The following is a 288,358-nucleotide window of genomic DNA, read 5'->3' on the forward strand; positions in this document are numbered from 1 at the left end:
TTTCAAATTTTTTTTTTTTTCAGGAAGTTTTAAACCAAAAAAATGAAACTGGAAACTAAAAAACTGTGGAACAGGAAGAATAAAAAAGATATATATTATTGTTTTGGGCAACGGTGCTCTTCTTTGCTGTTCACAATGAGGTGAATAGACTGCTCACTGTAACAAAGGAGTTCTCTGCAAAATTTACAATGAATTATACGATTTGCAAACTGAGGCACAATAATAGGATGCGGAATGTTCGGAGGAGGTGGTGGTGCTTTTGAGGTAGAAGGAACTGCAGGTTGAGGGTTTTCCTGTAACCTTTGTGTTGTCATCCTTCCATAATTATTTGGATGCAAATTTTTGACATGGTGAACCATCGAGGCTGTCCCGAAAGAGTACTTTTTAGTGGGGTCAGCCATTGAAAAGTGTAACCTCACAGATCTTGCATGTTACTTTCGTTACATTCACGTTTTTCCGTCCCTCCGGAAATGAAGAAAACTTCCAAATGAAAGGTTCTTTTCTCTTTTTCTGAGGTGGCTTAGTAACAAAATGTTTCTTAGAGGAATGTACTGTTGAAGTCTCTAAAAGACCAGCCATTGTAGAGTTTGGTTGTAAAAGACTACAGCTCCACAGAATAGATATTTTTCCTGGGAAAGTCGAAGTAGGATAATCAAAATGAGAGGGGTCTTTCAACAGCTGGAATAGGAAGTATTATGAACTAATCAAAACTCTCCTTTTATGGGCAGATGACTTTGCGTACGCTTACAGTGCTCTTACAGTGCTCTTAAGATGCAAGTATGTATGACGTACCTTTGCGATTTGCGTAATTGCTTTTAAAAGTAATAATTGCTTATTAAAAGTTTAAAAAAAGTATTTTCATGTTTGTCCTAGATACTGTCTTCCCTTAATATGTACATTAAATACATATATATGTTTTTGTACAATTAGAAACTTTTGCGCCGTATGCTTACGGGGCGCCGTATATGACGTCACGCAGAATCGTTGATGCGATGCCCAAGGTCAAAGTGTACCTGTAACGAGTGCGTGGTTATGCGCAGAGGACCATTTGCCGTACTAAGGGGCCCATTATGATCGCGGACGGACTTGAGTCCGTCCACGATCACCGAGGAGGAGGTAACCTCCGCATGGGCATGCGGAGTTCCCTCCTGTGCAATTAGGATGTGACCGCCACCCTGGCGGTCACATTCTCTATTTGTAACATTGCGCCGGGTGCGGCTTCAAGCTGCACCCGCCGCAATGTTACAAATGCATACATTGCATTTGTATGCAGAAAGCGGCAGGCACCGCGCGGTGCCTGCCGATTTCTGCATACAAATGCAGGGGTTATGGGAGAGAACAGGAGTACGACCCATCAACCACGTTGGGATTGGGGTAAGAATATGTGTGTAAAAAACAGTATCCCAACAGGTATCATTCAATTAGACAATTACAAAGATATGTACAAACATTATCATTGTCAGACAAAAGAGACTCAATATATCCGTTTTAATGTGCCGATGGCATCAAAATAACACAAACAAATTAGAATGGACAGTACTATCAGCACTGAAAGTTAAAATTACACAACCCAAGTTGTACTTGGTGCAAACATGGTGCAAGTGATGTGCACAACAGTGACGCAAGTGACAAACGTGCTCAGCGTGAACGGCGCAAGAAATACAAGTGTACAATATTTACAGTGATACAGTGTGACTCAATCCTAAATAGGAGAATATTATTTAAGATGTTCAAGGGTTGTCAGAGTGTAGGTGGCGCCTTTTGAATGGGCTGGGGAGTCGACAACGTTTCGATCCAGTCAAGTATGGATCATCCTCAGGACAGGGTTGTAGGATGGAGCAGTGCTGTAGGGAGGGACGAGAGGGAATGAAGTTAGGGGGGGGCAGGTATAATCACAATAACAATTGTAATTTTGTGGACCGAAGTACTAGAGAGCCTGAGATAGTCAGAGGTATTAATGTAAAAGTTATTGTGGGCCCTCGAGGTATAAAGTTCAGCTTATGCCCAGGCTTGTGAAAGCATGGAATAGTTGTTGGATAACAGAGAGAACCTGCGCAAAGGGGTATATAGTGTCCATGACTTGGGCAGTCAAAACTCATGTATTTCAGAGAGGCGCATTGGTAATATATAAGTTTACTCGGCTGGCTCTATGAGGCTTGGGGGCCACAAGCTTTATAGCAGGTATACATTCGAGGGGGTCATACACCATGGGAATAACAATCTACAGACAGTGTGTGGCATAGGCAGCGCTGGCCCTATATGCTGGCTCAAAGAACGTGGCATACACGTGACAACGCTTACAATTACCTGTCTGCTGTAACGGAAGGTTCCGGGATGTCAACTCGTTGGGAACCAGGGCTGAAGTTGTAACCTACATTGAAATAGTGTAGGGATGAAGGGGGTCCATGGGGAGAAACCGAGATTCGAGTTATGAAAGGAAGCGTAGCGTCATACCTGTAGAGCGTCTGAAGTCCCGCAATTGGATTAGACAGCAAGGACCAGGAATCGGCGATCAAGGGCAATGTCGACAATCGCGGTGGCCGAGGATTGAATCTAAAATGTAGGAAAGGCACTAATAAGGGCACTAATTAGGGCACCGAGTGAACCATAGGTACCCCCCATGTGCACCCCCCACCCCCTTCACCCCTGGGGGCCCGCAACAGGCCCACAAACAAAAGTCCGTATGCCTTTCCACGGCGGAAATGCCGCAGTGGAAAGGCATAGTACTCCAGACATCCAAATGTGCCTGGCGGTGTCTGATAGACACCGCCAGACATGTTAGAGCTTTTCCGCCGCGGTTGTAAGCCGACCACGGTGGAAAAGGGGCGGACTGAAACCAAGACCCACCAGCCATCCTAATTTGGCGGTGGGTCTTTGGTGGGTCCGCAGAGGATTTTACGCATCCTCCGGGCCGGCTGTGGGTTCCGCCGGCCCAGAGGATGTGGAAAATCCTCCATCGTAATCAGCCCCAAAGTGTGGTGTGATCACTGTAAGCGTACAGTGCGATTATCCAAAAAAATATGGAAAAGGAATTATAGAAATTCTAATTGTATAAAATGGAGAAAAAAATGTGGGATTTTGTTTTGTTATTATTTTACATTAAGAATATGAAATATAATTTAAAAAATAAAAATTAATGTAAATATTTTTCATAAAAATGTAAGAAATTAGTATAAAAAGAAAGAAATGTAATAATTTATACATTTAAAAATTATAATTTACTAAACCTCTGAAATTCACTGAAAAAACCATAGGTTTCAGCCACGTTATAGTTAGGAATTAGCATTTAAAAAACCTTGCAAATTCACTGAAAAAAACATAGGTTTCACACATGTTATAGTTAGCTGGAAATTTCACTCATACAAAACCATTGAAATTCCCCCGTTATAGTTAGTTCAGCTAACTATAACTCGCGCGCCCACAATGCACTGTTGATGACATCACATATTACATCACTCATGACATGGTCAGTGACATCACTCATGACATCACTGATGACATCTCAAATGACATCACTGATGACATCATCCAGTGAATGTGTGTCTTTCTGAAAAATAAATATTTTTTATATATGTATATCTAAAGGTCGATGGAAGAATAAATGGGTAAATAAGTGTCTAAATGGATGTTTTTTTGTAAAAATGATTGCATAACTGACTTATGAATTGTATCTCAGTGAATACATGTACTAGGGAGTAATGTATAAATATGTAAATATCTGTATCAGTGTCTCACTTTGTCTATAAGTGGCTGCATGGGTTGGCGCATAGCTACATGAGTGTCTATATGGGTTAATAGTTGTTTTTTTGAGTATCAGTATGAGTGTCTGTATGGTTCGGTGGGGGGTATTACTTAGTGCATAGATGCATGAATGACTGACTCACTGTTTGTATGTGCTTTGAAGACAGCATGTGTGCAGGACTGTATGGGTGGATGAGTGTGTGTAAGGGTGTGTTAGTGAGTGAATTACTGTCTCAATAGTGTCTTTATGAGTAACTACATATGTTTTAAACTAGTATATGTGAGTATTGATGTATATAAGTGAGTATATGTGAGAGTGAGAGCTTGGAAGAGTTCCTGTATAAATATGTATGTGTTTCTATAAGTGATTGTTTGAGAGAGTCAGTATGTGTATGTTTCTGTAGAAGTAAGTGTAGTGGTGTGTGTATAGCTGTATATGCAAGTAAATGGATGTTTGATAGTTTATTTGCATGTGTGAGTATGTGTGTAAGTAACTCTATGAATGAGTATCGGTGTTTAACTAGGATGTATAGGTGTATGAGTACATATGATAAGTGAGTACATGTATGAGTGACTATATAGAACTGTTGGTGAATGAGTGGATGTGTATGTAGATATTGGAATTACTGAATAGGTTGTTGTAACTGGTATTGGTATCTCCATTTGTTTGAAAATTTGAGTTTCTGTTTTTGACTGTGTCTATCAAAGGTTATATTAGGGTGAGAGGAGGTCTGCCATTCTTTCACAAGGATGATGTCATCAGTGATGTCATCAATGATGTCATTTGAGATGTGATCAGTGATGTCATGAGTGATGTCACTGACCATGTCATGAGTGATGTAATATGTGACGTCATCAACAGTGCATTGCGGGTGTGCGAGTTATAGTTAGCTGAACTAACTATAACGGGGAATTTCAATGGTTTTGTATGAGTGAAATTTCCAGCTAACTATAACATGTGTGAAACCTATGGTTTTTTCAGTGAATTTGCAAGGTTTTTTAATACTAATTCCTAACTATAATGTGGCTGAAACCTATGTATATATATATATATATATATATATATATATATATATATATATATATATATATATATATATATATATTCACTGAAAAAACCATAGGTTTCAGGAGTTATATAGTTAGGAATTAGCTTTTAAAAAACCTTTGAAATTCACTCAAAAAACTATAAGTTACAGTGGTGTTATAGTTAGCTGGACATTTTACTCATACAAAACCATTGAAATTGCTCCTATATAGTTAGTTGTACGAAGCAAACCACATTCACTGGATGATGTCATCAGTGATGTCATCAGTGATGTCATTTGAGATGTCATCAGTGATGTCACTGACCATGTCATGAATGATCTAATATGTGACATCATCAGCAGTGGATTGCGGGTGCGCGAAATATAGTTAGTACAACTAACTATATAGGAGCAATTTCAATGGTTTTGTATGAGTAAAATGTCCAGCTAACTATAACACCACTAAAACTTATAGTTTTTTGAGTGAATTTCAAAGGTTTTTTAAAAGCTAATTCCTAACTATATAACTCCTGAAACCTATGTTTTTTTCAGTGAATTTCAAAGTTTTTTTAAATGCTAATTCCTAACTATATAAGGCCTGAAACCTATGGTTTTTTCAGTGAATTTCAAAGGTTTTTTAAATGCTAATTCTATTAGCGGATAACGTTTTTATATATTAAAACGTTTTTTAAATCTCAAATGCCTGCTTTGCTAACAGAGTTTTTAAGCACAGGCTCTTTTGTCTCTGGTGGCCATCTACCTCTCTACCTCTACACCTCTACCTCTCTACCTCTCTCTACACGCACACATATACACATATATATATGCATATATATGCATATGCATTTATATATATGTATGTGTATATATGAAACGAAGAATCCCAACCGCTTCTGGCAGCGGTTTAAGCAGGCTCAGACCTCCTCTCCAGAGAACAGATATCAGATGTTAAATCACCAGACAAGCCATCACACTAATCAAAGTGCCAGCAGTGCATATTTATTTTGCAAAAAAGTGTCAGAGCAAGTGCCCTCCCTGACGCTTTTCGCTCCGCGGACAGAGCTTGGTCACATGATATATACATACATATATAAACATATATAATCTGCATATCCATATAAATACAAAAATAAATGCATGCATACATATACATATTTGCATACATATGCATGTTATTTACATGAAAGTTTTAAAAACACTAATAAAAGCCAAGCTAAAAAGCCACCTCATTACAAACAGAATGGCTTTAACTTAAATGAGGGCGAGATCTATTGCATTTTCAATGCTTGTTTGGTTCCATCAAGAAGGCATTCAGATGTGTCACACATTTGCCATAAATTCTGAATGTTAGCACTCTAGTTGCTCATTAGATCACTGTAGTAAAGCTACTGCTCACCAGGGAAGTCTGCTGCTGGTATTCAAAGTGCATGTTTCAGTCTGCATGTCAGAATTTCTTTCATGAAATAGAAGAGGATTTGAGAAGTCACTCAAAATGTGCTCTAATTTTTCTTTCTTCAGCACTAATCATAATTTCTATGGCAAAATGAACCCCCTCATTTTGTTCCTTTGCAAATTAAATGTTTTAAGTGTTAACACTTTATTCCAATCAAGATGACTTCAGGTGTGCCATACTTTTGTCATAAGTAAGACTGTTAGCGCTCTAGTTGTTCTTTAGAACACTCTGGGACATTCTGTCATTGGGCTATAGTTGGGCTACATCTGGCTGATATTTGGGCTACATTTGTTTTTTTTGTCTCTGGTGGCCATCTTTGGGCTACATTGGGCTACATTGGGCTACATTGGGCTACATTGGGCTGCATTGGGCTACATTTGGGCTCTAACATATATATAGCCCAATGTAGCCCAATATATATTTTTTCAAAGTTAATTTTCGTAAAAACCACTGGAGCACATATCTTGAGACATAGCAAAGGCACATCGGGCTACCAGTCCCTACAATTTTGCCAAGTTTGGTGGAAAACCATTCAGCCGTTCGGGCTAAAAGTGAGTCCAACCGCCCTATGGAAATTAACATGGGGAAAACACGTTTTGGGACCCCCCTTTTATCTCGGCCCCCGCTTGACGAATCCCCCCCAAACTTTCAGGGAAGGACCGGAGCGCCGCGAGGCAAAGTTAAGGAAAATTTCAGGAAGATTCCTCAACTGGCGCCAAAGTTATTCCCAATAGAATGTTGCGATTTCCCTATGGAAAACAATCCTAACTATATATACCTACTGGCTATCGCCAGTAGGTAATATATATATATATATATATATATATATATATATATATATATATATATATATATATATATATATATATATATATATATATATATATATATATATATATATATATATATATATATATATATATTCACTGAAGAACCATAGGTTTCAGGGATGTTATAGTTAGAAATTAGCATTTAAAAACCTTTGAAATTCACTGAAAAAATCATAGGTTCCAGGGATGTTATAGTTAGCCCTCCCCCGCTCTTTCTCTGGGAATGCCCCAAAAATTTGGAACTCTCTCCTTACCCACATCTGGAATTATCCCTCCTTCACGATCTTCAAGAGGTAACTAAAAGAGCATCTCCTCAACCGTCACCTCTTTGCATCTGGCCAATGACCTCAATCTATGTGACCTCCAGTACTCTAGATACTAGTCGATGTACTCTATTGTCTATGTTACTACTCATGTTATGCTGCTCTAATGTCTATGTTTCTATTCATTTTATGCTGTTGTAAAGCACTCTGATACCCTTCGGGTCTTGTAAGCCCTATATAAAACTACTAAATAAATAAATAAATATTAGGCCAGAGTTTGCTGCTCTAGAACAAATATGTATTAAATGCAAGCCACTTATTTGTTATCGTGAGTAGTCTTTTGACGCAATTGTTTTCACTGCAAAAAGCCACCACAGTTACTTTTTTTTGCATTGATTTTTTAATTGCAAAAGGTTAGACAAAAGTTTTCTTACTTTTTTCTGTTGTTTGTTTATTTTTTTTTACAAAAACACCAAAAAATGCAAAAAAGAGTTTGAAAAACACAAAAAAATTATACAACAAAAACAGAAGCAAAGAAATTGTTTTTTTGTTATAACCACCTATTTGGTGAAAAAAACATATTTCTATGTGTTGTATGAATTGCAGCAAGTGTAATATATGGAAAAATACATGGATAGTGCTTGTGTGATTGCATGAGTGCATGTGTACTACCTGCGTATTTGGAGAAGTGCAAGGGTAGTGCTTGGGTTGCATTGGTAATGCTTGGGTGCATGGAAGAGTGCATGGGTAACGTCTTAGTGCATGTAGGACTGAATGGGTAGTTCCTATGTGACTGGAGGAGTGGATGAGTAGTACCTGGGTGATTGCATGAGTGCAGGGGTAGTGCCTGGGTGATTGGAAGACTGCATAGGTAGTGTCTGCATTATTCCATGAGTGCATAGGTTGTGCTTGGGTGATTGCAATAGTGTAGGGGTAGTGCCTCAGTGATTAGAGGAGTGCAGGGGTAATGTATGGATGATTGGAAGAGTGCATTCGTAATGTCTGAATAATTGAACAAGTGCATAGGTATTGCATGAGTGATTGGAGGAGTAGAGTGCATGGGCAAAGCTTGAGGGATTGCATGAGTGCAGGGTTAATGTTTAGGTAATTGGAGGAGTACATGGGTAATGCCTGGGTGCATGGAGGAGTGCAAGGGTAGTGCCTTGGTGCATGGAGGAGTGCATGGATAGTTCCTGGGTAATTGGAGGAGTGCATAAGTAGTACCTGGGTGATTGCATGAGTGTACAGGTAGTATCTCGATGATTGGAAGACTGCATGGGTAGTGCATGAGTAATTGCATAAGTGCAGCAGAGGTACGTGAGTGCATGTATGATTGCATGGGTAATGCCTGAGTGATTGCATGAGTGCATGGGTGTTGCCTGGGTGATTGGAGGAGTGCGTGGGTAATACTTGGGTTAGTGCATGAGTGCATAGGTAGTGCCTGGGTGATCGCATGAGTGCATAGGTAGTGCCTGGATGTTTGGAAGACTGCATGGGCACAGTCTGAGAGATTGAAGGAGTGCATGGGTGATTCCATGAATGGAAGGGTAATGTCTGGGTGAATGGAGGAGTGCATGGGTAGTGTCTGAGTGATTAGACGAGTGCATAGGTAGTGCTTCAGGGATTTTATAAATCCATGGGTAGTGGCTGGCCAATTGGAAGAGTGCATGGATAGTGCCTTGATGACTGAAGGAGTGCAAGGGTAGTGCCTGGGTGATTGCATGAGTGCATGGATAATTGGAAGAATGCATGGGCACTGCCTGAGAGATTGAATGAGTGCATGGGTAATGCTTGGGTGATTGCAATAATGGAGGGGTAATGTCCGGGTAAATGGAGTAGTGCATGGGTAGTGTCTGAGTGATAAGACGAGTGCTTAGGTAGTGCTTCAGTGATTTTATAAGTGCATGGGTAGTGGCTGGCTGATTGGAGGAATGCATCAGTAGTGCCTGTGTGATTGTATGAGTGCAGGGATAATGTCTGCGTCAGTGAAAGAGTGGATAGGTAATGCCTAACTGATTGTATGAGTGCATGGGTAATGTGTAGTTGATTGAAGGAGTGCATGAGAAATATATTAATGATTGCATGAGTGCAAAAGTAATGTATGTGTTGATTCATGACTGAACTTGTAGTGTGTGGGTGATTGCAAAAGTGTATAAGTAGTGTCTAAGTGATTTTGTAAGGGCATGAGTACTGGCTGGATGATTGGAGGAGTGCATGGGTAATGCCTGTATGATTGCATGAGTGCATAGGTAGTGCATGAATGATTTTATAAATGCACAGGTACTGCCTGAGTAATTGAAGGAGGGCATGGGTAATGCCTGGGTGATTGTATGAGTGCAGGGGTAATATCAGGGTTATTGGAATAGTGCATGGCTTATACCTAAGTGATTGCATGAGTGCAGGTGTAATGTCTGCAGGATTAGAGGAATGCATAGTTAATACCATGGTAATTGCATGAGTGTAGGAATAATTTCTTTCTGATTGCAAGAGTTTAGATATAGTGCCTGGGTGATTGTAGGAGTACCTAGGTAGTGCCTGCGTGATTTTAAAACTTGAAGGGTTCTGACTGTGTGATTGGAGGACTGTATAAATAGAGCTGGGTGTGTTTATAATTGTATGAGTACTGCCTGAATGCAGAGTGCAAGGGTAGTGTCTAGGTGATTGCATCAGTGCAGGGATAATGCTTAGGGCATTGGAGAAGTGTATAGGTACTACCTGGGTGATTGGAAGAGTGTACAGATAATATTTAGCTGATTGCATGAGTGTACAGATAGTACCTGGGTGATTTGAAAAGTACATAGTTAGTGTCTGTATTAGCTTATAACTGTATGAATACAGAGTATAGTGATTGGAGAAATGCATGGATAGTGCTTGGGTGATGGCAAGAGTGTGGGAATAGTGCTGAATGGTATACATCAGTGCAAGGATAGTGTCTGAAAAAATGAATGACTGCAATAAAAGTGACTGTAAACATTACTTCCTATTATTATGCTTATTACATTATTTCATCTTACCTTCTTTATTAAAGTAGATACCAAACTCATTGAACTATTTTACAGTAGTTTTATTGTAAACTGAATTTAAAATATTTTCAAGCTTTAGTATTACTTTCTGTAAAAAAGAAGAAAAACTGTTATCGCATATAATATTATAGTTTTAAGAACACAACATAATTTTAGAACAACATAACGTATTCAGTTTCCCTTTTTTGATGTTCTCAGATTCTACAGAATTTCACCATACACAGTGATTTCAATGTAGATCCTCATAAAACAGCAGGAAAAAAATACAATCAATGAGATTGTAAAAAACCAAAACATATCTGTGTTGAAAATATTTACAAGTTCAACTATCTGTTTACCTATCTACAGTAGTTTCTAAATTACATTCTTCAACTACAATATATCATTTATTTCTCTGAACCACATTTCTGAAATATACATTCTCATTTACATTGCGTATAATAAGATCAAATATATAAACTATTTCTTTCAAACACAATTTTGCAAATGCAATAAGAATTAGCAAAAAACAATAATCCAAACAGAATTCTTTACATCCTCCCAATAGGCCAAATAATGTTTCCAAATCAATTTGCATTGAAAAAATCTAAAATAAACTCATTAATTTGTGTTTACATCTTCCCAATAGGCCGAATGATGTTTTCAAAACTTTGGCATCAAAAATATCAGATATAAATCAGGTAATTCGAAAGACAGCATACATTTGAATTCCAAATGGGCATCATTGCAATGTGTGCATACTTCATTGTGTCTAGATGTTGTAGTATGTCCATCACGGAAAATAATAGCCACAGCTTTAAAAGTTCTTCCTCAAATTGATTGTTGACTTGCCACAAAATTTTAAATTTAGGTTTCCAATTTTCTTCCATTTGCTCTACAGCATTGTAGCATTGTAGCATTAAAATTACATATTTTCTAAATCTCCCCATGTAGACAACATTTCTGATTTACAGTGAGAGAATTTCATATCTTGATTAACTGATTTTACAAAATTTTTAAAAGGCTGATTTGCAATCTGGTATTGTCAAATATATGAATCGTTCCACTCACTTTTGGGTGTCACACAAGATGTGCCAGTATTTAGGGGCAGACCATTGCCAGCCCTTCTGTATGCTGATGACGCAGTGCTCATAGCTCGCACTCCAAGAGCACTGCAATTCTTAGTAAATGCATTTGAAACTTTTATGGCTTCCCTTGATCTCTGGATCAATTTCACTAAGTGAATGCCCCAAAGTGTAGGCCCATGGCAGCCCTGTCCGCTGGTTCCAATACTCCGACTAGCACTAGCACTTTTCCTTACTTAGGAATCTATTTTTCTGCCCAAATCTCCTGATCCACCAATATTTCTCATTGCACAAGAGCATTTTCCATGGATAATTTTTTTGTTATGCAGCATTATAATTTTACTGATGCACTTATATAAATCCCATTGCTTGTCCATTGCCATGTGTGGTGCAGAGAGATGCAATCGAGCTAGCTAAAGCCATCCTCTCTCATGATATAGACATAGCTTTCATAACAGAGACCTGGCTCAATAATCTCTCTTATCCTAGCATGGACATGCTGGTGCCCCCCGGATTCACAATGATTAACAAAGACAGACAAGTAAAAAGAGGAGGGGGCATAGCAATTATCCACAAGAACAACATCTCCATTACGGAAACCTCCTCCTGCTTGTACAGCTCCTTTGAATGTGTCTCAGTCGTCATCAAAACACACGACACTAGGTCTACACTCTGCCACCTTCTATATAATCCTCCCGGTAACTCATCAGAATTTGGGGTTCACCTTGCCGACCTGATTGCCAATTGTGCACTCGGCAACTCCAACAATATAATTCTGGGCGACCTTAATCTAAGATGGAACGAAACAAACAATCCGCTTATTCAAACCTTGCCGACCTGATTGCCCATTGTGCACTCGGCAACTCCAACAATATAATTCTGGGTGACCTTAATCTAAGATGGAACAAAACAAACAATCCGCTTATTCAAACCCTAAACAACTTACTACTAATACACAACCTGACTCAACATTGCTTAGAAGAAACACACTATCGAGGAGCAATCCTTGACGCAAATATAGCGGGAAAGTAATGCTCCATCAACCACATCCTCCCCGTCGACTGGTCCGATCACCATATAGTTCTTTTTCACATCAATCATGCGATCTTGTACAATCTAAGCCCCAAGCTTGAACCTCCCAAATGGGTCAGGAACACAGCCCAGATCCCTCGAGCTGACGTAGAAGAAAGAATCAGCTCGCTCCTTCCCAGCACCACTGCACACCTCTCAACTACTGAACTCACCTCTCTTTACAACTTCAACCTGGCACACACACTGGATCACCTTGCCCCCTTGAAACTAAAAAAAATCCAGGATCATTCCCTCCAGATCATGGTTCTCTTCTGACAGAATCTGGAGGAACAATCCCTCCGTCCTTCATCGCGATCAACTCCAAGCAGCTCGCAGGTTGTACAAAAAACACATCAAGACCACAAAGACCGCTTTCTTCTGCTCTGCTCTGCGCTTTAAACTGCAACAAACTGTCCCAAAGAGCTCTTCAACATCATCAGGAACCAAACCTCTAAACCTATACCCTCCTCAACGCAGGCATCCAAAGAACGCTGTGACAAATTTGCCATCTTTTTCAACGACAAAATCGCTAAGATCGATCTATCACTTGGCTCAAACCCCACCCCTTGTACAGAGACTGAATCAACTGAATTTCTTGTCAGCACCGCCCAAAACCCCCTAAACCTTGGTCCGCCTTCATTCCCATCGAAGAAGCAGAGATAATCAAACTAATCTCCAACACTAAACCATCATCACACGCCCTAGATCAACTTTCCCCTCACCTGTCCAAAGACTTGAAGCACGTCCTAGCCCCACTTTGGTGCAGGATCATCAACAGCTCACTGAGCTCTGGAACTGTTCCCGAATGCCTCAAAGTAGGTCAAGTCACACCACTGCTGAAAAAACCAGGGCTAGACACCGAGGAACTGAACAACTTCAGACCTGTATTGAACCTACCTCTTTTGTCTAAGATCCTAGAAAGATGTGTACTCCCTCAACTAACCCAACACCTGGATAACATCAATCTCTTAGACCCCCATCAATCAGGCTTCAGAAAAGGCTGCAGTACCGAATCTGCAATCCTCAATGTCATTGACGATCTACTCAAGTCACTTGACTCTGATCGATGCTGCCTCCTCATCCTCCTAGACTTATCAGCCGCATTCGATAAAGTTGACCACAATTTACTCATCAAGGTTTTACAAGAAAGGGCAGGTCTTTAGGAGACGGTCCTTCACTGGTTCTCCTCCTTTCTCCACAACCGTTCCCAAACCGTTCCCAAAGAATAAAAATTAAAAACTTTGAATCTGACCTCCATCCTGTCACCAGGGGTGTTCCTCAGGGGTCAGTGTTCTCTCCTCAGCTTTTCAACATTTACATCGAACCCCTCACCTCTCTACTCAGGAAATCCAACATCCCTTTTCATTTATATGCTGACAACATGCAGCTCTATCTGGAAACCACTTCAATCGACGACATCCAAAGACTTAATACCACGCTGAAGGAAGTACAACACTGGCTCACCTGAAATATAATCCAGAGAAAACAGAAATACTCATTATCTCCAACAAAGAGGAAATCCCCCAAATTGAAGAATGGCTCAAAGCCATCGACACACTCAACAGCAACCTCACCTTAGCGGAGTCAGTAAAATCTCTAGGGATCACCCCCGACCCGAAACTGGACATGAAGAAACATATCACCAGATCCACCAAAAACGTCTTTCTCAACCTGAAACTATTACACAAAATAAAACCCTTCCTCCCACCCAAGGACCTTCAACAAGCCACCCAAGCAGTGGTACTCTCCAGAATAGACTGTGGGATTGCCACCCTGACAGGGACAGCAGGACAGCAAAATCCCACCTTGCCCCCCTGAAGACAACCTTTAATGAAGCTGACAGAATGGTTACAGGAACTAAAAAATTAGATCACATTTCTCCTGCTCTGAGAGAACTTAAATGGCTCTCAGTTGCGAGCTAGCTTTAGAACAGCCTGCCTAACTCACAAAACCCTGCACACAGGCAAACCAGAACACCTGGCTGACAAACTCAAAAGTGCCGGCCAGTCCAGAAATCCCAGGAGCTCCAACTCTCTTCTACTCATTCCTCTAAAAACTCGCAAACATAAAACCGCTACCAAATCGTTTGAGGGAAACGCACCAAAAATCTGGAACTCCATCCCCCCCACATCAGAACAACCCCCTTATTTCCTAAATTCAAGGCATTACTCAAAGCCCTCTTCCTCGACCGCTCACGATCGATCCGATAGAACAAAAGAAGTTCTTAAACAACACCCCACCTGACCCTTATCGGAGAGCAACTACACCAAATCAGATTAAGACAATTCTATGTGTACGAACTAATTGAACAATGTCTACGCTTAGTTAATCGTTGGGCTGTCTTGCTCCCCAGACCCCTCTGCCATTTCACTCAGGCTTATGTCCCCTTACAGCAGTGATCCCTCATGCTCGTCCAAGTCAAGTCAAGTCAAGTCATACTTTATTCGATTAGTTAAAATCATAAAAGCAATTTCATCACATTTTTTAAAAAACAATTCATATATTAAAAACATTTTTTACTTAAAAAACAAATCATTGTCATATATTTACATAAAGTGCAGATAAAACGTCCCCGCATATAAAAAACTACATTAGAATCACGTCTTGGAAACATTTTGCAACGGTTTTTTGGACTTAATATGCATAGCAGCGACCAAGAAGCTTGCGACCCCAAAGATTACCCTGGTACTACTCAGAAGCTGTAAATAGAGGAGTGCAGGCCGGACTTGTGTAAAGCCTGCTTCTCTCAAAATAGGGACCAGGAACTGTTTCCTACTATCCTCAAAATGACCACAAAACATAATAAAGTGCATGAGTGACTGTTCCGAAAAATTATCACAGCTACAGGGAATAGATGGATCTGGATTCCCCAATACCGGGTAGTTCCCCAAGGAATACTGAATGATATTAAATCTGAATCTTACAAGAAGATTGCGATGGAACGGTCGGGTAACAATTTTCAGGTAGGGTTCTATTAAGGGAGTGGTCAGAAGCATATAGTTGGCTCTGACGCCCGGTTTTAGAACCTCCACTGCCTCCCGTTCCTGCTCTGCTTGACCCAGAAAATGTTCCTTGATCCATATAACGTCACCCTTCTGTATCAAATTGGGGAAGGAGTATAGGTCAGGCCTACCCAGTTTGCAAAAAGTATCCTTGATGTATGCTAACCAAAGGATTTTATTTACTTTGTAAATTTCAGTAATTTCAGTGTTGAGCCAGGTTTTAGCCCAGCAAATCAGTGGCACCAGTTGTAACTGATCGCTGATAAAACCAAGACCCAGCTCAGAATGCCCTGAGAGTACTGGGGTCGATTGAGGGACCGCTAACAGGGATCTGAGGAATTTATTTTCTACTACCTGGAGTTTACCTTGTGGTAAAATTCCCCACAGGGAAGCGCCATACATGGCTATTGAGAGGCATTTTGACTTATAAACTGTCAGCAGAGCTTCTATTGGGCGCGAGCCCAGGCATTTTGCGAAGCTCAGTAAAGCTGAAGTTGATCTGGTGACAGCAATGCCTTTCGCGTTTAATTGGGGGCTCCAAGTACCCCTTTCATCAAAAATGATGCCCAGGTAGGGGAAGACCGGGACCCTAGAGATCCCCTCTCCATTACACAAAACCTTTTTTATCTTAGCAGTTTTTGGTCGTTTCCCCGCCACCATCACGTGCGATTTTTTATTGTTTATCTGTAAGTCCAAGGAAGACATAAATTCCCCAAATGCGTCCAGGAGTCTCTGCAGCCCTACCCCCGTGCGGGCCAATAGCACCGCATCATCCGCGTAGAGGAGTACTGGCACTGCAGAATCCCCTTCGCGTGGGATGTCTGGTGTGGTCCCCTTCAAGGATGTTTCAAGTGAATTTATATACAATGTAAATAGGAGGGGCGCCAAGATGCACCCCTGCCTAACGCCTCATTTAGATCTAAAAAACCTGGTACTTCCACCCTCTTTGTTAGTTCTAATTGAGGCTCGTAAGTCTTGATGCAAGACCGCTAGAAAGTTCACCAGGGAGGGGTCCATCCCTATACTAGTCAGAATAGCCCACAGCTTAGCACGGTTGACCAGGTCGAAGGCCGATGACAGGTCCATAAAGGCCATATATAGCAGCCCCTCCTTGGCCAGGGTATATTTGCTAATTAACATATGGAGGTTAAGGCATTGGTCGAGGGTACCCCGTTTAGCCCTGAACCCATATTATAGCTCTGAAAGGACCCCCCTGTCCTTCAGATGTTTTCCAAGTCTCTGCAGAATGACTCTTCCCAAGATCTTAACGGCAGAGTCAATCAGCGAGATCGGCCTGTAACAGGCGGGGTCACTTCTTGAGCCTTTTTTAAACACGGGTATTATTGAAGAGGTGGCCCATGACAAAGGGAACCCAGATGTAACTGTAGAATTGAAAACATTAGTGAGAGTCTTTGACCAGAAATCCAAAGGGGTCCTATATAGGTCTGCGGGCACACCATCTGGACCCGGTGCCTTATTTTTCGTCATCTCCACAATGGCCCTACGAACCTCGACCTCAGTGAAAAACAAACAGGGGACTGAGTGAATGTATGCTGGACCCATCTCTGGTGTGTGTTCCTCCTCACTGTTATATATTTTACTGAAATGGGCAATCCATTTCTCATCAGGGATCACAGAGTCCATGACCGAGTTATCCATGCTTGAGAAATAAGGATGGTTAATCACAGCCCAGAATTTTGAACTATCTCTAAGAACATCTATTGACATAAGATTTTCCCATGCCTCGTTTTTAATGCACTTTTTACGGTTGGCCATGGCTAGTTTGTAATTTTTCCTTAATAAGGCCACAAGCTCCCAGTTTCTGGGTTTTTGTTTTAGTGCGTACATTAGTTCTTTATGGGCTTTTGAACAAGTCTCGTCAAACCACCTTGGTTGGTTTGCACCATCCCACTTCTTATTTCACTTCAAGTCATGTCTGACTTATACGCAGATGTTAACGAAGGAATTAATGATCTCTTTACCATCTGCCATACTATCTAGGCATACGGCCATGTCCGCTTGTACCTTGGTCTCAAGATCCTGCATAAAAGTATCTGGGACTACCTTGGCCCAGTTTAGTCTCCTGCCCTGGTCCTTAGGAATAAGTTTATCATTACTGACTTCCAGTCCCTCCTTTTGCTTGGCTGTATCCCCCCAATAAATAGAGACAATACCAAGGGATTATGATCGCTAAATGCTGAGACTACAACTTCAAAGGAGGAGACCACATATACTATACCGGGTGAGACAAAAATGAAGTCAATTACTGTATCATCCTCTCTACCTGTGAATGTCTGGGCCCTGCCCTCCCCCCAGGCTCCCTCAATTTCAAACAGATTAATATTAGCAAGTAGGTCTTCCAGCATTTTCCCTTGAGGGGAATGTTCAAAGTGGGTGGAAGTTGAACCGGGGGGACCTATTTGATGTTTTACCAGACAATCCCATCCACATGGGTGTATATTGAAATCTCCCATTAAAATAACTTTGAATAAAGCATTATGTGTTGACTTGTATTCATCTAAAAAAGAAGCCAAGGAACATAAATGTATGTTCCGCGTATCCTTCTCCGGGGCATTGTAAAAGTTCACTATTAAAATTGTTGGATACTTAGGACAAGACCATTCTGTACCCTGAATGTTAGCTGAGGTTATCTCCAGCTTACTAAATGATCCTGGCAGTTTAAGTGAGGTAAGGATACACAAGCCACCTTTAGGTCTCCCTCCAAGACCAGGGAAGCCTTTACAGAGAAACTGCAGTACCCGTCTAAACAATAATTATCACTTGTGTCCCATGTCTCCTGTAGAGCGATTACATCATATTGTGATACAAAATGTAACCATCTATTATCATTAGCTTTCTTTCTCAACCCCGCCACGTTCCAGATGATTATCTTGTAGGTGGAACGAGATGTGGCCTGCCTATTCTGCTCAATGTCAGCCGTGTCAATAGGTAGTTGTCAAACATTAGTGTCCAAACTGGACAGGGGAGAGAATCTATTAGTCAAAGTTACTACTGAGTGGTATCCTAGAACATTCTGGGGGGCTGTAACCATTTCTACTGCCCTCATGGAAGCCTGCTGTGTTTGATATGAGTTGTATTTTGTGTCTTAAACTTTCCCAGGGGAGCGTTGAATCTGTGGGACTTTCAGTAAGCGCGGTTTAAACTGTAAGTGGGAAGGTGGAGGGTAGAAGTAACCCAGAGGAAGTGGCCTGATGCAGAGACCATCAAGCTCTGAGCCATCCCACAATAGGGTATCCACAATATTTGGTCTTTTAAAATTAACGACCACACAGTCTCCTGGAATGGTCTTTTCTCTCTTCCCCACCCACTCAACCCATCTAGCCGTAAGGATATTCGAGGCAACATCAACACTCCCACTGCTAAACTGTGAACACCACCTTCTTGTTCTGTCCAAAAGATCACTCTCAGCTTCCGCAGCACCATTTGTTAGGCGTGGAACCCCTGTTAAAATTACCACTAGGGGTGCCGCTTGTGGAGGAAGATTTAATGTGGGTAGTTTTAAAGTAAAAGTGCCAGGGGTAGGGTGATCCTGGCCCAAGGGCCTTATTTGCACGCCCTCAGAGGGTTTGACTTGTTGTTCCCCCAGGCTTGTCGTTACCCTTTTCCCTTGGAGTGTATGTCTCACAGGCTGGGTCTGTGCAGTGATGCCGGAGGGAGAATCCATGTCTGCCTCCTGTCTACTCATCTCAATTTGACTCTTGTGTGCAGCCCTGCTATATTTACAATCACTGTGTTGCACCCTGAATTCCTTCAGAAATGTATCAATGTTTTCGCATTTCTTAATGATGTTTGTGACACATAAGTTCAAAGAGTCCACTATGTCCTTGGCGATATTCACGAGTACAGGCTCCAAATGGGATTCAATTAGGTCTTCCATCAAATCCACCACGTTAGCAGGGAGACTAAGGTTGGGTGTTGTGTCCACTCTCCCTACGGGCTGGTTGTGGGGTTTCTTCCCATTACTGCATTTACCACTTAAATTTACAGATTCATGCACCTTCAGTTGCCCCGTACTGCCTCTCTGTAGAGTATCTGAGGGTACCTGACCAGCCGGATGGGCCTGCAGAGGGTTAACTACTATAATGTCTGGTTCTAAAGGAATGGGAGGGGCTGAGTTCAGTCGCGTTACCGCATCCGAGGCAGGAACTGCATCCAGAAGCAAATCAAGTCCCAATTCCTTCTCTACATTGGCAATTTGGTCATTGAGTGCCCCCAATGCAGATGTTAAGTAGGATATAATGGTCTTCGATTTGCGGGGCACTTTGGCCTTCTTACCTTCACCATCTTTGGATATCAATTTGCGCTTCCCCATCTGGTGATTCAAAGGAGGTGGCCCAGCCTGGCCTCCTCTGGCCCCTGATGGCCACAGATGGCCCGCCCTCTGCCCGGGCTCAGCCCGGCGCTGCCCGTGCGCGTCTCGCGTGGCGAGAGGAGTACCTCGGTTTTATGGCGCCTCCGGGCGCAGTAGTGTGGTCAGAGGTGCGGTGGGGCAGCTGGGAGTTGGAGTTCCACTGCACGGGCGCGGCCGTTCCCCTCAAGGCAGAGTGAGCGCCGGTGATGATTGCAGTGCGGCCGTTGCCCTCACGGCGTCCGGTGAGTCTCTGCTCAGTCCTGTGACCCCCAATCTGCTCGTTCAATTTGTTCGTACCGTTTATCTGCTCATATCTGTATATGCTGTAAAGCGCTCTGATACCCTTGGGTCCAGCTAGCGCTATATAAAACTCCTAAAAATAAATAAATAAATAAATCAAATATGGGGAATCTAAAACTGTAACGTTATTCAACAAGAAGATATAAGATTCCTTAGGAGAGTGATTGCTCTTCCCATTTCTGCTGCTAATTATATTAGTCATAAGGTATTTTGGCTGCCCTACCTTGAAGACCTGATTTGGGTGCGGCCGGCTATGCTCTGGCTGTCGATTTGGAAGAACTCTGAGATTTTTCTGATCAAGGAGATAATACTGGATTGTCTCTCCCTGGATAAGGTGCCAGATTCTTTGGATCGAGTATGTTAAATCTTTATTTCGTCGCAGAGGGATTGAATCCTTTTTTTCTGACCCCCCTACTTACATCTCTTTAAGTAAAAGGAGTGTGGCTAAAGCTTCCTACCAGCTTGGGGAATCCCAACGTTTAAGGAGCCATTTAGAGTGATCTACTGTAACTAGGAATTTGGACATGTCGGATTCAGATTACATTACCAATTATATATGGATTGCTCATAGCAGATGGGAGCCTTCCCTGCTACTCCGCTTCAGGTCAGACACAGTTAAGTATCTGTGTATGTTTTCCTCTAGGCTACAATCAGCACCTTGAACGTCTGTGTGACGATACATCCAAACAGCAATGCTGCATTTCCCATTTGTTTTTGTAAATTTCTAAATGCGGTACACTATATTCCTTTTAATCACAATATTAAAGAAGTATTGTTATGACTATAAACAATGTAGACCTTCATTATCACAGATTCCTATCACTTTTGCACAATGATGAGGTAAGTTTTAGTCTTGTTTCTTTTTTAAAGGCTGTTACATGAGCATGTAGAATAATGCTTTGTTAATACATGTTGCTGCTATTTTTTACTGTATTTTAAGCATCTATGTTTCAGCCTATTCTATAATTTGTTTGAAATGTGTCCCATGCAATTTTGTTTTTGTGATTCACTTTTATAACTGCTATAATGCAACCAAATAAAGTGTTTTTGAATCTGAAAATAAAAATATATATATATGAATCGTTCAGTGTCTATTTCAGCGGTAGACGAAAATGAACACTCTTCACATTTATGATCCAATATGTAACTTAGTTCAAACAAATTTTCAAATTCTATTTCTTCATCTTCACAATCATAAACATAAGAAATTCTTGTGCATCTTGTATATTGAGTGTAAATTGCGAAGAACCTGTAAATATATCCAAAAGATGTCGAATGCCTGTAGCAGTATGGATTTTACATCTATCAGTTACCAACTTTTAAAAAATATAATGTGGTAAGAACAGAATCTTTTTGTTCGATTTTCCATAATTTCATGATGAGGATCTTCTAGATAAAAGACAACATTCACAATTACATTAGCATAGCAGTTGATACTGGAACTATTTTCTAACTGGTATCCTACAATATCATCAACAGTGTCCATTTTAATTTTTTTTGCAGCTTCATCATTCTCTTGAATTGTTTTCTTTTTTTGAATGTCACAAGAATGTTTGTCATATTTCCATTTTGGAAATAGTACACATTTTTCATATATGGAATATTCACCTAAGTTAGGAGCATAAAGTCTTCTTAACCTATTAAACTCTTTTACACCGCTTGCATCAGCACTAATCTTTTTCTCATCAAAATCAATCAAATACAAACCAGAAAAGGTTCGTACTCGAGACAATGCATCGTATGCCATGCCCTCTTTAAACACCGTACTTCCAATATTTACGAAAGCATTGTCTACACTTAAACCTTGAGTTTTACGAAGGGTCACTGCATATGCTAAAGAAAGATGAAACTGTTTTCTACAAACATACAAGGGTTTTACAAGCAAAAAACGAACAGCACAACATCCAATCTAATTTACCTCTTCAAACTGATCAAATTTAATCTTGATAAATTCAATTCCACCTCTGTTCTGATAATTAAAAAAATCAACAACTTTTCCCATTGCTCCCTTTACTAAACCTTTTTCTATGTCCAAATTAACCCTGGGTGTAGTTTACAAAGTAGCGATACGCGTAGCTAAGCAAAGTGCACTTCGCACTACGTGAGCTACGCGTAGCACTACGCGAACTGCGTAGTAGCCTGTTCACACTGTGCAAGATGCCATTTTCAATGATTGCACGGTGCGGACAAGCATCTGGCACTGTGCAAACATTGAAAACGGCATCTTGCACAGTGCGAGCTGTAGTTTTCTGCCACTCAAGTAGATATATACTCGAGCGGCAGCTTTCTCAACGCGGACTGGTAGTTTCTCATTGCGAGCGGTCGTGAGCATACGTGACCACTCGCAATGAGAACCTGACCTCCCACCTGACCTCCCCGCGTTGAGAATCTCGCAGGGATGATTATTTTCCGCACGCGCGATCGGAAACTTGATGTTGCTGATCGCTCACGAGGAAAAAGTCTCGCCGGTATGTCATTTTGCTTGCTCACGGTCCCCAACTTGACGTTGAGGACCGCGAGCAAGCAAAAAATGACCGCTGCACTACTCTACGCGTGTTTGCACTGTGCTAAGAACAATTCGCGTTGTGCGAAGTAGCGGAAACTTCGCAAGCTATGCCTTTGCCCAGGATTAGTCCAAATTACACGGTAAAATCACCCGACAGTTTTCACATACATGTAAAATCTTTTCTAAACCTGCAGTCTTAGACACAAACTTATCCAAAGAATACAATTTTCACTGTAATTTCTCGGAGAGAAGAATAGTAACTCCTTTGTGTTCCATTTTATCAATGGCTTCCATTTTCACTATTGGTTGTTTTTCCAGTTTCAAAAGTTCTTGATTTAATGTAGAACACTTTTGCCATGTTGGTATTAGGCAAATCCAACCCTGGGGGGCCAACCCCTCGAAAGAGTGGTGGTGTTTGACTACCTTGGCATCACCTTGACGGAGAGTATGGACTGGGGAGCGCAGATCAACAAGTGCAACTTGAAACTCACTCAGGTGTCGGGAGCCATCTACAAATTTTTCAAGGGGGCATTACATAAGCAGGTCTATGCACCCATGGAAGCCTACAGGGCACAGGCAAGAAGTGCTGCGTTATATGGTGCAGAAATTTGGGGCCACTGTGCACTCTTATCTCTTGAACGCACTGAGAATGCGTTCATTAGGCAGCTTCTTAGCCTCCCCAAAAGTACACCACTGATCCCATTGAGAATGGACCTAGGAATCAGATCCATTGCCGAGGATGCTGCACTTAGACCATTAACCTTCTGGAGACGCTTGTGGAGCACTCCCGAGCTAGCCCCGTATAGTGAGGAACTAACTGAGATATTGGGGCTGAAGGGGGTGGGCAAGATACCCTGGCTGAGACACCTTAAGGCGCTATGTGTGGAACTGGGACGTGTTGACCTTTGGGATGAGCCCCAAACCGTGTCACAATCATTAAGTAGGAACACACTGGTGACTGCCTATAGGGAATACCGGCTGTCCAAGATGATGCGTAGCTCTTCATCGGGACGTTTGACAAGTGATTTTCTTACAATCAAAAATACTTACCAGGCAGAGTCCATCCTGGATAGCATCCAACCAGTGTTGGCAAGAAAATTGTTTCTACAGTTCAGGCATGGGTGCCTCCCCCTACGATCGTATGTCAAAAAATGGGGGGGGGACAGGCTATGATTGAATGCCCTGCTTGTGGTTTAGTGGACGAAACAGAGGTGCATGTTTTCTTCCAATGTGATTCCTATAGGTCGCCAAGAAGACGCTGGCTTGTACAAATTTGTAAGAACTTGGGCACAAGACACTTTAGAGAGGCCTATAGAATATTGAAAACTGAGCTGCACCTCCCAATAGTTTGCTCAGTTTCCCGCTTTTTATTCTCAATGTGGTGCATGAGGAGGAAGTTTCTGGAGCCTTCCCCTTAGTGGCCGAATGTAGTATACGGTCTGCTCAGGCCTGCTAAGACTTTTTGACATATGGTATATAACTTTTAACTGTGTTTCTTTTAAAAAGAGCTTCTGCTCCTGTTTTATAAATTATTTTATTACCCTTAGTGGGTTTTAGTATGGTTTTTAATTTTTCCTTGTGTAAAAGCACTGACCATATGCACCTGCACTTTATTCTAATTGTTTATTCTATGGCGACTAGATGTAAAATTGTACCAATGTTTGCTGATTCCTATGGTAATTTTATATGTTTTATTCATTCTTGTGACGCTTTTATGGTCAATGTACCGAAATAAAGCTTTTCAAACGAAAAAAACGCAAACTATAGAGTTCTTATCTCCAATTTTTTGTACATTATTTTAGGTGCAATGTTTTCATTTGTAAACAATATCGTTAGTAGCTGCATTTGTAAAGCTTCTTTACCATGTTTTGTCACAACACCAATTCTTATGTCTTGAAGAATGTTTCCATAATGTTCATCACTTGCTTGTCGCATATTCTTAATAAGTTCTTTATATTCAAAATGAGACCAAATGTTTACATTTCTAATACTTCCTAAAGATTTCCAAGTGTCTTCATGGACAAGTGTTTTAAAAACTCGTTGTCCTTTCACTGGAGTAAGTGTAGTAGATCGCTGAATACAATTACATGTTTTCCTCCAAATAAATCATTATGATCTGTTCTTAAAATCTGTTGCATTCTTAAATGTACAAAGGCAAGCATTAAGTTTGAGACCATGCTCACTTCATCAATGATCAGAAGTTTCATTTTCTTCAGTACTCTTGAAACTTCATAACAAGCTTCTTCAGATAGCTTGTGATAGTCCAAACTTAGTTTCATGTTTAACTGGTAGCATGAGTAAACTATGTAATGTAATCCCTTTAACGTTGTGTGCTGTTAACCCAGTTGGTGCTACGCAAACAAATGATGAACCGAATGCTGAATGAATCATACATTCACCCCCAGTCAAAAGATCTGAGTTAAATCCATTGTTTGTCACCCCGAGTGGGACGGGTATGCCCAGACTTGTGTTCTGTGCTCTCCATGCCACTGGAATCAAGCAATTCTGGCTGAAGAGGGGTAAAACCCCTAAACCGGTCCTAGGATGCTTGTTTCCAGTCCAGGGAGGACCTGGCTTGGCAGTTCGGGCTGGACTGTTCCCATGAGGCACTGGGTTAAGACTGATTTGCATATGCTGGGTTCAAACTGGAATGGCATAGTAAGCAAAATAACGATGGATTTAGGCCCATATCTTTGTACTGGTGTGAAAGAATTACATTGTTCTGCATTCTGTCCATCAACTATTGTATTTTGCATTTGTCATCCCGAGTGGGACGGGTATGCGCAGACGTGGAACCCGTGCTCTCCATGTCACTGGAATCAAGCTATCCTGGCATAGTAAGCAAAATAACAATGGATTTAGGCCCAGATAACTGTGCTGGGGTGAATGTAGGACATTGTTCTGTATTCTGTCCATCAACTGTTGTTTTTGCTAACCCAGTTGGAGCGGTTACAACACAAGATAAATGTGATTCAGTGTATTTTTTGTAGATAACTGGTCAACACTTTAATTAAGAAACTTTTCCAGCTTGACCACTGATTTACATTCGAATAGGTTTAAATGATGTACATCGGCATTCTTTTTTTTCATGCAGTAAACCATGCTGTATCTGTTCTGTCACTTGCTGATGTATTTCTTTTTGTTCAATATTTAGTTCTTTCTCCAAGTTTCCCAAGTCAATAATATCCTGTTGTGCTTGTTGCATTTTTGTTTCTACTTCATTCATGGCTATTGCTGCTTAATTTTCAATAATTGGTTGTCCTAGTGGATCTTGACTTAGTGGAGCATAACTTTGACTATCTTGAGGACTGTCTCTAGCTATTTCAGCTGCAATAGGTGTTTCTTGTTCAGTCTCTTCATTTAACATTGGTAGATCATTTTGAAAAATTGTGCATTGAATGCTATCTTTACATGTATGAAAAGAATATTCAAGTCAAAATATCCAGGTATTTCCATTTCATTATGACAAGGCCTGAAAAGTTGCAGAAGTGCTAAATAGAAAAAAAACCTTTTATCTGGAGTTTTACAACTGAGTTTCCTGTGGTTAATATGATTGCCTTTGGCATGTTTTACCAAACATCCATCACATCCAATTACTGCATATTTTTCTTCATTCATTTTTTCTGTAACATTTCTCTTAAAGTTGTGATTTCACAGTACTGCATAGAGACATATGTTTTCCAGATGTGGACTTCTTTTAGGATAGTACGTATACAACATATTCGTTTTAACTAAAATCTGTACTTTCTGGTTCATTCAATGCTAAGTATTCAATTTCTTATAGAGATTTTAATACTCTATTTCTTGTTGCAGCAAGACCTAGACTTACCTAAATGGTTCCTCTTGACTTTGAATATAAACTTGTAGAGGTACACCGATCCGAACATTCGTAGGATCCAATCTCTCGATGGGAAAGCATCTTCAAACTAAAGCTGTAGAATTTGTTACTAAGAGTCTTCTCTTGTGAAATTTCTTCTCACATTTCTTTGAAGTCCGTCTTTTCAGATTTGGTTATATATGACATAACATAGCGAGCAACAGCAATCGAATAGTCTGCAACATACTGGATATCCACATTTGCATTCCACATTGTCAAAATCACTGGATTGTAGTCATTAATATACTTTGAATCTTCAGTTCTTTTTATGTTGTAAGTATTCTTCGGAGATTTTCGAATTATAGTATGCCTTACTGCTAACATGAAACTGTTGACTCTTCTTTTTGAAATTACTGGACGTGGGAATCCAAAACGACATTTTGTATAATATCTTCCCTTTGACTTGTGTTTCCTTTGACAATATTTTCCACATTGATGACTTTAAAGCTGTAAAATGTGCTGTCTCAAGATGTTTTCACCTCCTTCTTTAGGAATGACACAGGTAAAATATTCTTCAATGAAAGACAAAACTCTTTCATTAGTATCAGTTCAAATTTAGTTGCATTCTTGATCCATAATAACATGTGTATATGAGGAGCACCTCTGGCTTGGTACTCCTTTCTCCATAAGAAATCAATACCTTCTCCAAGAGGTGGATTATTTTTATTGCAGATAAAAGACATCATGGCTTGAAACATATGATTAAAATATCTGAACACATTTACAGGATCCAAGGAACATAGTTCTCCAGCTGTCTTCAATTCAATATTTTTTACATTTGAATTTGCTTGTAGTAGACATTCAAGTAAATCTTCCCATGCGTCTACAGCACAGCTAAGCGTAACAAACCATGTAGGGGTTCCTAAGTTCCTCAACATACATTTAAGTTTTCCGTGATGACAATACTAATCCTCATTAGTACCACGTTGACACGCCATCAAATTAATGAACTGAGATTCTCAAAGATCGTCTCTTTGTTGAACTTTGTCAGAAAACTCCTTTGCAGAAAGATGTGTAAGATAAACTCCTGTTTTTAATATGTGGTTCACTGCATATGAAAGTCCAGACAAGTCACTTTCAAACAGAAGATGAAATAAATATGGAATACACTGATGAAATCTTGAATATTCTGCTTACAATCTTGTTGTACGATATTCTGAAGCTGGAATCTTCATGGGTCATTCATTATATCGTCCACCTTTTCTAGTGGGGCAGAGCTGTGGAAAACAATGAGCTTCCAAAGTTTTTTCCCATATACTCACAGGAGTTCCCTTCTCTTTCGACATTTGGAATAATTCAATAGTGTTTCCTATCACTCTTTTGAATGTAGAGGATGTATACTATCATATTCATGAATTTCTTGACTCCTCGACTCATCCACTTTTCTATTTGTCCAGTTGAAATTTCTCTTTCATCTTCTGAAGATATTTTTTCTTCTTCCACATATACATTTTTATAATATATAGTGTTTTGTACAAGACATAATGTTGCCTTTTGAAGTTTAGGGACATCTACTAACTCTTGCCATATATTCCAACTCTTTGTTGGTACACCATTAACTAGAATAACTACAGGTTCACTTTCCTCTCTCTCTACACCAACAGTTTCAATATTTTTCCTAAAATCTAAAGGTAAATATACAATTCTTCCTTTTAAACCTGTTTGTAAATCTGTAGTAGGTAGCTTACCTGTTTTAGGCACCATACGATTATAGACTGAAACCGGTGCACAGATTGAATAAGAATGGACTTATACAGCTTAAAATCTTCCGTTTCCGGAGGAATAGCTACCAACTCTAGGTTCTGTACAGCCCTAACTGGCATTTTGTTCTCTTCTAATTTGTTGTACCAATACTCACAAATACATTGATCACTAACCAATTCAAAACGACCTTCCACCAACAAATAAGCACCAAATTGCTCCCACTTATCATTATTTTCCTTTTCACTTATTAAATACACATCAAAATTCCTAGTTTGACTTCTATAGTGAGTACGTCGACTACAAATACAAACATGGGGGCATATTATCAAGACAGGCGATAAAATTATCGCAGTTTTAGCGGCCGAAAACTGCCGCTAAAACGGCAATAATGGGCTTGATAATATGCTCAATGGAATTCCAATTGAAGCCCATGTTAAATGTGAAGGATATCTAACATGGGCTTCAATTTGAATTCCATAGAGCAGTGTTTCCCAAACTGTGGTCCGCGGACCCCCAGGGGTCCGTGACACATTCCCAGGGGGTCCGTAGGCAACAGTTTTAAAAGCACAGAAACATTTCTTGTATAATTAGCAGCTTTCCAGCAACAATAAAAGTGTCAAGAGAATGCCAGTGATTAATGTACTTGCTGGAGCTGAGGAGAGTTTTGTTCAGTTGCAGCTTTGATTGAACTAATGTAGCACAAAGGGTTAATGTGCCTACTGCAAAGAACGTGTATCATGCATCTTAAAAAGCAGTATTTTATGTGCATAGGTACGTGGTTACTGCTTTTGTCACAGAGATTATTTTGTTACTGTGTACTTCATAAGTGACAATCGTAATCTAGCAGAGGGATCTATAAACTGTCATCAAAGAGCTGCTTGCAAACTGCATGGTACCAGTTAGTAACTTATATTTTTTCCCAGGTATTCATTATTCTGATACTGCTAAAAAGATTTATTTGGGTGGAAATACATTTTTTATGTTAAAGTCAGTGCTAGCCAGTGTGTTATGTTCTGAATCCTGAGTTTGTGCTTTTCCAGACCGGGCACTCTTTAAACATTTTATATACACACTGATTTACATGTATGATTCAATGTCTCTATATGTGTGTGATGTAAAGTGCTCTGACATCCTACAACAGTATGAGAGATGCTATAAAACAAATAAAATACATGTGACAGAGGGGCTATTACTTCAATATAAAATACTAAGCGCCAGATGTACGAACTGTTTTTATATGCGCGAACGGGTGCGCGAACCCGTTTATGCATGCAAAAGCCTATTAAGCCATGTACATAGCCTATTTCGCGAGTCGCAATTTGTTTGCGACTCGCTAAATAGGTTTGCAACTTGCTATTTGGGAGGGGCATTCCCTTCCAAATAGGGAGTCTCAAAACCATGTACAAATGTTTTGCGGTCGCAAACCAGTCACAATTACCACCTACTTCAAGTAGGTGGTAATGCATTCGCAAATGGGAAGGGGTCCCCAGGGGACCCTTTCCCCTTTGCAAATGCATGCAAAATTATTTTTTAAGGGCAAGCAGTGGTCACAGGGACCTCTACCTGGCTTTTTTTTTTTAAATGCATGGTAAACAGGCTGCATTTTTTTTTAAACTGCTTTATTTAAAAGCAGTCAGAGACATGGTGGCCTGCAGAGCCCAGCAGGCCACCATCCCTGGGAGGGCTGGCATTCCCAATGGGCTTGAAAATTGCGAGAGGCTCATTATTATTAATGAACCTCGCAATTTGCGACCCCATTGGGAATCCCAAACAGTATTAAACACACTGTTGTACACTTCATTTAGCGACTCGCAATTTGCCACTCGCAATGTGTCGCCAATTGTGAGGCACTAAATTACATGGTCGTACATCTGGCCCCAAAATCCTTAGTACTTTGAATATTTGTTTTGTGTACACACGTGTGTATTTTTTAGAATTACTGTTTTAATTTTGAAATTTAACTCATACAAATTGCTTGGGGGTCCCCGGCTTCCAGTGGTGACTCAATGGGGGTCCTCAGGAGTCAAAAGTTTGGGAACCACTGCCATAGAGCATATTATCAAGCCCATTATCGCCGTTTTAGTGGCAGTTGTCTGCCGCTAAAACGGCGATAATTTTATCGCCTGTCTTGATAATATGCCCCATAGTTTGGATTTTCACAAGAAACTACCTCAAACTTTGTAATTTCTTCTACAAACTTTCCACAAGTAGTATTTTCCATCTCTTCTTCAAAACCTGCACTTATCAAACTCTCACTTTCTCTACACTCCTCTTGAGGACCAAAGAAACAAAACTCTATGTCATCAGAAACGTTTTTTACATCCCACACTGAACCATGCAAAAGAGCTGTGTTTATTTCACTTAAAGATAATGCAGGACTTTTTACATAGTACAATCTTCTTAATAACTTCCAAAATTCAGAGTGATGTACTGGTAACATTCTTAAATGACGAAAAGTACTTTGCCACACTTTTCTAGAAAGACAAGCCAGAAAATGACCCTGCAAGTTACTATATTTTCTCGCTTTACAAAGATCTAATCCTTGCAAAAACGTAATCTTCTGTTTAATACTTTTTTTACCACAATCCTGTAAGAAATTTTGTAATACAGCAATAGATTCCTGTTGAATACTACGGACACTACAACAATCCCACTTACACACTAGAGCTTGTGTACGCCTCCCTTGAACTTCTTCAGCTATTACTTCTTCCACAATTCTAGGAACTATCTTTTCTTTTTCAATTGGACAAGCGTTTTTAACTTCATAATAGCGAGCACTGATATCAACTGCATGCACTAATGTATTTGGTTGAAAATAGCTTTCTTCATTAAATTCCTTTTAACCAGTATTTTTCTAATATAAACAATTTTCTTTTCAATTCAAAAGCCTTTTCGACTACACTTTCATTCTGTTGTTTCTTCCTGTAAAATGCTGATCTTCATTTATATTGTTTGCAATCTTTTCATACATTTTGTAGTATTCTACTTTCATGCATTCTCTTACTAATGTCTTTATATTGCTTCATCCTTTTTTGAACATGGATTATTTTCCTATAACCTGATGTTCTTTTAATTTGTCCTTTTTTATTTTCTTCTGATTGCTTGTAGTACTTTTCTTTTTCATTTCCCCATTTTGAAAAATGTTTAGATTTTTTAAAAGACTTTTAACTGAATTTTTTTGTTTTCTTACCAGAAGTCTTTTTCCTCAACGTCACATGTAGTACTTCATCTAATTTCTGCTTCTCTCCCTCCTTCAAATAGTTCTGTTTTCTTTGTTGTCTTTTCTTTTCAACTTTTCTTGTCATACTGCATGTATCTTAATAATTATGGCAAATATCTAAAAAAAAAAGAAAAGTTTATAAACTTTCTAAAAATTATTTAATATTATTAAAATAATTATATACAAGTATTGTCATCTATAAACAAAGAAATACATTGAGTAGTGCCTCAGTGAATAGAAGAGTGCAACAGTAGGACCTGGGTGATTGTACGACTACAAGGGTAGTGCCTGGGTTATTACATGAGTGCATAGGTACAGCCTGCATGATTGCAAGACAGCAGGGATGGTACATAACTAGTGCCTGGGTTATTGCATGACTGCAGGGGTAATATGTGGGGGTTTACTATAGTGCATAAAAAGTGAGTGAGTGATTTTATAAGTGCATGAGTACTGGCTGAGTGATTACATAAGTACAAAACTAGTGTGTGCATGATTGTAAGAGTGCAAGGATAGTGCCTGGGTGATTAAAGCACTGATTAGCTAATGCATTGGTGATTGCATGAGTACAGGCGTAACATCTGGGGGATTAAAGGAGTATACAGGTAACACCTGGGTGATTGCATGACTACAGGGGTCATATCTGGGGATTTACATGACTACATAGGAAGTGACTGGGTGATTTTATAAGTTCATGGTTACTTCTTGGGTGATTAAAGGACTACTGAGGTAGTGCCTGAGTGAACAAATAAGTGCAAAGGAAGTGCCTGGGTGATTTCATAACAACATGACTGCTGGCTGAGTGATTATATAAGTACAAGGGTAGTGCCTACGTGATAGAAGGAGTGCAACAGTAGTGCCTGGGTGATTATATAAGTGCATGAGTAGTGACTACATGATTCAAAGAGTGCATGGGTAATACCTGGGTGATTGCATGAGTGCAGCAGCAATTCCTGAGTGATTACAGCTGTGCATATGTAGTGACTGGATCATTTGAAGACTGCATGGGTAGCCCTTGGGTGTTTTTATAACTGCATGAGTTTTGGGCCTAGCCAAATATAAAGCAGCAGACTATTACATGACTCAACCATAAGTGTCTCCATATTGTTAACAGTATCCATACATATGTCTCTATCATATCAAATCATCATGATATCTATAAGAAATATATGAACAATATTTCTGGAATATATCGAGACCTACAAACTGAGACATGTAATAGATCTGCCGGAGTGATTGCATAATTGCATGGGAATTGCTTGGGTGATTGTATGAGTGCAACAGTAGTCACTGGGTAATTAAACAAGAAGATGGATAGTGACTGGCTAATTGCATGAGTGCACACATAGAGTTTGAGTGCACAGTTAAGTGTATAAATAGCACTTGAGAACATTGAGTCATGGAGTAGTGACTAGGGGCCAGATGTAGGAGCCCAAATACCGGTCGGTAACGGCCGATTTGGGCTGTTACCGACCGGTATTTAGGAATTGGCATGTAGGGGGCCAATTTTACCGAATCGGTAAATTTACCGAATTGGTAAAATACCGAATCTGTATTTTTACCGATTCGGTAACTTCCAGATGTAGGTGGGACTCTTCTGAGTCCCAAAGGCCTTTCAGATTCGGTATTTTACCACCCAATTCAATCCAGGTGTGCATGCACATGTGTGCATGCACACCTATGCCATGTGACAGACAGACATGCCCTTAGGGCATGTCTGTGTGCCACATGGCACACATGCCTGTATTCGGGGTGCTAGAGGGTGTCAAAATGACAACCTCTGCACCCTTGCTGGATTTGGTATTTATCGAATCGGTAAATACCGATTCGGTATTGCCCATTGATTCCTATGGGCTTCAAGGCCCATAGGAATCAATGGGCAATACCGAATCGGTATTTACCGATTCGGTAAATACCGATTTTTACAGAATTGGTAATTCAATTTCCGATTTTACCTAAATCTCCCTCCTTCATATTTACCGATTCATAAATACAGAATCGGTAAAATTCGGTATTTATGAATCGGTAAATACGAATTACCTACATCTGGCCCTAGGTGAATAGATGAGTGCAACATTAGGGCCTGGGTGATTCAACAACTAATAGGCCAGTGCCTGGGTTAATAGATGAGTCCATAGGTACAGCCTGCATGTTTGCAAGACTGCAGAGATAGTGCAGAAGCAGTGCCTGAGTTATTTCATGACTGCAGGGGTAATATTTGGGGCATTACTAGAGGACATAGTATGTAAGTGGGGGATTTTATAAGTGTGTGAGGACTGCCTGGGTGATTACAGAAGTACTAAGGTAGTGCCTGGGTGATTACAAGAGTGCAAATGTTGTGCCTGAATGATTTTATAAGTGCAAGAGTACTGGTGGAGTGAGAACATAAGTACAAGAGTAGTGCGTTGTGTTTGAAAGAGTGAAAGGATAGTACCTGGGTGATTAAAGCACTGCATAGTTAATGCATTGATGATTGCATGAGTACAGGAGTAACGTCTGGGGGATTAAAGGAATACATAGGTAACACCTGGGTGATTGCATGACTACAGGGGTCATGCCGGGGGATTTACATAACTACATAGGAAGTGACGGGTGATTTTATAAGTGCATGGGTACTTCTTGGGTGATTACAGGACCACTGAGGCAGTGCCTGAGTTAATAAATAAGTGCAAAGATAGTGCTTGGGTGATTTCATAACATCATGACTACTGGCTGAGTGATTACATAAGTACAAAGGTAGTGCCTCGTAATTAAAGGAGTGCAACGGTAGTGCCTGGGTAAAACATATTAGTGCATGAGTAGTGGCTAGGTGATGGAAAGAGTGCATGGGTAACACCTGGGTCATTGCATGAAGGCAGAGGTAGAGCCTGCATGATTGCATAAGTGCAAGAGTAATGTCCGAGCAATTTCAGCAGGGCATATGTAGTGCCTGGATTATTTGAAGACTGAATGGGTAGTACTTGGGTGTTTCGATAACTGCATGAGTGTTAGGCCTAGCCAAATATAAAGCAGCAGATTATTACATGACTCAACTATAAATATTTCCATATTGTTAAACGCATGCATAAATATGTCTCTACCTTTTAAAATCATCATGATATCTAAAAGAAGTACATATACAATATTTCTGGAATATAGTGAAACCTAGAACCTGAGACATGTAATAGATCTGCCTGAGTGATTGCATAACTCCATAGTCAGTGCTTGGGTGATTGTATGAATGCAAGTGGAGTTTCTGGGTAATTAAAGAGGAAGGTGGATAGTGACTGGCTAATTATATGAGTGCACAAATAGAGTTTGAGTGCATGGATAAGTGTATAAACAGCACTTAAAGGCATAGATGAGTCATGGAGTCGTGCCTAGGTGAATAAATGAGTGCAACAGTCGGGCCTGGGTGATTGATTTTATGACTGCAAGGCTAGTGACTGGGTTAATACATCAGTGCATAAGTACAGCCTGCATGATTGCAAGGCTGCAGGGATAGTACAAAAGTACTCCCTGGGTTATTGCATGACTGCCGGGGTAATATTTGGAGGATTACTGGAGTACATAGGAAGTGAGTGGGTGATTTTATAAGTCCTTGAGTACTGCCTGGGTGGTTACAGAAGTACTAAGGTAGTGCTTGAGTGATTACAGGAGTGCAAATGTAGTGCCTGAGTGATTTTATAATAGCATGAGTACTGGCTGAGTGATTACATAAGTACAAGCGTAGTGTGTGCATGATTGAAAGAGTGCAAGTATGGGTACCTGGGTGATTAAAGCACAGTATAGCTAATGCATTGGTGATTGCATGAGTACAGGAGTAAGGCTGGGGGATTAAAGGAATACATAGGTAACACCTGGGTGATTGCATGACTACAGGGGTAATATCTGGGGATTTACATGACTACATAGGAAGTGACTGGGTGATTTTATAAGTACATGGGTACTGGCTAAATGATTGGATGAGTGCAGAGATCCTGAGAGGGTTATTGGGGGAGTGTAAGGGTAGTGCCTGGGGGATTGAACAACTGTATAGCTAATGCACTGATGATTGCATGAGTGCAGAGGTAATGTCTAAGGGATTACAGGAGAACAAAGGTAATGTCTGGGTAATTCATGAGCTAAGGGATAATATCTGGGGCATATTAAGAGTACATAGGAAATGTCTAGGTGATTTTATTAGTGCATCAATACTGCGTAGGTGATTAGAGTACTATTGTGGTAATGCCTCAATGGTTGGAAGAGTGTAAAACTAGTGCCTGGGTGATTTTATAGGTGCATGGACACTAGCTAAGTAGTTGGACAAGTGCATAGCTCCTGAAAAGGTAATTGGAGGAGTGCAAGGGTGTTGAACCAGTGTATAGCTAATGCCTTGGTGAGTGCATGAGTTCAGAGGTAATATCTGGGGACTAGGGAAGTACATAAAAAGTGACTGGGTGATTTTATGAGTGCATTGGTACTGCCTGGGTGATAGGAGTAATAGTGTGGTACTGCCTCAGTGATAGGAAGAGTGTAAAGGTAGCCTGGGTGATTTTATAAGTGCATAGGCACTGGTAAGTGAGTAGAAATTCTGGAACCGTTTCAGAACCATACATCTCAAATTGTAAATATGGACGAACTTTGCCATAGGCTGGAATGTGGATTGTAATCACATGTACAGCCTTTGATGACACAGTTAGATTCCATAGAACAGTGCCTAATACAATTAATTGAGCATAGTGCGACAGCCATGACCACCACCCTGCCTAGTGTACGGAACCCACACTTAAAAACATATGTGGCAACTTTGATTATTGGCACCAAGTCCGGGGCTGGGGAGGGATTGCAAAATCCAAACAATCAACTCACCCACAGAGAACAGTCACCTCCTAGCGGTACTGAGGTTTGAGTGGGGGTAGGCTCAACAAACACACACATAGACACCCTTAATACGTCCTCAACCTCAAATCAACCCCTTCTCACATCAGTCACCATCCTGAATTTGGTCTCTTTGGGTACATCCTTGCATTCAACTGTAAATGTACCCATGACGCCCTGAATTGAAAGAAGGGAAACGCCCAGGGTTGCGAGAAGGAGGGAGGAACAAGAGTTTTGCGCGTGGTGGAACAGAGGCTTCTGACACTGTGTCTCCCGTCTGCAGTCCTCCCATATGTGCTTATTTTGGTTAATGTCTTTGAGTTAAGGTAGTCACAGTTTGAGTCAACAGAACAACTTATGGCTAAAGCTTTGCTTTGACTTACCATGTTTGCAAGGGTGGGTTCTCATTTAAGTGGGCATATTCTTCTGGCAAGAATAACAGCGTGGGTTGGACCAGCTGTGAAAAGCATTGCTGGTGATTGCATTGTGGTTAACTTTCACAGTCCTTGATTAGTGGGGGATTTTCTACGTCAGCTCCCCATTGCGCCATCTCAATGGTCTCAGATATATGCTCTTCCTTTAGGCTTCTTTTACAAACCAGAAGATCTTTTTTGGTCAGAGGTAGAGAGAGAAGATAACCCAGTTCCCCCTGTTTTTGTTGCATCCCTTATGAGGGAAGCGCTGAGATTCTGACCAGAAATAGGTTCGCCCCATTGGAGAACTTAGAGAATTGTGAGTGACTGTTGGGTAGCGGAAAAAAGACAGCTGTGGATTTGGGTGTAGGGAATCACTAAAAATGATGAAGGATAAGAATGTGGGGGGACAGAAGTAATCAATTTAGCAACCTCAAATATAGCAGGTTTTAGACACCTGAGAGATGACATGGACTGGATAGGAGAGATAATAAAATATGACATCGTATGCCTGCAAGACTTAAAGGAAATGGGCCCCCATCTCCTTGGAAGGCTTTCCCTGCTATCAAAGCCCTGCATTACCTTCCAGGGCCGGTAGCGCAAAAGGTGGAATTCTTACATTGGTAGCTAACACTCTCAGGATTAGTATTCTTAAGTAGTTTACCAACTTACCCTATTTTAATTATTTGGTATGCGGGACATGGAGATTTTGATATGAAAATTCTAAATTATTATAATAACTTTGAGGGCAATATGTTAGAGGTGTCAGGAGAATTGGAACAGGTGATTAATGATATGAGAAATCAACATCCCAAGCCCCTGAAGCATATTTGGCTGAGAGACATAAATGTCAGAAGCTGTCAAAAAGTAGGGAAGCCAATTTGTGGGATACAGATTGCAAAGGGTGCCATATTACCCATTTAGACCATAGTAAGAATGAGAAAGCATTAAATAGGTTGTTGATTACATGGAACCTGAGGATAATAAGCGGATAAATCAATTTACAGGATCTATGTCTGGGACCTTTGAGAGTGTAGATAAAGGGTGCGGAATTGATTATATAATAGCTTCAGAAAACGTGAATGGCAGTCTATCTAATATGCAGGCAAGCTTCACAGGGTTTTGCGACCATGCCTCTCTCACTTGTTGAATTTCCAAAGCCAGATTTAGCCAGAAATAATGGCTACATATTTAAATGGGATAAAGTGGATAAGATAAACTTTTTACCAATGGTTCTTACAAATAAACAAGCTGAGCTCTGGACCTGTTTAGACACAAGTACTATTCCTGAGCAGGTAACTGGGCATTCATTGAGGTTTTGGATGAAATTAGAATACAGTTGACACAACCATTTCCAACTACAGAGTGCCCTCCAGAGCGATGGTTTGATACAAATTGCACTAAGGCCTTATCAAACTTGCACAACCATTTGCGTGTGGTTCCCATAGGCGCTCCTCTTGTACAGGGTATACTAAATACAAGTAGGTGAGATAGATTAGGATAAATAGCTTTAAGGCAGGAAGCATGGGCGGATCTGAGGCAAACAGTTTCCAAAGTACTAAATGAACCACAAGTTATAGCCAGAATCATCTCAAGTAGAAAAATAAGAATGATCTAGTCTTTGAGGTGGTAGAAATGGAGCGATCCATAGATCAGTCTACCTCCTTGACCAGACCCAATGGGGTCCCTGTAGATATTTTGTTGGACACTAAGGCCTTATGGGCCCCTCTTTTGACAAATGTTTTTAATAGTATAGCCAAGAAGGGCCCACTTCAAACATGGAAGCATTCAATAATCATTCCCATATTTAAAAAGGGGGAAGATCAAACCTAAAAAAACTATAGACCAATATCTTTGATTGATAGTAAAGCTAAGTTGATGGGACAATTACTACTAATTAGACCAGATGAATGGGTAAAATAAATCCCTGACGGAAGTACAGCATGGTATAAGAAAGGGCAAAGGGAGCACAATCAGTGTCTTAACTTGAGCATGATGATGGCCAAGTACACGGTGGCCAAATAAGGCCAAACTTTTATAGCATTTATTGACCTCTCTACCACCTTTGTTGTGTGGTCCCTAGTAAATTAGGGGCAAATATGGAGAGCATGGAGTGGACAAACTTATTATTACTACATTGATAAGACAGCTTTACTCAGGGGCAACTGAATGCGTTCAATGCAGCAGGGAGGGGGAGTGAACAAAACCTTTAAATACTTAAAGGAGCGTAAGACAGGGATGCGTCTTTGTGCCATTCCTATTTTCTCTATACACTAATAGGGTGGATCCAGTCCAGGCGGGAAGTGTTAGGGACGTCCCATATATTGAAGCATCCCCTCTCCTGATACTCCTTTATGCAGAAGACGCAGTGCTTCTAGCCAGGACTTCCCTGGCATTACAGAGTCTCATAGAGGAGTATACCAGATTTATAGATAGCTTGGACTTACATGTTAATGAGTCAAGATCATATGTTCTTATTGCGGGGATGCGCCAAAAGAAATTCCAAATATTCCACATGGCCCATAGGAGGGTGGAGGTGCAAGAAACGTTTTCGTACCTTGAGGTGTCATTTCATGGAACGGTTTGATGATATGATAAAGATATTAGGATATGGTTTTAAACAGAGGTATTCTCCTAGAAAGAAGCATTGCAGCAATATTCAACTTCTCGAAGAAATTGGGGTCTAAGCCTGTCTGTGAAATTTTAAATATCTATGCAGTCAAAGCAAAGGTCATTGCCACACATGAGGCAGCATTTTGAGGCATGGCAGAGATATAACCGCTGCAGTGCGTGGCAAATGCATTTGGCAAAAGAGTGCTTTCATTGCCCCCTACTTGTGAAGACTATATCTGTCATGGTGAGTTATGTCCACCGTATATTAGAGATTCAATTCGACTGGCTCCACTACTATTATGGCACTCGATATGAAAAAGGGAGAGTGTAAAATTGAACCAAGTGGTGCTAAGGGATTGTCTAAAATTGAATCTTGCCAATAAGATACCATGGTAGATCTATGTAGAGTCCAGACTGTCAGCCCTGGGTCTTTAAGTCCTATTTAACTCCCTATCTACTTGTGCCAGCTTTCCTAAGGATAAGATCAAAGAGATTTTTCTAACAAAGGCCTCCAGGGATAGAGGGGAGTAAAATTAAAAAAAAAGCACCTTAAAGATTGTTAGAAATGTTTTTTTCGGTTGGCACCTAAGCCAGGCAGAATCCGCCAACCTAGTCAGGATAAGGGGATTGCACGTCTAAAATAACCCCTGCTCATTCCTTTTAGAAAAATATCCAATATTTATCTGTGTAAAATAAGACCGAAAACGGAAAAAAAACATTTACTGATAAAAACATGAATAATGCAAAAGTAGACTTTATACACAGTTCCTTAAAGTCCATAGCTCTGTCCAGGGCTGTCATGGCATTGTGAGCAAAGAAATCCAACAGTTCCGGCTGGGTGCAGTGTTGAGGGCCAGGTACGGTATCGGGGAGACCCGTAAAACAGTACCTTTGGAGATGCATGGTGTCGGGCCTTGAATTGAGCTCTGGAGAAGTGGAGTCTGCAGGTGTTCACTCCCAAAGTCGGTGCAGGAGTAATCAGACCCTTGAAGTCATATGCATTGCAGGTCGAACTCCATGAGTTTGAAGTCAGGAGCGCCAGTGTCAGCGGGTGTCAGGGCTGTGGTGTGAATTGGAGCAGTGCGACGTGCAGTGCTCTCAGGTCATGGTGCAGGCAGGGGCTCAGTGACGGTCATCCAGCGTCATCAATGAACCCAGGGCTGCAGTGCGAAGCGGGCGGTGCTCGTTGCGGTGCTGATAGATCACTATGCAAGTAGCGGTGGGGTCGTTCCTGAAGCACTGTCGTCAGTAGACCCATGGCTGTGGTGTGAGGTGGGGCAATGCTGTGTACATTGCCCACAGGTCATGATGTGGCATCGGTTGTTAAACTGGAGTCGATGGCGCTGGCGTCGTGGGAGTAAGGTTGCAGTGTGAGATGGGGTAGTGCATCATGTAACTTATGAGCGGTACCTGCAAATCCACAGTGAAGGCATGGGTGAGACCAGGCCTGCGGTGTGAAGTGGGACGGTGCTCTGTGCTCTCCACAGATGGGGTCAACAGGTCAGGGTGCAGGCAGCAGTGTCGGCTACAGCATTGTGGTGTCATCAGGGATACCTTGGTGGAAGTGTGAAGTGAGGCGGTGCAGAGTGTGGTGCCCACAGGTCACGGTGCAAGCAGCAACACGGTGGCGGCATTAGATGGTGTTATTGGTGAGAACAGGGTTGCGGGGCGAAGTGCGGCATTGCTATCTGTGGTGCCTTCAGGTCACAGAGCGGGCAGTGGTATCATTGACCGCGTAGGGTTACCTTTTCTCCTCTGTGGCAGTTGAAACATCCAGTTCCAGATGCCAGTCCCCAGAAGATGTTGAAGACTTTGATTTGTGAACACAAAAGCTCAACATATTTGGAAGAACATCGGGAGGGATATGTGTCTACATAAAACATTCACTTAAACTAGAATTTGCGGAAATACCTAACCTTCTGGACACCCTCCAGGCAGGCATCCTGAAAGGCTGTCGCCCGACAAATGGATATCTCTCACTTTTATTAATCAACCTCTATCATAACCCCCATGGGCCCACATCCAACTCGGTCACGCTTACAAACCACCTAGAGTCCTTATTGCTTCAATTCCCGGGTTTAGAATGCATTATCCTTGGAGATTTCAACACCCATAGCATAGGGGTACCTACCACACGAAGTTATCTGCCCGGGGCCACTAACGCACTGAACGACCTATTAAAATCCTACAAGCTGGCGACAGCGCACTCAGTCCTCCTAAAGAATAGCCCAGGGTCCTTGTCGGTCCCACATTCAACAACCAAACAACGATCGACTATATCATCCTAAGTGATAAACTCCAACCCCTAATGTCAAACTTCTCAGTTCACCCACGTAGTGACAGCGACCACGCTGCCTTAACTATTACACTGAACCTCACAGTGGACACATGCCACAGGCTCGAATACATCGGAGCAGCCGACGGAGAAGAATTAATAAAGCTGCCCAGAAGAATCAAATGGGAACAGACCGCAATCACTACATTTAACAACTGGGCAAACCAGTGGACAGGCTGGCCACCGAGCGAACAGAAAAAGGGTGCAATAGCAACCTGGAACGCCATAACAGGAACCCTGGCGGTGATTCTTCACGGGAACTCAAACAGCACAACTCATAGGCATCCTCTATCCATATTTGGCTGCAACGCAGAAATTAAAATAAGCGCCAAACAACTGAACAAGAAACGCAAACTCTTCCGCAAAATTGGCACAAGCCTAAACAAGAAACAATTACAAGAGCCCAAAAAAAGCCACTCAAAGAAGGTTTGGGCAGCAAAACGAGACTATTGCGAAGCACAATGGCTGAACATTTTTGACTTGCTGAGCCCAGGAAAAGCGCAAGAGTTTTGGCACTATTTACGTAAGCTGGGACGAGTCTCAAACCATAGAGAAAACTCTCTTGAAGCCTCCATCTAGGTCGCCCATGTAAAAGCACTCTACACCGAAGACGGCCCTGTTAATAAGCAAAACGAAACATCTATTGCAGGAGTCATCCTAGACCCACCCACCGAGAAGATAGCCCCGCCGGGAAAATTGCTAGTGAACAAAATTCTAAAAAACATCAGACAAAACGGTGCCCCGGGTCCTAATGGCCTCCCTGGACACTTATTCAAAGCAATCATCGAATTTTGGTCGATAAACCTGACTCACCTGTACACTGAATGCTGGCTCCTGGGGGACGTACCAGACTCATGGAGAGGCTCGCTCTTACAGCCAATCCACAAAAAAGGCCCCAAAACTGAACCATCTAACTACCGCATGATCGCCCTTTTGGACATCGAGGGAAAAGCCTACGCTAGTGCCATCTTGAGGGACCTCGCAGACTGGACGAGCGCAGAAGGCCTTCTTCCACTCTGCCAAACCGGATTTAGACCTGGGTCCGCCACAGTCGACAATATCATTGCTCTCTCATTTTTGGTCCACCGCGCGTGGTCACGCAAAAGCCCTCCCTTATTCGCCTGCTTCATTGACTACTCGGCGGCGTTCGATGGGGTAGATCGTGCAATCCTGTGGAGAAAACTGGTTCAATGGAACATTAATCCATCGCTGTTCAGAGCGATCCAGTCCCTGTACCAAAAAACGTGGGTGAGAATCAAACTCTCGAGGGACCACGCATCCGCGAAGATCGACACACAGATGGAAGCCTAAAACAAGGGTGTGTGCTAGCCCCATTGTTGTTCAACCTATACACAGTGGACATGGAGAGGGCCTTGACTGGGGCAGCCTTGGCCACCCCAAAGATCGGTGGGACTAAAATACATTTCATGCAATATGCTGACGACCTGGTACTCTTGAACCACACGAGAATCGGGCTACAAAAGGCGCTGACGGCACTTGCCGCATACAACGATAAAAACAGGCTTGTAGCAAACCCATCCAAGTCAAAAGTAATTATCTTCGGACATTACCCCCAAAAAATCATTAAAATGGAGGCTAGGGCGTCTCTTGCTGGAAAGCACACAGCGGTACACCTATCTAGGCATCTGCTTCCAGGAGCCGGGGCTTTCAAGCGCCCATCTAAAGACCATCCAAGGCAAAGGCAAAACCATCACCTACGCCATCTGCAAGCTGCAAGCCTCCTTATAAAGCCCGTCTACAATGGCCATCCAAAGAGTACTCAATGCCAAGCTAATCCCGGCCCTTAATTACGCTCTACAGGCATTCCCGGGCAAACTGAGCAATGAACTAGAAAAAATTCACTGTAGAGCCTATAAGAGACTATTCCACCTACCAAGGTGCACTAGAAACACCCTCATCCGCCTGGAGTTCTCACTCAACCAGCAAAATCTGGAAGAGATGGCCGCCTTAAGTAAATATTACTTTCTAACAATGGCGGCACAGGAGAACACACTCAAGGCAGTCCTGAAATGTATCTTCAGAGAACCAGGGAACTCCTGGTCGGCCACTCTCAATGCGGCAAAGGATCATCTCAACCTTGCCATTGACTCTTGGAACCCCGAACACGTCAATTACACCGCCATCAAAAACTTGATCAAAAAACAAGTACGTGCGCGGTCACGGGAACTGGATCTGGAGTCTCTGGTAAGAAAAGACTTTCAGGAGTCCCTGTGCCTACCGCACATCCTGCAAAATCCTAAACATCATCTCACGCAGGCCGTGGGCCGCGCAGCCCTTCACAATATCTTAGCCTACAGACTACATCCGCTGCCCCTCAAAGAATTATACGCCTTCGATCAGGTTGGCTCAGGAGCCCGGGAATGTAGGCTATGTAGGTATAAACGTGAGTCATTGGCCCACCTTCTATTCTGCTGCCCGGCCCTGCGCATGGCCCGCAGTCTTCATCTCAGGCCTCTCTTAAGACAAGCAGGGTCACGTACTGCAAAGGAGGGGATCATCCATCTCTACACCCTGACCACGGTAAAGCACATGCCTCTTTTGGAAAGTTTATCCATCAAACACGGTCCTTGCTGATGGCCTCTGAGGATTCAAACATATAGAGACTTGCAGGCCCACGTCTTACTACGAACCCTATCAATCACATTCCCAGTACTCAGGGAGCAATTACTTAGACTGATCTCTCGAAACTCTACTGGTTTTATCTTTTGTAATTTTGTCATTTTGCAATTTGGTTTTAATGTAATGGTTTTGAGTAACCAAACAATAAAGCATTCATTCATTCATTCATTCACAAAATGGGCTACCACCAGAAAGGGTTTCTATAGTTTCCTACAGAGTTATAGTGAGATGCGACATCAGTGGGGGCATCTCATAAAAAGTTTCAGACTGGCCTCACACCCCACCCGGTGTCATGCTTCATCATAGGCTGTCCTCGCCCTCTGAAAACTTGGTTTGATAGAGGGCAGGCATACACCTGGAGACAGGGATGCACTTCTAAAGTTAAGTGGGGTCCATGTAAAAGTGAAAGGAGATCTAAAAACCATTACATCTGTCTCTGAACTGTGTTTATTCCAAGAGCAAATATGTGGTGCTAAAATAAGTGAACAGTGATCTGGGACGTTATTCTCCCTTCACCGAGTCAAATATGGTCAACATGTTTCTGCGTTTGTTTCCCTGTAGGGTACATCGCATTCGTCAGGACCAAAGGGTTTATTTAAAACTGTGGGCGCTGTCTTCTTGCAACTAATGTAAAAAGGAACTACCCCTATGGGGACGGGAGCTAAGAAGGTCAAGCTACCCGAGTGGTGTAGTACCGATGTTAGTTATTCTGTAGGAAAAAAAGAGAAACAAAAAGACATACAAACCAGACGTGTAAGTATATGTATCAAAATGGCAAATTTGTCACTCAAACCAGAATAAACCTATGGCGCGTGTGGTGTGGTCTTTATGAGACATGTGGCAAGTGTACGTGTCATCATACAACCCAAAACATCATGGCAATCCATTTCTTACCCAAAAGCACTATCCCCTGTGCTCCATGGGAGGGCGAGGGTGGGAGGGCCTACTTGTGACTTTCTGTAAATGTGAGGTACGGATGGTAGGACTATATTAGTGTGTACACAGTGTATTGGCACAATAAGGCTGGTAAGCACTCCAATTCAGTGAGCAAAATGTATGCCCATGCCCAGAGGGTAACCATCTGGTGTTAATCAGAAACGTAGAAACACCTGTTTGCACTCTCACATCCATGCATACCACTCATACTCTTACTGTCTAAATTAAGCTTTTCTAGCGGTTCTCTCTACAGGCGTCCTCTCGGTCTCACCGTCGGTGGAGAATGAAGATCACTTTGGGGTTTAAGGACTCCAGTGAATTGGATAATTGCTTGTCAAGAGCGCTGTAATTGAAAATGCATGGGGCGCTTCCTGTGTCCCCATCCAGGCGGGGCTGTACGCCTGGTGCGGGGCTAATCTGTTAATGCGCACTCTCATGGGGTGAGGCAGGGGGTTTTACCTTAGTCAAGTGTCTAGGGGACCTCAGGTGTGCCAGCGCTCTGAGCAGAAAGCCCCCACTGGGACCGTTGGTGCTATCCCCGTGGTATGAGAGTGTAGCTCTCTGTTACCCGCCTGCGCATGATATTTGAACGTGACCTCGCACAAATCCTCGAGACAAAGTTACATAACCCACGGAAACCATTCTGAGAACTACATGGAGACAAACATGAACACTTATTGTCAAATAAATAAAGTCTATGGAAAGTTATCCTAGATCCTGAACGCGTGGGTCATCACGTGCATTTAGGTTGCAGGGGTGGGGTCTAACCCCATGCATGCATACTTGTTAAGCCTCTCAGAGCTGCCCGCATAACCCCTAGGTAAAACCCCCGCATGTGAGGTTCAAACCAGTACTATGCAGATTAAAACTATGCGCAAATGTGGTTATAAATGTGCATCAAGTTACAGGGGTACAGTTGTCTGGCGTAGTACATGCACGTTAGTCAGTTGACAACATGGTCAAGGGGAAGGCTAATTTGTGTGGTGGTACGCTCTAGGCATTCCTAAAGCTATGCGTAAATCTATCACCTTAATGATGCAGCTAGGTTGATCCTTAGACTCCCTAGAAGGTCTCATGCCAAGCCAATATTACACAAACTGCACTGGCTCCCTACAAGGCAAAGAGCAAAATTCAAGGGCCTCTGCATCGCCCACAAAGCGGTCTAAGGTCGAGCCCCTACCTACATAAAAGAGCGTCTAGAGGCCTATATCCCGGTACGCTCACTGCAATCCTCTAAGGCTTGTCTTCTGTCCTGCCCACGTCACAAACTCACTTCAAAAGGGGGCAGAACCTTCTCCGTCCTGGAACCAGCTACCTGAGCAGCTTCGAAAAGAACCTAACCTTTCCCAGTTCAGAAAACAGCTTAAAACTATTCTATTTGGGGAAGCCCTAAACACAACCTAACACTTATCTCTCACCTGCCACGACTGTCGTCCTGCAGCCTCGCCCTCCCCACCCCAAGCGCCAAGAGACCTGACGGTGATTTGGTGCTATATAAACACCAATTAACAATAACAATAACAACAACCTCTCTTCTTTCCTTTTACCCTGGTTTAGAGGATGGTTATTCCTCCAAGGTATTTTCGAAATTTCGATCGTGAAGTCTAACACTTAGGCTATCCTTTGGTAAGTGTTGGACATAAAGTGGTGAGGTTAATTGCATTACATCTAAATTTCTAATCCTAGGTGTGAGCCCGAGTCCTAGATCTGAGTGCTATACACAGCGAGGTTCACCTTACCCACTCATGACCTGTGTCACTTCACCCCATTAGTTTTAGAAAGTGGACCGGTAGCTGCTAGGTATCCATAGCTCAACTGTAACCCAAAGGATCACATGTATTGCCCATAGGTGACCTTTGAAATGTTTGCGGAGCATCTACTGTCAGGTCAGGGGGTGTTCCATCTGCCCTACTCGGTAACATGTCTGTGCATTGAAGTTGGCCTGGTCAGTTTGCCAGCTATAGCCATGGTATGTCATCATTCAGGCCTTGTCCGCATGTATGTAACCTGTACACCCACTGTTGTTCCCGGATCTACAGTTGTCTGCTAATGTCGTTTTTCTGTTTTTTCATTACTTCAAGGATGACCCAATGTAGATCAGAGTCACTATGGGTTTTTTCGGTGAAGTGTTTTGTCAACTTTGTGTTTGTTTTCTTACACTGGATAGTGCTCCGGTGTTCGTTGATCCTCGTTTTTACCTTCCTGGTCGTCATCCCGACATACCTCTAATTGCATGGACAGGTCAGTAAAAAAAAAACTTTTTCTGTATTGCAATTGCTGAAGTTTTTGAGTCTCCAGGGATTGTCTGTGCCAATATCCACTTCCTTGGTAGTGGTAGTCAAGGGGCAGCACACACAGTTGCCGCACGGATAGTGGCCTGTCGGTTTTGGTTGGCTCCATAGAGTCATCTGATGTTCGTTGTCATGATTGGTGGTCTTCGAGTGTACTAGGTTATCCCTCAAGTTTCTACTCCGTTTGAATGCAAAATGTGGGGGTTCCCACTTCCGATTTCCACTGTTCAAGATAGCCCATTTCTTCTTGATAATGTTTTGCACTCTGTTTGACATGGGAGGGAGCGTGGTAACACATACCAAATGATTCGATTGTTCCTTAGGTATGGTCTCCAAAAGATCTTCCCGGTTATTGTTCTTTGCCCTTTTCTTTGCTCGCTTAACCATCCGGTTCAGATAGTGTCTCTCAAGCAGCTTGTTTTCTAGTTGTTACGCCTGTGTTTGAAAAGTGTCCACCTCCGAACAATTCCTCCGTACTCTGAGGAACTGTCTGACTGGCAGGTTATCACAGAGGGCTTTCGGATGATAGCTCTCATAGAGAAGAAGACTGTTCTCCTCAATGGTGTAGGTAAATCTAAGGTGGGGGTCTTTACTGTTGACCCACTCCACAAACTGCATTGCTTCATCCGTTGTGCCCTTCCACACAATCAAGACATTGTCTATATACCGCTTCCATGTTCTCATCTGAGTTGTGAACAGATTTGTAGGGCTGAAAATGTGGTCCTCTTCAAATTGATGGACGTACAGGCACGCCATGCTCGGCGCAAAAGTGCTGCCCATGGTTGTGCCCTTCACCTGATGGTATAGGGTGTCCTCAAACTCGAATAAATTCTCAGTGAGGGCTAGTTCTACGCACTCCATAATGAAATGGGTTGGTGTCATGTATGTCCAGTCTTGATCCTGGAGGATCTGTTCTACTACTTCCAATGTATGCCTCTGTGGGATGCTTGTGTACAGCGCTTTGATGTCCATAGTGATGAACATGTCCTCATTGATGTCCGTCTCCAGGTCCCTTAGGTGGCAGAGTACGTCTTTGGTGTCTCTTAGATAGGATCTAGATTGTTGTACAATTGGGTTTTTTTTAAAAATCACAAAATTGTGAGAGTGGTTCTAGTGCCGAACCTATTCCCCACACAATCGGCCTTCCCAGTGGTGACATTCTTTTTTGGGGGATTTTGGGGAGGGTGTAGAACCTTGGTGTTCTCGATTCCGTGTTGATGATGAAATCCGCCTCGTGTTTGGTATTTCAGTCGTTTGTTTCTGCTTCACTGACCTTTGTCTTGATTCCGTTCATGATCCGGGATGTGGGGTCTTCTCGGTGTACCTCATAACTCATAGTGTCTAAAAGGAGGCATAGGCATTCCTCCTTGTACATGGAGTAATTCATCAGGACTATGGCCCCTCCCTTGTCTGCTAGTTTCACAACCAACCTGTGGTTGTTTTTGAGTTTTTCGAGGGCTGTTCTTTCGCCTCTGGTCATGTTCTGGAAACCCCTTAGGTTCTTATAGTTGATCTTCGCAATCTCCGCCAGGACCGTTTGCTCGAAGGCCAGAACATTGCAGGAGATGTTTTGGGTTGGTGGGATGAAGGTGGAATTTTCCCGTAAGCCAATGTTGGTTCAGTTGTTTTCCTGACTTTGTGGTTCACCGAAGAAGTCTTTCAATTTTATCTTCTTAAAGAACTGGGATAGTTCTGTATTGAGGAAGAATGCATAATTCTCTGGGGTGGGAACAAAGCCTAATCCTTTAGCGAGAATGACCTCTCAGTCCGTAGTGAGTGTGTGGTCACTCTGATTTCCCTGGGACTTCCAACAGGAGGCAAGCTCTACATCAAGCCCTTGGAGATACTCAGTATGCCGAAAGAACAGTCCAGGCCTTTCCCTGCCCAAGACAAAAGCAGCAACTGGAGGCCAACCCAAAAAAGCACAATAACAAAGGGACAGTGCTCCTCCTGGCAGCTCTTCCAGCCCTTCTTCCTGGCAGGTTACTTAGTCCGGCAGTAATCTAAAGTTCTGGAGTGTGGGCCCCAATATTTATACCACATTTTCCTTTGAAGTTAGTACAAACAAAGTTCCTCTGGCGCACATAAACCGGATCAGCCTGGCTCAGGCCAGGTTCACCACAGGAGGTGGAGACAGCTTTGTGAGAGGCAGCCATAATCCATTCAGGTGCCAGCAATAACTCTTCCCACTGCTCTAAATACATCCAGGTCTATGAGTCACCCAGGAAAGGCAAGACACACCTCAACCCCCCCCCCCCTTGTGTCTTTCTTGTTTGAATGCATATCCACTGCTCCTGTCACTCTTAACCCAGACAGGGAATACACAAAATGCAGAGGTACACAGGATGGTTAAGCGAGAAAATGCCCATTTTCTAAAAGTGGCATTTTCAAACACATAATATAAAAATTGTCTTTACTAAAAGACGTATCTTTAAATCCTGAGTTTAGGAAGCCTAAACTCCATTTCTCTATTGTGATCCTATGGAAAGGTATGGAAAGGTGTGCTTGTAAGATGTTACAAAGCAACTTCCATGTTAGTCTATGAGACAGATAGCCTTGAATTAGTGAAAAACGAAGTGCACAGTATATCACTATCAGGACATGTAATAAACATTAGTACATGACCTACCTTTCCCCAACAATGAACCCTGCCCACAGGGATACCTTGGGCCTACTTTAGGGGTGTTTTACATGTGAGAAAGGGAATGGTTAGGGTCTGGCAAGTGGGTACACTTACCAGGTCGACACGGCAGTTAAAAACTGTGTGGCACAATCAGTGCTGCAGGCCCACTAGCAGCATTTGATTTACAGGCCTTGGGCACAAATAGTGCACAGTACTAGGGACTTAGTAGTAAATCAAATAAGCCAATCATGGAAACCCAATCATAACACAATTTACTTGGAAAGCATATGTACTTTAGCACTCAATATTAGTGGTAAAGTGCCCAGAGTCCTAACACCAACAAAAACAAGGTCAAAAACAGGAGGCCAAAAAGTCTGGGGGTAAACCAACTGAAAAGGCCAAATCTAACATAACCCCCTCCCAGCCTAAAGCCAGGGTAGACTGATCAATCCTTTGATGGTCTTCAATGTTTGGGGTGATAGAACATAGACCTGGCCCACAACAGCGGGGGCACGTTCTGGTTATCTGCCTTGCTGAGTCCAGTTGGATCCCTCTGTCCATACTCTGAGGGCCCACTAAGCTAACCCTTGGGTAACCCTCTTCTTACTGGTGGCCCCAATTTGTGCAGCACATAAACTTAGCTTGCTCACCGAGGTGCCCCAGCAGGTGGACAGTACCACCATGGCCAACACAGTGATGTGGCCCACCCCCCTCTTCCAGGGGCAACTCTCTCCGCCAGGACAGCCAGCCACAGTGGCCACTGACAGCGGTCAGTGACAAGAGCCAGGCCTCAGACCTCTCAGGGCACCCTAATCCATGCGACATCAGAAAGTGGGGGGCAGTAGCCCTAGGTGTCTGGTACCCTTTGTCCACTCCCACTCTTGCCATGTCAGGAATGGCATCCTTACACTCGCCCACTAGCCCAGGGTCTTTAAAACTGTGTAATCTCTTGCCATTCCTGTCCCCTTGCGTGATCCCCGGTCCACCGCTGAGTGTTCAGTTTGAGTGGAGGGATCGAGCACCACAGCCGGAAGTGTACCCCTACCACTTCTGGTTGCCACGGAGGTTAGCAGTCTACCTGCTCGCCTCCCCCTGCATAAAAGCCACATGGCTTCCCTTACGAGCAGCGGACACGCGCAGCGGGTGCGCCGCTGGCGCGCCGAAGGCGTGCCAAACGCAAGCCCGTCTGCGCCCGTCCGCACCTGGACCGGGCCCAGGGCCACCCCCCCTGACACTACCCCCTACCTGCCCCGCTCTCACACAGAAATCACTATCCTACACTGCATCCCAACTCAAAGCATTTAATACCGCACCCTGTACCTCTCACCTGCCTCCGCTTGCCCTCAACTCCGACCCTGTTCCAGGACCTTGCCACTGCCCCCGTGTATCATCGGACCCCCTCCTCCTGGACTATCCCTCCCCCAGGCTCCATCGACCCCCCCACTCCTTTCCTCGCCGCTCCTATCAACGCCCGGTCCCTCCCAAAACACAGTTTAGACATTTTAGAGCTAATCACCAGCCAAAAATTAGATCTTTTATTCATTACGGAAACCTGGGGTGACCTCTCTTCCAGCCCTGACTTTTGCTCAGCAACACCGCAGGGCTACTGTGCTCTCAGACAGGACAGAGCCAACAGGAGGGGAGGTGGTCTAGCCATCATTCATAGAGACCGCCACAATACCAAAATTGAAGCCCTTAACTCCCTGGGTTGTGAGGCAATCACCTACTCCATTGCCCTCTCTAACAAACAATCATTTAAAGGGAGTCTTCTTTACCGCCTTCCAGGCCCCCGAACAATTTTCCTCTCTGCCCTTGATAGTCTTATGGAACCCTCAGCTGGAGCTCCCGACTACACCATACTGGGGGATTTCAATTTTCACCTAGAATCACCCACCGATAATGATACCACCCTCCTGACTTCTGACTTATTAGCAGCTGGCATCTGCCAGCTAGTCACCACGCCCACTCATCAAGCAGGACACACAATTGACGGTCTTTTCACTAATAACCCCGACATTACCTTCCTCTCCGCTATCCCCCTTGTTTGGACAGACCATGCCGCACTACTCTTCACGATTAAACCCCGGGGGGCTACCGCCATGCAGCCCATCCACCCCACCCCTATGCTCACTCGAGACTGGAAAAATATCGATATCCCCCTCCTTACTATCACCCTCTCCAACTCCCTCAAGGAGCATAATCCAGACCCCGAAACAGCATCCAATAATTATCTCAGTCACCTACAATCTGCCTTCAGTTCCCTTGCCCCTCCCAAACTGACTCGCCGCAACCGAATCACTCCTTCAGCCCCCTGGTTCACCGAGCCCCTCAGGTTACAGAGACAACACTGTAGAAACCTAGAGAGACACTGGCGCAAGCACTATAACTCACGTGAGAAACAAACCTACAAAAATGCCTTGGCCATATACAAACATCTTATCGTCTCAGAAAAAAGCAACTTCTACTTAACCCAAATTGAATCTGCTAACAACGCACCTAAACAGCTGTTCCAAGTGGTCAATAAGCTCTCCAATCCCCCTTCTCCTCTTCCCGACTCCTCACAAGCCCTCTGTGAATCCCTTGCCAATGTTTTTGTTGATAAGGTCACTTCTAATTTTTCGGCTTTTTCCCACACCCCCTCAAACGCCACCAATTCTACCCACCACCACACCGTCGATACCCCTACCTTCTCAAACTTCCACGAGGTCCTCCCTGAACAGGTCTCTCAACTCATCTTTTCCATTAGATCAGAATCCCCTTAGGAGCCTTGCCCACCGTCCATCCTTAAACTCATCCCTGACGTCATAACCCGCCCCCTTACCAACATCTGTAACACCATGTTCCTCACAGGCTCCTATCCCTCTGTTTGGAAAAATGCAGTAATCAAACCCCTCCTTAAAAAACCCACCCTCGACCCCACCGTCTCATCTAGCTACAGACCTATTTCTTGTCTCTCATTTCCGTCCCAAATTTTTGAAAATCTAATGAACAGTCAATTATCAGAATTTATCAACATAAATCATTTGCTGGATGACTCTCAATTCGGATTCAGACAGGGTCACGGTACTTAAACTGCCCTTATAAAGGCAGCCGATGAGATAAGGATGACCCTAGATTAAGGCGGCGCAGCAGTCCTCATACTTCTCGACCCATCTGCTGCCTTTGACATGGTTGATCATGCTACCTTGATCGACCGTGTCCCAGCTATGGGCATCAATCACACAGCCAGAGACCTCCTAGCCTCTTTTCTCACCAATCGGTCCCAATCAGTAAAGCTAGGCCCCTTTTATTCTCCTGTCTTTTCACTCCCATGTGGAGTGCCTCAGGGATCCTCGCTGAGTCCCACCTTATTTAATATTTACGTTTCAGACTTGGCGAGGGTAATCAAATCACATGGCCTAAGTCTAACTTCCTACGCTGACGACACTCAGCTTGTACTATCGGTACACAAGGACGGGCAAGCAGTTGCTGCCAGATTCCAGGAGGGAATGCTAGCCATTAGTTCCTGGATGACGAGCAACTGTTTGAAACTAAACTCCGAGAAGACGGAGGTAATGACCTTCGGCAACCTCTCTCCAGGATGGTCCCCTACTTGGTGGCCTACTGGGATACCCCCCCTCTACCCGTCACCAAGGTCAGAAACCTTGGCGTCCTGTTTGACGACAAACTCCTCTTCAATCACCACGCAAATGCGGTTGTCTCCTCCTCGTTTTTTACCCTGAGAAAATCAAAAAACTACTCCCCTACCTCCCACCCTCTGCCAGCAAAACTCTTATCACCACCATAATCTTCTCCAAAACTGACTACTGCAATGCCCTCCTCCTTAATGCCCAAGAAAATGTCTTAAACAAACTCCAGTTGGTGCAGAACGCCGCAACAAGAATCCTACTTGGCATCCCGAAGTTCAAATCCATCACCCCGTTTATCCGCAAACTTCACTGGCTGCCCATCAGAAGCCGCACCAAATTCAAGGCCTTATGCATTGCCTGCAAAGCCATCAATAACTCTGGACCGCAATTTTTAAAAAAGGCCTTCTGCCTTTATGCCCCCACCAGATCCCTAGTTCCTCCTCAGCACACCTACTTCATGTGCAACGAACCAAGAAAGCCAGCTGGGGAGACAGATGCTTCGTAGTCTCCACAGCCAGACTCTGGAATTCCCTCCCGCTCATCATTAAAACCACTCCTACCATCATCACCTTCAGGAAATTACTGAAAACCTGGCTGTTCAACCAATAATTCCCGAAGCGCCTCCTTGTCTGACTATATAATCTTCAAGCGCCGAGACACCCCAGGGTATTTGCGCGCTATACAAATTGCTTTAACATAAACATAAAAACGATTCCCCTGGCAGCACCTTCAGGATACTACAGGTGAGTCCAATGCACCTGATCACTAGACTAACTTGAGTAATGCAGTTGGGGCAGTAGCAGCCCTGCAGTGGAAGCCTTCTCGCTCCACCCACACCTCCATGAGAGCTCAGTAGAAGCCATCCCACATGCCCCACCCACTACCCACCACCCCACCTGAGGCACAGTAGGACACTAAGAGGAAACGGGTCCTATCCAGGGGGTGTCAGGCACCATAGCTGATTCACCCACCGTCATTGGGGAGTGGTGGTATGGGTGCCAACAATCCATGCATTTTCATCACATTATGCAGCATGCCAACCAAGTATGTGCAGAGACAGACACATAACTACATACCTTACAACTGGCTATCACATCATGTCATACTTGTCAACAAAAGACAACACATAAAGTACATTACAGAGAGCATCCCTCATAAAGATACGCTGTGTAGTTGGATATGAGGGGTGACTAAACCAGTATGAACCAAAGCATGTTACATAAAACATCCCAAATCATACATTAGAGTTGCTGGCATGCATTCAAGAGAACTGAAATGTGCCATAAACTATCACTAATGACTGTGCCATCATGCCATCTAGATAAATTTACCATGCTCAGTCCAATGTGAAATTTAGAGTCAAAGATATATTTAAGACCAAGCAATCAGTCATCGGCCTTCAACCACATTTTCACCAGCATACTAACACCCAGAGTTCAATTCATTCAAATCCGCAAAAAATTGTCCAGCTGGACCACACGATCCTTTACTTATCGATCCAATGGTCAACTTTACATCAAGCAAGTCACACCATGCAGACATCAACATCAACAGTTTAAAACATTTGAACAAGCTGAAGTAAAATGTGTGGCTGGTAGAGTATCCCTTAAATCTTTAATTTATTCCTTGTCCGATTTGCCTCCACACTCTTTTAATTATCCATTCTATTACCACTTTTTATTCGAACCATCTCCTACCTGAGTTGTTTTCCCTCAACCATCTCCTACCTGAGTTGTTTTCCCTCAACTTTGTAGGTCTCTGGTCTTTTCAATTGAAAACCCCTATATTTTTTCCCAATAAATTTTATTAAAGCTTTTCAACATTTACTTTATCAATATAATAAGAAAACGGAGAGAGTGTATGCACATTCAGCAAGAATCGAATCATAATCAGTAAGTAATCAATTATCAAACAGCACACAAAAGATTCACTAAGCAAAAATAGAACTACAAACAGCATATGAGCGAAATTGATACTGTATTAAAAAACTGTAGGGGACATTTGAACTCATTTATCAAACCATGGACTTTTGAGACTACATACATGAATAAAATATTTAAAAAAAGACATCAGTACAATCCCATTAGACCTCTGCAAAGGATTCGAGCATCCTGGCCGTATAATATAACCAATATCAAAACTAATCTGATCATAAAGTGCTGTACTCGTACATGTGTAAGCAGAAAAATCCATACATTGCAAAAACCATGCCTGCATTTATGCTCAAAAAGCAGGTCACCCTACCCAAGGATCCGGGGCCAGCAAGAGAGCATAAACCCAATCCGACAGAGGCCACCATATTCTTTTTCCCTTCTGCCTGGCCCTTCTTCCATTGTGCTCATACAATGTGATTTCGAAATTCAGGATAGGCAAAACCAGTCCCCTGCCATTGCTGAAACGTGTGAGGCTGTGGATCGCTGATGCGATGCACATACGAAAACAGCCATGGCCACATATATTAAGGAATCACCGCCTCTAGCCATTCCTGCCTCCTGTATCCCGAGGAGCATAGTTTGAGAGGTCTGAACAATATTGGTGTTGCATAGCTGCCAAGGTTTCAGAATGCCCTGTGTGACATTTTCATAATTTAAGTGTAATTATGAGTTACATTTCAATGACTATGAGTGACACTTTCTTGAGATCAAATTTTAGCAATGAATACAAGGGAAACATACAAATATCAGAAATTACACCCATATGAGCAATGCAAAACTCTAAGGATATCTTGAATATTGCTTCAAAGCACCAGAAATGGAAGGGCATTAACTGGCGATGACTCCTTGCAATCCAGCTGCACAGACTATCGACACCAACTACACTTACTAATCTGAATGTAATCTAAACTTTATGCGCAAAACAATATTTCATAAAGTACATCATGTGTGCACCAGTTAGTCTGAACAGGGGTCAAAGACAGGAGCTCAGCAAACTGATATAGGACTTGCCTTTAATCACTCTGCTGTTGGGCAGTGAGGGCATCTTACAAGACCACTCCTTCAACTGACCCATCTTTAGGGTTGTTTGAGAGGAGGTCAGGAAGAGGTTCTCTCTCTGCTTGCTGCTCCTCATCTCTGACCATGAGCATGGTAATTTCAGCTGTGTCATTATATCGTTTCAAGTGGTTTACATGTGTGACCCTCTTGGGGATCCTAAAAGTGCCGAAGTCCACCATATAGATGACTTCCCCTTTTTGTTTGAGGAGAGGGTAAGGCCCAGTCCATTTGTCCAAGAGGGCCCTAGCAACCACAGGTTGTAAAAATCACACCTTCTGCCCTGGTTAGAACTTTTCCATGGCAGCCTTCTGTTCATACCAGAGCTTCTGGAGCTCTTGGCTCTGGCCTCAATGTTTTTATTAATTGCTTTTTTTATGTACGCAGTCATCCTAGAACAAAGGTCAAGCACATAATCAACAATATCTTGCTTAGGTTCTTTGAGAGGTATCTCCCATCCCTCTTTCAAAAGACACAGTGGCCCCCTTACAGAGTGTCCAACCAAAAGTTCAAAGAGGGAAAACCCATCTCTCTTTTGTGGCACCTCCCAGCGGGAGCAAAATTAGACATGGTAGCAAGACATCCCATCTCCCTCTGAGCTTTTCAGGGAATCCACTAATCATACCTTTATGGGTCTTTTTAAATCTTTCAACAAGCTCATTTATCTGTGGTGGTATGAGGGAGTGTACCTATAGGTCATACCACACTCATTCCACATGTGTTTCAAGCCAGCAGACATGAAGTTTGTACCTCTGTTGGATACTACCTCCTTTGGAAACCCATCTCATCTAAAACATACCAAGGAGGGCCTTTGCCAATGCAGGGGCAGTGGTAGTCCTTATGGAAATTGCCTCAGGATACCTTGTGGTATGATCCGCTACCACTAGTATAAATCAGTTTCCTGGTGCTGTTTGAGGGTTGTGGAGACCAACAATGTCAATAGCAACCCTCTAAAATATTACCCCAACAACTTGAAGTGCCATTAAGGGGGCCTTTAGGTGGCTACATGTCTTGCCACTGACTTGACAGGTGACACATTAGTTACAAAACTCCTTTATCTTCTGGGACATTCCTGGCCAGTAAGTGGTTCACCAACTTACTCCAAGTTTTGGTCTGGCCAAGATGCCCTTCTAGGGGAATATCATGGGCCAATGTTAGGAGAAACTCACTAAACTGCTGAGGCACAACTACTCAGCTGGTGGCACCAGTTTGAGGTCTCTGGCCTCAGTGTAAAGGCTCCACCAATAGGTCCTGTGGGAACCACTGACACTTCCCTTTTCCTGATCAGCAGTTTGATACTTCAGACTTTCAGGAATGGGACACGTTCTCTTCCCTTGGCACAGATCTTCCCTAGAGAATCCCCCTGGGCCCAAAAGTTTTGCTGTGCTATGCCCAAGCTCCTGGGGCTCTGTTCCCCCTGGAGTTCACAATTCTTCTCCCTGAGGTGAGGGGGCTTGATCTGGGGTCTGTATAGAAGTTGGCTTCCCACTATTCTTGCCTTTGTTTTGGAAGATTGGTCCATAATTTCATGCACCAAAACATCTTTTTCACCCTGGGTTCTACACTGTGATCTTGTTATTACACATACTTATTCAGATATTGCCAGCATTGTGAATGGGTTTTCTTTTCTACCTCAGCCCATGCTGAGTACTACAAATTGTTTTTGAAACAGACACTGTTCAGGGATTGCAGAAGACACCACTACCCTTTGGGGGCAGTATCCCCTTCCCAATCTAAGGACACCACCCCATTGGATGCATCTTAGCCTGATTGTCAGCATTGGGGGTTCTTATGTCTCTCCAAGCAAATATTGGGCTGAGGACACCAGCTGCTCAGTTACCAAGGTGATACTGGCTCCAGTGTCTCTCAGGGCATCCACTCTATCCTCATTGATATTTGGCTCTTATCTTTATCTCTCCAGATTACTGGGCCAGATAGCCAGGGTAGCTACATCCCCTTCCCCTATGAGACTAGAGTTGCCTCAGTGAGCACCTTGCTATGGTCAGGGCTCCTCTGTGATCCCATCTGGAGACTCTAGTTTTGTTTATACAGCTAGGGTCTACAGTTCGGTTACCAAGAGCATGCCATTCATGACACCAAGCATTTTTGGGATCCCAGTTTTTACCCTGGTACCCACTCCTGGGCTGTGAAGAGTTTCAGAGCCCACTCTCCTGGACCGGTTTTTGGGGGCCTTTATAAGGCTCTTTTTAGTTTTCTCTTTTTGGTCACTATCATTCCCTTGGTTTTCTTTAAGATTATTTCTTTTGGTCATCTCCACCAGTGGTAGTTTTAGTTACCCTTTTTTGACCCAGTTGTCTGCCTTCTTTCCCAGGTCTAGAGGAGAAAGTATACCTATGTCTACCGTATGCTGATGTAACTTCTCATTGTAACAATTATTCAACAAATGCTCCTTCATAATTAAATTGTAAAGCCCCCCATATTCATGCACATTGTTACCTGTTAACCAACCACCTAGTGTTTTCACTGAAAAGCCCACAAATTTAACCCAAGACTGACTCTGGGTTTTTCTAGTCTCCCTGACTCAGTGGTGAGTCCAAAGCCCTCAATCAGGGTACCCTTAATGAGGTCATAAGACTCAGCATCTTTCTCATTCAATGTCAGGAGTCTATCTCGGCCTTTACCTGAGAATAGTTCCCTCAAGATAGAAGCCCAATTGGTTTTGGTTACTTTCCTAGCGATGCAGTCTCTCTCAGAAGCAGTCATCACCATCTGAATATTTAGGGACAATCCATTTGGGAATTTGGAATCAAAGGAATATTCTCCCTCCCTAGTAACAACATTTCTGCCACCAGAGATTGGTCCTAGGCTCATCTCATTCTTTGTCTTTTCACGTCCAGGAGTGGAGCTTATATGTTCAACCTCCTGGCCAACCTTTCTAGCATGAGGTCCTCCACTGAGGGCTCAAACTCTGTTTCCAATGGTGGGTTTCTATCACATCCTCAGGCAGGTCATCAGTATTCTGATCTTAATAGGCTTTGGCCACTATATCAGGGTATATCAGGGTGATCACTCTCAAATGCCACCAAGCTTATCTATAGTAGCATGAGAGTAGGTTTTAATGCCATATCATTTACAGAGAGCCCTTAACATGGCATAGGTTAAGTCCATATAGAGGGTCAGGTCAAGCTCCTGAGTCTGGATTTCTGTATCACTCAGTTTGTAACTAAAGTTGAAATCATTCTAGAGAGGAAAAAACCTACACAAAAATACTTTGTCCTAACTACAGTAAAAAGACTTTAACATTTCTAACCACTTAGTTTCAGGGACAAGCAGTTAATTTGAGAAATGTGAAAAATGTAGACAAATTGAAAAAAAATACATCTAGGCTAAAGACAATTCGTAGATTAACTCATGTGGTCACTTATTGACAGAATGGTATCAGAAAATGCAAAGTCATAGAATCCACCACGATCCGCCTATGTAGGAAACTGGCTCTCTATATTGTGCACTTAAACGAAGTACACTGTGCAGAGAGTCCAGTAGGTCCCCTATTGGTACACAGAGGCAACAGTAGATAATACTAACTCTCAATTTGTGGTAGTGTGGACGAGTAGTTAGCCTTATCAGAGGGCAGTGCTAAGCATTTGTTGTACTCATACAGGTACTAAATGAGATACACACTGAAGAATAAATCTGAGACCAATTTGTAAAAGTAACATTGATTTTTATATACATTTTCAGACCAAGAACTTTGTTTTAAGGCTCGTACTTTTTAAGATTTACATTTTCAAAATTAGCAAAAGAAATCACTGTTGTGCTCATTTACGCACAATAGAAGTCACTGGGAGAAATAGGAAAGCATAGACAATCACACAGTGGGTTCTTGAGGTTCACCTTCTGGATTCAGGTAAGTAGCAAGACCAGGTCCAATTTCGAGGAGCAGAAGTTCTGGAGTGTCCCACATTCAGCCTGGAATAGGGCGCTGAGGTCATTGGTAGTAGGTGCGCTTTGAAGAAGGAAGCTATCTGAAAACCCACTGCACAGGAGGACTCAAAGGTAAGTCCAGGGAGTTTCACTTGAGGGAGCGGGTTGCAAGGGCCTCAGGATCATGGGAGCACAGCTGGCTTGCCGTTACCCAGGCCGGGTGGGCTGGGTGCAGAGGAGAGTGAGCAGCCAAGTCAACTAAAATATTATACATACATCAAATAAATTGGCAGTTTTTACTGGTTTGCACTGTAGAAGAATCAAGTAGAATTTCAATTTCATTTTTTGATTTTCTGTTACATTTTGATCTGACTTGAAAGAAATCATGATGTCTAATACAATGCAAAGATGGAGAGTGATCTTAATTTCAGTAGTAATTGCCTTACTTTTATTAATGTTTGGCTTGTTAGTGAGTCTTAATTCTTCTATTTTTTCTTCAAGTCTTTTCTATCAACAGAGTTGTTTTGAGTATTATTTTTCAAATTGTGACTTACTTCTACATTATATACCTATGTATAGGAACCTGAAACCGAATGCTTGAGTAAAGTCTGTAGAAAGAATAGTGCACTATTTGAGCTCTGTCACACAACTTGATGTTCCTAGACTTCACAAGGGCAGAATCATGTGTAAAGTCACTAGACCTGAGAAGATGTTTATGTGTGATTGGAGGAAAGGAGTGAAGAGATTGAGAGAAAGACTGAATGGCCCTAATTCCTTTTGTGTCACTGTCTGGGTGGAATGCACAAATCCCATTAGCACAGCAATTCCCAATCATATGAACCAGGACACTGGCAGTAGGCACAAATGGTTAGGATACAAAACTGCCAAAGATTCTCTTTAATGGTAAAGTCGGATTTTAAGTCACGATTCTGAAAATGCCACTTTTAGAAATTTGGCAGTTTTGTATCCTAACCATTTGTGCCTACTGCCAGTGTCCTGGTTCATATGATTGGGAATTGCTGTGCTAATGGGATTTGTGCATTCCACCCAGACAGTGACACAAAAGGAATTAGGTGGGGCGAGGAAGGGCCATTCAGTCTTGGTGGATGGGGACTGAGCTGTTCCCTGCCCCACATACACTTCAAAGGAACATGCCTCCAGCACACACAAAGGAACCTGACACTAGTCTTTTGTCACCCCAGACTTCTTGAAGCCTTGACAAGGGAAAGGAAGAACTTTCCAGAACCAGATATGGGGTTTATCGGTAATCCATCTACTTCAAAGGCTGGCACCAGGTATACATATTGCACCCTCGGAACACTTCTTCTGAGCAGTCTGAGCAGTCCAGATCTACGACATGACCCTCTGCCTGGCACCGCTTAAGTTAGTAGGCATCGGAGAGACGATGTACAGGTATTGTTAAATTCTCTTTACTGGTAAAGGTGGATTTATCATTACTATTTTAGAGGTGCCACTTTTAGAAAGGGAACATTGCTCTGCTCTTAAAGGTCTGTGCGTCTGCAACCTGTCTCCAATACACATCTGGGGGAGGTGAAAGGTATACTTTGTACAATCCTCTAGACAGCCATGAACACAGGAAGTTTATGTATGTCTGAGTACTCATCTGCAATTGGATGGCCCTTCCTGGGCAGGAGGGGTGGACACTTACACCTGAATAGGCAGGGCCCTGTTCCCACATAATTGACTGATTACCCCCTACAGATAGTCTTCCGCCAGGGCAGGAAAGAAAGGACATTTGTGCAATTCAAAGACCCTTCTTTTAAGTCACCCCCACTTCAAAGGCACAATTGGGTATAAGTACTGGGTCTTTGACCCTATCAAATCAGACAATTCTGGACCTCTGACTACTCTGCAAGCAAGAAAGCAAGAAGAACTGCTGTGCTGCTGAAAGGACTGCCACTCGCCACTCTGCTAGACTTCTACTTTGCTGGACTCTGCCTTGGTGTGATCTTGCTGACCTACTGCCTGCTGTTCCCTTGCCTGGGTAGTCAAGTCAAGTCAAGCCAAGGAAAGCTTTATTCGATTGTTAGTATACCAATCATAATAGCGCATACAATAAAAACAAATACAAGTTTCATTATAAGCTTAACAGATTTTGATATATTTACACATAAAAAATAAGTCCAGCACCATCAGGGGAGGAAGTGCCCATAACTTACACCTCGGATACCATGCTTTTCCTCCACTGGATCGCCTTTTTTTAAAACTTGGCCACACTCCACGCAGTCTGTTCATTTACCAGAAGGTGCAACCAAATAAAAGCTGGGCGACATTGCCTTATGCCCAGATGTTTTAAAAGTGGGAGCAAATAAACTTTCCTCAACTCTACGTAAAATTTACAGAATAGGACTAAATGGATCGTGGACTGTTCAGAGTGGTTATCACACGGACAGGGTATCAGAGTTCATGACCAGTCGTTCATAGTTGGTGTTGACAATAATCTATGGACGATTCCCAGTCTAAATCTTGTTAAAAGCATCCTATCAAATATTTCTGGGGCAAATAATAAGTAGGGCTCCATCCCCATACATGTAAGCGTTAATTGATGCTGCCTAACACTAGGTTTTAGCACTTCTTTTGCCAGTCGTATTGAACTCAATAATTGAAGACGCTCTAACTTTAGGCTCTTTGTCGATACTGACAGCATAGTAACTGGGTCAGCAAAGTATTCCGGATGCCCTAGGTCTTTCATAAAAGTACGTATAAATTTAATCCAAGGAAGCTTGGCAGCCCCATCCAAACTCATGCTATCATTTAAAATCTCTCTAGTCAACTTGGTCTGATCCTTAGTCCAAATCCTATGCCATAAAAACACTGGCTCCAATTTGATGAGGTCTGAAATAAAGGGGACACCCAGCTCCTCATGGCATATATAGGAGGGCGTGGATGGAGGAGCTGACAGAATATAACGCAAACAATATTTCTCCACCAGCTGTAGTGGATACGTTTAAACAAAACCCCACACACTTGCCCGATACATTGAAGCTGTGATGCACTTTGCTTTGTATATTTGCAAAAGCACAGCTGGCGGCTTCCTCCCTAATTTCTTGGCAGAGGAGACTAGGGCTGCCGTTGTTCTAGTAAACGCAAGTATTTTCGTGTCTAACATCTGAGACCAGGTATCCTTTTAATTTACTAGAATGCCAAGATAAATATAATTTTTGGTGGAGAAAAATGTCCCTCACCCTCTGGATCCCTTTACCACTTCTCATGAAAAAAGTCTTAGAGGCATTAATGCTTAACCCTAAGTCCTTCATAAAATCATTAAATGTATCCACGGCCTTTTGCAAGCCATTTTGCGTGCGCACCATTAGAACCACGTCGTCCGCGTAAAGAAGGGCTGGAATAGGTCGCTCACCAACTTGAGGGAAATCTTGACCCTGGTTAAGCAGTACTTTGCCAAGGCCATTTGTATACAAATTAAAAAGGAAAGGGGCCAGGACACAGCCCTGCCTGACCCCTCTTCTGATGGAGAAAAATCTAGTATGTTCCACACCCTGTCCATAGCAGACACTGGCAGAGGCTCCTCTATATAAACACTGCTGGAAGGCTAAAATATTTGGTTCCACCCCCATATCTGCTAGGATTACCCACAGTCTCCCGTGCCTTACAGAATCAAAGGCTGCAGTAAGATCCACGAACGCCAGGTACAAACAACCCTTTTTTGCTTGTATATATTTACCTTAAAAAATAGATAGGTTAAGGCTTTGCCATACTGAAAATCAGAAATTATCTGTTTTTCTTCCGCCCAGTCTTCCAGCCGTTCCAGGATCACACGTCCTACCACCTTAAACATTGAGTGAAGTAGGGAGATCTGCCTATAACACCCCGGTTCATGAAGATTGGAACGATGATATATTCCACCCGGGTCTTTGGTATTGATGTCTTAATACTAGCGTTTATAGCTTGGGTTATTATAGGACCCCAGAGTGAATTGTTGGCTTCAAATAAATCAACTGGCACTCCATCGGGTCCTGGAGCCTTAGCCCCTAGGTTACGGAGAAAGGGCTCTGTGCACTTCATCCAGGGTAACTTGTAGCTCTCCCTTATTAATCTGAGCTGGGGGAGTTAAGGAAGGTTGAGAATCTGGATTGCCTTGTCCATTATACACCTTAGAAAAGTGATTGACCCAGACGTACTCAGATATTGCGATATCAATGGATGGACCATCTTCCTCTTGTAAGAAAGGAGCCATTAGTGCTCTCCAAAATGCTACGCTATCTTTTTGTTGGGCCACTGCATGGAGTGTTTCCCATGTTTTCTGCTGCAGGATGTGTTTTCTATCCAAAACTGCCTGCTTATACTTCAACCTAGCCCGTCTGACCCCGTTGGGGGATCTAGGTTGCCTATGCAACTCATACTTCAAGTTTGAGTGTGCTTGGTAGCATTTTTTATCAAACCACCCATAGTCTTTACGCTTATTGTGATGATTAGTGGTTAATAATCTCCTAACCTCATTACCTATAGCTAGAAAGGAATGATCAATGCTATCGGAGGAAGATGTCTCACACAAACAGTTATCAAAATCCAGTTTAGAGTTCTTAATTAATTTCGTAATCATCACCTCGGGATCAACTTTAGACCACCGTATGGCGTTGTTAAATATTGGAGGGATTTTTTCGCTTGAGCTGAAAGCCATTTTGTATTTCTGGCACCCATCTTGTTTGCCATGTGCTGCCACGTGCTCGCCATGTGCTCTGTCCTCCCTCAGTGTTGACAGCTCTTGTAATCTGCCTAGAAACAAACTATATTTAGCATCTTCCACCTTCGCACATGCTCAGTTGAGCTTGCAGCTATCCTTGCAACTGTTTCTAATCTGTAAATGTCAGGATGTGTTCACCAGAATTAGCAACTGTTAGCTCCTCCCACATTGTTGAGCAAGCAGATCTTTCATGCCCATATTAGTCATTTTGCATGCTTACATGACCCAGATCTGCCCCTTGGTCTTATGCTGACTATGTAACCCTAAGCATATATAAGGCCCCAGTTTTCTGTACTCCTCAGACTGCCTCATTCAGTTGCTAAGGCTTCTGTGTGACGTAGTCTCCCTCATTTGAGGTTAATAAAGATGTAAATGTAAATGTAAATGTAAGTATGCACTTTTATAGCGCGACTGTCACTCCAAGGAGCATCTTGGCGCTTGTAGCCCGTAGCCTAGGTGGAAGGCCGGAAAAGTCAGCTCACACATCCATCTCCTCTGAACAGAACGCTGTATCTAAACCAGAGTCATACTGGCCGAGTCTGAAAGGTTGAAAATCCAAGTTTTCAGAGCCTTACGGAAATTCTTCTCAACAGAGATCAAGCGCAAGTTGGGAGGAAGTCTATTCCAAGCTTTTGCGCCCAGTGTTGCGAGGGATTTCCCTCCTCTAGTTGAGAGTTTGAATTTGGGGGTCTGCAACAAATTCATGTTGGCTGATCTTAGGGAGCGTGTTGGTGCATACTGTTTAAACCAGGGAAGGAAATATTTGGGTCCTTTTTGGTGATATGCCCTAAAGGTAATCACTAAGATTTTGAACAGAATGCGTTTGTGAATGGGTAGCCAGTGTAGGGCCTTGAGGGCGGCCGAGGCAGATGACCTCCTCGGCCATTTTAGGACCAGACGGGCAGCAGCATTTTGGACAACCTGCAACCTATGCAGGACAGATCGATTTGATCCTGCATATAAGCTGTTGCAGTAGTCCAAGCGAGATGTTACAAGTGCTACTGTCACCGTCTTCCTGGCTGTCAGAGGGAGAAAATCAAAAAACTTTCTAAGCCCTCTGATGATATTAAAACAGGACCCTGCCACTGCCCCTGCTTGCTGTTTGAAAGATAGGGCACTGTCAAACCTGATCCCTAAGTTGCGGGCCGTGGTGATGGTATCCGGAGGGGACTCCACCCCCAGTGGCCACCATAAGCTAGGGGAAAAGGGGTTTTGGGGGCCGAAGGGGATGATTTCGGTCTTCCCGGCATTACACTTTAGATGATTGTCCCGCATCCAAATGAAAATTGCGGTAAGGCAGGCTTTTAGATTTTCCTCTGCTTTTCCATTTTCCCTGTCTAGCACTAGAATGAGCTGAGTATCGTCAGCGTATGATATAGTACTGATGTTAAAAGACGAAATCAGCTCAATCAAGGGGATCATATATACGTTAAACAGTACCGGGCTTAAACTGGAGCCCTGCGGTACCCCTGTTTGTGTGACTTTTTCCTCAGAGCGGTGATCTCCTAACACCGTGACCTGTCTACGATGGTCGAGGAAATTCTTCAGCCAGTCCAACACGGTGCCTCCAATCCTAGCTGCCCTCAGTCGCCTGATTAGTATTGGGTGGGACACCGTATCGAAGGCCGCCGATAGATCAAGTAGGATAAGGACGGCCTTCTTCCCTTGATCCATGGCGGTCTTCAGTGAAATACTTTTATATTTCAGCTTCTGTGCCAATTTCTTCTTTGTTGGTTTAGAAGGACCAAGTATCAGTGAGACCCCTGAGAAGGTTTCTATATTCTGCAGTGTAACCATTCTTACTACTCAATTCAAGGTCGCCTAATACTGGATAATTTTGTTTGACCTTCCCCGTTCTACAGGGAGGCAGCGTAACCTTAAAACATTGCGGAAAGTGGTCACTCATAGCGTTGTGCCCAACACTAAAAGAAGATACCCTTGCTGCAAATGAGGAAGAGGCTAGGATGAAATAAATTGTGGATCCCAGACCACGGCCATTAAAAGTACAAGGCATGGGAATAGGGGGAATTACAAAGTCATTCACAAAACCCAGATCATTAGAAAACAGGAGCTCATTTAACAAACGCCCGACAAAGTGTGCAAAAAGCGTGTGTTACACCCCCTGGCATCATTCTCAAGTCCACATAATCTAATATCCACATGGTTACACAAGGTACAATTAAAATCCCCCAACAAAATGTTCATACAGTCTTTGATGCCCGCATTACGGATAACAGTTAATGTCCTGGTTAGATTCCCAATTACAGTTCCCAGTTCCCCAAATGGAACGTTATTATAAAAAAATTACCAGGACCATGCAATGAGCTGGACTCAAAGAAAGTTCCAGTATATGATATTAACATTCCCCCGCACAAAGGGCTATACTTTCTATCTCCAGCATGTTAGAAATGTATGTGCAGAGTCCACCCTTGGGTCTACCCCCTAAACCTTTAATTGCATTAGTATTAAACGTCTTAAAACCGTTGATATGGGTGGGGACTAAGCACTATGTTTCCTGTAAAACCACTATGTCGACATCTGCCATGATCTCACACCAGGCAGGATCTTGAATCTTGGAACGCAGCCCTGCAATATTCCATGAGGTAATCCTCCAAGTGGAGTCTACGGGAAGAGGCAAGGGGCTTTTAGGCAACACAGCTAAGGGGATGTTCTGGTCAATGCAACTTGGAGCCCGTGGGCTGATACAATGGGCCATTTGATCTATACACTGAGCCAATAAAACTCGATCGTCATTTCTCCCTACAGTCAAAATCCATCTGGGTATGAGTTGTACTTTTCGCCACGTTAATTCTTCCTGTCCATAGAGCCTGATCTACACAAACCTCTTCACTACCCGGTTCCACACTGCCACCCAAGTCTGAATGCTGGGGGATGGGAGTCAGTCAGTCAATATCTTCCAGATTGTTGAGGGGTTCGAAATAGTTGTAAGTTGGTACAGTGTAGCTGTGTTGAGATTGCCCTAGAGATTGCCCAGGACCAGAACCCTCCCCAAAGGGGGTTCTGTAGTGATCCGGGGGGGTTGATATAAAAAACCCAAAGGAACCACACTTATCCCCTTGCTTCTAACCGGCCAGTTTCCCACCCTATCTAGAATTAGACAAACTAGGGATGGAGTTCTGAAGGACAACACCATACAATAGCTGGGCAAAGATTTGTTAGACAGTCCGACCCATCCAATGCGCCAAGCCATCTTAAATTTGGTAAAAAGCTTGGTGTTCAGTCCTGTCTTCCTGCTTAAGAAATACAAGGCTTTATTTCTCAAAGTGGACCAGTGCTCAGTCTCTCCTGGAGGCAAGGGGGGAACATTTGCCAATACTACAGTGAACGAAGTAGCTTCCGAAGGAAGATGTAGTACCTTGGGACCACGTAAGCTGTCCCCTACCACCTTTTGGGTACCCAACCTTCGTTGGCTATATCCCTCAACTCCCTTGTATGGCCCTCTTGAGCTGCTGTAACCCAACTGGGTTTGGGTTAAACTTTATCCTCACCCCGAGGTCCACCCTGCTTAAGTTGAAAACCCTTCTGTCGAATTGTTGATGAGTGGACTGCTTCAACACTCCGAGTATTAAGGTGTGCTGCGTTGCCTGCTGAGGCTTGGGAATCAGTTCTTGACGAGGCAATAGGTCGCTAAATGGGGCATTAACCTGAGGGTGATTTGAGCCACCAGTCATATTGGCAAGGGAGGGATTAGAACTCCAAGGGGAACCATTTTCACTCTCTACTGGTGGGGAGTTTAGGCGACTTTCCAGACTAATTAATCTTCCCTCTATATTAGTTAGAATAGTGTGGAGAGGCTGTAGAAATTTTGAGACTATCTCCTACATCTCTATCCAGCACACTCCTTGATCAGAAGCTATGTGGTCGCTACTGCCTACACTAGCATTGGTAAGGGGTACGGAATCCTTGTTTAGCTCGCTCACACTCCTCATGGCTTCACGACCATGTGCTTTATGCTTAATATAGCACCGCCCCTTTCTCTTCCTTACAAGAGGAGCAACGCTCTTTGCTTGCGTATTTCTCACCTTTTGGCCTCTAGTAGTGACATTGGGTCTATTTAGTATAGGAGATAACTCCTGAACCTCACGTAAGTTAGAGTTTTCTACATCAGGTTCATGGGGGTTGGACGAATTTAGTACCTCAGAATTTGTCACTTGGGGTGCATTTGTCTCATGTGTAAGTAGTGGCAAATGGGACGAAGCTGTTAAAGGCTCAAGGGAGAGTCAGTTTGCGCAATTTCATGTATTAATGCAGACGCTGCTCGTGACAAGAAAGCATCTAGCATCCCCACCACCCCCTTCCCTGTTAACGACTTGCATTTGCTCATTGCAAAATCCACTACGTAGCAACAAGTCAGTTACAACAACTAGGCCCATACACCACAGGCCTATAACACCATATGTCCGGGACACTCATAAATGATATACAAAAGAACACAATATGTCAAATAACCTGGCCCGGCCCAGGCTCTTTCGGTCTCTGATGGGCTCACACGGGCCCGCCCTTGGCCCACGCGCGTCCCACGCTGCGGGGGCCAGGTGCGCTCTAGTAGCCTGTGGGTGCTGTGTGCTCCTCCCTCCTGGGAGAGCAAAGGATTCTGGTGTCAGTGCAGAGGCGTAGCTAGATCTTGTGGCGCCCGGGACTATCCTTCAGATTGCCGCCCCCCTGGGGGGGTGCTGGGGAAAAAGGACATCGAAAACCTGAAAGAGGTCCAAGAGACACGTAGTATCGCTGCTAATAGTTACCTTGATCATGCAAGTTACATGCACATACATGACACGGTCCAGGGCTAGACAGCCCCCGTCCCCAAAATAGTGCCACCTGGGGCAGACCGCCCCCACCTAGCTACACCGCTGAAGGAAAAGCAGAACGAAACCCAAAACTTACATCAGTTCTACCTAGCCTGTTTGTAACATCTCACTCGTAACAACACAGCTTGTGCAGGACCCTTGTCCCCTGTCCCCTATCTGCCTCGTCCATGACCTCAGCAATGTATGCAGACCGGTCCAACACACTGGGTTTGACCACGATTCCCCTGGCAACACCTTCAGGTTACTACAGGTGAGTCCAATCCACCTGATTACTAGACTACCTTGAGTAATGCAGTTGGGGCAGTAGCAGCCCTGCAGTGGAAGCCTTCTCGCTCCACCCACGCCCCTCCATGAGAGCTCAGTAGGAGCCATCTCACATGCCCCTCCCACTACCCACCTCCCCACCTACGGCACAGTAGGACACTTCAAGGAAACGGGTCCTATCCGGGGGGTGTCAGGCACCATAGCTGATTCACCCACAGTCATCGGGGAGTGGTGGTAGGGGAGCCAACAATCCATGCATTTTTATCACATTCTGCAGCATGCCAACCAAATACGTGCAGAGACAGGCACATAACTACATACCTTACAACTGGCTATCACATCACGTCATACTTGTCAACAAAAGAAAACACAAAAAGTACATTACAGAGAGCATCCCTCATAAAGATACGCTGTGTAGTTGGCTATGAGGGGTGACTAAACCAGTGTGAACCAAAGCATGTTACATAAAAAATCCCAAATCATACATTAGAGTTGCTGGCATGCATCCAAGAGAACTGAAATGTGCCATAAACTATCACTAATGACAGTGCCATCAGGCCATCTAGATAATTTTACCATGCTCAGTCCACTGCCAAATTTAGGGTCAAGGACATATTTAAGACCATGCAATCAGTCATGGGCCTTCAACCACATTTTCACCAGCATACTAACACCCAGAGTTCAATTCATTCAAATCCGCACCAAATTGTCCAGCTGGTCCACTCACGATCCTTTACATATCGATCCAATGGTCAACCTTACATCAAGCAAGTCACACCATGCAGACGTCAACATCAACAGTTTAAAACATTTGAACAAGCTGAAGTAAAATGTGTGGCTGGTAGAGTATCCCTTAAATCTTTAATTTATTCCTTGTCCGATTTGCCTCCGCACTCGTTTAATTATCCGTTCTATTACCACTTTTTATTCGATCCATCTCCTGCATGAGTTGTTTTCCCTCAACTTTGTAGGTCTCTTGTTTTTTCAATTGAATACCCCTATATTTTTTTCCAATAATTTTTATTGAAGCTTTTGAACATTTACTTTATCAATACAGTAAGTAAACGGAGAGAGAGTGTGCACATTCAGCAAGAATCGAATCATTATCAGTAAGTAATCAATTATGAAACAGCACACAAGAGACTCACTAAGCAAAAATAGAACTACAAAAAGCATCTGAGCGAAATTGATACTGTATTAAAAAAAACTGTAGGGGACATTAGAACTCATTTATCAAACCATGGATTTTTGAAACTACAGGCATGAATAAAATATGTTAAAAAAAGAAAATATCTATAAGAAAGGAGTACGCCAGGGGTGCGTCCTGGCACCAACTCTTTTTACCCTTTTTATAAATGGCATTATAGGGGAGCTTTTTAATTGTGGTGGGGACCCCCCAAAACTGGCTGGTCAGCAGATCCCATGTTTATTATTTGCTGATGACACGCTACTCACTGCAAAAACTCCTAGTGGCATCCAAAATGTGTTAAATAGATTTGAAAAAGCTTGCCAGAGTAGGGGATTAATGATAAACTGTGGCAAAACAAAATACATGGTTTCAACCCTTATATGAAAAGCACAGGGCCCTTGTTTTTGGACTCCCAGGCCCTAGAGAAGGTCAAAGCCTTTGATTATTTGGGAATCAGGATAAGTGAGGATGTATACTGGTAAAGCCAGATTAGAAAGAGTACTTTGACCCTTCAACATGTTGATAGAGCACTATTGTGCAAGATCAGAACCCCCCTATAGACTACTAGCCCCTATATTAGAAATTCACAAGGCAAAGGGCTTAGGAGCGGCCCTCTATGGGGCTGAGCTGTGGGGTCTGGATAATGCAAAAGAGTTGACCAGGGCTGAAAATAGGTTTATAAGGGCAATCGTGAACCTCCCAGGATGCATACCCTTAATACCCCTTAGATCTGATCTAGGGTTAAGGTGCATAGGATAATATGCTATCCTAAGGGTGCTCACCTTTTGGTTAAGAATCTGGGTGAGTAGCACAAAGGTACCCCTAAGGTGTGCTATGGGCGAACTCCTTGATTTACATAAAAAAACGGGGTGGGTCAAATGGCTCAAACAATTGAGGGACTGGTTCACCAAGCTTGGTATGAGTTATTTATGGGATGATCCAGGGTGTATCCAGAAGGCGACTATTCAGTTTTTTTAGAAAAAGGTTCTGGGCTTTTATGGACCATGAATTCTTGATAAATAATTCTAATTGCCCGCTCACGATATATTTTTTTAATTTTAAATGTGAGCTTACCTTTGAACAATTTTTAGATGATATTGAGCCCCTTCAGGCCAGAGCTTTATATTTGCAGTTCAGATATGGAATTTTACCATTGCACACTAGAAGAAGTAATTGGGCCAATGCATCTGTTTCATCTATATGCCCTGTGTGTTTGGATAAACCAGAGACCATAGAACATTTTCACTTTTTCTGTACTGCATACAATGATTATCGGAAAAAATGGATCATCCCTGTGTGTCGCATTTTATTTTGCATTCGCCCCTCTGATGGCATTAGGATGTTTATGTTTGATAATACGAGGTGGCTTGTATTTGCAGTAACAAGGTCTCTTCTGTATGCGTGGCAGAAACGCATGAAGTTTTTATTAACTTAATTTTAGTACATGTATAACAGCATTTATTGAAATGAACTGTCATTACTTCTTAACTGTAATTGCTCTTATTTGGAACATGATGTTTTTATCAAATTGTATTTAATTGTTTTTGATATATTGTATTATGATGGTTTTTATTCTTGTAAATGATACATTTTTCTCTTGATCGAATACATTACTACTACTACTACATCAGTACAATCCCCATTAGACCTCTGTAAAGGATTCAAGCAGCCTGCCTGTATAATATAACCAATATCAAAACTAATCTGATCACAAAGTGCTGTACTCGTACATGTGTAAGCAGAAAAATCCATACAGTGCAAAAACCAGGCCTGCATTTAGGCTCAAAAGCAGGTCATCCTACCCAAGGATCCGGGGCCAGCCAGAGAGCATGAACCCAATCCGGCAGAGGCCCCCATATTCTTTTTCCCTTCTGCCTGGACCTTCTTCCTTTGTGCTCATACAATGTGATTTCTAAATTCAGGATAGACAAAACCAGTCCCCTGGCATTGCTGAAATGTGTGAGGCTGTGGATCGCTGATGCGATGCACATACGAAAACAGCCATTGCCACATATATTAAGGAATCACCCCCTCTAGCCATACCTGCCTCCTGTATCCCGAGGAGCATAGTTTGAGAGGTCTGAACAATATTGGTGTTGCATAGCTGCCAAGGTTTCAGAATGCCCTGCGTGACATTTTCATAATTTAAGTGTAATTATGAGTGACATTTCAATGACTATTAGTGACACTTTCTTGCGATCAAATTTTAGCAATGAATACAAGGGAAACATACAAATATCAGAAATGACACCCATATGAGCAATGCCAAAACTCTAAGGAGATCTTGAACATTGCTTCAAAGCACCAGAAATGGAAGGGCACTAACTGGAGACGACTCCTTGCAATCCAGCCGCACAGACTATGGACACCAACTACATTTACTAATCTGAATGCAATCTAAACTTTATGGGCAAAACAATATTTCATAAAGTAAACAGATTCAGTTATGGTTCACAGCAGAACTCATTCCAAGAACTTTATTAACGTTTCTTCCAGGGTCATATTTTGTTAGTACTTACTCCACAGTCTTGCAGCGGACCAACTCATGGGGTCTGGAGATCACACAGACTCTCGAAATGCACCTCAATACTAAATATATTTGTAGATAAGTGAACCTTTATAGGGTCAGGAGTACCACTGTTAAAACAGATTTGCATGTAGAATACTCTACTAACTGGAAGAAAATATCACAGGCCCAAACTGTATCTTGACACCACATGGAATAAAATTGTGTTTTTTTCAGTATAGATTCCATTTGTGGGCATATTAAAAGGAACTACACAAACTCTGCATAACTGGTACATTTGGCTTGAAAACAGTTTAGGGAGACTACACAATTCAGGTTACTTCGGGAGAAGCATTGTTTAAGTTTTTCGTAATAAACTGAAAGAAACAAGTTAGTGCTTCCAAAAGAGGTGCACGTTCACATAGACAGTACTGCTTGCAGATACACTTCAGCAGTTTGATTCGAACAAAAATGGACTCGTACGTGTGCTCCTTTTATCAGCACAGGAACATTTTCTTTTTCTAATAGCAGTACGCTTGTTTTACATTTTGGTGCCTGTACTACCAAAAACAACATGCACACACCTGACTCAATCACTCAATTGTTTTGTGTGATATGAGCAGCTGCACTGTACTCGCCCGCCACACAGCACGCCCCGTGATGGATAGGAGGGCCATGTTAGCAACACACAGGGCATGGATCTTTTTGATGCCTACCAACCTGGTGACCAGTACGTGGGAGTAGGAGGTCGGGCAAGCTCTTGCTCGAAAAAGGGACGGGACAGGTCCCGGCTCACAGAAGATGACAGCTAGAAGAAAGGCGCCGCTTTGACGCCTGCGTGCGCGGCAAGGAAAAACAAATCTGCCGCCCGCCTTATCTGCCGCTGGCAAATCAGACCCAGCATGGTCACAGGCAGACAAGGAGTCACGCACTCACTTTAAATGCATCACACTTACTGCAGCAGCAGTACTAGAATAAAACATCACAGGCTCTGCTAACATTACTATTTGATTCATTCATTGTGTTAATTTGACTAGTGGCTGGTTAACTTACAAACTTACAGCGTTCGTTCTGGCCTTAATTTCCTGCCCCCATGCTGAGGAAGCGTGACTCTAATTCTGCAGCGGTGACGACCGGCCCTCATCCTCTCACCGCACTCAGTTGACTGACTGCATGTTGAGTCATCCCTCCCGGGCTCCCGGAAATAATTTGCTGGCAGGCGGCGTCATGACCATTTAGTGCATGGCCTGGTCCCACAGCGCGATATGGGCCCAGCTGGGCAGGTCTTAGTGAGGTGCGAATAGTATTTAATTTGCGCTCTCTGGAAGCAGGTCATGATGTCAGGCGTCCTCCTGCAGCGCTACGGCTGGGCCAATCTGAGACTGCGTCAACAAGTGCACCTGGGCCGGCCTAATTGACATGCAGCTTGTCCAATCACAGTGATCCCCGCTGCGTGCATCATGGCCAGTTCAAACCGCGGCCACGCAGCACTGGCCCGTTGCGGCGGCCTTTATATGTATTTGGGGACACTCTGAGTGTCCCCAAATAAATGATAAAGGCCGCCACAACGGGCCAGTGCCGCGCGGTGGCCGCCCTCAAAATAGTGCCGCCTGGGGCGGTCTGCCCCCCACCCCCCTAGCTACGCGGCTGTGTCAGTGGTCCTGCAACAGTCCTGCAACAGTGGCAAGCAAGGAAACCGGCAGTCAAGGAAACCAGCGATTAGTGCGTCCCACGCTGAAGGGGTCAGGCATTCTCTTGTAGCGCGTGAGTGCTCTGTGCTCCTACCTCCTGGGAGAGCAAAGGATTCTAGTGTCAGTGGTCCCGCAACAGTCCCACAACAGTGGCAAGGAAGGAACCCAGCAGTCAAGGAAACCAGCTATTAGCCTTGCCTTGGTACGAAGGAATGGACTTGCATCACTTCAACCCAGAGTGACCCAAGGGCTTGCTGCCTTGCCTCCTGTTGCCTACGTTTCCCAAACTTACAACCCTCCTGTTCCAACCCACGGGCTTATCTGCTTGTGAGCCTGTCATGTCAAGGGGTGCCCCCAACCGTCCTGGACCCTTGGAAGTGGACCTAGAGGTTTTCTCCAGTGGAACTGGTGCACCCTCTGCTGCTAGAGCAGAATCAATGCAACACTGTTGTTGAGGGAACTGGACTGGCCCATTGTACTCAGAACCGCTGCATCGCATTCTAAACTACCGCTTTGGAACCAACACATTACTGCCACTGCATGGAGAATATCGATGCAGCACGCCTCCAGCATGGATTAACTTGGAGCACCACCATCACAACCGCTAGACTTGAAAACTGCGCTTCTCTCAACAGACTCGATGCATCACCGAAGTTGTGCAGTGAAATTTGGCGCAGCACCCCAACTGCATGAGGATCATCGACGCATCACATGTATGCGACAAGGTTTAAGTGGGCCCTGCATGGGTCCTGTAACCGGCCTGTGCTCCATTGCGGAGAGTCTGAACTCTTGACTTTGTCCCGGTCCAGCGTGACCAAGTAACTCATTGAGCAGAATTTGCTTCTAAGTGCTATTTTTAAATGTAATCTTTGAAAATTCATATCTTGATTTCTACTCATTTGATTTTTATTGTATTGGTCTTATTTTGTTCAATAAATTAAGCTCCATTTTCTATCCAGGGGTGGTATATTTTTGTGTGGTGTTTCCCTGTTTCACTGTATTAAGTGTTGCACAACTATTTTACACATTGCCTCCTAACTTAAGCCTGACTGTGCTTTGCCAAGCTATCAGGAGGTCATCACAGGTTAATTTAGGGTATGCATCTGACTTACCCAGACTAGCATTGTGATCTCTACTTGAACAGGGGGCATACCTCTGCCAAATAGTGACCCAATTTCTAACAATAACGTTTAGGCAAATACATTTTACACTGAGATTGGATCAAAACAAGGTTGTATTCTGGCTCCCTTTTTATTTTTGTTATATATGGTCGAAATGCTTGAATTTCTAAACTCACTACATGGAGTACCCCCATAGTTGAGAACACAAGGGTTGACACATTTGGCATACACTGACGACCAGATAATAATGCCATAAACTCCTAAAGGCCTACAGTACCTATTAATCCGATTAAATGATTTTAATTTAGAGAATGGATTTAGGGCTAACCTATCAAAAACCAAGATTATGGTATTTGGAAAAAAACGTATGCTAACATTTTGGGCTTTAGGAGAAGTCAACTTTGAAACAGTCAACAATATGAGTTTCTTGGAGCTGTTATCAACTCCAGGATATCATGGACCAATCATCTGTAGACCAGAAAGCTCAAATCCATCATTGACACCAAATATATAATGAGATTTTCTAAACTAAAAGGACGCAGAGTAATTAGCGCCTCATTAAACATTCTAAACATGGAGCTAATTTGGTTGACTTTATGCCTCTCCCATTCGAAACGACAAGGCTATAATTAATCTTTATAAAACTGATGAGCAGAGTGTAAGACAACGATTACAAATTCGTATAGTCACTCCTCACTCAGTCATCAGGCTGGAGTTGAACCTCAAACCTTTAACATCACTCCATACAGGGGTTACTCTGACTTGCCTTTTTAATTGTCCTGGGGCTGAGACTTCACCTTTAACAGCATTAATCTTTTCGGAACTTATGAAGTTAACCCAGGTTATAACAAGACGAAGTCTCTGGCTAAGAGAGATAGAATGGCTCGAAAAAGCACCCTACGTAGGGTTTTGCTCAGTTGTCATAGTGAAAATGACCTGCCTGTTGAAACAAATACAAACATATGGACCTAACAGCAGCTCCTTATTTTTTTTTTTTTTTTTTCAAAAACCTTCATTTGAGCAAGCATAGAAAAATACAAGAATGGGCCTACAACCTCACGGGCTGGCCGCTAATAATAAGGCACAAGGAAATAAATAGAAATGTACTCCCGTGGTCAGGCACAAATCAAGTACCAAGCATTACTCCAAACATATCACAGAGCATATTGATTTTCTGTTTTATACATAAACACAACAAACACTAAAAAAGGCGAATGCATAGTAATCAAGGTCAGCCCAAAGAACGGAGGGGATGGTCAGCAATCAGGAGAACATAACAAGAGCCCGGAGACTCTAATAAGGTTGGGGGGGGGGAGCAGCGGGGAGAACCGGAAATGCACAAGACAGTATGCAAAGGTTTCGGGAACGCTCGCCTAGGGAGATAGAGTAACATCAGTACTGCCAACAAGGGGAGGGGTACAGATATCCCCACGATATTCATTCCACTGGCCCCAAATCTTCGTCCACGCCCTGGGTCTGCCCCTGGCCACATATACAGTCTTCTCACGAAACATGGACCAGTCCATGTTGTCCTCCCATTTCGAGACCTCAGGGGGTCTGGATGCGCCCCAGAGTTGCGCAATATCCCGTTTTGCAATCATGTAACCCAAGGTAGCCCATCTGGTCTGGGCTACAGAATAGTCAGTGGGTTCCCACACATTCAACAGACACCGTCGTGTCTCCGGCCGCAGGGCAACACCAGTCACAGCAGTCATCACCTCAAGCACAGAAGTCCAGTAGGCCGCCACCACTGGGCACTCCCAAAGAATATGTAAAAAGGTAGCACTCGACCCACAACCACGCTTACATAACCCATCCGGGGAAAAGCCCATTGACACCAGACGCGGACCAGTGACATACACTCGATGAAGGATTTTAAGTTGAACCAAACGGAGACGGGCAGGTATGGCTACTTCTTTCGGAGAAGAGAGTGCCGATTGCCAATCCTCGTCGTCCAGTTCCAACCCATCGCCGACCCAAACCTCCCGAAGTCGGACCAATAAGTCTGCCCGATGATTTATCAGCTTCTTATAGATCAGGGAAATAGTGCTATCAGGCAGGTGGCCATCAAGGACACGATCTTCGAGGGGAGAAGACTCGGGCAGGGTCTCATCAGGAGTCAGGACTGAGGCGTGGGCGTGTCGGACCTGCAGATAACGAAAAAATTCTCTACCATTCAAACCGTATTCCGCCTGGAGGGCCTGGAACGACTTCACACTACCTTTCGAACAGACATCACCCACCTTACATATCCCAATCATATCCCAGCGGTCGAAGCCCTTAGTAGACCAGAGGCACCCCAAACGTTCAGAGGCATAAAGCGGCGTCGCCAATGTCAGTCGATCCTCCCATCCCAAACTCACATTCGCGGCTCGCCACACAGTGACTGCAATCCTGGACGGACCCACAAGATGGCGCCCGGCTGATCGAGAATAAAGCACTCTATTAAAGTCCCCACCCGGCAGCTGGAGTTTATCCATCTCAAACGCAGGATTTTGACCCGGTGAAAACATCACGTGATTAATAGCAGACAACTGGGAAGCCCAATAATATCTCTTGATGTCGGGGAGCGCCATGCCCCCGTCGTACCAAGGGATGGTGAGTTTCGCGAGGGCAATACGTGGACGCCCGTCCCAAATCAATTGCCTTTGAAGACTCTCGATCTCTCGGAAGTAGGTCTTGGGGATGTCGTCATAGGAATTCTGGAGCGCATAGAGGAACCGCGGCAAGGACATCATTTTAAACAGGGCCGCCCTGCCCAGAGGAGACAAAGGGAGCTTACGCCAACGGGCCATGTCCAGTCGCAATCTAAGCAACGGGGGGAGGAGATTACGCTCAAATCGGAGCGAGGAGTCCAACGTAATGAAGATCCCTAAATATTTGAAGCCAGACTGGACCACCTGTATAGGAAGTCTGCTCGGCAATGGGGGTAAAACACCCGAAAGAACATACACGCAGGACTTGGCCCAGTTAATAACGAGGCCTGAGTTGGCTCCAAATGAAGTAAGAACATCAAATAAAACAGTCAGAGATTTACGCGGGGAGGTGAGATATAGAAGAATGTCGTCCGCGTAAAGCGAGACGCGGTCCTCAAAGTCCGGTGACCAGCGAATCCCCTTAAGCGAAGGCTCCCACCGAAGCCATGCAGCTAACGGTTCCAAGGAAAGTGCAAAAAGCAACGGAGACAAGGGGCAACCCTGACGGGTTCCCCGGCCAAGGGTGAAAGGGGTCGAAACTCTACCGTTTACCACTACTTGTGCTAGGGGTTCAGCATACAATAACTTGACCCAACCAATAAACTCAGGCCCGACACCAAATTTCTCAAGAGCCGCCCAAAGATAAGGCCATTCCACAGTGTCAAAAGCCATTGAGGCATCCAACGACGCCAAAATGGCCGGCTCCGTCAGAAGCCCCGCCCTCGCAATCGCACCGTGGAGACGACGTAGGTTAAGAGCCGTGTTGCGATGCGGGATAAATCCGGATTGATCTGGATGGACCAAGTCACTAATGACCGTCAGAAGGCGGGTCGCCAGGAGTTTCGCCAATACCTTGGGCTCAACATTCAGCAGGGATATGGGTCTATAGGATGAACAAAGGTCCCGCGGTTTACCATCCTTGGGGATGACAACTATCGTGGCCAGACGCTGATCATATGGGAGAACACCCCGTTCCCGGGATTCCAGAAACATGGCGCGAAGATATGGCGCCACTCTGTCGGGACGTAGCCTGTACAGTTCAATTGGCAACCCGTTCGGGCCCAATGCTTTGCCCGAACGAAGTGAACGGATGGCAGTAGCTATCTCATCAACAGTAAAGGGGGAATCCAACGCTACACGATCCAAATCGGAAACACTGGGCAGAGCTATGTCACGCAACAGAAGGCGAGAGTCAGCCACATCCCTCACAGACACAGGGGTATAAACCACGCGAAAATACTCAGCAAAACAGTCAACTATTCCAACCGGGTCCGTCACACTCTCACCACTCGATGATTGAATCACGGGCACCACACGATTAGCTCTCTCCTTCTTATCCAACCATGCCAGCAATTTACCCGCTTTGTCCCCCACATCATACAAACGACCCTGTTGCTCCCGAAACATCAATTTAGCAGCATCCGTGACCACAGACTTATAGGCAAATTGTTTCAGACCCAGGGCGTGGAGTTTCGCAGACGTGACCCCCGATTCCAAAGCAGCCTCCAGTGCAGAAACCTCCCCCTCAAGGTCCACCACCTCCCGATTCCTCGCCTTCTTAGCTTCCACAATAAGGGAGAGGGCCTGCCCACGAATCACCGTCTTAAAAGCCTCCCACAGGGACACCGCAGAGGAAACCGACCCCTCGTTATCCCGAAAATATGCGTCCAAAGAATTAAGCAAAAGGCTGCGGGTCTCGGGGGAGGTAAGGTACCACGGGTTGATAGGAGCCACCCGGCCCACGGCCTCCACTCCAACCTCAAAACGGAGCCAGAGTGGAGAGTGGTCAGAAATGCCCCTGGGTAGGTGTACAATCTCACGCACCGCTGGCGACTGAGCCGCAGGCATCAGGAAATAATCCAGTCTAGACAGACTCCCATGGGCCCCAGAGTGAAAGGTGTATTGAAGCTGAGTAGGATGCAAAAGCCTCCAGCAATCCACCAATCCAAATGTATCCAAAAACCCACCCAACCACTGTTGGGCCGCAGGAGTATCTCTAGGGGGGTGGCGATCGTGTAGACCGGAGAACACCGAATTAAAATCACCCGCCATAAATAGAGTACTATTAGGGAGGTCCAACAACACACGGCCCAAATCGGAAAAGGTAGAAGTCTGCAGGCCGGGGGGTACATAAACCGTAAATAAGGAGAGGGCACGACCCTCATAGCGACCCACAAGGACAGCATATCGCCCCCGGTCATCCAGAATCACATCATCAATAGCTAGGGGGAGGGAGGCCCGAACAAGGATACCCACACCCCTAGAACCCGAGGTAAACCCCGAATGTGCTACGAGGCGATAGCCTCACCTATTCATCGCATGACAGACATTGCCCACCAAATGAGTCTCCTGCAGGAAAACAATATCTGGAGATAAACGTCGTATGCATTTCAACACCACACTCCGTTTGATACGGTCCCCCAGACCGTTAACGTTCTACGAAACAAATCTCAACCCGCTACCCCCCATCCCACCCAACAACGCCAAAACCCCCCACCAATGAGCATGACACAAGAAACATCATCAAATACAGGATAGAGTCGCCTTGAGAACAGAACACACAAACAACGAACTTCCCAACCGCCCACCCCCCAACTAACAAGAGAACACCCCCCACCCTGCACCCCTGCAAAAAGCTAAAAAGCCACCCCAACCTGCAGTGTGCCTGTCGCCCAAGAACCCCCATTCTACACAAAGACCCCGGAGGAGGAAAGGCTCCGTCCCACCCGCCACCCCGATCAAGACCAATAACGAGAAAAAGCATACATCAAATCACATAAGCAGTAGAGGAACGTAGGCATACACTCCTGGAAAAAGTTATTCCAGACAAGGCACCAGGCAAAGACGAAATGTTCAGCTCTCTACACCACCTTCAGCACCGCCCGGGTGGGCATCGGACTCAGTATCAGGAGGCCGGTCAGGCAAGGAGTCCAGCCAGTCATTCACAGCATCCGGCCGATCAAAGAAAAAAGTTCGGTCATTGTACTCAACCCGCAGCCTGGTCGGAAAAAGCATAGCGTAGCGCATCCCCATGTCCCTAAGACGCTTCTTGGCACCACGAAATCCCATTAGCTGCTTTTGGACCTGTTGGGAAAAGTCCGGATAAAAGTTCACCGTGGCATTCTCAAAGGCCACCGGGCCCTTCACACGTGATGCTTGCAGGATAGCGTCCCGATCCCTATAGTGGAAAAGTTTTGCAACAATAGGTCTCGGCGGGGCACCTGGCTTACCCTGGCCCCCCGGAACACGATGTGCACGCTCCACTGTGAAAAATTTACTCAGTCCAGATGGAGAGAGGTGGTTTTGGATCAGGTCTTCAACCAAGAGATCAACCGAGTGGGGTTCTGGATTCTCCGGAACACCAACCACGCGAACATTACAGCGACGCGCCCTGTTCTCAAAGTCTTCCAAGCGCCGGGTCATGAAATCGTTCACCCTACGGAGATTGCCAATCTCCGTCTGTATCTCAGAGACGTCTGCCGTGAGGCTGGAGGATTTGATGTCCAATGATTTCACCTTTTCATTGGTTTTTGATAGATCGGCTCGAATTAAGTTCACATCAATGGCCACGGTGTCAATTTTGTGGGCCAAGGTTTCATATTGTTGGCCTATCGACTCCCTCATGCCAGAAATGGCGCCCATGATGTCCTGCAAGGAAGGCTCCGTCGACGCATCCACGATGTGGTCAGACGCGCTGGAACCGGGCAGGGCAGCTCCGGGGGACCCCTTAGAGTGGGTATAACGGTCCATGACGTTAGATTGGACCGGACCCCCGCGCAGAGGTGTCTTCGTCTTCCGTGTCTCCCGGTCCCCTCTGCCCGCCATTTTGGAGATGCGTCACAAGGAGATTCACCAGGGTCAACGGACCGGGCACCAGAAAGGGAGGCCTCGGGACCCAAGGACCGCCACAAGGGTACCGCCAGGATAGGGACAGCCAAACAGGAGAATAGTCCAGCCAAAGGCCCGACAGCCGACTCGTGCCCTGGACCCAGCTCTGGCCCGACTCTCTAGTCGATGTCTCAGCCTGAGGCAGAATCGAAACCGAAACTTAAGAGGGGGACCCACAAGTCCAATCCCCCTGCCGTTGTTGTTCAACTCCAAGACGGCCACTGAACCTCACCCATTCCCGGGCGCACCTCAAGGGCGGAGCCCAAAAGTTCGAATCACCGTAACTCCGGCACCCGGTGTCAAAATGAATTTCTGAAAGGTCCAGGTAGATCAGCCCAAAGTCCTCTATACAAATCCTCGTGGAAAATCAGGATTTGTTCAGGATATTATGCCGGGAGTGGCGGGGGTCCGGGGAGCGCTGTGCTCACGCGGCCATCTCGGATGCCCGCCAAGCTCCTCCTCCAGCTCCTTATTTGTTAACACATCAGGTTTATATCAGGTCTATTCTGCCTAGTCCGATGAAACTGAAGTACCTACATTTCAGATTGCTCTAAAGTCGCAGGCATGAGTTTGAGGGGCTCATGGATTCGAGTTTTGCAAATAAAGTCTGCCTGTCGACTTTGGGGATACAAAGTGGAAAACCTCATGCACATACTATGTATTTGCCTGACTCTTTTGAACTTAAGAAGATTTTATTTGTGGCCAATTTTTAATGATGCAAAAATAAGGTCTACCTCAGAGGCTGTTAGATACGGTTGTTTTAATATTAAAGACAATACCTCAATTACAAGATTAACCACATTTTTAGACCAAGCCTGTAACATGTTAGGATCTTAGCTTATTCTAATTATCTTTTATACCTTGTTTTTATGCTGAATGTGAAATAATTATTTTAATGTACTCTGTGAAATTAATGCAATACATATTACTACAGAGTTACTGTGTATGTATTATTTAGATCAGCAAGTATTTGGCTTGTTTGGGGAATACATTATTCGGAAATCTTTATTCGGCTATATTCCAAGCCATAAAAGAATGCATAAAAACAATGGATTTCTGATTTAGAAAAATAGATAGTATAAACAATATTTCTTAAAAAGAAAAAAGAGAAAATTAATATCACCGCCATAATATTCAAATTCAATTCAAATCACACAACAATAATTATAATGAGACAGAAAGGAATCTGCATTCCTGGTGCCATATGGCAACATTTTTAAAGCATCAGTATGAATATAGTACAATGATAAAATACAATATAAGCTCATTTCCCAACCATATTTCGAAGTCGAACTGAAGAGGAGATATATCTATTAACCATCAGACAGATAAATTCATCCTTTAAAAGCTGGAGAGAGTGCAAAGCTGCCTGGCATCTTCTTATTTTCAAATGTTTTAAAAGTGGTATAAAAAAAGAGCGCCTTGGAGTAATATAAAGATTGCAAAAGAACATAAAGTGCAACGTGCTCTGCTTCGATTTTGAATCACATGGGCAGACGTCCAGTCCAGCATCTGTATAAGCATTGTGTGGATATGAAACCAACAGATGTGAGCTTCAAAACCTAAACCTTATAAGATAATATAATTTGTCATGACTAAAGTAAAAAGAAAGGTAAGGCTCGGTCCCCGTTGAGCAAACCAAAAGTGAGTGGTCAAAACACCCTTCTTTTACCCATCTCCTGCATATCTCTTTCCAAGTACCGATGCGCCATGTATTCTTTCTTTAGCTTGGCCCTTGGAATTTTAGCAGCCCCACCCCGGTTCGAGACATTAAAACACAGTCATCTGCATATAATAAAGCTGGTAATAACCTACGGCCTATCTGGGGTGCGTCCACGTGTCCATTTATAATAGAAGTTTCCAAATCATTTGTGTACAAAACAAAATAAAAATGGGGCAAGCACACTGCCCTGGCGGACTCGACGACTCATTTTAATTGGAGCAGTAAGCTAACCGCCTGATCCGTATCGGACCCTCCCAGTGACCTACCAATGCACAGCAGCTATAAAATGCATAATTGATGGTTCTATGCCCAATCCCAACATCTTCTCCTAGAGCATTCCTGTCTGCACCCAGTCAAAGGCAGATGTCAGGTCCATAAACCCTAAATAAAGGGAACCCGGCTTGGCTAAAGTATATTTGCCTATGACCAGGTGCAGATTAAGGCACTGTTCGACCGTCCCCAGGCCTCTCCTAAATCCATAATGAATGCCAGATAGATTGCCATTCTCTATTACCCAGGTCTCCAATCTTTCTAAGATTACTCTGCCCATGATCTTGCAGGTGCAGTCAATCAAAGATATTGGCTGGTAGCATTTTGGGCCCGCCATATTACCCTTTTTAAAGATAGGGACTATTGTCACAGTTCTCCAGGAGGCAGGGGGTCCTTGAGCTGTATAATAACCTAAAATATTTGTTAATAGCGGAAGCCACAGGGAAGTATTGGCCAGGAACAAATCGGCAGATACGCCGTCAGGGCCAGAGGCCTTATTCCTCACTTTCTGATTTAAGGTCCTTTCTACCTCGTCAAGTGTCGAAGGGGCCATACTTAAGGCCCCAAAATTAATATTAATACTAAGAACAGGATCACTAGTGGTTTTGTTTAAATTTGAGAAATGCTCAATCCAAGTCTCAGGCATAATTGCCACATCAATTTTGGCCCCGTAATTGAAATAATGCTGGTTAACAGTTTGCCAAAAGAATTTAGAGTCTTTGGTCGGATAGGCTATGTATAGTTGTCCTCAAGCTTCCTGTCTAATTTCTAGCTTGCGTTTCTGTAGGGCCTGCTTATAGTCAAGGTGTAACTGTTTTACCTCTATTGGATTTCTGTTCTTTTTTTTTCAAAGTCTTAATTAATTTGTTATGACAGAGAGTGCAATCTGCATTAAACCATCTTTTGCTGTTCCATGTACTAGGCTTAAAATTCTTAGTTAAAGTGGTATTTACAGTCTGAATTATTGCCATGAAAGATGCTTCCATAACTGATGGGTTTATAGAATCTTCCAGGCAAGCTAGAACATGAGTCAAGTTTGCTGTTATAATTTGATGTGGAACCCAATCAGGATTAATAGTAGACCACTTCCTGAGGAGCCCTTTGTTATTATCGTAAATTAATGGATCTGACCTAATGAGTGCGGATTGCACATCAATTTCAGTCACTCTTGTCCACTTTAGCGAAGGGGCCCACCGGTTCTAACAGTCTGGCAATCTGTAATAGCTTCTTTCGGAATATTGCAGGTTTGTCGAATAAACCAGAAATCAATGATTGGGTTGCTTCTATTGAGAACTACAGCATAGTATGCTTTCAGGAGACATAGTCGCGTGACAATGTCCATATGAATGGTTTCTATTCAATTTTTACCCCAGCCACGGTCTCCTTGGGCGGGCATGCCGAAGGTGGCTTACTAACTTTGGTTTCAACAACAATAAATGGTAAAATGGGTATGATCAAGTGCGATTCTCAGCATTTTCAGATTATCAATATTTCCCTCAGGCGAAATCTGATGTTGACACTTGTAAATTTCTATCATAATAATTTTAATGTTAGGAATACCGACATTGCCTTAGATTTGGAACATGCTCTGTCTAGTCACATTGAGGAGATACAAACGGATTTCATAGTGATGTGGGGAGGTGACTTCTTTTTTTTTTTTTATTTTTTTTATTGTTTTCAGTGGCAGAGGTATACAAAATACAAGGATGAGGAAAACATTTTAAATTTGACATAATGATACTCATTCACGTAGCAGTCGATACATTATTAAAGGAACCAAAGACGAAAAAATAAACCGGTGAAAACATTGTTAAATTAAATCCAATTATCAATAGGAGACCATAATTTCCTAGCAAATATCCTCTTTCTATGTCCTTTCAATTTGTACACTGCTTTGTCCATTCTGTACACATCTAACAGCTTACCCAACCATTGTTCGAAGGATGGTGGATCAACATCTAACCATCTTAAGGTAATACAAAAACGATAGATAGACATTCCGATAAACATAAAATATTCTTGGTCAGCTGATAGGCTCTTAGATGGAAAATATAAGCCAAAAATAATCACAGATGGACATAGTTTGATATTAATATTAAGCAAGTTAGTCAAAAACTTTTCTATCCTATTAATATATACAATTAATTTAGAACAGCTAAAAAACATATGACAAGAATCTGCTGCTACAGTACCACATCGGCTGCAATTGATACCTTTCGTAGCTTTCCATTTGGCCAATTTTGCCGGTGTGTAGTAAAGATCTAAACAAGCCATATAATGTTGGCTTTTAAGAGAGCTATTGATTAATATTTTGTTGCTAATCTCAAACGCCCTTACCAGATCTATCCCTTCTATACACAACTTCCTTTCCCATTTCTGTGTTTGTTGTTCAAGATCATCGTGCAACCTATTGACCATCAATTGATAAATTGTGCCAATACGGCTATCCCTCCTACCACTCTCCATAAGAGCGTTAGACTCCATTTCATCATTATATAAAAGGTTTTTTTTTCCCAAAAAGCTACGGATTTGTAAATATTTAAAAAATTCCTTTCTAGAGAGGCCAAATATATCTTGGAGTTCAGAAAAAGACATCAGAACCCCATTATGGTAGAGTTGCCCAATTGAGTGTATCTGTCCCAAACGGAATCGATTCGTGGGGATATCTTCAGGGATATCGGATATTGACATATTGCAGCAGATGGGTGAATAAAAATTATATTTTGGAATTATCCGTAAAGCTTTATTAATTTGTCTCCAAACCAAAAAAGCAGAAAGAAAAACCTTAAATTTTGTTTTTTTGTAGTAGCTCTGTTCCATGAATATCAGTAAACATTGGCGTGCGTGAGTACCCATAAGCATTTCGTAGATGGAAGGTGAAGCAAAGGTTTCGTTAACATGATCATGAAATAATAAAACCTTAATTGTTTTAAGAGTTATAGCCCAATAATACATTCTAAAATTCGGAAATCCCAGCCCGCCAGATCCTTGCGGTAAGGTGCACCATTTTAGCGATCTCCTTGAACGACGATACCCCCATAGAAACCTAGACAGCATCCTATCTATTTTGTTGAAAAGAGACATAGAAAAAAATAAGGGAATGGTTCGAAACAAATAAAGAAATTTTGGAAAAATCAACATCTTAATAACATTGGTCCGTCCAAATAAAGATAAATGTAAATTATTTATTCTTTCTAAAGTTCTATTAGTGGATGTGAGTAATGGATCCAAATTGATTCCAACAATATCTTCTACTTTCGATGATATAGTTACACCGAGATATGTAGCAGTATCGTTAATAGGAATATCGGTAGGTATACCAGTTTTAGAGTGTATAATTTGGGTTTTTGAGATGTTTAATTTGTATCCGGACAGCTTGCCAAATTCGCTTGCAATTTCTATTATTTTAGGTAATGCAGAAGAGGAGTCAGAGGTTACAATGGCCACGTCGTCCGCGTAAGCTAAGACTTTGTGGTCTATCTCATAAAGACGAACAGGTGGAATACCAGGTTCTGTAATTAGTCTATTCAAGTAAGGTTCTAAATAAAGTGCAAATAAAAGTGGAGAGCAAGGGCATCCTTGCCTGGTCCCCCTAGTGATCGAGAATGGGTTAGAAATATCCGTACCTAGTCTTATTACACCCTGTGCGTTAAAGTAAAGTGATTGTATAGCTTTAATAAATTGTGGTGGGAAACCCTTCCATTTTAGCACAGACCAAAGGAACCCCCAGTCGACTCTGTCGAACGCCTTTTCAGCATCAAGCAAAATAACTCCGACTGGGGATTCCTTTGCCTGAGCCCAATCCAACAGTGCGATAACCCGTTTCACATGATCTGTAGTGTCCCTTTGCTTAATAAACCCATGTTGAATATTAGAAACTAAACCCGGCATAACATCGTTTAATCTATTTGCAAGAATTTTAGAGTAGATCTTGCTGTCAGCTGTAATCAGAGAAATAGGACGATACGAACCTAATTCTTTTGGATCTTTGTTCTTTTTAACAAATACAACTATAGTAGCTATAGACCAGGAATCAGGAGCTTTGTCTTGAAACGCTACATTGAAAATTTTAATCAGCTCTGGTTTCAGCAAAAAATCTAAATGTCCGATAAAATTCGAGGGGAATCTGATCAGGCCCCATAGCTTTACCAGCTGCAAGACTCATGATAGCCCTTTCAATCTCTTCCCAGCTTATTGGGCTAGTAAATAGATCTATATCATCTATACACAAAGAAGGTTGGTTAGTGACTTGGAAATAGTCTATGGGATCAAGAGTCTTGTCGATTTCGTTATTAGAGTCATTGTACAACATCTTATAGAAGCCCTGAAATGCCGCTAATATTCCTTCCCTGCTTTCGCAGAGAATCCCATTTGTATCTTTAACGCACTGTATTTCATTATAAGATGATTTTTGTCGTAAGCGCTGTGCTAAAATTTTTCCCGTACGTTCGCTTAGTTCGTAGCGTTCCGTTTTATATTGTTTAAATTTTGCCACTACTTCTTCAGCAATATGTGTGCGGAGACCAGAGCGTTCAATGGTTAGTCGCCTTTGTACATCCTCTATATTAGCCTTATTTTTGCATGCGATAGATAAATCCAACTCGATCTGCCTAATCTTATTTAGCTTATCCCTGAAGTCTGTTTGATTTTTTTTCCTCTTATAATTTGCAAAACTAATAGTCTCGCCCCGTACAATAGATTTAAAAGAATCCCAGACTACTTGTGGGGAGGCAGTGTCGTTATTTATCAAAAAATAATCTTTAATAATATTGACCATATTTTGAAGATAATCTTCATCTAATAATAGATTTCTTTGAAATGACCAGGGTCTAGTGAGGTTTTGACAGTCGACAGAAAATTGTATCTCAACCGTTATTGGATTATGATCTGAGATAACTTGTGGTAATATCTCAATATGAATTTTTTCTAAAAAAACTAAGGATACAAAAAAATAGTCTAAGCGGACAAATTTTTGATGAGGAGTAGAGAAAAAAGTATATCCGGGGTCATTATAATGAAATTTATTCCAGACATCAGTTAGCCCGTTACTAAGTATTAAATTTCTAAGAGCTTTATAAGTTTTAACCTTTCGGCCCGTGTATTTCTTCGCTAATCGAATATTCCAACTAGCTGACATATGTATGTTTAAATCTCCACAAACTATAATCGGTTGAGTCCAAGTTGACAACTCTGTATTCATAGTATTAAACAAGTCGGCGTCATCTAGATTAGGGCCGTAGATGCAACATAAGGTAAATTTACAACTTCCAATTTTTAGCTCGGCCAATCCCCATCTGCCCCATTTATCGGAAAATGTTTTTATACAATTCCCTACTCCTTTTCGCATGCAAATTGCTACGCCTCTTTTGATACCCATTTGTTTGGAGGTAATCAAAACTTCCAGTCCCAAATTATTCAAAAGAAAACGTTTGTCCCATGAAATATGGGTTTCCTGTATACATAACAGATCGATGTTCAGCACCTGAAGCATTGTTCGAAACATAGCAATCTTCTTGACGTCATTAAGACCATTAATATTAATAGTACATATTTTCACCTTTTTATACATATCAGAAATGAAAAAAAAAGAAATTTATCGACCAACATCACAAATAGTTGTTCCTCGATGATATCATTTAAATACCTTGTAATCATCCCTGCGTTGAACACCTCTGCCTTACACCCCCGCCACCAACCCTTACCCTTACCCACCCCCACCCTTAATCCCCGAACCCCTCCCCCCACCCTCCCCACTACATGAGGAACAGGAACTGTCAGTTCCTGAAGCGTATGGATGCCGTGTCCCTAACCCATGGCGTCCCTAACTAAAGAAAAAGTAAGAAAGGAGAAAAGAGAAGAAAAGAGAAAGAGAGAAAAAAAAAAAAAAAAAGGAAGGAGAAGAGACAAGCTGAAAAGGAAGTACAGGAAGTACAGGAAGTGCAGAGAAGCAGAAAAACAAAAAAAAAAGAATACATAGATAACGGATATAATAATCCTGTATTTGAATAATTATTAAACAATATAATTACGCCCAGATTCTAGGTTTGTCCTACTATACATTGCGGTCCTTCTCATTTATTCAGAGAGAGTCCAAATACTCTTTAGCTTTGATAGTAGAGATAAAGTATTTCGTTTGGCCCTTATATACTGTCTTTAGTTTTGCAGGACCCTGCAAAAATACTGCTACTTCCTTCTTTTGGAAATCAGGAATTAGTTGTTTCAGTTGCCATCGTTGAGCCACAGTCGCTTGGCAGTAGTCTGGTCTCACAAAAAACTGACAGCCTAGACCATCCGCTTTCTTATCTGGTCTGGCTTTTACAAATATCAGTTCGCGGGCAAGGAAATTATTGAATGACACCAAAATGGCCCTGGGATAATTTTCCTGACCTTGTCGTGGTTTCCTTGTTATAAATGGGAACCTGTGTGCTCGTTGTATTTCCCGAGCCCAGTCCCAATCAGTGACTTCTGGAAAAGCATCATTCAATAAGTTGATAATAAACTTCCTCGGGTCCCCTCCTTCTTTATTTTCAGGAATCCCCAAAAAACGCAAGTTGCTTCTACGGGCCTGGTTTTCCAAGCTAGCTAATTTGTCGGATAGGTCATCCTTTTGTACTTTGAAGTCTCCCACTTCTTGTCTTTGGGCCATACATTCTTCTTCAAGTACAGCTATCCTGGCCTCTGCTTCGGTGACCCTGTCAGCGGTTTCTGAGCATAGTTTAATTGCACGTCTGACTGCGTTTTTTACTTTAGCACATGTCATTTGCGTGCGTTGATTCTCAGCCTTACTCTCTGCTCTATGGCACATCATGGTGTCGAATATTGTTTTCAACGTAATCTCATCGTTATTCTCCTGCTGTGAACTAGGGTCCTGCATAACGTTGTGACTAGACCCCAGGGTGTCATGGGCAGCTGAAGCAATAAATTTAGAAGATGGGTGATTCGTGTTATTAATCGTGTTATTTGGTGAATTAGAAGCAACCCCTTGGCTCATTGTACAAGAAGGTCTCTTTGTTCTCCGCTTCTTTTTTATGATGGTAGCCGCGTTGATATTATCAGGGCTCATACTGGTCTCACTCACAGAGGATAGACTCTCGCCACTAAGATCTGCCCAATCTTTATTCGCTTCATCGGATGAGAGTTCTGATAGTGAATAAAAAGTTTCAGGGAGCTCTTGATTATGTTGCTGAACAATAGTTTCTTTCACCGTTCGTGTTTCACTTGGGGCTTCATTCAATAGTAATGCCAGCGATGGAAGAGAGCATGCTCTATTGATAATAGCACCACCCAGAGTTGGAACTACAAGTCCCATAACACCCCTCCTTGATGAATCGAGCGGTAACTGAGTAGTGGCCACAATAGCAGAATTATTAGGATTGTGTTGATTATCACCGTTTACAGGTAGTTGATTAGTAGGTTGTGCTGCAGTTGTGTCAGCTAAATCAGTATTTCGATTATCAGTGTCAGTTACTTTCTTTCTTGCAGCATGCTTTTCAAACAAATCTGGTAAAGTTTGCAATGCTGGGCTTTTTATACCAATAGATTCATTAGATTTAGCAGTAGCCCCTTTATTAGAGTTCTTACCCTGTTTGGTGATGGTTTTTTTACCAGAGATCAGTGGCGCTGCCTCTGCCATCTCAATCTTCTCGTTCTCTTGCACCACGTTACTCAGTTCAGACCCAAGGCCAGTTTTCCTGTTACTACGTGTGGTAATAGAAGGTGGAAGCGGTGTCCTCTTTTTCTTCCGTGAGCCACCTCTGCCAGGAAAAACGTTACTCTGTGCCCAGCACAGACAAAGTGTAGCACGCCACAGCGGAGACCGCCGATTAAACTCAAAAAAATTCAGCAACACAGGTGGAGAAGCGTGGCTCAGTGGTTAGAGGCGGCAGACCCGGAAGCTGAGATCAGCTGTGGACCAGGGTTCGATTCCCCGCCTCGGCGGGTCTCGGGCTCAAAAATTCCACGGACTCGACAATTCTCGCTCCGGTGCCTACTCGACTCACGGGGTCACACTCTGCGACTCTGGGCAATAGCTTGCTTAATCTCCACTACGGCCCCTCGCGGCGGGATGCCTGGCTTTCACCTTGTGAATACACTGCCGGGGTATCTCACAGGGGAATACCAGGACGGGTTCCCTAAGCAAGCGCCTTGAGACCCCTGGGTGATTAGTGCGCTATATAAATCGAAATACATTTACATTTACACATTTACATAACTCCGCCTGATGCAGGGATAGTTTGTAGCAGATTGTAGCAGATTAGTGTTACTGCGTGCTGAAGCAACACGATATAATTATTTCTTTCCCTGTTTCTCCGTGATTATGTGAGTTTTATATAATCTGTTCAAGCCAGACTCCGATGGGATCAGCGTCTATCATGCATTTTCCCCTCTGCTAGAGCCCGCTCGGAGGTGGTCAACGCCTTCCTACCAGCCGGGAGCAATCGGATCCAGCCCTCCGATTAAGAAGTGAAAAAAAGCCGCTTTCAGACGCCAGAAAGCTCCATTCTCCGTCTCCGTCTTTCAAGGAGCCCAGCCTGGCGCGGTCAGAAGTGAAAAAGAAAGCCGCTTTCATACACCAAAGAGCTCCGCTCTCCGCTTCCGTCTTTCCGAGCAGCCCAGCCCAGCCCGGCGCTGCCAGCGCGACCCCGGTCAACAGCCACGGCGGTGATAATGAATCCAGCAGCTGGCCGGCACTGTTCAACGGTTTTGCCAGGTAAAATGCGCCCGTTAAACTTCAGATATCCGTAGCGTTCAATTGGCCAAATTTTCTCCTTCTTTTTCAACGAAAAAACGATAGGACGCCAGGAGCGAGGGAGCAAGCTGACTACACAGCCTCCCGCACGGCAGCCATCTTGCCTCTCAATTTCGGGGAGGTGACTTCAATTGTAAAGTATGCGCTCTTTCAAAACAGGGGGTCTGTCATATGGTACCTGGGAATACAGAGGGTAGTTGTCATTTTAATCATACTCCACGTGGGAATATTTTTAATTCCATATTATCCAAATGTTCTCTCTTTCTCACTGTGGAACTATTGGATTCATCAGAAACTGAGTATTTTAAATCCCCCTCCCTGGTTTCTACTATTCATAACATTCTTTATATCAATCAATATCCTATCTCTTTTGCGATGGTGACTGAAACTGATGTGCAATCCGCACCCATGAGGAAAATACATAAAAAAACTCATACTACCCTATTTCCTAATTCTGTCATAACTCTCCTCATAATTTCTCTGTCGCTATTGGCACTCTCGTCGAGTCTTCTCATTCTTCTCAACAGTGGGTCTTGTCTCAGCTTCCAATTCCCGCCTAATATCATGGTGTGTGGCTTGGTTCAGTTAGTAGCCCACTAAGATGTAAGAGAAAGCTCCTCTTAGAACCAGTGAGTGTACAAAGAAATGAATACCAAAACAAAACTACTCTGTCATTTCTTCAGAGCTCATATTTCACACTGTGGCCTCCCCATCTGCACAGATTTTAACATCTCTAAAAGTGAGAAATGTATTTATTCGAATGGCTACTCTCTGCTTGTCCTTAGCTTGCCAAGCCTTTTTAGATTTGTTGCCACAGCCTCACACTTTTGATCACTCTGGGATTGTTTCTTATAGCCTCTTGCCATAAGACGTCTATTCTGTCTTTAAATAAAGAGACTTTCCAATTAGTAGATGGTGGATTGCCGGACAGTTGGGGCAGGGGGGATCTTAATTTATTTCAGAGCACCCAGGAGTTTTTTTTTATCCACTTCTTCTCTTTCCATATCCCAGCCTGATGTTGCCTTACTTGGGGATATACATTCTTTGTTAATACTGTCAGTCTTGCGTGAACCCACATCTAGATGTTACTGCTGAAAATATTTCAGAATTGTCCTGCTTTCTATGTTCTGACTCTTGAATCTGTCCCACTGATTCTCTTTTCCTCTTGCCTACTTTGGATGTGTATCAATGGCTTCTGATACCGGATGTTTTCAAAGTCCACACTTTCTGTTAATTCCCTGGTCTTATCACTCTTGTTAAAAAAACGTTCTTTTTGGTTTTAATAGTATGAGCCTTAGGTCCCACTTTACAAAATTTGAGAAAATATCACTCCTCTCATCAGACTCTGAATACAAAACCATGCACAGGATTACTTTTACAATGTGGTTATTTATTTATTTATTTTTAAGAACAGATAGTTTCCACATCCTGTACAGCATGTATTACAAAGCAAACTACATAAATAATATCATAAATTTTATAATAAACAAGATTCATTTTAAACCACGTTCATGAAGAAACTTTCCAACATATAAAGTATACATAATGCAACAATCAGAATATAAATTAAAACATGCAGTTTAAATTATCAAATTCTAATACTTTCTATACACTGCAATTCTAAGCCATGAGAAATTCTTAAAGTCCTTCTTGTGTTCATTAGCACAACTTTTTATTGTTGTCTTCTATTGTCTCCTTGGTGATAATTTCATCTTCCCCAACATCTCTCTTGACCTTCTTTCCCACTAAACTATAGATCTCCTCAGGAGGAATGCCAGCAGGTTCTGCCACCTTCACAGTGAGCATGTTGGAGGTGAGGACAGTGCCAGCCGTAATGTCCATTTTTGCAACTACAGATTTTCCCAGCTGCAAGATACCAAAGATGGACAAACATGTATCATTGTGTTTGATGCCACACATAATCATAATCTGATAAACATCTTTAACATTGGCAGATGTATAAATCAACGTAATTTTCTTATGATAACATTCCTGTTTTCTGTTTCTTCTGTAAACCTACCTAAGGATCTTTTGTACTTGGTTTGTATATGTGACATTTGTAAGTCCAAACTCCTTGAGTTTCTATTTCATAGAGCTTATTGAACTCTCGTCATTGGGGACCATCTATCCGTCATCCCTCTTTGCATCTCACACTACCCTCCTCTTCTGTCCTTTTCTGATTCTCATAGAATTTCCCTGATACACATGCCTGCGAGCCCTTTCCCTCCTCTCGTCAGGTCCATTACCTGGTATCTTGTTAGCACTCCACTGTCAAAGCATCCCCATCCAATTTTGGCAAGCACAATGGGTATCAAACTTAGCACTGAAAACCCCCTTCATTCCCATGACACTCCTTGTACACCCATTCACCCTGTTAGGTCGTTAGAAGTGGAAAATAGTCAGCTGTTTTGGAAACGGAAAACAGACTATCTGTTAAATTCAAATCTGTAGATAACACTTGATAGTTTAAGGCTGTTCTTTTCATCGCATGTTTATTTGGTGTATTTTTTGTTCTTACTTTCAAAGATTTATTAACTTGATTTTCAACTCCTTGATTTTTCTTCATGTCAAAGTCAAATAAAAAAAATTTCAGCAACTAGGGCCATAAAACTATTAATAAAAACACATATCTACATAGTGAATAGATAAGCTCGAATGAGCGCACAATAAAATTACAATACCACATAAATGAAATCATTTTATCGTAAGTAAAAATTGTTAAATAATTTTTTTAGACATTGTATTACACTAAATGCGTTAGATATCAGTGACAATAAAAAACAACAAGGCATATAAATACAATTTGAGCGTCGGGTACATTGTCTACGCAATGCCCCTTGCCCCACAGGTTTGGGAATACATCAAAATAGAAACAAGTCCAGAGAGTCGGCCATGGGCCGCCCTAGCTCTGTTAAGGAGCCAGGGATTTCCTCCTTAACATCCACATAGCCCCCAGGAACACTGGGCCCGATTCACAAAAGTAAACTGAGATGAAAGTTAAGTCAAGTCAAGTCAAAAGATACTTTATTCGACAGCTAAGAGTCATAAAAGCACAGTTCGTTACAAGACATTCGTACTTATAACCTTAAAAATCATTAAAAAATTATATTCTAAAAATACTATATGCAGCACAGATAAAAAGGTATCCCAATTTACAAATTCATCGAGCATCTATAGGTATACAAACAGAGCAGCAATATAAAGTACAAACAAGCAATAAATAAATAAATGACCAGAGTATATTAAATCTATCTCATGAAGTACACATTAAGTAACTGAACACACTGACTCTGGAGCTGACAAGCTTTTCCTGTATCTGATGGCCCCTATTAAAAAGCTTGCAAACCCCAAGCAAACTGTGGGAGGGGATAGCATTTGAAGATAGGTCAAAGCCGGCCTCACTTGAACAAACTGTCGACTTTTGATAATCACAAAGGACATTTACTACTTGTGAATACCAAAAGTTGAACTTTACGACTTTCGGTATTCGCAAAGGGCATTTATGAGTAGTAAATGCCCTTTGTGAATACTGAAAGTCATACTTTTGTCTTATTTTACCTTTGTGAATCAGGCCCTTGGTGACTGCACAAGCAAATAGAGGCCAGCAATCAGATCTAAAGGTGTGCAGTGCCTTAGAATTACTACACGTGCCCAACTGATTGCATACTGGTGATAACCAAAATGAGCGAGGGCGTGCATAGGCTGGACATGCAAAGATAACACAGGAACGGTTTCAATTTGGTGTTTACACACTAGGCAGTCAGAAGATGCCGAAGCAGACTATTTGGATGTGAGATTTCTCAGCGGCAATGCTCTGACTCTAAATTGAAAGTACAGCTTCCTATCCAATGGTACAGTGATGAAATCTCAAAATAGCTCAAGCCCACGGGAGGACTTAAAATCAACAAATTATTTCGACATGGTAGTACTGGTAGCTTTTTGAGTGTCTGTAACCATTACGCTAAGCCAGTGCTGTTGTTTGAGTGATTTTTTAGGGTGTTGATGACTAACGGCAGGGGCCTCCCATGAAGCTGTCATGCCAAGAGAGAGGAGCAGCCCTTTGATGTGCATCAACCAGGAGATTTATGAAAGCAATTTGCAACCATGACAGCTTGTAGAGCAATGGCACAGTGGGCGAGCTCGGGAGTGGTCTAGAATCTTCTCCAAAATAGGAGGGGATGCTACCAAGCATTACCCTCAATCATTTCACACCCAGATATTGGAATAGAGGTTGTATGATGTAACAACATGATCAAAATGATCGTGGTACATCACAACGCATCTTTTACAACGCAAGTCGTTACCACGACTTGCGCTGTAGAGTGCTGGACTTAGGAATAGTAAGATTTACTATTCCAACTCCAGCCTACGTACAGTAGGGAAGGTGTTGGAATAGTAATCTACTATTCCTTAGTCTAGAGAGCCCTCCAGCGCAAGTCGTGGTAACAACTTGCGTTGTAAAAGATGAGTCGTAATAGCACCGCGGTGTTTTGACCGCGTTGTGATGGATGTTTACCGGAATAGAGGCAGCAACGGGGGACTGGGTGGCAAAAGGGCAATTGCTCACATTAATTTATTTTTAGAGACAATCATATCATTGATGTTGGGGAAACCCTTCAAGTTCCGACCCATACAAAGAAGAGCCCAGGGCCTTGTCTTTGTAAATTTCAAGGGCAGGGGCTACGAGTTTGTTAAAGCATATCGTTCTTTTAGAATTGCTCTTGCAACCTGTCTGAGCTTCAGAGCGCCCTTGATAGTGTGGGGCTTCCAAGACAAGTTGGATGAAAGAGTTATCCCTAAGTAGGCAAATTAAATCCCCCTCTATAGTGGAATTAAGCCTTGTGTCAGACACTATTTAAAGGATTTGTAGGGATTAAAAAACCTTAGTCTATTTTTGACATGTTGATTTCCAAGCCCCGGGTTTGGCAGAGCTCATCAAAGAAAGTCTGGAGTTTCTGTAGTCCGCTCGGGGTCTTGGATATCAAAAGGGTGTCATCAGTGAATAAGGGGATGGGAGTTTTAACGTTTGCAAGTGAAGGGGCATCAAGGTGGATCTGTGCAGAAGAAGCACAATTTCGTTGATGTACAACAGGAACAGAGTTGAGGCCAATAGACAGCCCTGGCACACACTCCTGGAAACTGTGACTCTCTCAGTCAGCTGATCTGCAACACCCCAGCAGTTTTGAGTGTAACTGTCACTATGTTACTGTATTACAAGAGAGAAAATATCAGGGGGCATACCCAGGTCTCTGAGGGCGTGTCACAGACTACAGTGAGGGATTAGATCAATGGCAGATTTTAGATCGACCAAGCCAACATAAAGGTTGCCCTCGCTGATTACCACCATCTTTCAATAGATGAGCAGGAAACGAAAAGCCTTATCTATAGTCAAGATTTTACAGTGAAGCCCAGCTTAGAGAGGGCTGAGAATATTTTCCACCTCAATCCAGTCTTGAATCTAGGAAAGGACACAACTGCAAATGACCGTTTGAATGCAATCAATTAGGCTAATAGGACCATAGTTGCCAGGTAGTGATGTATCTCCCTTTTTGTAAATTGGGAGCGCCACAGCCACCTTCCAAGAGTCTGGGATTAGTGCACCCTCAGAAACAGCATTTGCAATGGTATGTACATATTTGAGCCATGCTTCCATGTCAAGTTTGAATATGTCAGCTGGTATGCTGTCAGGACCAGAAGCCCCGCCACTAGTGATGGCTCTAAACAATTGTAGAATGTCAGAGATGTTAAACATTGGGGTGATGATTCTCGGGGGAAAGGGATTTGTTGTATTTAAATTAGAATGTAGTTTTTAGGGAATATTGCCAATGTTGATTGATGTATATTCGTCATATTATCTTTGACTTCTTTGATTAAGAGAACATTGTATAATTTGAACAGTGTCTAATTTTAAGGATCAAAATGTTATATCAAGTTTCTATCATTACATGCTGTAAGGCAAGCATTTCCTGAAATAAGAACATTCGACCTTGAGTTAAAAACTTGCAATGTGTATATTAACACTTTCCTTGCTGGACCATGACTCTATGGGCATCATTAGGATGGCAGGTGGACGGTAAAAGGGACTGCCCGCCATAAGGGCGGAGGTCCCGTGGGGGCAATTAGGATGCGCCCACCACAGTGGCGGGCCCATCCCGTATTTTTAACATTGTGGCGGGCGGTGCTGAAAGCACACCCCGCCGAAATGCTAAAAATACATGTTGTGCTTTTCAAAGCACAATGTGACAGATACCTTCATGTGCACCCCCCACCCCCCGGAGTCCATGGGGGCCCGCAACGGACCCCCAAGCAGACTCCGCATGCCTTTCCGTGGCGGCAATGCTGCCACGGAAAGGCATTCACAAATGCACATTCTAATATGGCTGGCGGTGTCTGTAAGACACCGCCACCATATTGAACCCTTTTCCGCCCAGTTTACATGTCGACCCGGCGGAAAAGCGGCGGACGGTCTTTCCGTCCACCGCGGACCCCCTGGCCATTATAATATGGTGGGGGGTCTTTTCTACAGGGATGGCGGGCGGATTGCCCCCGCCGGGCCGGCGGTGACTACCGCCGGGTGGGCGGGGCAATTTACCCGCCATCCTAATGGGGCCCTATGTCTCCAAGCTTTGCCCATAGCCTGCTTCTCAGCCGCCTGTATACATAAAGATACTGGCACTTCCTCGAGATGGACTATTTTAAGGCACAGGCTTACTACCACCCTCAGTGTATCCTGATTCAGGTACCAGGCGGCCATCATTTAAACGAGGCAAAGGGGTTTACAGCAGTCCACAGATTGTTAGTACATAACTTAGAGAAAACTCATAAAAAACAGGGCTATCCTGCTAGATACCGGACACTTGGGATCTTATACTGGCACATTTCTATATGCAAATCAAGGAGATTTGCTAATTTTTAGGCTTGGGCGGAACTCGCAGTTTTACTGCTTGCCGGAATTCTGCGAAGTTACAAAAAACGGTCTGCAAGATTGAGTGAAATTCCTCGGATGGGCGGAAATTGTCCAGTTGCACTGCTCACACTGTGATTTACCGTCAGCAGCGCGTTCTGCACTGGAAAATAAGCAGGAAAAGCGACATGCCAGCGGCTCCGTTTCTCGAGTTGCTTTTTACTAATTCTGATTTTGTAGGTCAATAATTTGTTTGAGGAAATAAGAATCAGGCTTGCTCCTGCTTTGCATTATATACACACTTTTACCCTGTCCTGGCAAAAGACAGGACAGGGTAAAAGTGTCCCACACCCCTTTTCCTCTCTTGATTTTGCCCGACTTAGGCTACTAAGGTAACGAAGATTCAAAAGGTGAGTTAGCTCTTTTCCCTGGGGAGCTGAAATGCGGCCTGACCTAGTCCTAAGTCCTTGCATGCTAATAAAAAATATCTCCATTTTGAATTCTTCTTGAGCTTACCTTATCTTGGCTATGAGGAACAAGTAGGCTAAAGTTGTGTGCCACCATTTGAAAATGAAGGCTGGGCAGCAGCACTCACAACAGAACCCTGCTTAGTGAGTTGGCATTTGCATTTACCATCATAACAGCACTGACTGGTGAAATGTGCAGAGGAAACATTGCGGTTTCCTACTAGCCAGTGTGTCACAAAAGAAGGAAGAAGGAGACTGAGAAGTATGTTGGAGTAACTCCGCTCAGCGGCCTTACACTTGACACAACCTACAAAATCAAGGCATCAATATTTAAGAGGGCTGAAAAGCGACCAGCTTCTGTGAGAGAAACAAGAACTCCTAACAGCAGAGTGGCAGACTGTAGGAAAGTGACCTTTTTGTATGACCCCCCACACTTTTTGCTCCAAAGCCGATAGTTATGACTTTGAAAGTGCACTGGACCCTGCTGCCCAACCCTTGTGTCAGTTCTCTCTCCCTAAAACTAATATGTGTGAAATGGAGACCCCAATTGGGCAATACTTCAAACCCTCTGAAAATACCCTAGTATAAGATACCAGTGGTCCCCAGTGCATGGGTGTTAAAGGGGTCACCAACCTGAGTGACCCAAGTAAACTACTGACAGCAGGCCTGCCTTGCAGACTGCAGGACTAGTGCAAACTGTTGAACTTGACTTTGCCCTTACCATGTATGGCAAACTCAATGCATTATTTTTAATATATGCCAGTCACCCCTAAGGATAGCCTCCTGAGCCCAAGAAACTAGTGTGCATTATATTAAAGGTATGGACATGTAAGTGCAAGCTTATTTGTCCCTAATGTGGCCTTTACCATTAAAGGGCATCATAAGTGAAAGACTGTCTATAGGATAACATGGGTTGGCACCTGGGCAAAACTGAGGTTGGTAGCTCCATTATGGTACCGCCTAAATATATTATGCTTGGTATCAAACAACTTGCCTCATCACCCCAAAAATAATTTCATGTCGAGGGCGATGTGGCATGCACCCAGGTGGCTACCTTTTAGATTGTCCACCTGGGTGCCCCAACTTTTTCTGTGCTCTGGCGGCCAGACCACGGCTGCTGCCACCAGGACAGGAATCTGATGTCGTGCCAGGAAGTGTGAACTTCTTCAGGAACAAAGGCTTGGATGAGAAGGAGGTCAGACCTCCCACCCTGACAGGATGGCTAGTGAAGTAGCACATCAAGGCAGTGATTTTCAATGGCTGCACCTCCTATGATATGCAACCATGCTGCCCCCCAAAGGAGGAAACAGACCTCCCCCTGCCACCAGGCACATTTGCACCTGGGCAGTTGGGAAAAGTAGGTATTTAGGAGGTGCACACTCCCAGAAGGCTATCCACACCTCTAGGGTGGGCTACATAGTCTGTGCAGCTAAGGATGACTTCAGTCATTTTTAAAAGTGGCAGAACAGTGGGTTGTGGGTAGAAAAGGTGACCTACACCCTGGATGTATTCACCTCAGGAGTGGATAAGCTGCTGGGGCTAGTAACCCTTTGGCCACTTGCACATACACCCATAACAGCCCTAAATCTAGGATTTAATGGTACCCTTGATACCAGAATCTCAGTTCTGATCTGACTTGCAATACAGGACACAAGAATAAACCTCGGTCTGCAACAACAGGAGTTGTACAAACCAAAGATATGATACTCTGCATCTGTGGCACCCTTCCTAGAACTGCACAGCTGTGTCTTGTCCTAAACCAAAGCTCCATTACCCCAGACAGAGGGACTCCTTTGAGAGCCAAAGGCATCACCAGACTCACCTGGGCTAGTGGTACGAGTCCCCTGCAACAGAATGCAAAAACAATATACTGGAACCAAAGAATCGCTGTTCATCAGGCCCTTTGAGGGATCGGCCAGAAGTAAAGGGCCCAGTGGCTTGTGGGAAACATAGTCTTTACCTCCACATAGATTCAGGCAGCTACATTGTTCCTCCGGAACTCCAGATGTCAAATTAACTTTTTTCTATGCTTACCGCTGCGAAGGCTTGTGGCTCCCCAGTCCAGCAACCACCCCCTTTACTGGACGCTGTACCTCAAGGGAACTCCACAAAATCTTTATCCAAAATCAGCAGTGGCTTTGTCATCTACTTTTTGTACCCTGTTCCTCATGACCACCATGTGAGCAATAAAATCAGCTCTCCAGTGGCTCCTGCTTCGGCACCAAGGAAAGCCAGGGCAACTCTGCACCCGGGCTTCTCAAGCTAGCAAAAATCGAACTAGCTGTCATGGCTTGCTTCTGGGACCCAGCTCACCTTCCCCCCCTAAGGTTCCGCACAACTCTACCTGCAAGTGACCAATTGTCACTAGTGCTTTTTCCCATTGACCGTAATGATAAAGTTGTGCAGTACTCTTTTGTGTTGATTTATTATTGATTCTAAAATCCATAACTCTGGTTATACTTATCTGATTTACTTCATTTTGGTGTCTAAAATTATATAAAAGTATGCTATATTTTTATAAATTGGTGTTGGATTTATTTTTGAGTCATGTCAAATACTGTTCCTCTAGTAAAACCTGACTACATTTTGCCACTCTTCCAGGACTGAACTAAGCATTTATTATTGTGAATCCGAGGACCCTCTTTGGGGTTTTTTGATAGTCATCACCTCATAATACTCCATCTTCCTACATTGGTGTTACAGAGGTGAGATCCTGAACTTATTTTTCGCAGTTCCACTTGGTCATAAGTGATTTTTTGGATCACTGAAATAATATTGCGTTCAAAAATATAGACTTACCGAACTATCGAGGATAAAATATTGAATACATATCGAATTCCTATCTCCAAACAGGTAAGTACAAAAATATCGTATCAAAAATGTCATTTAAAACAATATAATTAGTCAAAATATCGAATTTTTGTAAATGTCTTAAAAGTAGTTTATAATAAATGAAATAGTAAAAATAATTAACTAAAACATATTTAAAAATAGTTAAATAACCTTAAAATTATAAAATAATTAATTTAAGCTATAAAAAAACATACAATTTTATTTTCTAAAACATATTTAAATATATTAACATGATATTAATAAAAAACATACAATATTTTTACCGTAGGATAGCGGGAGGGTAAAATTTACTATTACCACTCCAGTGAGTGCAACAGTAGGGAAAACGTTGGATAGCGTAGGGGTACAGATTACTATTCCCACTCCAGTGAGTGCAACAGTAGGGAAAGCGTTGGATAGCGTAGGGGTAAAAATTACTATTCCCACTCCAGAGAGTGCAACAGTATGGAAAGCGTTGGATAGCGTAGGGGTAAAAATTACTATTCCCACTCCAGAGAGTGCAACAGTAGGGAAAGCGTTGGATAGCGTAGGGGTAAAAATTACTATTCCCACTCCAGTGAGTGCAACAGTAGGGAAAGCGTTGGATAGCGTAGGGGTAAAAATTACTATTCCCACTCCAGTGAGTGCAACAGTAGGGAAAGCATTGGATAGCGTAGGGGTAAAAATTACTATTCCCACTCCAGAGAGTGCAACAGTATGGAAAGCGTTGGATAGCATAGGGGTAAAAATTACTATTCCCACTCCAGAGAGTGCAACAGTAGGGAAAGCGTTGGATAGCATAGGGGTAAAAATTACTATTCCCACTCCAGTGAGTGCAACAGTAGGGAAAGCGTTGGATAGTGTAGGGGTAAAAATTACTATTCCCACTCCAATGAGTGCAACAGTAGGGAAAGCGTTGGATACCGTAGAGGTAAAAATTACTATTCCCACTCCAGAGAGTGCAACAGTAGGGAAAGCGTTGGATAGCGTAGGGGTAAAAATTACTATTCCCACTCCAGTGAGTGCAACAGTAGGGAAAGCGTTGGATAGCATATGGTTAAAAATTACTATTCCCACTCCAGTGAGCTTAACAGTAGGAAAAGTACATATTTAATATATTAATAAAAATTAATTAAATATCAATACCAATAAAAAATTAATTAAAAGGAATTTCTAATTTAATATAATATAATAATTATTCAATTAAAAAACAAATAAATATTGATTATTAAAATTCACTAACTATTAATACAAATTAATTACCAATTAACAATTAATTAATTACCAATAAAAAATTAACTAACAATTAATTCAAAATAAATACCAATCAATAAATTACAATATTTAATTAATTACAATTAAGTAACTTCCTACCCTATTCCCCTATAAACCCACAACCCGCTACGGAAAATAAATTAATAAAATTCACATAATAATCAATTAATCAATTAATAAAAATTAATTACCCATTAAAAATTAATTAATTACCAATTACAAATTAATTAACAATGTATTCAAAATAAATACCAATAAATAAATTAAAATATTTAATTAATTACAATTAAATTACTTTCTACCCTATTCCCCTATAAACCCACAACCCGATACATAACTAAAACACAAAATGAAATAAAAAAATTCTAAAAATTAATATTTTAATTAATATTTTATTTAATATAATTAAATTACTTCTCACCCTATTCCCCTACAAACCCACAACCCGCTACAGAATTAAATTACGCAAAAATTAAATAACATAAAATTCATTACTTAAAATAAATTAGAAAAAATATACACCTTTTACACATATACTAACATACAAAACACTTTAAAAAATTCGATATTATTAAAAATTCGATATATTTTAATAACCTATATTATATACTTCGATATTTTGATTTTCTATATTTATAAAAATCGATATTACATTACTTACCTTAAATTCGATATTTTTGTTAACTATATTCTGTCCATTCTATATTTTGAGGTCGATATTTATGTAAGTCGATATTTTTAACTCGATATTTTGTGTAGTTACCGATTTTTTACGTGAAATCCACTATTGAATTTTGACCTAAAAATTATGTTTCAGAATTATTATCAATTGTTTTAAATTTGAATTCTAAGGCTCTGTGTAGACCCCCATTCTGATTGTACATTAAAAAGGCTTAGGAAAGTTAGGAAAAAGTGTACACGTTTTTTAAAGTTGTAAAAAGGTCCCAGCTTCCAAATAAAAAAGTTAGGGACAATCGAGGCTGTTAAGGATCTCAACCTGGCAGTCATCCAAACCCTGAAAATCACTGATCTGAGGGCTTTGTGCAAAGTAAGGGGCATTAGCTATAGAGTTGCAGTTAAAAAAGTGCAACTTGAAAAAGTCCTCCACTTCCAAGTAAAGGAAAGACTAGAGAAGGAGGAATGTTCCACAGAAGAAGATGCTCAAGAGCGTGAGAATGATGCTGTAGCCCAAATTGATGATGAAGGGCAAAAGGTAAAGACCCACACTCATTACCCTTACCCAGATGCACTTCTCAGTGGGAAGTGACAGGATTAACTCTAGCAAACCCCCTTCTGGTAAGGCGGTAGTAAGCCTTGAGGAAGAGCTTGATCTCCTCTCACTAGAGGAGAAAAAGATTGAACTCAAGGAAAGGAGATGAGCCCTTGAGATAGACTTAAAGCCCAAAGATAATGGTGGCAGCAATTGTAATAGGGAGAAGGAGGAATCTTTTGGCTATAGCTCCCCAAAGCGGTGTCCTTTGACCTGAAAAACGAGTAGAGAAAGTTGTCCTAACTCTTGCTGGAAATCTCAGGACGCTAAAGGAATAGACACCAATGCAAGCCTTCCTTGAATCATCCATAGCAGCAGCAGCAGCAGCAGCAGGATGGGCTCTGAATTTTATACGCTGCCCTGTAAACACACATATACATCCATTTGTATATGGCCAATGCCTGAACTGGGGTGGTGAAGTGAGCTAAATAATGGTGATGGATTAAACCCAGATCAGTTGACTAGGGGTGAATGTTTGATTTGCTCAAACGCTCCGTCCATCATCCCCTTTGTTATCGCTTTGTTTGCCCTAAGTTGGCAGGGTATGCCCAGACGTGGGTCCCTTGCTCACTTTGCCACTGGATTCAAGATAGCCTGGCTGATGAGGGTTATGAACCCGAAACAGGTCCAGGATGCTTGTTTCCGGTCCAGGGAAGACATGGCTTGGCAGTTCGGGCTGGACTGGTACCATGAGGCACAGGGTCAGACTGATTTGCATATGCCCATGTCTGAAATGGGGTGGTGAAGTGAGCTAAAGAATGGTGATGGATTAAACCCAGATCAGTTGACTGGGGGTGAGTGTCTGATTTGCTCAAACGCTTCATCCATCATCCCCTTTGGTATTGCAAAGGCACTCCTGCACCTTCTGCCAGCACAACAGCAAGCAAGGCAGGGTGAGGCAGAGAGGTGGCCTCACTGTGAAGGCACCCAATGGCATCCTCCAGTGATGCCCACTGCAGCCTCTGCCAAACTGACTTGCTGGCACCGAGAGTTCCATAATAGGGGGTGAAGTGTTACAGTTAGCACGGTGTTTGAGGTGCCCACACACAGCCAACTGGTACCACAAGATCGAGGCCCCCCTCTCACACCTGGAATGCCTGTGTGGTTGAGAAGACTGAGCCCAAAAGCAGGTGAGAGGTGTGCTGTTCGGCCCTGCCACCCAGCACAGACGAACACTGCTGCTGCATGAGTAGAGCAAGCCACTGATGCTTCCCAGCTGACACTGCTGGCAGTAAGAGTATCTAACCCAGATCTTTTGACTGGGTGTGGGTGTTTGATTGGTTCAGATGCTCCGTCGATCACCAACCCCTTTTGTACCGCTTTGGCCGCCATAAGTCTGGCAGGGTATGCTCAGACGTGAGTCCCTTGCTCACTTTGCCACTGGATTCAAGCAAGCCGGGCTGAAGACGGCTGGAATGCCAGAAACCGGTCCTCGGAAGCTTGTTTCTGGTCCAGGGAAGGCATGGCTTGGCAGTTCAGGCTGGACTGTTCCCATGAGGCACAGGGCCAGACTGATTTGCATATAGCCATGTCTGAACTGGGGTGGCAGAGTGGGCTAAAGAACGGTGATGGATCAAACCCAGATCTTTTGACTGGGTGTGAGTTTTTGATTGGTTCAGATGCTCCGTCCATCACCACCCCCTTTTGTACGGCAGTAAGAGGAGGGCATGCTGGCTCCTATCCACAGCATAGAACCAGCAGAACCCCCAGGGACAGGCACACTGACATGTGCACTGGCTGCCAGACACCTGCCTTCCCCGCAAACACACCTGCAGTACCCGCGAGGGCAGCACGGCACACAGTGCCAGGACCAATTTACGGACTAATAAGTTAGCCTCAAAAAAGTACAAACGCCTTTGAGGCTACAAACCCACCCTTCAGCTTCAGTGCTTTTGTGTGCCTCGCACCTACATCTTCAGCCCCTGTGGGTCCCGAGTGATTAACGACGACTGCCTGGAGCCTGAGTAGTATGGTAGTTGAAGTGCCACCTAGCAGCAACCCATTGAACTGCACCAGTACAAGCAAGTGACTTCCATGCGCCCCCGACAGGAGATAAAGTTGTGCAAATCACCAGCAAGTCTGCAGTGACCCGTGACTTTGGCCTTCACAGTGGCTCAAACTGAAAGTAGGAGATGTCCCACTGCTGCACCTTGCACTGCCTCCTGCAGCAGAACTGACACAAACCTGGTGTGGAGACATATATTCCTGTCTGAATAAAGCTGCTCCCACATACACAGATGGAGCCCATCATAAGCACGAGGAGCACCACACCATCAAACTCTTAACCCACTACCTTTCTACACACCACCTGCATGAGAGCTGCATTGCCCACAATTGAATAAAGCTGCTGCGGTATGTGAAGAGTGGCTGCAGTGCTACCTAGCTGCCCTTTTTGGTACTTCACCTTAACAAAGTAAGCAAGAGAGGAAATAATAAACCCCCAACAAAGCAGCTATGTGCACAAAGTATGATCTCCTGCATCCCTTGCAATCCGGCTTTCGGTCTAACCTAAGCACGGAGACGGCACTTCTTGAGGTGTCAGAGGTCATTCGCGAGACTTTGGATGCAGGGGGGAAGGCTGTGCTTGTCATGTTGGACTTGTCGGCGGCCTTCGACACCGTCCCCCACGAGGCTTTACTCACCAGACTTTACGACATCGGTCTGAGGGGGACGGTGTTCAAATGGTTTACATCGTTTTTGGAGGACCGCCCACAAACGGTCTGGGCTTCTTCGAGCTCCGCTGAGATGCCGCCACTGGGAGTCGGAGTTCCACAGGGTTCTGTGTTGAGCCCGACACTTTTTAACATCTTTATGACCCCTCTGGCGGCCCTCGTGGAGACCTCGGGGGCCCAGATCGTGTCCTACGCGGATGACACTCAGCTCCTCTTCACCTGCAGGAAAAACCAGTCATTTGACGGGGAGAGCATCCAGGGATGCCTGAAGAGGGTCTTTGATTGGTTTCAGCAGAATGGTCTTAAGGCCAACTCTAGTAAATCTGAGGTTCTGCTATTTGGCTGTGCTTCGGAACCGGAATGGCGGGATTGGTGGCCAGTTGATAAGTGCCCCCCCGCCCAGCCATCTTTGGCTGCTAAAAATCTGGGAGTCAAGGTCGATAATGGCCTTACGTTCAGATCGCACATTCTTGGTCTGACGGGCACCTGTTTTGGCATCCTTAAGATGCTTCGGAAGTTCCTACCCCTGCTTACAGAGGAGCATAGGAAGATCATTGTCCAAGCTCTTATAGGATCTAGACTGGACTATGCTAATGCTCTTTACTTATGGCTTCCGGAGTATCTGATCCAAAGGCTGCAAGTGGCGCAGAACTCAGCGGCTCGCGCCATATTCGGCCTTCACAGGAGGGCAAGAACATCTGGGGTGCTACAGTCACTGCACTGGCTCCCCATCCGAAAGCGGATAATGTTCAAAACGTTGACGCTGGTGCATAAGGCACTTTCTGGCTCCGGAGCTAAGTATTTGCAGCGCAGACTGGCCTTCTACTGTCCGGCCCGCTCTTTGCAGTCGGAATCTTTGTTCATGGACGTGGTGCCCCGCGTGAAGAAGGCTCGCATCGGGGGTCGTTCCTTTAGCCTTAAGGCTCCCCAGCTGTGGAACTCATTGCCTCTTGCTTTACGCAGCATTCCTAGTTTGCTCTTGTTCAGGAAAAATCTGAAGACCTGGCTTTTTAATCTTTAGGTTGCTTTTTTTTTCTTTATTTCATTTTTCTTCTCTTGTTTGTTCACTGTTATGTTTTTTAATTGCTGAGCCGCCTTCTGAAAGCGCCGGGACACTCTTGTTGAGTAGCCGTGCGCTATATAAATAATAGTTAACATAACATAACATAACATAACTGTGAACCGTGCATTTATCTAAGAGCCAGCAGTGCATACCTCATTGCCGCATAGCAAAGAAACCCAACACTTCACAGCTGCTACCAACCGTAAAAGCTGCCAAGATTCCAGCTAAACACAAGGCAGTGAAGCCATAAGTAGCCAAGAAAAGTACAGCCAAGGTAGTGAAATCACAAGCAGCCAAGCCCTGCTAGTTAACCAGCAAGCCCAGTAAAGGCACAAGAAGCACAGTATGCTGCATGGGCCACCTAGCAGCGATCTGCAGCCACTGCAATTAAGAAGACAGAGCTGCATGCCCCTGGTGGTGAACAACCACTACCGCAAGTGAAGGTACACACTTGCAAATCACCAGTAAAGGGCACCAGCTCAACAAGGTGCACCCTGTCAAAGACAATGTGCGGAGACAATGCAAGAGACCCAAGAAGCCCAAAGCTGCACCAGCCCAGACAAGCGTCAAATAGACAAGAGCAGCAAGGCCCAAAAAGACAGCAATCCCCACATGAAGTATGTGAAGAATGTGCACAAAGAGTGCAATCCCCAGTGGCTGTCTGATGCAACTGCAATTGAAGAAACGTTGTCACCCACCCTTAGTGGTGAGCAGGCACACCAAGCGCCAGAAGAGGGCAACCATGAAGAAATCAGAAGTGCGTAGAGAGCTGCACTCAAAAACCTGACGGCTTAAGCAGGCGCCCAGGAGACAGAGACCTCTCCACAGAGAAGAAGCAATGCTGAAGGTAGCAGTGAGAGCCTCTACAACTCCATTGCACCAACAAAGCCCCACAGTGGGCCAAAGACAGCACAGAGTGTCCTCCCTCACACTTTCTCAAGACAGAGTCACCAGTGGCCCAAGACAGCCAAGAGGAGGGTCACACACTCCACGTGGCAAGCTGCCATCAAAACATGTGTTCCAATGACATGGGACATGTAGCCAGATGCCACATCAGACAGCAAGCAAGGAGCACATCACACAAAGTGATTGACTCCACCAGCCATGCCTGAACGAAGGCAGGAGCAGATGCCATGAAAGCGCAAGCTCAAGGCGCCAGCACGATCCCCTCAAGGGAATAATGTGACCCGCCATCCTGGTTAAGGAGCATTGCTAAGACCCTTGAGGAAGGGATCGGACAGGGAAGAGGTTCACGCAAAGAAGAGTGACAATCCTGTCACCACGAAGAACAGGATGACCACAGGTGCGCCAGAGAGACCAAGGAAAGAAGAACGAAGACTCGCACCGCACCCGGAGACCCCAGGCAGCCCCAAGGCAGACCGACGTCTTTGAAGATAGCTCAATGGGACAGCCAAATGTAAGCTGCAGCTAGGGCAAACCTCATCTCTCTCTCCAAAACTTCCCAGAGCGACCATCCATTCCTGATCGTCAGCAGTCTAAGTCGGCCAGCATCCCTGCTCCCGAATGCAGTGAAGAACAACCTCAGCAAGACAAAGATACATGGCAGTGGAGTCCCTCCAGACATCCTCTCTCCCAGCAAGTTTCCACCACCTGTCATCCAGGTTCAATGGCAACAACAACATCACTGCCATATGTATCACCCCATCCAACCAAGGAGCGATATCGTCATCAGGGTGGAGCCTTGCACCTGCAGAAGAACCAAGAGACTGAGGCACCCTCATCAAAATGAGAGACCAAGTGTCCAGGGGCTATCTTATAGTCCATGTCCCCCTGCATCCTGTTGGCAGGCCCACCCACCATTATGTCACCCAACCTGGCAGTTGCCCAAACAAAATTGTTGGATCCTGTCAGTGTTTCTGCAATGGCCCCCATGCAGCCCACAAGCAGTCCGGCACAGTTTACACAGTATGGTAGCAGCCCCACACAAGGACATTCCTATATCCAAGGATACTAGCACAAGAGATGGTTGGGAAGCAGCTCCGCCCACAAAGTACCCAGAGACACAGCGGTTTCAGAGGATTACATCCTGAAATGTCATCGACCCCATTCCAGCCTGCAGCAGGACTCCACCAACACTCCTAATGCACCATTGTTTAGTTGACAGACACCAATAGCATCACCGCCATAGCACATAAGTTCATCGAGCAGTGTGTGAGAGGAGACTGATCTGATGGACAGGCTGCCAAGAAATCCGGACTCCATTGACGCATTGTTTGTGCCCATGGATGTGGGCCAAGATGCTCGGGTGCTCCCAGCTGCACCGGTTCACTATTGTCCCGTGGATTGCCTCTCTAGGACCAAGAGACTGTGTGGTGTCCTATGTTAACAGTTTGGTTCTAGAGGTTGCAATTTGTTTCATTTTGATTAAAGTTTGAGATGTATGTAGTGTAGCGCTGAACCCACATTCTAGGTTCTCAGCAGACAGTAAGTTGGTCAACCACTCCCTCGTGGGAGTGGACACACATGCACCCCACACCCATCCATTACAGGTGTTATAAGTGACGTTACCCTGCTAATAAAAGGGCCCTGGTGCCCGTGCTCATGGCCAGTTCACTAACCACATGCCTGGTGTCTGTGTAGTTACTTCAGCAGCATGTGGGCCTAGGGCCCACAACAACATAGCCCCCTCCTTTCCTTCTGCTGGTTCTGCCTGCCTCAGCATGCTGAGGTAACAAAGGTTCCAAATGTCAGTTAACTTTTTACCTCTGCAAATTGTGATGCCTGAATTTTGTACTAACCCCTTGTCCAGTAATAAAAATATCTCCACTTTGCATTAGTGCATTTGTCTTCTTGCTCCCACTTCACCTTGCAGTACATAAAGTGGTAACATTTTCAAAGGTTTGCGCTACGTTTACGTGGAAAACACATACATTAAAAGGACAATCAGGAAAAGTGAAAAAGTGGGTAGAGGGAGCACGAGTATTCATTAGTAAATACACCCCAAGGTTTTTTGCATGCTACTTTCCCGCCTCTTTTTTGGAAAAAGTTCAGAACCCTAATCGCATGCTAAGTGATTGTGTCTGATCCCCTGTTCATTCTGCAGCCCACTGGGTCATTGTATGTGTGGATGGGGGGAGTGAAGAGAAGCTACTGCCAATGCCCTTGCAACGCACCTTAATATGAGGGCTGCTGTGAGTTCGTAACAAAGTAAAGCTAGTATATGCTAGCGTCATGGATTCAGTAAATGATGTGTTGGTGTCACTGTTAAGCCTCTCCGTATAGTGTGTTTATTGAGGAGATCTCCTATCAAGTCAATGTGGGTGGCATGGGCGTGCCACAAAACCAACCTTCTACTCTTGCAAAAGCACAAGGAGCCGTGTAAGGACAACTCCACGCAGGTGAGTGAAAGATGGTTAGTACTTTATTGGAGAACAAGCAGGTGCATGCAGCCACAAACTGTACTCCCTTCAACTGCCAACCTCACCCTAACATTCTGGAACTTGGGCATCCTGTTACCATGGAGCCAGTAGCTAGGATACCACAAGCCGGCAGTTCCTTTGTAAAAACTAGGGGGCATATTAGCATGAACCTCATTAAAATTATTGCCGATTTAGCGGCCGAAACTGCCGCTAAAACTGCGATAATGGGCTTGCTAATAAGCATTATAGAATTCCAATAGAAGCCCAGGTTAGATGTCTTGCACAGTTTTCTGCCACAATACCGGCAATAATGTTAACACAGTTCTTGATAATATGCCCCTAGGATCGGTTGCACCAGTGTGTTATCAGGTGGCAGCAACTCGTAGTTTGTAAGGTTTAGCTAAAAGTGTGGCCGTTTTGTGGAGGATTTTCTTCAGGGTAAAAGTTTGAGTTAAGTCTGATGTTTTACCTGACAGCCCATTCAAAGTTTAGGAGACAGAAGTTTAAATAGCATTAATTTGAAAGCTAACCACCCACTCACCCTCATGCTGTGAAATATGGCATCATCTTGGAATTTACAATGTAGGCTCTGCTGCACTTCTCCTGGTATTACATTTTGTCTAATTAGGGTTTTTTGGGTATACTTTATCCAAATAATGACACTATCAGAATATTAAATACCGATGTAGCCTTTCTGTCCTATAAATGTGCTGAGTCTTTAATATATAAACGAAGGGGGTAACTTCAGTACTTAATTTGTAAAATATTAAGTGCCAGGGCCCTCGTTAGGAGGCCACACCAGCTTGCACACTCATTGGCACTGTCAGAGCTGCCAATGACAATACATGCATAACTGCTAGCCATCACTCGGGTACGAGTCTGACAATTCAGTGTGTTCAAGGACCCCAAAGCTGTAAGAATGGCTTTGGAGGGAGGTATTAGTTGTTTTAATATTGATATGATTAATAAACAAGTGTTGTGGTGCTCATTTCTATATTACACAAATTCAGCCTCACCATGTGGCAGCTGTCAGAAGGGGCGGTGTTGACAAATAGGAGTCGGCGCTGAGCACCGGAAATCACTGGCTCAAATTAACCACTGGGTAATTTGCAATAAGTAATGTGAGTAAGCGTACTTTTGTTCTGGCTATCATAGGCAGATGAGTGGAGAGAGGACCGTGCTGCCTAAGTGGGTCCATGTCTCTCACAATGTCTCCATCTTTAGCATATTATTAGTTTACAATGAGCATTTAATGTTAACGGACTGACGTTTTCACACCTGCAATCCACAGCACAAAGAATATGTTTATATTTCATTAAATATTAGTTCATTGGTACAGTTCAATAACTGAACAGAGGTGCCTGTGCTTGGAAGATCCAGAGATATCAGCTCAAAATGTTTATTGATATACAGAGCAATATATCAAAGGTAGCACCTGTCAACTAATATAAAATATGCCAACAGAAACTAGCAAAGGTAATATGTTTGACCATATAATAAAATTGATAGTTAATGTAGTTGTTGAGTGAAATTGGTGGTCCCCATAGCAGGAATTTGGAGCTGATATGTTAAAAACTGGTCGCAATTTGTGACTAGTATTTTTGCGAACAGTAAAGAATTTTGCAAACTTACCTATGTTCTAATAGGTCAATCGTAAAATTTCAATAGGGATTGGGTCACAATACAAACTATCGGGTCGATTATGATGGTGGACGGATTGCCTCCGCAGGGCTGGCGGGGGCAATCCGTCCACCATTGTCCCTGAAATGACCCCCCGCCACATTAGGATGGCTGGGAGGTTCGCGGAGGACGGCAAGACCATCCACCGCTTTTCCGCCGGTCGCGAAGTGCTCACATATGGTGGCGGTGTCTGCGAGACACCGCCAACCATAATAAGATGCTGGCGGTCCAATGCCTTTCCACGGTGGCATTGCCGCCATGGAAAGGCAAACGGTCTTTGCTTTGGGGGCCCGTTATGAGCCCCCAGAGTGAAGGGGGTGGGGGGTGCACATGGGGGGTACCTATGGTACCCCCTGCAGTTGCATGCACAATGCGGCAGGCACCGCGCGGTGCCTGCCGCTTTGTGCATGCAAATGCACAGCATGCATTTTTAACTTTACGGCGGGTGCTGCTTAAAGCAGAACCCACCGCATTGTTAAATATACGGGATGTGACCGCCAGGGTGGCGGTCACATCCTAATTCCAACGGAGGGAACGCCGCTGCCCCTGCGGACGGTCCCTCCACCTCGAGGGTGACAGACGGACGCAGGTCCGTCCGCCACCATAATCGACCCCTAAGTTGTGAATATCAATGAGGTAGGCTTTCTCTTTTTCCATTTTCGAGTATTTTAGAAATTTGATAAAAGTTTGCATTCAAATTAGATCATTAATAAATTTAACATTATTGAAAACCCAAACAACTCAGAGGGAAAAATTGCCAAAAAGAACAAATCAGGGGTCATATTTACAAGCCCCTATCGCCACAGAAATGTCACTTTTCATGATGTTCCTTTGGCGATAAACCTTCACCTTACTTACAAGGCAGCGTTAAGCCACTTAACGTGGCAATGGGTGTTGTGGTAGGCGTTCTGACCCAACACCCATTGATTTTGACGCTGCCACCTATTTACAAGGGTGGTGTAAATAGGAGGCAGCACCAAAACTAAGACCAGGGAAAATTTGGTCCTAACATGGCAAAAAGAGGAGAAATGCTTAATTTCTCGTAACTTTTGCTGTTTCAAACAGCAAATCACCATGAAAGATTGTTCATGTGTAGGAAGGTGTCCCTTCCTGTACATAAACCATCATTTTAAAAATGACGATTTGCAACTTCTATGTGTGCTGCACAATGCAGCACACATTGAAGTTACAATTCGTCATTCGAGATTGTTTATGTGCAGGAAGCAACACCTTCCTGCACATAAACAATCATTCCCCCCAACGCAAACACCCTTGCACTATGGTGCAAGGATGCCTGCATTGGAACTGCGAAGTTAGATTTAGCACCATGAATAGTGTATAATGAATAATATCCATAATGATTGTCTATTCACTGTATATCTAATACAGACATTTATATGATACAGAAATTGCAGGAAGGCCACATGTTATCATACCCAGTGGTACTAAAAATAGAAATACATAGCTTCTCCTGTTTTGCTATGTAAAAATAGCATATTGGAATAAGCTATTCTGTACATTAGGAGTATAGTAACCCAGCTGAGAGGTGCTGGTTATATTGCATGATGCAGGAAAGACCTGGCCTGGCAGTTCGGGTTGGACTGTTCCCATTGGGTGCAGGGTCAAGACAGATTTGCATATGGCTGGGTCCAAACTGGAAAGGCATGGTGAGCAAAAAAAAAAACGATGGATTTAGGCCCAGATCTATCTTAAAGTATGGCGGCCTTTCTTTCTTTTGTTTTGTTCGGTCCGGCTATCCAACCGCCATTTTGTAAACAACTAAACAACTTAAAACATATTTTAATACTCTGAGCATCCCCAGCCCACTCGGGGTGAAAATTGCAAAAAACACAGTTGATGGACAGAATGTAGAACAATGTCATACATTCACCCCAGTACAAGGGTCTGGGCCTAAATCCATCGTTTTTTTGCACTCCACACCACCCTGGGTTAGACACTGGCTATATGCAAATCAGCTCTGACCCTGTGCCTCATGGGAACAGTCCAGTCCGAACTACGGGCTGGGTATGCTCAGACGTGAGTCCCAGGCTCTCCACACCACTGGAGTCAAGCTATCCAGGCTGATGAAGGCTGAAAGCCAGAAACCGGTCCTTGGATGCTTGATTCCGGTCTGGGAAAGACATGGCTTGGTAGTTCGGACTGGACTGTTCCCATGAGGCACAGGGTCAGAGCTGATTTGCATATAGCCAGTGTCTAACCCAGAGTGGTGTGGAGTGCAAAAAAACGATGGATTTAGGCCCAGATCCTTGTACTGGGGTGAATGTATGACATTGTCTTACATTCTGTCCATCAACTGTGTTTTTTGGGGCTGGGTATGCTCAGACGTGAGTCCCAGGCTCTCCACATGACTGGAGTCAAGCTATTCATGCTGATGAAGGCTGATAGCCAGAAACCGGGCCTTGGATGCTTGATTCCGGTCTGGGAAAGACATGACTTGGTAGTTCGGACTGGACTGTTCCCAATTCCCATGAGGCACAGGGTCAGAGCTGATTTGCATATAGCCAGTGTCTAACCCAGGGTGGTGTGGAGTGCAAAAAAACGATAGATTTAGGCCCAGATCCTTGTACTGGGGTGAATGTATGACATTGTTCTACATTCTGTCCATCAACTGTGTTTTTTGCAATCTCCACTGCCAACAGCACGTCACTTATGTTTCCGAACGCACTTCAAAGACCATAATAGTATTTTTAATGTATTATATTACTTAAGTTGAGCGTGTCACTTATGTTTCCGACCACACTTACCTCACTATAACAGTATTTTAAATGTATTACTTTACTTTTGCCGGAGCGCAGCATGCTGGGCTTTATGTCCCAAAATTATAAACATTTTACACTCCTCTCGGCACCGCTGGCTGCTAAGGGAGACCGCGCCTTTGTCTTCAGCTGGCTGAAACATGTGGCTCGGTATTTGTGAAATGTCAATGGAGCTGGCATGGCCTGGGTTTGTCAAAAAGAGACTAAAGTTTACAACAATTAAAAGCTAGAAATTCTCTGACTTTCTTTCACCTCTTTTGAAAGTGCTAAATGCCACCTGTTGAAAAAAAACAGTGACTGGAATGCTAGCTATTGATCACGAAGCCAGCTGTTCGAGCCTGAGGCTGGCTTCCACACCCCCAGAGTATCTACTCTTGTACAGAGTGTGGGAACACATGCACAAACTCGCTTAACACAACCCTTAATACCAGTCTGAGCTGATTTCACTCTTTCTTCAGCACTAATTGTAGCAGTCCTGAAGAGCTTTTCAAAATGGCAAACGAGTACTTCATGTTGTACAAAATACTTCAGAAAATGACACACATCGGAGTTCTCTATTTTATTACAGTGGGGAGGGCATGTCTATTGCACACACAAAAATTGTTGGCATATGCAATGCTTATAGCTCCAGCTCCAACAAATGCCGGACCTATTGCATTTCCGGCTTGCAGTTTTGTAAAGCACGTACCAGTACCTAGTTTGTGTCAGAGCACTATCTTAGAGAAGATTACATTTAAATTACAAAGAAGAGATGGTTCAGCTGGCAGGTGTTTCCTGCATTGACCATTGTAGTTTTCCCTATGTTGGCCTAACTGTACACATTGTAGGCCTCATTTTCCTTTGCACTCGTTACTATTTAAACATGCTTGCTTTTGTGCCACATTGTACTTTCACATGGAACCTGCATATGTTTTTGCGTTCTGTTCTTTTCGTGGGATTTAGTCTGAACAGCACCGACAAGGTCAAACAACAATGTTCCTTTCTTATTCTTTCTGGCCATGCACTAGCACCTAGACAAAACACAAGAATGCAGCTGTTGTTTTCATAGACACGTGTCCTATCATACAGATGAGTACATGAGCAACAAACACACACATAAAATGATAGTTCTGAGACAAGAGCACTGCGTCTGCTGAGATGTAGAGCGTCCATCTGTGTATGCTAAATTACGGGGTCTCCTAACAAAAAGAGGGACAGAAAGGGCTGTTTAATGGGTTCCAGCGTACGTGCCCCAACGTTAGTAGACCAAATAAGAGAGTACGCAGTTCCCCAGTACTAAAAGTTTGACAGATGGAACCAAATGAGTGAAGGCACAGAGGAGGGGGATCCTCCTTGTTGGAACTAGAGTCCTCACACACCCAGCAAGCTAGATTGTGGACAGCAATTATCTCATTGTGGACAAGTATGAGTGAGAGAGTGAAAGAGTGTGTCCCGTTACCGCAGTCCCTGAGAGGATCCAGAGTGTTATTTTCAGGGGGTGCCAATTCACTTGTTTATCTGGAAATGTTAGGAGGGCAAGTGAGGCACTATAGCTAGTCGAACCCAGGCTCATAGATACTGAGGTGGTACGGTGACTCAATCCCTACATACTGATGCTCTATGGTCCCAAGCATAGTTCTGTTCTAGAGCAGTATCCTAGCAACACAGCAAAATAGAACTTCACCCATGGAATGTGCACGCTTGTACATTATCCTCACTGCTCTGCACATTGTTTGGAAATCCACCGCTGAATGTTTTTGCTTGAGTGGCGAATGATGGGACTCTTGACAAACTAAGTTTAACTTAATACTGATGTTTCAATAATTTAAAATGAGCAAAAAACGAAATTGACATACCTCACAAAGAATGCCTAGACTAAGCAACCTATTCACAAAGGTGAGCTTATACATGAGTAAATCTAGAAGTATAAGCAGTGCTTAATTTGTAAAATAAAAATAAAAACTACCAGGGCCTTTGTCAGGAAGACACAGCAGCTCACACTACCCATTGCTGACACTGGCAATGATGGTACCAATACAGCTTTAACCATCAGACTTCTATAAGTGTGACAGTTCAGATTATTCCAGGCCCCTAAAACTATAAGAATGGCTCGGGCAGCAAATATTAGTCATTATTTTTTATGTAGATTGCATTGATAAACAACTGCGATTATCCTTATCTCTAAACAAGACAAACAACACCATCTATGACAAACTGCCACAAGGGATGGTGTTGGCAATTAAGTGCTGGTGCCCTGCACTGGAAAACACTGGCTCAAATTAAGTACTATGTGTAAGTTTACTCTTACACTTTAAGTAGCTTGACCCCTTTTGACTACACCATTATTTTCTAATGTAAAGTTGCTCAAAAGTTTAGACTTGCATGTAACCAACCCTGCGAAAAAGGGGGTGAAGTCAGTAAAAATGCCCAATACGACTATAAAATTACTACTAGTGGTGACTTTGCAATTGTATTTAACATTTTGCACACTTGGCCGAGAACACTGCATAGTCAAGTATAGGGAAAAATTAAAAAGTTTACTCAACTTTTTACATTTTTAAAAATGTTATGCTAAAAACATTAAAATGTAGAATAATATGATAAATATGATAAATTGTTACAACCTTACTAATTTCATTTTTTTTAAATATGTTACGATTTCGAACGCATTAAATGCAAAATAAAATAATCTTTCTGTAGTTTAATTAAAAAACCTTCTCAAGTAAAAACATTATTAATATATTTGATTAATATAAAATTATTAAATGTGGTATATAAAATGAATTAATAGTAATGTTTCTTAATAACAATTGTACATTCTTTTTTCTATTAGAAAAGGTAATTTAAATTGCTTTGAAATAAATGTTTTTAGAATGTTATCACCACTCAAATAAAAGACAATTTTATTTTTAAACAGATTAAATAATGTAATTTATTTTAACATTATTTCATATATGGTTTTATTTTAAGTCCCTGCCTCCATTATTTTCTACGAGACGGTGTTGCAGTAACTGTGAGTTACCATGAGTACATTTGCAACTGGTTTGGGTCCTCTTTGGCTTTATTAACTCTAGAAGGGCAGTTTGTGAATAGCATTGGGCTTACTTCTTTGTAAACTCCTACCAAACCCTCCCTTAACTTGTGCCTTTTAGTTCTAAATATTCCCCATTTTCCATCTACTCACCTGTCCCTCCTGCATTGGACATGCAGATGCAGAACCACCGCATGAAGGTTGATGAGTTTTACAGTTCTACTAAATGTACTAAAAAATGCCGTTTGTGAATACGTAGCTATATATCCATTTGTTCCATAACTGAATCAGTTACATGCATTGTTGATACATTTAATCTTAAAAGAGAATTACCTTTTGAAAGCAGCTTGTCTCGCATGGTATAAACTGTTTAATCGGAGATCCCATGGCAATCTCCACAGTGCGGATTGATCGCACAAGCTCAGCCAACTCGCTTGGTTCCAAAGACGCCTGGTGGTCACTTCCTCTCCAGGTTTTGTCCAAAGTCACATGCCGTTCCAGTACTTTAGCCCCCAATGCTACTGCCACAATGGAAATGGCTATGCCACCTTCATGACCAGAGTATCCAATAGGGATGTCAGGAAATGCCTCTTGAAGTGTCTGCAAGAAAGAAATAACATATAATAATCAGTATTGTGTATGTAAAATCAGAAAATATCTGCCTTACTCCGGTGATTTTTACCAGAAATCTGGGAATTAAACTGGATAAGGACCTCTCTTTCAAGACACAGTTGAGCCACGTTTCTTCCTTGTGTTTCTGGAAATGTTTACATTACAGGACTGCAGGAGGACCACAGTCCATGATCTTTTGACCTTACAACTGACCATGCCAACAGTCAGTATCTGGGACTACCAGCATATCTTGTCCGCAGGCTGCAGATAATTCAGAACTCTGCGGCTAGACTGATCCGGCAGGTTTCCCTTCGACATCACATCACCCCTCATGTGCGACAACTCCACTGGCTTCCTGTCATCAGGAGGATTGAGTTTAAGTCACTAAATTTGGCCTACAGAGCCATTAGAGACCAGGGCCCAGGCTATCTCAACCAGAAACTGCAAATATATCACCAGGATCGGGCCCTGAGATCAAACCATTTGCGACTGCTGAGGGTTCCACGTATTCTTAAAACCAGGAAAGGTAGCAGATCCTTCACAGTTAATACAGCAAAGTTTTTGAATGCTATGACTGTCCACCTCTGCATGCTGGAATCAGAACAGGATTTTAGGCAAGCGCTAAAAACCTGGCTTTTTAATCAGTCTTAAAGCCCCGCCCAATCCCCTCATTAATTCCGCTTCTAGCACCGGGGCACCTCAGCTGAGGTAGCTGAGTGCTCTACAAGCTACATTTATTATTAGTATTTGTTCAATTATAACTAATAATTGATAAGTATTCTGTTTATTCAATCTAAAACCTTTTCTTTGTCATCACAAATTGCCTACAAGTAACCTTGATGCAGAAAAAAAATTAAGTGTTTTCTTCAATGAATGAATGAATATACATATTGAACGCAAGCATACACCAAAGAGGCATCTTGGTGTTAGCAGAGTGAGAGGATGAAAGAAGAAACAAAATAATGGCAGTATATTCCAAACTGTAAGGAACTGATCTCAGCAGGTGGATCACAATTGTCTTTATATTTAGATGAAACTGTGGGTTTTTAATATCTTGTAAAACACTCCTTAATCCAAAATTGCTCCGAGGGCACTTAGCAGTTGGTTTATCTCTTTGTGGCTTGAACTTAAAAAGACTTTCCACCTATTCAAGATTTTTGAAACGGGAAACAATTTCAATAAGCTCCAAGAAAGATCACAAAACAGAAAAAAATGTATAGTTTTATGGGCCAGACATAAAGCTTTAAAAAGTTCCTTATGGAAACAGGGAAATGGATGCAAGACTTCAGTGATGTGCTCAGATTTACAAATTCCATGAGCTAGCCCTAAAGCTGTATTCTGTGCCAGATGCAAACTGCATGAAAAAGGCGTAGGGATCAGAAACTGTCACTCTATAAAGAGTCATGGTCATATAATCAAATGTATGTTTGACCTCGTTCAATTTTAACATGAATTTACTCACTCAGGTGAGCGGTAAGGCAGGGTTTAAGAAATCGCTGAATCTCTTCTGCTGGGCAGTCAAAGCAAAACAAAAGCAAAAGCCCTCAGCATAGAGTCCTGGCCAAATGAACAAACAAAGGGAATCAAAAGTTGAACAAGATCAGGGACAACCGGGAGCCCTGAGGTCCTCCACATTTTCTTTGGACCTGAAAGGTGTCATTGATAGCAAATAACTTGGACTTTCCAAAAACAAAGAGACCCAAGCAAAGGCAGACACTGAAAGGCCTCTCTCTGCCAAACACTTGCTCATGATAGCATGATCAACCATATCAAACGCTGCAGAGATGTCTGAATAAGGTCTGTCCAGACTCCACTTTAATGCGTTCAAGATGGAGATTAGAGTAGTTTTGGTCCCCATCTGAGGTTGAAAGACAGTTTTACCACATCCAGTAGAATATTTTTTACAACATGGTTTGATAGCCACTAAGCAAGATACTTCACCCCTATTTTGAATATCAAGGCGAGGGGAACTAAAGGCCGGTATAATTGGACTGAAACAATAGGTCCAGATTAGGATTTTTCATCAAAAGGTTTGATTAGAGAATCTTCCCCTTTTATTGCAACCTGTCCAGGAACTTTTGTCTGAAGTGGGCTAGCCCGTTGTTCCATGATGTATGCGGAGTTGTGCGGAGCAAACAATGTTTTATTTTGTTGGAACTTATGGTACAATAAACATTCTGTCTATACCTGGGCAACATTTAAATTATGCGTAATGTCAGGAGTCTCCCATTGTGATTGCTACGTAAAATCTCCAAAATTACACCATTATGCAAATCACATAATTATGCTATAATTCACGGCAAAAACTCGCGGAACAATGTGAAGAACCAGAACATGAGCAGCTGCTGTTCATGGCAAACCTCTTGTGCTACTTTTTAAGGCCACGGGTTTTTGAGTCAAAAATTGCTGCAGGGATGAATTTTTCTCTTAAATGTAGCACTGAATGACAGACCTGCATTTTGCATACTTTAAATGACATTTCGCATAATTGCATGAAAGCAAATTATGTGAACTTCGCACACTTCTAATTGTGTCACATGATTTGCAGACATTTGACAGAGGGACAAAAACCGACATACTTTGGACGCCGGTGTTTGCCCCGTGGAGACTGCCCCCCAGTGATAGCTTTTTTTCAGGGTTTGGCCTCCCTTCCGCGTTTCTCCTCCTACATCTGCAGTCCTACATAAGTAAGATCCCGGTGCAGGTGGCAAAATGTCCATCAGCATAATTAACGTGAGTCAAACTCTACATACTTTGTCACACTTTAGCAGCTCGACCCATCTAAGGAGACTTGATAATATGCCCTTGTGAATTCCCATAGAAGTACAGGTTAACACCACAACCTGGGCTTTCTATGGGCATTCACAAGGGCATATTATCAAGCCCATTATTGCTGCTTTAGCGGCAGTTTCCTGCCGATAAAAGCGGCGATAATGTATTGACCTTTCTTGATAATAAGTTCCCAAGTTATGTCCGCACTGCCAGTCAAAGTTTCTTTTCTTTAAAACAAAAACATACAACATAGTGAAAGATAAATCATGCCAACAATTAAATACTCCCAAAATGGTCTGAGGTGTGCTTATCAACACACGTTCCCTGGTCAAACATAGCATAGAATTTGCAGAGTTGCTGACAGCGCATAAAATAGACATTGCTTTCATCACCAAAACATGGGTAGATAGCTCCTCGGACATATAATTGTCCTTAGCCATTCCCCTTGGATTTATAATAATCAGAAATGATAGACCAGGAAAACGTGGAGGAGGACTAGCGATCATTATCAAAGATACGCTACCCATACTAGGTTCTCACGCAGGAAGCAGTACAGATTGTGAACTGCTCTCATTTAGAATAACACTAAATGACACCTATACGTTTATGAAAAATATATATATGCCAACCCACTTTGTTTGGTTTTGCTCTAAATCATTAGCAACAGATCAAAATCAATTTTGATTTGTTAGGTATATTTATTTTTACCTTCTCTTTAGGTTCACTTTATAGAAAAAATCAATCGTTTCTATGTCAGAAAAAAACAACACAACATATATAACAAATATATACATCAACTTATACACACCATTTACCGAAAAACATTATTACATACATGTAAACATTCACTGTACACTATACACTAGACTTTCATTATATACAACCTCACTTATACAAATCTATTTTCGGCCGTTCCTCAGGCAAATATCAGTTCTTCGCCTTATTGACCATCAATGATTACAATTAGAGGAACAGTAGTGAACAAAGTCATAATCAACAGGAGATAACACTCATTATCAATTCTATGAGTCAATAGTTATTAGTATTTTTAAATTGTATCTCCGTTCTGCCGACGCGTTTCGAACACCACACAACAGTTATGGGTTCTCCTCAGGGCCTTGTCACTTCTATCTGCATGTGTATAGAAAAAAGAAAAGCACCAAACGGTGTTTCAGTGTAAATTCTCTAGCCTCATATGTCTGCAAAGCTTGCATTATACTACGTTTATAGTCCATGTTACCTTTCATGTGGCTGTGGTAATCCTATGTTCGGTTTTAGATCTTTAGAGCTGCAATCTGAAGAATAATTCTATTTAGAGCCAGACTTGGATTGAGCCTTAAGGTTACTTTAACAAAACACTGCGTGACATACCTTTATTTAGTCTTAATATTTGTGGGCTTGTATTACCAATCCTGCATTGCCCATAGGTGAAAAGTGTTTCCGAGCCATAGGGAGGCGCCCATAAACGGACTCACAAGACTAAATAAAGGTATGTCACGCAGTGTTTTGTTAAAGTAACCTTAAGGCTCAATCATAGAATTGATAATGAGTGTTATCTCCTGTTGATTATGACTTATATATTTGTTATATATGTTGTTTTGTTTTTTTCTGACATAGAAACGATTGATTTTTTCTATAAAGTGAACCTAAAGAGAAGGTAAAAATAAATATACCTAACAAATCAAAATTGATTTTGATCTGTTGCTAATGATTTAGAGCAAAACCAAACAAAGTGGGTTGGCATATATATATTTTTCATATTCATATAAGGTTCAGCCATTCCCACATTTCAAGAACCTAACTCCTTTTCTTCAAAAAACCTATACGTTTAAAGGCACACTACTATACAGACCCCAGGTGCTAAAAGCAAATTTGAAGAAACTATCAGCCCAGTTATAGAATCAAGTATTGACTCAGAGGATTACTCTATCCTAGGTGATTTTAATTATCATCTTGAATGTCTAGAAGACTATTACACAGCATCTATTATAGAGATGATGACCAGTGCATCAATGGTACAAATAGTTAAGCATCCCACACATGATGCCGGTCACACTCTTAACGAAATTTTCACATCTAATCCCCATTTGAAAATTCTAGAGATTCTGCCAATCCCATTGTCACATCATAAACCCATTTTATTTATAATAACCAACACTCATAATACCCCCTATTCCCATAATCCCTATAAGATAATCAAAGGGGGTAACTGGAGGAATATCAATCCACAGGCACTGCAAACCGTGCTAGCGTTCTCAAAACCTGAGCTAGTGCCTGAAGCGAACCTGGCAACAGAAAATATCACCAAATGGATCAAATCTGCAGTAAATGTGTTAGCCCCGGTAAAAAGCTTTACTAGCAGGCGCCTAAAGAAATCCGAACCTTGGTTTTGCGACTCACTGCGCGCTCAGAAACAACTCTGTAGACAAATCGAGAGATGCTGGAGAAGGAAATACGCTGAAACGAATAAAGTCCCATATGAACAGTCACTGACTGTCTATAAAATAATGATCTTGGATAAGACGAGCAGCTATTTCTCAGAGAAAATCTGGCGGGCAGGCAATTCTAGCAAAACTCTCTTTACAACCCTTAACAGGCTTACTATAGTACCTGAACCACAAAAAGTTGACAGCAGTGTGGAATTCTGCAACCAACTAGCAAGGTGTTTCGAGTACAAAGTGCAAACTATCTTTGAATCTCTCTCAAGTAAGAGCACTGTCTACATAAGTAACACCTCTACCATAACATTCCCAGGTTCCAACAAAGGTTTAGATTCCTTTGCTCCACCAAGCCTAGAACAGATCTTGCAGGCATTAAGCTCTACAAAATCCGGGATGCCTACTGACTCCTGCCCACCTTAAATCTTTCAAATGGCACCCGACAGCATTAGCAAGGAATTCGACTTTCTTTTTAACGATATCACCAGCTCAGGCATCTTGCCCAATGCTTGGAAAACTGTTTCAAATCTCCCTTTGCTTAAAAAAAAAAACAATCTGGACCCCAGTGACCTGAGTAACTTTAGACCTATCGCGAGGATCCCTTTCCTGGCCAAGGTCTTGGAAAAAATCCTCAATTTCCAACTTTCCTCATTTGTTTCCTCGGCAGACCTGTTGGATCCCTCACAATATTGTTTCCGACAGGGCCACAGCACGGACACTGAATTGGTAAATGCAGCAGAGGAACTCCCGGCAATACTGGTGCCAAAGCCGTCCTGATCCTATTGGATCTTTCAGCGGCTTTTGACCCCGTGAAACATGACATACTTATAAAAAGGCTCCAAGAGGTGGGTGTCAGGAATACGCTCTAAGGCTGATTAAATCGTATTTGAACAATAGTCCCAATATGTTCAGATTGGTGACTCTTGCTCAGAACGGTTTATGCTTCCCTGTGGGGTGCCACATGGCTCCTTGTTGAGCCCAACACTATTTAATCTGTATGTGGCCCCCTTGGCTAACATCATTAGGCAGTTTGTTTTTTCACTGGTTTCCTACACGGACAACACTCAAATAGTAGTATCCATTTCTAACAACTCTGAAGAAACCGCTGAATGTTTTAGCCAATGTATGTCTCACGTAGACCAATGGATGACTGCAAACTGCCTAAAGCTTAACGGAAGTCAAAACCGAGGTTCTTCTGCTAGGATCTGATACCTCTTTCTGGGCAAAGAACTGGTGGCCTCCCGGGATGGGAACACTTCTGGCCCCAGTCCGTAAGGTGAAGTACCTGGGCTTCATGTTTGATGACAGACTTGTCTTTCAAAATCAAGTCAGCAAGGTTTCCTCTTTGGTCTTTTTTACACTAAAGTTAATCAGGAAAGTGCACATCTTCATCCCTCATGAAGCGGTAAAAACTCTAGTAACGGACCTAGCCATGGCTAGGCTTGACTATGGTAACATACTCTACGTAGGACCCCAAAAAAATACATGCTCAAACTCCAGCGGGCACAGAATGCAGCTGCCAGACTGCTGCTGGATATACCCAAATTCCAGTCTATATCACAAGGCCTAAGAAAGCTCCACTGTCTCCCCGTAAATAAGAAGACGGATTTCAAATCCCTCTGTATAGCGTACAAGGTTCTGCACGGACTTGGACCCGCGTTCCTGAACCAAAATCTCATCTGGTACCAGCCAACCAGAAATCTACGCTCAGCCCAATATAAACTCCTCTAGACTCCTACATACAAGAAAGCTTGTTGGGGAGGAAGGAGCTTTGTACTGGGCACAGTGAAACTTTGGAATTCGCTTCCAATAGAGAGCAAAAATAGCCCAACACTACTCTCCTTTAGAAAATCGTTAAAAAACCTGGCTATTCTCTAATTAAATTCACCTTTTTATTCTACGATCCGGCATACTCCTCCGCACAGTGCCTAGATGACTCCGGGCATTTATGCGCTATACAAATCCCACAATCCAAAAAAAAATATATCAAATCAAAATTAGCTCTACTGAAGTGTATCCTAACAAAAAAATTCTTATAGATGTATTCTCTCTCCTTTACCAGGTTGCCTATCACCACCCAGATTCAGATATTGCTCCATTACGCTCTAGGTCACCTACCCTTTCTTTGCAACGCAGCAAATATTAAGGCAGATTTACAAGCCCCTTGCGCCTCTTTTGCGTCACTTTGAACATGGGAAAATGGACGCAAAAAATGGCGCAAGGTGCTTGTAAATCTTCCCCCATCTATCTAAACGAACTTTCTAATAAGGCTCTTTCTCATTTTCCCCCAGATTGGCAGTATTGATCAACACTTGTTTGCATTTACAGTCCCAAGTGGCGGCAACAAAAGTGTGATTTTGTCAAGCACAGTATCAGAGGCAATGTATAGCAATATTTATTCCACAATTTTGGATGTGTGTTATTGTCCTACAAGATGTTCTTTTGAAAAGGTTTTTTAAGTTATTACCCATGATGTTTGAATTGGGTGAGAAATTCACATTTGACCTGGTTACACATATTGCCTATTTCCTCAGGTATTAATGCAGGCCCGTTGCCACAGTCTAAAAACTTAGATTAAGCAATGGATACAAATGATTGTAGGAACAGACGCCAAGTCCTGTTATTTGCTGTAAATACATGGGTGCTTTTGCCAGCATGCTTTCCTAATGCCTGGACTTGTTTTCTGTACTCTAAGTACAACAAACGTTTCCTGACACTGCCCTTGGTTTTTCAGTGAAGTAATTAATGTTCGAGACCTTTATATTTCACTAGGAATTTGAATACTGCATACTTGCTTAAAGTGGCGTTCAGCCAGCTCTCATAGTGTTATCCACATTTTGCCTCCACCCACCATAGCGTACAGCATGGGGCAATTGACCAGCCCATTTCAGCTAATGGTTCCTTTCTGTGTGAGTGATGGCATGATGATGAAGCACAATGTTGTCATCGACAGAGAAAGTAGTTGACTTCCGCGCAGGGACCTGTGGGCCATTGTATGTTTCTAAAAATCATTGTGTAATGCTTTTTGATTTTATTGACTTAGTATGGGGTGGAAACTTTCTTAGACACTGCTAAAAGACCCTCACTACCGCTGGCAGTGCACTGCATCCCACAAATACACTTCTTGTAATGTACAACTTTGTGAATGGTATCCAGCCTTTCAAAAAGATGTGTGCTCATGTGCACGGATGTACACGCACTTGTAGTGGCTATCTTTCTGAATGGTATTTCATCCTATTCAAAGATAGCCTATTATCTATATCCATTTAAAGCTAGGCCAGAGTTCCTTTCAATAGGAAGAGCATGGTTTGCTTTGCTAATAACTTTGGAGCTTCACGACCCTTTCCAAAAACATTAAGTCTGTTCACTGAAGCTCCTTTCTGAAAAGTTTTGGAGAGATTTGTCAAGTCAAGAGGTTCCAAAACAAAATTTCTTCATGCAATTTCCATATGGAGTTTTGAACAGCAAAACATAATACATGACTGAACAGAACTCCACAGAAAAATAGATAATTTCTTAGAAGAGTGTTTGTTCTGATTTGATGTAAATCTGTTTAGTAGTTTATTGGGAAATAGAGATATCCGGATGGGACTCGCCCAGATATACTCTGACCGGCCACTTCAAAGGGGCCTGGTCAAACCTGATTGGTTGGTCACAACCTAAACAATAGGTTGCAGTAGCCATTACAGGACTCATGAGCATGGTCCCTGTGTCCTGAAAATTCAAATAAAGAATATATAAGGGGACAGGGTGAACACACACTGACCCCAGTGGGCATGTGCTTCGAGGGGGGTCCCAAAGGGCCTCCACTGATTGGCTGCGCACAAAATGGACATGAGCAGACATTAAGGACTCTGGTACATGATCCGCTTTAAATACATTCTAGAAAAAAACCTGTTTTTGAGGGTCACAAAAGATGCACATATAAAGGATAATAATTAATTTTAGTTGCAATAGAAATAATTTGTTGGCAGGTCCATGCTAATTTTGGAATTTGTGATGTAGTCTAAGGTTTTTTTACCCAGTGTAAAATGTTGATCCCGTGCTGGGATTTGAGACAAAAAATGTTTTCTCTCATGCTTTTTTTTTTAAGATTGTGGAAGATGCTCCAAAAGCTAAAATGAGAGCATATTTTTCTGTAAATTTACACTATCTTCCTCAGCCGTATTAGAATAAAGTCTGACAAACTCAGTAACACGTGCATCCTCCCACAGCATTCAACTGCTTCCTCCCAAGGTGTTCCAATGAACAACAAGAGCACTAACATTTTTATTTAAGTGTGATAAACCTGAAGCCTTACTGGTTGAATCAAAGCTCTAAAACATAAAACATTTCCTTTATAATTTCTCCAAATGAGGGGGTTCGTTTTGTCAAAGAAATTATTGTTAGTCTTATAGAAGCAAAATTAGGACACATTTTCTATGAGTTCTCAAATATCTTTCACCTCCATTTCAGTAAAACATTCTGACATGGAGACAAAAACGTGTACTTTCAACACCAACAGCATTCATTAGAGCACAGTGTGGAGAAGAGGGGCAGGTGCACTGACTTGACATCAGAGAGCAGAGGGAGGGAGCAGAGGCAAAGGAGCCACTGACAATACAGAGCTGGCGGGAGGGTCAGTGACATAATAGTGAGCCATGGAGCAGGCAGCAAGGATAGTGGCAGCAAAACAATCACACAGTGCAGGTAGGAGGGACGTGGTAGGACAATACCAGGGAAAGCAAGAGGGAGGGTTCAGGGACACGTACATGGGCAATGGAGGGTAAGGATAGGGGTGCAGGGGCAGCACGCTTACCACACAGGGCAGTTGGAGAGGAAGTGGCAGCAACACAGACCATAGAGAGCAGGCAAGAGGGGGACGGGACATTCACACTGACAATGGAAGGTAGGGTGGTAGGGAAGCAAGGGCAGCAAGCTGACCAAGCAGGCAAGGCCATGGCATAAGAACAGACCATGGAGGGATGGGGGAGTGGGTAGGGACGTACCAACAGACCTTGGAGTGCAGAAGGGAAGTGACAGCAGCCAATGGAGGGCATTGGGAGAAGGGGAGGGGACAGCAAGCTGACCACATAGGGCAGACAGGAGGGGCAATGACAGTGCAATGTACCAAGCAGGGAAAGTGGGAGAAGGACTGGCAGCACAGTGAACATGGAGGGCAGGAGGGGGGCAATAGCAAGACAATGGCCCTAGAGGGGAGGAGGGAGAGGGTAGGGGCATGGTCTACAATGGAATGCATGGGAAGGGGACAAGGACAGGAAGCTGACCACACAGGGCTGGGAGGGGGGGTATTGTTAGCACAAATGACCTCACGAGGCAGGTGGGAGGGGATGTGCAATCAAAATGGACTGCAGGCGGAAGGGGGCAGGGTATACACATGGATAACAGAGGGCAAGGGGTGAAAGGCAATGGCAGAAAGCTAACCACGCAAGGTAGGCAGGAGGGGCACTGGCAGTACAATGGACGGGAGGGGAGAAGAGAAGGGGCAGGGCCAATTCCTGGGCTTAGTTCCCAGAGTTATACTCCGTGGACCTCCACGAAGTGTCAGAAAAACTCAGCCATGCTCCGCGCAGTTCCGCAGTGGTAGAGTCTGTGAAGACGTGCTGCTCACACTGATTTGTAGCACCAGGAGTTTGTCCCGAACTGTAAAATCAGTGCGAGTGGCACTATGTGTCGTGCCAGAGGTCCCTGCTGCTTTTTGCTGTTCCAGTTGACATTCTACTCGAATGGCAGCTTCCTCAACCCAAATTGCAGATTTCTCAATGCGAGTGGTCGCCACCTGCTGCAACCGCCCATTATGAAAAATCTCACTAGGAGGAGGTTTAGTGGGTTATTTTTTCTCACAAGCTCTCGCCACTTGAGACAATAAACCTCTGCTCCATATCACTTTGTGGAGTTTTTCGGAACTACGAAACTTGGCAAAACTCAGCGAACTACGCCGGCGGAGCAGAATTCTTAGCACACCCCTAGCAGGGACCTGCACTTGGACAATGGAGGGCAGATGCGATGGAGTCGGGGCTGGACTCAGACAACCCTGAGGAAGGGGGCAGGAGCTGCACTCAGTAAGATGATGATGTAGGGTGGGAAGGAGGGGCTGTGGCAGCACAAGGGACTAATGAGTGCAGGCGGGAAGGGCACTACAATGGACTATTGAGGAAAGAAAGATGGGGATAGGGTCATGGACTTGGACTATGGAAGGCAGGGAGAGGGGATGGGGCCAAGGTGACCATGCTGGAAAGACCGGTGGGGCAGTGGCAGCACAACGGACTGTGCAAGGCAGGCAGGAGGGGCAGTGGCAGCTCAATGAGCCTTGGGGGTGGGAGAACGGAGGGAGGGGCATGCACACAAATAATGAGAGGAATGGGGAGCAGGGCAGTGGCATCAAGCTAACCACACAGGGTTGGAGTGAGGGGTCATTGGCACAGGCTCAGACAATGAAGGCCATTGGCAGAGGTGCAGGGGTTAAGACAACAAGTAATCATGGCAGGTAAGCGGGAGGGACAGCGGCAGCACATCAGACAATGCAGGTCAGGAGGGAGGGGGCAGCAGCATGAACTCAGACAACAGAGGGAAGTGAAAAAGTGATGGGGGAGCAAGCTAAGCATGAAGGGAAAGCAGTAGAGGCAGTACGAGCACAAAAGATCAAGCAGGGAAGAAAAGAGGTGGCAGGACACAAACTCAGACAATGGCGAGAAGGGGCAGTTGAAGCAAGCTGACCAGAGGAAAGTCCTACATGGGCAGGAGCAGGTGAACGGAATATGGAGGGGAAAAGGAGGGGACGGGGACATTCACACCAAGAATGAAGGACAGGGAGGAGGTGGGCAAGAGCAGAGGCAATAAACTATGTATGGCAAGCTGGCATGGGCAGAGGCAGTAAGTTGTCCACAGAGAGCAGGCAGGACGAGGTAGGGGCATGCAGATGGTGAACGGATGGCATGTAGAAGGTGTGCAGGGGCAGCAATCTGACCTTGACAAGAAAGCTAGCATGGGCAGAGTCAGCTAAATAGAGAGCTGGATGGAGAGGCATGAACAAGTAAAATGGAGGGCAGGGGTGAGGGGCTGGGCAGGGAAAGAAAGCTGACCAGAGAGGGCAGGGAACGGGGCAATGGCAGACAGATGGAAAACACAGGGTAAGCAGGAGAGGAGCAGGGACAAGGGACAGCAAGCTGACCACATAGGGCAGGCTGTGGTGGGTTGACCACCAGCAGGGTTTGGGCCTGTGCCAACTAATTGTTGCTTTTGTACTGCTGAAGGTTGTGCACAGTGGAGATGTTGATTGAATACGTTAAAAAATCTTTAGACATTCATGAAAAGAATAGGGTTAAATAGACTTTCTAGTCAGGTATGGTAACATGATCTTCCCTAACATTAAAAAAACAGAAACTCACTGAAAAAACTATGGTCACAGTGATGTAATAGGATCTAAGCTTATGTTAAAGAAAACCTACGCGTTCACTGAAAAAACAAAGCTTAATGTAACATAATTCTTAGAAGTTGCTCTGAGTTAAAAAGTAACGCTTAAAACTCCCCAAAAATTGCTAGTTTACTGAGCTTACTAGAACTTGCAACCACACCATGAACTGCTGATGACCTCCCATATTACTGTACAACAAAACAATGACCGGACAGGTTAATCCAAATTACTCATATATGAGCAATTCTAAGTTCATATGATTTATATCAAATCATTTGAAACTAATTTTTTACACATATTGCTTAAAAAATTCATTGATGGTATGAGATTGAAAACACCTTATTCAGTATGCCATACTCATCAACATAACACATTACATTCAACATTACAACAAATGCACATAAATGTTACACATATGAAAAATCGTGAACGCCAATACAATTATCAATGTCCTATACATGTCCTGCAAAGAACCAGTCCATATTTGATATATAGATCACAAGCAGATCCTTAGCAATTCCAGCGACCCTGCCTGTGTTTTGGGCAAAGGACTGTACAGTTTTTCAAGAGGGTCGTCTGTCCACTGGGAACGAAATTTCTTTGAACAGATTCCCATTCAGTACCCCCAAAAGAATTTTTTTTGCCCGGATGTCAACGCGTTTCATACCCAAATAGTTCTAGGGTTTTCCTCAGGACTCGGACTGTGGGTCAATGACTAAAAAACAAACAATGACAAAAGTGTGGTGTCAGTGTGAATAAAGACCCCTGTTGTCAGGTTTAAACAAGTGTGACCTATTCTCATTTTGGAATTACCTGTTGTTAAGGATGCCCAGACGCTTGTGTGCTGGGGCTTCAGTGATGCATCTAATCGCTGTAGGGCGAAAGCTGTAGGGACAAAATTAGATGGGGCTCGTGGGGTTCATTAGAGAGTCGTACCTTCTACATATTTCTGGGATGTCGTCGTGCCACTAGGAGACTGTGTTTGTGTGGTAATTTAGATGATCAGTATTCAGGATAGCGACACTTTGAGTGTTCTGTTACGTGTCCTTACACTTGGAATAGCCAGACATTGCTTCAACTAGGAAAGCATGCTTTTGATGTTATGAGATTGTGGGGTTGGCATAGAGACGGGCGCATTTACACAGCGAAAACCGCCAGGATCTGTATTGCGGTATTAGTTTGCATTTAGTTAAAGAGAAGTATTATCGAGTGCCAGAATCTTCCTTCCTCAGCTTGAAAGTCCTGTTAAGCATGATGACATTTAAAACCGTCAGACATTGTTACAATAAAGGGCACCTGCTTTTCAACACTGTTCAAAGAAGCGAAAAGCTGCTTGGCACTTTAGCAGCTTTAGCAGCATTAACTGCCTGGGTTGCGGTATTGACTTGCCTGCAGTTTTTTCAAGGTTATTTCAAAAGGGAAGGTTTTCAAGTGCCGGCGTCTTCCTCAGTGTCTCCAACTCATGAAGGGAGGGGCCTGTTGATAGTGCTTCTAAATAGAAAATCTGGACTGGAGTGAGAGATCCAAGGCATGCTGCACTATCTAGTTTGTAAATGGGTGATTTCAGAGAGTTTGTTTAGCCCACGAATGGTGGTGTTGAATTTCATTATTAGGAAAGCCTCCTTTCTTGATAACAGCCCCACTGGGTCGCCTCCTAAAGGTGAGGTCTTGATAATTGCTAGAACAGTCCATTTTAATTCATTTTGTGTGTGATTCATAGCCATGAAGTGGTCCACGAATGGTGCTGCAGCTGTCTTGTTCTTTAATCTAGAGCGTTTTGCACAATTTGTTGGTGCACCTCTTGGGTTGTTTTGCCAATGTATGCTTTTTTGCATGGGCAAATGATGGAATATATGACATTCTTACATTTACAATTTGTAAAGTTGTTATGGCGCCAGTATTTTCGTCCATCAGTAAATAGTGGTCCCTCCATTGTGGACCCACACGCAGAGCATGTGCCAAATTTGTGGTAGCCCTGTATTGGTTGAAGGTTAAGCATGGTACGCAAATTATCTTTTTTTGCAGAAGGGCATGGCAGAGCTTGTAATTAGTTGGCCAATGCTGCGGTTCTTCTTAAGAGCGAACAACGTTGGACCGATGTCTGGGATTGCACCCTCAATCAGGTGGCAGTTGTTACGAATAATCTTCTTCTAAGGCTGAGTATGAGGTCCAAATGTAGACACACAAACAATGTGTTGCGTTGGTGGTTTGGACTTTTTCGTCAAGAGGGGTTCCCTAGGTGTCCACCAAGCTTTTTCTGTGAGTGACTTAAGAGCTTACATGGATATCCTCTCTCCACAAGTTTCTTGATCAGGACTTCAGAATGAGTTTCAAAATCTTCCTTCCGGTAACAGTTATGCCTAATTCTTAAGAACTGTCCATATGGCAGATTGTTTTTTAAGCTCCTCAGATGGTAGCTCTGATAGTGGAGGGCATTGTTCTTATCTGTTACCTTAGTATACAAAGTGGTTATTAATTGGCCATCTATTGCTTTCACCTCTACGTCCAAGAATGCCAGGCTTTTGGTACTATATGTTAAACTGAATTTGATGTCCGGGCTGCGGTTGTTAAACCATTCATGGAACTCCTGAAGCACTGGTAATTGACCTTCCCAGATGCACCACTCATCATCAATATACCTGTCTACATAATAATAATACTTTATTGTGTATGGTTATTTAAAACCTTTACAATATTGAGGAAAGGAAATTCAATTTATAAAACGTAAATCAGATTTAAACGTGTTAAAACAAAAGTTCCGTCCATAAAACACAAAAAACAAGAATACGTGGTGAAATAGCAGCAACACAATTAAAGGAAGCTTAACATCTTGTCGAACGGTCTAATTATCTTAAAAACAATTTAAGAACTAGATTCTTCTTCACTGCCAGCCAGGGGGAGATAAAAAAAAAAGGCCAAAGTACAGAGAAGAATAGTTAAGTTATAATAACAGTTCGGGATGTCCCTATTGTGTAATCAATACTAGTCGGTGTAAGGGAAAGTCAAAGGTGTCCCCCTAGAGGTTGGTCTTCTGGGGTACCGTTGAGCTCATCCTTTGGACCATTTACGGTACTACTCGATTTGTTCGGTTCCTTCAAAGTTTTGAAGCGGGTCTCGGCTGTTTCAAGAAATTTTACCATTTGGCAGCTTAGTTGGATGTCATCCCCTTTGAAGCAGGCTAGCACTGCTTGCCTGCTTGTCCGTATCTTGCGGAAATTAAAAAGTGGACGCAAGAAGACGCGTCGATCTTGGGTGAGCTCGGTACAGGTAGTGATCAAATGGACTATGTTTTCCTTGCCATTCCCGCAAAGTCGGCATGTTGTTGGTGAGTGTGGCCGTAGCCATGGAGGTAGATGGGCCGCTGATGGCAGTAGCCCTAGGCGAAATTTCAGGAATTTCTCTTTTATTTTTTTGGTAAAGGTTTGAGGCGGGGGCGTGGTGTACGATTGAACTGTAAGCCAGCCATGAGCCCGCTCTGTTAGGGCGACTTTGTCCTGCAACAATGATTCCTTCCAGACTGTCTTGTTGACCACCTTTTTAAAGGCTACTGTGGAGACTGGGAGTACCCAGAGTTGCTGTAAGCCAAGGTCCTCAATGGCTGCCTCCAAGTACCTCCTTGCCGGGCATGTTTCTTTATTTTGAAGTTCCTTCCACAGGAGAGCGTTTAGGGTATTCGGGTCTCCCCTGCTTAGTTTATGCCAGGTTTTTATATAGGCTCCCTTGCGTGCCAGCTCTTCTTTTTGTAACCCGAACTCTAGTCTCATTTGGGCAGGCGATGAATACCGTGGAAGGCCGAATTTCATGCGAAGTGCTTTTGCCACTGTTCTGTCTAATAGAGGAGCATCCCTCCCTCTCATAGCTTCACTGCATTAAGTGATGGCTGGGATTAGCTTTGCTTATATTACCTTTATAAGAGGAAGTAAGCTTGGTCCAGAAACTGTGTTTTTTAAGTTTCTGAGTGCCGCCGCAGCGGTTAATCCTCTCCTTTTTATGGCTTCACGTTGCGGCGTGAAATTGCCCTTGTGGTCTATGATGACCCCCAAATATCGATATTCACAAACCTTTTCTAGCTTTCTGGATGACAAGAGCCAGTTTCGTGTTGCTTTCTTTTTAGAAAGATTAATACACATAACTTTTGATTTTTCGTGGTTGATGGTAAGTCTGTTAGCAGCGGAATATCTTGAGGCAATATCCAACAGCCGCTGCAGGCCAACCGGGGTCTGGCTGATGAGTAACAGGTCGTCTGCAAAGAATAAGTTTGAAATCTGTCAGCCCCCTAGCTTTGGAGCGTGCGAATTGCAATCATTCAACAGTGTGGATAGGTCTCCCATACAAAGATTAAAAAGTATTGGGGCAAGTACACAGGCCTGGTTTACTCCTGTGTAAGTTAGAATCTTTCTTGTAAGATGGTCGCCGGTGCCCAGCCTAACTTGCACCCATGTCTCGCTATGTAGGAGAATTAATAGGTTTAAAAGCAGCGGAGGAATGTTCAGCTTGTGTAACTTTTCCCACAGAAGGTTTCTGTCGACATGATCGAAAGCCGAGCTATAATCAATATAGCACAGGTAGAGTGGATGGTTCGCTTCTTGGGCTGCGTCAATTAATAAGGAAAGTGCTAAGATATTAGAAGTAGTTCCCATACCTTTGCAAAAACCTGTTTGGTTGTATGGGATTGCTGAGACATCAGCTGCCCAGGATGACAGTTCCTCTAGAAGCAGACCCGCAAAGTATTTAGCCTCATTATCGAGCAGAGCCACTAGCTAATAATTTTTTGGGTCGCTTTGCTCTCCCTTTTTGAAGATGGGCGAAATAATGGCTCCCCTCCATGATGATGGGATTAATGATGTCTGCAGAATCTTGACGAACATTGGTTTAAGGGCAGCTGCCCAAAACTCGGGATCCTGCTTAAACAGTATGCGTGGGATCCCATTTGGACCCGGGGCCCCCTTGCGTCTTCCCTTTGAAATTCTGTTACAGATCAGTGCACACTTAATTACAATTGTCTGATCTTGCTGCCGGAGCTCATGGCAGTCACGACTGAGTATTAAATGATCCTCGGTGCAGTTTGTGAGTTTGGAAATTCCTTGGATGTTGGTATCAGTACCCTTGAAGTGCATGCTGAGGAAGGTTATCCAGTCATCTTCTGGGACAAAGGAATTAATGCCTTGACTCTGCTCCATAGACAAATTATTGACCTTTCTCCAAAATTGGGCGCTGTTGTTTGATTTGGCGTCATATAAGAGTTTGGCCCACAGGGACTCTTCTGATTCTCGTCTAAGTCGCCGGACCAGCCTCCTGCGATCAGGCTTTAACAACCTCAGTTCATCCTTGGCATCAGGGTCTGTCCTTGCCCTTCGTAACTTTTGGCCGATGATAATTTTTAGATTTTTTAGGTGAACAAGGGGACATTTAGGCTGTTGCACTTAGCCTATCCACGTGCAGACTTCCTTGCCGACAATCTTCTAAAGTGCGGGCTTCTGAATGTGAGGTCTCTACCTAGGCATAGCGCAGAAATTCAGCTGATGATTGAGACACACGAGCTCGAAGTCCTGTTCATGACGGAAACATGGACTTGTCCTGATTGCTTAGTTGACCCCGGCTGGGCATGCCCGCCTGGGTTCAAATTTTTACACCTCCCTAGGTCTAATGGGAGGGTTGGGGGGGGTTGGGGTCATCTACAACGCTACGTATAAGATTGATTCCATTGATATGGACTCGGCTGAGGGAACGGAGCTGCTGGGCCTATCTATTCAGAGTTGCTCCCGGACTATTTTCACTGGTGTTCTGTGTTATAGACCACCAGGGGCTTTCAGCACTCAACAGCAACAATCGCTATTAGCTACCCTGACCAATATGGCAGCCTCCCACCGTAAGCTTATAATTCTAGGGATTTTAATCTTTGGCTTAATGGCTCACTGGACCTGGGCTTATCAAATTTGCTTCATTCTTGTGAAAGCTTCGGTCTTTATCAGCTAGTTACAGAAGCTACTCATAAGGCGGGGCACCTTCTTGATTTGGTGTTTACTGTTCCTGATCTATTGGTTATGGGGGAAATCCTGCCTATGGACTGGACAGACCATTCCCTCGTCAAATTTTTTGTCAATGTCAAGGGCTCTCATACAAAGGCCCCGCAGACCACCAAGGAATTTTTGTGCAGAGATTGGAAAGCTCTTGCACGATTAAAGACCTCTAATCCGGTGTTTCGGGTGGGAGAGTGTTTTAATGTGGATAAGCAAGTTGAGGAGAATTATGCCTCACTTTGCACAGTGATTACGACTGTGCTGGACTCTCATGCCCCCCTTAAAATGCGCAGCTGCAATAGTAAAATCGCTGCCCCTTGGTTTAATGATACACTGAAAAGTTTGAAGCGGGGTTGTAAACAAGCGGAGAGAAGTTGGAGGCGCAAATACGAGGAAGCGAGTAGGTTGCAGTGGAAGCAGAAAATCATGGAATATAAGAGCCTGATTAGGAAATCTAAGGCGGATTATTATTCTTCCTTGATTTGTACTGCCACCAATAGTTCTAGAAGTATTTTCAACATATTAAATAATCTTACTAGTCCCGAGTGCTCAAAAAACTCCATTGTCCCGTCTCAGGAACTCTGTGAGAATCTTGCCAAATTCTTCAAGGAAAAAATCGAGCTCATTATTTAGGATTTGGAGGACTCTCCAGACACCGGCGGTCCCCCAATTACCGGACTCAGGTCTCCGGTGGATGGGAGTAACGATCCAGCCTGGCTGCCGAGTGAATCTTTATTAGAGTTCCCTCTTCTTACAGAAGTAGCCTTTAATGGGCTGGCAGGAGGGATTTTTTCCGGTTCCCCTTTGGACCCCGTGCCACTTAAGATCTGGAAGGAGTATGAGGAGGAATTGTTTCCTACTCTCCGCCTGATCTGCAACCAATCTCTGGCCACAGGTATTGTTCCAACCCAATGGAAGCAGGCTGTGATATCTCCCCTGCTGAAGAAGCCTTCCTTGGACCCAGAATGTTCTAAGAACTACAGGCCCATTTCCCTGCTGCCCTTTCCGGCTAAGATTGTCGAGCCCTTGGTCAGTGCAACCCTCTCCAAACACCTGGAACAGCATCACTTATTAGAAGATGATCAATTTGGATTTCACCCGGTTCATGGGACCGAAACGGCCTTGGTCACCGCCGTGGATGAGCTTCAAAGGCGTGCAGACAGGGGTGAGGCAGCGTTTTTGATTCTGCTTGACATGTCTGCCGCCTTTGATACGGTCAACCATGAGATCCTATTGGGCCGTCTAAGTGATGCTGGGGTGAGGGGCTGCGCTCGGATGTGGTTTCGGTCATTTTTGTGGGATAGACAGCAGGCGGTGTCTTTGCCCCCTTATCAATCAGTGTTTTCTCATGTCCCACACGGGTTGCCACAGGGTTCAGCTATCAGCCCCATCCTCTTCAATTTATACCTAAGACCTCTGGTATCACTTATCAAAGCTTATAAAATCAAGATAATAAACTACGCCGATGATACGCAGATGGTTCTTTCCTTTGAGGGTGATGAATCGATACCTGTGGAGGTATTCCATAACTGCCTACGGGATACGTCATAGTGCCTAAAAAACAACTCGCTCCAGTTTAATGCCGGGAAGACGGAGGTGCTTTTTAGCGCTGGTAACAAGATCTCCCGTCCGCTTCCTGAAAATTTCTGGCCTCCTGAGACAGCGACTAAAGTGCGGCCAGTGGAATCAGTCCGTAACCTAGGGGTTATGCTTGACCAGAAGCTTAGCATGGAAACACATGTAAAGAAAACGACCGCTTGCTGTTTTTCTATCCTGCGGTCCCTGCAGAAGATTCTCCCACTTTTACCTTTCCAGGCACGTGCACAAGTGGTAAGATGCACGATCCTTAGCAGGCTGGACTATTGTAACGCCCTACTGTTGGAGTCCCCCGGCTTTTTGTTGGATAGACTCCAAAGATTGCAATCAGCGGCAGCCAGATTGGTTCTGGGGCTTCCTAGGAGAGCACATGGGCCAGCTGCTTTGGCAAAACTGCACTGGCTCCCTTTGAGACAGAGGCTTCAATTTAATGCCTTATGCCTCGTCTTTAAGGCCCTCCATGGATTAGGCCCTCTTCCCTTACAAGCGAAATTTGTCTGGTATACACCAACCAGACTGCTTCGCTCCTCAGCGGCGAGGCTGGTGAGGGTGCCCAGATTTAGAAAGGTTAGATCAGGGGGTAGATCTTTCGAGGTGGCCGCGGCCAAGCTTTGGAATCTACTCCCGTGGGAGATAAGGCAAACCAATGAGCTTCTCCCCTTCAGGAAAAAGATCAAAACCTGGCCGTTTCCTAAACCACTCTAACCTGTGCACTCTACGCTGCTCTGCCTTACTCTGTTCCGCCCCTTTTTAGCCACCAGCGCCAGGATGCCTGCAAGGTGACAGTGCGCTTTATAAGTCATATAAATAATAAATAACATTGTTTGCAAAAGCGTGATTATGATACCGCGTTTGATTGGAAGCATTGCCCCCTCCTTCAAGCTGGTTTTTCCTCTGTGTTGTCCCATATTTTTTGCATAATGTTTCTGTAAATTTCTCCCAGCTGGCGATTAGGCCCGTGGTTTCATTTTGGGCTTCGCCAAGTACTTGCTTGGCATAGAGCAGGAGGCCCGAAGGATCATCTGTTCTGCACTTTAAACGCCTATCGTTTGCTGTATAGACTAGTTCATGCCCAATGGCACGTACTGGTCTTGGTATTGTAAAGGCCTCTAGTGTCACTTCTTGTGGTAAGTGGTCACTGTAGTCCAGTAAACCGATGTGGAAATCAGTTGTCGCTTGAAACAAATTACCCGAGAGGAAGGTAAAGTCAACTGTTGAACTGGTCGTTGTACTATGGAATGTTGCTGCTTGGGGACGATCCCCTGGGAATCTCCCATTAAGCGCTCGAAGACCAAGTTCTTCAAGTGTTACTAGAAGTCGCTGTGCTGCTTTTGTACTTCTTCCCCCTGAAGAATTGTCCTGAGAATATTGTTCCAATGCAAATAGGTCCTCAACGGTGCTGACTTCCGTTGCCGATTTATTGAGCATGTTCTGATTGAAATCGCCGCTAACAATCAGGCTGTTTGTGTTCTCTGCAGTTAATAGCTTTATGAGCTCTTCTTTCAATTGCAGGGCTCCTTGCTTCTTACCTCGGGGATGTAGGTAAAGGTTTATTAGAATTATCTCCCCCATCTTTCCCTGGTATCGAATGGGAATTCGTAATACTTGCATTGCATTCGGAGAGTCTAGATTGTATGTATTAGGCACTACTGTACGCGTGCTTTTTAATGAACTGTATGTGACAAGGCCTCCTTTTTTGTGGCCAAATCTTGCAGACTGGGTTGGAGGAGTAAAGTTCAGGGTAAAGCCTGGAAGTAGTGGAGGAGGGTCTGACCAGGTTTCTTGCAGGGCTATGTTGTCAAAGCTTTCATGTAAAGTTTTAGATCCGAGTTCATAAGCTTATCCCCAATACCGTTAATGTTCCAGGAGCAGATTTTGAGGCTTTTGAAAGATTTCCCAGTTACGGGCTTGTCATGTCAGTGTTTTTCCGGCTTGTTGTTTATAGTCCTGCACAACCATGTCCAGTCTAAATATAGTTGGCTCTTTCACGGGGTATTGCCTTCTAACGCCTAGTTCTTTTTGTTCTAAACTGACCGGGATGTTGCTGCGAGCCCCTCGCAATACCGAGAGCGAATGAGGGTCCTGGTTGGCCTGGTTTTGTGCGTTCCGATGTAAGAAGTCACATGCCAAGGGATCTGGATATCTAGGTTTTACAAATGGGTGAAGTATTATGCCCCAGCTACTGAGCTTCGCTTGTTCATTGAGCACGCTCTCAGCCAACTCTGTTGTGGCCCATACTGTTTTGGTAACTTCCACCCCTGGATGTTCCGGTGAGACTATGAATTCCACTGAGTCCAGATCGCTGGTGGATATGTTTGTTAAGCTATCAATGGAGTTTAGCAAGCGTAGAATGTTGCCCTGTTTAGGATGTAAAAAGCGCCCCTTGATGTGTATTCCGGGATTAATAAAATTGTGGGATTGCCTAAATGCACCTTTATCCTGTTAGGACCGCTCTGCGGGATTGTAGGGGTGGTCTCAACCCTGATGGAATCCTCTGCTGGCCTTCTCTGGTCTGGAGTCTTTGGTTCATCTGCTCCTATTAGAGCCTGGTTTGGAGGACTTCCTATTGATGTGGCTTCTGGGGGGTGGTCTAATTGTGCCCTGTTGCCTACATTGGGAGATGGTTTTTTATTTCTTGTGGCACTCAGGTTAATAATAGCTTTTTCCCCACATTTGTTCGGACCCTCGCTGGTATTAGGTTTTATAACTTTTACACTGCTCCTCAGGACGGGGCCGTCAACTCTTTTTGTAGTTGTTGTGTTAGGAGTCTTTATTTTCCAATTATTTTTCCTTTGGGTCGTATGCCTCTGATCCTGATTGGGGAAGGGGCATGAGTCCAGTTCCGTGTCTGTCACGGGGCTCGTTAGAGCCAAGTTGTCAAGCATTAGGTCTGGAAGCAGAATGCTGACTTGGTTGTTCTTAACTTTGCCTTCAGCTAGAGTGCCTAGCTTTAACTTACGGCCCTTCCTCCTTTGTTTTCTACCCCGCTTTGGGGAGTGCCCATGATCTGTCGGGGCCTCCTTTTGGTTGGGTTCCCGAGTGGGAACTAGGTCACTATTTGCTGATAATAGGGTTTCTCCTTCCCTGGTATGTCCTTGTGCTCTTAATAGCGTTGCATTTTCCTTTTCCCTTGCAAACTTTTCTTTTTGAATTTGGGGGAGGAGCTCCTCAGATGGTGTCAGAATTTCCCTGCTGTTTGTTTGCCATGCATTGTTTTTCCTCTCAAGTTGGCCCGTAGGTGAACTGTTTTTGACAGCCTCCCTGATACCTGTAAGGAGGTTATCCATTGCTCCAGGGAGTGTAGCCAACTTATCCACGATTGCTATGCCAGGACAGTTTGATTGTATAAATGCTGTCTTCTCTTGTGCCCTTTTGACCAGATTAAAGCAATACAAAAGGGGATGATGGACGGAGCGTTTGAGCAAATCAAACACTCACCCCCAGTCAACTGATCTGGGTTTAATCCATCACCATTCTTTAGCCCACTCAGCCACCCCATTTCAGACATGGCTATATGCAAATCAGTCTGACCCTGTGCCTCATGGGAACAGTCCAGCCCGAACTGCCAAGCCATGTCTTCCATGGACCGGAAACAAGCATCCTGGGACCCGTTTTGGATTCATAATCCTAATCAGCCAGGCTATCTTGAATCCAGTGGCCAAGTGAGCAAGGGACTCACGTCTGAGCATACCCTGCCACACTTAGGGCGAACAAAGCGATACAAAAGGGGATGATGGACGGAGTGTTTGAGCAAATCAAACACTCACCCCCAGTCAACTGATCTGGGTTTAATCCATCACCATTCTTTAGCCCACTCAGCCACCCCATTTCAGACATGGCTATATGCAAATCAGTCTGCCATTGTGCCTCATGGGAACAGTCCAGCATGAACTGCCAAGCCATGTCTTCCATGGACGGAAACAAGCATCCTGGGACCGGTTTCAGATTCATAATCCTCATCAGCCAGGCTATCTTGAATCCAGTGGCCAAGTGAGCAAGGGACTCACGTCTGAGCATACCCTGCCACACTTAGGGCGAACAAAGCGATACAAAAGGGGATGATGGACGGAGCGTTTGAGCAAATCAAACACTCACCCCCAGTCAACTGATCTGGGTTTAATCCATCACCATTCTTTAGCCCACTCAGCCACCCCATTTCAGACATGGCTATATGCAAATCAGTCTGACCCTGTGCCTCATGGGAACAGTCCAGCCCGAACTGCCAAGCCATGTCTTCCATGGACCGGAAACAAGCATCATGGGACCGGTTTCGGATTCATAATCCTCATCAGCCAGGCTATCTTGAATCCAGTGGCCAAGTGAGCAAGGGACTCACGTCTGAGCATACCCTGCCACACTTAGGGCGAACAAAGCAATACAAAAGGGGATGATGGACGGAGCGTTTGAGCAAATCAAACACTCACCCCCAGTCAACTGATCTGGGTTTAATCCATCACCATTCTTTAGCCCACTCAGCCACCCCATTTCAGACATGGCTATATGCAAATCAGTCTTACCCTGTGCCTCATGGGAACAGTCCAGCCCGAACTGCCAAGCCATGTCTTCCATGGACCAGAAACAAGCATCCTGGGACCGGTTTTGGATCATTAATCCTCATCAGCCAGGCTATCTTGAATCCAGTGGCCAAGTGAGTAAGGGACTCACGTCTGAACATACCCTGCCACACTTAGGGCGAACAAAGCGATACAAAAGGGGATGATGGACGGAGCGTTTGAGCAAATCAAACACTCACCCCCAGTCAACTGATCTGGGTTTAATCCATCACCATTCTTTAGCCCACTCAGCCACCCCATTTCAGACATGGCTATATGCAAATCAGTCTGACCCTGTGCCTCATGGGAACAGTCCAGCCCGAACTGCCAAGCCATGTCTTCCATGGACCGGAAACAAGCATCCTGGGACGGGTTTCGGATTCATAATCCTCATCAGCCAGGCTATCTTGAATCCAGTGGCCAAGTGAGCAAGGGACTCACGTCTGAGCATACCCTGCCACACTTAGGGCGAACAAAGCGATACAAAAGGGGATGATGGACGGAGCGTTTGAGCAAATCAAACACTCACCCCCAGTCAACTGATCTGGGTTTAATCCATCACCATTCTTTAGCCCACTCAGCCACCCCATTTCAGACATGGCTATATGCAAATCAGTCTGACCCTGTGCCTCATGGGAACAGTCCAGCCCGAACTGCCAAGCCATGTCTTCCATGGACCGGAAACAAGCATCCTGGGACGGGTTTCGGATTCATAATCCTTATCAGCCAGGCTATCTTGAATCCAGTGGCCAAGTGAGCAAGGGACTCACGTCTGAGCATACCCTGCCACACTTAGGGCGAACAAAGCGATACAAAAGGGGATGATGGACGGAGCGTTTGAGCAAATCAAACACTCACCCCCAGTCAACTGATCTGGGTTTAATCCATCACCATTCTTTAGCCCACTCAGCCACCCCATTTCAGACATGGCTATATGCAAATCAGTCTGACCCTGTGCCTCATGGGAACAGTCCAGCCCGAACTGCCAAGCCATGTCTTCCATGGACCGGAAACAAGCATCCTGGGACCGGTTTCGGATTCATAATCCTCATCAGCAAGGCTATCTTGAATCCAGTGGCAAGTGAGCAAGGGACTCACGTCTGAGCATACCCTGCCACACTTAGGGCGAACAAAGCGATACAAAAGGGGATGATGGACGGAGCGTTTGCAAATCAAACACTCACCCCCAGTCAACTGATCTGGGTTTAATCCATCACCATTCTTTAGCCCACTCAGCCACCCCATTTCAGACATGGCTATATGCAAATCAGTCTGACCCTGTGCCTCATGGGAACAGTCCAGCCCGAACTGCCAAGCCATGTCTTCCATGGACCAGAAACAAGCATCCTTGGACCGGTTTCGGATTCATAATCCTTATCAGCCAGGCTATCTTGAATCCAGTGGCCAAGTGAGCAAGGGACTCACGTCTGAGCATACCCTGCCACACTTAGGGCGAACAAAGCGATACAAAAGGGGATGATGGACGGAGCGTTTGAGCAAATCAAACACTCACCCCCAGTCAACTGATCTGGGTTTAATCCATCACCATTCTTTAGCCCAGTCAGCCACCCCATTTCAGACATGGCTATATGCAAATCAGTCTGACCCTGTGCCTCATGGGAACAGTCCAGCCCGAACTGCCAAGCCATGTCTTCCATGGACCAGAAACAAGCATCCTGGGACCGGTTTCGGATTCATAATCCTCATCAGCCAGGCTATCTTGAATAAAGTGGCCAAGTGAGCAAGGGACTCACGTCTGAGCATACCCTGCCACACTTAGGGCGAACAAAGCAATACAAAAGGGGATGATGGACGGAGCGTTTGAGCAAATCAAACACTCACCCCCAGTCAACTGATCTGGGTTTAATCCATCACCATTCTTTAGCCCAGTCAGCCACCCCATTTCAGACATGGCTATATGCAAATCAGTCTGACCCTGTGCCTCATGGGAACAGTCCAGCCCGAACTGCCAAGCCATGTCTTCCATGGACCGGAAACAAGCATCCTGGGACCGGTTTCGGATTCATAATCCTCATCAGCTAGGCTATCTTGAATAAAGTGGCCAAGTGAGCAAGGGACTCACGTCTGAGCATACCCTGCCACACTTAGGGCGAACAAAGCGATACAAAAGGGGATGATGGACGGAGCGTTTGAGCAAATCAAACACTCACCCCCAGTCAACTGATCTGGGTTTAATCCATCACCATTCTTTAGACTTTTGACTGGGTGTGAGTGTTTGATTGATTCAGATGCTCCGTCCATCACCACCCCCTTTTGTACCACTTTTGGCCGCCATAAGTGTGGCAGGGTATGCTCAGACGTGAGTCCCTTGCTCACTTTGCGACTGGATTCAAGCAAGCCGGGCTGAAGACGGCTGGAATGCCAGAAACCGGTCCTCGGAAGCTTGTTTCCGGTCCAGGGAAGACATGGCTTGGCAGTTCGGGCTGGACTGTTCCCATGAGGCACAGGGTCAGACTGATTTGCATATAGCCATGTCTGAACTGGGGTGGCAGAGTGGGCTAAAGAACGGTGATGGATTAAAGCCAGATCTTTTGACTGCGTGTGAGTGTTTGATTGATTCAGATGCTCCGTCCATCACCACCCCCTTTTGTACCGCTTTTGACCAGATTATTCAGTTCAGCTAGCTTATTATCAATGTTGGAGACAAAGACTGATAGTGAATGTAGAACTGTTAACTGGAGATCCATTTTATCCGATTGGTATTGGATGGCATTAACATAAAGTTGCATTGTATGCAAGAGAGATTCCCATACGTCTGCCTTAGCTTGCAGTGTTGGGATCATGGTGCTGGGTTGCGAGGCATTGCATTTTGGGCTTGTTGCAGCTTCTTTTCGGACCACATGAGGCGGTGAGGTGTAAAAGGCCACCAATTCTTCCCACGCGTGGGATACGAGGCCTCTGGGTCCGAAACTTTTGGTGGAAAGGAGACTGAGCTGACCAGCACTGGAAGGTGACCTCGAGGAGGGGTTAGGGGTTGCTCAAACTGTGCCAGATGGTGGACTTGTGCCCAAAGCCCGTGCGGCTCCGTTCCCGTGGAGAGGTGCCCGGCAAGATACTGCCCCTTTGTTTTATCATCTTGGTCTGCAATCGTCCCTGTGCACTTGCTAAGTTCTGGTTGCTCTTGCCTGAGGTCTTGTGGTGAGGGTTTGTTTTTCTCTGACATAAGGTCCTGTGGGAGCCTTGCCCTGCCTTTGTTACAGGACCTGAAATCCACAAATTCAGATTACTTGATGTGCTGGGTACTGATGCCAGAAATACTGAGGCTTCTGATACGTCAGGTATGCTAGGCACCTTAGGAGCCATTTGATTCCCTGGATTTTCCTCAGAGTCTCTGGCGATGTTGCGCCAGTATTCTGGGGAGCATTTTACTCCTGGTGGTTTGATGGTGTCCTTCTGGGTCCAGTTTATTACAGAACCCGTGCTCAGGGCACTCTGGGTAGCATCTTGCTGCTTGCTCATGGATGCCTTTGTTAATTAATTCATGCGTCTGGGCCGGGATTGAGCCCGGGTCCGAATCGGGGCCCCACTTCCTGATGGTCGTCGTAAGGGTCACCCCTCTGTGGTTTTCAGTCTGTGTAGTATCTGGGCAATCCATGTCGTTGCTGTCTTCTTCTTCTTCTCCTCCCCCCCTCCTTCTCCATCTTCGTCGTCCATCGCCTCTGGAGGGGGCTTTCTCTTCAACCCTCTCATTGGCTCTTTCATTTGCTCTGTCTGAATCCCTTGTTCCGATGCGTAGGAAACCGGTAGTATCGGAATTGGCAGGTTGTTGGGCTGCCGGGTGTTCAGGCAAAGGACCGAACCAGCGTCCTTTATGAATGAGAATTTTGTATAAATTTTAGGTTGGAAGCTTGACCCTTTAAGGTTTCGTGAAAGTTCAGGGCTAGGATGACCTGGGAGAAAGGGGGTCAGGGGGATCAGCCGCTCATTTCCTCCTCCTTCTTTTTCGCCTTTCGCCGCCCCTTTCTTCAGTTCGCCTTTGCCAGCACTCATACAGTCTGTATTGGATTTCTCATTGCCCTTGTTTGCTCTCCTATATCTTTTGGTAGGGTTCAGGGGTACATGAGGATCCCTAGATCTCCCAGATCTCATAGTGATCTTTTTGTCTTCCTGCTTTTGTTCCTACTCCTGGTTCTTTTTCTTCTTCTTCACGGAGTATTACCCTTGCCCTTGCCCATACGACGGCACCCTTGTTGTGCTGATTCCTTTGAGCCCCTTGAGCCCTTGAGCCCTTTGAGCCCAGAGTCCCTAAATTCAGTGGTCAGGTCTGGTAGGGTCTGGTAGAGTCTGGTAGAGTCTGGTGGAATCTAGTGGAGTCTGGCGGTGGAAGAGGCGGTAGTCAGTTACCGTTGATTGATTGAGCTAGATCCTGAACTAATTACTGTAGTATTTGTGGTTATGTTGCTGCTTCCCTCTGTCGCCTAGGCATAAACGGCTGGAGAGTGCCGCCTGTGTGTGCCTGTATATGCCTCTCGTGGTGCCTCTTCCTCTTGCTCTTGCTGCTTCTGTGGGTCGATCCTCAGTCTTTGCCTCAGCCTTGGAGGATGGCAAGTAACCCCTTATTCTGGCTCTTTCCTGGATCAGACGCTCCAACCCAACAGCCTCGGCAGGTAAAGGAGCAATCTCACTCCTCTTGCAGAAGGACAGGTTGGGGGGAGATACAGACTACTCTCACCCACTCCCCCACTCTCTCCCAGCCGTGCACTGCTCACCGCGCACCAAAGATGGGAAAACCGCTTGCGGGGCCACCCGCTGATCACGGCCCGCCACTGCTCACTCAGCACTTTTTTTCCTTTTTTTCCTTTCGCCGTAGCACAGCTGCGGATTACCTGCTTCTGGCTGCCGTCTGCTGCGGGGGCTTGAGTTGCAGAGCTCTTTTTCCGGCTCTTTTCCGGCTGCGGCGTGACCGGTTCTCCTCTCCCCCGCTCCTGGGTGTCTCCTGGGTGTGGGCTGCTACGGGGGGGCTAGTGGTTTGAGATTGAGGATGAGGAGCAGCGGAGCGGTGTCCTCCTTGATCCTCGCTCGCTCGCTCACTTGCACAAAGTGACTGGCTGGCTGTCGCGACCTGGAAAACACGGACTACGCTCATACAGAGACAAGGTCTCTACACAGGCTCCATTCTCTCCGAAGACCCAAGTATGCCCTCGCTGACCTGTCCAATTGTTTTATATTGGCACTGTTGGGATTGTTTTGGTACACAAACCATTGTTCATATTGTGCCATGTAGAGCACGGCCATCTCTGGAGCAAAGGGACAACCCATGGCAGTCCCCTTGACTTGTACAAAGAAAGTGTCATCAAGTTTTTTTTTAAATCCGCCGTGGTGCAAATGTTGTCAACTTCAAGATAAGCTCTGTTGGGACCCAATGTGGTCTGGGTCTTGATTCTAGATAGATTTCAATGGCGTCAAGCCCGTCTTCCTATATTACATCACTCAAGACAGGTTAAATTACAGCATTGATAACATCACAGATTATATAATTCAATCTCCTGCTCCTCACATTACTGTATAAACCACTTGATCATTTTAGAAAAGAAATTAAGTGGTGAAGGGTACAAAACATCTACAGCATACAGTGGTTGTATGTATATGTGTGCATCTATGAAACAGAAATAGTGAAGTCTATCCAGTATTGGAAAATGTATAGGGTGCACAGTTTAACTACTAGCAACATTTAAGTGAAAATGTACTTCATATAAACAAGGTAGAAACTGAGGGCAGCTAATGTGACTTGCAGACATACACTACAAATAGTTTGTAGTTGAAATCAAAGCCCTATTGCCATAATATGTAAGAACAACTAAAGCCTAGGACCACAATACATTACTCACTTTTGGATTTCTGTGTATATGCTGATATTAACCCATTCAGTGCTCATGACGGAATGGTTCCATCATGAGTACCAGTACTCCTGTGCTCATGACGGAATCATTCCGTCATGAGGACAGGAGCAAACAATCCCTTTGCTGTAAACAGCAGAGGGATTTCCATTTTAGTCTAGTTTTCAGAAATGTGTGGGTTTGGTAAATTTTCCAAGATGGACACCGAGCCTGCGGCCAAATACTTATGGGACTCTCCTTGCAAAACCAGGTTGTTTTGTGATTGGTAATTTTGATGCCGCCTCAATAGGTTTTGGGCCCTTGCCTGTTGAGGGTACTTGACCCACCCACAAAAGTGAGGTACTATTTTTCTAGGAATACTTTGGAAAATGCGGAGTGGGTGGAATTTTGTGGATCCACACAGATTCAAAAACTTTCCATCACAGAAATGTGAGGAAAATGTGCTTTTTTGACAAATTTGGAGGTTTGCAAGGGATTCTGGGTAACAGAACCTGGTGAGAGCCAAACAAGTCACCTCATCCTGGACTTCCCTGGGTGTCTAGTTTTCAAACATGAATAGGTTTGCCAGGTGTTCCTAGGTGCCGGCAGAGCAAGGGTTCAAAACGTACAGCTAGGTACTTTGCAAAATAGTGTCAGTTTTCACTGTAAAATGTAGTGTGTCCACATTGCGTTTTGGGCTGTTTCCTGTTGCGGGCACTAGGGCTACCCACACAAGTGAGGTACCATTTTTCTCTGAAGACTTTCGGAAATGCGGGGTGGGAGCAATTTTGTGGATCCACGAAGATTCCAGAACTTTCCACCACATAAATGTGAGGAAAATGTGTTTTTTGACACATTTTTAGGTTTGCAAGGGATTCTGGGTAATAAAACCTGGTGCGTGCCAGTCAAGTTACCCCATCCTGGATTTCCCTGGGTGTCTAGTTTTAAAAACGTATAGGTTTCCTAGGTTTCCCTAGGTGCTGGCAGATCTAGGGTTCTCAATCTACAGCTAGACACTGTGCAAAAAAAGGGTCCATTTTCACTGTGAAAATGTGGTGTGTCCATGTTGCGTTTTGGGCCTTTTCCTGTCTTGGGCACTCTGCCTACCCACACAAGCAAGGTACCATTTTACTCAAAAGACATTGGGGAATGCAGGGTGGCTAGATTTTTGTGTATTCACACAGATTCTAGAACTTTCCACCACAGAAATGTGAGGAAAATGTGATTTTGTTTTTTTGACACATTTTTAGGTTTGCAAGGGATTCTGGGAAACAAAACCTGGTGGGAGCCAGTCATGTCACCCCATCCTGGATTCCCCTACTTTTTAAAAATGTATAGGTTTGCTAGGATTACCTAGGTGCTGGAAGAGTTAGGGTTCAAAATCTACAGCTAGGCACTTTGCAAAAAAAGGGTCAGTTTTCATAGTGAAAATGTGGTGTGTCCACATTGTGTTTTGGGCCGTTTCCTGTCATGGGCACTAGGCCTACCCACACAAGTGAGGTACCATTTTTCTCAGAAGACTTTGAGAAATGTGGGGTGGGTAGAATCTTGCGGATCCACGCAGATTCCAGAACTTTCCACCATAAAAATGTGTGGAAAATGTGTTTTTTTTAACACATTTTTAAGTTTGCAAAGGATTCTGGGTAATAGAACCTGGTGAGAGCCAGTCAAGTCACCCCATCCTGCATTCCTTTGGATGTTTAGTTTTTAAAGATGTATAGGTTTGCTAGGTTTCCTACAGCTAGGCACTTTGCAAAAAAACGTCAGTTTTCACAGTAAATAGAAAATGTGTACAGATTGCGTTTTGAGCCGTTTCATTTCGCGGGCACTAGGCCTACTCACACAAGTGAGGTACAATTTTTATAGGGAGACTTAGCGTAACACAGAATTGTAGATCAACTAGGTAATCATTATTGTAAGGATGCCTTCAATTCTGTTAATTTCAAGCATAAGTGTAAGGTATTTCTGCAAACAAGCCATATCAGCGGCTAACACATAGATGTGAAGTTGAAGTCCTAAAATTAAAATGTAATGTAAATGCCAGATCAAATTTAAATGTAGGATTAGGAATTTAGCAGATACATCTCATTAAGGTAAATTATTACCAAATGCTATTTTGAATGGTATTTAAGGTTAAGTAAGTGCTAATTGCATTAATGTCTACAATATATTATATTCCTTATGCTGCTAAATGTCAGTATAATAAGAGCATGCTCTATACCAAAAGTGGGTGCTTTCACAGGTATGCTATATGTCCTGCATGTTGCAAACGATTACACCAAGTAGCATTACAGAGGTGGTAGAAAGGTAGGTTTAGGTGTAGCTTGCTGATATCTTCCACTATCGAAAGCGAATGGAAAACTGTTCCATTCGTTGGATGATGCAATCAGTGATGTCGTCAATTATGTCACTTGAGATGTCATAAGTGATATTATTAATGATGTAATTTAACATGTCCTGATTGATTTAATATGGACCACTTTTCCATAGGAAAAGCATTTTTTGGAATGTTTATAACCAAGGTGCCGTTCGACTAATAAACATTGTGCTGATTGACGAATCTTCACAAAATCTTCCCAAAAAAGTCTCAATCGCCTCAGCTCCTTCCTGTAAAGTTTTGGGGTGATCTGTCATGAGGGGGACTAAATAAAAGAGGGAGTCTGAAAACATGTTTTCCTCATGCTGTTTCTGTAGTAAAATTAGACATAGCTACAGCCAAAATGGCTAAACGGAATTACACCAACTTTTTCATAAAATGTGCTTTTTGTGATTTGGTGTAAATCAGTTCAGTATTTTCTGAGAAATCCGAGTTATTTTTTTTTTATTTTACTCACTGCTTTAGATATATGGAGCCGACAGATCTCAAAATAAGATCTTATTGGCTGCAACCACATCAATAAAGCTTTGGCGGCAGACATTTTAGGACTCTGGGACTCAATCCCTGCTCTTGAATAAAAAAAGAAAAATATATACATAGGGACTGGGCAGAGACACCCTACCCCACTAGGCCTGATAGGGGGGACCCTTGCATGGGGCCAAATTTTTTTTTATCAGTGCAGACCCGGCAGTTCTGATGAAAAAAATGCCTGCTCTGTCCGTTTTTTAACCGAACTTCCCGCGCACAGCCACCTCCCTGAGCCATTCCACTGGACCAATATGTATAAATATGGGTGGGGGCACTCAGCCTCCATCCCTGAGCCTAATGAAGCCCTGGAGACACCATCCCATGGGTCTGACAATTAATTAAGGGAGGCGGTGTGCTGATCTCCTTCCCCTCTTAGAGGCCTGGGGACCCCTATCCCCTGGGGTTGAAAGTTATATTTTAACCTTCCCTCCCACTCCACTATTAAAGAATTATTTAGGAGTGGGTGAGGAATTTTATCTTTAATGGTACGCCCTCATACACAATATCTTTAAGTACTCCCTGGAATATGGTTGAGCCCATGGGGTGAGCCCCATGAAGAAGCATGTCACTATAAGAGTGAGTGAGGGCTATTAAAAGAAGCAGGTCTCTTTCCCTTCCCACCCATAACAACGGGTGGGCTAGACACATAATCCTCTCAAGAATAGTTTTTTGGAGAGAAATACCATCACACATCTAGGAACCCCCCCCCCCCACCCACCATTAATTGTCTTTTTGTCTTCCTCCATCCTTAAAGGTTGTAATAAATAAGCTGTGGAAAGGACATTTGTTTGGTGAAAAGCATATATAAACACACACACACACACACACACACATATATATATATAGCATTGTGGGTAATGAAGTCCCAGCTTTGAAAAACGAACCAGCAAGTTACCATCATGGGTTCAAACGAACTCTTTAATGAACTGATATTTAAAAGACTTTGCCACTGGGTGAAAAAATCATCTTTAATGAATGAAGAAAAACGAAACTGTCTCCTTAAAGATCTGGTAGTAATGGACTGAGTCCCTCTTCAATGTCTACAAAGTCCCGTTATTTAAACCTAACGAACCCACCTAGGTGCAGCGAGTGGCATTTGAAAAAGAGTCCTGCACTCGAAATGCGTCATGCCCATTTCAACCCCTTTTTAAATAAAGAACATTCTCTTTACAGTATCGCTGGTGTGGTCTGGCTTACGTGTCTGTATTTGCACGTGTTTTTGCATATATATATATATATATATCTATATATATATATATATATAGATATATATATATATATATATTCACTTGAAAAAACAAAGGTTAAAATATCCTTATAGTTAGCTATGGTAATGGTCATGGAATTAATGACCCAGGAGACTTATTGTTTTTTTTTAATGATGCTGTGGCACGACATACTCTCTCCCACAGCATAAAAATGTTTGTTGGTTCCCCTGGCTCTTCTAAGGGCTCCACAAGCTTGAAAATATATGTTGTTAAAATGTCCTACAACGGCTCCTGCTGCTCATTCATTTATATAATCTTTATATTTTGGGTGTTTAAGTGCCCACCTTGAACACCCATATTTTTTTTTGCTTGGGCACCACAGGGGGAGCTGCAGGGCCCCTGCGCCTCTTCGCCTCCCCTGCCAGCACCCATGTTGGGTGGGTATGTGAGCCAACAATTCTTTTTTATTTAAAGGCAGGGGCTTGTGCCCACCGTTCCGGAGCCTTTAGATTCCCTGGGCCACCCTCCCTGAACCAATACTGGTCCCATGGACAGCATCCCTTGGGCATTGGTGGGTGCCCCACTGCCAACACAGGACACCCACAACACACTGATTGTTGCTACGAGGATCAGTGAGGGGGTATTGGGTCCCTGGGGCTAAAATTAGTTCAGGCAGAGGGGTCCCATGCATGCCCCATCCCCAAATTTGAGATATTTAAATATGTTTTGAACCCCAGGCTCTGGCCCTGTCCCACCCCAAATGCATTTTAATGAAAATAAATAAAATGATGGCAGACACCTTTTTGGAGGTTTTTTCACTGCAAAAATGCTTTTAAAAATTATTGTTAGGACAGGGAACTATGTCTTCGAGCCATGTAATGGCTGTCACAACATTTATTTTGATGTTGCAACCAGCCAATCATAGTACGCTCTCCCGTGGGATCCTCACTCCTGCAGAAACAAGGTGACTGAAAGGAACATAAAGCCCCCTCGGCCAGCCAATCCGAACACAGTTTTTTTTTTAATTATGCTTGCAGTTCTCTCGCTAAACCTGACTGTCTAGATTTACAAATATGTTTGAACCTTAATTTCTCTAAAACAATTAAATGGCTTTACACCAAATCACAAAAAGTACACTTTTGGGGCAAAGATCTAGCTTCTAGACAAATTTGGTGTTATTCCATTGAGCAGTATTGGCTGTAACGCTTTTCAAAAATCCCTATGGAAATTGCATTTTGGGCCCCCCTTTTTCGGGCCCTCGTTTGACAGACCATCCCAAAATTTACTATGAGGGAGATGAGCAAAAACAGCACTTTTTTGGAAAGTTTTTTTACGATTTGTCAAACAGTGCCAAAGTAATCGATCTATCTATGCGGCTCACTAACCTAAGTAAAAACAGTGTAGCTCATATCAGAAATAATGGTCCTATAGAGCATGCGTGCTAAAAAACACCGTTAACAGGAGACAGACTCTAGGTAGGTGAAGGCCGACTCACCCCTCCACTTTCAGTCGTGAATGAGCAACTTGCTATGAAATCATTCCAGTCAGCTGTAGACCTACTAACTATTGAGTCACACATAGATACAAAGTGAATCCTAATCTTGTACGTCATAGCACGGCTGGTAACTCGATCAGTCTGTATACTTGGAAGAACCAGCCTTGCAGTAGTGTAAGACAATTAGAAAAATGTCTCTGCTCTGTCCTGACAAATTGCCGATAGACCCCTTAGAGGCTAGATTAGGCAAGAAACATGTTGACCAAGTTTTTTAGCATGCGTGCTCTCTTGGACCATTATTTCCGATATGAGTGACACTGTTTTTGCTTAGGTTAGTGAGACGCATCAATAAAGTTTAGTAAACAGAGCTTCTCTAAACCTATTTTAAAATCACCCTGACTAATTCACAACACTACGCGGGTGCCCGTTGGGCATTGCTGCACTGGTTGACGAGGAGCATGTCCAAATGATGAATCATGCCACTTTTCGGGGTGTGTGAGGGGACTTCCTCCAATTGGAGGCTTTTCCATAAGACCTGGCCACCACTACCTCTCTTAGGAACCGCACACCATTATATTTAAACTATCTTTAAAAGGGAGTACGTGTGCTGAACCTATTAAAAAAACTCCTGGTTCCTCTCGTTTTGAGAAAAAAAAACTAATATTTTATTGCCATACATAAATCCAACATCCCACCAAGCATGGCCTTTGGCCTTGCACAGTAGGGGGTTATCTGCAGGGCCTTGCCTGCGGCCTGGCCTTGTAGCCAACCCTTCCAAAGGTAGTCAAACCCGTGCTGTGAATGTCTTTTCGATGTGCATGCTGGGGGTTTTTCCTAGTGGGAGCAAACACAAGTTACCCTGGTCACGCCAGTGCGGGCAGGGAAACTGCTGTGTCCTGGAGGTGAACTGCCCTGGACCTAGTATAGGGGATGGCCGTGGTGGATGCGTTCCCTGGGGCTATTAATGGATCAGAGCATGGGGTCGCGCGCCCACATCCTTTTTTAAACCTTTAGTGGTCCTGGGTGATGGGGTCTTTGGGGCCATTAGATATTTAGGAAGGGAGGCTGCATTGCCCCCTCCCAAATTTAGCCTTGAGAGCTGGGTTGCATATTCCTGCCCCATAAAAACACCTGTGGGCCCTAAGGGATGGGGTCCCCGGGGCCTAAAATGGACTGGGGAGGGGGCCAAGTGCCCCCACCCCTAACAATAACTGTGGGTCTTAGGGGATGGAGTCGTGGGGTCAAAAATGGCCTGGAAAGGAGGCCATGTGCCCCCTGCCCAATAAAATAATGATTCTATCATTCCCCCCAAGCCGTGGCCCTGACTTGAATTTAAAAAAAGAATTTTTGGGCCCTAGTCAGCGTCTTTCTGGGACCCCACCACGAGGCCTAGGGTATCCCTACACTGGCCCCTGTGTCTTTTTTCATTTTTTTAGAACTCGGGAACGAGATCTGAGTCCTAAGATGGCTGCCACCACTTCATGGTTAAAAGTGGTGGCAGCCAAACAGATTTCAGTTTGAGATTTGTCAGCTCCTCGGATCCTCTGTGGAATAATATATACAATATATGTCAGTGATGTCATAAATTATGTCATCAACCTCATGAGTGTTGTAATATGTGAGGTCATAAGCAATGCATGGTGGGGCGTATGTTATAGTTAGATCTCTCTACTAAGTATAACTGGTGAATTTCTGTTTTTCTTTTGTTCAAAACGTTAATGTTGTCACTGATTACCATATATACGGTCAATCCCTTCCACTGTACAAAGCATGTAGTTGGAAATAGGGGCTGGACTGTGGCCAGGCACTTTTGCCAACCCCCCTACAGGCAGCCTACCCCATGCTGCACACAGCCTTGAGCCATGCACAGCAGGTGGTTGGCAACAGGGCCTGGCTTGTGACCAGGCCCTTTTGCCAGCCTACCCAGAGGAAACAAGCAATTCTCCCACGGGCAGCCAGCCCCACACCGGCCATAGCCTTTCGTTATGTGCCAGGCCTTGAGTTCAACTCCTTGCAGGCAATCAATTTCACGTGGCGCACAGCTTTTTTTTTATTTAAGGGGAGGGGTCTTGTGTTCCCTCTTGAGCCTTTACAGTCCCTGGGCCCCTTATATCCAACACTGGCCCTGGGGACCCCATGTCGGCCCCAAATACAATATAAAAGGGGAGCGGAGCCCTCCCCAAGCCTTATTTGGCCTTGGGGCTACTTCTTGCATTCCAAGTTATAAATATGTCATTAATGAATCTCAACCAAGCCAGTGGTTTGATGCTAGAAGTAGCAAGTATATGGTCCTTTAGATTGCCCATAAAGATTGGAGCTAATTGAGCGTCTATGAACGGCCCTTTTCTATGCAGATAGTGTTTACTTTCGAATGTAAAATTATTGGATGACTCTTGCAAAGTTGGTAAGCACTTTGGTTGATGGCTTTGTAATAGTTCTTTTATTAGCGGCTTCAGATAATGCCACAAGGTCATTCTCATGTAGTATGTTGGTGAAGGGTGATGTAACAACACATGTAGCTAGGAGAGTGTTTTCATCAAATATGTAGTCAGTCCAAAGACAAGTATTAATCCAGAATCTGTATTTCAGTGATCTTCTTTATTTTCAGGTTGGCATCACATTCAGAAGCCATAGATATTTCACAGATGGTTTGTATCAAATTAAGGCATAACCGATGTAGTCAACACATGTTTTGTCTTGGGTATATCACCCATTGACTCACCCAGGGCTACAATTATAACAATTGAGAAATATACACTCAGAAGATATTCAGTGTTGTTTGTCCAAAAGTCATTTGTTACATGAAAAGTGAACATCAGGACAGCAAAAAAGCAAAAAAATCAAAAAATCCTGCAAGATCGTCATCGCTACCTGTCTATATCAGTAAACAGTCGTCTATATAACGTCCATAGTACAAGATGTGCTCCTGCTATCTGGCTCCCGAGGGGCTCCAGATGTGCTCCGCAGCAAACCATCCCATAAAGAGATAGGCAAATGACGGAGCAAATCTGGAACCCCACGCAGTCCCGCAGATGCCATTCATTATTGAAAAGAAAGGCATTGTGTTTGAGGATCAGGAGTGACATTTCAATGAGCATCTCAGAATGCTATAATAGCTCCACAGGGTGTCAGTATAGGAAATATTTGAGTGTCTGAATGCCATGGTCAAGTAGGATGTTCATGTACAGGGAGACCACGTCCAGGGTCACAAATCTCATACTTGTGTCCCAAACTAAGTCCTTAAGGATGTTTAACATGGGAGGTTGGTCACATAGGTTTGCAGGAAAGTGTCTACAAACTCTGCAATCCTCTCAGTTGGCCCCCCAATCTCGGATATAATCGGCCTATCCGGTGGGGTAGCCAGGTTCTTGTGTATATTTGGGAGCACATACATACAGGGGTATCTTAGGTTATCCATCCTTAGGTAAGAGTACTCACATAAGTCAGTAGACCACGTTCACACCACTGTTGTTTTTTCAAATATATTTTCTTTTGTGCCACTGAAATGAGTGCACACCTTCCCAGTTAATCTGTTATTTTACCCTTGCAGTATGCTTACCTCCTCTCTCGTGGGTCTCTCTTACTCCCTCTTTTCCTCCCCTTATGTTCACCTCTTTAGCACTACGTCAGATTTAGTTTCTCTTGGTGGATTGTTTCGGTGGTCTTCTCACTTGCCCGTAAAATTTCCTTTTTTCTCTTTTTCGTTATAAATCTTGCTGTCCTGATGTTCGCTTTTCAAGTTACAAATGACGTTTGGACAAACAACACTGAATGTCTTCTGAGTGTATATTTCTCTATTGTTGGTATTGTAGCCCTGAGGAAATCAATAGGCGATATACCCAAGACTAAAGACGTGTTGGCTACATTGGTAATGCCTTTATGTTGATACAAACCATCTGTGAAATATCTATGGCTTCTGAATGTGATGACAACTTGAAAATAAAGAAGAACACTGAAATACAGGGTCTAGTTTTGTAATTTGCTCTCTGTGAACTTTGTCCACAGAGGACCCTTGGAAACGTGGGTGGCCTTTTCCCTTTTGTTCCCTTGAGCATCTTCTCTACACTATTGAGGTCTTGGTTACAGTAATGGTACAGCACGAAGTCTAACCCAGCCACATTTCAAAGTTGTATTATCAAATATGTAGGTTTGGTTCCATTTTCCAATCATATCAAAGAAGTGACTGGTATCCTTAACACATGATAGAAGTTCTTGGACAATGGTCTGGAGATGCCCATCAATAAATAAAGACATTTAAAGTTTTACCAAAATATTCAAAGATTGCTGTCCATGCTCGTGCAAAATGGTACACACAGATGAAAACACAAGGAGATGATGGACGGAGCACTGAAACTTTTCAGACACTCACCCCACTCTCTTCCAGCCATGCACTGCTCACCGCACACCAAAGATGGAAAAAACGCTTGCGGGGCCGCGCGCTGATCACGGCCCCCCCGCTGCTCACTCGGCACTTTTTTCCTTTTTTCCTTTCGCCATAGCACGGCTGCGGCTCACCTGCTTCTGGCTGCCGTCTGCTGCGGGGGCTTGAGTTGCAGAGCTCTTTTTCCGTCTCTTTTCCGGCTGTGGCGCGACCGGTTCTCCTCTCCCCCGCTCCTGGGTGTCTCCTGGGTGTCGGCTGCTACGGGGGACTAGTGGTTTGAGATTGAGGATGAGGAGCGGCGGAGCGGCGTCCTTCTTGATCCTCGCTCGCTCGCTCACTTGCACAAAGTGACTGGCTGGCTGTCGCTACCTGGAGAACACGGACTACGCTCATACGGCGACAAGGTCTCTACACAGGCTCCATTCTCTATGAAGACCCAAGTATGCCCTCGCTGACCTGTCCATTGTTTTATATTGGCACTGTTGGGATTGTTTTGGCACACAAACCATTGTTCATATTGTGCCATGTAGAGCACGGCCATCTCTGGAGCAAAGGGACAACCCATGGCAGTCCCCTTGACTTGTACAAAGAATGTGTCATCAATTTGTTTTTAAATCCGGCGCGGTGCAAATGTTGTCAACTTCAAGATAAGATCTGTTGGGACCCAATGTGGTCTGGGTCTTGATTCTAGATAGATTTCAATGGCGTCAAGCCCGTCTTCCTATATTACATCACTCAAGACAGGTTAAATTACATCATTGATAACATCACAGATTATATAATTCAATCTCCTGCTCCTCAAATTACTCTATAAACCACTTGATCATTTTAGAAAAGAAATTAAGTGGTGAAGGGTACAAAACATCTACAGCATACATTGGCTGTATGTATATGTCACGGTTCGCGGCGATTGCCGCTTCCGGCCATCCCCGCAACTGCACACACAGAATGCCGGAATACTCACTTCCGGGCGGAAGTTGAGTCCCGGTCTAGTCCCGGGCAGCAACCTGGGAGCGCAGAAGCACTTCCGGGGGAATCGCATAAACATCGCATTTCCCGCCGGCTCTGTGCTTCGAATTCCTTCCTGGATGCTCCTGTGAGGCGGACTTCGTTTGCTGTTGCCTGAGACTTGCCAGTTACCCGCAGAGTCACGCTGCGCTGGAGCGCTGTTCTGCTGGCACATCTGCTACACGCGCCGGAGCGCTTGCTGAGACTAGTCTGTTACTCACAGAGTCACGCCGCGCTGGAGCGCTGTTCTGCTGTCACGTCTGCGCTGCTCAGGAGCGCTTGCTTGTATTACCTCCTGGGTTATCCAGGGATGTACCTGTTTGTTTTCTTTAACCCTGCCGCGCAGGAGCGCCTTGAAGGGGGTTAAAGGACCTTTGCACAGAAGTGCTTGTTTTGGTTTTGAATCTTTGAACCTTTGGTTTCCCACCGCGCAGGAGTGCTACTTGGGAAACAGCTAACAGGAGTATTGTAAATAGCTTGTGTTACTTATTAGGGATGCCACAGGTTGAATGACTACGCCTCATTCCCTGCTACACGCGCAGGAGCGCTTTACTTTCCCGTTTTGACTTGGTTCCTTGGCATCTGCGCAGGAGTGCTTATTTTGGTTTGGGCTTGGGTGCAACGCGCAGGGGCGCCTCGCCTTGGCTATCCTTATCCGGAGCTGAACCTGTCTGAGGACCGCTATTCCCGGAAGCATTGGTGAGTTCTTAGAGGGATACTAGGTCTGTGTGTGCCTTTGTGGGGTGGTTCTTTTCTGATCTGGCTCCTTCTCTGATCTGGCTCTTTATTGGTTTCCAGTTGAGACCGGGACGCCCCACCAACTCCATGCTATCGTTTAGCCTCTACACCCTGGCTCCCTTCCCTGCGTCCATCTCATCCCTGCTGGGTCTTACCTTCCACGAGGGTCAGGTGGGTACAGGGACGGGTGCTCTTGTCGTCTCTGCGGAATTGCGTCACAAGCAAAGGTAAGTCTTGTGGGGCACCTGACAGAATTCGAAGCCCACGGTAACCATTCCGCCCAGACGACATGGGCGACCCGGAGGTCACTCTGCAATATATCGCCGTCATACTGGCTGCCATGCAGACAGAGAACCTAGCTCTGTGCCATGACATAACGGCTCTACAGGGCCAAATGGCAGCCGGGGTCACCAGTCCTTGGGGTACCACTCCTAGCCCTAGAATCAGACAAGACGGCCTGTTGAGACAACCCACGTTTACCTTTGGGGGGTCCTCCGCCGCCACCAACCAAGACACAGCCATTCAGGTTGTCATTCCCCATCCTGTGCAGTTGGCACCACCCGAACGCTTCTACGGTGATAGTACCAAGTACTGAATATTCATCCATCAATGTCAACTGCATTTCATGGCTAGGATCGCGGCCTTTCCCGATGATGCCTCCAAGGTCGCCTACATACTGTCTTACATGGGCGGGGATGCTGCTCAGTGGTCCATTTCCTTGGTGGAGAACGACGATCCCATGCTTAACCACCTGCCAACATTTAAGAAAGCCATGAGGCGCATGTTCGCTCGCCATACCTTCGTGCAAGCCGCAGACAATGAGTTGCTCAACCTCAGACAAGGCAACCAGGACTTGCTCCATTACATCACCATGTTCAGCAGGCTTGTTATCGAGGCCCACTGGCCTGAGGACAAGAAAGTGTCGGTGTTCTATCGGGGGTTATGGGATGACCTGAAGGATCTCATCTCGCAGTATCCCGATCCGCCGGACGCTATAGGACCTTTCATCGACATGGTGGTGAAAATGAACTTCCGACTACAGGAAAGAAAAACCGACAGGGGAAAAGGCAGCGACAACCGTCTCTTGCCCTTTGGGGACAAGGGCGTCGAGAAAGCCAAAGAGGAAGCTAATCCCCAGGGTGAAGCGTCCGAACCCATGCAGATCGGCGGCATAAGGGGACCCTTGACCAGTCAAGAAAGGGAAAAAAAGGAGGAAGCAGAACCAGTGCCTATATTGTGGCAAAAGCGGACACTTCGTGAGGGAATGCCCTGCGAAACCATCAAAACCGCGAGGCAGAAGGCCGTATGCGTTGCCCATCAGCAAGAGCGACAAGACGGGAAACGAGACAACCCAGTAGACATGGGGATCCGTCCTCTGGGTTCTTCGTCTGGTACATCAGCGATCCCTGCAGTATACGACAGTAGTTATCACGTCGGCATGGACGTGCCCTTACGGAATCTGGCGGGCAGGACTTGGTTGGTGACCGCCATGTTGGATTCCGGGGCGACATGCTGCTTTATCGATACAGCGTTTTCCCGTGCCTTGGGCATTGACACAGTGACGAAGGCCCAACCAGAACCTGTCAAGGCTGTTGACGGAACGGACCTGACTTCCGGCCCTATCAGACACTGAACAGAGAACATGACTATGTCCTTTTCTAACAACCACACCGAGTCCATTAGCTTCGACGTCATCGACGCCCCTCAATTAAAGGTGATTTTAGGTTTGCCGTGGTTGGTGAAGCACAATCCCCGCATCGATTGGGTGACCAGAATCATCCACCTAGAGTCGGAACATTGCTGTAGCACCTGTTACGCAAAGGACGACCTGCCAGGCACTCGCTCCGTACAAGCACACTCGTTGCCAGTACTAGGCATGGGGATGGTTTCCCAAGGAACCATACCGAAGGAATATCTGGACCTAGCCGAAGTGTTCGACAAGAAGGGAGCCAAAACTCTGCCACCCCATCGGTCGTTCGACTGCCGAATCAACCTGATCCCCGGCTCCACGTTGCCATGCAGCAGGATTTATTCGCTCACGGAAAAGGAGAACATCCATCTTCGCTCCTATCTGGACGAATACCTAGACAACGGGTTTATTCGTCACTCCAGATCTCCGGTTTCCTCTTCTCTTTTTTTTGTGTCGAAAAAGGAAGGGGATCTGAGGACCTGCATAGATTTTCCCCGATGAACACCATCACCGTGAAAAACCGGTACCCGCTACCGTTGATCTCCAATCTCCTGGACCAGGTCAAAAACGCCTCCATCTACACGAAACTCGACCTACGGGGTGCTTACCATCTTGTCAGAGTCCGGAAGGGAGACGAATGGAAGACCGCCTTCCGGACGAAGTTCGGTCTATTCGAACACCAGGTCATGCCTTTCGGACTCTGCAACGCCCCTGCAGCGTTCCAGTTCTTCATGGACGAAGTGTTGAGGGACTTCATCGATGTCTTTTGTATCGTCTACATAGACGACATCTTGATTTACTCACAGACTACCGGAGAGCACGTTCAACACGTGCGTTCCGTCCTACAACAGTTGGAAAAACACCATCTGTACGTGAAGTTGAAGAAGAGCGTGTTTCACGTCACATCTGTTGAGTTCCTGGGACACATCATCACTCCGGCAGGCATCCAAATGGACAACAAGAAGGTGGAAGCACTCCTGTCTTGGCCTACCCCGGAGTCCGTAAAAGGGGTCCAAAGGTTCCTCAGTTTTTCCAACTACTACCGTCGATTTATCACAGGGTTCTCCGAGATGGTGGCACCCATCACACGCTTGCTGCACAAAGGGGTACGTTTTGGTTGGGACCAAAAAGCAGACGACGCCTTCCAAGAACTAAAGAGACGGTTTACCGTAGCCCCGGTCCTGGTGCACCCCGACACCGAGCAACCCTTCATAGTGGAGGCAGACGCCTCTAGGGACGCCATAGGTGGAGTGCTATCACAAAGAAGCATCAGCACAGGACAGCTACATCCTGTGGCCTTTTACTCCAAGAAGCTACAACCCGCTGAACGCAACTACACCGTGTCTGATCGGGAGCTCCTAGCCATCAAGACCGCGTTCTAGGAATGGCGCCACTTCCTGTAGGACACCAAACACACAGTAACCATCTACACAGACCACAGAAACCTTCAGTTTCTATGATCAGCACGTGCCCTCACAGCCCGACAGCTTCGATGGACCTTGTTCTTCAATGAGTACAACTTCATGATCACGTTCCGGCCAGGGAAAGACAACGCCAAAGCGGATGCGCTTTCGCGACTAGCTGAATCCGACGAAGACGTCGAAGACCTCGAGCCTGTCTCCATCATACCAGAGAAACACTTCCAGGGCATAGTCGCATCTATGGATCCCATCTACCAGGCAGAACCAGACAGGAAACAGTCCGATTCAGTGGTCCTGGCAGAAGATGAAGAAGGTGGGACATGTGTGAACGGGTCACGGTATAAAGTAGAACAGAGGTACCTATCAGGGGTGCCTGGACAGAAAAAAGCCCTTTACTCGTGCCATGATCATGTCCTCGCCGGCCATCCTGGTTACCACAAAACGCTCGATCTCGTGCGGAGGCGGTTCTGGTGGCCAACGATGGTGATCGATACAAAAAACCATGTGACGAACTGCGCCGTTTGTCTGCTAGGCAAGAACAGATCAGAACCATCGGTTGGCCTTTTGCTTTCCATCCCAGTACCGCCGTTTCCATGGCACACCATCTCCATGGATTTCGTGGTCGAGCTCCCGCTCACCAAGACTGGTCACACCACAGTTCTCACCATAGTGGACCACCTCTCCAAGATGGCGCATTTCGTACCCTTGACGAAATTGCCCACGGCGGCCGAACTGGCCTTGATCTTCGTACAAGAGGTGGTTCGCCTCCATGGCATCCCGTCTGTGGTCATAACGGATCAGGGATCGCAATTCGTGTCCCGCTTCTGGAAGGAGGTATGCAGGATACTCGAGATGGACGTACGCCTCTCCTCAGCGTACCACCCCCAGACCGATGGTCAGGCCGAAAGGACAAACCACACCATGGAGCAGTTCCTCCGCTGTTTGCTGCTTACGGTCGAGAAGTAATGGTCCGAGGTGCTATGGATGCTAGAGTACGCGTACAATAACAGCAAGCATTCAGCCATCGGCATGTCCCCGTTCTTTTGCCTCCAAGGACGTCATCCCCGCACCTCTGCCTGGGAGGTGCCTCGGGAGAGCCAATTGCTCACTGTGCGGTCTTACCATGAGTGACTGTGCGGGCTCTGGCAGCAGGCACTGTTCGAGCTGGCCAAGGCAAAGGACACCTACAAGGAGCATGCTGATGCTCATAGACAGGAGGAGCCCGCTTATCGCACGGGTGATAGGGTGTGGCTTTCTGTTCGGCACCTGAACATGCACGGACCCAAGAAGCTGTTGCCTCGTTATGTGGGTCCCTTTGTTATCGAGAAGGTGGTCAACCCTGTGGCCATGAAGCTGTCGCTTCCCCCGCACATGAAAATCCATCCGGTCTTCCATGTCTCCCTTCTGCATGTAGTCCAGTCTGGTGGCTCTATTCCGTCTCCCCCTTCTCCGGTGGTGGTGGAGGGCCATGTTGAGTATGAGGTCAGGGCTATCTTGGGGTCCCGTCGTACCAGGGGTAAGCTCTTTTACCTGGTGGACTGGAAGGGGTACGGTCCCGATGAGCGGTCCTGGGAGCCCTTATCCCATGTGCGCCACGCTCCTGTTCTGGTTCGTGCCTTCCATCTGAGTCATCCCCTGAGCCCTCGCCCTGTCTCTCCTTTCTGATTTCCGGGGGTGTTGGGGGGTTCTGTTCTAGGGGGGGGGGGGGGTGCTGTCACGGTTCGCGGTGATTGCCGCTTCCGGCCATCCCCGCAACTGCACACACAGAACGCCGGAATACTCACTTCCGGGCGGAAGTTGAGTCCCGGTCTAGTCCCGGGCAGCAACCTGGGAGCACAGAAGCACTTCCGGGGGAATCGCATAAACATCGCGTTTCCCGCCGGCTCTGTGCTTCGAATTCCTTCCTGGATGCTCCTGTGAGGTGGACTTTGTTTGCTTTTGCCTGAGACTTGCCAGTTACCCGCAGAGTCACACCGCGCTGGAGCGCTGTTCTGCTGGCACACCTGCTACACGCGCCGGAGAGCTTGCTGAGACTAGTCTGTTACTCACAGAGTCACACCGCGCTGGAGTGCTGTTCTGCTGTCACGTCTGCGCTGCTCAGGAGCGCTTGCTTGTATTACCTCCTGGGTTATCCAGGGATGTACCTGTTTGTTTTCTTTAACCCTTGCCGCGCAGCAGCGCCTTGAAGGGGGTTAAAGGACCTTTGCACAGAAGTGCTTGTTTTGGTTTTGTATCTTTGAACCTTCGGTTTACCACCGCGCAGGAGCGCTACTTGGGAAACAGCTAACAGGAGTATTGTAAATAGCTTGTGTTACTTATTAGGGATGCCACAGGTTGAATGACTACGCCTTATTCCCTGCTACACGCGCAGGAGCGCTTTACTTTCCCGTTTTGACTTGGTTCCTTGGCATCTGCGCAGGAGCGCTTCTTTTGGTTTGGGCTTGGGTGCAACGCGCAGGGGCGCCTCGCCTTGGCTATCCTTTTCCTGAGCTGAACCTGTCTGAGGACCGCTATTCCCGGAAGCATTGGTGAGTTCTTAGAGGGATACTAGGTCTGTGTGTGCCTTTGTGGGGTGGTTCTTTTCTGATCTGGCTCCTTCTCTTATCTGGCTCTTTATTGGTTTCCAGTTGACACCGGGACGCCCCACCAACTCCACGCTATCGTTTAGCCTCTACACCCTGGCTCCCTTCCCTGCATCCATCTCAATCCCTGCTGGGTCTTACCTTCCACGAGGGTCAGGTGGGTACAGGGACGGGTGCTCTTGTCGTCTCTGCGGAATTGCGTCACAAGCAAAGGTAAGTCTTGTGGGGCACATGACAGTATATGTGTGCATCTATGAAACAGAAATAGTGAAGTCTATCCTGTATTGGAAAATATATAGGGTGCACAGTTTATCTACTAGCAACATTTAAGTGGAAAATGTACTTCATATAAACAAGGTAGAAACTGAGGGCAGCTAATGTGAGTTGCAGACATACACTACAAATAGTTTGTAGTTGAAATCAAAGCCCTGTTGCCAAAATATGTGAGAACAACTAAAGCCTAGGACCACAATACATTACTCACTTTTGGATTTCTGTGTATATGCTGATATTAACCCATTCAGTGCTCATGACGGAATGGTTCCATCATGAGTACCAGTACTCCTGTGCTCATGACGGAATCATTTCGTCATGAGGACAGGAGCAAACAATCCCTCTGCTGTAAACAGCAGAGGGATTTCCATTTTAGTCTAGGTTTCAGAAATGTGTGGGTTTGGTAAATTTCCCAAGATGGCCGCCGAGCCTGCGGCCAAATACTCATGGGACTCTCCTTTCAAAACCAGGTTGTTTTGTGATTGGTAATTTTGATGTCGCCTCAATAGGTTTTGGACCCTTGCCTGTTGCGGGTACTTGACCCACCCACAAAAGTGAGGTACTATTTTTCTAGGAAGACTTTGGAAAATGCGGAGTGGGTGGAATTTTGTGGATCCACACAGATTCAAAAACTTTCCATCACAGAAATGTGAGGAAAATGTGCTTTTTTTGACAAATTTGGAGGTTTGCAAGGGATTCTGGGTAACAGAACCTGGTGAGAGCCAAACAAGTCACCCCATTCTGGATTTCCCTGGGTGTCTAGTTTCCAAACATGAATAGGTTTGCTAGGTGTTCCTAGGTGCCGGCAGAGCTAGGGTTCAAAATCTACAGCTAGGTACTTTGCAAAATAGTGTCAGTTTTCACTGTAAAATGTGGTGTGTCCACATTGCGTTTTGGGCCGTTTCCTGTTGCGGGCACTAGGGCTACCCACACAAGTGAGGTACCATTTTTGTCTGAAGACTTTGGGAAATGCGGGGTGAGAGCAATTTTGTGGATCCACGCAGAGTCCAGAACTTTCCACCACATAAATGTGAGGAAAATTTGTTTTTTTGACACATTTTTAGGTTTGCAACGGATTCTGGGTAATAAAACCTGGTGCGAGCCAGTCAAGTTACCCTATCCTGGATTTCCCTGGGTGTCTAGTTTTTAAAAAGTTATAGGTTTCCTAGGTTTCCCTAGGTGCTGGCAGATCTAGGGTTCTCAATCTACAGCTAGACACTGTGCAAAAAAGGGGGCCATTTTCACTGTGAAAATGTGGTGTGTCCATGTTGCGTTTTGGGCCGTTTCCTGTCATGGGCACTCTGCCTACCCACACAAGCGAGGTACCATTTTTCTCGGAAGACATTGGGGAATGCAGGGTGGCTTGATTTATGTATATTCACACAGAATCCAGAGCTTTCCACCACAGAAATGTGAGGAAATGTGGTTTTGTTTTTTTGACACATTTTTAGGTTTGCAAGGGATTCTGGGAAACAAAACCTGGTGAGAGCCAGTCATGTCACCCCATCCTGGATTCCCCTACTTTTTTAAAAATGTATAGGTTTGCTAGGATTACCTAGGTGCTGGTAGAGTTAGGGTTCAAAATCTACAGCTAGGCACTTTGCAAAAAAAGGGTCAGTTTTCACTGTGAAAATGTGGTGTGTCCACATTGTGTTTTGGGCCGTTTCCTGTCATGGGCACTAGGCCTACTCACACAAGTGAGGTACCATTTTTCTCAGAAGACTTTGAGAAACGTGGGGTGGGTAGAATCTTGTGGATCCATGCAGATTCCAGAACTTTCCACCATAAAAATGTGAGGAAAATGTGTTTTTTTAACACATTTTTAAGTTTGCAAAAGATTCTGGGTAATAGAACCTGGTGAGAGCCAGTCAAGTCACCCCATCCTGCATTCCTTTGGATGTCTAGTTTTTAAAGATGTATAGGTTTGCTAGGTTTCCCTAGGTTCCGGCACAGCTACTGTTCAAAATCTACAGCTAGGCACTTTGCAAAAAAAGGTCAGTTTTCACAGTAAAAAGAAATTGTGTACAGGTTGCGTTTTGAGCCGTTTCATTTCGCGGGCACTAGGCCTACTCACACAAGTGAGGTACCATTTTTATCGGAAGACTTAGGGTAACACAGAATTGAAGATCAACTATGTAATCATTGTTGTAAGGATGTCTGCAATTCTGTTAATTTCAAGCATAAGTTTAAGGTATTTCTGAAAACAAGCCTTATCAGTGGCTAACACAGAGATGTGAAGCTGAAGTCCTAAAATTAAAATGTAATGTAAATGTCAGATCAAATTTAAATGTAGGATTAGGAATTCAGCAGATACATCTCATTAAGGTAAATTATTACCAAATGCTATTTTGAATGGTATTTAAGGTTTAGTAAGTGCTAATTGCATTAATGTCTACTATATATTATATTCCTTATGCTGCTAAATGTCAGTATAATAAGAGCATAATCTATACCAAAAGTGGGTGCTTTCACAGGTATGCTATATTTCCTGCATGTTGCAAACAATTACACCAAGTAGCATTACAGAGGTGGTAGAAAGGTAGGTTTAGGTGTAGCTTGCTGATATCTTTCAGTATCGAAAGCGAATAGAAAACTGTTCCATTCATTGGATGATGCCATCAGTGATGTCGTCAATTATGTCACTTGAGATGTCATAAGTGATATTATTAATGATGTAATTTAACATGTCCTGATTGATTTAATATGGACCACTTTTCCATAGGAAAAGCATTTTTTGGAATGTTTATAACCAAGGTGCCGTTTGACTAATAAACATGGTGCTGATTGACGAATCTTCACAAAGTCTTCCCAAAAAAGTCTCAATCGCCTCAGCTCCTTCCTGGAAAGTTTTGGGGTGATCTGTCATGAGGGGGACCAAATAAAAGAGGGAGTCTGAAAACATGTTTCCTCATGCTGTTTCTGTAGTAAAATTAGACATAGCTACAGCCAAAATGGCTAAACGGAATTACACCAAATTTTTCATAAAATGTGCTTTTTGTGATTTGGTGTAAATCAGTTCAGAATTTTCTGAGAAATCCAAGTTATTTTTTTTAATTTTTCTGACTGCTGTAGATATATGGAGCCGACTGATCTCAAAATAAGATCTTATTGGCTGCAACCACATCAATAAAGCTGTGGCGGCAGACATTTTAGGACTCTGGGACTCAATCCCTGCTCTTGAATAAAAAAATAAAAATATATACATATGGACTGGGCAGAGACACCCTACCCCACTAGGCCTGATAGGGGGGACCCTTGCATGGGCCCAAAACTTTTTTTTTTCAGTGCAGACCCGGCAGTTCTGATGAAAAAAAATGCCTGCTCTGTCCGTTTTTTCACTGAACCTCCCGCGCACAGCCCCCTCCCTGAGCCATTCCACTGGCCCAATATTTATAAATATGGGTGGGGGTCACTCAGCCTCCATCCCTGAGCCTAATGTAGCCCTGGAGACACCATCCCATGGGTCTGACAATTAATTAAGGGAGGCGGTGTGCAGCTCTCCTTCCCCTCTTAGAGGCCTGGGGGACCCCTATCCCCTGGGGTTGAAAGTTATATTTTAACCTTCCCTCCCACTCCACTATTAAAGAATTATTTAGGAGTGGGTGAGGAATTTTATCTTTAATGGTACGCCCTCATACACAATATCTTTAAGTACTCCCTGGAATATGGTTGAGCCCATGGGGTGAGCCCCATGAAGAAGCATGTCACTATAAGAGTGAGTGAGGGCTATTAAAAGAAGCAGGTCTCTGTTCCTTCCCACCCATAACAGCGGGTCGGCTAGACACATAATCCTCTCAAGAATAGTTTTTTGGAGAGAAATACCATCACACATATAGGAACCCCCCCCCCCCCCCCACCCACCATTAATTGTCTTTTTGTCTTCCTCCATCCTTAAAGGTTGTAATAAATAAGCTGTGGAAAGGACATTTGTTTGGTGAAAAGCATATATAAACACACACACACACACACACACATATATATATATATATATATATATATATATATATATATATATATATATATATATATATTCACTGGAAAAACAAAGGTTAAAATATCCTTACAGTTAGCTATGGTAATGGTCATAGATTTAATGACCCAGGAGACTTATTGTTTTTTTTAATGATGCTGTGGCGCGACATCCTCTCTCTCCCACAACATAAAAATGTTTGTTGGTGCCCCTGGCTCTTCTAAGGGCACCACAAGCTTGTAAATATATGTTGTTAAAATGTCCTACAACAGCTCCTGCTGCTCATTCATTTATATAATCTTTATATTTTGGGGGTTTGAGTGCCCACCTTGAACACCCATATCTTTTTTTTGCTTGGGCACCACAGGGGGAGCAGCAGGGCCCCTGCGCCTCTTCGCCTCCCCTGCCAGCACCCATGTTGGGTGGTTATGTGAGCCAACAATTCTTTTTTATTTAAAGGCAGGGGTTTGTGCCCACCCTCCCTGAGCCTTTGGATTCCCCGAGCCACCCTCCCGGAACCAATACTGGTCCCATGGACAGCATCCCTTGGGCATTGGTTGGTGCCCCACTGCCAACACAGGACACCCACAACACACTGATTGGTGCTACGAGGCTCAGTGAGGAGGTATTGGGTCCCTGGGGCTAAAATTAGTTCAGACAGAGGGGCCCCATGCATGCCCCATCCCCAAATTTTAGATATTTAAATATGTTTGGAACCCCAGGTTCTGGCCCTGTCCCACCCCAAAGGGCATTTTAATGAAAATAAATAAAATGATGGCAGACACCTTTTTGGAGGTTTTTTCACTACAAAAATGCTTTTTAAAATTATTGTTAGGACAGGGAAATATGTCTTCGAGCCATGTAATGGTTGTCACAACATTTATTTTTATGTTGCAACCAGCCAATCAGAGTGCGCTCTCCCATGGGATCCTCACTCCTGCAGAAGCAAGGTGACTGAAAGGAACATAAAGCCCCCTCGGCCAGCCAATCCGAACACAGTTTTTTTATAAATGATGCTTGCAGTTCTCTCGCTAAACCTGACTGTCTAGATTTACAAATATGTTTGAACCTTGATTTCTCTAAAACAATTAAATGGCTTTACACCAAATCACAAAAAGTACACTTTTGGGGCAAAGATCTAGCTTCTTGACAAATTTGGTGTTATTCCATTGAGCAGTATTGGCTGTAACGCTTTTCAAAAATCCCTATGGAAATTGCATATTGGGCCCCCCTTTTTCGGGCCCTCGTTTGACAGACCATCCCAAAATTTACTTTGAGGGAGCTGAGCAAAAAGAGCACTTTTTTGGAAAGTTTTTTTACGATTTGTCAAACAGTACCAAAGTAATCGATCTATCTATGCGGCTCACTAACCTAAGTAAAAACAGTGTAGCTCATATCAGAAATAATGGTCCTATAGAGCATGCGTGCTAAAAAACACTGTTGACAGGAGACAGACTCTAGGTAGGTGAAGGCTGACTCACCCCTCCACTTTCAGTCGTGAATGAGCAACTTGCTATGAAATCATTCCAGTCAGCTGTAGACCTACTAACTATTGAGTCACACATATATACAAGGTGAATCCTAATCTTGTACGTCACAGCACGGCTGGTAACTAGATCAATCTGTATACTTGGAAGAACCAGCCTTGCAGTAGTGTAAGTCAATTAGAAAAATGTCTCTGCTCTGTCCTGACAAATTGCCAATAGACCCCTTAGAGGCTAGATTAGGCAAGAAACATGTTGACCACGTTTTTTAGCATGCGTGCTCTCTTGGACCATTATTTCCGATATGAGCGACACTGTTTTTACTTAGGTTAGTGAGACACATCAATACAGTTTAGTAAACAGAGCTTCTCTAAACCTATTTTAAAATCACTCTGACTACTTCACAACACTACTTATCATTGCCCACACACCCAAACTCACTCTACGGCTTTATCAATTAGAACTCCGCCAAAGAGCCAATTTGCGGATGCCCGTTGGGCATTGCTGCACTGGTTGACGAGGAGCATGTCCAAATGATGAATCATGGCACTTTTCGGGGTGTGTGAGGGCACTTCCTCCAATTGGAGGCTATTTCATTAGACCTGGCCACAACTACCTCTCTTGGGAACCACACACCATTATATTTAAACTATATTTAAAAGGGAGTACGTGTGCTGGACCTATTAAAAAAACTCCTGGTTCCTCTCGTTTTGAGAAAAAAACGAATATTTTATTGCCATACATAAATCCAACATCCCACCACGCATGGCCTTGGGCCTTGCACAGTAGGGGGTTATCTGCAGGGCCTTGCCTGCAGCCTGGCCTTGTAGCCAACCCTTCCAAAGGTAGTCAAACCCACGCTGTGAATGCCTTTTCGATGTGCATGCTGGGGGTTTTTCCTAGTGGGAGCAAACACAAGTTACCCTGGTCACGCCAGTGCGGGCAGGGAAACTGCTGTGTCCTGGAGGTGAGCTGCCCTGGACCTAGCATAGGAGATGGCCGTGGTGGATGCGTTCCCTGGGGCTATTAATGGATCAGGGCATGGGGTAGTGTGCCCACATCCTTTTTTAAACCTTTAGTGGTCCTGGGCGATGGGGTCTTTGGGGCCATTAGAAATTTAGGAAGGGAGGCTGCATTGCCCCCTCCCAAAATTAGCCTTGAGAGCTGGGCTGCATATTCCTGCCCCATAAAAAAACATGTGGGCCCTAAGGGAATGGGTCCCCAGGGCCTAAAATGGACTGGGGAGGGGGCCAAGTGCCCCTACCCCTAACAATAACTGTGGGTCTTAGGGGATGGAGTCGTGGGGACAAAAATGACCTGGGAAGGTGGCCATGTGCCCTCTGCCCAATAAAATAATGATTCTATCATTCCCCCCAAGCCGTGGCCCTGCCTTGGATTTAAAAAAAGAATTTTTGGGCCCTAGTCAGCGTCTTTCTGGGACCCCACCACGAGGCCTAGGGTATCAGGGTATCCCTACACTGGCCCCTGTGTCTTTTTCATTTTTTTAGAACTCGGGACCGGGATCTGAGTCCTAAGATGGCTGCCACCACTTCATGGTTAAAGTGGTGGCAGCCAAACAGATTTCAGTTTGAGATTTGTCGGCTCCTCGGATCCTTTGTGGAATAATATATACAATATATGTCAGTGATGTCATAAATTATGTCATAAACCTCATGAGTGTTGTAATATGTGAGGTCATAAGCAATGCATGGCGGGACGTATGTTATAGTTAGATCTCTCTACTAAGTATAACTGGTGAATTTCTGGGGTTTTTTGTTCAAAAGTTTAATGTTGTCACTGATTACCATACATATGGTCAATCCCTTTCACTCTACAAAGCATGTAGTTGGAAATAGGGGCTGGACTGTGGCCAGGCACTTTTGCCAACCCCCCTACAGGCAGCCTACCCCATGCTGCACACAGCCTTGAGCCATGCACAGCAGGTGGTTGGCTACAGGGCCTGGCCTGTGACCAGGCCCTTTTGCCACCAGAGGAAACCAGCAATTCTCCCACGGGCAGCCAGCCCCACACCGGCCCTAGCCTTTCGTTATGTGCCAGGCCTTGAGTCCAACTCCCTGCAGGCAGCCAATTTCACGTGGCGCACAGCCTTTTTTTATTTAAGGGGAGGGGTCTTGTGTTTCCTCTTGAGCCTTTACAGGCCCTGGACCCCTCATATCCAACACTGTCCCTGGGGACCCCATGTTGGCCCCAAATATAATCTAAACGGGGAGGGCAGTCCTCCCCAAGCCTTATTTGGCCTTGGGGCTACTTCTTGCATTCCAAGTTATAAATATGTCATTAATGAATCTTAACCAAGCCAGTGGTTTGATGCTAGAAGTAGCAAGTATATGGTCCTTTAGTTTGCCCATAAAGATATTTGCATAGATTGGAGCTAATTGAGCGTCTATGAACGGCCCTTTTCTATGCAGATAGTGTTCACTTTCGAATGTAAAATTATTGGATTACTCTTGCAAAGTTGGTAAGCACTTTGGTTGATGGCTTTGTAATAGTTCTTTATTAGCGGCTTCAGATAATGCCACAAGGTCATTCTCATGTAGTATGTTGGTGAAGGGTGATGTAACAACACATGTAGCTAGGAGAGTGTTTTCATCAAATATGTAGTCAGTCCAAAGACAAGTATTAATCCAGAATCTGTATTTCAGTGACCTTCTTTATTTTCAGGTTGGCATCACATTCAGAAGCCATAGATATTTCACAGATGGATTGTATCAATTTAAGGCATAACCGATGTAGTCAACACATGTTTTGTCTTGGGTAAATCACCCATTGACTCACCCAAGGCTACAATTATAACAATTGACAAATATACACTCAGAAGATATTCAGTGTTGTTTGTCCAAAAGTGATTTATTACATGAAAAGTGAACATCAGGACAGCAAAAAATCAAAAAATCCTGCAAGATCGTCATCGCTACCTGTCTATATCAGTAAACAGTCGTCTATATAACGACCATAGTACAAGATGTGCTCCTGCTATCTGGCTCCCGAGGGGCTCCAGATGTGCCCCGCAGCAAGCCATCCCATAAAGAGACAGGCAAACGACGGAGCAAATCTGGAACCCCACGCAGTCCCGCAGATCTGCAGGTACCATTCGTTATTGAAAAGAAAGGCATTGTGTTTGAGGATCAGGAGTGACATTTCAATGAGCATCTCAGAATGCTCTAATAGCTCCACAGGGTGTCAGTATAGGAAATATTTGAGTGTCTGAATGCCATGGACATGTAGGATGTTCATGTACAGGGAGACCACGTCCAGGGTCACAAATCTCATACTTGTGTCCCAAACTAAGTCATTAAGGATGTTTAACATGGAAGGTTGGTCACATAGGTTTGCAGGAAAGTGTCCACAAACTCTGCAATCCTCTCAGTTGGCCCCCCAATCGCGGATATAATCGGCCTATCCGGTGGGGTAGCCAGGCTCTTGTGTATCTTTGGGAGCACATACATACAGGGGTATCTTAGGTTATCCATCCTTAGATAAGAGTACTCACATAAGTCAGTAGACCACGTTCACACCACCGTTGTTTTTTCAAATATATTTTCTTTTGTGCCACTGAAATGAGTGCACACCATCCCAGTTAATCTGTTATTTTACCCTTGCAGTATGCTTACCTCCTCTCTCGTGGGTCTCTCTTACTCCCTCTTTTCCTCCCCTTATGTTGACCTCTTTAGCACTACGTCAGATTTAGTTTCTCTTGGTGGATTGTTTCGGTGGTCTTCTCACTTTCCCGTAAAATTTCCTTTTTTCTTTTTTTCGTTATAAATCTTGCTGTCCTGATGTTCGCTTTTCAAGTTACAAATGACGTTTGGACAAACAACACTGAATGTCTTCTGAGTGTATATTTCTCTATTGTTGTTATTGTAGCCCTGAGGAAGTCACTAGGCGATATACCCAAGACTAAAGACATGTTGGCTACATTGGTAATGCCTTTATGTTGATACAAACCATCTGTGAAATATCTATGGCTTCTGAATGTGATGACAACCTGAAAATAAAGAAGAACACTGAAATACAGTATCTAGTTTTGTAATTTGCTCTCTGTGAACTTTGTCCACAGAGGACCCTTGGAATCGTGGGTGGCCTTTTCCCTTTTGTTCCCTTGAGCATCTTCTGTACACTATTGAGGGCTTGGTTACAGTAATGGTACTGCACGAAGTCTAACCCAGCCACATTTTGAAGTTGTATTATCAAATATGTAGGTTTGGTTCCATTTTCCAATAATATAAAAGAAGTGACTGGTATCCTTAGCACAGGATAGAAGTTCCTGGACAATGGTCTGGAGATGCCCATCAATAAATTCCCAGGATGCTTGTTTCCAGTCCAGGGAAGACTTGGCCTGGCAGTTTGGGCTGGACTGTTCCCATTAGGAACAGGGTCAAGACTGATTTGCATATGGTTGAGTTTAAACAGGTATGGTATGGGGAGCACACAAATTAAGGTTTTAGGCCCACATCTCAATACTGGGGTGAATGGTTGAGATTGATCAGCATTCTGTCCATCAATTGTTCTTTTTTTGCACCTGTTACCCCGAGTGTAACAGGTATGCCCACATGTGGATCCTGTGCTCCCCATGCCACTGTGTGGAAATTTGGCAGAGATCGCTGTTAGCATTTAGCTGAAGCCATCTTGTTTCCAGGAGCCATGTTGTGAACCATGTGTTCACCATCTGCTCTTTCCTTCTTCGCTGTCGTTTGCCCTTGTGCTTTCCTAAAAAAACTACCTATTCTTTAGCCTCTGCTACTCTGCACATGCTCAGAAGAGTTTGTAGCTGTCCATGCACCTGTTTAGGTTTGTTACTGTCAGGATGTTTCTATTAAAGTCAGCAACTGTTAGCTCCTCCTTCTTTGTTGACTGCATTTCTGTATGACCATCTATGTATGTAACTCTCATATGTGTGCTTGTACCACCTTCTTTTGAGCTCCTCTGTGGATATAAAAGACCCATGGTTCTTCTATTCCTTGTGCTACCTCATACACTGCCGAAGGGTGTTGTGTGAATGTAGTTCCACCTCATGAGGTTTAATAAAATATCTTTCTGCTACTTCAGTTTCCGTGACAACTTCTATTTACTGGTCTGAGGACTTGTGTGAAGAGAAGGGAGAAGCCCTAGCTCTGGTAGGCCTTGCTGAGGTCCACCTCAACAACTGGAGTCAAGCTAGCTTGACTGGTGGGGGTGATGCCCTTAAACCGTTCAGAGGTTGCTGGTTTCCAGTCCAGGTAGGACCTGGTCTGGAAGTTCGGGCTGAACTGTTCCCATGAAGAACAGGGTCAAGACTGATTTGCATATGGCTGGGTTTAAACTGGAATGGCCTGGAGAGCAAATAAACGATGGATGTAGGCCCAGATCTCTGCACTGGGGTAAATGTTTGACAATGATCAGCATTCTGTCCATCAGTTCTTCTTTTTGCTTCTGTACACACAGATGAACATCCTTAAATGTTTTTGCAATACATTTTACAAAACCATTGAAAGATGGCCTCCCTTGTGTGTGCAGTCTACAACCCTCTCTATCTGTGGGCTCACAACGTACTAATTTGTAAGACAGGTCATGAAAATAGGTAAATGTGAATGCTGAATAAAAGTGAATAATGTAGTGGATGCAAAATTGAATTTTAATCTGCCTACTGACACAGTGTAACTACCAGACTCACTCACCTCTCACAGCCATGCACCCACACTTATATGCTCATCTGGAACATTGTCCCCCTTCCCCAGCTCCTATTTCTGTATTGAAGTGTTCTGAATCCACAAATGCTGCTTCATCAGAGCCTTTCAATTGCTTGTGTTTTCATTAGCTCCCAAGAGACTTACACCTATGGCATTAACCCCTTCTGTGCTAGTGACGGAACCACTCCGTCACGAGCCACGGACGCGCTGTGCTGGTGGCGGAGTGGTTCCGCCACGGCGCGGCGCAGCTGCCCCGCCTACGCGGCGTCAATTCCGCGCCTGGGCGGGCGTTTTTTTGAGAGGGCGGGGCTGTGATGGAACCACTCCGTCACAAGCACAGGGCGCCGCCGCACGCCCCCCCCCCAGCGCTGCGGCGGAATTACCGCCGCGGCCAAGGGGTTAAAGTGAAGATTGAACTCCGTGTTCTCCTGAATTTTCATGGCAAGGGAGAAAATGTAACTTGGACTGATATAGCATACGCTGATGGCAACCGTGTGAAAAAAAATGTTGTGTCTCAAAGTACAGGACACCTCAACCTGTGAAATATCGTCAGGATAACCAATTGACATTGACCTTATGATTTAAATATGCCCATCGATTAGCTGGCAACTTAGTGACATAGTGACCAGCGTTTTTTAAGTTTGTGAGAGATACAAAATCCATGACAGCCTGTTAGACAGTACTAGTCATTTAAAGTGGGTCATAAGAGGCCTCCTTTTTGTGTGAATATGGGTACAGAGTGTGGCCATTTGTGTGTGAGAACACGTAGGATAAATGAGCCAAGAGTGTTAGCATTTCCAGATTTGTTTTACTAAGACATATAGGGTCAGATGTACGACCCTTTTTTGCAGCCGCAAACGGAAGAACCTCCTGTTTGCGGCCGAAAAAAAGGGTAATTGCATGTAGAATTGCTATTTTGCGGGTCCTTGACTTGCACAATAGCATTTGTGACTCTCGCTATTAGGAAGGGGTGTCCCTTCCTAATAGAGAGTCAACATGCTATGTACTAGTGTTTTGCGACCATATTTGCGGCCACAAAACACTCGCAGTTTACCACCTACTTCAAGTAGGTGGTAAACCACTCGCAAAGGGGAAGGGGTCCCCAGAGGACCCCTTCCCTTTTGTGAGTATGTTGGAAAATATTTTTAAGAGCAGGCAGTGGTCGCAGAGACCACTGCCTGCCCTTAAAAAAATGAAACTGAAAGGTTTCATTTTTCTTTTTTAAATGCATCCAGTTTTCCTTTAAGGAAAACAAGCTGCATTTTAAAACAAAAAAGCTGCTTTATTAAAAAGCAGTCCCAGACATGGCGGTCTGCTGAGCCCAGCAGGCCACCATACCTGGGAGGGCTGTCATTCCCAATGGGCGTGCAAATTGCAAGAGGTTCATTAATATTAATGAGCCTCACAATTTGTGACCCCATTGGGAATCGCAAAAAGTGTGCAATACAGTTCAGTTCAGTTCAAATAGCTTTATTCGCCAGCATGTATCATAAAAGCTTCAAATTGCATCTATACAAAAAAAACAATAGTTGCTAAATTTTAGGATAAAGTCTTGGAGTACTGTGCAGATGGTCGTTAAAAAATCTTGACATAAAATGAATAGTGGTACAAAAGGGGGTGGTGATGGCTGTCCATCAACTGTTGGTTTTGCATAAAATTAATAGCAGCATATTTGATTTAAAAACATAAAACAAATTTCATAAAAAGCTTAAGTCTGGGACACTATACACATAAGGCGGCGTAATCCATCTCCGTAATCAATGTATAAAGTACAAGTGCTATCTATATAGTTGACAGTGTTCAGAGGTTGTAAAACATTCCCGGATGCACTATTGTACATCGGAATCTGCACCTCGCCAATTGCAATTCGCAAAAAAGTCGCAATTTGCAATGCACAATTTTCTTGGTCGTATATCTGTCCCATAATTTTGTAGCCAGAAAAAGGAGTATATGAAGCTCACTTCAGACTCCGAGACGATGATAAAGTTAAATAGTTCTTGTTGCATGATGGGTGATAAAGACCATTTTTTGTATATGACTGTCCACCAGTCAACCAAAAGTAATTAATGTGAGCTTTTGTCAGCTTGGCTAACTGACGGCAGAGGTTTGTTTTCTTTACCTATAGTACATTATTATTAGATTAGGCGTTAATTGTCCTCCCATCAATGGCAGGATATATTAAAAAAAACTTATTTCGTGTAGTTACTGGACCCTGGAGGATTTGTGTAAGACTGAATACATTGCAGTGGACTATTTTCTTTCCAGAAGAAGTCGTGCACACTTCAAGGCTGCTGAATGTGTGCAGGTGGTTTCCGATTGTGGGCAATTGAAATCATTTCTGAGCACTGGGACCTATTTTTCATCATCAGAGTTTGGTCCAAAGCACAAGAGAGAAAGGCAGATAGAAAAGGGAGAATGGAGGAAAAAAAGGAAGGTAGGAAAATAGTGCTACACGGGGTGAAAAAAAATGGCAGGAGTCAAGTCAAGAGGCAGGCAGTGTAGGGTTGTGAAAGAAAGAGGGATGACATAAAATCAAGACTATGCTATTCTATTCACTTAGATTTATATAGCACATCGAGACTCAGTGGGGCTCCCAGCGCTAGTAACAACCTCCGCTCCCGTGCTTTTGTATGGCTAAGGACTGAACTTGAATAAGTGGGTTTTCTCTTTTTTCTAAAGGTAATTTCCAATTTTTTCAGGCTAAAGTGTGTTGGGAGGGCATTTAAAAGCTTAGTTGCCCGGCATGCAAAGGAAATACCTCCACATTGTGTTCTTTTCATCCTTAGAACCAGTAATAGATTATGACCTTCTGACCTCAGGGGTCTCTTTGGCTTCTAAGGAGTCAAGAGGCAGAGTATGAGCTTGGGGCCTTTTTTGGCGATGGCACGGTGAACAAGGCAAATGGTTTTGATTTCAGTAATTTTTTATTGAAAATAAAGAGCATATTTACATGGTACTGGGTGAAACACATGGGGAAAAAGAAAGAAAGAAAAAGCGCCGGGGGGGGGGGGGGGTTGTCAAGCATTGTATACATTGGCTTTAAATAGTTTGGCTCTTGACAGTCCATTCTACAGTTTGTTTCATCTTCTTCTCTCCTTTCTTGCACGTTCCAGTTTCCCCCCGTGTCCCTTTGCAAACCAGTATGGTTATCTTTCCGCCCCCCTGGTGATGTGAGGAGATAGAAGATCAAAAGAAGAAAGGTGTCCGAGTAGAGAGAGACGTAGGTACATTATGTTGTTGAGTAGGGTGCATGTGTGCGTTTTGTAGTATTGTCTGGTCTGGGTGTTTAGGGTGGCTTGTGAGAGGACAAGTAGTTGTCTAGTGACAGCCATATCTCGGTCTTTTTCCCTGAGTCCCTTTGGCTGTTGGACGTTATGGTGTCGGCTCCCCTTAGGAAAATGACCCAGTTGAACCAGGCTTTAAAGGTGGCCTTTGCTGTTTCCTTCCAGTTATTCAACACCATTTTGACCGCTGCTGTGAGCAGGAGGTCAATCAGGTCTCTGTCATTTTCGGATGTTATGGAAGGGTCAGTGTACCCCAGAATTAGGTGGTGGAAGTCCATTGATAGTGTGGCTCCTGTCATGTCATTGATTAGAGTGATTATGGAGTGCCAGAACTTCTTTGTTTTGGCGCAGTGGAAGAGGAGGTGTGCTAGGTCCCCCTTCTGCCTGTTGCAGTTCCAGCAGGAGTCGGTCTCTCTGATGCCTATGTTGGCAAGCCGTGCTGGGGTCCAGTAGGCCCTGTGCACTAGCCAGAATTTTGTCTGATCAAGGGTTGTTGTCACCTTCCTCCTTGATGTGGAGGACCATACATCTGCCCTTTCCTTCTCGCTTAGCTCTCTCCCTGCTGCTTCTTCCCATTGGCTTAAAGTTCTGTTATTCATTTTGGACGTTTTGGGGGTCATGGCTCTGTATATGTGCGCTACCTGGTGTCCTGTGATGTTCAGGCTGTTAGCATATTGTGTTATTGATGGGGCGAGCGTGTTTATGTTGGCTTTGGCTACTGCCACTCTTATTTTAAGGAAGTTATAGAGCTCTATGTTGTCGAAATTGTATTGTTGTCTGAGTTTGTCAAACGATGTCTGATTCCCTGTCTCCTGTAGCTGGCTCACCGTTGTTATGCCTTGCCTGTACCAGGTGTGCATATCCAGTGTTTTATTCCTGTACTTAATTCTGGGGTTGTGCCATAGCGACTCTAGCTGAGTTTGTCTGACGCTGATGTCTAGTAGTTTGTCTAATTTTAGTAGGGCCAGTCGTGTGTTCCTGAGGATTGCGTTCTGTTTAATCGCGGGTGAGGGCAACTAAGCCTAGACCCCAACGAACGGATAGGCACAAGAGGAGCACAAGCTGACCGGGAGACACAACAAGCACAACAAGTGCACTCAGCGGACTAGAAACCGGCGCTCTATCGGGGAGCGGGAAACAGAAACGAAGTAAGAAGCGGAAAGAAGTAAGGAGCGGAAAGAAGCTGAGAGACGCTGAAGAGTGGAAAACATCTCCTGAGAGCGCTCCGCAAAACCTACCAGAGGAATACGCCGCCAGCAGTGACTGCAGGAATCGAGCGAAGCCAAACCGGAAGTGCCGAACGGAGGCAGCCATCTTCGGGAAGGTAGGAGGCGGAAGAAGAAGGCAAGCTGAACCGGAAGCCAATGAGGGAGGAAGCGGAAACGCATACGATCTGGTGACCAGGAAGCAAAAGGAAGGAGCAGGGACGGACTCGAAGAAGGCAGAGACACAGCTGATGCGGTCCAACAGTCAGTCAGATCGGCCTGCCCCCCCCTGCCTGGACACACGAGAGGCGCGACCCGATAAGCAGCCTAAGCCGCGCTAGCGAGAGAACGAGCGAGTGAGTCCCGCCCTCTCCCTCCCCGAAATCGGGTGCGAAGCGAGCACAGGACACACGCGCTCCAGGGAAGAGCCAAGCTGGGGAATATCTCGCCTGAATAGCAAGAAGGGATAAAGGGGCGGTATCTAAAGACAACTGAGGCAGCAGCAAAGCAGCAAAGCGAAACAGCCGCAGCAGAAGCAGCGCTTAGAAGACGAGTGCAGGGGGAAATACAAGCTACTGAGGCACCCGCAGGGAGGGGTACAGGAGGAAACAGTGCCACGCAACAGCAGCGCTGGGCAGCAAACCCCCTACAACACCGTGCCCACGGCCAGTAGCAGGCTCAGCCAAGAAGAGGGACCTGAAAAGGGGCACATCAGAAACAAAAGAGGAGAAAGAGGAGACTGAGACTGAGAGTACGGTGGTGCTATCTCCTTCAGTACTCGGCACCAAAAAGCAAGAAGGAGAGGAGGAAACCACGCTGCCAGTGCAGCGGCAAGGCCAAAAAGAGTACAACAGAACCCATACTAGAAACGAACGAGACAAAGCAAGCGCTGGAGGGGGGAAGAACAAAAACAAAGACCAGGCTGATCAAGGTCCCGAGCCGTTTCCGCTATAACCCCGCAATAAAAGCATCAGAACCCACGCAGGCCAAACAGCTAGCCGAGGAGAGGACAGCAGGCACTCTCAGCAGCAGGAGCAGATCACATTTAAGGAAGATGGCCGAGGGGAAGAACACTAACGACCTGAAGAAGCCAAGGGTAGAGAACTTGGACTCACCTGGGAAGCACAAAACAGAGAATGCAACACTAGAAACAGTGTTGAAAAGAATTAACGAAGTCAAGGACGTGGCGAGAGAAACCAAAAAGACGATAGATAACATGCAACTAGAGCTAGTGGCGATTCGAGCAGACCAGCATAACACAAACACCAGACTGGAGAAAGCAGAGAACAGGATAAGAGTGGTGGAAGACGCAACTAATAAGAACATCAAGGCCACGGAGGGACAGGCAAAGATAGCCAAGGCGATACAGAAGCAGCTGGCGGAGCAGGACGATAGAGCAAGAAGGGGGAACATCAGAATCTTAGGCGTCCCAGAAGGCCTAGAGGATAAGGAGAAATCTTGCGCTGCAATGCTCGAGGACATGCTCCCTAAGCTCACCGGCCTGAACTTTGAGAGACAGTTTGAAGTCAACAAAGCATATAGAGTACCAGCAGGAAAACCAGCTTCGGGTAAGCCCCCGAGAGCAATAATCTGCTCCCCACTAAGAGCGGAACATACAGACGCGATCTTCGCCTTTGCAAGGAGGAACCAAAACCTCACCTGGGCGAGCAACAAGATCGTGCTCACACAGGACTACTCGAAAGCCACAGTAGAAGCCAGGAAAGGCTTTTTAGCCATGAGAGAAGTGCTGCGGAAAAGGAACCTCACCTACTCGTTCACGGGACCGGCCCGATTTAAGGTCACAGACAACTGGCGATCCATCACGTTCGAGGAGCCAGGAGAACTCAGACGCTACCTGGCAGGACCACCGACCGAGGAGATGGAGGCAAGCGGGCACAGCCAAAGCGCTCCAAAAAGAAGCGCATCACCGAGCGAAGAAGGGAAAGCTGATTGAGCCACCCCCAGGAAGAAAGAAGCACAAGGAAATACAAGAAAATACCTCAACACCAGGGGACTAAGCCAATGAACATTACACCGACATCTACCTCACTGCTACCTCAGAGCTACCTCATAGCTCGAGTGAAGAAACTTTAATAAGACACTACCTCGAGCAGCGAAGGAAACCATCACAGCGAGAAACAGCAGAACTAATAACAAGACAATGAACATTTGCAGAGAGACAACCAATCTACCTCAGGGAGTTGCGGACAAAGGAACTTTGTTGTCGCACACCCAATATGCAAGTAAGCGGGGGAGGGGGGAGGGAGGGAAGGGGGGTAAAGGGGGGGAGGGGGGTGCGGGGTACACACACATGGGCTGACAATATTTTTTTTTCTTTCCCTATCTTTCTATTTATTTAAATTTGTTTTTATTGTTGCAGTAAGGTATTTCAGTACAGAATAGACAGTCCGCCGACGTGGCCTCAACATTCAGCCACGAACAGCTATGTGTGCAACGTTTTCTTGCTATATAGAACTGGTACACATAAACATGACTTCGGTGAATCAGTGCATTATAATCATGTAAAGGCTCTTGCAGGCTGAGAGGTGATGGGACGGTATCGCCATAGGGGCGATGAATAAGATCAGATGGGTACTTTCATGCCGTAACAGTGCCGAATCTGGATCTGTACTGTGCACATAACAGTGTTACCAGTGAACAGGGGGGTAACGGAACTGTGGGAGGGAAGCATGTAGGCGCTAGCAGGGTCTAAGTAGGGAGATAACGGCGGCGGGTGTCGAGGGGGGGGGGGGAGAAACCCATGGCTGGCCGGACATGCGAGAGGTTGCCTAGGACGTGGGGGGTTATCTGGGTCCGACTCTGGGGTGGCTCACTTCAGGTCAAGGCTACCGGTCTTCTCAGGTGGGGGGAGGGGAAGGGTCAGGCGAGTCTCCAGCTTGCGTGGACTGGCGGAATCTGTGAAGGAGCATGGCCCATTCCATGGAGATGGGAAGTTTGCGCGCGCCCTTGGCTTCTTCTTCCCTTAAAGCATCTTCCTCCGCTGCCGCCCATTTGCTAACCGCCCCTTTCCATTGTGCTATGGGGGGACCCTCTGGGGATCGCCAGCGCATGGTTATACATCTATTGGCTAGTAGGAGCGCTAAAGACACGAAGCGCCTATGCACCGGTTCACGCTTAGAGATGTGGAGGATGCCTAATGCACTGGACTTCCAGGTGGCTAGTGTAGTGAGACCCGTGAGTTCCAGTAGTGTGTTGTGCACCCCCTGCCAGAAAGGTTGGAGATCGGGACAGTCCCAAAACATGTGACGGAAGTTCGCAGCTGGGGAACAGCATCTGGGGCACAAGAATGGCGTGGAGGGGTAGAACTTCTGCAATCGCGCTGGGGTGAGATATGCCCTGTGTAAAATGTGATATTGAATATTCTTGAAGCGGGCGTTCCTAGAGACGCGTTTAGGGGCCTCAAGAGCTTTAGTCCACTCCGAGTCGTGCAGAACACGGCCTATGTCCTCTTCCCAAGTGGTACGTAGGGTCGTCAAGGGGGTGTATGAGAGTTCCCGGATGGATTTATATAGCCATGTGACCAGGTGGCGACCCACCCCCATATGTAGGATAGTATGTATTACTGGATGCGTGTCTGGCTCGCCATTTTGGAGATTGAAATGGGGTCGGTATCCGTCGAGCAGTTGTCTATACCTGAGGAATTGGCCTGGGGGGAGCCCGGATTCTGCGACCAGGCGGTCCAGTGGTTTCAACTGACCCTCCTCGAAGAGTGATTCTAGATCTGTGATGCCACAGCGGGACCAGTCGGCGAGTAGCGGGCCGCAAAGTAGGAATCCTGCTTGGGGCCGCCTATTAGCGGCAGCAGCGGGGAGTATGGGGGTCTAGCGGGGGACAGCCGGTGTATCCGCAGCATACATCGGCGCGCTATCGTCACCTGGAGGGGGTAAGTGCGCCGTGGCTTGGTGCCCGGAAGGAGCAGACGGGTGAGTTCCGGAGTCGTGATTCTACCAGTAGGAGTAACCGTCTCCTGAGGGTAACGGTTCGCTGTCCAGTAGGACAGCCACTGGAGCTGTGCTGCGAGGAAATATGCCTCGAAGGATGGAGCTCCGAGTCCCCCCTGTGTTGTGGGGAGTTGTAGAGTTTTCAGGGCGACTCTGTGGCGGCCTGCTCCCCAGATGAGAGTTCCTAAGAGGGAATCAACGTCGCGAAAGAAGGATCTGGGTGGTATCACCGGCAGGTTCGTGAAATGGTAGAGGAGCCGGGGGAGCATCACCATTTTAGCAAGGGCTATCCGTCCAATCGGGGCCAGTGGTAATTTATTCCAGAAGGCTACCGTCGGGCGCAAACTCTCGAGTACCTTGCGGTGGTTGCCTTCAAAGATGTCCGTCGGAGAATGGTATAAGCGGACGCCGAGGTATCGGGGAGCTTCCGTGGACCATGAAAGCCTATGTGGGCCAAGGTCGATGTCTCGGGGGGGCAGGTCCGGGTGTAGGGGGTAAACCGTGGACTTGTCCCAGTTGACTTGTAGACCCGAGGCAGTTGCAAAGTCCGCCAATGTGGCCCCTATGGGGGTTAGGTCCATTTCAATGTCTCGGACATATATGAGGAGATCATCCGCGTACATGGACACACAATGGGTCCCGTCTGCAAGCGGTACTCCCCAGTCCACACCCTCCCGACGCAGCCGAACCGCCAGCGGCTCGACTGCTAGCGCGAACAAGAGGGGCGACAAGGGGCAACCTTGTCTTGTGCCTCGTCGGACTGCAAACGCCGGTGAGATACGTTTTCCGATACGTACTCGAGTAGTGAGGTCGGTGTATAGGAGGCGGGTATATGCCATGAGCGTCGGGCCGAGATTAAGGCGCCGCAGGACCGAAAATAGGTAGGGCCAGGTGAGGGTGTCAAACGCCTTCTCCAGGTCCATAATGAGGCAGGCAGCGCGGGGAAATCTGTCGCGTACCTGATCTTGGATATGGAAGACTCGGCGGAGGTTCTGGGAGGTATTCCTCCCGGGGACGAAGCCGCATTGGTCGGGGTGTACCAGCGGGCGTATGACCTGCGCATAACGATCAGCTAGGATCTTCCCCAGGATCTTACAATCAGCCGACAGGAGTGTGATAGGCCGGTATGACCCCATGAGAAGCGGATCTCTGTGGGGCTTAAGAAAGGTGACAATCACGGATTCCCGCAGCGACTGGGGCAGTTTCCCCAAGTGGAGTGACGCCCCGAACACCCGTGACAGACGGGGAACCACCAGGGGAGAGAATGTTGCGTAGTATTCTAGTGGGAAGCCGTCCAGTCCCGGTGCTTTATTTCGGGACATGGCGCGTATCGCTTGGGTGATGTCAGAGGGAATTATCTTGGCGTCGAGCGTGCGCTTGTCGGAATCCGATATCGTGGGCAGCGTCAGAGGGTCTAAGAACTGATCCGCGGTAAACGGGGTACAGCATGCCGGGGCTTCGTACACTCGTGTATAATGGCGTTGGAATGCTAGGAGAATCTCAGCTTGTGATTGCACCAGTACACCCTCCGGGTTGAGAATGTCCGTGATCGGCTTGATTTCGGTGTCCTGCTTCGCCATCCAGGCCAGAAGCGCCCCGGTTTTGTCTCTGTCTTTGTGCACCCGAGAGGCGTATGCCCTGAAATTATACTTACGGAGGTCAGCGCAGGCAGTTTGATATTCCGTTTTGGCCTCTGCCGTAAGTACGGCGTGTTCCTCCGAGTCGTCAGGCCGTTTGGTGAGAGCAGCTAGAGCTTGTTCCGTCGTTAAGAGCGACCGTTCTAAGGTGCGGCGGACCCCCACTATCTGTTTGATGCATTCTCCCCTTGCCACCACTTTATATGCGTCCCACTCCACTAGTACCGATGACGTCGTGTTCTCATTGTGTATAAAGTAGTCGCGTATGCTGGTTTTGTGCGCGTCCCTGAAGACCGGGTCCGTTAGGCAGTCTCTGGGGAGGCGCCAGGTGGGGACCGGTGGATGCGAGGGGCGCCAGGTGAGCCGTATTATGTGGGCATCATGATCTGAGAGGATCCGTCCCAGGTAATCTGTAGATGTAACCTTAGGGAGGATCGGAGCAGAGCAGAGGAAACGGTCTAGGCGGACCCGAAGGTTGTGTGGAATCGAGTGGAAGGAGTAAATGCGAGCCAGTGGGTGTAGGTGTCGCCATGCATCAGTGAGCGCCCAGTGTGTGGTCCATGCCTTTTCTTTCCCTATCTTTCTACACCCTTTTTCTTCTTCAAGAGAGAGCAGACAGGGGAACCAAGTACAGAACTAAGACAAGTAGGAGGCCAACAGGGAAGCCAGCCAGGCAGGAACGAAAATGACACACAACACGAACCATAATCTCAAAACGGACATAAGAGTAGTATCAATGAATGTGAAGGGCCTCAACCACCCAGTTAAGAGAAGGAAAGTCCTAGATCACCTATTCAAACTAAAAAGTGATATTTATGTCCTGCAGGAGACCAGGCTAGCTGAAGAAGACATAGACCGCCTAAAAGCACGATGGATAGGTCACGTAATAGGGACACCTGCAAAGAACAAAAACAACTGAGTCATTACTATACTTAGCAAAAAGTCAAAACTATCACCAGTCAAAACAAAGAGAGACGAAGAGGGGAGGTTACTAATCACTAGCTTGCTCAGGGGAGAGGAACCTATACATGTGGTAAACATTTACGGACCCAATACAGAGGAAAAGGCATTCTGGGAACAGACAGGCAAGGAACTAGAAGCGCTACCTTTGGGAGAACTGCTAATAGTAGCGGGCGACATGAACCAGGTACTGGACCCAGCCATAGACAGACACCCACAAAGATACAGCCTGAATACGCAGAGAGGCAACCCACTACAGGACCTCTGCGCAAGACTCAGACTAGCAGACCCGTGGAGGCTACAAAACCCAGATGAGAGGGAATATACCTTTTACTCAAATCCACACAACTCATACAGCAGGATCGACTATATACTGATATCAGACACTCACACACACCTTATAGAGCACACGGAGATAGCCCCAAGAGCGATCTCAGACCACTCTCACATCTGCCTGACTCTAACGGGCAGACACAATGAGCACCCCACACGAAGATGGAGGTTTGACGATGACCTCCTCAAAAACAGCAGCAGCAGTACTGAAATAGAACTTGCACTCAAGGAATACCTAGCTAACAATGACACAGCAGACATAGGAAGAGAGACACTATGGGACGCAATGAAAGCTACTGTAAGAGGGACCATAATGAACATTAAAGGAAGACAGAACAAAGAAAGAAACAAAAAGATAATCGACTTAGAAAGCGAAATCAAAAGATTAGAAGCAGGTCACATAATCAATCTAGAGGACAGGAACACCCTCACAACACTAACAAAGAAAAAGTACGAATTAAACAGGATCCTTAGTGAGAGGGCAGGCACCTGGATTAACAAGTATAGAGCAATAAACCTATGCTCGGCCAACAGGGCAGGGAAGGCACTTGCGGCATACCTCAAAGGCAAGCAGAGGCAGCACACAATAGCAGCAGTCAGAGACAGCACGAACAAATCACACACATCGAACAAAGGAATACTGGACACTTTCAGAGACTTCTACGCACAGCTATACAAAAAAGACGAAACGCTAAAGGCAGATGGAGGGAAGGAACTACTAGGGAGCGTCACAACTCCAACCCTGTCGGAAACACAGAAGGACATACTAGACTCAGAAATAACTGGAGATGAGATAGAGAGAGCAGTCAAAAGCCTGAAAGATAAAAAAGCCCCTGGGCCTGACGGTTTCACTGCCAAGTTCTACAAACACTACATCACAGCACTAAGGCCAGCAATGACATCAGTCTTTGCGAACTGCATACATAAAGGCCGCATGACGCCGTCAATGGCGGAAGCCAACATTATAGTGATCCCCAAAGAAGACAAAGACGCACAACATCCGAAAAACTACAGACCAATCTCACTTATCAATGTTGACTGCAAAATATATGCCAAGATCCTTGCCACCAGGCTCAACACATACCTTCCATCCCTCATACACTGCGCACAAGTGGGATACCTGAAGAACAGGATGTCCCAAGACAATACAAGATTGCTGTGCCACGTAATCAACCACGCGGCCAAAAGCAACAACGCGGCGGTCATGATCGCCCTCGATGCGGAAAAAGCTTTCAACAGAGTGTCTTGGCCCTACTTAGACTAATGTATGCAAAAATTTGGACTGGGCCAACACTATAGAAAGATGGTAATGGCACTGTACAATGAACCCAAAGCCCGCGTGGTTGTGAATGGAGGCACATCGGAGCTACTAGATCTCAAACGAGGGACGAGGCAGGGATGCCCGCTATCCCCAGGCCTCTTCCTACTAGCGATTGAACCCCTACTGAGCATGATCCGCTCAAACCCTGACATTAGAGGCATACCTATAGAGGGTGAATCCTTCAAATTAGCAGCGTATGCGGACGATGTCCTCATTGTAACAGAGGACCCTGAGAGTTCCATTAAAGCACTAATGGAGACCATAGATCGGTTTGCGCAAGTGTCGGGATACAAACTTAACAGAGAGAAATCTGAATGCAAACCACTGAATATACACACCAACAAGACAGTACTGGGGACCTCAGGTCTAACATGGCAGAAGAAAGCCATTAAGTACCTGGGCCTCCTGTTCGAGAGAGACTTGCGGACCACAGTAGACCAGAACGAACAAGCAATCTTACACAAAATAAGGGAGAAATTAGAGGGATGGTCACCAAGATTTACTACATGGTGGGGAAGGGTGGAGACCATCAAAATGATGGTCACCCCTATGATCAACTACACGCTCAACATGCTACCACTAACCAACACACCTGACTTCCACAAGAAACTGGACAAACTACTAAACACATTTCTATGGAGAGGGAAGAAACCTAGAATCAGCCTTCAGAAACTCAGACTTCCCAAGGTTCTAGGAGGTCTGAACATAACGAACTTCAGAACCTTCCAAACAGCCTGCTTGGCAGCACAGGGTCTACACTGGATATCACCAAAGAACGATTACACCCCGGCCTGGCTCTCCCTAGAGCGGAGATACTAGGAGGAATGGAACCCGTGGCACTACTCACAAGGCAAATGGTTTTAAACTGTATTCTCCTCTGTATTGGCAGCCAGTGCAAATCTGCTAATGCTGGTGCTGCTGACCCATGACTGGGGGTTTTATAGAGAATCCACTCAACGATGTTCTTCATCACATGCAGTGTATTAGTGACACTACATAGCTTTAGTATTCAGCAGTGCCAATGTGGCACCTGTTGGAATCAGGAGCTCACATTTCTACTCCTTATGTACCCCCATTGCATTTCAAAGATTCATTTATTTAAGTGCACATTGTTTCATTATGAATGCATATTGCCTTTAGTACTCATACATTGTTAAATGTTTATTTCAGTACAATTTGAAAGCTCAGCAATTGAATACATGTTTATAAAATTTGACCAGTCAAGAATGTTTCATATTGTTTAATGTTTGTTTCAGCAATTGTTTATGTAACTTCAAATAGTCAATAATATTTCTTAGAAAAAGAAGTATGTGAAGGTGCATTTTGAATATTATTTTTGATAACATTCAATAAGCACCTTGTTCTTTTCAAAACAGTTTGAAAACAATGTATAAGTCAACTACTAACAAGTGTTAGAGAGAGAGAGAGGGGGGGATCTTTACTGTTCCAAAGATGTGAGAACTGAGAAACTGGGTTCATGCAGACAAAATCAGCAAACACCTTTTTAAAGGCCACAAGCAGGGACCTCATGGCTGCCAGACAGGCCTTATTGACCTGGTGGATCAATAGCTCTGATCATACTAAACAATATCTCTGTTATTTGATTAAGGTATGTGGGTGAAAGGTAAGGCCACCTAAGAAACTCGTAAAGGCTCCTGCTGGTGCTAAGAGCACTTAGGAGCAAGAATGGAGGGGTTGGAGAATAAAGGCATGGGGGATTTACTGCTATTATGTAGCAGTTCTTTTCATGTTCTCTTTATTAGTTGTTGTCACCATTCTGTTTGTTTTCAAATTCACAACTATTCACTTAGCATGCACTAGAATAATAAGTAATTCAAAATATTCTTAGTCTGTATTTTTGAGTGTGTCTATTCATGGTGAAAGGCAGATAGAAGCTGCTAACAACAAATACTCCTGTGGGTCTCAAAGAATGGATAGTTTCTCAGAACACACCATCCTCATGTAATGCAGAGGTAGTTCATGGGTTAGTGTAAAACAAGGTTCTCTTTCTCAAATTGGTATGTTTAAAAAAAAGTCTGCACTTCCAGAGAGTGTATAGAGCCCCAAAGCTTGGGCGATGTTCTGAATAAGATTCAGGAATCGCATTACTCCTTAAAAAGAAAGTTGTGCGCGTGTATCTATTGTTTCAACAAACTAAGCACTAATCGCCAGTATACCACACTAGCTAGTAGGACAGATCCTGAATTGGAAGCATTTCTGTGACTGCACATTGATAATGTCCCAAAAGGACATGCAGCTAGAAGGATATGTTCATTGAGATAGAACAGTTCTCTCAGAAATTATAACAATGCATTCTCTCTTGTTAAAGCATTGCCTTTTGCCTTGAAAACTTTCAATCTGCACTCTCTTTCTCCAATACTGTGCCCACATGAGGTGAGCACTTCCTCTGTCTCCTTGCCAGCATTACTAATCCAGTCCTCACTATAACTCCAGTCTTCACAATAGTTAGACAGACACTGCCTCAATGTATATTATGATACCGGGTTAGTCACTTAATCGACAGCATGGGTGACTTTGGGCGTTTCTACCTCATTAACTTTTAAGTACCCCTCTCTGCTTTGCAGTCTGGCTGTTTGAATTCATGCAGCATGCTAAGCCAACTGCTGTTGGGATCTTCAAAAGTTCAAAGTTGTTAGTAAAGGGACTGTCTGACGCCCTGCTTCTACCTGCTCTATATGTCTTGAGAGGCTTGGGAAGTGGTATTCTCTTCTCTAGATGCTGTTATGTAAAGTGTAGTAGTGCATGCATTGCTAATTTTGTTGCTTCTTTATATCCTCATTACAAGTGGTGCATTTAATTGTCATCAGTGTGGCAAATCCCGCTACTGCGCATATTGCAAATATGAGTATTGTGATATATATTGTCAGGTCTAACCTGTCAATATCTATTGTGGGAAAATTCCTGGTAATTATTGAAACATGTGGATTTTGGTGCAGTAAATATTTTACTACCCTGAAACTCGTAAATCGGTAGTTTTTATCATACCTGAAAAAGATTAGGGGGCAGATTTATGAAGGCCTTGCGCCGCCGGTGCGTCACTTTTAACATGGGAAAAAGTGACGCACCGGCGGCGCAGGGCCTTCATAAATCTGCCCCCTAGGATTTTTTCAGGTGCCATGAACATTACACTAATTATTGGTCCACTTGTGATGAAAACCTTGCCAGGAACAGGAATGCATGGAGAATCCATTCTGTAGTAGGATGTGTATATTATTGAAATTCAGTAGCGACTGCTACTGAACGGGCAGGGGTAGGGGGAAGTGGAGGAGGGAGGGAATTAGGAATACACTTTTTTAAAACACTTACCAGGATGCGTCCGGCTCCCGCCTCTCCTTTGTCCTCTTCCTGGCTTCGGTGGAAGCAGGAAGCACCCAGGCTCTTCCCTAAGCCAATCACAACGCTGCAATGCTGCGTTATGATTGGTCTGAGTGCCGTGGTTTGGCGCTTAGACAGGGAATGGGACCCTGGGTATGTTCTCCACCCAGGCTGTAATGCAGCCTCAGTGGAGAGCATACAAAGTGCACATGACATATTGGCCTGCCCGACACGGGTGGCAAAAATGTCATGCGCACTAAGAAGTGTCTACCACTCCTTGCCCAGCCCCGCCCCGCCCCCAACTAACCGAGCCAGTAGGTTTAAATAAAATGATAATAACGTTCAGCTATTATCATTTTATTTGTCCATTATTAATTGCTCATTCAGTGAGCAGTGGGGCGACACTCCTCTGCCTTAGAGGAGGAACCGCCACTGTTGAAATGCTAGTCTCAGAACAACTGGCTACTTGTTTTTCAAGTACATGAAATACATTTTATAATACTGTTTCTTTATTAGCAAGACTTCTGCCAATATCTTTGTTTCATAAAATATGCTGAACCATTTTACTGACCTTTATGACTCGGAGGTTGACATGCTCTGGGTCTAAGGGGTAAGAGCTTGTGCACTGGAGGATGCAGAAGTTCGGATTGATGGGTTTCACGATCTGATAAGTTCGACACATGGTGTCCAGGGACTGCATGCCACTGGAAATCACGAGTGGGCGCCCTGAAGGAAACAAAATTAGTTAGAATCATATTTAGCTTTAAAATTACAACTAGTCAATTCGAGCCAGTGCTATAAGTGGCAAGAGAATCGTGATTGGTCTCCATTGGATGTGTTGCCTCAGAGCTAAGACCTCTTTATTAGAGACGTGGTGTAGGAAACTAAGCACGTGGACAAAGCAGTGAAGTGATTTGAGGACCGCCCATATGAGGATGTGACAGGCACATATACATTTGCACAGTAATAACACGTTTTATTGCCCACATCTGAGCCTCTAGATTTTCTATCCCGGGAAGCCTGCAAAGCTCTAGAGGGCTTAACAAGATTTTAGTGGGTGACTTTCATTTTCCCAGAAGAATTCCACATTAGGAAGTGAGCTGAATGGTCATGTCAACCAGCCTAGTGTTCCAGCCAGTAATATAGCTAAGTGGGTTAAGACACCAACAAAAGCAATAGCTTCAAATAATAGTAAAATAGCTCAGGTAGTTAATGCATCTGCTGCTGTGCCCTGTAGAAAGTAACTCAGTGCGTTGCTTCAGAGATTCAGATTTAACCTGTACATTACTATGCTGCTATGAAGGTTACAATGGTGTATTAATTATCTCCTGCTAATAAGTGCGAAGAGACAATTTTCTGTCAGCAGTACTTGCGCGGTCATTCTTTTAAGTTCAAAAGAGTTTTATTAAAGGTAATGGAGAAGCGTAACATAAAAAGAAGGAAGAAAATAAAAATAACATATGAGCAGTATTTGATATACAGCATACTAACTACATAATTAGGAGAACAAATATGGTTCGAAATGCCTAAGAGAAAACATTATTTTAAGCAGAACAACAACATATGAAGAAAAATAAGAGTATATAAAAAACATACAATAACCATAATAAGAAATAAGATATCAAATGCTTTAACAGATAATAACCGTGTCATGGAGGTTTAGCTACTTCTTGCTGTGAAGGAGATATAAGTGAGGAGCAGTGAGCGCTAGTATCAAGAAAAAGTGACAGGTGACCATAAGTGTAAACGTTTGGATGCCATATGCAAGGGGTATACAAGGGCAGTATCCAGTCTTTGTCTTCCCAGGTGTTATTGCTTCACAGGCAAGTAGAAAACTTGGAAAAATAGATGTGTGGTCATTCTCAGTAGAGTTATTCACCCAAGTATATCATTCGTCACATATATTGTGCCTACAGGAAGTGTTTTTTTTTATTCCTGCGCTGATTATCGGCACAACACTGACACGTTGGTCTCAGGGGCATGGCCGCTATTGGTGCAGAAGGTGCAGTCTCAGCAGGGCCCAGATGCATGAGAACACACTGAACCAAGATTAGTGCTGTATTTTATAATTTAAACAGCAGCCAGGGGGTCATTTCCTTCATACCTGCTGACCAGATAGGGCGCGCTACTTAATATTGCAGCGCTCAGAGAGATTGCGCTTAAGAAGAAACATCGTGTTGGCTAGAGGAGCATTTTTAAATACCCGTTTTCTATTTCATTTTATTTTCTTGGTTATTTTCCCCTGGTTTTAACTCGGCCAATCCCACTCACTTGCATGATAAAATTTGATGAAAGCACCGCATTTTGCGGGTCCTTTTCCACCCCTTCTCACTGGCGGCCATCTTAGGTGAACTACGGGACGATCGGCGGCGCCATCTTTGTTGCCGCGCTAGTGTTTCACTGACAGGTATTTAGGGCGGGCAAATCAAGGGTTCTGCCTTGTCCAGATAGGGCGCGCTACCTAATATTGCAGCGCTCAGAGAGATTGCGCTTAAGAAGAAACATCGTGTTGGCTAGAGGAGCATTTTTAAATACCCGTTTTGTATTTCATTTTATTTTCTTGGTTATTTTCCCCTGGTTTTAACTCGGCCAATCCCACTCACTTGCACGATAAAATTTGATGAAAGCACCGCATTTTGCGGGTCCTTTTCCACCCCTTCTCACCGGCGGCCATCTTAGGGGAACTACGGGACGCTCGGCGGCGCCATCTTTGTTGCCGCGCTAGTGTTTCACTGACAGGTATTTAGGGCGGGCAAATCAAGGGTTCTGCCTTGACCAGATAGGGCGCGCTACCTAATATTGCAGCGCTCAGAGAGATTGCGCTTAAGAAGAAACATCGTGTTGGCTAGAGGAGCATTTTTAAATACCCGTTTAGTATTTCATTTTATTTTCTTGGTTATTTTCCCCTGGTTTTAACTTGGCCAATCCCACTCACTTGCACGATAAAATTTGATGAAAGCACCGCATTTTGCGGGTCCTTTTCCACCCCTTCTCACCGGCGGCCATCTTAGGGGAACTACGGGACGCTCGGCGGCGCCATCTTTGTTGCCGAGCTAGTGTTTCACTGACAGGTATTTAAGGCGGCCATGCTGACGCGCAGCGTTCGAGCGCAGCGTGAGCAAGCCGGAGTCATGCCAGAGTCCAGCCCGTCTGCGCCCGTCCGCGCACAGACGGGCGCGGGGGCCAGGACTCCTGGTCGGCGGAGTATCTTTTCCTCGGAAGAGTTACATCAACTAGATAAGGGGGGACAGTCTTTGGACCCAGCCATTATGGCCATACTGGACGATATGTCCATTTTAAAACCTCCTATAGGGAGACCTGTATCTCATTTATGCTCCCTGAAGCTGACCTGTTTAAATACACGGTCTTTGCATAGACATAATCTAGAGATCTTTACCCTGCTCCAAGGCGAAGATATTGACGTCTTAACCCTCTCCGAGACCTGGCTCGGGGACAACTCACTACCTGATATCATAGCAGCCGTCCCGAGTGAGTATGATATAGTATGGCATAATCGTGCTGATAACGCCCGAGGGGGGGGAGTAGCAATTCTATTTAAGAAATCCTTACTAGTAACCAAAATACTAGCAGAAACTGTGGATTTAGCCGACATACTCGCAGTAAAGATTATGTTTGATAATCTGTGTCTGGTGATCCTCACAGTTTATCGCCCACCTAACTTCACCCCAGTTTTTAATGAATTATTTATGTCTACTATATCTGACATTTGTTCACGATATAAAAATGTAGTAGTAACTGGAGATTTTAACTTACACTGGGATAAGGAAACAAAAGAACCAGCAGCTCGCTTCTTGGAGACCACCATGTCCTCACTGGGCTTTAGACAGTTGGTAGAAACCCCTACACATATAAAAAGACATATCCTTGATCTTATCTGGACTCCAGATCCCAAGACAGCTCTTTTGAGGGTTTCACCCTGTATCTGGTCGGATCATCACTTAATCTATTGTGACGTCCCTATTAATGCGAAGCCGATGCAATTACCACCTAAAATGAAGAAGGTCCGTCAATGGAAGAAAGTTGACTCACAAACTCTGACATCAACCCTTTCGGAACTTGTTCAACCAATAGTCCCCAATTCTGATGTCGATCAGGAGTATAGGGACATTGTGTGCAGTCTGACCAGAGAGATTGATCTGATTGCACCAGAGAAGCAACAAAGAGTTAAAGGAGCTGGAAAGGGAGCCCCATGGTTTACACCAGCCTTGAGGGAGCACAAAAAGAAGCTCCGTAATGCAGGAAGAAACTGGAGGAGGAAAAAAGACGAGGAAGATCGAGAGCAATATAAAAACTTGCTCAACATCTATAAAAAGCTCATCCTGGACACTAAACAAAATACTATGAAAATCGCATAAAGCAGGCTGAAAATGTCCAGAAGGAAACTTTCAAAATACTAACTGAATTGAGCAAAAAAAACGAAAATATGGAAACAACAATTAGCTGCAACACCTTCCAAAACTACTTTCTGGAGAAGGTAGATACCATCTTACGGGATATTAGGAATGGTACCGTGACTGTATCCATCAAGTCACAGGTTGCCCAGATCCCTGCGGAAGCCCATATTTCTAATTTTCCACTGATTGACGCGATGAGTCTTGAGCAACTCATGAGCAAAATCAAATCAGGATCTCCAGCGGACCCCTGCCCCCCTAGTGTTTTTCGCCTAGCACGCCCTATTCTAGAAGACCATATCCTCTCTCCTTTGAACAATTCATTAGAAACAGGGTGGTTACCAGCCAGCTTCAAAGAAGCTCGAGTGAAGCCTTTAATAAAGAAATCAGGAGTCGATCCTAAGACTTTGAAAATTATAGGCCCATCTCCCAACTCCCGTTCTTGTCCAAAATCCTTGAACAACATGTGCTGAAATCCCTGGCCTCGTTCCTGGAGTCACACCACCTTCTCCTTGAGCTGCAGGCGGGGTTTCGTGCACATCACAGCACCGAGTTGGTGATGCTCTCGGTGCTGGATGAGCTCAGAGGGTTTGGCTGACAGTAAGAAGCCGAGTGCCCTGATACTTTTAGATCTATCAGCGGCATTCGATACTGTCAGCCATACCCTGCTATTGGATAGACTGGCCAATTTCGGGATTCGGGACACAGCCTACCGGTGGCTGAAATCCTTTCTGTTAGGGAGGACACAGAGGATTCAGCTGGGGGATAAGGTATCGGAGGTGGGAAACTTGACATGCGGGGTCCCTCAAGGCTCCGCACTGTCCCCACTCCTATTCAACCTATACCTGCAACCATTGATTAACTCCCTGGCAAAGATGGGTTGTCGTGTATTTAACTATGCTGACGACACCCAGTTGTTATTGAGCATAGATAACACAGTGCCGGCGCAGAACCATGCGCACGATGTTCTTAGATATATAGTCAGTTGGATGACCATGAACCTTCTGAAGATTAATCCTGAAAAAACAGAGGTTTTAGTGGTATCATCTACATGCTCCCCATGGAGCGACTTGTACTGGCCCCAGGAACTAGGTCCGACCCCTAAACCAGCTGATAAGGTGAAAAGCCTGGGTATCAAGATTGACAGCAAACTGTCAATGGTCAGTCAGATTTCCTCTATAGTAGGGACCTGTACCGGTCTAATCAGACAGCTGCGCAAATTAGTCCCCCTTCTTCCCCGGTCCATGCTTCGCATTGTAGTTTCTGCTACAATAATTTCGAGGCTGGACTACGGGAATGCGCTCTATTTAGGTCTTCCAAAAACCCTGACCAACAGATTGCAGGTGGTCCTAAATGACGCTGCACGACTTATTTTCAGGCTCCCAAGAAGATCCCATGCCTCTCCGTTGCTACAGAGCCTTCATTGGCTGCCTATTAGGCAAAGGTCTGATTTCAAAAGCCTATGTATAGCCCATAAGGCAGTCTATGGGCAAGCACCTGCCTATATTAAGGAACGGCTGGAGGTGTACAAACCTGAACGAAGACGTAGGTCTTCAGATGCACAGTTGCTGGTTTGCCCCCGGTTCAGATTGGCCACAAAAGGCGGGAGATCTTTCTCTGTTTTGATACCTAAAATCTGGAACAAACTACCCGAGCCCCTCCGTAAGGAAGGTAACCTCTTTCGTTTCAGGAAAACCCTAAAAACAATTCTATTTAGGGAGGCGTTGAGCTCAGTCTAACTACTCTGGTATTTTTTTCATCCTGCCAAATAAGTGGCTGTGTCTTTCGGTCATAAGCGCCTTGAGACCTGCCGGTGAGTTGGCGCTATATAGACCGGAAATAACAATAACAATAACAATTTACGCAAGGCCCAATGACACACTGTCCAAACTACTGATTGCGCCAACAAACGTATGTTCTGGGTGATACAAAGGATGTCAGTGAAGAACTATCCACCTCCCTCTGCAGTACACTAGTCAAACACTCTGCAGCCATGGCAAGGCACTTTCCTACCCAAATATAGGGCCTCATTTATGACTTTTTGATGTTTTATCTATGTGATACGGCACATTCCTGTCCTTTTTCCCCGCGCCGGTGCACTATGGGCTGGAGTGCGCCAACACAGGCACCCTTGCACCATGGTGCAAGGCTGCTTGCATTTCGGGGCTGATTGATTTTGTGCAGGAAGGGACACCTTCGTGCACAAAATCAGTAAATTCTGGCAATTTACTTTTTCTATGTGCGCTGCAGAATGACGCAAACATAGAAAAAGGAAAGCAGGAGGAAAATGTAAACATTTCTATTTGTTGTGCCTCCCTAACTCCACCCTTGGTGTGACGTTTGGTTCTGATGCATTTCCACATTTACAATTTCTTGTAAATCTTGGACTGCGTCATGTTCCATGGCTGTTGCGTGGGAACACCCACAGCAACACCCATGGAAGGGTCCCTTTCATATTTGATGTGTGGAGACCCCAATGTGTAAATGTGTTTCTTTATAACTTCTTCTGCTAGCCCAAAGTTGAGCCAGACTAAGGAAGGAGGTCAAATTGCCTCCATATATTTGTAAATTTTCTCGTGAATTTCCGGTCCTTGTTTTAATCTTTCAAAGATCATGGTGCAGAGATTTTCAATCTTTTCTTCTTATTTACTTTACTTTACTTAAGATGGTCCTAGATGCAGTCATTGTAATTAAATATGGAAACACTGATAGCTTGATTAGTTCCAATTGGGGGCAGATTCAACTGAGCCTTACTGCCAAGTGCAATATTATCAACATTCTTGGTGTCCGTAAACAACACAGTCTCCTTTTTTTTTGTTGACCTGACAGAGAGTACAGGAAAATATGAAAGGGATATAGAGATGATGAAACTAATCAAATAGGATAGGATCATCAATAAGAAATAATTTGCATCAATCAGGTCAAGTATGGATCCCATAACCTCCTACATTTTTTTAATTTTCTTAGAGGAACACAGAGAATAAATTAACAGCTTTATCATACACCAATGCAGATTCAATTTTGGACTAAGAGATTATCAGCAAGATCGTATTATACTCCAAACCTTTTTCAAATTATGTGTTAATACTACCTGTAGGGTGAAAGTTATTGTGTCGTTTATTTGTTGAGAAATTAAGGGTAAAAAGGTCTAGAAACAGCCATTGAAAGAAGTTGGATCAATGAGTGGGAACTATTCTACTATGATAACATAACATTACATAACATTACATTAATTTCTTATGAATAACTGCTACTCATCTTCCCTTTCTGCATTCTCTGTCACATGGCAAATCGAATTATATGGGAGAGAAATGTTCAGTACTTTTTAAGAAGTGTCTTTAAGTCAGGTTTTTGTAAGCACTTGCTTATCATATCCAAGTCGAGGTTTACGAGATCTTTTGCAAAGGTAGAAGTATCAGAAAGACCTATGTCTTGTGCCTCGATATGGTCCCAGAACATGCTGAGGATTTGCAATGTTCTTATTATGTAATGAAATATCCAACAGATATTGCTTTAAACATAAAACTTTTTGGATAAATTACTCATTCTTGGCCACAGAGACATCCAAATGTGTGAATCATCTATTCTCAAAATCTATAATCACCGCAGAAATCAATGATTTTTTGACTCTTCCGGATACTGTTCCAATATTCATTGTGACTCAGCGCATGTTTTACAGTAGGGCAGCAGTTAAAAATACTTTAATTTGTTAAGGAAGTGCTAAATCTAAAGAGGGCCCATCAAAATAAGTTTCTCCCCAAACTCAGCTTTTTCTCCAAAAATCTGAAGATTTTCCATAACCACAACTGCAATCAGGCCATAACACTTTGCATTGATAAATGTTGTATACCTGACAGTGTAAGCGTTATTGTGTATAATAAGCGTTATTTAACTCAAGCAGATGTAACACATTTTTGTTCTATTAGGTATATAAGATACATTTACATATTCAAATCTTAGTAGGTCAGCAGATATTTCGAATTTTTATTTCTTACATTGTATTGTAATTAAAGATACTTGCCTTTCTTTGCAACTCTTTCCAAATATGGGAAATTGTTTGCATCTGCTGATGCTACTTTGAAAAAGGGAACATTCAACTCATGAAGGAACTCAACTGCCATCTGTAATAGAAATCAAGAAATTAGCCCTGTTTTAAAAACATTGGTGCCGAATCGGAAAGCTTTATGCTGGCGACTACAGTCATATACAAAAAAAGGTAAATGTACACATTCAGAAATTACATATGATTCATAAAAGCAAACTATGTGTGCAATGTACCTAGACAAGTTCATAATTGGTTCATGCATGTAATGTGTGCAATGTGGGGGTATGTATATAGCTCAAGTACATTTTGGCTGTCATTAGAAGAGTAGCATCCCATGGAGAGTGTCACAGGAATGTGTAAGGACAACTTATCTATTCTAACACTTAAACATTTGTAACATTTTTGAGTGTTGAAAAACTTTTATGAATTGGGTTCAGCCATATTTTTGCACTTATTTTCACACTAATGGACCATGTGTGTGCGTTTTGTTTAGAAAGTGAGGGGAACCATACCAAGCAGTATAGTTTATTTCAAAGAAGGATGTAAAGGGGGTGGCTAGGTATCCCCAAAAAGTAGCACAGAGCATAAATGTTCATTTTCTCACATGTTCTCTAAGTCATATGTAACATATTTGTGTATACCGCACAAATATGTGGCATGAATAATCATACCTATCCATTTTTGACAAATTAAATTACACCGAGTCTCATGGCAATGTATGCTAGTAAAAATATATACATTAGAGAGATGCCTAAGTGTAAGCTATGCTTTGTATTCTTCATTTGTTCATTTTTCTAGCTTTATGAATCAGTTCTATTGTTAATATTTGAAGATAATGTTGCTAATTACGGCTAATTATAAATCCTACATGACATAACACAAGGCATTTTATTTGTGTTACCCTTTGTGAAAAAGCAATGGTGAAACGACACAGACTAAGATATAACACATATTAAGACACAGATTTTAGCATTTCCTTATGGCTTCCAAATTTTAGATAATTTTGACTATGAAATGCTTTGTAAGTTCATTTTCTTACTCTCACCTACAAGTACAGTTTTGCAGTTAATATAATGTTTGACTTAAAAAATGTTGTGCCACTTAAATCATGAAAATGTGTGATCTGTTTCTTCTTTTCCCATTTGGGTTAATTTGACCGTGACAATGATTCCAGTAGTTTGTTCTCCTGAAGGTCTGCAATTACACCTGGTTTTCAGAATAACCTCAAAATATGTAAATCATTTCCATTTAGATCAACCGCAGGAAAATTTATCTTGAACAAGTTGGAAATGTGCAAAGTACAGCCTCCTAGTAGCGAAGGCAGACTTAACATAGTGGTAATGTGTACAGTATTTAAGCAGTACTCAAACATTATTAAAGTCATAAAAAACACAAGAAAAATCCCAAATCAATTTAATAAAATAGAGTAAATATTAGTAAATACCAAGACACAAACGTTATGGAAATCCAATAAGGAAAACCGGAGTTATGATTTTTTTAAGTTTAAGGTTCAAAATAAAGCTAAAACCATTAAGTGCCATCAGTGGTCATCTGGTTCTGCTTGACCGGTACCTAGGCACCAGTTAAGGCCAACCATGGTGGAGCAGGGATTGGATACAAAAACCAATTTTGGCTCAATTGGAATCTTTACTTTTGGACTTAGGGTATTATTACAATGTCAGGCGGACTTAAGGCTGCCCGACACCACTGCGGAAAGGAACCGCCTGACATTAGGTCGGCGGTTCCGACCACAGTATTAGGTTGCAACCGCCCCCAGGGTGGTCACAAACATCCATTCTACAATGGATGCTTGTGCAGTGGGTGGAATAAGCCTGCAGCACAAGCTTCCATTGTAGAATGGATGTTTGCAAACATCCCTGCACCCTGTAACAGGCACCATGTGGTGCCTGATACATGGTGCAGGGATGTTTAGGGGAGCACCATGGGTACACATTAGGCCCCATAGTGGAGGGCCATCGGGGTAGGAGGCCCTGCTAGGGGACTCTAAAGACACTTTCCAAATGCCTTTCCATGTCAGAAAGGCCCACATGGAAAAGCTGTTGGAAAGTGCCATCATAATCCCGACAGCGGAGCCGAGCCTGTCATTAGGGGATTATGGTGGGTTCGTATGATTGGTAGTGTTGCTGACAGGCCCTCCATCCAATGTCTCCACCCACTGCAATGTAATGCGGCCGGCGGACCGCAGAGGCATATGTCGGTGGGTCCGACACCGACGTGCCATTGGTGTCGGACTCACCGAAATCATAATCAGCCCCTTAGTCTCTGAAATGGAAGTAAAAACTCCTAAGTAGGGCAGGGCAGCAGACTGTGGCCCAATAGGGCTCCATGAAGTTTGATATGTCCTGCGCGAGGTCTTGGTGAAGCTGTTAACTTTTGGCCGGAAAGCTTTAAGTGGAAAAAATTCGAATTTCACTCCCAGAGAAAGCCCCTTGCTGACTGGATACTTTTTGCACCTTTGCACGGTGAGGATTGCCACCTTCGAACTTATATACTTTATTTGGAGCTCAAATTCTCACAGCAAGGAAAGGATGCAGGCTACAGCTGAAGAGGGCACCATGAGACCGGATTGTTTTCTGCGAGGTCTAGCTGAATTGGATTTGTTGCTGTTGAAAAGCTCTGGGCTGATGCAACCTGAATGTTTTATTTCCAGCAGCAATATATCTTTGTCTGATCGGCTTGGCAGGTTGGTCGAGGTCCTCAGGAGGTGTTTGGACCAAAAGGTTTCAAAGTTTCAGGTATCAGGAAACTTTAGGAGGAGTGAACTTTACATCAGTCACTGGTCGAGGCCCTTGGGGGCAGCATTTGGGGTCAAGACTCATTCCAGGGGAGACCAGCTGCAGGATCAAGGCCAGGCCCAGGTGAAACTGGTCATCTGAGAAGTGGCAGGAAAGGCCTCTTGTATCTTGTTGCGTCCCTGTAGCTAGAACAAGACATCTGCTTTGTGACCTTTTAAATTCAATCAATTCTTTATCCTGGGTAAAAGAGGGCGAGCAGGGCGAGTCTACAAGGCTCTTTTCAGGTCACAGACAGCAGGTCTAGAACTTTTCTGTTTTTCCATAGAACCAGAAACTGTTCTGAGGATAGTGTTGTGGGTGCCACACTTATGCGTGTGCCACATTTGTGCCTGGCACCAGTCTGTTGGTGGGAGTGAATCCAGGACCCTCCCTAATCATCAGAGTAAAAGTTCCCTGGGGCAACCCTTCCTACTTTTGCTGTGTTTCATGTGTGTCCTACTGCAAATAATCCAATAGTGTCCCCTCTGTACCTAAAACCAAGATGGCAAAACTTTTCCCTCTATGTGCAGAGCTTCTCTGCCCACCTTAGAGTTTTGGTCAGGGAAATGAGCATTCCTCCTCTTTTGTAACATAAAACCAATATTGGGGGCAATTCCTCTCCCAATGAGATTGGTGCCTGACTGACTAGCTGGACAAAGGAGGATGTGGGACCCAGGTGCTATCTACATTTGCTGGGGACAGTGTAAAATGTGAATGTTTTGCGACCATAATTCAGTTGTAAACATTTATACATCCCATTCAGATTTGCTATTTTAAAGGGACGCCCTAAACAAGACCCTTCCAAATACCGAATCTCAAACACAAATTGAAATTTGGTAACGTGCTACCAAATCGCAATCTGTTTTATATACATATGTAAAAGCATTTTTGTGGTCGTAAATGGCTTGATCGACCGTTTCTGACTGCAAAAATACTTCATACATGTAGCCCTAAAATCCATAATTCTGGAGCATTGGCCCTACACTCCCCAGGACTACACTTTCATTGCATCCTAAATCATTGTCAGGGTTTTTTTGTATCTTATACAAAATGAAAACAGTCACATCTCATGATTTTAGGCATTTATATTTCTGCATGTCCCTTTTCAGGGGAAGGTGCTGGGGACGACCACAATCCTGATTGTGGAACTTCTGCCAGCTGCACCAACCGGAATGAAAGGTCTGCCAAATATGGTGGTCCACCAGGCACTCAATTTAGGTTTTTTGGTTTGCCTCCATTTTGGGTGGTGCCTCCCCTGTGAAAATAAACCAATAAACCATGTTAAACCCTTGCAAAACTGCAGAAAATTGGCCATGGTGCTCTGCTAGTACATCACAATGACTTCAAATGTAGGTACTGGAAATGTAGATGTAAATGGAGGGTACGTTTCCAGTATACACACTCATGAAGTTAATTCCGCCAACTCCGCATGGGCAATTTTCTTGAAGAAACGCCCCACCACAACAGTGGAATTTTTTTAATGTGTCGGTCGTTCACCCACCAATTTAGTGGAGGTGCAGCTTCATCTGCTGAGGCTGGGCGGTCTAACCTTCAGGCTGTAAATGAGCCCAATGAACATTTAATCTGAGAGCGTGCAAGGACAGGAGTGACATCTTGAAGCTCTTGTCGCATGAAGGCCTGTGTGGCAATTGCGAAATTCATTCATTTACAAAACAAAACCCTGATTTGCCATGTCTACCGGTTTTTGGGCGATGACATGGTACGGAAGCGGTTGATGAACTCCATATTGTTACTGCACAGATTATTAACGCCTGTTTGTAAACTCTGGTATTTACAATTTATTTCCAAAACTCCCTCTGGCACCTAGAGTCCAGTAGCGGCTCGTCCACAGCCAAATTGGGGGGCCAGATGGGAGGAGAGAGTTGGGAGGTGGGGAAGAGGGAGGTGGGGAGGTTTTAAGTACAAAAAATAAATGTAAACTTACCTTAATGCTGCTGCCGCATCCATCTCCCGCACATTGGCTCTTCTTGCTTCTAGTGCTGGGGCAATTGTGAAGGGGCTCTCACATAAGAGCAGCTTCAGGATTGGCCTGAGCATTGGCAACTTGCGCTCCCAGGCAGACTGGGAGCCTGTGCCTGCTCTCACCAGCCCCAGCTATGTAGCTGAGGCTGGAGAGAGCTTCACTGAGCATGAGGGGTCTTGCTGGCCTGAGACGACCAGCCAAACACCTCATGAGCAGTGAAATGAGTGCCAACCACTCCCCCACAAACAGTGTCATCCCCTGGATCCACCCCCAAGACTCATCGGAGTCCTGGGGGGTCCAGGGGATTAAAATAAAACGATGATAAAACGGGTTTAAAACACGTTTTATTATTGTTTTAATTACTGGTGGTGGCGGGGGAGGGGGTGGGGCGCTCCTCCACTCTAATGGAGCGGCCTCCGTTGCTAGAGTCAAACTGGCGTCCACTGAAAAAGTGCCCGCATTGAGTGGTGGTTTTATCATTTGGGCGGTGGGGCGTTGCCCCACTAATAATTATTGCGGGCAATTTAGCGCACATTCAAGTTTATATATTATTATTTTGTCATTTAAAACTCGCGCTGATTATTAGTGATTATAATTTAAAACTCACGCTTCCGCGCCACGTCATCAAATCACGTGACAGCCTGCAGACTGTGACTCACTCATTGTCGTCGCACCACTGCGCATGTGGTGATTGACCGGCTGCCTTTTCTCAGCTATGAAGCCCTGTGGCTTTCGAAAAGCAAGCACCACTGAGTACGGGGTTTGCTACTGCCACAGACCCCAAGGGTTAAAAAAGGAGCAACGTTTTTTTCATGGTCAGTCCTATCCTGACGCTGCTCTCTTTAGAGAGCAGCTCTCCTCTGAAGAGAGCAGTGTCAGGATTGGCTAGCTACTGCTACATACTAGTAGTGCTGTGCTTCTGAGAGACTCTGACTGTGCTTGTGGTTGCCAGTCTAGTCTTGCACCGTGGGGCTGGGAGCGTCCAACATGGGGCATGGCAATGCCCAATCACTGTAATGGCTTAGTGTTAAGCCATTCAGTGATTGGACATTCTGCAGTTGCTGGGCAGATCGGGCCGGCCCACGTCCAGTCACCCTTCATCATCATCCCCATCATCTCCTCACGAGAGCACGTGCGGACGGTGCAGTCGACTCGAGGACGAGGAGAGTGTAATTGATAAATTGTTTGAGATCACTCAGACATACTGCGAGAGTGTGACCACTACACTGTGACTGACGACGCAAGGTAGGTGTGACAGTGTCTCTGACTAGACTGTGCAACTTAAAGTCTATCCCCCACATGCATCAAGCATTTTTGTAGTCGCAAACGGTGCGATTCCTTAAAATCGGCCGTTTGCGAATGCAAAAGTGCTTTTTGGGATGCATGAAGCAATTTTAGAATTCGTAACATGTGTGCGAATTCTAAAATTGCGGGTGCTTTTAAGAATTCGCAGATGTGCGATTTCTTAAAAGCAATGCATCATTATTTTAAAAAGTGGAAATTCGCAAATAGGGTGCCAAATTTACCGAGTGGTTGAACCACTCGGTAAATTTGGAAAAAGTGTTTAAAATGTTGAAAATGTTTTTTTTCAACATTCATGTTACGGACACACATGTCCTTAGGACATGTGTGTGTGCAACATGATGCGAAAAATACATTTATGGGGTGCATGGGGGGGTCCTTTGGACCCCCCCCTGCACCCATGAAATTTTCTAAGTGCCACTTGCAATTTGCATTGACTCCTATGGGCCTTTTGGCCCATAGGAATCAATGGGAATTGCGAAAATTAACTTAAGAAATCGGTATTTCTTTGGGATTCGGTAAAAATTGCGATTTTTACCGAATCCCAAATGAATACCGAAAATATTGATGCATAGCATTTTGCATTTCTTAATTTGCGATTCCTTATTTTTCGCAAATTAAGAAATGCAAAATGTCACAATGATGCATGTGGGGGAAAATCTCAGGCATTTGTTCTTGCACTTAGAAAAAAATAAAATACTTAAATAACAGTGTTCGAAATAATAACGCTGCTGTGTGAAGCACATGTGAGTAAGCAAACACATCAATGCATAATTTTACAGAAGTACAGTTTTAGAAGCAAGCAGCCAGTTCCAGGCCCCTACTCTTCTCTGCGAAAATGTGAACTAAGGTACTGGACTTTGGGAAACGACGCAGGAGCATGCAGGCAGGGCGCAGTCAGGGTGGCGGTTCAACCCCCTGAAAATCCTCCCTTGTGGAATCATATCAACACATTCTATTTTGGCTACCTAGACTCAGCGAGAGCCGCGCTCTCTCTGGCCCAGGACTAGTAAAAGCTTTGGCTGGGCGAGCGAGTTGATATACGGAGCCAGCCAGCTGAGTTCGGTTAGGTGCACTGGCGTTTTTCAAGGTGTAAAGCCGACGAGTCCTCTGTGAGGGATGAGTCAGTTTTACATCTATTAAGTGTTGTTCGCCTGCACTCCAGGGGACGTATTACGATGGACTTTTGTGGTGCAGAGCGCCTGTTTTATGCCCTGCCTGCATTGCCTAAACTAATTCAAGTTGAACTTGAATTTCGAACACTGCTATTTAATATAAGTGTTGACTCGTCGTAACACATGATTTTATGCTTCATGCATTGGGCTGGGCAGCAGTTGGGGTTTTAGAGATAGGCTAAATTGCTGTGGAGAAAAGTCCAGAAGACATCGGTGGTGCGGCTGGAAGTAAGGAACTGGTATTACGTTTCCATTTCTAATGGTGTCAGTTCAACCAACTGAGTCAGTTGGTTTAAGCTGATGTTGTTTAGCAGAATGACTGTACCTTGTTGTTCTGTGTTAAAGGTGTGAGTCAAAGACTAAAACCCAAATGCTCCCATGATGACCATTTATTTGTCATTGCCTATTAAAAATAGAGTTAAGTTTAAAAATATGATTTGGGATTTTGACAATATTAAAAATATTGCGACTTTGTTTTTCTTTCGAACATTTAGAAATAATTTATGGTGATTAGAATAAAAAGTGTTTTCTAGATTGTATTACAAAAAGAGGTCTGTTTAATAAGTACAAACAAAATCAAGGCTAACAGCAACTATGTATTAGTGACATGTTATTGGAAGGGGTTCAGAATGTTGACCTTCGGGTGGCAAACAGTTCTCGGTGCAGACACACCAGTTAATCATCCTGTGAACCACCTTTAAAGCAATGTATGACTTAGAAGTGACTGCAAGTATGTGGTATGTTCTGGCCAGGCATGTTAAATCATTTGAGGGCGTAAAGGATGATAACACTACATTGCTTCCCATCGCTGTACATTGTCTTCAACCATTCTTTTTCTCCTACCCTTAAGAGGGCGTTGACCTAACTCTACCTTGAAAAGATGCACTTGCAGTAACTCACGTGTAGATGTGAGTTCACCACGTAAATTAAGTTTGTGTTACTGCACATTAGTGTCACCATGAGCTGAGACTTGGATGCTGCAGATTCTGGCAGTTATTCAATCTCTGCTCACACATGTTTACAAGTAAGAGAGCCATTTCCTGTCTGCCAGATCAGCTTTTTTGCCAACGTGTCATCTGCTGGGCTTCCTCACTCGAATTGCAGTTTAGCAGAACCAGTTTTTGGGTTCCAGATTTTGTTATTTCACTGCATGCCTAGACCTGTGGCGGTTTTTGAAGTGCAAGAAAGGCCAGAAAGATTAGCTTTCAGAGTAGGCCTTAGGTTGGTCCGCTAAATTACGTAGGCATTAGCTAGTTGAGCTACCTCTGCAGGAAGGCTGATTAGGAATTGAACCACCAAAAGGACATATGGGTCAAAGGTAGCCTAATCCATCGTATTTCATTGTAATAAATCTTTCAAATACTTGCATCTTTATGGTATTTGATGGTTTGGACTAGACTAGCGCCTGATTTTATGGTGATGTGCCCATTTTCTGTGCTCCAAGTTTGTATCATTAAAATGGAGCTGCCATTTTGCATCAAACAAGTATGTCCACATGATGACAGTGTCTTAAACTGAGAAGCCAAATGATTGGTCCCCGTGTGCACCGTGCAGAAAAGCTGTAACCATCCATTCGAACAGTTACTGTGCAATAGAAGGATTTGTGAACAGGCACATGACACAAGTAGTTGATACTGCGTTGATTTGCCAAACGATCATTTCCTTGTATCCAGATGTCTAGATTCACTATTACTGTAAGTCTGCTATTGATGGTTGATGTTGGTGCTTGAGAGGGCACTCACAGCTTCTTCCAAGGTCTTTTCCTAGACAAGAAAATGTCTAGTGATGTAATTTGTGCCGAGGATTGACCACCAAGTAATTGATCACTGACAGTTTAATCAATAATGCCTTTGTGTCGAAGGGCTCACATTGCGGTGTGTGTTCCATTTAAAGTATTGGCCTCTATATGCAGTTTCTGGTATCCTTTATTTGCACTTTTCAGTATCACCCCCACCCCAATCTCTGCATTAAACCGAAATTACTTTGAGAGTAAAACATGTCTGTGAGTGTTGAATGTCTCTGATGGCGTTTTGGAGTGCACAGCAAGGTGGCGGCCAGTGGTACATTCGTATAGTTTGCTGAAGTAGATTAATCTCCATATTCCTTCCAGCGCTGCTGCCACAGCTTTCACAGAGTCAGCTCCATTCCTTTAAGTGGCCTGATTCTGTAATCCTGTAATTGTGTGCAGTGTTCAAGTCATTGAGAAGTTTGCTTCCATTAAAAACAGACGTGCTGATTTTATTTACAAAAAGTGAACACTGTTTGAATGCTGCTAGTTTGCGTCCTGTTTATTTGTTTGTTATTAAAATACATCTGTGAGGTACTCAGCAATGCATTCTGTTTCAAAGTCTGTTATGAAGCTCTGTGGTTATGCTGAATAAGCAGCTACCTATGTTATATGACACCACTTTATTAATGTAATAACTGCACTTTCACAATTGCTTTATTAACCTTCTTGCTTTCTCAAATTTGCTTGAAAATGCACCATTTGTCCACTCTTTTTTCAAAATTTTCTCGGGGGGGATATCCCCCCGAACCCTCCTTAGGGGGTTCGGGCTCGCTCGCTACACTTGCTCGCTACGGTGCAGTATGATTATCATTTTACGCCTCACCACTTTCAAATGTTACCAGCCGCCACTGTCTAGTGTTTATTATGTTCCCGTTCACAGTGGTATGCAAGATGAGGGTGAAACTGATTAACATTGTCAAGTTCTGCCTGGCGAATGACATCACACTTAGTTTTAACATTCCTGCAAATATCACCAAATAAAAGAACATTCTGGAATGCATTCTGTACAGATGAAGGACTGGGCAAAGAGAACTGATTTTCCTCTGCTCTAGAAGTCTTCTTTTACTGGTAAGTTCCTTTGTATGAAACAGTAAACCTAACGTCTTGGCAGTGGCATCACTCTAATACAAAAAAAAACTCACCTCGTCCATGCCAGAGGCTGTGAAGAAAATTCCAATCTCATTTGCATACTTCTGCAGCTCCCTGTACTGGTCGTGGCTGAACTCCAGGTGGCGCTTGTGGTCTCCGTAGGTCTTCCCCCAAGAGTGCTTGGAGGTGTATGGTCTGTCCAAGGCGCTCTTGATGAATCTGTGTTCCAGCTCACTCTTCTGGAACTTGGCACAGTCTGCACCGCAATCCTAAAAAGTGCAATAGAAGTGTTTTACACACCATGCCTTGTAAATAACATGAAGGTGACTCAGCTAAATCCACGAGACAGTTACTTGGATTAACCTTTAATCATTGCTTTAGCTAAATGTCTGCTATCGCTCAGATAAGTGTATACAGCAGTGGCTTAACCAACAATTCAGGGGATTATTTCATTTTCAGGATGAGTGACACAAGAGGATTAGAGAAAGCATTGGAAATCCTATGATAGCAAACAAAACACTGTGGAATTATGAAGCTGTATTCCATCATGGGTATCTTTTTTATGTTTTTGTTGTATTGTTTTTTTTCTTGGAGTTCTTACAAATAAAATGTTATAGTAGTAGCAATAATACTATTATTATTACAAATAATGTCAATAGTATTATTATTATTATTATTATTATTACTGTCCTTCTTAGTCTCATTGTTTCTAATTGTTGATAATAGTAGTAGTAATAATAATGATGATAAGCATTGAATTGTTACTGTTATTATTATTACAAGTAGTAATACTAATAATAATTTGTGTTATTAATATCATTATTATCAAGGTTATAATAAAATAGTATTATTACTATTAGTAGTAGTATTACTGTTATAATTATCATTCATATTAATAATAACAATAATACTACTAATAATAATAATAATAATACCAATACGAATAATAATAACAATACTAATAACAACAATAATAATAAGTATTATTGTTATTATTATTATTAATATTAACAACAATAATAATAATAATAACAATAATAATAATAATAATAATAATAATAATAACAATAACAATATAATCATTGCTATTACTGCTTTAGTATTAATAATTGATGAAGATGAATGTAAGAAATTAGGTATTGGTTGAGGGAGGTGGAACCTCCACTCAAGCATCAACCACAATCTTTGTCAGGGCGAACCATAAAAGTAACTAAACCTGTGCTTAACCTTCTGGCAGCTTGGCACAAAGCAGTCAGGCTCAATTTAGCGGCAAATTGTGAATTATTTGTGCAGCATACAAACAGTAATTAAGTGAAAACACCACACAAGAAACCCCCAAAACCAATTTACAACAATAGAATTAATTGTAATGAATACAATGATATCAGAATGACAAAAATCCTATCACTAAATAGGAGATGTGCAATTTAAAAATTTGAAAATAGTGCTTAGAAGCAAGAAGCTCTACTCGTGGTCATCTGGTTGCTCTAGACCAGGGAAAGTTGCACGTTCAGGCCTACTGCGATGGAGCATTGGTCCAATACAGTGACCATGTTAGTTTGGCAGAAGAGTTACCTTGACAGTCCAGCACAAAGTTTTCCATGTGCTTTGGAGAAGGCTGTGAGGAGAGGCTTAGCTTTGAGGACAGTCATTGCTGTAGGATGAAGAGCTGGTTAGGTGTCATGGGTAATAGTCTCTGTAGCATAAAGAGTCAGTCATGCTTGGCTGTTGTTGGAGGCTGCCGTTGCTGTAGTACGAAGTGCTGGTCTCGCGTTGCCTGTTGTCACTGGTGGTGTGAAAAACAGGTCTCACCAGAACTTTGGTGGTCATCGCAGGCGGCCGGGTCTTGGTATGAACTATCCCATTCATGGTCCGCAGGAGGCCAAATTCCAGGACTATCACTTTACCTTTAGGAGGAGTACACTGATGCTAGCCAAGGGTCCAGGATCCAGAGAGGCACCACATTGTGATCAAAGACTCACTTCAGCAGAGCCAGCAGGACTCAGTCAGATTCATTTGCAGGGCTGGGCAGGTCCAGCTGTAGTAGGTCAACTGACCAGTTGGAGGGAGGCCTCTGAAGCTTGTTGTGCCCTTGTATCTCACACAGGAGGTCAGCCAGCTTATCCTTGGAGCTACTCTGGTTAGCTGGGAATGAAGCATACAGGTCCGGTGTTTTTTTTGTCCTCATTAGCCGCATTATCGTTCCAAGAAATATCCAACCACCATTAATGTCCTTCAAAGGCTAGAGACCAGAAGTGGTCTCATTCTTTCCCAGGGCAAACGTATCAAATTGGCGGGAGGTATCTTCCGGAAGATCTTACTCCATCAAGGCTTATTTCGAGCTGTCGGCCCAGTTTCGTCGTGGCATGGGGGGCCTCCCTCTGGACCTGGAGTACAGGGCCTAATCATCGGACCCGGGGAAAAAAAAAAACCCGGATGCCCAGATGGTTTTTCATCTCCACTTAAGTAGAAAATTCCAGAAGACGAAGCTTCTGGAACTGCCAGATCTTGCCATGTCCACTTTGGATATTTCATAGAGCGATGTCAGCCACTCTGCATGAGTCGGAGGGTTTGTATTGACCCAATTTTTACATATTTGCCATCTTGCTAAAAGGATAGCATAGAACAGAAATATTCTTTCTGACCCCACTATGTTGTTGCTCAGTCCGAATATAACTAAAGACAGGCAGAGAGGGATCGGAGTTTTAAGGATTGATTCTAGAGAAATCTTGACTTCCTCCCAAAATGTACTAATGTTAGGGCATTCCCAAAACATGTGGACATCGGATGCTGCCGGAAGAAGACATTTGTTGCAGCACTTCCCTGGTTGGAACTTAGAGAGTCTTTGGGGAGAGAGATATGCTCGATGCAAAGTAAATAAATGGTTACGCCTCAACCAGGCAGGCTTGGTGACTTTGTACAGGAGGCTGAAAGAACTGATCCATAAGTCCTTCATCTGAACTTCATCATCGCCTCCACACAGTTCACTCGGGAGATCGAGATCACCGCCAGCTTCCTCCATAATGGACCAATACCAAAAGCCACCTCTTTGGGGCCCCTTGATCTATCTACCAGATGTTTTTCTAGAGAGCTATACCCCCCAGTTTTACATTTTTCTTTAACTGTTCTCGGAACCAACTGGCCAATTGCATGTATTTAAACCAGGATAAAGCTGAACCGACCCTCTAAAAAAAAAAACTTCCCATTCTATCAAGATCCCTCCCGCCACCAACTCCCCCCATCTTAGTACCCCTGCCTTCGATAAAGGAGGTGTAAGACTATCAGCAAGACAAGGGGGGAGCCCCGGGGAATCCCAGATTGGAGCAAGATTAGAAAAATATGCCAACCCAACCCTAGATTTTATTTGGGTCCATTCTTTTACGAACAGGTATAAAATCTTTAATCTCACCCTCTTGAAATATCTCTGATGTCCAAATTTGAACAGAAAACCATCCAGTGGTAGATTAGAGCCAGATAGCATTGCCTTGAACATACACCCGTTTGAGTTGTCTTCGGGGGTCTTCAGCAGCATCCTGGAATGAGACAGGTGGAATGCCCAGGCGTAGTATTCCAGGTCTGGCAGTGCGAGGCCTCCCTTCTCCCTCCTTTTCCTTAGTTTTTTCCAGGCCAGCCTGGCGGACTTAAATCCCCAGATGAAGGAGTTAATATTTTGTTGGCAATTGTGGAGTTGTTTAGAGTCGAATGTCAGTGGGATAGCATAAAAGATGAATGTATATTTGGGGAGGATGGTCATTTTCACTAAGCTTGTTCTCCCATAAACCGTGAGAGGGAGGAAGGACCATGCTTTCAACAATGCCTTGGACTCGCGGGAAACCCGATCTAGATTCGTCTGGGCCAAAATACCGATGTCATGGGTAATTCTGACTCCCAGGTAGCGAATTGAAGGTGTTACTGGAAGTTGAAGGTTATCGATATTCCAGGCCATAAGATCGGTTTTCCCAGCATTAATTTCGTAGCCCGAGAACCTCCCGAACTCCTCTACCCTCCTTACGACAGTGAGGAAGGCCTGACTGGGGTCCGTTGTATATATAAGAATGTCGTCAGCATAGAGCCCGACCTTTTTCTCCCAAGCATGGAAGCAGAAAGGCGGAATGCTACAGTCATCCCTAAGAGTCTGAACAAAGGGTTCGACGTATAAATTGAACAGGAGGGGGGAAAGCGGACACCCCTGTCTTGTCCCCCTCATTATTTGGAAATGCTCTGTACGGGCGCCGTTGACCAAGAGGCTGGCCCTAGGATCCCTATATAACAGGTTTATTGCTCGACAGAATTTAGGACCAAGTTGGAATTTCCTCATTACGGCATCTAGATAGGGCCAATTGACCCTATCGAATGCTTTTGTGGCGTCGAGCGTCATGATCGCGAGAGGGAGGACAAAAGTTGAGGCAATATCAATCGCCCCCACCAGATCATAAGTCAGGTCAGCCAGTTGGCGTCCCCGGATAAAACCCTTTTGGTCATGATGGATAATCCTGCCGATCTCGCTCCCAAGACGTGCTGCCAAAATTGCTGCAAAGATCTTATAGTCGTTATTTTGGAGCAAGATCGGGCGATAAGATCCACAATCGACCGGATCCTTTCCCGTTTTTAGGATTAGGGCAATATTTGCCTCACCCCATGACCTGGGTGGCACCACTCCGTTCATTAAGATGTTATTAAACAACTCAGTAAAAGTTGGAACAATAGTCGTGTCTAAAATCCGATATAGTTCCCCGGGTATGCCATCAGGCCCTGTTACCTCCTTTTCAAGACGCTCGCTCTGTTCCTTGTTCAGCGTTGGGAGGCCCACCTTCCCTAGCCACGCATCCCTCTCATTTGCGTTAATGGCAATTCCATCAGTATATATGTTCTGGAAAAATGCCCGAAAGGCTTCCCCTATTTCTGAGTTGGAGATCCTAGTGGTGGCTTCCCCCTCTACTCTCACTTCTTTAATGTAAATTCTGGCTTGGTCTGCTTTGATTTTCCAGGCAAGCAGTGTGCCTGCAGCCTCACCATATTCGAAGTGTGAGAGCTTACTGGCTTCCCACCTCTTCGCCACTCTCTCCTGCAGTGTAGAATCTAGTTTGTCTTTTAGGTCTTTACGTCTTTTTAGATTTACTGTAGACATGGGGTCATTTAAATCTATGAGTGCCGAATCTCGCTCTATGTTTAATACCTCTTCTCTGTATTTCCTCTTTCTATAAGAGGCACGGTTGGTGATACATCCTCTTAAATACGCCTTCCACGTCTCCCATACAGACACTAAGGGGGCAGAATTTAGATTATGTTTTAAGAATGCGGCTGACTCATTTATTAGAAATTCCCTCTCGTCTTCTTCGAGTAGGATGGTACGATCGAAGGACCATGAGGTGTGTTTGACATTCTGACCTAATACTAACGTGAAAAGAATAGCCAAATGATCAGACAGATGAGAGGGAAGGTAAATCAATTTTTTCAGAGTGTCCTTAAGAGTAAAACTGAAAAAGGCATAGTCAATACGAGATTTATGCTTATATTTATGATTATGGAAAGAAACCCCCAAGGTGTTACCGGCTCTCTCCCGCCAAAAATCCACTAACCCCAAGTTCGACATACATGTAAGTAGGGTTGACCTTGCCTTGCTATGTGGTTGTGCTCTAGAACTAGCTGATTTATCCAATTTTGGATTTAAGACAAGGTTGAAATCACCCATCAATATCACAGGGTTCTGAGAGGTGATCAGGTGGTTCTGGATAGTATTGAGGTGGGAAGGGTCATCCTGATTGGGACCGTAATAACCAGCCATAGTGAATGCCCTCCCATCAAACTGGACGTTGGCTATCAGCCATCTACCACTTGGATCGGCCCTGTAATCTGTGATCTGAGCTTTGGCTTGTTTTTTTAAAAATGATGACAATTCCACAGATATTGGCATTATGGTCCGTACTGAGAAATGTATCCACCCATTTCAGATTTTTCATTATCTCGATGACCTCTTGTTTTAGCAAGTGCGTCTCCTGGACTACTATGACCTGCGCGGGGGAGTCCCTAATATATTGCAAGATTTTATGCCTCCTTCCCTTCACACGCAGGCCATTGACGTTCCAGGATAAGAACTGGAGCTCACTCATTTTTCTTGCCGATCACCCGCCCGTCGCCAATCCTGTCTACCCCTAGGGACCCTACGCTCCTCCCAGTAATCTTCCTGTCTGACCTGAATATTGTTTCCGTAATGACGGTTAAGGTAATTCTTGGAAAATATCTAGTACCAAAGAGAGAAAAAAAGCTTCTGAGGACTTTTTAATGCTTTCTCCCCCCCCCCCTTGGAAACCCCCCCCAACTTACTCTGGCTAGATGTCTTGCCAGATTTCGTCACCGACATGACCCTTACCCTTGCCCTTTCCAACCTGGATAAGCGATGTTGACCGGCCGGTGTATGGGTGCCAGGATATATATGTGAGATGGAGAAAGGAAAAGGGTGAGATGGAGAAAGAAAAGAAAGAACCTCCCAATATTTAATAAAATAATGAAGAAGGTTTAACCCTGTTTAATGAAGGTAATAGTTGATTGTATTATCAATTAATGTGTATATGTATGTTGTTTATCTGTATTTCCCTTTATTACCTTCTCTATCTTTTCCCCATTTTTTTCCCTTCTTCTTTTTTTCCCTATCTTTCCATTTTCTTTTCCATTCCTTTCCTTCCCCTTTTTTCCCCCTATTTTTCTGAAGTTTCTTCCACCCCCCATATTATTATTATTATTTTTTTTATAGCATTGTTATTGAACTTTATTCAGTTCCATATTCAAAGACTGTGCTCCTGCCCATTTAATCTTGCTATCTCATGTGTAGGCTTGTGGAAAGGAGCAATATCACTACGATAAGGAGGTGGGATGATGTCAGAGTAGGTGCAGATACAACGCTAATGTTGGAAAATGAAAAACTCTAAGAACCCCTCTGTGCATACTCACTGATGGAACATAGCAATTCGCCTGCGTCTAGAGGTGTTCGAATGTTGTGCATTTTATTATTGAACATTACCCTCAGGAAAGCGGGGAACCTCATCTGCACTATGGCCCCCAGGGCCCTGAACTTCTCCATTCTCTGCCCAAGCTCCCACTGTCTGTCTAGGGTGGTTTTCGACAGGTCCGATCGGACATCAAAGGAGAAGTCTGGGGCCTTCAATGACTTAACTTTAAGAGCGAGATTCAAAATCTTCTCTTTAATTGAGTAGGTTAGGAAGTTCACAAGAATTTTCCTGGGCTTTGTCCGCCCTGGGTTCAGGCGGAAGGGGTCCCGATGTATCCTCTGTATATCCGCCTCCAGCTCCGCTGCTGACTCATCCAAGTTAAGGGCATTTCTGAGAAGGGAGACAGGTCCGGTGTTGCTTCTCAGACAGCAAGATAGTTCTTAAATCAGCAGGAAAGTCCTCTTGCAGCAGAGCAGTCCTTCTTCTGTAACTTCCACAAGTCCAGCAATGTTCTGATGAGTGGCTCTGGGGGTCCAATATTTATACTTGATGCCAGCCTTTGTGGTGGAATATTCCCTGCCCTACCTCACATCTGGTTCTGGAAAGTTCTTCAACTTCCCTTGTCAAGGCTCTAAACTGTCTGGGTTGACAACAGGCAAGGCAGCACTTGTGTCAGATTCCTTTGTGTATACAGGAAGTAAAGCCCTTCGAAGTGCAAGTGGGACTGGGTATAGCCCCTCCCAGCAATCCTGTCAGGATGGCCCATCTTGCCCACATCTAAGTCCCCTTTGTTTTACTGTCTGAAAGCATTACCAAAACCCCAGCAGCAGAGCCATTCATAGTCATGTGACTCAGGAAACTGGCAGAAGGCACAACTGGTTGGGACAAGAAAATATATTTCTAAAAGTGGCATTTTCAGAATTGTATTTTATAATTTGTCCACCATTGAATATGATTTTTTATAACAATTAATTTGAGAGTAAACAGCGTATCTATACCTGCTTCCAGTCTAAAGTTAGACCTTATTAAATGTAATAAGGTAGCCCAGTGTTAATAAATGGTAGCGAAAGATCTTACAACAGTGAAAAACAACTTTAGGAGTTTTTCACTACCATGACATGTAAGACTTAAACACATATGTCCTACTTTTTAAATACAATGCACCATGCCCAATGAGCTTGTAGGGCCTACCTTACAAGTGACTTATAAATATTAAAAAGGAAGGTTTAGACCTGGCTAAATGTTTATTTTGCCAGATCGAAATGGCAGTTTAAAACTGCACTACAGGCTATAGTTGCTGGTTTGAGATGTTTTGAAAGGCTATTTTAGTGGGTAGACCGGGGTCGACAAAGGATAAGCTTGAGCCGCAATTGTTGTCTCAATTCTGACTGTGGGCCAAGGCGGGTGCGAAGAGGATGCAGACCCAGACGTGTGCTTGCATCCTCTTTGCACCCGGCTTGGCCCGCTGTCAGAATCAAGACCGCAATTGTGGCTCGCGCTTATCCTTTGCAGACCCCGGTCTACTTGCACCGCCGCCTTGGCTCATTATCTGAACCGAGACCGCAACTGCGGCTTGCACTAATCTTCCTGCCGACCTCGGTGCACCTGCACTGCTGATTTCGGCTCCATCGCAAGCTCAATTTTTCCTTATTCTGATACTCCTGCCATCCCGCTATGATACGGTGGACCCCCCACATATCACCAGAGCCACTGCTTGCCTTCCTCTGCCATTCTAATTTAGAGTACCTTGTCCTACCATGTTAATGCCACTGCAAGTGCACCCTGCACCTTTTTAATGCTGCAGCCACGTTACCTCGTCTAGGCGTTCCTCTACTTACCTCTATATAGGTTATTGTATACAGGCATGTTAATTTAAAATGTCCTGCAGATGATCCCAGCATCTAATTAAGGGATCGAAACGCCGTCTACACTTTGTACACCATATACATTTACCAAACTGTCAAGCGTAATATGTAATGGTGTCTCATTTGTATTCTGTTTGTTTCATTTGAAATGTGCTCTACACAAACAAACTCTTTTTGCCTGAACCCTTTACTTTATGTTGTACGTCCTTTCTCTCCAAGTTGGATGCAGGCTTGTGTCCCACTTATATTGTTTGTTCTGTATTTCTTAAGATTTACTTCAATTGCATATTAAATTCCTGTCCGGCTGGACAGTAGAATATAGTATTGACTGAGTCTATATTTGTCAATTTGTTTCTGATTGTTGTCTAGGGACCATTGTCTTTAGTAACATTTACCCTTAGAAGTCCTGCACCCTAACACCCATACCCTGCCATTGCAGGTTGGATGTTTTGGTGCAGATAAAAGTGAAGAGTTGACATGGCACATCTCCCTGAGTGCCATGCCTGCAACCCACTGACTGTGGCCTTGGTAAGTCACCCGTCTAGCAGGGTGCCCTAGACGCCAGGTGAGGGTACAGTGGCCTGAGCACTGTAGCCCTACAGTGTCTAAGTACATTCTTAGATGTTGTAAGTGCAGTGAAGCCATAAGATTATATGGTCTGGGAGTTAGTCATTATGAACTCCACAGTTCCATAATGGCTTCACTGAACCCTGGAAAATTTGGTAGCAAACTTCTCAGCACACTAAACCCACACTGATGCCAGTGTGGGATTTAATGTAAACTGCACATAGAAGGCATCATAGAGATGCCCCCTAAAAAGCAACCTTTCCTGGTGTGGTTCCTGAATAGTGCCCGTCATTTGCCACCACCAGACAGGTTTCTGGACCCCTGGGTAGGGAGCCTCCACTCTCTGGGTCCAGAAACAAAGCCCATCCTGCGTAGGTGTCATACCTCCTCCCCCAGGATGGGCTGGGTTCACGAAAAGGGATAGTTCAAAGGCCTGCCGCCTTTGCATGCTATTGTTGCCATTTACTGCCCCCAGCAAGTGGCTCCCAATGGTTCTAACCCCACCCTTGGTGGAAGAATTGGCTGGAAAACCAATCTCGGATGAGAGGTGTGCCCACCTTTGCCAACCCCACCCCTCAGGTGGTTGAGGCGAGGTGAAGTACACATCTCAGTTCCCGTCTATCTTGAGAATGAGGAGACCAAATGAATCAGGAAGAGGCTAATGCCCCTCTCCCACTGGATGGTGGCATATTAGGTGGTGTACCCACCCCAAAGAATCGACCCATTAGTCCCGACCTGCACACCTCTTTAATGCCCCTAAATGTAGTATTTAGGAGTAACCCTGAACCTTGTCTCCTCAAATTTGAAGAAGAAAGAAGAAGGACCGAAGAGCTGTGCTGACCCATGAAGAAGAGCACACCTACTGCTTTTGCCCAAGCCCTAACGGCTTGTCCTGACTCCGACCTGCCTAGAGTGAAGAAACTGATGTGTCTAGAAGCCCCCCAGAACCCGGAGGACATGCCCTGCACTCACCTTACAGACTCTATCTCCTGTGAGCACTGGATTTTATCAGCAAAGACTCAAAGCCCAGAATCCAGATTCAGGTGACTCCGTGATTCTGCACCACTCAGCACCCGAGGCCCACGGCCTGAGTTCAAGTGGCCCAACACCACGAGGAGGTCTCCTCAGTGATCCCGACTTAGGATATGATGGTTCCCAACCTCCCTCAAGCTTCGAAACGACTCCTGCAGTCTCAACCTGAAGGGTCCCGTGGACCGCAAACGAGGCTGGTAAGAAAACCCAATGCCAGAATACACCCCTGCACCTGATGCCCCGACGGCCTTGGGTGACCCTACCGATGGTCTCCCGACATCCCCAAGAACCCAACATACCTCTCCAGCTGATGGTCGCCTAGAGGACGTCTCCCTGCCCGAGCCTGCCGCCTCTTTGCCGAACTGAAGGTCTCCATTGAACAACACAAGGTCCCAGACGTCCTCTTGGCACCCTGCACCAGCCGCCCTTCTGCTGCTGGTGGTGCTGCTCGTTTGTTGAATGTTGGCCTCTAAAGTGCTGACCTTAACACCAGGAGCTTTCTCTCACACCCGAGTGGCTTACGCCTCAGCGGTCCCTAACCTAAGGCCCCCTTAACCCCCTTGGCTAACATTGGGCCTCTGCACTCTGCAACCAGACACCCCAGTGCCGCTGGTGGTGCCACTTAAGTGCTCATTTAGACCTTTGGGAACCCTAATCCTAACCCCCCAAACTCCCATTCATAAGTTGTGTACTTACCTGATAGACCGCTAACACTTTCTCTCCCATATGAACCCATGTTATGAGATGTTGGGACTATAATGTTCCAAGTGTTGAACTGATGTTTGTATGGAGAAAAGAGAGCTAAACTACAAAGTATTAAAAGTCTTACTTACCATGTATTGTAAGATCCTAAGGAGTGGTTCTAGGCATACCACCCCCAGCACTCAAAGTAATCCAAAAGTAACTAAAATGTAATTCAAAATTAATTACTGTGTAATTCAAACTGCATTTTAAAGTGATACAAACCTGTAACAACTGCAAATCCATCATTAATTGCATTTCTGTGTGAAGATCTGCAATTGAAAGTATATTTTACCTACCTGTACCAAGTCCTGCTTGGTTCTGGAAATAAAATACAAGTATAACTTTATTATACTTACCCAATTGCTCTGGATTCTGTCTCTGAGTGTGTGCCATTAGTCTTTATAGAATGAATGCAATAAATGCTTAATGCACCCTCTGGAGAAGTCTAACGGCTCGCCGACACTACCGCAAAGAGAGCTGTTAGCACTTACCTAATGTTGCCTCGACTATACCTCTGGGGACTCCCCGGACTCTCTGCACCTTATACCTTACTTTGGTATAGTATATACAGAGCCAGCTTCTTACAGTATAGTTCATAGTGAAGGACTTAAAATAAAGCCAGGCGTACAGACAAGTGGAGTTTTCTACTCTGTTGATCATGACTGTCACTCACTCGCTTCATTTATGGATTGGACAAAACAAATGCAAGGATATAATTTGGTGACAACCAGTGTCATAACTTGGTCAGTAAGATTGGGGGGGAGAGGGGAAGCTTCCAATTACCCAACAATTGCGCTGGCACATATTAGTAAAATACATTATACGACAAGTAGGGCAAGAGGAGCTAAAGAGGCAGCAGAAAGGCAGAGAAATGTAGATTGGAAGGTGTACTAAGGGCCTGATTATGAGTTTGGCAGTGATGGAGCAGGGCGGCAGGCCACCGCCCGCACCGCCAAACTCAACTGCCGCCCCACTGCCAGAATTTGAGTTTTCTTCTGGTCTGGCGGGCAGGCCTTTGACTTTCCCACGGCGATGCCTTTGAAAAGGGCACACCGTACAAGAAAGGGGGTACATGCACACATAGGGGCACACTGTCGAACTCGTAATCAGTCCCTAAGTGAGAGAAAGCACATTGTTTTATAAAATAACCAACATGTTTTGTCTTTCCAAACAGAGAGGGAGAGATTGTGCGTGCGATTATGTCTGTGTGAGTATAAAATCCTGATGAAATCTAACAGACACCTCACCATAACTGACTGAATTGCATTTATTAGGAGGGTGACACACCTCACCTCCCCCCCCCCCCAACACCGGCATATGGATAATTACAGGGAAGTAAACAATTTAAATAATAAGACGAATTTCGTAGCGCGCACTGCATCGCATTTTGCGATGCGGTGCAATTATCCATATGCCAGTGTAATTATCCATATGCCGGTTTTAGCCCTCTCCACCGTGCCCCTCCCCCTCCCCGCCTCCCTGCCCCACCGTAACTCCCTCCACGGCCCGCGGCTGGACAAGACTTGGAATGTTGGAGAAGAAAGTCCATATTGCCCCGCTTCCACTCTATTGTGTATCAAATGAAGACCTTTCAATTCCAGTATTCTAATTAAGAGTACTGCATGCACCTGCAGGCAATAATTAGAAAGAGAACCCTGCCGAGACTATATAGAAAAGGTCTTAGTACAAGATACTATAGTTTTCGAATGTGCAACACTGGGTACCATCAAGGCCACACAATATATTTAACACATGAACACTATGGGGCAGATTTATGTTAACTGGCGCATCCCCAGGGATGCGCCAGTTAACATGCGCCACAGTGCGCCACTGCTCCGCCACCCATGGTGCGCCGCATTTATGATGCGTCGCACCATGGTGCAAGGCAGTGAGGATGCGTGACGCATCTCTCAGCGTACGAGCGGCGCATTGCAGGAGTCATGTCGCAAGTGCGACATGACTCCTGCAATGCACAGGAGCCACCTATTCACTGCATTGTGCGTCCACCCTTACGCCTGCTTCAAGCAGGCGTAAGGAATTGACGTAGAAAGTGGCTGAGTGAAATCTCATAGATTTCACTCAGCCACTTTTAGGAGGCGTTCCTGCGCAGGAACGCCCCCCCCTGCGCAGGAACGCCTCCTTATGGCGCAGGGGTTTCCAACGTGACGCATCTCCTAGATGCGTCACGTTGTAAATAGGGAGCATTGTTTGCGCCGCCGTTGCGTCACATTACGTGACGCAATTGCGGCGCAAGGAGGTGCAAGGCCTTCATAAATCTGCCCCTATAATTTTTTCATTCTTGATTTTTTATTATTATTATTCGTATTTTAGTTGATTTTATGATTTTTCACATTGAGACAAAAAAAATTGCAAATATTAAAATTTGAATACACTAAATAACATTTAATGATCAGAATTAGAGAAATAGTCCCATACACACAACTCTCATTATACACTCATGGCCACAATCATGTCATAAAACAGCTATCATTCCACAAATCATTCATTCATCCACACAGAAAAAAAGGCAATAACGACTGTTCATTTCTATTGGAATAATGGGTAAAATAGGCTAGTTGCCCCACTTCCTATAACGTCCCTCCTTGTGAATAATTAGATGCCCTCGACCCACTTATGTTCTTAGAAATCGTGTTGTGCATTCAAAAATGCGTAGGCTTTCTATGGTCGTTAAATGCGACCTTGAGGTATTTATTTAACTGTATAGTTACTTCTTTATAAACTATCTCGGTATTTCGCACCTAGATGAGGAAACAAAAAACACAAATTCTTTTACAGCCAACATTAATCTGGGATGATTTAAATGGCTTTATTGCGGGAGCCTAACAGTTCAGGGAAAATCTGTGTGGTTTGAGCGGTGCAGGAAACTTCCGCCAGGTGGCAGCAAAGTCTAGTGCTCTCCTCTATCCCATCTCCGCTCACCCAGATGAGGCAGCAGCGGCTCAGATAAGGCTAAAGGCGCATGAGCTCCAATTTCCGTCGGTCTCTTAATTTATCAAAGGTGGCCAACTATAAACACATCTCATGCAGCCAAATCATGGCCCATCCCAAACAACTGCACTTCTGACCTTCATGCTAGGGTGACCAGATCTTGAGAACCAAAAAAACGGGACATTTGGGGAAAATAGAAGGACAACCAAAGTCAAATCAAAGAAGGACTATCATTTTTTCATCCACGGAATGGCACAAAATGACGCTGTCATCAACATAGGATCACAGAAGATGCATTAGGAAAGTAAATACAATTTATTTTCGAGAACCAAAATAATACCTAATAATTAAATTGCTTACTTATAACAGCTGCTAATTAGCACAGCTTTAGAACACCCAGGGCTTTAAGTGGGCCGGGTCTGTCCGGGTCTGAGCACCGGCAGTTATTTTAAGGGGGCCTGGAACCAGGTCTCTATCGGGCTCTGTTGTCAGGCCTCCAAAGGTAGTCCGTTTTCTTTTTCTTTTTCCTTGACTGCAGTGAGAGCATGCACATGATGTACCCATGCTCACAAACAACTTCAGAAGCACTGACTTATTACTTTTTAACAGCGCCCCTTACCGCGCTTTCACTTTTACAGTAGCTGTTTCGCTGTCCCCGAATTCACGACACTCCCTCTCCAGTCTCCTCGCCCCCACTACTCGGCAGCAGAAGCCAGGAGTAGCAGTGCCACAGGGTCACAACTCCATCTTGCAGGAAGACGAGCAGTAGGAAACTGCGTGGTAACTGGCACGGGATCATCTAAAAGCCCCTGGAATTAATTTTGTGCATGTGAAGAAGCGTTTCTTAACCTTGCATTCCAACCTCCCATAACTGATCACAAAACTCCCCAAAAGGCAGTGTGTCCAAATAGAACAGCGTTTTCATTTAATTACTGTGTTTTTTTGTCTCGGATCAGAAAGGCACAACAACATACCCTCAAATATTATTCAAACATACGAGTGTGCTTCCTTCGCCATATTATTTGATATAAAGTGATGAGCAGGCGGGCAACTAGAGCCAAATGTGGGGGGGGGAATATTTCGGGAGGGGGCTAATTCTTCCAAACATAGACAGAGTGGCTGTAAGAAGGGGCGAACACGCAACAAAAGCCTCATTTACACGTAAATGGTCTTTTAAAGACCTGTTAAGTACTCGGGAGCAGCTGGCAATTAAATGCTTGCCAGCCCGCCCAGGCTGACACACACGACGGGGGGCTGAAGCCCCGTGAGCCCTATAGTGATGAGCATAATTTGGGCAGACACTCGAAAAACAACGTGCAGGCACATTCATACCGTCAGCCGAAAAACCAAAGTCACCCCTCCCTCTGCCCCCACCTGCTGCAACTGCTTCGCACTTCGGTACCGGCTGCAACGAAAATAAAAAGTACATTTGGGTGGTTCCTTTCACCAAGTGTATTTCAGCCTAGGTTTGGACAGTTTCACAATTATTTTGGATCTAGTCACTTAGCACCCTTCCAACTGTACCTGCGATCTTTTCATTAGCAGCGCAGAGATGGGGTAAGCCAACCGCCTCACCCCCATTTTGAAAAGAATTGACAGCGAATGAGGAAAAGCAAAGATGTGCACCTGCCTGTTGGGACAGGAGTTGAGTGGTGACAGGAGTTTTGTTGTGCTAGTGGACTCCATTTGATTTCATGGAAATAGAAAAGTTCACGTACCTACTACCTACAGAACGGATGTTTGCAGCGAAGTGCTGGTACTCTAGCATAAAAAATATTGCAGCACTGCTGAGAAGTGCAGGTACTCTTTCTCTCCCCTTCAACTTACAAAACTGTGGGCACTCTGTGCAGGAGAGCACATGCCCGTTTGAAGCACTGGATAGTAAATGAAACTTTCCCTGCCAAGGACACACAAAAAAGGCCCCAGCATCCTAGCACTCAAACAAAGCTAATGTGTGCTACATTACTTTGACATATGTCATTGGTATTTTAGGCTTAGTTTGGGCCCTAGAGTCAGTCAGTTTTAAAAGTTCATTTGTTTCATGTACTTTGTGCAACAATGTTATTGCAGATATAAGGTGTTTAATGTAACTGCTCACTCTCAGCTTTGGTTGGCAGAGCACGGTTTGTGTTGTATGTTTAGTACAGGGCTTTAAGTGGGCCGGGTCTGTCCGGGTCTGAGCACTGGCAGTTATTTTCAGGGGGCCTCGAAATGGGTCTCTATCAGGCTCTATTTTCAATCCTCCAAAGGTAGTCTGTTTTCTTTTTCCTCGACTGCAGTGGGAGCATGCACATCGATGAGTGCATGCTCATTTTGCTCACTACTGAGCAGCGGAGGTAGTGAGCATGCCAGTTGAGCCGCGTTGTAGGAGGAACGCGGCTTTAAAGAGAGCCATTTTCTCTCAGGATTTCCCTTCCTGCAGCGCAGGTGCAAAGTCGTCGTGGTGCCAGCCTTCACATCATGGGATGATTAAGAGAGAGACAACCACAGGCAGCCTGCTCTAGCACAACCCTGCTCTGACCTTTCACACTGAGCGTCAAGGCTGCAGTGTAATCAAGCAACAATTTAAACGCAGAGAGAGGAACTAGTCTGCGTGATCCTGCCCCAGCCCTAACGCAATGCTAGTTATCTTGATTTAGACCACGCCCCTACTTGGATTGACCACGCCCCTTTAAGTGGTTTGCCCCGCCCATTTTAGAGCACTCCCAGGTTTTTTTTCCCACTTAAAGCCCTGCTGAACACCACAAAAAGTGCCTCTCACTGGTTTCAGTCAACCGCCTCTAAAAACCGGGACATGAGCCAAAAATGCCGACACCTGCCGGAACAGCTGGTGAAAACCTGGGACTGTCCGGGCAAATCTGGGGCATCTGGTCACCCTATTTCATGAGTTCTTTCAGAGCAGCTCTATGCCTTTATTGCAAATTGTCTTTTATTTCTGTAAACTGTCTTTGGAGAGCTTTCCGCATGATCCAGAACCTATCCCTAATTAAAGAAAAAAGAAAGATATACAGAAAATGAGCTTTGTGTACATTAAGGTGCCCCCAAACTAACTTTCTAGAAAAGGGTTTGCTTTATCACTAATCACCTGCAATATTATTTCATATATTTGTCGACTGTAGGAAAACACGATGCGTTCCTTATTTTTGTGATCGGAGAGGAGGCTGAGAAAGGTGGGGGCATATTATCAAGGAACGGCCTTAAAATTATCGCCGCTTTAGCGGCAGGAAACTGCCGCTAAAGCAGCGATAATGGGCTTGATAATATGCCCTTGAGAATTCCAATAGAAGCCCATGTTATGGTGTTACCATGGGCTTCTGTTGGCATTCTCTACGGCATATTATCAAGCCCATTATCGCTGTTTTAGCATCAGTTTCCTGCCGCTAAAGCGGCGATAATTTTAACGCCGTTCCTTGATAATATGCCCCGCGGTTACTGAAGGAGAGGAGTTCAATGTCAAAAGGTTAAAAGGCATATCAGCAACAACTGGCAAAAATTATCGCTAAGCGCACTTAGTGCTAGGATAATTATCACCGGCTATCGCCGAATTTTATTACTGAGATAGCGTGCTATTAGCAACGCTTATCTCAAAAGCGATAAAATTCCAGGCACAAGCTGCCAGTTTTGCGATTATCGCTGGAAATACAGCGATAATCGCACAACATTTGGCGATAGCTTGCTGATAGTGCAGGGCAGACTCAGCCATGATATTCACCTTCCATTGGATATCATGGCTAAGTCAAACTAAAGGCAGCCGTAAGGAAAGTAGCAATAATCAAGGTTAGCGCTTAACTTTTCTTATCGCTATGCTTGTTAGCGTGCCCATTGATCATTGGAGAAATGTCGGTTAGCGACATTTCTCCAGTTATTTTGAGCTGGAATGCCCACTTTGCATCTCAGTAGAGATGCAAAGGAGGGCTTTACGGGCAAGGGCACTAAAGGAAGGATTCACGCAATAGCGTGACCTTGCTGATATAGCGATAAAATTATGCCGCTTTTTGGCCAAAAACGGCCGCAAAAGCGGCAATGATTTTTTAGCACCACCTTGTTGATTTGCTTTTAATCCCCCTGCTGCTACATTTGGTTGCTTGAGGACTAGGGGGCATATTAGCAAGAACCTCGTTAAAATTATCGCCGTTTTAGCGGCAGGAAACTGCAGCTAAAACTGCGAAAATGGGCTTGCTAATATGCGTTATAGAATTCCAATGGAAGCCCAGGTTAGATGTGCAGGACATCTGACCTGGGCTTCTATTGGACTTCTATAACGCATATTAGCAAGACCATTATCGCCGTTTTAGCGGCAGTTTCCCAGCCACGGCCCGTGGAGGGAGTTTCGGTGGGGCGGAGAGGCGGGGCGGGGGAGGGGCAGGGTGGGGGGTGCTAAAAACCAGAGTATGGATAATTGAAGGTAAGTAAACAATGTAATAAATAAAATGAATTTCGTAGCGCACCCTGCATCACATTTTGCGATGCAGGGCGCGCTACGAAATTCGTTTTATTAATTAAATTGTTTACTTACCTTCAATTATCCATAATCCGGTTTTTAGGACCCCCCTCCCCCACCCCGCCTCTCTGCCCCACCGAAACACCCTCCACGGGCCGCGGCTGCAGTTTCCTGCTGCTAAAACGGTGATAATTGTAATGACGTTCTTGCTAATATGCCCCCAGGTCCAAAAACGTCAATGTCCATCCTCTGGAATTCTTAAAAAAAATATACCTTTAAAATTAACTGGTATGTGCCTGCGAATTTCGCAAGGTTACTGTTTTTTTTACTTTCAAGATTATGCAATGAATTTGCTTTCTTTTTCTCCAGCAGAATCCCCAAATAAAAGAGAGACTTTCTAACTCAAACAGAATTAGCAAAAGTTGGGAAGAATAACAATTTTCAGAATGTCTTTGTCCGTAGGCAATGCCCCAATCCGTGCAAGATAATGTTAATTTATATTTTTTCAGTTCTATTTTATATTTTTTCAGTTCAGTGCTAATTCTACGCCTGTAATCGTAATGATTTGCACAGCGTTCTGATTACGCTTTTCACTAAACGCTACTCTATTGCAAAAAAACTTTATATAGCGTTCTTAAATCGTTATACCATATACTTACTGTACCCAAGTTAGTACAATGCCTAGTGCAGATCAGGGAAGCACTGGCGGATGTGGTGCGTGCTATACACATCACAAATAATTACAAATGCCTAACCTAACGATGGGAATCCACTAACATTGTTGTTTTACAAGCGAATTTGCAAGCAGAACCGGCGTCTGAAATCGTTGTTAGGGTTTTGGGAAACCCACATACGTATGACATTCAGGGTCTGTGTGGATGTCCCTACCTTCCCAGTGTTTTAGATCCCAGAACCTGCACTTGTGTCGACCTTACCTAATCCTATCTTTTAGATTAAAGAACCCCCCAACGTAGCTGTAGATTCTCTGCGTCCAAAAATCGCATCACCCTCTAAACTATTTTTATGGTACTTCAGCGCTGTGATCAGAGATTACTCATAAGTGCGTTAAGTACTGAATTTATTTACACATATCACGCCTTGAAACTTGCTGTGTACACCGTAATCTCTGAAGCAGGCGCTCTAAGCCATAAACGGTTTAGAATGAATCCTGTCTGTGGTCGCTAAAGTAAGCCAGAACCTCTTTAACTTACTTTTTTACTGTCCTTTTGTGCCAATTTCTAATGCGTGCTTTGTCTTGCCAAAGACTGACTTTCTTTGGCTCGGCTCCTAACGGTGGCACATAGCCCTCACGATGACTCTGTTCCCTGCATGACTCCACCCTTCGAGCTCCACCCCTCTGCTCCTCCCACCCAATTTGTGAGCTCCCGAATTACACTGCGTCCATTCCCAGCCCTGCTGGGGACCGAGTGAAGAAATGCTCACGTCTTCAATGGAGGGCACTGGAGTGGCGAGGGCCAAGCCTTGCGTTTATTCTGTTTTAGGTTTTTGAGGTTCACTGAGTCGACCTCCTGCTGGCAGCAGAGCACTTTGCAGAGAAAATATTTTTATTGCAGCCGGAGCATCTCAAACAGAAGGTACTGCTTATTGAAAGGTATAGTATGTGTGTGTGTGTGTGTCAAAGAGTGGTTCAGATACACAACCCTGAATGCCAAGGGGGATGGGAATGTGCAGTTTGGATAGAACAATCTAAAGCTTATTCTTCTCACTCCTTTACACATATTTAACTTATAGTACATATATTTACAATTTGAGGCACAGGGAGAAAAAAATATACCCAGAATTACACAATTTTAGGTCAGGCGCCTTTTCGAAAGCTGGGACAAGAACCAATGATCCCCGGCGGGTAGCTAAGCCAGTCGTAGATGCACCCTCACCTGCCCCCGTTATGTTTGATTTACTAGCTTGCTTGCTCAATTCTCTGTTGCTCATGTTTGCAAAAACAGGCTGCACAGGAGCTCGGTAGATGGATACAGTCAATACTTTACTGCAGGTCGCCACAGTGATTCATTTGTCAAGGCTGTAGCAAGTGATGGGCCCCCGCACACATTGTTGGGGACTTCTCCTTATTTGTAGGGATCAGTCTTTGATCCAGGGCAGGAGAGCGGAGGGCAAAAAAGTGAGATAAATGGAGGAAGAAAAAAATAAATAGTACCCAAGCTGGGGAAAAAGAGATGAAAGAGAACCAGCCGGAGGGAGGCAAAGAGATAGGAAGTTTAGGGTGTGTGGTGGAAGGAAGAGGCACAAGATGAAAGCAATACTAGGCAACCGTGGTATTCAGCCGCACCAGTGGTCGGCTCTAAGAAGTACTTTGGGCCCCTGAAATATATGGATATTTATATTATTTTACAAATTAAGGTTAGGGGAATGATGTTACTATATGAGGAACTAGGCACAGCTAAGTGGTATATATAATTGCTAGAGTGTCTGCTATTTGAGTTAGAGTTTTGTCCTATAACACCATTTACTAGCCATTTTCTCAATAGCTCTGTGGGATTTAGGCGTAGACCCCAAGTGTTAGGAATCTTTGGGACACCACCATCTGTCTCTTTGGTATAAGCTGCCACCTACTAATACAATGTGTTAAACTGGGAAGACCTGTAGTGGTGCACACTGCCTTCTAGAAGATTACAAGTTAGAGATTTTACATTTGAATTAAAAACAGAAACAGAGAAGGGAGCAGTAGGTGTTTTGATGGTGAGTCATCTGCCCACCCTCGATTTATTTTCTGGCTTTTACTTACGGTTTAATGGTTAATATCACCTGCTGTGTTCTGAATCGGAAGTGCTTTTTAACTTGGCATTTAAAACCTGCAGTGGGTTTGAAAAGTATAAGTAGCCTGTAAAGGTTTGCAAACCTAATATTTGCCTTCTCCTAAAGAGGTTGTATCGAACAACATGTGAATAGTAAAGCAAATAACACCTTCAAACACATTACCATAACTGCAGTGCAAACAGAAAATGGAATGTATGAAACTGTAGGAAACTGCAGTAGGGGTAAACATTGTTGGAGCATTCCACCCTACAAAACAATTGAACAGTTTATATAGCCTCGTAGCCTTATGAAATTCTGCACAAGCTACTCACGGAAAGAAGAAGGGTTGAGGGTCTGGGGGTAACTGGGGTGTAACTAACTTTGCTTTTTTTATTTTTATTGATTCAGTTCAAAGCCTTTCATAAAACAGACAGTTTTATATAGCAATTACACAATCAAAAATAGTAACTAACTTTGCTAGGGGGCACTGGGTATGGGATCCAATTTTAGAAGATGAAACAATGGATTGGGGCTACCAAAGCTTTTCCAGTAAATGGCTCCCCTTTACTTTATTAGTTGCCATGAATTGGTAATTTACTTTAAATTTAACAGTAGAGCCCTTGGAGAGCGTTTATGCCGTTGTCCTCGTGATCTTGTCGCAGTGCACTGGGTTGAGTGATGCCTTGTGTGAGGAGCTCCCATATTGACTGGTATCTCGATTCCCTCTCAGTTTGACTGCTAATATGGTTCATTCTGGTACTGTACATGGCTACTTGAATGCCCCTATATGTGTTGGGGTTTAGCACTCAACTACTACCCTATGTCCTCTGAAACGGCTTTTATGAGATTCTCATGCAGGTAAAGTTGGTAGCCATGGCCAACGAAGCTCTGCAGGGACTTGGATCTCAGCATTTCTTTGGTGGGCTAGTCGTCTTCTTTCACCTTGCCTGGAGACCGTGACACTTTCTTCTATTTTCATCGCATTCTGGGATTACTTGTTCAATGCCAGTCTGGCGACTTCCTTGAGCCCAGTATCACTTGCAGAAAACTTCCTGTCATTAGATCTTTGGTGTGACTCAACTGCCCTTCTATTTGGGAAATTGCTTACCATTCGCTTTTTAAAGGTTTTCCTTCATTTTTGGTTTCTATTTTAATTGTATTATGACCAGACATGCAAATTTCAATGACTTTTTTCTACATTTTTACCCTTAAACAAGGCCAGTGCAGCACTTTAAAAGAATCCAAGTGGCTGACAACCCTGCTCATAAAGGTCAAAGATCTTGGCAGATTTACTTTTCATAGACTTTTCAGTTGGTCAGTTCAAGCCCATGACATTACAGAAGGCCAGGAGAAGGGAGTCAGATCAACGCAAAGGACTCTGAAAATATTTATAAAAACAAGTTAAAGTTTTCAAAGCGTACTTTTAGTACTTCGAAAGACCTTCATGAGCTCTCTCCCTATACTTTTTTTTGTGAGAACAAATGATCATGTAGAAAAATACAGTTAAATACCCTTTAGTTGACTTTCCTTTTTCTATTCGGAGGTAATAACTTGAAACTCTGCGTATTATTATAAGATGGAGTGCTGGTGGAAGAGGTCAGGATAAATTGAAATAAAAAAATAGTGATACTAGAGAACATTTTTAAACAGAATCATATAGATGATTTTGGGAAAACATCTGTGGATTAAGGAACAGGGACCAGTTAGAACGTTTTTGGGATGTGTTCGGATCATACATCTGCAGTGCGCAAGTCTAGGGGAAACCTGTGAGATCAAGCACTGAGGAGAGAGGTACATGACATTTTGCAGGGACAAAGAATATTTTTATTATTACAAATGAGTTGCTTACTGGAATCAGTTTGGCATCTACGTGAAAAACACCTGGGGCCCAATTAGGATGGCGGGCTGATAGCCCCCGCCGGGCCGGCAGTAGCCACCGCCAGCCTGGCAGGGGCGATCCGCCCGCCATCCGTGCAGAAATGACCCCCCGCCATATTATCATGGCTGGGGGCGTCTGCGGCGGAAAGAAAGACCGTCCGCAGTGGACGGAAAGACCGTCCACCGCTTTTCCGCCCGGTCGACATGTCGACCGGGCGGAAAAGGGTTCTATATGGTGGCAATGTCTAATAGACACCGCCAGCCATATTAGAATGTGTCTCAGCAGATGCAATGCTGCCACGGAAAGGCATGCAGAGTCTGCTTTGGAGGACCGTTGTGGGCCCCCAGGGACTCCCTGGGGGATGCACATGGGGGGTACCTATGGTACCCCCTGCAGTTCCATGCACAACATGGTAGGCACTGCGCGGTGCCTGCCATGTTGTGCATGGAAGTGTACAACATCATCCCTGGCATTGTGGCGGGCAGTGCTGAGTTCACCGCCGCCACAATGTTAGGGATGCTGGATGCGCCCGCGCGGCGCATCCTAATGGCACATACGGGACCCCCGCCCTTATGGCGGGCGGTCCCTTGTTACGACAGGATGTGCCCCCTAGTTTTATGTTTGAATCGGTATGAGGTTGTCTAGTTCTAAATTTCAGAGTATATTTGTATTGTAGGTCTTGCAACTGAAATTTCCCATTCTACTTTAGACCCAGAACTAAAACATTTGCTTGATTATAAGTATGAATTCTGAAGATAAATAATGCTTTACACATTGCCTGATCTGCCAGCTAAGCACATGACCAGAGGCATGGAAATCTCATTGGGTGAACTGTGTGGCGTGTACATCCACGTCCAGCCCCTAAAATGCTTAGCAGCCCTCCACTTGAAGGACACGTCACACGTGGCTTTGTCCCTGACCTATAATTCCAAGAACACCCTGCTACTCTTTCGCAACTGCATCCCATGTCTCTCTTTCCAGTTAAAGACCCTCCCCACAGAAAGCCCAACCTCTAAACATTGGCCCTGCCCCCACCAATCCCTTATCTTTACTGGTTCTCATTGCTCAGTCTTTTTTTTTTTCTCCAATTTTGCCACATTAGCCTTCTGAACCCTAATTGTCTCATAATGTCAATTCAGTTATTCCTCATTTACCTGTACCTCCATCCTCCACTCCATTCCTCTGTCCCTCTTTGTCTCCTCCCCTCCCCTCGCACACACTTTAGTTACCTTGGCCATTTTGATCATTTTCTTGGCTGTCTCTAGGTCGCCTTGGTGGTTTTGACCGATCTCTGCGATGATGAAGCATGGGTGGTCTCCACCAATCAAGCGGCCTGGACATAGCTCGAATTCCAGAGGCATCGCCTATCACTGTTTAGGGACAGGTATGCCGAATGTCGTGATAATGCCCAGCCTCGTAACTGTGCGCCACAGGGAGAGTTGGCAGGGAAGGAGGACGCACCCACTGGCCCGTCTGATAGATAAAGACAAGGAGGCATGTGCGTCATTCCCTGGTCAGCCAATCACCTGTTATGAATATTTAAACACCTTCCTCATTCTGCCAATACATTATGTTAATGCTCTAGTTGGTTGTTTTTTGGTTGCAATTATAGAGAATGTTGACGACTGCATGTTGGATATACCCATCTACAGAGTTTAGAATACACTGTGCAATATAATGTATATTCTTGTCAGAAGAAACCTTTGCCCTTCTGCCAGGGCTATCAATTGCCCAAAAAAAGTCACACTAACCCTCCTTCATTAATGTTGCTGTTATTTATGCAGCTGTAATATGTACTACTTAACATCCGAAAATGTTTCGTCACATCAACAGTGACAATTTTTTTTCTAAGAAATACTAGCACATACACCCTTCTTCTTACCTCCTCTGTAGGGCTGTGATCTTTCAACTTTTGTTTGTTTTTGTCTTTTGTGTTCACACCCAAGATACCAGTACATTTGTGAAACGCACTGTACCCGGGGCCACGGTACTTATGCGATTGCGCGGCCACGGCGATTTTTGCATAATTATAGATTTGCGGCATATGCCACGTACTCAGTCATAATCTGCAGATTTTAACAACACGTCTTTGTTTCTAGCTCAAACGATTCAAAAGTTACTACAAATGCAGCACAATGCGTTGCTGAGCTGTGGAAGGTCCTTTGCAAAGGTTGACAAGTTACATTTTTGTTGTTATAGTTGGTTAACCTGGTACTAATGAGGTGTAGCCAGTACCCAGACAATGTAAAAAAAGTTTGAAAATCATATAATAATAAAATAGTACGGTCTCAAAATGTGCCACATTATACGCGTTATTTGCCTTTTCTTGCTGCATAATTTACTCAACCCTGCCGCATAATTATGCCCTCCCCTACAATATAATTGCAGTGGCCCTTACTATACCATATCTTTAGTTTGATAGGCTTGATGGCTGAAATTACACTTTCTTGTTGATACCGCAGTGGGCACTTTGTCTTTTCAAAATTATCTATATATCTATCTATCTACCTACCTACCTATCTACCTACTACAACTGATTTGTGACAAGTTGTGCAAATTCAGAAAATGCAAATTGAGATTACGAGACAACTCGAAAGAAACTACAATCTAGAATAATGATTAGCAAATATACATACAGCTGATGTAGAGTATGGACAAGGTTCAGCTCACAGGTCCTCCAACTTTGTATTATAGGTTTTAAGTAAATATTTTCAGATTACTTATTAAACATTCCCATGGCAAAAAATTAAAATAAAAGAAATACTTTAAAAAACGGTGCAGGTGATGGTGCATGTCGGTAGACTTGTTTTTCGTGGGGAATAAATGTGGCAGGGCTTAGAGTCTCAACGTGTAGGCACCAATTTCGAGATGTCTTTTTTTACAGCAGCGAAGAAAACACAAATAACTTACGCCAAGAAAATCAATATAGCGCATCTACGGCGCACGTAATCATAGCGCTATGTGCGGGGTCTGGTCTGTTATTAAATTGTTGTCAGTTTGTCTCTTTTTTTTATTTTCACGGATATATTTTAGAAGTGTATTATAGGGAAACGTGCTTGTTTTGTGAGAACGTGAGAATCTACTGCGCAGGTTGTCTTCTAATTGTAAATCGGTGTGTAGTTGTGATGGAGTTACTTTGTGGATCTCTTACGGTTACAGGACAGGGGTGTTTCTTTTTCTCTCGTCATTGTGGGCAGCCGGGGCTGGCTTTCTTTTCGTTATTGACATTGTGTAACTTTTCCCACAGTTTTGATTGACGTTCCCGTGTTTTCAAGGTCCCCGTGTCCTTTGCATGTTTCGTTCATCCAGACTACTGCTTTTCTAAGTATTCTGAGAGTTATAGTCTTCATTTCATGATGGGGTGACCATGACTGCAAATCCCAGAATGCACAGAAAAAAAATCAGGATTGAATGAGACGTTCACTTATAGAACTTAAAAACGTGAGCGTCGTGGGCTTTGTGTTTTCCGTTTGTTTTCTGAAAAGTGTCTAGTAAATAGAAATTGACAAGATTACTGAACAGTGGGTGGGTGGCGGGTCTGTGGACTGATTTAAGTGCGGCAGTGTCTGTGGTTTACCCAAGGCTTTAAGTGGGCCCCTTCAGCTGCTTAGAAGGGTCCCTAGATAGTATCGGGCTCTTCATATTAGCCCTCACCCTCAGGGTGAAATAAATCTTAACTCTGCAGCAGTGCCACCCTTCACTGCCTTTGATGTAACTTTAAAGAGACTCGTTTTAGTTCTTTCTCAGACTCGTCATTTTAAAACTGAAGCATTTTCAATATTTTATACACGGAAGCCATCGTTCCTGCCTTACCAAAGTCGATAGTCCTGGCTTGTTGTCGGTGGAATGTTATTGTTGTATTTTTGTATCAGGATGCAATGACAGAAGCAGCAAATTACCAGTCGGACAACACACTATGCTAAGCACTGATTTTTAGCTTACTTTTTAAGCCACGCCCTACTTACATCGGCCACGCCCCTTTGAGAGACCCCCTAGTTTTTTCATCCCACTTAAAGCCCTGGGTTTACCTGATATTAGCAGCACCCCAGCCATACCCCTAAAACTTTTAAATGTTCGTTCTGATCACTCACTGCGCCCTCTAAGACCCACTATAGGGGCTAGGGAGAAAAAAACGGCTTATTTACATACAATACATCCCAGATAGCTGCTTGTGAACAAGCTTTGTAGAGCAACACATTTTAAAGCTGCTCTTCTCACCCCTTCTGCCTCGAGAGGAGACATTTCCAAGTGTTCATTTTTTGATCAACGATTGGCCAGGGGCGTGGGGAGGTGTTTGGGGTCTTACATCCCCCCTGATAAACATATGTTCTGTTAAGTAGTTGGGTACAGGTGCTTTGCAGTCGGGTTTCGGGAGGTGTCTGTTGGATTTCACCAGGACTTTTTGCACGAACACAGACAAAAACGCATCCTAACTTGCTCCCTTTCTTAAAATACTCAAAACTGTTGGTTATTTTACAAAATACTGTGAATTCCCTCACTAAGCACCCCTACAAATGTACACTCCTCTTCCTATTTACTGCCCGTTACGACCTTCTCAGGCACCTTGCATACGGTACAATGTATTTTATCATCAATCTTACTGGCCACACGCTACGTCCCTGCTGATGGGGGTTACAGACACGCAATTTCAATATCTTTGCTGATAGGGAAAAAGTAAAAGCGGTAATACAAAAACTAGTTGGTAGCCCTCATTGTATTTGAATCTTTTTATAGCTGGAAGCAAGGTGCATAAGTGGAGAAGTCAGTTTGCCGCTTACACTACTACACTGCCTATGTTTAGCTAACATTCATGCCTATATGAGGCAGAAATAAAGATATTTTACATCTCTATACGTAAAATGCAATTCTGCTGAACGCTGGAAAGCACCTTTTGCAATTGTAGAGAGGGTACTGGTGAAACTGCAAGTATGTTAATGGCAGGCAGACTCCTGCATACTGCAACTCAGTTAAGGAACAGCTTTGAAATCCCATGATCTTATGTGTCACGTTGACATTGGAACATTCAAACCTGTTTTTTGACCCCGTTTTGACATGTGACTGAATTAGGCATTGTTTTCGGCACATAACTTTGCCATCCTGTACTTGGAATTGTTAGAATGCATAGTGCGAAACTAAATAGCAATACATTAACTATTGACTGTGCCAGTAACATGTCTCCATGCCCTGCTCTTGCCCCACATTCCGGTTCCTGTGATCTGGTATAAACCGGACCACAAACGCTCAATACTGTTCTGTTAACAGCACATCAAGTTTAGAAAACCTTACTGAAATTATAATGCTGGGTACACATGTTTTCAATACCTAAGACAAAATAAAAATACCCTTTAGTTCATTCTCCCAAAAACACACAGCCCTACAAGAGTAAATCCCACACAGTCACACACACGCACGTGCCACAACCATACACACACACACACACACTTTTGTGAGCATTCACAAACTGCCCTCCAACCCATACAACACCATGGGATTGCTCCGAGCAGGTGCTGCCATAAATTCCTTTCAAGGTGAGCAGAGGAATGGGAGACCTCAACCTTTATGGGTGTGCAGGGAAACTGGGTTCTCCTTATAGAAAACATAACCCCGCACCCTGCCCCACTCCCACATGTGATCCCAATACCTTTTCCTTTCCGTACTTCCCCTCCCGCCAAGAAAGCCACTACACATCTTGTCTTTGTGGTGGTCATTTGTTGGCCGCAGTTTATTAGGGTTACAAGGAAACAGGTATATCTTGCATTTGCATGTTATGTCATTATACATTTCCCTGATATTGTCTCTTGGCCCTTCTGGGGCAGTTCTTTTGTAGGTTGGAGTTTCTTGCGCTTCCTCTGCGAGGGAAGGGGATATCTGTTGTCCCAGAGTTAGACCGCCTCGCTACCTTGTCCGACTTTGTTGTGCCCTGCCATTCGGCGGTGGCTGGGCTGCAAGCGCCGTCTCTGCTCGCTACCCCTTCCCTTCGTAGCCATGTCACCCAGCCGTGAGGCATCCCAGAGTTGCTGTCCTTAGGCCACCTCACCCAGCCGTGCGGCATTTAAAGATGAGAGGACCTATTCTGGTGCACCGCCCTCCGGTGTGCCTCCGTACCAACCGTTCTCAGCGTAGCCCTTCACTACGCGTCATCCCTGTCTCAGCCCTGCGACATTGCTGTGCCTTAGATGTGGGTGGGTGGGACAAGATTTCCTGTTCGCCGTGCTGCTCCCCCGCTCCTTGTAGATAGGAGCATACCTGGGGGAGCGTCGCTTATATGCCCCCCCAGGCCGCTATCGCGCTTCGTGACTCCCCCCCTCATTGGGGGGTTTAAACGTTGCTTGCTCCCTATTGTGCGCGATGGGAGGGGGGGAACGGACACCTTTGGGGGCTTCCCCTGCCTCTTGTTGGGGTGACTCAGTTTTCGCGCCAAATTGACGTCCGCTGCCCCCGCCTAACTGAACTGGGGGCCCGCTGCCGGGTTATGGCGACGGCTCTTGAGCCCCCTTCGGTGGCCCGCCTATGCGATATCTCCCGCACTCTGCCCCACACCCACATGTGATCCCAATACCTTTTCCTTTCCGTACTTCCCCTCCCACCAAGAAAGCTACTACACTTCTTGTCTTTGTGGTGGTCATTTGTTGGCCACAGTTTATTAGGGTTACAAGGAAACAGGTATATCTTGCATTTGCATGTTATGTCATTATACATTTCCCTGATATTGTCTCTTGGCCCTTCTGGGGCAGTTCTTTTGTAGGTTGGACTTTCTTATGCTTCATCTGCGCGGGAAGGGGATATCCGTTGTCCCAGAGTTAGGCCGCCTCACTACCTTGTCCGACTTTGTTGTGTCCTGCCATTCGGTGGGGGCTGGGCTGCGAGCGCCGTCTCTGCTTGCTACCCCTTCCCTTCATAGCCATGTCACCCAGCCGTGAGGCATCCCAGAGTCGCTGTCCTTAGGCCACCTCACCCAGCCGTGCGGCATCTGAAGGTGAGTGGACCTATTCTGGTGCACCACCCTCCGGCGTGCCTCCGTACCAACCGTTCTCAGCGTAGCCCTTTGCCACGCCGTCAGGGAGGCTGCCGTCTTCCTGCGGCTCCCCCTTTACGCGTTCCTTATTTACTGACAGCCTGCCAACACCATGGCGCCCCACAGGTTGTTCCAGAAGATCTCCATGCCTTGCTCGGAGAGGTGCACCTCGAAGTATTCCGGGCGGCCAGTGTGTATCAACCCATTCCTGATTGATCCCAGGCTGTTTACCCTGCAGAACTTGCTCACTGTGAGGTTCAACTTCTTCCGTGAGTTCTCCACCCCTTTGTACGAATCCGCCCCTCGCCATTCCTGCCTGCTGATCAGCTCGGACCAGATAATTTTCGTGCGCCCGAACGCCCTGGAGGTTTCTACGAAGTCGTTCTGTATCCCGAGGAGGAGGGCCCTCTGCCCCAAACTGGCCAGGTTGTTCCCCCCCAAGGTGTATGATCAGGACGTCCAGGAGGCGCCCCGCGTACTCCCGTAGGCTTTTGTGGGCTGCCGTCAGTTCCTCCCATCGCATGCCCGACCGGCTGAACCAGCGAAAACACGTGCGCCGTTGTCTGTCCCCGAGCGTGTGGCCCGTGTTTTTCCACCAGGCGCCCATTCCTGAGGAATGAGTGGCCAATCACCCATACCAGGTGGGGTCTGTTCCCTGTTGAGGCAAATGGAAAGCGGCTGGTCACTCCTTTGCTTACCCCGCGTGCCTTCTGGTCATAGCAGCTGGTGCCTCACGAAATCTATTGGGCGCCTTGTATCCACCTTCTTTCCCTCTTTCCTCCTCCATCCTTTCATTGCTGTCTTCATGTAGTGGGATGCAATTGGGTTGTGCCCTGTTTCCAACTTTGCATGGTGCGCTACGGCTGCCAGGTGGGCTTGTGCCCAAGACCTAGACCTCTTGTCCTCGTAAGCCCATCCAATAAATTGCTCCGCCGCCCTGCGCGTGTCTCCCGGATTAGCCAGGGATTATATGCCCCCTACTCTCATCACTGTCGCTACATATGCATGGTACCGGTGTGCTGTGCTGGGGGTTAGCGTGCGTGCAATCAGTTCTGAAAGGTCTACCCTGCCAGTTTCCACAGCTGCGGTGGGAAGGGGGTCATGTCTGCGTCTGCCCTGGGCGCCAATTCCCTGAATTTGCTCATTTTGGCTCTGGATAGGGCGTCTGCTATTTCGTTCTCCACCCCTGGCACGTGCCTTGCTCGCAGATCTATGTTGCCTTCCAGCTGCAAGGTAACCAGACGTCACATTAGTCTCAGTGTGTCCCGGCACCTGGCTGACCCCCTGTTAATTGCCTGCACTACGCCCTTATTGTCAGACCATAGGGTCAATTTCATGTTCCGGAGCTCCTCCTTTAAATTACCAGAGCTACTACAATTGGGAAGAGTTCCAAGAATGTTATATTGCCCGTTACGCCTTGCCTGTGCCAGCTGCTGGGCAACTGCCCCGCGCACCACTTGTCCCTCAAGATCGCTCCAAACCCTGTGCTCCCTGATGCATCGGTGTAGAGCTGGATCTGTTTGCAGGTCAGCCAGCCTTCCCTCCAGATTAGCACCCCATTAAAGTCTGCTAGAAAGGTGTCCCACATCCCGTGGTCCCTTTTCACTACTGCCCCCAGCCGGACATGGTGGTGCTTGTGGGTGAGGCCGCGCGTGAGTTGTGTCAATTGCCGAGCGAACACTCTGCCTGCTGGGATGACCCTGGTTGCGAAATTCAACTTCCCAATGAGCTGCTGTATCTCCCTCAGTGTGGCTTTTTCGTGACCGCATAGGCTTTTTTATCTCTTGTCTAAAGTCCTCTCCTTTCTTGGGAGGGAGCCTAGATGTCCTGGAGACTGAGTCCAGCTCGATCCCCAGGAACGTGATTTTGGTCGTTGGTCCCTCCGTCTTGTCGTTGAACAAGGGGATCCGCAGCTCTCCTGCTAGCTTAATGAATGCCCCCAGGGTGTCTTTGCACTCAGGGGACTCCGCTGGGCCGGTAAACAAGAAATCGTCTAGGTAATGTAGCTTCCCGCCTGCCGGGTGGCTGTCATGTAGCGCCCATTAAATGAATGTGCTGAATAACTCGAAGTATGCGCATGACACTGAACATATTGTCCCTCCCACTGGAAACCTATCAGGTGGAAGCTGTCGGGGTGGACTGGGAGTAGGCGAAATGCTGATTCAATGTCTGCCTTTGCCATGAGCCTCCCGCTGCCTGTTGCCCTTATCAGGGCTATCGCATCCTCGATCGCGGAGTAGCTCACCGAGCACACCTCCGACTCAATCCCATTGTTAACTGACAACCCATCCAGGAATGCCAAGTGGTGGATCAGTCTAAATTGCCCTAACTCCTTTTTTGGTACCACCCCCAGTTGTGAAATGACCAACTCCTTGCCTTCTGTGGCTGGGAGGGGGCCCTCGATCCTGCCCAACTGCCTCTCCTTCTCTATCTTTTTGGCTACCACCCCCGGGTGCTGCATCGCTGACTTCAAATTCCTCTCGCAGCTGGGGGGGAGGGGGCCTCTGAATGAGATAGGAAAACCTCTCTCAAATCTGTTTCCCAATATTTCCGCGTCTGTCTTATTGTGGTATCTGTTGGCTAGCGCACGTAATCTATGCGTGTTGATGGGGGACCATGCTAGCGGGGTGTTCCCCTGTCGCGCTCCACCCTCCCTGGCCCCTCTGCCTTCCTCATTGCTTCTTTTTCTCCCTTTTATCGCGCTTTGGGTCATCTTTGCGCCTACAGCTTGCCGCCAGGTGCCCTCCTCCGCATGCTGAACATATGTGTTGGAATTTACATGCTGCCCCATATGTACATTCGCTGGCCTCAAATTTCCAGCATATTGCAGGTGGCCCGCTTGCATGCGTTCCTTTCCCTGCGCTGAAGTGTTTGTGCCTTTGAAAAGGCCTTCCTTTCCCCCTTTGAAAGGATCAATGAAAGGGGTGCTCGCTCCCCCCCCCATGTCCTAGCTTCTTTCGCTACCATCATTTTATGGATGAAACCGGAAATGTCCTCTTCGTTCCATTCCATTTCCGGGTGTGTTTGCATGGTTTAGCCTGAATCCCTTATCGTATTCTATCCATGCCTCGCCCTGGAACTGTTTTTGCGCGTTGTGAATGTTTGCCTCGTAAAGCCATAGATCGGCTGCGCAGCGCGGGAATTTCTCGACTATGATGCATGCTATTATCCTGAATGCGTCTAACCAATTGTCGAATGTCCGTTCCTTGCGCTCCCTTCTCCTTTCCTTCCTATCTTCCTCCTTCTTGTCGCATGTCGTCAAGTCTAGCCCTTCTAACTGTATTTCCAATAGCGAGAAGATATCTATGATCTCCTTCCGCCATATTCTCTCTTTTACTGCTAAGGGTATGAGGCTAGCCAGGCCGGTGGCCCTGGTGGTCATGGATGCGGGGCCTGGCGAAGGTCTCGCGTAGGCCTCAGGTATGTCTACTGCAGTGGGAGGTATGCCCAGAAGCTGGGCGTTCCCCCACGCCACCGTGGGTGACCCCACCTCCCCCTCTGTAGCTGCTGCAGCCTGATCCCCTATCCGGTGCTGACGCACCATGCCTGGGTTGATCAGTTACCAAGGTGCCCCTGTGGCCTCCACTCCCTGCGGGGTTGTAGCTCCCTCTGCCCGCAAGGGCCCCTGCCCTGCGCTTGTCTGCGTCCCCGCCGACACTGCGTTCTGTACCCCCAACCCCTTTAATAACAGCGGCGCCATGGTCCTGCAACATCCTGAATAATTGCGCTAATATTCTCACCGCTCGTTGGTTTCTCATTGCTCCCCTTGTCCGGTCACACTGCCGCCGTGCTGGCTGCAGGTGGCTGGATCCGCTGTTTCATTGCCTTTGTGGTCTTTGCCGCCTCCACGAGTTTTGCTGGCGCCCTCCTACTCTTCTTGTCTGCTGGTGGCGTGCTTGCATTGCGCCTTGTCTCGCTCTTCCCATCTTCTGGGTTGTGATCGATATGCTCCTGCAGCCATTCGTCCCCATGCCGCTCTGAGGCCGCGCGTATTCTCCTCACCAGGTCGTTCAGGTCGTCCTGGCCTTGTCGCGTGCCCTCTTTTTTGGCCATCCTTCCTGGGCGGGGCGCCGCTGCCACTGCTGAGCGCTGCCTGTGTGGCTGGGCGGGGTGCTGCCGCCAATGTCCCTGCCCCAAACTTGGCCGCTGTGGCTTGTGTTGGCGGGGCGCTGCTGCTCTGATTGTGCACCAAAACAAAGCCCAAAAACCAAAACCTCCTGTTGCACCAATGATTGTTGTCTTTGCCTTTCAGCTTATAGCCTTCTTCCTCCACTAGAGGACGCCCGACGTTGCTTCAGTCGAGTTCCCCTGGGCCAGAGGGGCACTCCTATCCTGCTTGCTGGTGCTGCTGGTCGGGCCCCGCACTTTGCTGCAGGTATCCTAGCCCCTTCGACTGCCACAAGGTAGGATGTGGAGGGAAGGGAAGGGGGGTGGTTGCGCTGCCTCGGCGCCGCCGAGAAAAAGGCCCCTTGCTACCTGGCTCTCAGGCAGTCCCGCACACGCCGGGTGGGCTCCGGTCGTGTCGGGTGTTGTGTCCTCGCTTCCCACACTTACCAGGTGGGCTCCGGTTGCGGCGGGCGACTTTCTGTCGGGTACGCGCGCCCCCCGGGTGGGCTTCGGCGGGCGACTGGTTGGGGCGCACCGGATGGGCTCCGGTCGCGTTCTTGCAGCCCTCAGTGCGCCGTGGGGTAGGCTTTCACCGGACGCTACTTGCTGCCATTGATAGGCACCAGGTGGGCTCCGGTCTCTCTACCGAGGAGGCTCAGTGCGCCGCGGGTAGGCTCCCTCCGGGCGCTTCCTACGGTAGTTGGTGGGCACCGGGTGGGCTCCTGTCGCTCTACCAAGGGGGCTCAGTGAACCGCGGGGTAGGCTCCCGACGGTCGCTTCACGACGCAGTCCCGCTCCTCCCAACAAGCTGGGACGCACCGGGTGGGCTCCGGTCGCGTTCTCTCCTCCACGCAGGTCCTCCACGTTGGCTGCACGGTGTCGTCGCCTACAATATTTCCTGTTCTCCGTGCGGCTCCCCCGCTCCTTGTAGATAGGAGCATACCTGGGGGAGCGGCGCTTATATGCCCCTCCAGGCCGCTATCGCGCTCCATGACTTCCCCCCTCATTGGGGGGTTAAACGTCGCCTGCCCCCCCATTGGCCGCGAGGGGGGGGACGGACACCTTTGGGGGCTTCCCCTGCCTCTTGTTGGGGTGACCCTGTTTTCGCGCCAAATTTGCGTCTCCTGCGCCGTCCCCTGGCCCCGCCTAACTGAACTGGGGGCTCGCCGCCGGGTTATGTCGACGGCTCTTGAGCCCACTTCGGTGGCCCGCCTCTGCGATAGTTCCTCATGGAAGAGGAAATCTCTGCATGAACGTTGAAACGCTTCTGTCAGTTAGGCATCCAGTAGCCCACATTTTATAGTATGTAATAAGTTAGTAATCTAGGACCTTCAGTTATTAAATGCATCATGTGCATAACATACACCTCACCACCATCTCTTTTAGTTATGCTTTTAAGTTAGCTCAAAATAAATACCTAAACACCAGTAGCGGCCCGTGGTGGGAGTGCTGCCAGGCGCTGACTTGGGGCGGGGGAGGGGCAGGGTGGAGGGTAGTAAAATCCGAACAGAGGTAAGTAAACAAATAAATAAATAAAATGAATTTCCTTGTGTGCACTGCATCGCAATGAAGTAGTTATACTTATAAGTTAGTTCAAATAAATGCATACACACACACACACACATATATAATGCAATTTTAATATCTTCAAATATATTTTATTGAAACTTAGAAAATATGGTAAATTGCAAAGACCATTGTATTTTGGTAAACTGATGGTCATGCTGCATTTCCTTCAAAATGTATTTTCTGTGTGTTACTAGCTTGGACCTAAGATTTCTGAAGTGTGTTTAAACAAAGTGTTGTGTTTAGGGTTGCATGATTACCTCTTGTCTACAGGGGAAGGGGAAGGGCTGAGTAATAAGTAAATATACATTTTGTAATATAGGTTCCCAGGTTGTCAGTTATGAGAAAGTTGTAAAATATTGATTTTGATGCTGCGGTAGTAATTTTCTAACTGTTGGAAGACATTGTCTTGTGGGGCTTGGTTTCAGGTCCCAATGGTGCAACCTTGTACCCAAAGTGTGAGAGTTTTATTGCACTCAAGACTCAACAAAGATAGTAGCACAGCCCCTCCCCCCCATATCCACACTTTTCTTCAGCCAGTGCATTAAATCACCAAGGGATCTTACTGTCTTCAGAACCTGTGACCAATGTTACTTCCACATCACTGTAACAGACACTCAACCTTCTGAGCTATGTCTTTGGAAATGGACCTTGTTAGCTACATGTTACACAATTTCCATGGCTTGCGGCCAACTGGCCAATATTTTGACAGCTTTGTGTACCCAATAAAGAACTCGGTGACCCAATAAAATCAAATAACTGCATTTATCAAAGTTTTGTAGTTTTGTTTATTAAAGCATTTCAATTTGAATTTGAATTGATGGGCACATACATTTTCATGGCACTTAAGACTAGAACCACCTGAGAGATGAAGAAGTGAATACAGGACATGCATAGAAGCACTGGCAAAGCAAAGGCGATCTTTATTGACTTCTGAATTTGAAGTAATACCTCATTTTTTTGTTACTTGCGGGGGCAGACCATTCCAAACTTAGGGGCCCGTCCATTAAGAATTCCTATTAGGATAAACAGATAAAATTGCATTTGCATAGCACATATTAAGTGAATCATTTTGTGGCAGGTAACATCAAACTTAATTTCTAAAGCCACTAGTAGTCATTTGCATGGACCACAATACCCTTTTTAGTCGGTGCTTCAGGAATATGAAGCAGTGAACCTGGTAGTTAAGAAATTCTCTGTAGCAGACATTCTAAACTCTAAACTGTTGTCTCAGATGGAATTACTTGCTTCAGTTACTGAAATGCTTTGAGACAAATTGAGAGTTAAAAAAAGAGTGAAAAGACTTGTTTTGTTCGAGCTCTGTGGATATACCAGGAGTGGGATACCAGTGCATTCTCAAATCAGGATAGATGTGCCCTGTGAAGATGTGAGGATGTTTCACGTCGAGTGATAATGGTGTATGGTGCAAGTCAGCATGCTGGCGCGTCGTGAGCGGAACGTGATTTACTCAATGCAGGGATTTCAGTCTATTATGCTTGTCTCGGTGGATGGACTTTTTAAAAGATCTGTGAACACCTCAGTACTGAGATATCAGTGCTTAGATAAATAAACGCAGAGTAGAAGTGCATTTTGAAAGTTTTATACTGTCTTGGCTGTGGGTAAACCTCATTGTGCAATCATCATCTCTTCCAGATATCACGTGATTGATGGCCTCGTCATAATCTCAACCCTTGCGTATGAGGCATGCCAAAAAAATACCAGGGGGCTTATTTATGAACCCTTGCATCGCTTTTGAGCCACCGGTGCGTCACTTTTTTTTGACGCACCAGCGGCGTAAAAAATGTGCCATGTTGCGCCATATTTACAAAGTGACACATCTAGGTAGATGCATCACTTTGTAAACCCCTCCCCCACATTATACCTGCGCCAGGTATAACGTATGCAGGGGGCGTTCCCACTTCTAGGACGCAAATGTGTCAATATCTTACGCCTGCCTCAAGGCAGGCGTAGAAAGGACGCAGGTATATTTAACATGGGACTTGCCCATGTGTAAATGAACCATTGCTGAAGTTGCGTCACTTTTGTGACACACTCCAGCAATGCGTCATTTTTGCGCCTACAGATACCTCAGAAATACTGACGTATCTGTAACTCCTTGCGACATACTGTAAATATGACTCATCATTGCTATCGCAAGGAGGGCACAATGAAAAGTGAGGCATCGCTGATTTCATGCAGCGATGCATCACTTTTCATAAAAGAGGGCCCAGGACTCTTATGGAATAGGACTACGATCAAGGTAACCAATGAATTTATAATAAATAAATGGAATTTTCTGAGCGATTGCCACAGTAAACCAACTCTAACTAACGCATTGTCACCTACACTATATGGGTGTAGCAATGTCTGATAAATGATGGTTAGATACCCACATTTGTATCCTAACTGGTTTCTTCGAAGGAACCTCTCATGTTGCAGCCAGCCCATGTTTCTGAAATGGCTCTTATCTAAATATCCTATAGCTTACTGAAAGACAAAGATATGAACTGACAATTCAGACTCGGTTAAGGTAACTGAGAAAGGCCACCAAACCATAACCTTGAACTGCTGTGCTAAATGAATCAATATATGTCAGCCGTCCTGAAATGATGTATGAACACATGTGGAATATATCTGGTCTACCATGTAGCCTTTGAATCAGTTTACTACAACCCCCGTAAGCTCTTTTATTTGAAAACTGGTTCCAAGATGGCGGTTGCATTGTTCTGAGCAAAACAATCTCAGATATTCCAGACCTGTGCACACTTCAAGCACCTGATCTACATCATTCAAGTTTTGTTTTCTCTTTTTTGCATACAGGTTAACTCCAGTTTCTCCGCTTGGAAATGGAAGCTGCAGGAGGTTTGAACATTTGCCAGGGATGTAGCAACACCCAGTATAACTTTGCTCATCATGAAATATTTGACATTGCAGCAATCAGGAATTCGTTCCACACAGACATCATGCTGTACAACTTTCTGGTACTTATAGGGCCTTCTTCATTCTGGACCGCTCCCTTCCTTTGTCCAGGTCCATGGGAGACTAAGCAGACACATTCACCTCTTGGCTGATGCCTTCTTGGCCTGCATCATGGCAAGACCAGAGAGAGCGCCAGCAACCCCGCACAGCAGAAGCTCCACACCAGGATAACTGCTCTCATCTTGCAGTATATGGATTACTGACACTCTGTTTAGCCTTGGATGACCAGATTAGTAGAAATTCAGCATGCATACCTGCTTCCTCTAAACATTTTTCAACCTGATTATTAGCTGTATTTATTTGATCTCCATATCTGCATTTCTGGGTGAACTTTGGGTATTTGCTCAACTGACCGCATCCCTTATTCCTCAGGCCCTTCCTCACCCACTTACTGTTACCCTTTGTCTCTACTGCCCCTGTCTCATACCACCCCCTCTTTTCCACCCAGCGCTGCTAGACTGTCTCACCTGGATCTCCTCATCCCCTGTGCTGCATCTTCCAACATTTTCCCTTGTCCTTTCATTCAAACTTTTCGACCTTGTGCCACTGGTCAGCCCATTTATCTTGTGACTATGTTCCCTTCCCACCAGAACACCCTGTCTCAGGTTTGGAGTGACCAACCCTGCAATAACAACGTTCTGGGCTACAAGCTTTTTCTTTGAGATGGTTTTGCAGCTGACCCTCAATGTATTTATTTGATCTCATTACTTGTATTTGTTAGTGAATGTCAGACTTGCCCTACATTACATTTCCTCCTGTTCCTTTATCTCTGCTTCACCCCTCTTAACTTCAATCTTTGTTCGTTTCAGTCACTGACTTAATCAACACTTGATCCCAGTGCTGCAGGACTACTCCCATTGGGGTCTGATCAATTGGGACTCACCTTTCAGCCTTTTTTCCTGTCCTTCCTTTGTATCGGCCTGTGGATCACATGAGTAACCTTCCTTCAGTCCAAGCACACACGTCCTCTGATTCGGTGAGACCAGTCATCTTGGACTTTTTGACAAACACTGAAGTGGTGCTCCGTGATCATTTAATGAAGTTTTATATAGTTTGAACATGGCTCAAGGGCGTTACAGTGCTATACAGAAAAAGGCAGGGCCGGACTGGGAAACACAACCGGCCCTGGCAAACAGCCCGGCCGCCCTCCCCACCCTTCCTCACTCGGGGGGCTGTGGACAGGGGGGGGGGGAGTTAGATGTGCTACCGAGCTCTTTGCCAGGGCCGGTTTTCTGCCGATTTTGGTACAAGGTCGATTTTGCAGAAACGGCCCTGAAACAAAAACGCCCCCAGGGGCATAAAACCGGCCCCAACCCGTGCGGCGCACCGGGGAATTGCCCGGTGCCTGCTATCGCTAGTCCGGCCCTGGAAAAAGGACATATAGGAAGGAATACATTTATTGATACAAAGAAAATTCAGCCAGTCACACTTTGATGAGTAAAATCTAAATAATTCATATTGATGGACAAGCAAAGCGTGAACAAACCAATATATAATGAGACATTGAAGAAGGTAAAGCAACTACGTATAGACATAAATGCAAACAGGCAGATGGTAATTGTGAATATGGGGAATCAACCCATTTACCAAGCACTTGGTGAGCAGTTTAGTGGCAGCAGAATCTGGAAGGGTATGGCTGTTTTTTTCAGAGTATTTTTTAAAATGGCTTAGTGATAAAATATTTTAGTGTGCACATTTGCATTTATTCTTTAAACTTAGAAGCACATACCTAAGCAATTTGAGAATGCATAATTGTCATGTACAAAGTGACTTGATCTGGTGTGCATAGAATGGAACTTAAACTGATCGACGTAATTTCAAGTTTAGTTCTCCTTAGAGTATTTAATGGTAGAAGACCTTCATCTGCTATTCACAGATTGCAATAATTGTACCAACACATGTTTTGCTCGAGAGATTTGCACAGGGCTAGGGCTTTTTCAAGGCTGTTAGACAAAGAAATAAACAAGAAGGAGACACAAAAGATAAAAAAGGAAAGCAGAAAGCAGCAAGAAATGAATGATATTTTAGGTAACTCGATACTCAAAACATGATTGTAGTGTGAGTGCTGCTGGAAATAACCATGTTTTGCACGGTGTACCCCAGAACTTTGCCTCAACTGTTTTTGTTGGCCGTAGAGCTGTGTGCACTTTTACCCCTGTTAACCAGTAGTAAAGTATCTGTGCTCCCCCATCAATATAAGAACATTGGCATACTGCTAATTTACATCTTTAACTTACTAATAAGTCCTTAGTGTATTGTACCCAAAGTATACCCTAAACCTGTAAGGTAAATATCATCAGTGGGCTGCAACACTCAATGTGCTACAAGGAGCATGGTTATGCAGGGTTAAATTGCAAATTTGAACAGTCAAACTAAGTTCATTTGCAGGTCTAAAGACCTCCTTTCACATATTTATAAGTTATCCCTAATTAGGTCTTTCTACCCATAAGGCAAGGTGGCTGGTATTTACAAGAAGGACTTGACATTTTTTAATTTTAAACATATTGTTACAGTGAAAAGGCTTAAAATATTTTCACTGTTGTAACATTTCCTGCTACATAGAAATCATTGGGGTACTCTTATTATTGTTATCTCCACCTGGGACACACTCACAGGGTTCATTTTTGGACTTTTTAAATTATTTATTACAAGTCCAATTTTTTAGATAGTTATTGGTAACCTGCTTAAAGCCTCTACAAGTGTATTTGCACGAGCTTCCAACTGTTTCTCAGAAGCTGTATAGCCCTTTTGATGGGGCGTGAACTTGCTCGCACAGTTGAGACAAATGCCTTGGACATGGAGAGGTGTTTTATCTCTCTGGCAAGCTGACCATCTGGACTGTGCATAGGAAATTAACTTCAAAAAGACCTACATTGTCCCAGGCAGATGTAGCTAACACATAGGCCTGCCTCCTTCCTCTGTCCCCCTAGCTAGTCAGGCAACAGGCCCAGTGGTAAAGGAGCTGCTCCCAAAACTGCTTTGTAGTTACCACAGGGGAGGGGTTGCTAATTTCCTTGGTTACATCTCTGGAGTGGGCACAGGAGCTCTGTATAGGGATGAAATGTTCTGCCATCTTAGTTTTGGGCAGAGAGGGTCAATCTTTGATTGCTTGCAGTAAAACATACAAGACACTCTGCTAAATTGAGCAGGGTCACCCATGGGAAATTTTACCCATTATTTAGGGAGTGGTCTTTAGTTTTCCCCACTCACAGGTTGGTAATAGGCATAAATGTGGCACCCCCAGTATGGCTTCACTGAGACCTTGTCCAGCAGCTATCCAATGAGGTGGAGCACTCTGCGGCCACAGCTTGGCCTGATGAGGATTTTTTACTTTCACTCCAGTGTCTAAGTCCAAAGGTCAAAGTTTCGAACGCATCTAATTTGGGTTCTATATCCAACATGCACTCCATTGCCATCTGCCATAATGTGTGCATAATTGCCGGCCAGGTGAACTCAGATGACCGCGGTTGATGCTTAACACTTTTTAGTGCTGTTTATAAATTCCAACTTTAAAAAATCCTAACCCTGATTTTAGGTATTGGACTTTTGCTATTTTGGTGTCATTGTATTTATTAAAATGTACTCTTGTTTTCAAATTGGTCTGGGATTTTTCTTTTGTTTTCTTTTGACTTTATTACTGTTTGATTACTACATAACTATTTTACACATTTCCTCTAAGTTGAGCTGGTCTGCTCTGTGCAATGGCTACAAAGTAGATGAGGTCAGGTTAGTTTAGTAACTTTAGCGATTCACCCTGCCAAATATTGTGGTTATTAATTGAGGTGGACCCTTATCCTCTCAACTAATACCCCCATTTCTTGCAAGTGCACACTGTGGTTTACTGCAGTAGTGGGAAATTAGGTTTATTACTATCTGTGCTACACATGTAAAACAAATGATGGAATGGTGGGAAGCGAGGAAGCACAATGTGACTGTATTGCCATAGACTGTACAGGTGATAATCCTTTTTAAAATTGGGTAGCACACAGAAGGACCTGGGCTTCTGATCCTTATAACTTAAGTGCACAATGATTTAAGTTTGTAGAATAAAATGAAATGAGAATGGTGCTGTAAGAAAGTGGGGTATTAATAGAGTGGGATGAGTACCCACCACAAGTAAGACTATAAGCTGTGTGCAGGCTTAGCCACTGAGGTCACTAAATAATTATGATAAATTATGATACAGTGCAGACAAGCTTGGCTTAGAGGCAATGTATAAAGTATTTACTCAGCACCAAAATATTAATAATGTCAAGATACAACTGTAGAAATTCCCAAACCAATAAAAAAAATAGAGTACATTTTAATAAATGAAAGGACGCCTAAACAACAACAATCCAATAAGGGAAAGAAGTTATGAGTTTTTAAACTTTGCATTAAAAAATATTGAGAAAAAGCGTTAATCACCAACCAGGATGGTCTGGTACCTAGGCAAAAGTTGAGGCCATGATGCAGCCTGGGTTGGATCCACTAACCAGCTTTGACCTGATTGGACGTTTTACCTTCAGACTTTGGACATTAATTTGACTTTGGTGGTCGTACAGCAGATGTTGTAACACACCGTCTGCTGTAGGACTGCCAAAGCTGTGGTGCAGTTGCCTGCCAGATTAGGAGTTAAATCCTGGTCTGGCGGGTGGCGCTGTGGTGGTCTAAGGTGGAGGTCTGTTAAGCTCATTGAAGAGCCTCACATGCAGACTGCCTTTCTCAGAGTGCCCACTGCACCTTCCTGCATGGCTTCCTGCATGGTGGGACATACATGTCACACTGTGCTGGAACAGGGGTGCAAGCCCCCCACATGCCCTCCAGGCACTCCCTGGAGTGACAGGGAGCCCTGTTAGGGCCCCCTTTGTTGCTTCTCAGCCACCCTTTTCATGGCAGGCTCACCGCCATGAAAAGGGCAGTGGACAGACAACTCCTAATATGCTTGGCGGTGCCATAGCGCTACTGCCAGCATATTAGTGCTTCTGAACACTATGCGAACATCTGCTGGATCCTTGATCCACGGTGATCACAGCAGTCCTGTGGCGGTCCAATTACCACACTCCTAATTCTGCGGGCGAGCTCGCTGTGTGGCGGAGGTCAGACCACCACCACTGATTTGGCAGTCCAATGGACCACCAAACTTGCAATAAGGCCCTTCATCTCTGAAATCAAAGTCAAAATCATCAACAGGGCAAAGCAGCAAGCTGTATCAGAAAAGGGCTTCATAAGCCTGGGCACCTTCTCCAAGAGCTCCCACTACAATGCATTTATGCCACGGAAAAGCTTAGAGCAGGAGAAACTTTGATCTTTGGCAATGCACCTACGTCAGATCGGCTTGGCTCGTTGGTCTGGGTCCTCCAGAGGTTTTTGAAGCCAAAAAGTTTCTAAGACCCTGGTTTTTAGGTGGTGATAAGAGAAATACACTTTGAAACCAGCCAAGGGTCAAGGACTTTCGGGGCAGCAGTTTGGGGTCAAGACTTACTCCAGCAGCAGACAGCTGCTGGGTAAAGTGCAGGTCCAATTGGAACTGGCTACCTAAGCAGTTGCAGAAAAAGGCCATTGTAGCTTGCTGTGTTACTGTAGTTTAAACAAGTCAGCCTTCTGACACTTGAAGAAGACTTTTTTGCCCTGGGTGCAAGAGGAAGAGCAGGTCCAGTCATCTAGGCTCTTCTCAGGTTACACACAACATATCTAGTCCTCTACCACAGGTCCAGAAAGTGTTCAGAGGTGGGAACTGGGGATGCCACATTTATATCTGGTGCCAGCTTGTGGGTAGGGGAAACTCATACCAACTCCCTAACTGATGTGGTAAAAGTTGCCATGAGTATCCCTACCCACATTTGCAGCATTTTCGATGTGCCCTACTGTAAATAATCTCACAGTTCCACTCTGTACCTAAACCCTAGATGGTTTGTCCTGTGCAGGGCTCCTTTGCCCACTCCAGAGGTGTGGACAATTCTGGAGGCAGCTCCTCTCCCACTTGGATTGGTACAAGGCTAATGGGGTGAGGGGTTGATGACAAAGAAGGCCTGCCCATGTACCAGCTAATTTTAAGGGTCTGAGAAAAGGGTTTTTAGTCAAGTTCAAGGAAAAAGGGCGCACAGCTAAGTATTAGCGCAATACTATTTACCAATTCTTAGTAGACCGTGAGGTGCAAAAAGGGTGAGGGGATGAGCCCTATAACCCCTCCAGGTAACAGAAACCTATGCACACTCTAATTAATGAACAATGATGTCAGTGTAGACACTTGAGAAAATGGAGACAAAGCGTTACATTTGCAAACAAATAATTAATTTTCTTGGAATCAGTCTTTAGAAAAGGTGTCTGTAATGTTCAAGAGAACCAGCCGACATGTGTTTCGTCGCGTATGGGACAGTCTTCCCGCGACTCCTCAGGGCTAAAGAAAATTTGAGTGTCATAGGGAGAGTCGCTCCGTCGGTGGATTCTGTTTTCCCTGCCTGGTGAGACTTTGACTTCCTGCCGTGCTGCCTGACATTTGACGCGGATAGCCTGGGACCGCACGGGGAAGTTCCTGACTGAGAGGAGCCAGAGCGGGCGCCCAGAACTGCGAGGAACAGCATTCTCCTTTACATTCACAGCTGGTGCCACTTCCCGGGCGTGCCCCGCCCACATCCACCACCTCATTACTGCTCGCAGCAGTAGCCTGAACTGTGGATTCTGTTTTCCCTGCCTGGTGAGACTTTGACTCCCTGCCGTGCTGCCTGACATTTGACGCGGAGAGCCTGGGACCGCACGGGGAAGTTCCTGACTGAGAGGAGCCAGAGCGGGCGCCCGGGACTGCGAGGAACAGCATTCTCCTTTACATTCACAGCTGGTGCCTCTTCCCGGGCGTGCCCCGCCCACATCCACCACCTCATTACTGCTCGCAGCAGTAGCCTGAACTGTGGATTCTGTTTTCCCTGCCTGGTGAGACTTTGACTCCTTGCCGTGCTGCTTGACATTTGACGCGGAGAGCCTGGGATCGCACGGGGAAGTTCCTGACTGAGAGGAGCCAGAGCGGGCGCCCGGGACTGCGAGGACCAGCATTCTCCTTTACATTCACAGCTGGTGCCTCTTCCCGGGCGTGCCCCTCCCACATCCACCGTCTCATTACTGCTCGCAGCAGTAGCCTGAACTGTGGATTCTGTTTTCCCTGCCTGGTGAGACTTTGACTCCCTGCCGTGCTGCCTGACATTTGGCGCGGAGAGCCTGGGACCGCACGGGGAAGTTCCTGACTGAGAGGAGCCAGAGCGGGCGCCCGGGACTGCGAGGACCAGCATTCTCCTTTACATCCACAGCTGGTGCCTCTTCCCGGGCGTGCCCCGCCTATTTTTTGTTGTTGTACTTAATTGCAATCCCAACGCGCATTGCGGGACGCGCGCGGGACTCAGCCCGGGGCTAAGCCCGGGCCAAGGGCGGGCCCGTTGTAGCCCGTTAGAGACCGCTTAAGGCCGGGCCACCCCCCTAACATCTGTCTTTTGTGCTCGGTCCCCAACTAACTAACTAATACAGCTGCATGTACTAAATAGTTTTCGCTGTTTGCATTTGGTTATTTCTCACATAGACTCTGGTTAGTTACAGCTGTTGCGTGAACTATGTGTACTAGAGGCTCCAGAAGTAAAACAGCTGCAGGGGGGGTCCCCCAACTGGGCACTCTAGACCATTTTATTATAAGGGCCAATTCCTTTATAGACCAGGAAATTTCTTCAATGGAGCGCAGAGTGTCCCAAGACCTCGCATCGGCTAAAGATCCTCTATGGGCCACTTTGCTACAGCCAAAACTCCGGATCAATCAAAAGGCCTGGTTCCCCTAAAATCCCCTGCTACAACCAGTGTGGATATACATGCCCCTAGACAGAGTTTGCCCAATATAGTGGATCTATCAGTGTCGTACCAATCACTAGATTTACAACCAAGTACAGACCTCGAAAAAACCCCGGATATAGCAGCTATTAGCTTACCTGCTGACCTGAGCGCTAGCCAGCTGAAGGGCAGGAGGGAGGGAGCTATCCCTAAAAAAACCAAGCAAAAGAAATCAAGCGGGAGGGATAAACAATCTACAAAGTCCCCTAGGATACCTGTTCCAAACACGATTATAGACCATGATCCTTCTGGTAATATCCCCACAAATGAGGCTTCGTGTAGAGAGTCTTGAGCTCCCAGTTAATCCAGACAACATCAGTATCAGGGACGATGAGGTTAATATTTCACTCCTACCATGGATAGCAGGACTTTTTAAACATTACCTCACTCCCATTGAAACTAGACTAGCCCAAATTGAGAAACAGTTAGCTGACTTGTCTGTTGCTCAAAAAAAAACTAACACGCTGGGGAATCAAAAAATAGGGGGTACTAAATCCAACACTAATAAACCCATTGATCCCGTCACTAAAAAATCACAGGCACCAGTAGCCAATCCAAAACCAACGTCTATCTTGGTTCCTGCGAAGGGTACTGTGCCCGAACCCAAACCCTCTGTTACCATTCCCCGAGTGGGGCACACTCTAACTAGAGAACCCACAACGCAGCCAAATAAGAAGAATACTGAAGGAAGTCACTCTAGGAGAAGAGCTGTGAACCTGCCCCCGGAGGCAAGTCCCTACGTTGTAGTTATGACTGGGGTACCAGAACTGGGCGAGGCCGATGAGGAACCCAATTGGTCCTTAAAAAATAAAGTCCAACACTGGCTTAACATAAATCGGCCCCTACCATCTAACCGAGTAAGCAAGATTCTGACGGTTCGCAGGGTAACGTGGGTGGGCTATGAGCGAAAATCAGTCCAGGGTGACTGTATACTGGTTAATTTTGCGGACCCTTATACAGTTGACCATGTGTGTGCATGGAACACACAGGACACGTATGAGGGGATCGCAACTAGACGCCTTTCCTTTTATTATCCCCCAAGGAGTGGCCCGACACGTGTTCGGTATAATGATACTGACTGGCACACAGTAGGGCGCCCCTTGAGGGGTGGAGACTGGGGGACTTGGGGGGCACAGGGCTTAAGAGACCAGGTATACAGGGACACATGGGGCTGTTTCCCGACATCTAACAGATTTAGTTGCCTAGAGATGGTTGACTGACAGCCAAATCCCACTAATCCATCTGTGGATGAGAGGGTGGACCTCGTATCTCAAAGGGGTGGAGCTGACGAGTGCGATGAGCCGCCCACTGCTGGCGAGTCGCCCATAGTATCTCGGCTAACTAAGAAATCTACCCACAAAATTCCCAAGAGGAGTCCTACCCCCCTTGACAGGAATAGTCTGACGGCTAGTGAGGAATTAGCAGACCAAGGTTTAAGTAATACCACCAATATAGATCTCTCTGACAGGGGTTTCATTTCTATTGTCTCTTGGAATTTGGCGGGTCTGGCTAATAAACTGGACTAGAGATATCAATATAGGACTAGCTAGGTTGTGTTAGTGAGACTCAGGAGGTACATCTGTGGGCAAACCATTCGGTTTGGTCATGAAGCCCTCACACACCAACCTGGTTGGTGTCATGCTTCATCATCGGGCCCACCACAGTGACACCGAATGTGTCCCGGGTGTGCTGCGACTCCAGATTACTGAGGAGCTGGTATGCTTACTGAGTGTGCAGTGATTAGTGAGAAAGAACGTGAAAAGTTAAAAGCTATACAGGTGGTCCCAGTTCCCAAGGGTGAAAGGTAAATTTTAATATCTGGGCCCCTGTTAGCAAGATAAAAAGGCTTGTGGACGATGTGGAGTGTATTAAGAGCTCCTACGTCCTTTGTGGTCTACATGTTTCAGCCAGGCCTTTTGGTTAAAACTGGCTTTCCTCAGGACCAATGAGTATGTGTGGGTGACAATAAACTATATTAAGTGACTTGGTGTGTGGTAAAAAGTGTCGCACTCGCTAAGGTGCTGTACGTGTTAGAGGGGGATTCCCTCTGCTTTACTGTACATTGAACATAGAGACATTACAGACATACAAGGGAGAATCAGTGAGAATGGTATTTTAGAAAACACAACTTAAGGCCGACTTCTAGTGTGCGTGAGCGACCTAGAGCGGCAGATAACGTGGCCATGAGCGTCTTTCATGGCTGTAGTGAAATATGGCGGTAACGTTTTAAAACGCAGTGGCGGTGGTGGGCTACACAGCGAAACAAGCATAGCGTGAGGTACAGGTAAGTATGGTACATAATTCCTCACACTTGCTACTTGCTGTTAAAGCCTCATGGGTCACTTGGCAGGGAGGGGAAGAAGACCCTAAACATTGTAAAAGGCCAGAGTTAGGATAGTACCTGTGGAGAGAAAATGCTGCTTACCCAGAGCGTCGTGAAGATATCACTCGTTTACTCACGGTAATTCCGATCAGCGTGCTCCTGCGACCTATCGTCCTGCTCCAGTGTCCCGAGTGAAATTGCATAGCTCAGGCACGGGCTTAAATAGCTGGTTCAATTGATTGCACCTGGAAATGAGAGAGGAGGGTGCGGTCGCGCTGGCTCTGAGTGCGCGTGTGTAAGGAGACAGTGCCACTCGCGTCGCGCATGCGCGGAGGTCAGCGCGGCGCATGCGTGTACTGCAGACACGTACACACTGCGCATGCGCATTAGAGATGTTAAAGAAAAAGGCCATGGGACCGATTAATGATGGCCCGTGGTGGGTTAAAAGATGATAAAAAGCAACTGTTAAAGAGTTAAAAAAGGCAATTACAGAGTTGGGACAGACCACGAGTCTGAGCGTGGACAGGGATACAGACTTAATACTGTAAGCAGACAGGGAATGTTTATTTGGATAAAGCATTCCACGGAATGGAATCATTAAGCCCCTCAATGTGGGTAGAAAGGCGATAGATCCAACGTTGCTCCTTGGACAGTAGTGTTTTCTCATCGCAGTTGGATAGTGCGAATTGTTCAATGACTGTCCAGGAGAAGTCATTTGGGGTGTGATTTTGGGTGATGAAGTGTTGGGTCAGTTTGCTGATGTTTTTCCACAGCGCATTCTACTTCTATGTTCAGTCATTCTGGTTCTGACTTTCCTGGTGGTCATACCGATGTACCTCAAACCACAGCGACAGGTGATCAAGTATATTAGGTTGGATGAGTTACAGTTGGTAAATTGTCGTTGTGTCCAGGTTTTTCCGTTTTCCAAAGATAATGTCTTGGAAGGGGTGGTCAGGTGGCAGACGCTGCAATTGTAACATGGTTGGTGGCCTGTTTTTTCGGGTAGTCCCCATGCATTCAGAATTGTCTGGCCTGTTTGTTGTTTCTTTCTGGGTCTGGTGGATACCAGTTGGTCTTTCAGATTTTGCGCTCTTTTATATGCAAACCGAGGGGGATCCCAATTCCTGGTCCCTGAATTGATGATCTTCCAGTTCTTGCGGATTATGTTTGAGACCTGGTTTGAGGCGGTATTGTAAGTGGTGACACATGTCATAGTGGGCGTTTCTTGTGGTTTGACAAATGTTTCCAGAAGAGCCTCTCTGTTCTGGTTGCGTGCTCTTTTGCAAGATTTGGAAATGATTCTGGATGGATAACCCCGGTCTTCCAACTTGTGGACCAAGGCTTTTGACTGGTGTTTGAAATCCTGGAGGTTGCTGCAGTTCCGTCGTATACGCAGAAACTGCCCAAATGGTAAGTTCTCCCTCAGAGGTCTGGGGTGGAAACTGTCAAAACGCAGCAATGAGTTCCTGGATGTCGGTTTGTAGTGAGTGGTTGTGGTTAGGCCTCCCTGATCAGGTCTTATATTAAGGTCTAGAAAGGCTAGTTCAGTGGAGCTGCTAGTGCAGGTGAACTTTGCATATAAAAGAGCGCAAAATCTGAAAGACCAACTGGTATCCACCAGACCCAGAAAGAAACAACAAACAGGCCAGACAATTCTGAATGCATGGGGACTACCCGAAAAAACAGGCCACCAACCATGTTACAATTGCAGCGTCTGCCACCTGACCACCCCTTCCAAGACATTATCTTTGGAAAACGGAAAAACCTGGACACAACGACAATTTACCAACTGCAACTCATCCAACCTAATATACTTGATCACCTGTCGCTGTGGTTTGAGGTACATCGGTATGACCACCAGGAAAGTCAGAACCAGAATGACTGAACATAGAAGTACAATGCGCTGTGGAAAAAACATCAGCAAACTGACCCAACACTTCATCACCCAAAATCACACCCCAAATGACTTCTCCTGGACAGTCATTGAACAATTCGCACTATCCAACTGCGATGAGAAAACACTACTGTCCAAAGAGCAACGTTGGATCTATCGCCTTTCTACCCACATTGAGGGGCTTAATGATTCCATTCCGTGGAATGCTTTATCCAAATAAACATTCCCTGTCTGCTTACAGTATTAAGTCTGTATCCCTGTCCACGCTCAGACTCGTGGTCTGTCCCAACTCTGTAATTGCCTTTTTTAACTCTTTAACAGTTGCTTTTTATCATCTTTTAACCCACCACGGGCCATCATTAATCGGTCCCATGGCCTTTTTCTTTAACATCTCTAATGCGCATGCGCAGTGTGTACGTGTCTGCAGTACACGCATGCGCCGCGCTGACCTCCGCGCATGCGCGACGCGAGTGGCACTGTCTCCTTACACACGCGCACTCAGAGCCAGCGCGACCGCACCCTCCTCTCTCATTTCCAGGTGCAATCAATTGAACCAGCTATTTAAGCCCGTGCCTGAGCTATGCAATTTCACTCGGGACACTGGAGCAGGACGATAGGTCGCAGGAGCACGCTGATCGGAATTACCGTGAGTAAACGATTGATATCTTCACGACGCTCTGGGTAAGCAGCATTTTCTCTCCACAGGTACTATCCTAACTCTGGCCTTTTACAATGTTTAGGGTCTTCTTCCCCTCCCTGCCAAGTGACCCATGAGGCTTTAACAGCAAGTAGCAAGTGTGAGGAATTATGTACCATACTTACCTGTACCTCACGCTATGCTTGTTTCGCTGTGTAGCCCACCACCGCCACTGCGTTTTAAAACTTTACCGCCATATTTCACTACAGCCATGAAAGACGCTCATGGCCACGTTATCTGCCGCTCTAGGTCGCTCACGCACACTAGAAGTCGGCCTTAAGTTGTGTTTTCTAAAATACCATTCTCACTGATTCTCCCTTGTATGTCTGTAATGTCTCTATGTTCAATGTACAGTAAAGCAGAGGGAATCCCCCTCTAACACGTACAGCACCTTAGCGAGTGCGACACTTTTTACCACACACCAAGTCACTTAATATAGTTTATTGTCACCCACACATACTCATTGGTCCTGAGGAAAGCCAGTTTTAACCAAAAGGCCTGGCTGAAACATGTAGACCACAAAGGACGTAGGAGCTCTTAATACACTCCACATCGTCCACAAGCCTTTTTATCTTGCTAACAGGGGCCCAGATATTAAAATTTACCTTTCACCCTTGGGAACTGGAACCACCTGTATAGCTTTTAACTTTTCACGTTCTTTCTCACTAATCACTGCACACTCAGTAAGCATACCAGCTCCTCAGTAATCTGGAGTCGCAGCACACCCGGGACACATTCGGTGTCACTGTGGTGGGCCCGATGATGAAGCATGACACCAACCAGGTTGGTGTGTGAGGGCTTCATGACCAAACCGAATGGTTTGCCCACAGATGTACCTCCTGAGTCTCACTAACACAACCTAGCTAGTCCTATATTGATATCTCTACATATAACCAGGGGACCCGGACTAGCTTACCTAGTCCCCTCTCTCCCTTTTGATTTGCTAATAAACTGGACTCCCAGGACTGGGGGCTATTTGTAGATTCATTTGACGTCTGCCTGTTCCAGGAGACATGGGCAAGAGAAGACCATAGGCGTGCAGGGTTCGACACTTTCTCAATTTGGGCGAATTGGAAGGGGAAGGGACGCCCGTCAGGTGGACTAGCTATCTGGGTGGGATCCCATTTGGGTTGTAAAGCAAGGGCTCTCACAACCAACTCCTCAGATGTCCAATGTGTACTCTTGGAATGGCCCAATGCCGTAAAACTGGCACTGATTAATGTTTATTCGAGACCAGTGGGCATAGCAAAAGTTTCTAGCGCCATCGAGGAACTATCATTGTTTTTGAGTACGATCCCTCAAGGTACTCCGTTTGTGGTTGGGGGTGATTTTAACTGTCAATTTGAACTGCTCCCATTATTTTTAGAAGGTGCGACCACTGAGGAGGATGACCAAAGGGGAATTCCTAAATTGGCTGGACCCCCAGTGAAGTCCCGGACACCTTTAGCGACGCAGATTATGTGCCTAACCTTAGCAAATTCTCTAAGGGAATGTAATGGTCGGGTTGGTGGGGATATTCCCCCTCAATCCACCTTTAATAAACCAGGGCACAATTCTCGCCTGGATTATATACTGGTGGAAACGTCCGAATGGGCCAGAATTGTAGACTTTAAGGTTTCCCCGCGGGATGATAGGGACCATAATGCGCTGAGTTTAAAAATTTCGGTCCCTGGTGTCACATCTTCCACGCAGGGAGGTGATGACACCATGAACCCGAATATGATTTTATCTAGTAATCGGCGTAGAGTCCGGTGGTCTAAAATCACAGGAAGTCCTATGGATCTCCAGAGGCTCTATGTAAGGACTGTTCCAGTCTTGCAAAAAGTCAAAAAACTCATTCACCAACTACCGTCAGAGGAGAGCCACAGAGATCTTGGTGCAACTCATTTGGAGTTGTGCAGTACATTAGCTGAGGTGCTAAATCTTCTCCAGAGGGTAAAGAAAGGGAAGGTGACGCGTGTCTCATGGTATAATGCTGCCTGTAGGAAGGCCAAAACCGACCTACTTGAGGCCATGAAGCAACCCGACAACATCTCACAGGTCAGAGCTAAGAGAAAGGAGTATAAATACCTTATCTCTAATGCAAAGATCGAATGGGATGAAGACAACTGGACAGACATGACGGCCGCTCTCAAGTTCCGAGACGCCTGGAAATTCTGGCAGATTGTCAAAAACGGTACGTCCGAACCCACTCCGGCAGTAGAGGCAAATATTGCACCTAGTGTATGGGAGGACCACTTTAGATCTCTGTATGCCCAAGTCACCACAGACCTCTCCGGTGACCAGGAAGGTTCGGTGGTAGGTATGAACCCTGCGCCATTTCCCGATACGGATAAATTTACCTTGGCAGAGGTTGGGGCAGCTATTGCTAGACTCGCTGCAGAAAAAGCCCCAGGGTTGGACAAACTCCCGGTGACCTATTTAAAAATGAACCGATGGTCTGGGTTCCCTACCTACAGGTCTTATACAACGCAATTCTTGGAGGAATGATGGTGCCTGTTACTTGGCTGGGGGCGGAGATTGTCCCCATCTTCAAGAAGGGTTCATCTCTGCTCCCAGTTAACTACAGGCCCATTAGTCTAATTTACGTCCCCCAAAAGATCTTTGCCAGGCTGATCCTGGATCGCCTCTTAGAGTGGATGCTAGACAACTCAGTTCTGAGCCCCTATCAAGCTGGGTTCAGGACCAAAGTATCCACCATAGATCAAATTTTTCGTCTTACCATCTTGTTCTGGAAAACGGTACAGTTGGAGGGTGGCAGCCTCTACACCGTATTCGTTGACCTACGAGCAGCTTTTGATCTTGTACCTCGTAGGAAACTTTGGTCAGTGCTCTCGGGCCTGGGGGTCCCGCAACATCTTTTAAACATGGTTGTAAGATTACACACTGACAACTATGCCCAGATCATGTATGGCAGGGAGGGAACATTGTCCAACAGATTCCCCGTTGGCAGGGGGGTAAGGCAGGGTTGTGTGCTTGCACCGACCCTGTTCTGCCTCTATGTCAATGGGGTAATCGCCCACTTGAATGGGGTTGAAAATAGCGATGCCCCTAAACTCGGAGGCAGCAAGGTGCCAGCAATTATGTTTGCAGGCGACACCCTGCTGCTCTCCAAGTCGCCAATGGGGATACAGCGAGTTCTCAATGGTTTCGAGGCATTTTATAAAGATCACGGCCTCGAGATCAATGCATTGAAGACAAAATACATGGTCCTAAATCCACCATCTAAAACTCGCTCCAACCCATATATTGGCGCCAATAGGCTTGAGAGGGTCCGAACCTTCGAGTACTTGGGGATTACCCTAAATGAAAAAATGTCGTGGGGGCACCAAAGGGAGAAGTCACAGCTAAAATTGGCCCAAATAGCAGGCGGTATCATCAAGCTTGTTACAAAAAATAAATCTTCTTCCAAGCCGGTGGGTCCCCCACTAGAGATCTACAGAGCACAGGCCAGGGGTGCTGTCATGTATGGAAGTGAACTCTGGGGCTACACGTGCAACCAAGATCTAGTAGCAATAGAGAATAAATTCATCAGACATCTCTAATCACTTCCCCCTAGCACTCCCCTGTTGCCAATAAGACTGGACTTGGGCTTGAGACCCCTTGACGAGGACATGGGACTATGGCCCTTAACATTTTGGCGCAGGATTTGGAGTGTACCTGAGCTAGTTAACTATAGGCAAGAACTCCAAGAAATTCTTACTTTACCAAATGTTGGGAAAATTCCCTGGTTAAAATACATAAAGACAGAATTAGAGAAACTAGCGTTACCCACTTTATGGTCTGATCCACTGTCATCATGCTCCCGGGTTTCGCAGAAACAGCTTATAAATTATTACCGGAAAAGCAAATTTGCTACACATCTGCAAAGATCAGGACTAGGAACTCTAACGACATTATTCTTAAATATTAAGGACATTTACAGGTTTGAAACTGCTCTAGATGCTATTTATCCAATTACTATCAGGAAATTGTACCTCCAATGGAGGTATGGCAGTTTGCCAATACGGGCCTATACCTGTAAATGGGCTGAATCTTCCCCGACCCTTTGCCCAGCCTGCAAATCTGAACAGGAAACTGATTTGCATATACTGTTTTTTTGCAAAGCATACGTGCAGGAGAGGAGGAAATGGATTGTCCCAGTGTGTAAACACCTAGGGTTCTCCCACTGCTTGCATGCTTATAGGGTCCTGAACACCGATTTGTCTGGGCATATAGTTTTTGCTTTAGCTAAATACTTGGGGATTTTTTGGGACAAGAGAAGACATTTTTTAGCTGGAGATGTGTGACATTTGGTAACATATAATTTTATAACATTGATAATGTTTGTACGTTAATAGTTGGGTTCTATTTCTATTCCCGTCTAATGATTTTATATGTTCCATGTTTTATTATACTCTACATTTTAACATTTTTAATTTTATTGTCTTGTAATTATGTACCTGTATCTTTTATGGCACTTGTTGCCGAAATAAAGATTTTTGATCATGATGATACTTACGACCCGACAGGGCCCTGGACTGTTGGCTAATATGGCGGTAGTTGGTATAATGCTGCTTGTAGGAAGGCCAAAACCGACCTACTTGAGGCCATGAAGCAACCCGACAACATCTCACAGGTCAGAGCTAAGAGAAAGGAGTATAAATACCTTATCTCTAATGCAAAGATCGAATGGGATGAAGACAACTGGACAGACATGACGGCCGCTCTCAAGTTCCGAGACGCCTGGAAATTCTGGCAGATTGTCAAAAACGGTACGTCCGAACCCACTCCGGCAGTAGAGGCAAATTTTGCACCTAGTGTATGGGAGGACCACTTTAGATCTCTGTATGCCCAAGTCACCAGAGACCTCTCCGGTGACCAGGAAGGTTCGGTGGTAGGTATGAACCCTGCGCCATTTCCCGATACGGATAAATTTACCTTGGCAGAGGTTGGGGCAGCTATTGCTATACTCGCTGCAGAAAAAGCCCCAGGGTTGGACAAACTCCCCGGTGACCTATTTAAAAATGAACCGATGGTCTGGGTTCCCTACCTACAGGTCTTATACAACGCAATTCTTGGAGGAATGATGGTGCCTGTTACTTGGCTGGGGGCGGAGATTGTCCCCATCTTCAAGAAGGGTTCATCTCTGCTCCCAGTTAACTACAGGCCCATTAGTCTAATTTACGTCCCCCAAAAGATCTTTGCCAGGCTGATCCTGGATCGCCTCTTAGAGTGGATGCTAGACAACTCAGTTCTGAGCCCCTATCAAGCTGGGTTCAGGACCAAAGTATCCACCATAGATCAAATTTTTCGTCTTACCATCTTGTTCTGGAAAACGGTACAGTTGGAGGGTGGCAGCCTCTACACCGTATTCGTTGACCTACGAGCAGCTTTTGATCTTGTACCTCGTAGGAAACTTTGGTCAGTGCTCTCGGGCCTGGGGGTCCCGCAACATCTTTTAAACATGGTTGTAAGACTACACACTGACAACTATGCCCAGATCATGTATGGCAGGGAGGGAACATTGTCCAACAGATTCCCCGTTGGCAGGGGGGTAAGGCAGGGTTGTGTGCTTGCACCGACCCTGTTCTGCCTCTATGTCAATGGGGTAATCGCCCACTTGAATGGGGTTGAAAATAGCGATGCCCCTAAACTCGGAGGCAGCAAGGTGCCAGCAATTATGTTTGCAGGCGACACCCTGCTGCTCTCCAAGTCGCCAATGGGGATACAGCGAGTTCTCAATGGTTTGGAGGCATTTTGTAAAGATCACGGCCTCAAGATCAATGCATTGAAGACAAAATACATGGTCCTCAATCCACCATCTAAAACTCGTTCCAACCCATATATTGGCCCCAATGGGCTTGAGAGGGTCCGAACCTTCGAGTACTTGGGGATTACCCTAAATGAAAAAATGTCGTTTGGGCACCAAAGGGAGAAGTCACAACTAAAACTGGCCCAAATATGTTATGTTATGTTATGTTATAAGCTGTTTTGTAACGCGCTCAATTACTACCGGAGTATCCTGGCGCAGTATACCGCTGGGGAACCCGTCCTGGCTTTCCCTGTGGGATGGTCCCTACTGGGAGTCCCCAAGGTGAAGCCAGGCATCCCCGGCGTTGATGGGGCCGTTGTGGAGATTAGGCAAGCTAATACCCAGAGTTGCCGAGTGGGACCCCTGGTTAGAGTAGGCACCGAGGCGAGAATTATCGAGTCCGCTGACCCTGGTCCACGACCCTGCCGCGTCGGGAATTGAACCCTGGTCCCGGGCCGACTCCTGCTACGGGTCTGCCGCCTCTAACCAGTGAGCCACACCACTGCCACAAATAGCAGGCGGAATCATCAAGCTTGTTACAAAAAATAAATCTTCTTCCAAGCCGGTGGGTCCCCCACTAGAGATCTACAGAGCACAGGCCAGGGGTGCTGTCATGTATGGAAGTGAACTCTGGGGCTACACGTGCAACCAAGATCTAGTATCAATAGAGAATAAATTCATCAGACCTCTCTTATCACTTCCCCCTAGCACTCCCCTGTTGCCAATGAGACTGGACTTGGGCTTGAGACCCCTTGACGAGGACATGGGACTACGGCCCTTAACATTTTGGCGCAGGATTTGGAGTGTACCTGAGCTAGTTAACTATAGGCAAGAACTCCAAGAAATTCTTACTTTACCAAATGTTGGGAAATTCCCCTGGTTAAAATACATAAAGACAGAATTAGAGAAACTAGGGTTACCCACTTTATGGTCTGATCCACTGTCATCATGCTCCCGGGTTTCGCAGAAACAGCTTATAAATTATTACCGGAAAAGCAAATTTGCTACACATCTGCAAAGATCAGGCCTAGGAACTCTAACGACATCATTCTTAAATATTAAGGACATTTACAGGTTTGAAACTGCTCTAGATGCTATTTATCCAATTACTATCAGGAAATTGTACCTCCAATAGAGTTATGGCAGTTTGCCAATATGGGCCTATACCTGTAAATGGGCTGAATCTTCCCCGACCCTTTGCCCAGCCTGCAAATCTGAACAGGAAACTGATTTGCATATACTGTTTTTTTGCAAAGCATACGTGCAGGAGAGGAGGAAATGGATTGTCCCAGTGTGTAAACACCTAGGGTTCTCCCACTGCTTGGATGCTTATAGGGTCCTGAAGACAGATTTGTCTGGGCATATAGTTTTTGCTTTAGCTAAATACTTGGGGATTTTTTGGGATAAGAGAAGACATTTTTTAGCTGGAGATGTGTGACATTTGGTAACATATAATTTTATAACATTGATAATGTTTGTACATTAATAGTTGGGTTCTATTTCTATTCCCGTCTAATGATTTTATATGTTCCATGTTTTATTATACTCTACATTTTAACATTTTTAATTTTATTGTCTTGTAATTATTTACCTGTATCCTTTATGGCACTTGTTGCCGAAATAAAGATTTTTGATCATGATGATACTTCCGACCCGACAGGGCCCTGGACTGTTGGCTAATATGGCGGTAGTTGGAGATTTCTATCAAGTGTCATATCCGTAGTGCGAGATATAGTAAGGTAAACCAATGAAGGTGGTACACGGAACAAAGAGCTGTTGTACAGATGCACCCATCTGACGACCTAAGGCAGCTCCTTCTGAAGGCTTACTGATTCAACTTCATCGCCCAAACTCCATGGAGACACACACATCTAATTGTATAAATTCTCTACAACCCTACATCCAATGCGTTTTGGAGTGTCCCACGTCATTGATTCACCTTACTATATCTCGCACTACGGATATGACACGATAGAAATCTCCAACTACCGCCATATTAGCCAACAGTCCAGGGCCCTGTCGGGTCGGAAGTATCACCGACGGAGCGACTCTCCCTATGACACTTCAATTTTCTTTAGCCCTGAGGAGTCGCGGGAAGACTGTCCCATACGCGACAAAACATGTGTCGGCTGGTTCTCTTGAACATTAAAGACACCTTTTCTAACTACTGATGCCAAGAAAACTAATTATTTGTTTGCAAATGTAATGCTTTGTCTCCATTGTCTCAAGTGTCTACACTGACATCACTGTTCATTAATTAAAGTGTGCATAGGTTTCTGTTATTTACATGTGCCAGCTAATATTTGCCTGTGGCAGGGTAGGCCTCCTTGAAGTTAATCAAATTCGGGCTGCAGCCCAGATTGTCATCTGCCAGAGAAGCAGACACACCTGCCACACCCAAGGCCTTTGCCCTGCTCTGAGAGCAGTTTTCACACCTCTTTAAGGGGGGTATTCAGCTATCATGTGGCAGTTGGAATCCATACTAATTGGCCCCAGAGGATTTAGGCAGGGAAATGATAGCTTTGAAAAAGTACCTTTTCCAAAATATTTATTACAAACCCAACATCACCAGTGAATTGGGCATGTAATAAATATTTCAAGTAGTTCAGGAATAAAATATTTATGCGTTTCCTAGCTGGAGATAACATTACTAAATGTAATCCCAATAATTTCCTATGAAACAGCTAATTCAGCTACAGTGAAAATATATTTTAGGGGCCTTTTCAATGTAAGGACATGTTAAACATTAAATGTTTACATGTCCTCCTTTTAAATACCACGCACCCTGCCTTCGGGGAAATAAGGCCTACTTAGGGGTGACTTATTGATATTTAAAATAAATGTTTAGGCCTGTCAAATGAGTTTATTTGGGCATGTGAAATTTACAGTCTAACACATGCACAGCCAGGCTAGAAATGGTTGGGTGGTCAATGCAGTGGGTAGCACATTGGGTGGTGCATTACACTACTGACATTTAACGTATAGGCCCTGAGAACCATTTGTACCTTATACTTGGGACTTATAGGTAAGTTAAATATAGCGATTTCATCATGTTGAAGGGGGGGGGGCACAGGCAATTTATCATTAGCTAGCAGAGATAAAGTGCACAGAATTCTACAGCCAGCAAAAACATGGTAGAAAAGGCAGAAACTCCAGGGTAATCCTGCAGGGAGGGCAATGTTCCTACAGTCTGCATGTACTTGTGTCTGCAGCTGTACACCTGCATGAAGTCCTGTCAATGCAAGAAAGCAGTGTCATATGCTGGGAGTACATTGGGAACTATTGCATTGATACCTTACACTTGGAAACTTCACCATTGAAATTGCAATCCCAATACAATTACAAGTTACCAAACTACTAGTAGCCACCCTCCAGTGATCACAGGTGATCCCACCCACTACTTAAGGAAGATAGCTTCTGAAGGGAGAAGGTCCCTGAGACAAAGGAAGAAAGAGATAGGATATTTAACTAGAGGTCAGCATGTATCACTTTTCTCAGTATCACAGAAAGGGCACACTAGCCCTGTTTTCCATTTAATTAGGTACGCTGAGCGGAAACAGGCACAGTGCGCCTTATTATTGACAATGTGCTGTATTTAGGCAGCGATTAACTTGCGGTGCCCAGGGGGCAGCATATCAGTGAAAGACAAACCAATTGATTATAGCAAGCATCCACCTTCCACAGTACAGGAGGCACTTGGCCTCAACTTCAAGGGCGACAGAGAACCCCCTGCAGGAGGATGCAGTGACTGACTGCAACCACCTGCAGGGTGATGTCCGGGACCTCTAGGGGACTCCCTTTCCTCCTTCAGAGAGCACCCTTGGAAGTGCATTGACTGTGTGTCACCTCTTTGTGGCACTGTCAGTGCATCTCCTGATGGTTTCTTTGCATCTGTGTCCACGTTCGAACTTCATCAAGCGTAGAGAAAGAGAAGAACAGATTAACTAACATTTGCTGCAGTACAATGCAACAAGACAACTTGATGCTCTGCATCAAATGTAGAGAGCAGGAATGTGCCATATTTACTAAGATATGACACTTTCCTGCTCTCTCTCTCTGCGCTGACTTATTGAGTGCAGGGTGCCTGCGTTACAGGCAGGAATCTTTTTCTGCTGAAAGGCTTACCTTCCTGCACAAAAACAATTCCTATAGGCATTTCCCTCTTTCTATGTGTGCTTCTGAAGGAACACACATGGAAATGGGAAATAACAAGGATTCATTAATATATTTCTCCTTGTTACACCTCTGTTGGGGTGGCTTACCATTTTGATGCATTCTCAGGGTTACTATTCTTAGTAAATCAGGAAAGGCACCAATATTCGTGAGTAGACGTGTGGGAACAGCCACACTCCACATGTGGAACGCTTTCCCAACACTGAGTAATGCACGGCAATGAATTGAGCTGCCTTACGTTACTCTTGGTTTAATAATCCACGCAGTAGCTTTGCGTGACTTAGAAAATATGACTTAAGGGCTTGTAGTGCCTTCAAGATGCAAGGACAACACAAGTCCTTAGTAATTTTGGGCCAAAGTATTTTACTCATTAGCATGGGGCTGCGCCCCAAGCAAATGAAGGAATCCCCCTTTTGCATAGGGCCAGAGCTATAAGTGCACAGATGCTATCTGTGTAACAGAAGAATCTGTGCAAACGCTGCGGCTCCTTCTGTACTACTAACATGTCCCAGGATTTGGAAAGCGAGCTTACATGCCCATTGTGCCCCCGGGGCACTTTCCGTAGTACGGTCAATGTAATTGATCTTCTGTACGATATATAACAAATCTGCAGGGTTTGGCCTTTATTCATACAGCTAATAAAGGTTGTCAAAAAGCGCATGTACATTTTTTCCATTTTAGTTTTCACAGAAACCATTATCTGAAATTCTTTTAAAAGTAAAGGGATAGACATTGTTTTACATGCAAGGTCTAGTGCCATATTTTACTTTACAATGTAGGAGCTATAACAATGACTGTGAAAAGACTAGGAATAGGAGTAGAGATAACCTTGCCCGAGGGGCTCAGTTCTTTCCTCTTGCTAGCATGAAAATTCCTGTGGGTGGAGGGAGGATTGAAGAGTCATAAGTGAAGATGGATCATGATGCCTCCTCTCAAAGAGGAAGTCGATTCACTCCGCACATTCAGGGGTGGTCTGCTGACGGGAAAGGAAAGTAGTGAGCTGCTCATTTCTCTCTGCAGCAATGAGACAAACCTTACTAAAAAGACAACGTTGGAGAGTATTGTAGCTCATTTTGTACTCTACTGACATCCAAAATGTGATATATGACTATACAGTCACATATAATATCAACTGTGCACAAAATATTGCAGAAACCCAATGTAAAACAGAGACTAGTCTATGAGAGGGATGCAGAGGAGCATTAGTGAACGGCAGCTAAAAACTACTTCACCATTTTGCTGGTGGAAAATTAAATATATTTTACATGAAGCAAAAGTAATGAGTTTTTCATTAGGAATATCAAGATCAGCTTTTCACTTTACCCTTTCCCACACTTACACCATTTCTATTCATTTAAATTTTGCGACAGCAATGGGCAGGTGAGTTAATATCTAACAACAGATCTGGCTTTAATGTACCAACACACATTTTTTATTTCCTAAGTTTATGATGCTTCATTGCGCTGCAAAATTGGAGTACAGAACAATTATTGGCAGAGCCAATAGGTCTCACCTGCTCGACAGCTGTTGGCTTTGCCAATGTATTTACCGGGAAACAACCTTTACAACGCAACTTTTACAACGCACTACCATTACAACGAAACTTTTACAACGCAACATCCATTACATCGCATGCCATTACAACGTAACCATTAGAACACATGACACTACAACGCATACCATTACAAAGCATGTCATTACAACGCAGTCATTACAACGCATACCTTTACAACGCATACCATTACCATCCAACACTTACCCTACTGTTGCACCCCCTGGAGTTAGAATAGTAATCTTTACCCCTACACTATCCAACACTTACCCTACTGTTGCACCCCCTGGAGTTAGAATAGTAATTTTTACCCCTATACTATCCAATACTTACCATACATGCAATGTAATGTTATGCGTTGTAATGGTATGCGTTGTAAAGGTAGTATGCGTTGTAATGGAATGCGCTGTAAAGGTAGTTTTTAAAAATTTATTGTAATGGCATGCGTTGTAATGGAATGCGTTGTAATGTATGTTGCATTGTAAAAAATGCGTTATAAAGGTATGCGTTGTAAAAGTATGCGTTCTAACGTCATACAACCGTATTTACCCATGTTACAGAGCATCGTGCTTGCTGTGCAGCATTGCTAAACGTTTGCGAGCACTGGCTGCCTCATAGCTTTTTTTCTTATTGTTAGCGGGGTTGGGCAACATGGACAAAGAGATGGAGAGTAGGAGGGAGCAGGTAACCTGGCCAACAGTCGGGACGGAACAAACAACACAGACAATGAGAGTAAAAAAAGTGCTATGATGCGGCTAACGCTGGCGACGTCAAAGTACTTTTTGTCTTATGGCTGGTGGGGGTGCAACCCAGACAGCAGCATGGTGTGAGGCTGGTGGATGGGATGGAAGTAGCAACATGGACAACAGAAAGATGGGTACAGGAGTGAAGAAGCAACACAGACAAGGAGTTGGGTGATGGTAGAGAAGAAGCACCACAACAGCTGGAGAGTGGGAGGAGGGAAGGAAGAGGCAGCACAGACAACGGGGTGGGAGAGAAGAAGCAACAGGGACAAGGGATTCAGGAGGAAAGAAGCAACATTGAAAATGAGAATGACGAAAAAAGAAGAAGCAACACGGACAACGAGGAAGAAGAAAGATAAACAGTACCTGACTCACAGCACAAGTAGCAGCATAACACTAATCAAAATGAAGCAATCAATACCTTGCTCCACACAAAAGCAAATGAAGTGAAACTGGCACACGCTGGCCAATTAGGAGGTACACTGAAAAGTGACAATGAAGCCGTCGAATGGGCGGATCCAAGCCCTTTGTATGAAACAAAATATTGTAGTAAACAATATCTCATATCGCATATGCGCGCTGTCTTAGACGAGACCTAAAAATGGCACATACTTAGGAGCCATGAAAGGGGCAAGTTGTATTGAGACATGGCACAAATAGTGTCTGCACATGTGCATACCTGAGTTTGCAAGCATTACTACGTTGAAGTCAGACCTATTCAAGAGGTAGTAGGATATGCATATGAAATCCTGAGAAAACAGAGAACAGGAACAGTATGTGCAGCAGGAGCACAACATTACTTCTATGAATGAATGAATGAATGAATGAATGAATGAATGAATGAATAATGAATGAATAAGATATTTATTGAGCGCACTGTGGCCAAGCGGCTTCCTGGCGCTGGGAGCTCTAAACAACAGAGACAGACAGGGCCGAGGAAGTTAGCAGATGTAGGCCTGGGAAAACAAGAAGGTTTTGAGCGCTTTGCGAAAGTGTGAAAAGATGGGGATTGAACGCATAGATAGAGGGAGGGAGTTCCAGAACCGGGGGGCAATCACAGAAAATCTTGTACCACCAGTGCGGGATTTGCGAAAACGAGGAACAGTGAGGAGGGCGGAAGTAGATGAGCGGACGGTACGGGCAGGGGTATGAGTGGAGATCAGGGTATTGATGAATGCCGGAGCAGAGCGATCAACAGCCCGGAAAACTAGGCATCCTAGTTTAAATAGGGATCTCTGCAAAACAGGTAACCAATGAAGTGATTTAAGGACAGGAATGATGTGGTGGGTTTTGGGAAAATGAAAAATGAGACGGGCAGCCTGATTCTGGATTGCTTGAAGACGGCGAGTTTCGTAGGCGGGGATGCCCACGAACAAGCTGTTTCCATAATCAAGGCGGGAGGTAATGAGGGCCGAAATGATAATTTTACGGGATTCGGGGGGAAAAAAACGGGAGATTTTTCGGATCAAGCGGAGGGAGAGGAAGCAGGAGGACACTACAGAGCTAACCTGTGCATGCATTGACAGGTCCTGGCTGACCTTGATGCCCAGCGTTTTAACAGAGGAAATCGGAGTAGGAGGGGGGCCAAGGATGGGGGGCCAGAAAGCAGAAGACCATGGACTGGATGAGCCACCAGTCAAGACGAGCTCAGTCTTGTCCGGATTGAGCTTGAGATGATTGGCGCTCATCCAGCCAGAAATAAAGACCAGAGTGGAACGGAAAAATGAAAGGGAGTGAGAAGAGGAGGTCATCTGCGTAGATGTACACAGAGACCCCCAGATCAAGAAGAGAAACAATGAGGGGACGAATATAGAGGTTAAAAAGAAGAGGAGAGAGAGAGGAGCCTTGAGGAACCCCACAGGACACCGGAAGGGGGGGAGCGGAGAAGCCAGAAAGGTGAACGGCTTCTGAGCGTCCTGTTAGAAAGGACGTGATCCAGGAGAGAGCAGAGCCCCGAATGCCTTGCTGCGCCGACACGGTCAAGTAAGATGGTATGATCAACCGTGTCGAACGCAGCGGACAAATCGAGGAGAACCAGAGCTTGAGGAGAGTTGGTATCGGCCTTAGCTTTCAACTCATCAAGGACCGCAAGCACCACTGACTCCGTAGAGTGGCCCGAGCGGAAGCCCGCTTGATGGGAAGCAAGGAGATGGTTCTGCTCGATGTAGGAAGAAAGACAAGAGGTGACATGGCTTTCAAGAATTTTTGCAAGATAGGGTAGGAGAGAAATGGGTCTGAAATTAGAAAGAAGAGAAGAATCAAGACCAGGTTTTTTGAGAATAGGAAAAACAATCGCAGATTTAAATGTATGTTTAAACATACCAAAAAGATAGGCAATGCCATAGACAACACATGTTTTAAATTCTTTATGAAACAAACTGGAGACCTTCAGTTGATATTTGACATGGCCAGGAGCATAAAACAGATCCCTGCAGCCCCTGCGATGCAGGGGTGGTGGCGTGGGGCTCCTACCATGAAGTCCTATTCTACATAGGCACTGTGAATTTCTATGAGGTATGGGAGTCTCAGTGAGATCCTCAACTCAATATGTAGGGAGGTCCTATCAATTTACATTACGTTACTGGATATGGCATTGATGTATGCTGTGGGTTTGGAACAAGGAAATCAGTGTTCTAATCCTAGCTTTCCCAGTAGTTGAAATTGTGTGGTTCCTTGCATTTACAGGCTAAATATAAAGAGCACAGAAATAGTTAAAATGCCTGTAAGAAATTGGGTTATAGATTGTGGGAGGTGAAGCCCTACTCAAGCAGCAATCACAATCCTTGTCAGGGTGAAGTCACAAGCAAACCCCAAATTAACCTCTGCTTAACCCTCTGGTAGCTTGTCACAGAGCAGTCAGACTTAACTTAGAGACAATGTGTGAAGTATTTCCCCCGTGGAACAGCAGGCATTAAAAAGTTGAGTTAAGAGTGGTCCCCATTGTGCCTCATTACTTTTTTACAAGTCAACCGGGACACCATCCGGGCCCGGTGCCTTTCCACCCATGCTAGATTGTATGGCCCTGGTCACTTCACTCAGAGTAAAATTCATACTATTCTAGATGTCAGGCTACCTAAGCTGTCCCTAATCAAAGTGTCCAGAGCATCCAGCTTTAATTTTAGTTCTCCTACCTCGCTCTAAATGCGCATATTGGTTCTCATAAGTGATTTTTCCCAATTTTCCGTTTTGTTAGTTGTTATAGATTTTATCCCTTTGGAGACCCTTTTACGCACTCTAGGTGAAAGCCTCTCTGTTACAATGGGGTCTCAAGCCTCCTCCCTGTTGGCGATCTGACAGTCACTCAGATTCCTTGCACGCCTGTTTGGTGGTTGGAGCTGTGTCTCAAAGTCCTGCTCACTACATGACAGGTGATCAGAAATATTGACCACACAGCCATTGTTACCCAGTTTACTACTCTGTAACACATGTGACTCTGAGCTCACTTTCACTTGAGTAATCTCATCTGTCTACAGCACCAGTAAGATAATTAAGTGACGTCTGGCGTGAATGCTCCCCTTTTTTGGTCGGCTTCTTGTTCTGGGCAGACATTATTTTTCTTTTCCCCATACTCGGGTTATCACACATAGATCACAGGCACCACAGATTTTAAACAAAACAAAACAGAATAGAAAAAAGATACTTATAGTTAATTACAACACAGCAATACATGACAAGGAGATCATTACAAATTAGCTCCTTTAAAGATAGATTATAATAATGCAAGGGTCCAAGTTCAATCCAAGTCAATGGTAATTAGCTTCTTCGTTCCCTCCAGATGACAGCCCTAATTGTGTTACACAATGTGCTCAATAGTACAGTTAGGGTGACCAACCGTCCGTAAATTTCACGGACAGTCCGTAATTTCGGCCGTCGGTCCGTTGTCCGTGAAGCATTCTTTAACGGACACCATTTGTCCGTAATTTTAACCAGGCACGGTCGCACCTCCTTAAAGCCAGCACAGCTTCCACCCACCTCGCTTCTTTACTTGACATGACGCAATCAGGGCTCTTTGCATCTGAATAGATGCCCCTGCTCTTGAAGCTGCAGCCCCCACCCCTCACACCTCCAGCCCTTGATGAGCTGTTAAGAGGTGCTTGAAGGTGACTGAGAGGGAGGGGCTGCAGCTTCAGGAGCAGGGGCATCTGTTCAGATGCAAACAGCCCTGAATGCGTCTTGTATCTGCAATTGGTGTGAGACATTCCCTTTCTGCCCAGGGCCCCAAACACCCTACAACTGGTCTGGATTACACCGAGGCAGCATGTGGTTCTCTTCACAGCACAGAGTTTAATTACTGTCACTAAATTATAAACCTCGATTCTTCAAACATGCAGTCTTTAATGTAATAAAATAAAGAAATGGCACAATCGCACCCACACTGATTGACAAAGTAAGGAGGATAATCAGTTAATTCAGTTCTCTCGGAGTATCTCCTTTAAGTACTGTACATCAGTGTGGGGGGAGGGGGGCAAAAGTAACATTTTGGAAAGAGAGACTGACTTCTCATTGTCTTGTCCAGGAGGGGGTGAGAAGCCCTACCCCACCCTGGAAGAGACCTAGATGATACTAGAATACCGCATGCCCACCCCCTGTGCCCACCCTGGTGGATCTCGGTCCCCCTCCTACCCCCCTCCCCCCAGTGATGGCTCCTGTCCCTCCCCCTCCCCCTCGACCTGTGGTGGATCCAGTCGCTGCCCTGGGTGGCTTCTGTCCCAGTCTAGGAATGGCTCCTGCGGCACCAAAAGGCTCAGCTCAAAATTAATATGAAAAGGTGGGCGAGTGAGTAAGTGAAGGGATGGGTGGATGAATTAGTGAAAGGGTGAATGAATGAATGAAAGATTGAATAGATGGATAATGAGAGAGGATGGATGGATTGATGAGTGAGTGGAAGGATGGAAGACAGAAAAGGTAAATGGCAGGATGTATGGGTGGAAGGGTAGCTGGATGGGTAAAAGGGTGGATGGACGAGTGAAAGGATGGATGAGTACAAATGTGGATGAGTGACTGGGTGGATGGATGAGTGAAAGGATGGATGAGTAAAAAGGTGGATGAGTGAGTGAGTGAGTGGGTGGATGGATGAGTGAAATGATGGATGGATTGATGAATTGATAAGTGCAAGACTGAATGGATGGACAGATGAGTGAAAGGGTGGATGTAAGGATGGATGAGTGAAAGGGAGTGTAGATGGACTAAAGGATGAATAGACGAGTGAAGGAGTGAAAGGATAAATGGATGAAAGGATGGATGAGTGATAGGGTCAATGGATGGATTAATGAGTGACTGAGTAGATGGATGGGTGGGTGGATGGATGGAAGGAAGGATTGCTAAGTGAAAGGGTCGATGGAGAGAGCAAGGGAGGATGATGGATGACTGAAAGGGTGGATGGGTGGAAGAATGAGTGACTGGGTGGATGGATGAGTACGGTTAAGGATGGCTGGATGGGTGAAAGGGTAAATGGTTGGATGGATGAGTGTACAGATGGATAGGGTAAGAGGGTGGATGGATGGATAATGGATGGATGAGAGAAAGGATGGATGAAAGGATGGGTGAGTGAAATGATAGATGGAAGGATACATGACGGATAGGTTTGCAAATGGTTGAATATGTTTGGTTATGGCTGGGCTTACTTATATACCATTGCGCGACCTCTGATGTGTCTGTAAAACGTATCCAATTGTCCTGAAGTTTTGTCCTGAATTTTTACCTCCTGTCCTGAATTTTTGTCCTGAATTTTGACCCTTTGTCCTGAATTTTCATACTCACTGTCCTGAATTTGCACCAATGCCAGTTGGTCACCCTAAGTACAGTACCTTTAAGGTAGAAGTGCGAGCTGTGGCACAGCCCAGCGTCTGTCGGTCTATGACGGGCGCAGACGGGCCTGCCCGTGGCCGCTTAAGAGTGGTGTCTGGCACACGAGGGGCGTGCTCCAGGCGCAGGGGCTGCTGGGGATTGTGGTCTTTCCCCCCACGCCTCAAGAAAGTGCTCTGTGCGATGTAGGGTAATGACCCCGGTTAAGCTTCTTCAGCTGTCCTCCTAAAGTGCAATGTGCCAGGAAAAAGATTAAGGCTCCCCTTCTCTGCATATCACTGAGGGGAACTTCCGCCATTCCAGGCATGCTGAGAATACCGAGACGGCAAAGTAAGTTGTAAACGCCGAAAGCTGCTAAAACACAGGCGAGTCCAAAGTCCACAACACTTTGAATTTCATTGAACTTCCAAGCTAAGCCCCGAACACTCTTCTTATCGCAAGCATTTTTAGGGCAGACTTCGAAACCTGATACATCCTACGTCGGGCAGGAATTACTGGAGACATCAATCAAGGACTGACTCGCCGCCAGCTGTCCCATGAGTTCAGCGCTGATAGACATCTAAAGTGAGTTTTGCCGATTATGCTGTTTTCAAGCCATGACTTTCTATTGAAGCACCGCCTGCCACTGACAGTGGTTTTAATTTTGTAGATCCAGGTTACCTGATAATCAGGTTTCAGGTTTTAATGTCTTTATTTCGATAGATAAAATCATAAAAGACAGCTTTGCAAAGCATACATATATATAAAAACAACAATGTACATCAAACTTGGGTCTAAAGTTTAAAAAGTTATTAAACCATCAACGACAATAGTCAAGACATTAAATAATCCAGATATAATATCATTTCATAACAGTTAAAAAGCTCTAAAATAGGTTTGACAGGTTTTAGTGGTGGGCACTATACAGCTTACACTCTGTCAAATAGCGGTAAGATTCCATCTTGATCTGATTACCCAAGCCCAACCCAGGTATTTAGCCAAGCATATCACAATAAAATCAGTTGTATTTGTTTTTAAAACCCATATTGCGTCTAAAGATTTATTGCAGTTTATACGTTTAAAAATGGGTTTTAACCACTTTGAACGGGGTTCACTATATCGCGGGCAAGCAAACAAAAAGTGTCCCTCTGATTCCTTGCACCCAGAGCAATGGCTACAAAGATTACTAGTTTTGTTATTCCATGTTGCTGTGAAGGAATTTAGGGGTAAGGTGCCCACCCGGAATTGGTGATACAGTTTTTTTCCCAGGGGCTTTGAAATAAGATCCCAATATGACTCCCGAACTGGATCCAGTTTAAATTTTAAAAATCGCCCTGTCAGATTTTCTGAACCGGATGCCTGGACCAGGGAATGGCGGATGGAAGCCCAGAATAGCAGGAATTACTGGAGACATCAATCAAGGACTGACTCGCCGCCAGCTGTCCCATGAGTTCAGCGCTGATAGACATCTAAAGTGAGTTTTGCCGATTATGCTGTTTTCAAGCCATGACTTTCTATTGAAGCACCGCCTGCCACTGACAGTGGTTTTAATTTTGTAGATCCAGGTTACCTGATAATCACTTCATGCTTGTCAGATATTTCACACCACGATTAAGGCAAGTCTCTTTGGAGAAGTTTAAATAGATGCGTGCACATTCACGCTGTTACACTCTCCTGCTGTATAATAGAGTGCACCGTTAAATAGATTAACCGATCTAAGGTTCCTCTCTAAATCCAATCCTTTTATTCATTTTCTGTAGCACATCCGAATATACCTATGGGCATTGATTTCACCCCCACAGTACTCCCCCAAACAAAGAAATGGTAAGGATTTACCTAGTTGTAGAAATAAGTTGGTAGGGTAGACACCCTAGAGCACAGCTTTCAAAACTTTCCACGTTGGTGACACACCTTTTCGACGATCTTCATCCTGTAACACGGTAATGCGATCGAGCGCAGCGAGCGAGCTGAACCTCCTACAGGGAGTTCTGGGGGGTACTCCTGCAAGAAAATTTTGAAAAAATAGTGGGCCAATGGTGCAGTTTCAAGCAAATTTGAGGATGCAGGAAGGCTCTAACAAAGACAGTGACTAGCAAAACTGGGTGTAAGCAAGGTTAGGTGTGTGCCTGAAACAAGAATATAACCATGCACACATTGACACATGTCCCATTGATTTACAGCACAAAAAGGGGGGTACACGCACTGCCAACCCTTCCAACCATGCACAAAGTCCACCTGATGCCTTGCTGAATATGAGTTACACAAAAATCCATTCAGGACCAATCATGCAACTTATCAGCCGGTCTCTGCACATTAAACTCAGGTTAGACCACTTTTCTCAGCGCAGCGCGCC

The 288,358-nt window shown here is 44.6% G+C and overlaps 1 protein-coding gene across 1 annotated transcript; it reads right to left on the bottom strand.

Moving 5' to 3' along the window:
• Window positions 1-95,663: 95,663 nt before the first annotated feature.
• LOC144818792 (N-acetylneuraminate-9-phosphate synthase-like) lies at window positions 95,664-240,990 on the bottom strand. Its single transcript, XM_078676548.1, has 6 exons — window positions 240,763-240,990; window positions 216,391-216,606; window positions 206,180-206,279; window positions 198,318-198,472; window positions 121,958-122,224; window positions 95,664-96,160 (listed from the first exon to the last, which is right to left on the bottom strand). The coding sequence occupies exons 1-6, from the start codon at window positions 240,892-240,894 to the stop codon at window positions 95,954-95,956; spliced, it is 1,077 nt and encodes a 358-aa protein (XP_078532674.1). The 5' UTR covers window positions 240,895-240,990; the 3' UTR covers window positions 95,664-95,953.
• Between the last annotated feature and the right edge of the window lie 47,368 nt (window positions 240,991-288,358).

The sequence above is a fragment of the Lissotriton helveticus genome, chromosome 2_1 (assembly GCF_964261635.1).
Source record: "Lissotriton helveticus chromosome 2_1, aLisHel1.1, whole genome shotgun sequence".
Classification (NCBI taxonomy): Eukaryota; Metazoa; Chordata; class Amphibia; order Caudata; family Salamandridae; genus Lissotriton; species Lissotriton helveticus.

Excerpts from the sequence above, each read along its gene's own strand:
- LOC144818792 (XM_078676548.1), bottom strand. The coding sequence starts at position 240,894 with ATGCCTCTGGAATTCGAGCTATGTCCAGGCCGCTTGATTGGTGGAGAC. Across the intron at positions 206,280-216,390 it reads CAGCCTCTGGCATGGACGAG|ATGGCAGTTGAGTTCCTTCA; the intron begins GTGAGTTTTTTT and ends TTTCTATTACAG. Across the intron at positions 122,225-198,317 it reads TCAACCTCCGAGTCATAAAG|ACACTTCAAGAGGCATTTCC; the intron begins GTCAGTAAAATG and ends TCTTTCTTGCAG.